Source organism: Oryzias latipes, chromosome 10, assembly GCF_053564925.1.
Source record: "Oryzias latipes strain Hd-rR chromosome 10, Olatipes_Hd-rR_3.1".
In the NCBI taxonomy this organism is placed as follows: Eukaryota; Metazoa; Chordata; class Actinopteri; order Beloniformes; family Adrianichthyidae; genus Oryzias; species Oryzias latipes.
In genome coordinates, this window is record NC_136246.1 from 3,867,501 (window position 1) to 4,120,386 (window position 252,886).

General features: G+C 41.9%; 5 protein-coding genes, 3 long non-coding RNA genes and 1 pseudogene across 19 annotated transcripts in view; 4 read left to right on the forward strand and 5 right to left on the reverse strand.

The window, feature by feature from the left end:
* gria2b (glutamate receptor, ionotropic, AMPA 2b) overlaps positions 1-29,434 on the reverse strand; it is a 64,759-nt gene extending 35,325 nt beyond the window's left edge. For 7 of the 8 annotated variants that reach the window (XM_078953861.1, XM_011473133.3, XM_078953860.1 and 4 more), the window contains exons 1-2: positions 29,036-29,431; positions 28,769-28,909 (exon numbers count right to left, since the gene is read on the reverse strand). In XM_078953861.1, the coding sequence (XP_078809987.1) occupies positions 28,769-28,909; positions 29,036-29,120 (226 nt within the window). In that variant the 5' untranslated portion in view covers positions 29,121-29,431. Of the gene's footprint in view, positions 1-28,768; positions 28,910-29,035 lie in introns of all 8 variants that reach the window. The other variant, XM_004086474.4, reaches the window with a different exon arrangement.
* A 7,955-nt stretch (positions 29,435-37,389) lies between these two features.
* glrbb (glycine receptor, beta b) lies at positions 37,390-98,413 on the reverse strand. The gene is made up of 10 exons (XM_004086476.5): positions 97,923-98,413; positions 95,248-95,386; positions 67,488-67,594; positions 65,419-65,486; positions 62,839-63,065; positions 59,462-59,544; positions 59,135-59,275; positions 53,050-53,202; positions 48,175-48,467; positions 37,390-38,355 (listed from the first exon to the last, which is right to left on the reverse strand). Exons 2-10 carry the CDS (start codon positions 95,367-95,369, stop codon positions 38,062-38,064), a joined length of 1,488 nt encoding a protein of 495 aa, XP_004086524.1. The 5' UTR covers positions 95,370-95,386; positions 97,923-98,413; the 3' UTR covers positions 37,390-38,061.
* LOC144994819 (uncharacterized) lies at positions 68,649-69,286 on the reverse strand (annotated as a pseudogene). Its single transcript, XR_013658463.1, has one exon. The product of XR_013658463.1 is annotated as an uncharacterized LOC144994819 (transcript).
* Positions 98,414-102,639: 4,226 nt separating the features above from the next.
* On the forward strand, positions 102,640-103,271 carry LOC144994822 (uncharacterized). Its single transcript, XR_013658469.1, has 3 exons — positions 102,640-102,765; positions 102,840-102,970; positions 103,146-103,271. It is a non-coding gene; the product is annotated as an uncharacterized LOC144994822 (long non-coding RNA).
* A 2,718-nt stretch (positions 103,272-105,989) lies between these two features.
* LOC144994823 (uncharacterized) lies at positions 105,990-110,009 on the reverse strand. Its single transcript, XR_013658470.1, has 2 exons — positions 109,871-110,009; positions 105,990-108,194 (listed from the first exon to the last, which is right to left on the reverse strand). It is a non-coding gene; the product is annotated as an uncharacterized LOC144994823 (long non-coding RNA).
* pdgfc (platelet derived growth factor c) lies at positions 109,131-171,858 on the forward strand. The gene is made up of 6 exons (XM_011473137.4): positions 109,131-110,610; positions 148,400-148,592; positions 156,339-156,519; positions 166,721-166,928; positions 169,192-169,412; positions 170,819-171,858. The coding sequence occupies exons 1-6, from the start codon at positions 110,499-110,501 to the stop codon at positions 170,930-170,932; spliced, it is 1,029 nt and encodes a 342-aa protein (XP_011471439.1). The 5' UTR covers positions 109,131-110,498; the 3' UTR covers positions 170,933-171,858.
* Positions 171,859-199,339: 27,481 nt separating this feature from the next.
* neil3 (nei-like DNA glycosylase 3) lies at positions 199,340-216,831 on the forward strand. Of its 2 annotated transcripts, XM_011473138.4 has the most exons (10): positions 199,340-199,559; positions 199,666-199,775; positions 207,181-207,315; positions 207,623-207,836; positions 208,378-208,452; positions 208,551-208,717; positions 210,064-210,227; positions 215,362-215,776; positions 216,001-216,175; positions 216,244-216,831. In XM_011473138.4, exons 1-10 carry the CDS (start codon positions 199,455-199,457, stop codon positions 216,415-216,417), a joined length of 1,734 nt encoding a protein of 577 aa, XP_011471440.1. In that variant the 5' UTR covers positions 199,340-199,454; the 3' UTR covers positions 216,418-216,831. The 2 variants fall into 2 exon arrangements, with proteins under 2 accessions (XP_011471440.1, XP_078809988.1); XM_078953862.1 differs by lacking the exons at positions 199,340-199,559; positions 199,666-199,775 and adding an exon at positions 206,983-207,107.
* On the reverse strand, positions 216,827-244,988 carry aga (aspartylglucosaminidase). Its single transcript, XM_004086477.5, has 9 exons — positions 244,760-244,988; positions 242,278-242,431; positions 241,343-241,455; positions 240,082-240,194; positions 236,384-236,492; positions 232,741-232,816; positions 219,634-219,741; positions 218,428-218,561; positions 216,827-217,092 (listed from the first exon to the last, which is right to left on the reverse strand). The coding sequence occupies exons 1-9, from the start codon at positions 244,890-244,892 to the stop codon at positions 216,992-216,994; spliced, it is 1,041 nt and encodes a 346-aa protein (XP_004086525.3). The 5' UTR covers positions 244,893-244,988; the 3' UTR covers positions 216,827-216,991.
* LOC144994821 (uncharacterized) lies at positions 223,632-229,669 on the forward strand. Of its 3 annotated transcripts, none has more exons than XR_013658466.1 (7): positions 223,632-223,720; positions 224,709-224,791; positions 225,088-225,181; positions 225,527-225,638; positions 228,826-228,853; positions 228,970-229,089; positions 229,519-229,669. It is a non-coding gene; the product is annotated as an uncharacterized LOC144994821 (long non-coding RNA). The 3 variants fall into 3 exon arrangements; XR_013658468.1 differs by having other exon boundaries at positions 228,990-229,089; XR_013658467.1 differs by lacking the exon at positions 223,632-223,720 and adding an exon at positions 224,371-224,507.
* Positions 244,989-252,886: the final 7,898 nt, after the last annotated feature.

The window sequence follows — 252,886 nt, forward strand, 5'->3', positions numbered from 1 at the left end:
TGTGTCTTGTCATTCCTGTTTGTACTTAAGTCTTGTCTCTGACTTCCTCTTGTGCTGGTCCATTAATGTCTGTAACGTCATTAATGTCTCTCATGTAATGTCTCTATCGTCTCTTCTTCGTCTGTCTGTGTTCCCTTTTCTCTGGCAACCACTCTCGCCGATCAGGGTGTTGAAGTCCACACCCCTGCAACTTTACCACACAACCATGTGTGGATGCATTAAATGAACGCATGTTTATTTTTCAATGCGACCAGGAGTATCTGTCAATTAAACATTTTGAATGCTGGACATTGGGGGCCCGCAGGCTCCACCTACTTTTACTGACGATCTGATTGATCAGTTTACAACTTGAATAACTTTTGCTAAGGAAAATAATAATAATACGATCAGCAAGAACATGTTAAAAATATTTGGGCTTCTTGGAGCAAGCAGGTACTTCCTATTTGAAATGCAAGGGGAGAGCTGTCACTCAGTCCAGTTCTCATATATAGTCACTTTGACTGTAGAGAGCTGGACTAAGTAAGTGTGATGTCACCCATAGAAAAAGGCTTATTTCCGGCTCCAATAATATGAAGCCAATTCAGTCACCATTTTCATGCAATACAGACCTCGCCATGTTGGTGCCAGACGAGGTTAGTAAGCAGTGATTGGTTCGAGTCAGCCTGAATCAATGTTTCTATGGCAACTACTTTTGCCAATCAGGAGTAAGCTTGTTGGAAGTCCACACCTCTACCACTGAAAGCAGGCTTGGGTTAATCTGTCACAGATTTTGAATGTTCAAGGTGGAAGCCATAGTGCACCGCATGCTGTTCTTGAGGCATCTGTTTGGTTAGTTTTTAACTAAAATAGCTTGTGATAATGAAAAAAATATCATGACAAAAATTTGTATTAGTGAGAAGATGTTAAAAAAAGGTATCTGAGCCAGAATGGTTACTCTGACCAATAGAAAGACTGAGTAACAGCTGTTTATTTCTCTATAGAAGTCTATAAGATTTTGGCATCTTGGAACCAGCAGCTACTTCAGGGAGGTGGGGTTACACTGTTCAGTTCTCTTATATAGTAAATGATACTACCTAATAAAAGTGACTGGTTTGGGGCTTATTAACCACAGTTCCTATTAGATATCATTGTCATATTTTAATTTATACAGTGAATCTTTGGCCCATAGTAAACGTAGAACAGCATTAAAACAAAGCAGACAATTACTCACAGCTTTTTATTCAACACAGACTTTCTTAGAGTTTCAGTTTTTTTAATCAATATCTCCTTATTAGAAATTGACCAATAATAAGTAATTCATAAAATAATACTAATTATGTCTGCAGAAGGAAATAAAATCAAGCTCAAACAAATTCTGAAAACATCCATATTTGGTCTTTTTATTCTGGATTGTTATGTGAAGCTATTCTCCAGTCCTCTGTATTATTTCTGCACAGATGGAGTCACATTCGGTCTTCTCTTTTTTCATGCAGCATAAACTATTCACTGCTAACTAAAAATAGCAGTCGCCTCCTTTGTAGCTCTTTAGAGCATCACTGAATGCCACAAAATTAAGATCTCAAACACTAGTTCCATAAAAGAAGAAAACATTGTGACGCGCCAAGAAATCTATTGGTACGCCACAGTTAGTGAAAAAAAACGTAATGGTAGAACGTTTAAAAAACCTAACTAGAGAACATGTTTTAGTGAAATGCATCACTGTGGCCAAGCGTGTTCCTGTCTTTTCTAGCTTCAGTTTTGTGCAGGCCTGATGTTTTGCTTTTATTTTCAACAGATCTATCAAAAGCAATGTCTGAGTTTTTATTTTTTTTGCTATGCATATAATACATTTTACAAGTTATTGCCATTGTGAGTTCCTATTTTATTGAGCAGAGAGAACCAACAATGTTGCCAAAATAGGTTTTATACAAAAGCGTCTTGATTCTGATGACAAATGAAAAACATCGTATTTGCTCTGAACCCCGTGTTCTGCTCATCACTAGTATTTAATATGCAAGAATGGATGGCGTTTTGATGGAACATCAAATCAGGGGTTTTGATTCAAACATATGGAAAAGTGTAAAAAAAACCTGGTTTACCATCAGAACTTGGCAGAACTTGCTGACATAAGAAATCTGAGTCCAGATATAAAATGTTTTCAGCTTGAGCTACTAATTGTGCCACTGTTGAGCAGTGCTTAAATAACTAAAACTTCCGCATGACAGCTGCTCCGCTGCAAAGAGGATAGTTCACTTAGAGATTGTGTTCTCAAAGTTCAGAGGAACAAAACTCCTTTAGAATCAACTGTTTTACTGTGGTAAACATTTAAACATTTACACAAAACATTTATACCTGCAGTCATCTCTGATGCAATAGCTAGAAGGAACATCAGGCTCAGATATTGTAATATATCCTAAAGAAAACTTTCTTTAAAATAAGTTTCAGCAAAATGATTTAAAAAGGAAAGAAAATCTTCAAATCCAGCTGGTCAGTGAAGCAGCTGGTTTATTCTGGATGTATTGCAATGACAGAAGTCGCGTTTCCATCACATATATGCGCACAACTTGATCAAAATTCTAGAAATTTCGAAAAAACAAATCTTCACTATTATACTGTTTCCAGTAAAATTATGCAAATAAACACTACCCATCTTACACAGTGAGTCAATTAAAAACATGGCAAGGGATGTAAACAAGTCTTTGATTTACAACTGATTTTTTTATGTTTTGCTCTTTAAGCTGCGTCAGGGAATGAAAAGCACATTATAAATGATGGTTGAGTTGAGGTTGAGGTGCTTTCAAATGTCTGCCACGGCACTAGCGCTCATTGTCATCTATCAAAGAAGACGTTGGTGTCTTATGCAGGCTGTGGAACGGCGAGCTCCTTACACGTGGGAGTGGCTACAGATAAAGAGATTTGGGAAATGGTGGTTAGTGATTTTACAGAGGAGCTGTGGATCCAACAATTTCCCATGAAATGCTCAACTTTTAAGGTGATGCTGTGGGCCCTTTTGTGGCACCCCCTGTGAGGTGCCCAAGGCTGCCTTGTTCCTGCCATCGCCATCTATAAAATGGCTACCTGTGGTCATGTGACTCATTAAATTCAAAAAATGTTTCCATTGGAGTTTTGGGAAATATGTCAGTTTGGATACTTCTCAAAAACCACCTCTTCAAAGTGCAAATTTATTTTTTCTATAAATGCGAGTTTAAATTTTTTTATGTATTTAGATGAATTGTTATCGCAAATCCATTTTGCGCAATAGTCAGTGGAAACGCAGCTACTGAAGCCCTTTTCAAATCCTGCAGGTTTTTCGACTGTCACAGTAAGTGGATGATTTGACAAAGTGCAGTAAAGTGGACTGAAATGTTTTTGAACAAGTTATTCACTTTGTGGTTTGTTTGGTTCAGGCTTTGGTACCTGTGGAGATTCTGTCTCTGTCCTGTCTGTCATGTTTCTGCAGCTTTCCTCTGCTTTGCCAGGATTTAAGCCTCCAGCTGAGAGACGGGATATTCCCATGGCTGGCCTGGAGCTTAAGCCAGAGGAGAAAGGCCTTATGATGAAGTATTTTTCCTTCCAAATGTGGTAATTCACACACACAGACAACATGCTGCCCCTCTATCCTCAGCTTCTGAGGGCACAGCAACTTCCCAGAGGATTTACCAGCTTTATAAGCTGCAACAGAATGAAGGATGGGGGCTCTTAATGGGCAAGACTTTGGCACGCTGTTTGTCAATAACAAACTTCCAAAAAGAGCAGTTCATATGTACAGAGGCAGAGTAAAACCATCTGACTGAGTTTCATTTAAACCAGATTTCCCCTTTACAAACCAAAGGTAAAAAGTGACTGGATGAATCTGTTTCCACTGATGGAGGAGTCAAAGGAAAAAAGAGCAAAATGTTGAGACAAATCTGCTTATTGCTGACTGCTGGGCCTGGGAGCTGCAGCAGAGCTGCCTTTCCCCTCTGTCACTCTGTTTGGAGAGATAAAAAGGACAAATGTGGATCTTTCAGTGGAAGTGCATGCACAACAGCTCATTCAGTCATAATTACTCAACCATGTGTGGATGCAGTTTATTCTTCAGTACGTACGCTGTAAAAAGACTACATCTGTAAAAGCACATTTGTCAAAAATGTGGTCAAATTACTGGTGGTGGTTTAGAAAATACCTTTCAAATATAGCTAAATATTCATTTGTACTCAAAAAGTATCTCAATAAAACAAAAGGTTGCATTTAAACAGTTTCTTCTAAAAGGAGTTGAGGAATTCATCAGAAATTTGCCTCTGAGTTGTGGGCGGGACTGTATGCGCAGAGTAAGACTGCGCTCATTTCCCATCATCCCTTATTTGAACACTCTTTCCCACTAGCTCGCAGCCCCTCACAACCCCAACTTAATATCAGTGGTGAAAGAAAAATGGTGAGGAATACTGGAGCTATCCTGCTCAGACGTGCATGGATCTACTTGTCTGCAAGTGGATGCATCAGAATGGAGCAGGTTATTTTCCAACAGCATTTTTCATCTGCTAATTTGAATAAAGAAACACTCCAAAATGCAAATATAAGCTTAATTTCCTATATATACGTCCTCCATCATTAAAGTAAGTACCACAAGAACATGTTAAAAATGCCACAAACACTATTTTCATTGGAGTAGGTCTTTAAAACATCTGTAATCCTACTTCATGGATTTCACCTTTCACGGGTTATTTTTAGAACATAGTTCCCGCGATAAACAAGACAACACTATATAGAGTTAAAATGGCTAAATGACAGAGGTTTTTTGTTTGTTTAGAAACTTAGTTTTAATCCCTCTGATTTCCTGATTTTATGATGTCTTGTTTGGAGTTTCTGATTTGAACTGAGGAGTTGGTTTCATTTCTGTCAAAGAAAGTCATTCCTCTCCACTGTTGCCACGTGCCGTCTGCTGGTTTCTTACTCAAGACCTTTTTGAAATACAGTTTGGAGAGAAAATAAAATGGACATGAATGAAGCATTTAATGAAGCATGTTTGCTCTGTCTTCTTCTGGAATGGAAGCCTTAAAATGAGAAACAAACATCTCTTATGAAGAGGAAAGGCCTATGTGGTGGCTAGGTCTACCCCTGTTTTTCTTCACATTATGCAAAATAATATTCCAGAGTTGGTTTGCTGTGCTTGAGGCTGGTCCATTTAGGTTAGTCAGTGTGTGCAAAAAATAAAAACAACATGGTCATGTTGCACATACAGAAGCTTAGAGTATCAGCGGTGTTTTTCTGCAGAACAGTCAGCCTTCAGCATGTCTCCATGTGGTCAGCATGCAAAGGTGATTCCTGACATTATGTGATCTGTGAAGCAGATGAGCAGCACCACTGAACAGAAAACAACAGGGATCTGTGTGGTTTGCTTTGCTGCTTGGAGCCTTGAATAAAATGGTGTTTTGCACGTTCCGACCATAATCTGTACAGCAGCTGCATCAGCACTGCTCTGTGTGGTCATGGGGGTGGGGGTGTTATCCGTCTCAACACCAGGAGGCTGTAGAGGAGACTTTGACACTGACTATCACCATCCAAGAGGAAGGTGTACCCTGTGAAATATATTTAGCCGTCCCAATTAGCTGACCTCATTTTCACCACTATGGCACCAAAGGCATCTCCACTGCTGTTTGCCCCCCCCCCATCGAAAAGGAACCAGCAGAAACTAAATGTGGATGCAGCAATTGAGCCAACTCTAGCTGGAGCTGATTGTAGCTTTTAGAGGATGAAGGACTCTGCATGTGTGAGCCTGATGATGGATTCGCATCTCAGGTTGTTCCATCACTGCATCATCATGAAGCTCTGCTCAACTTGCAGTCAGAACTTTGCACTGATGAGACTCACTTATGTCACCACAACACAAAAGCAACTTTTATTTTGATGTACCTGTTTCCTCTAATGGCACCAGAGAACATGGCACAAGAACATTCAAATAATGCTGCAAATATTAACAGGGAAATGAATCCCCAGGATCACATAATGTCTTTAAAGACAAATAGCCACGGTTACTTTATCAATCTATTGTGACTCCTGGGTTATGAAAAATGCAAATGGTTTTACTAAAGAATGGGTTTATATATATTTTTCTTGTTAGGTAATTAAGTTTTGTGTTTATATTTTTAATGTCAGATACTTGGCAAAATTATGGTAAAATCTTTGTGGCTTATTATTAGAACAAATTTTATATATATACAGTATATGTAGAGGAGAGTCTGTCCGATAGTCGAACCTCAGATTCAGGAACAACAGTTCGGTTTCCATTCTGGTTGTGGAACAGTGGACCAGCTCTGTACCCTCTTTAGGGTGCTGGAGGGTTAAATCTGAGGCCATTGTCATCGACCGGAGAAAGGTAGTTTGCCATCTCTCGGTGGGTGGAGTGTTCCTGCCCCAGGTGGAGGAGTTTAAATATCTTGGGGTCTTGTTCACGAGTGAGGGTAGACCAGAGCACGAGATTGACATGAGGATCGCAGCGTCTGCAGTTATACTGTATCGGTCTGCTGTGGTGCAGAGACAGCTGAGCCAAAGAGCAAAGCTCTCAATTTGTTGGTTGATATTCATTCCAATACTCTCGTTCGGTCATGAGCTCGGGGTCATGACCGAAAAAACAAGGTCCCGAATACAAGCGGCTGAAATGAGCTTCCTCTGTAGGGTGGCTGAGCGCTCCCTTAGAGATAGGGTGAGAAGCTCAGTCACCCGCGGAGAGCTCAGAGTAGAACTGCTTCTCCACATCGAAAGGAGCCAGTTGAGGTGGCTCGGGCATCTAGTCCGGATGCCTCCTGGACGCCTCCCTGGGGAGGTGTTCCAGGCATGTCCCACTGGGCGGAGCCCCGGGGAAGACCCAGGACACGCTGGAGAGACTACGTCTCTCAGCTGGCCTGGGAACGCCTCGGGGTCCCCCCAGAGGAGCTGGAGGAAGAGGCCGGGGCGAGGGAAGTCTGGGCATCTCTGCTTAGACTGCTGCCCCCGCGACCCGATCCAGGATAAGCGGAGAGAGATGGATATATATATATATATATATATATATATATATATATATATATATATATATATATATATATATATATATATATATATATATATATATATATATATATATATATATATATATATATATATATATATATATATATATATATATATATATATATATATATATATAAATATATATATATATATATATATATATATATATATATATGTATATATATATATATATATATATTGTAAACTTCCATTGCACATTGTCTAGTTGCCATTCAGAGGCAAAATTCCTAAAGTTTACAATTGAATTCATGTGTATAGATTCTACACCAATCTTGTCATGTTTATATTTGATAGTAAAAAGAAAAAAAAAAATGCATACCAAAGCTGTCGTTGTGTCCCTCCCTGCCTCCAGTGTGGTTCCACTGGTGTGTGAATGTGTGTGAATGTCCCGGTGATGGTCAGAGGGACCGTAGGCGTGAACTGGCAGCCACGCCTCTGTCAGTCTGCCCCAGGGCAGCTGTGGCTACAACCATAGCTTACCATCACCAAGTATGAATGAGGAGTGAATGAATAATGGACATAATGTAAGTGCTTTGGGTGTTTGGAAAAGTGCAGATAAATTCAATCCATATTTCTTGACATAAAGTCATAATGATCACTTATTTGCCATTTTAATTCAGGTATATCTTCTGCAGCAGGAAGATCTTATTTGACTCGGTGGAAGTAATTTGCATGCACTGCGGTTAAGTTGAACTTGGTATTTATAGAAAAATATAGCACTGTTAGAATTAAAGTATTGTAAATATTCAAACACTACAGTTTGAAAGCAAATGGATTAATGGCCACAAAAACATAAAGTTAACTATTGAAAATTCACTGGATTTTGGTCTGTAAGAAACTGGACCACTTGACTGTCTTAGTGTTAAAGGTAGCATATGCCTGATCTAAACCTAAAAAAATTTAACTCTTAGAAACTCATGCAATCCAAAGAATTGCCCAATATATTTTTTAATTACAAAATGTTTTTATATATATATATTACAGAACAAAAATACAGATATATACACAAAGACTGGGTTCATCACGGAAATCCATTATTTTCCTTTTTCTGTCCATTTTGTCCCGTTTTATTATTCATGTTCCGGGGTGTAGAAAAAAAAAAACGAACATGTCTGATCACGTTTTCGAGTTTAAAGTCTATCATATTAATTTTTAACTGTTATTGAACTCATTCACAAACAGGTCTTTGGTGGACAGGTACATTTTTAGGGTGTCTTAACATTCATCAGTCAGTCATTTCCCACATCCAGCAACAATTACAGCAGGGGTGCTCACACTTTTTTGCCATGGGAGCTACTTTTGAGTCGACAATGTCTTGAAGACCTACCTACATATATACATATATATATATATATATATATATATATATATATATATATATATATATATATATATATATATATATATATATATATATATATATATATATATATATATATATATATATATATATATATATATATATATATATGTGTATATGTATATATGTATACATATATATATACAAATATCTAACATAGATATTTTCAATTCCCTAAACGTTTTTATTAATTAGTTTGTTTTTAGGAGCCGTTAGGGATGATTTTGATTTGTTTGATTTATTGATTGATTTCAAGCATTGTAGTCAAAGCAATTAAGAATTTACACAGATTTATCAAACTCATTACATAAATGATGAAATGCATAGATTAAAAAACAGGAAATTAACAAAAAAAGACACTTAAATAACATTTGCTTAATTAAATACAGTGATCATTATCTAAAGTCAAGTAGAGCTTGATTTATTGCTTGAAAAGGAGTGGGAAGAAGCGATGATAAAGACAACTTCCAGGTGGAGTCCCACAGACTAAGCTGTACAGTTGTGTTCAGGTGCATGATATATGAATGCAGAGGGGATTCGACTATTAAATGCATATTTAACTTGGTTCAGTCAGGCTAAGGGGCCTCTCATATTTTGACAGTGGTGGGCCGTCAGCGCCTTCAAGCCCTTCTCTGAAGGCCTATAAAAAGTCTGAATCATGTGTTCATTATATTTTGTCCATTAAATCATTCCAAATGGTCTGTCCATTTTCTTTTACTGTGTTTATGATGGTTATGCTGCTTCCAGACAAACGTATTTTCATGTTGGAGCATTTAACCAATTGCATTTCAGCTGTCCTTTATTGCCAGGCAAGATAAGGGCCTTCACTCTCCGTTCAGAGGGTCCTGTGATGCGAAATCAATGTTGGTCATTCAGTTCCTTCAACCAATCAGATTTTGAGTTGGTGTCAGCAGGGCCTTCAAGCAGACTTAGGCAAATTCACAGCATTCAGACCTTCTGATTTGACAGAAGTTTCAGGAAGACACATGCAGCCTTGTCCAGTTTGACACAGAGCCACGGAGCACTTTTAGATGTGTCTGAGTTAAAAACAGACTGACTGCAATGTACTCCATAGAGGATTTAACAGGAAAATCTCTCACAGATCTCATTGACTTCCTTCATCAGAAAAATCTGGGTGAATCTTAAAGCAGCCGTACAGACTTGTGTGTTTGGGGCTGACCGTCCTCGTGTCCTCTGCGTCTGTCAAGTGGACATTTTCGGCTCTAAATCGAATGAAGACCTACGCAGAAACACAAGTGGACAGACAGGGCTCTCAGCACTGGCCTTGATGGAATAGAAATAAAATCTACATGAGAGGGGGATTGAACTATTTTTGAAGAAAGAGAGGAGGACGGATTTTGTCTTCAAATAATCCAATTTTTTGATAAGGGGAAATGATAAATATCATAATAAATATTATTCAAAATCGTTGCGGTTGTTTTCAATGTTTTGTGCTGGCTGAAGTTGCATACTGAGATGTATTTATGCAGTTTATTAAGAGACATTAAAATGGTTAATGAGGGGTTGAGTGATGTAGCACTACTGAAGTGTCCGCCACTGGATTTTAGTATTGGGGCTACCGGAGCATCTTTTTTTCTCTTTAAGTCTTGTCTTTGTACCCTGCCAACACTACAGCTAAAACTAAAAACACATCTGGAATGTATTTCAAAGTCATAAAAGCTTAGCCAACAGCATTTTAGATTTCCCAAAGACTGTTGCCAAGGTAACCTACTTCAGTGATGTTCTTCCTCCACAAGAAAGAAAAATCTATTTTTTCTAAGCATTTAAATAAAAGTGTTGATATTCTGTTTTGGGATTATTCCTTAAAAAACAGTCTGCTAAAAGGTGCCATTTGAAAAAAGCTTTGGGTCTAAACAAACCTGCTTGCAATAGATGGTGGTGCTCGGTCTGTGGTGACACCTGGCTGCAGGCTGCTGCCGGGGTGACAGCTCTCACTCATACTTTTGAGTGGCTGTTAGGACTGGGAAGCGTTTTGTCTGTCTGAGCAGCTCTTCCGGCAGCTGCTCTATAGAGGAACAGAACCACTCAGTTCTCATAACTTCTGACCCCCTTCCTCTCATTTATAGCTCCACTCCTCTCCTTCTCCCTTTCTCCCTCTCAGCCTTTGCTCACTGACCTGTTTCCTGGAGGCATTCTGATGGCGCTGGATGGAAGATGTGGGTTTCACAAGAACAATGTATTATGAATGCCTCCCTCACTAGACACCCGCTGACTTAAGAATTCACATCACAATCTGTGTTGAGGTTTTTTTTTTTAAACCGACTTCTAAGGGTATCCATTTCTGGAAATCTTTACATTTTTTTTTACTTCTACAGTCTTTTTTTCTATTTGTTGTGAATAAACCACAGAAAAAATCTAATCTGCAACTTCACGTGCAAATTTCACTACATGTCCAACTCATGAGAATGGGGATTACCAGATTTAGGCTGTGTTCACACTGCAGGGCTTAACGCTCAATTCTGATTTTTTGAAAAAATCAGATTTTCCGTTCACATTTCCAATTAAATGCAAACTTTTGTGATCTCCTTTGTGACCATGAAATGACCCAGAAGTGACCCACATGCGCAGAAGAGTACTCAACGGTAGTCGTTGTTTGCTGAAGTAGCTAACGTTAACAATGGATGTCAACAACAGTGTTGTCAACAGCGGAGCTCTTTCTGCATTATTACATTTATTTTCACAAAGGAGCCAGCACAATTACAATCTTCTCATTTTAAGAAGAACTTTAAAAAGGAGGATAGCAAGGTTTTTTTCCATGGCGTTTTGTGGAGCAGGGTTAGCCAAGTCGGTACAAAGAAAAGTGTGGGTGTGGAGTGTGAATTCAATTCAAGCATTTCTTTTGAAATGTTACTGTGTGCTTTTAAAGAGCATTTATTAAAAAGAGGCTGTCCTCAGAAACACTCCTGTCATCTTCCATCAGGCGTCGCCTTCATCACACATCTCCCTCATTTTATCTTCTCCATCACTATTAAACAAAAAGCTTATGTCCAGACACTTCCAGCAGGAATGCCAAAGCCGACTGTTCTACATGCGAATGATTATGGAAGCCGCTTTTAAGGAGAATCCGCTTTATCTGTAACAAAAAGAAAATTAATAGAATGAAAAGAAGCCGCATTTGGAATGTGAAGGAGTTGCTGCTATGGCAACCAGTTCCTTGATGCTTACTGAGGGTGAGCAGAACAGACAGAAAAACAGCAGAGAGACAGAAATGTTTTGACTCTGAAAAAAGAGAATGTTGTTGTCTTTTTCTTTGGCATGTTTGTTCTTGACAGTGGTCCATCTTTTTTTTCTATGAAGCGATACATGAAGAGAAACTCAAAATGACATAGAATTTGATAATGAATACCTTTTGTGAATTCCACTGCATCTCTTGTACAGAATCAACAGCAGTGATTCAGCTGTGGTTTTTACATAACAGAAACACAACTCTTCCCATGAAAAGCAGACGATTTTCTGGCCAGAATGTCAGATGCACTTTATTTGGCTTTAATGTTTGCTTCCAGAATCTTTTAAATGAATGCATAAAAAGGAGAAAACAATGCAGAGGAAAGGGTCAGTCTTGTTATCAAAGAGATAAAAATACAAGCTGAAAACCTTTTTTGATATCTCCACTACAAAAACATTACAATATCCTAGGTTTAAACTAAGTTTCTATAGGCAGAGTTTATTTTATTTTCTATCTTTATTGTCCATCCATTTATCTTGTCTACCAGCTTTTTCCTGTTCAGGCTCATGGGGTTGCTGGAGCCTATCCCAGCTGGGTACGGTGGAGAACAGAGCTAAACACATTCACATTTAAAACATTTCAGAACAACCAATATATTAAAAAATCAGGTTTTCGGACTGACAGAGGAAGCTGGAAGAGACCCAGAGATGCACAGGGAGAACATGCAAACTCCACAAAGAAAGGGCCACCCAGGATTTGGACCAGGATCTGTCAGGATCTCTGTGCTTTGAAAAGGTGCCAGCCAATTCTGCTGTAAACTAGGAATAAAGATTACAAAAGAAATTTAACTGCAAAAAGAAGCTAAGGGAAAACTGTGACCTTCAGCTTGTTGGCCTTTCAACAGTCCAAAGCTCTCCTTGTAGGGGGTTCTTGCAGAAGCCTTGCAGAATATCATGCTAAGGATATTCTGGTAAAACCTGTTTCCTGACAGAGAAGTCGGCTGTAACTAATATTTGCTACAAAAGGATCTGTTTGTTTGTTATTAAAATAGAAAAATTCATATTTCTTGTAGTAAAGGTAATTAGTGTATTTAAATCAGAAACAGGTTTCACTGTGCTGACCGTCAGGCTTAGTTCTGTCCCTCTTCTTCTTTTTTTTGCCATCCTCTATTCTTGGTTAATTTTATGTCATCTTTGATTTTTCTTAAGTCATCAGTCTTTGTTGCTGTCTCACTGTCGGGGTTTGAGGGCCGCGGCACCAACGGCGCTTTGCTTCTCGTCTGCAGTTCTTATTCAATTATCAGATTTTGTAAAGTTCCTTAAGCTACTCCTTACATGTATGTGTCAATTTCAGTATATATCAAATAGTATATGTGTATGATACTTTACAACACTGACTATTTATGTCTTTATGAAAAATCTACATCAGTTAATAATAGATGTTTATTTAGTTTAATTTAGGATTAAAATTGTTTAAGGATGTAATTTACCTCACGTCTTTTACTAAGTGACTTTTTTGCTGGAGCTGAACCCCAGGTGAGGGACATAATGGTCATGAAATACCATTAACCATGATTTCTAGATTTGGAATGTAAATGAAAAAAAACATGAATTTTCGTCTTGGAAAGAGCTGGATGGCTCTTCAAGCTGCATCGCCACACTGTGTCCTCTGAAACCTGTGTGTGCACGTGTCTGTTTGTCCTGTCACACAGCGGTCCCACACCGCTGTCTCTCCGCCAGGGGACATGGAGCTGACCCGGTGTTGTGTTGAAGCTGGCTGCAAGCCTATCTCTGCCTGACTCCTCATCTTTCTGTCTTATTTGCTTTTTTTGTTTGCTACATTGTGCTTTTCAAATAATTGACTTTATTCTGGCAGTTTATCCTGACTGTTTGTTGGCACGGTCTCTCTGGTTTGCATGTCAACCATAGATATAAACGAGTTCTTTGGTGCTGCTGTGTGGGTGTAAATGTCATTCAGCTATACCTCCCAGGCCTCACAGTCTTTGTTAGTAAAGCAGACATCATTCACGCCAATGAGAGATTGTTGTTCTTTTCCCCCTGTTGGACTCCTCCCCCTCATTTCCTTTGTGGCTCAGGAGCTTTGTAAGGACCTGCCATAACATCCTAAAAACACATGAATGGGATTGACGCAATAACTATGGCATTGTAAATTGCAGCATATTGACCTTGTGAGTCACTCAAAAGGTGATGAGGCCCCACACATTATGAATAATTATTCATGTTGGAGTCTCAGGTAAAAGGGACTAAAAAGTCTCTGATCTGGTCTAAATCCTTGGAGCCTTAGGTGTTTCTTTGCAGTCATCAGTCCGGCATCATTCCAAGGCTTCATCTGTTTAGTGACGGTGAAACAAAACCTGCAAAATGGCTGCCATGACAGTTTGTCTGGGCTGTGTGTCAAATTTCATCACGAGGCATAAAACTACAATTCAAAATTTGGTAAAAATTGATGCAAAAGGAGGAAACTGAAGTAGAGAGAATGGGGATTACCAGACTTGGGCTGCCGTGAAATGACCCAGAAGTGACCCGCATGCGCAGAAGAGTACTAAACTACTAAACAATGGATGTCATCAACACTGTTGTCAAAGCGGAGCTCATTCTGCATTATTACATTTATTTTCACAAAGGAGCCAGCTCAATTACAATGTTCTCATATTGAGAAGAAAATGAAAAAGGAGGATAGCGAGGTTTTTTTCCATGGCGTTTTGTGGAGCTGTGTTAGCCAAGTTGGTGGTGGGATACTGATGTGAGGAGCCAGGATCGTCTGTACCCACACTCGGCCATTTCGCTGGAAAATTTTTCAAAAATTGCGATAAGAGCCCTTGAGTTTGGCCTAAATAGAGCTGTTGCCCCAAATTATTCGAATCGGTGACCTCGCTTCCCTTCCACTGACTGGTCTCAGCAGCATTGTCCGCCATGGTTGTTGTTTATGTTCTAGTTCCCGCCCACTTCAACGTAGAATTATGACGTTTGTAGAGCATCGATGACGCACGGGTCGGATTCATGTGGCCTGGCCGGTCAAACAGGGGTCACATTTCAAAAGATCGGATACGTATTGGATTCAGGACCACATACCCAATTGGCCTGGGTCACATTTGAAAAGATCTGATCCGTGTCGTTCAGACTGTCATGAAAAGATCAGATACAGGTTGCATAGGGGAAATCGGAATGGGGTCGTTTCAGTGTGAACATAGGCTTGGAGTAGGCTATGAGTTGCATTTTTTTTTTCATAGTTTGGCCAGGGGTGCGACTAATACTCAGAAGTGACTTATATCAAATGTTTTCAAACAGGCTCATATATGAGTTATTTTGCCACTAACAGCTGGTTGCTCTTTAGCTGTTGTTTCTCACCAACAATTGGAATTTTACTATTTGCGGTTTCACGTATTCGCTGATTTTCACATATTTGCAGATCTTTTTTTCAGTCACGTGATTCCTGCTGTTTATTACAAAAGCTCGAGATGCTTGTATGACACTTTTGCATCCAATAGAGGTGCTGCAGGAATTTCCGAGGAGGGGAGTAGAGATGAAGAGCACGCCGGCCCGTCAGCTTCCCCGCCGGGTGCTAAGGAATATTTAAACAGCGAGCAACAGCTGGTTCCACCGGTTTCTGAATCACTACAAATGAAGTTTGTGCCCCTGCATGGAGAAACTGCATCAGAGGTGGACAGAAAATATCCTGATTCGCTAAGGAAGAATAATTATCATCCAGGTGAGTGAATGTTGGATGAAACCGACCTCTTCTGAAGAAGATGAGCTCTTTTACTTAACTGATGAAGGAGGAAGCATGGCCTCCTGGTTTTAAAGCACAGAGAGACAGAGAGGCACTCCTGATGTGTGTTATAAAGTAACTATGGTACAGTCTATTTCTCTGAATTAAAAAAACTCTTTATGTTGAGCAATATTCCAATGTTCTTTAATAAATGTTTTACAAAGCATCAGAAATGTTTCTGAAGGGTTTTTGATGAGAAAGAATCGGTGATGGACATTCTTTGGTCGCGGGGGGGTGGGGGGTGTTGGTTCTCTGTATTTGTGGATTCGGTGTACTCGCAGATGTCTCTGGTTCCTAACCCCAGGGAATGAGGGGGGGTCCTATATTAGTATTTGCTACTGACAACAACACAGAAGAAAAAACAAAGATAAACCGTTCAAAACAATAAATCAAAACATAGAGAACATCATTCTGATCGTTCTCCTGAACTTTATGATATTTTTCTTATTAACATTGAGACGTTGTTTTTCTTGGTTTTATTCCTTCCTTCCTCAGTTCGATGTGGGATAGATAGTAAGTCATCAAGCTGGGTTCCAGAGCGACGGAAAAACAGCTAAAAGCACCTTTATTCAGACGTGGCTCCTGCACTGTAAAACATTGTCTTAAAAAAACATGATCTCATGGACCCAGACATGGAGATGTGGCTACCAGCACTTTTGTAGAAAATAAATAAACCGTGTGTCTTACAGCCATCTGTGTCTTCAATGCACTGTGAATGAGATATACAGTCAATGCTTGGCTTTAGCTCCTCCTCTCACACACGTCACGTTTATGAACATATTTTTGGACATGCATTGAGAAGACAATTTAAAACAAATCAAAAGAGGCAGCCGACACAAATTTGATGCAAGTTCAAACAGGGGTGACGGATGGATATTTGAAGCTTGAATTGTGTTCTGTGTGCATGCAGCATTACAACAGGCTTGGCAGATTTGTTCAGAAACGACTTACACTCCAAAAAATATGGTACCCAAGATTGCAATTTACCCCCTCCCCCCCTTTTTTTAAATGGCCTAACCATTAAAAATACAACACATCTTCAATTTAAAGCTACCTGTTCTGTAGACATAACAAACTGCACACAAACAAATAGTTTGAGCCTTTTGAGGGTCTTTTTGGATTTTATCATCGTAGCTTTAAGCACCATAACAAGATTAGTCCATTTCAAACTTTCATTTCCTTCTACCCTTTCAACGGCTCATTTTTTGTGTTTTTTATTTTGCACATTTCCTTTTTTCATTGTTCTCATTGTTAAACTCAGATCCCTTGCAATATCAGCTGTACCTTTAACTGCTGCATGATCTAAAAACAGAAGTTCTCCTATCACAGTCCCTCCACACTCTCTTCTCTCAGCTGTAAGTCGGAGCATCAAAGGCAAAGCCTGTAGACTCTGGCCTTCCAGGAGGAACAGAAGAGCTGCCTTCACTGCAGACTAACATCATCACGGACCGAAGCAGCAGGGGAGCAGCGCAACAATAACCTCAAACCCAAACCAAAGACGAACTAAAGGGTCCAAATGACGAATGTTTAATGTGTCAAATGATAAAATCAAAAAAAACCTGATGTGTTATAAAACTGGGTCATACGGAGCCACAACTTAAAGCTTTGTGAAGAATGTTAGTTTAATCTCTGAAACAGTGAAGTTTTACCAAAGATGCTGAAATCAGTTGTTGCGTAGCTCATGCTCCTATGCAACAACTGATTTAGTAACTAGTTATTTCTTTCCTCACTGATAAATGCAGAATATTGTAAAATACAGAGGACCTCAGACAAGCTTAGCAGAAATCTAAAAAATAATAAATAAATCCAAAACGCTTTTTGTTAAAAACTGTAAAATTTGGAATAAGATAAAAGTTGCCAACCGGTAATAAAGATGACAAACTATTACAGTTAAGCTGAACACAGTATCTAAGCATAAAACGTACTGAAAAACAAAATCAAAGAAAATGACACCAGAGTACAAAGTCCTCACAGTGGCAAAGTTTGGAGTCAGTACTTCCCCAGACAGTTGACCAGTAAAAAATCTTCAAGCATCAAAGAAAAATCGCATTATATTGGGCATTTGCCCAAAATATCAGTTTCACTGATCCATGTTGAATTTCCACATGGTTTTGGAAAAAGAAGATGATGCCCCTGCAGCTGTACACGGCCCAGATGGCTGCGGTCCAGATGAGACCTTTGTTTAAGCAAGAACACCATCGGTGAACGAGTTCTTAGAAGAGAACAACACTGATGCCTGCAGAGCAGACTGCTCTGAACAGGACTGCTGACAGCACAGAGAAATGCTACAATTGCATCAAAGCTTTTAATTGAATTGAAGAAAGTATACGCTGAAATGCAAGCAGATAAAATACAGCCATCTCTGCAGGATAAAAGTGACTTTGGAGCATTTTTACATACAGGAAACTCAAACTGAAGAAATATTCACAGAACACAAATTCTACAGTTGAACAAGAGAATCCCAAAAGCATCATGCCGGTCCCATTTACAGATCTGTTATCTTTGAGGCTCTTTCAAGGGGTTGCACTATCAGAAAGCAAACCCATTCAAAATGTTTGCCCTTATAACATCCAGCTTTAGCCTGCGCCAATCTGCCCTTTCCAAAGGACAAACCTCGCTTGAAGAAAGCCTCTAACTTTACATTCAGATTTGGCAAAGACACAAACAGCCTTACAACAGCAAAGCACAGGGATGCTTCTGCGCTGCTCTCATGTCATCACATCATTAAGACACAACTCTCACTCAGCGTGTTTCACATTCTGTTTTTGTTGCTTCCATCTGTCTCAGTTTCAGACATTAACTGTAAAACTAACAGAGAGCAAGTTTGAACAGAAAATCCTGAAAACCAGACCAGATCTGGATGGTCCGATCTTAATGTTGAGGATTGTGGGAAGGACACACTCTCCTCTGTGCATACTGATGAGATTCTCCCTTCAGCAGAAGGGTTACGCTCTGAATGAATAAAAATTCAAGCCAAGCTCTGTGAAGGATACTTCAAGATGAGTGCAATCAAATTTTAGAATAAGAAATATGTCACATGCATCAGCTCGTTCAAGAACACAACGCTTCTTTAAAACCAAATTCTTCTTTTGAATAAAATCACATGTAGCCAAAAGGCTTTTGTAAAAAAAACAAAAAAAAAACAAAAGAAGCACAAATGACATTGATTTCACATCATGACAGAAATGGTTATGAGCCGAGGCCTAAACTAAAACTAATGCAGAATTGTTAAATGTGAAAATGGATTTCTGGGTTTTGCACCTCTGGGTTTTGCACCTCATCATATCATCATCATAAACTTTTCAAGTTTATGATGCGAAGCGAAGAAATTAACAAAGTTCCTGCCGTGTAATTTTTCACCTAATCTTTTCATTGGATTTATGGTTTTAAGAGTAAATAATAGAAATATTGTGCAATCCTAATAATTCAATGATTTGCACTTATTAATCAGTGCACACTGTTCTGTCATACGGCTTTCCTGATGACAAGTCTACAGTAGTTGCATCAAATTTAACAAATTTCTCTGGTGATACATTGAAGTTAAATGTATTAAACAGTGTACTTCAGTAACAGTTTAGTATCAATATAAGAAGTATACTGTGCCACGGTGGTTAACACAGATTAAGAGTATGCTGCAGTGTTTTTTACTCTATTAGGTCGGCCTGAACAGTAATTCCCATGTGTATCCTTATCGCAATGTCAGCCTGTGCAATACGCATATCGCAAAAGACAGCGTAAACCGTGATGGTTACCTTAAATATTTGCATGTATGCACAGACAGAAAAACCATTATGTTCTCAAAAAGCCCAAGTGCACACTACCTCTTTAGTTCTTAATTGTTGTCCATTTTTGTTTTGGCCAGTACGATCAGAGAGGTAAATCATTGTTCTATGGTGTGTTTCCCCAACATACAAATTCTTACCTGCCTCCTACTAAGATTACTGGAATTATAATTTAAGTTATGTTGACTTTTATTTAACCTCTTCAGAACTGAGCTCAAATTTGAGCTAAGCTTCTACACAATAGTCACAGACTCCAGTTAAACACAATTAACAACTGCGGTAACATGACCCAGTGACGTGCTGTGAGGCTGATGGCTGGTGAGGCACCGACTCCTCTGGAGTCAGATTTACAATTGCAAGAACTGAATATTTCACCGTTCATCCAACAGCAGCTAACGGCTTATAAATTACACGCAAGAAAATATTTGTTCTGCAGAGAATATTTATTTTATCGACATGGACAGAACACTCTTCTTGTTTACAATTTACTCATATATCCTGCATATAAATATAGACAAAATAAGAATAACTTTGGACTTTTACTTTAGAACGTTTAACGTTGTATATCGCACCGCAGTCATCACCCCCCACCCCCACCCAAACACACACACACACACACTCATGGTGCAAAACAGAAGTATCTACAACTGGATGAAACAATTAAGGGTGAAACAACACAAAACATCCAGATGAAAGGACACATAGGCAAAAAAAAATCTGAGCTCAACCCAATTTCAATCAGAGCAGGCAAAGGGGATTATATCCCACAATCCCCGCGCTGACATGTTTAACAGCAGACCCAACAAGCATGTGACCGCCACTATAGTATATTTCTGGTCTTTAATGCAGAGAATGACCTCTCCACTGATGCTGTTGTAGCTGGTAGAGTAAGAGTCACCCTGAGTAACTTTGTTGCCTCTGGAACCGTCTGGATTAGCTTCCAGCAGCTTGAACTGCGTCGGGTAACCCATCAGTGTAGCTACAAAGCAGCTGTTAGCTCACGTCTGCCCCCTGCTGGGGGTCGCCTCACCAGCGGCTTTTTCTCCGCCCTTAAAGCCAGCGCCCTGCCTGCACGTCACTGTTTAAACTGAAACCAGCAGTCAGACATGAGGCAAAGCGCTCATGAGCCTCACCTGGAGTTTCCGCTCCATATGTGATCGCCCAACACTCAAATGAGGCGATTTTAACCTCAGAAACTGTGGAAAACGTGTCGAGTGCTTTTTTGTTTTTGGAAGTCTTTGCAATTTAACAAATGATTTGTTCAAATGTGATTTAATCAAATGACAACAGCTTGCGCGACATTAACTATTCCTGTTAAATAAATTTGATTTGTAGAAACTCTAAGGGGAGGGTAGAAAAGGAATTAGTGTTATTTGCATTCTTTGTTGAATTTCTTGGTTAATTTCAGTTGAACTGGGTAAAGTAAGCCTGGCTAAGTAGGGAACAATATCCTGCTACATTCACACAAAATAAATATGCGATTGCTGTCTTTGATCAGAGAGTTATTAAAATTCAGATGTAAATCACGTTTTGTTTGAACTCTACTCAGTGATCAGCTGAGATAGCAGCCAGTGACTCAGCCCCTCCACCCACATCAGGCGTATTCAGAATTTGTACAGCCGTACCCCCAGCTTCAGGGCGAATATTTACAATATTCCAATTTACCTTCTTGAAACAAGTGAAGTTTAACCAAAGCTGTTAGTAAAATGGACAAAGTAGTCTATTTAAAGAGTTGGTTGTAAGTTAGCATAGCTCTCGGTCAGTCTTCCCAGTGTCACATAGCAGCGCATCCGTTACCAAACAATACCGACTAAAAAAGAATAATTGAGTCTCACCAGCTTTTCTGGTCTTTCTTTTTATTATGTTCAGAAATTGACTGATTGATTCTTCATGTGTTATTGATCAACAGAAAAAAAATGTATTAATAGCAAGTAGGCCTGCACAATATACCGCAAATTTATCGTTATCGCAATATCCAGCTCTGCAATGGGCATATCGCAAAAGACTGCAAATATCGCAATAAATCGTAAACCCAAAATGTGTTAAAACAATCTTATGGCAGCTTGAAGCATTTAACAAATCAAATAAATCCCTTTATGCTTTGACCAATCAGATGGACGCCTTCCCATTGTTTACCAATAAGATGGAGGCCTATTATGTTAGATGTTTGTCACCTATGTCGATGAGGGTCATTTGGAGTGTAATTTTAAACTGTTTCTAATGAAATGGGAATGATGTTTTTGGCATTTTTATATTTTTTTATATACTGCAAATTATATTGTTATCGCAATATTAATCTCTAATATCGCATATCGCAAGTTTTCCTCATATCGTCCTGCTATTCTTCGCACTAAATTATCACCCTTTTGCAGTGTCACTTTTAGCACAAACTGCATTTTAACAGCTCACGTGAGGGGAGGGGGTCAGAAACTTCTGTATCGGTTCTATGATGGTACTCTGTTTGCTTTACACCCCAATGAGAAGTCTTTAAGACCAAAACGTTATCTCTCTGCAAATGAAAGACAACAGCGCATTTGAACACTGAGAACACATCAGAGGCCTTTTCATCATGCTGCCTCACACATTTCTGAAGGACACAGTGATCAGGACTGACGCGGGGGCTGCACTCAGGGCAAACCAGGCTACACTGAGTGTTCTCAGCATCTTTTTTTCTTTAGTATTTCTCAGCCCCCCGTGAAGGTACAGAGATGCACTTAATTAACTGTGAACAGTAAATTGGCTCTAAAACACACTCTCCACACTGCATAAATGGCAAGTTTGAGCTTTTGATCATTCAGCAAAGTCCCTGAAAGTGTGAGGCTATGAAATGCTTTGTGCATTTAAAAGCATGAAATTACAGTGCAGTGAGATTCAACCGTGACAAACAAGAACTCTGAAGTGTTGAATCGGCCGTCAATGACCTCCACCCCTCTCTATGTGAGAGTAGGAAGGATGCTTTATTCTGAATGAGGCGAATCCCTTTGGAAAAGTACAAATATGGGGTGATGTTCAGCCATTGGAAATTTTTTTTTAATTCCTAATTTCAGGCAAATACAACAGCATATGCAGATTCAATTTTTACTTTTTTGTCAAAAAAATGAAAGGGTAATTGAGTAGAATATAATGATTCTATCAACATCACACAGGAGGGAAGCATATCTGTCAAATATGCACTACTTGTGAGTTTTTTCTTCCAGTTTACTTAACTTTTTTTATTTAGAGTATAAGTTACGTTTGTTTTTTGTTTTTTTGCACAGTTTGGCCAGAGGTGCGACTAATACTCATATATAATACTTTTTTTTTTATTAAACAGCAACAACCGCTAGAGGGCACTGTAGGTGTGTGTATCAGTTTTCTCTACTGACAGCAACGCAGAAGAAGAGGCATCGCTCAGTCTCATGCTGGGCTTGGCGGAGTTCAAAAGCGACCCAGCAGATGAAGAATTCAACAGATTTAGTCCTTTGAAATGACATCACGATTTAAGTTGACTTGTTAGCATGTTCTTTATGCTGTAATTGTTCATATGTTGCCATAATATACTAAATTCTGCCTATGTTTCATGAAGCTAAATAAGTATTAACGTGTTATTGTAGTGAAAATGCATATTTTCAGTCCATTATTGTTATCTAGTCTGTTATCATGATTTGCCTTTCAAGAAGAAATATCCATTCTTGTTCCTTTATTTCGATAAATACATTTCTCCCAAAAAAGCAACTTATACTCCAGTGCACTTTAAATATATGATTCTTTTTTTGTTTACTTTATTGTTACTTTTTTTGGCTCCTGCGACTCATTGTCCGAAAAATAGGGTAGGTAGTTGTGTTTGAAATGCTAAACAAAAAGTCAGAAGATGTTTATGTCACTTTTGCCAATTAAAACCATTGATATTTAATCAATACACAAAGAGAATTATCTGCAGTCTTTGTAGTAGTTTTAACATGGCCTCCAGTGCAGCCGTAGATCCATTCCACCTGCAGAAACCTTCAACTACTGAAGATGACTCTGGATGAAGATGTTTTGCTAATCCTTCTGGTGAGTTTGTGAACTCAAAACATTAACGATCTCGGGAAATGTTAGGAAGCTCTGTTCACTAGACCACATGAATACTTAATAGTTGACTAAATAATTGATTATCTGTTCTTATTTACATGCTTCTTTTGATATTTCTACTGCAACAAAACTAGTGAAAACATTTCAAATAAGACCTGCATAATGGAATGGTTCTTGTGACCACAGGTTGGCGAAGCTCAGTGAAAGCCTTTGGAGCTGCAGGATCCAGGATGTCATTTTTTTTTGAAAATATCAAAATAAAGGAAAGAGGTGGTTTAAAAAAGGTTAGAATGTTTTACAACCTTTAAAGTTTTTGTTTTTTCCCAGAAAAATTAAACTAAAGATTTAAATGAACTTTCTTGTTTTCCTGCTTATTGTTGAAAGGTTAAAAAAGGTTTATTTTCTGTTTGTCTGAGCTGTGTATTGAGCTGATCCCATGTTAGTGGGGGCAGCCTCTCCTGATCAGTAAACAGCATTCATGTGTGAACATGACGACAAAAAGACATCACCAAGGGTCCATTAGAAGCTCATTGTAAAACTGGTCTCACTTGACACACAGAACAGACAGAGATCACACAGTGCTGTTTGTGAAGAGTTCAACCAAACTCTGCATCGGCATGGAAACACGGGCAACACACCCACGAACCCCAGGCTTGTGCAGCTGCTAAAAGGCATGGAATAGAAAAATTACCAAACGGGACTGGCTGACACTCACCGCCTGAACCAGCTGCTCCACCTCATCACCAACAGCTGAGCAACACTCACGCCACCACACACACCCATCTGGACAGGGTTATAGAGCCATTTCCAAACAATTTAGAGACCTTCATTCAGCAGTGAGGAAGATTATCCATGAGTGAAAAGCATTTAAGATGTTTTTCAGTCTGGTTGGTAGTGCATGCCCAGCCCATCATCACAAGGTCACACAATAATAGACTGAGGAGGAAAACAAAGATAACCAAGTCTTCCTCTCAGAGCATGCAGGCCTCACTGAACCTGACAAAGCCCATGACCACTATTCAAAGAAAAATGAAGACGATGGGTTTGTTTGGAAGAGTTTTGAACTGAAAGGTATTCCAGAAAGCAGGTCATGTGAGTTACCACGGTAAGTTTGAGGCTAAGGAAGCGGATAACCTCAGCTTTCGGTTCCAAAAATGAAGGTATGTTTCAGGGTATGTCAAGTTGCCGTAGCAAGCATGAATCAGTTTGAGTCTGATGTGTGAGCACACTAACTAAAACAAATCTGATCCTGGAGTGAGGCATGTTAACCAGCGTTTTGATGATCTGAGTTTTAACGTGCATGCATTACATCTGATTATTGTAATCGTCCGTTTACCTGCAGTTATCAGACTTTTGTTTTCCTAAGCTCATATTTGATCTCAGACTTAGATTATTTCTGCCCAACTGCAAGAACCATTGTGGGTCATTCAACAAGAGCGATTAGCAGAAGAACAGACCATCTTTAAAGGACAGAAATAAATTCTTTCAAATCCTCTCTGCCTGTTTGAATACCTGAACCTGTATAAAGCACACCTGTTTTGAATTTATGAACCCAGTTTGAATGTCTTCCCTGTCCATTTATTATGGAGCTATAACTTCTGTGATTAAAACATGTATGACTTCACGATGGTTTTCTCTGTAAAATGTGGAGCAGTGGCACTCTATTCTCATAATCAGCATGAAGGGGCAGGAAAACTGTCAAGAACAATCCCGAAGCCCACGGTGAGGCCTTGTGCAGTAAGTGAAAGAAATGACTGAATGTCTCAGATGTGCCTGTGCAGTGCCTCGCTGCAGCTGAACACCGAGAGCAGCCCTGTGCTCCTTCCCTCAGTGCCATGATAAAAATAAAGAAGAAATTTTTTGGTTTTTTTCTGAATTTAAACAACCGTCATCATTAAATTCTTGCTTTATCCTTTGTGACCATTTAAGCAATATTGCTCACCATTTTTGACGCACCGCTAACGTTAGTTAGCAAGTAAGCACATCTTATTTGTATGGCACGTTAGGTTGGAATTGTGACGGGCTGTAAGCTAGTGAGAGACAGTGTAAACAAAGTGATGATGGGAAATGTGGGCCGGCTTGCTCCAGACAACTGGTCCCGCCCACAACTCAGAGATGGATTTCTAAAGAATTCCTGTCGCTCTGCAGAAACTATGTCCTAGAAAACAACACAGGTATTTTGATTTTGCCAAAAATGGCATCTTCATATCTAAAAGACCACTGGGAACACTTACAACAGATTAAAAGATTATTGAAGTGGGACTTTAAGACCCATGAAGCAGAAACCCATAACCCTGAATTTCGTTGCCAAAACAGTTTTTTTTCATGCAGAGAAAGACACTGCTACAATAACAAAATCAGAGTTTTAGAGTGTTCAAGAGTCAAGGTTTTAGCCAGGTAAATCATTTGTTTGATACCGCAGACACCACTTGCAGAGTTCAAAATGTGCCCTGTGATCCTCATGTGTGGACATAAATGCTCTTCAGGCAGCTTCAGTAAAGCAGCTTCATCAGCAGACCAAACACTTTTTTTTGATATGTTTCCCAAAGAGGAAGTGATGAGAAAAGCTTTGCTAGATGTATTACTGAGCAGTAGATGACACACAGATGCAAACACACATGGGTGCAAGCACACTCACATACTTACACACACACATGAACACACATGCAGACACAACCATAGCAAATCCCCTGGTCTTTGCAGCAGATGCAGGCCTCTCCAGATGAACTGTTATGGATGGAGGAAGGTGGGCTGCTCCTGCCACTGCATTGACCAGATCTGCTGTGCAGGACCAAAGCAGTAGCAGGTAAGAAGTCTGAGAGGTGATCGTCTCTGTCTTCAGTCGTGTGAGGAAAACAAGTCATCTTTTCTCTTTTATGTGGTTTTATTTTCCAAAACAGATCAAAATTTTATTAAATGCGAGTTTGTTTTTTATCTATCTGACATCCTCCATTTTTGTCTCATTGTTAAAAGAAATGTTTTCTTTAGTTTGCAGAATTTTTGAATATAAAGTTAACAGAGCTTTTATCTGATTGTCATACACAGTTGTATTGTTTAGAGCAGTGTTTTTCAGCCAGTGTGCCGCGGCACAATAGTGTGCCGTGGGAGATGGTCAAGTGCGCCGTGGAGAAATTGCCTCATTAACTGATCTAAAAGCAATTATTACCATCTCCAGGAAATCAGCTCTTTGTTCATCCAAACAGGCCCTGATAAAACACTGAGGAGTTAGGAATTTGAAAGATCTTATAATTACTTTTTCTTTGTGTTTATTTAATTCTATTAAAGACATTTTGATAAGAATCACGGTACCGCGATTTAGCTGCAGCTATAAGTATGTAAGGAAAAGTCCCGCCCCTTTAACTGTCTCCGCCAATCATTCTTGAAGGCTTAATCACATGTCATCAGTCTGACCAATCAGAAGTGCTTAAAGTCTTCACTTCCTTGTTCTTAATTCTGCTGATAAAGTCGCTCAGTCCTAACAAAAATACCGCTGGTGGTTCATCTCTTAGAAAAAAACAGCCGCAACTTCCTGCTTTTTCTGCCACAATTATCACAAAAATCCCCGTGAGATTGCGCGCGCGGGGGGGGGTGGGGGCTGTCGATCAATACAGACCATGAATTTCTGCTTTTTTTTTTTTTTTTTGGATGCTGGTGTGTGCCGCGGGATTTTTGTCAGGGTTAAAGTGTGCCGTGGCTCAAAAAAGGTTGAAAAACACTGGTTTAGAGGATGCAGGGCCGGTGATAATGGGGGGGGGGGGGGCTCTGAAGAGGCAGACACTCCATCACAGACCCACACAGAAACCAACAAACATGGAGGCTCTCTGTCATTCTTTAGACTATTCAAAAAAAAGGACAACATTTGCACACATCTGTGGATTTGAACCAGGAACCACCAGATTGCTCATCTCATGCCATCTCTTCAAAACTTGCAGTTTTCACCGCATCTGCATCTCAGTTCCAACCCTTCTCTTTGTTTTATTTCCTCTGCCTTGATGAGGAGTTTTTATTTATTTATTATTATCAACCACAAACTAGAGGATATATGCTGCAATTACAGGTGGGGGTAAGACCGACTGCCATCTACTGCCCACTTTAAAGACACCCCGCACGCACACATACATACACAACAGGCACCATTTACAGCTTACACAGTTCCTGCTATGTCAGCTGTTTCTCAAACCTTTATGATCATGAGATGATGCTGGAGATTTGCAGAGTTGAATTCTGTTTGTTAAATCAAACGATGGATCCTAACTTGCATGGAGGAATACGTGTTGTTCTGGTTGTCTGAGTCTGAAGCGGCTTAAGTTCTTGTGTGAGGTCGGGATCACTCCGCTTGATTAGCATCCTCACATCCAGTCTGGTGCTTCAGTGAGATTGTGTGGTTAGGTGGAGGAACAGCTCAGAGGGGGCTGCATGCTAAAAGGGACAGAATTTATGACCCTTTTCCTACTGCAATCAGAATAAATGGACCCCCCCCCCCACACACACACACACACACACACACACATCACCACAACTACCTCTTATAATAACGAGCCCTAACTGTTAACAGAGTTGATCCATCAGGCGGAGCAGGAATGCTGCCCCGTTTCTGTGACAAACAGGGGACATGAAGAATGCGAGCAGAGACCAGAGTCTCCCTGTGAGCATCACCGAGGCGGAAGCTTTTATATGGTAATGAAATCGGTTGGAGCAGCTCGCGCACCAATCACGAGCGTTTGATTTATGTTTAAGGGACTGGAGAGCTGCAGTCGCTTGGCAACCGCCTAATGAATGTTCGTAATATAGGACCTTGGAAACCATTCTGAGATAAATTTGGGGGAAGAGGCTGGTTTTGATGTTGAAAAGAGACATTGTGGTTAGCTTCTGACTCAAACTGGCGCTGAAAAGCGAAAACTGCAGGACCCGGTGCTGCAGCTGCACGCGCCGCAGCCGCGCTGCTTCGTGTGCTCTGCAGCTTTTGCCGCAGATTGGCTTTGCACAAGAAGCTGCCAATCCGTTTACGCATCGCTTGTTAATTCCTCCTCATTACCCGCATTGGAGCGAGCGCAGGTCTGCGCGCGCGTCAGAGGCTATAGGAGCGAGCACGGATGAACGCTCCTCTGCATGGGCTGGGAAAGACGCCACATCATGTGCAAACAGAAGGAGAAACGTCATCATTTCAGACAAAAACGATCCATTTTGTTGTTCCTGACTGTCTGAAGACAGGAGACGCAACAAACGTGACGATGTGGAAACGTCATCTCCATGTTGTGTTGGATGAGCGAGCCGCTGCCGTTGGCGTTCCTCAGAAAAGCACTGGGTCGATATTCTGCATTCAGCCTGATCTAAAGGCTGAATCTGGAGGAATGAGGTTTGGATGGATGTGAGCGTTGCTGTGGAAACCAACTTTCCTCTGGATGCTGCTCAGCCTGCACCCATGAAGTGGATGCTGACAGAATCTGGATCAATCGTTTCAAACTGTGCTGCCGTAAAACACATATGGGGGTGTCGTGGATGACAATCGGCTATGGGGCTTCCTAAAATGGAGAATGGTGGTGAAACATTGAGCAAGGGTTTATTACTTACAGCAGTTGGTTACAGCAAAACTGTTGGCCACCTCCAGGTTGTCAATATGGGGTGTGAGTCTGAATTCCAAGGTGCCAAACTGAACCATTCCTATCCGAAACGCGCTGTACTCTTGATCCGCGCCTCGTGGAAAAAGCCCCCCTGATATGGACAGAACAGCCAGTTACTAAGCAGCCATACATCATGTGAACGGCGCGGCGGCTATTCGGGCTCCGAATTACACAACAGCTCTCATTTGGTTTGGGCGGATAGATGAAGGTTACTCACCTATCTGAACACCGGGAGAGCCTCCGAGCGCGCAGCCCCATAAAACCAAGAGAAAAGAGACCAACGGATTCACTATCTTCTCCATGTCAGCAGTTTATGTGTCCACATCCACCGGGGTGGGGGTGGGGGGTGTCAGTCAGTCCTTTTCCCTTCGGAGCCCTTAGATCCCACACATACTGAGGAGCGCCAGAGGCTGGAGGGAAACGATGGATCTTCGGTGCGGCAGATTTTCTGAGGGATGCTGACAGAGGAGAGGCGGCAGCAGTGAAGGAATGGTCGCCTGCTCGGTGGCTCTCTGTCCCCCCTCCCGCCGGCAGCTGTACCTCCTCCAAGCGCGCAGAGACACTGCGCGTCTCCGCTCCGCGCGCCGGAGATCTCCTCGGAATCACACCCACAAGTGAGAAATGCTAATGAGAAGGCGAACAGAGGCGGAAAGAGCCGAAGGACAGCCAAATGGTGGCTGCATGGGTGCAGGTTTAGCAGACTGAAATGGAAGGCTTGTCAAAGGTTTGAGCTTGTTTTCACAGCACAGAGGAAGCAAACGTGAAGACTTATCAGGATATTTGAGCTTAATTGCTTGCATCCGGGCTTTAAATTTTTTTTCCTCAAAGTTGTAACCTTTGTCTCAGGTTTTCATGAACTCAGTGTGGTTGTAGGTCTGCCACTCAGCTCAGGGATCATCTCTGATCTTCTTAATTGACACGGGAGTTCAGCAGTGGATGCATGAGGAGGTAAGAGCCATCGCAACAGCAGCTCATCAACCAGGAAAAACTCAGCTTCTTCAGTGGATGAGTGTAAGGGGAGCTCATTTATTCGGGGTCAAATCCCCTGCCAAGGGCTGGACCAGTCAGAAATAAAAGGGGCTCCCATGTGAAAGTATAAGGAGGAGGCTTTATGGAACCCCATCAAAGCTGGGTGCAGAAACTTTTGGACCCATCACTCCACAGGCCGCTCATGTCTTTAGTGCACCCCAGGAGAGCCATCATGAGCATCATACATGCAGCAGAGAAAGCTTTTAGAGGGCTGTGCATCAAAGCAATGATCTGTGGAGCTTCAGCAGAGCCTGACATGCAGGCCTAAAGCCCCTACTGATGCCAATTTTCATTACTGATGATGTGTGTAAGAGCACAATGAAAAGCAAGTTCAAAACAGTGCTTTGCAGGCTTCAAGGGATAGCATAAAACTATAACTCTCAGATTTGTCATGGTTTCTGCATTCTTCCGATCAACATTTTATAATAAAATCAACAAATGGAAGTGTCAGAATTGTGATGTATGTGGTTGCCTACTTTGCTGTGATCCTCACAGCCTAAAGTGCTCGAATAAGCAGCAGTTACTTAAAAAAAAAGTAAACATAGATATTCATGAGAATAAAGCTTCACTTTGTGCCAAACAACTGCAGCTAAACCATCCCTGCAGTGTGATTCCTTTGTGAATTCTAATTCCTGACATGAAAGTAAGGTGTCATTTGTGAAATACTAAAGAATAACCGAATTTGAAAGACATGTCACATTTCATAACTTGACTGAACATCAAATGAACCTTCTATTTATTAAAATCTACTGTTTCCGGCACCCTCCAAACATGAATTTATGTCCAATAGATACTCCGTAGTTAGAGGAAGAACAACTAGACTCAGGAGCTGCAGGACGCGATAGCAGCTCTCACATGGTCTCATGAGCTGCACAGACAGATGTACATGAATCATTAGTTGTGTGAGAAAGTGGTCTGGGAGCATACTGTCAAGCCTGAGAGTCTGGTAACCGAGCAGTGGTGCGTCTGATTTCAGCACCACGGACAGCACATCTGATGTAACAGACTCCCCAGATCCCAGAGAGCAGCCTGGAAGGTGAAGCAGGAAAACACACAAAAAACGGGGATTCTTTCATCATCCAGGTGATCTCAGCACGAAAGCTTCCTCAAAGTGGGATCAAAGCTGCAGTCTGAGCTTTGACAGGAAAAAATCACGAGTGAACACAAGCAAATCAACAGCTTAACATAACCACTTCCCTTAACATTTCACCTGAATTCAGAGTCACCTCAAACATCTGCTGGAATCTAGCTTTTACTGAGGAAAACTAGAACATGTTTCTGCAGCTGCTGAGCCCAATTCCAGCTCTACTAAGTCATAGATGGAGAGTTTCTCTACACAGAATAATGTAATTTATTAGTGATCATGAGCAACAACAGCAAAGAAGCACAGTGGAGAAAATGTTTATTGTGGTCAACAAAAACAAATTAAAAACTATAAATGAACTGTTACAAGATTTAAAGCCAAATGTGCACTGTACCCAATAAACAGTAAAAAATAAAACAACAATAATAATAATATTGATAAAAAACATTTGCAAATAGCATTATAAAAAATGATATTGCTGAGTTTTTCTTTTGTTCAGAGTTATAACTTGAGAGGCACAATTCTGTCCATCGGTTTGATAATGAAAACCAGTTACAGCTCAACCAATCAGACATGCTTGATACTGTGACATCACAGACCTGGTTACATGTAGAATTACACTCTACTTTCCACCTTCATCTCCATTCACTTTCTCACTGCAGCGCTTCTCCTGATGCAGAAGGGAGAATCAAAAACTGGCAAAATAGAAGCAACTTCGTGTGAGGATGGAGTGGAAGGAAAATTATGACCCACAATGTCTAACCAGCTCCTATTAACTGCTGTGAACAAATCAAAAGACTGTTTTATAAAACAATTGTTTTGCAAGACTCTATCACAAGAGTAGCAATGTATGAATTTTTCTGCTGAGCTATAACAAGCTCAGTCTACGGGCTGATGAGTCAGTTCTTCTCTGTTTTAACAACATAACATTGTCATGTTTTTCCCTTGCGTTTCTGCGCTGGATTGGTGTTTGGAAGAGTTTGATTTGTTTGAGCATTTATGTTATGGTTTTCGTATATACTTAGCTCACTCAAGCTGCTGATTGAAAGAGGTTCTTTATCTCCACTCGAAGCTGAAAGCTAAAAAGTTCCCCTTGTTAACAAAACTGTTTCATTGATGATTGAGTCATTGCGCAGATGAAGAATTTACCTTGTATGTCGCGGTTCCTGTCACGTATGAGATGAAGAAGTAACCTTCCATGTGATGTTTTGAGTTTTGTTCATACCCTGAGCTCCTGCAGGCTCACATGTTCTGTGCTCATCTGTCTGACCTTGTTTGGAGCTTCTGCCATGCATGGGTTCACTCTGCTGTGGTTAGACTCAGAAGCAATTTCCGTTTGTCTTCCAGCACATCCCCCAGTGTACTGAGCACACAGCCTGGGAGGTAATTTCACTCTGACAAGAGTGGTAATGAGTTTTTTAGGGATGAAGTGAGACTAACTCATAATCAAATTATGACCCCGCTGATTGTGTGATTTTACACAACTGAACCACAAGTGAGAGGGAGATTTAACAAATGCTGATGGAAAGCTCATCTTCCAAGCACAACATGGGCCTCCAGCAGAAACAGCGTCGGGTTTAAAAAGGTTTTGTGCTTCCCAGCCAACAACACACGTGTCACTCTCAGAAAAATCTCTGAATTTGGGATGGACAAACACAAACTTCAGGGCTTCAGAAATCATATTCTGGTCTGAGCAGGACTTAAATCACTTATAGAATTGAATGTTTTTGCCAATGGTTCAGATCAGCTGTTCAGGTAAAGAACATTGCTGCTTTCTCAATGTGAAGAGGCAATGGAAACTGTAGAGACTTCCTCTACGGCCTTTCCCTGCACTGAAGAGGATTTTTACGCTAAATCTGACCTGGACAGGTTTGCATTCAAGAAATAATTCCAGTTGTATCTGTTCTTATTTGTATTTTTTCTAGGGAGACTCTGTTTTTTAGATGTTTTTTCCCCTTAACCTTCTGTCCGAGATTCCAACCTGGTCACCAGTACTAAATTCCACACCTGGTTTTTATCAGTCATTTTCTCCAACAGTATCAGGTCTCCTTGATTTTTCTATTACCAATTACCATTCCCAGATTTTGTAAGTACATGTTTGCTCTGTGTCCTTCTCTCTTTATCGGTTGTTTAATGTTTCCATGTCTTTTATATCCTGACTTCTATCAGGATGAGTCTCTGTAAATTCTCAATATTCACCCCGTCTTTAAAGGGGAAATTGAATTTGGTCTGGACGCAGAGGAGCCGGAGGAAGTGGGCAAGAAAGTCTGGGCATCTTTGCTTAGACTGCTGTCCCTGCAACCCGGTCTCAGATAAGCGGAAGAAGATGGATGGATGGATGGATGGATGGATGGACGGATGGACGGACGGACGGATGGATGATGGATGGACGGACGGACGGATGGATGATGGATGGATGGATGGATGGATGGACGGATGGATGATGGATGGATGGATGCATGGATGGATGGATGGATGATGGATGGATGGATGGATGGATGGACGGATGGACGGACGGACGGATGGATGATGGATGGACGGACGGACGGATGGATGATGGATGGATGGATGGATGGATGGACGGATGGATGATGGATGGATGGATGGATGGACGGACGGATGGATGATGGATGGATGGATGGATGGATGGAAGGATGGATGGATGGATGGATGGATGGACGGACGGACGGATGGATGATGGATGGACGGACGGACGGATGGATGATGGATGGATGGATGGATGGATGGACGGATGGATGATGGATGGATGGATGCATGGATGGATGGATGGATGATGGATGGATGGATGGATGGATGGACGGATGGATGGATGGATGGATGATGGATGGATGGATGGATGGAAAAAAAACATTTAAATAACCACCAAACCTATTTAGATAAAAACCTCCAACCGACTCTTCATCAACTAAGTTTAAAATCATCTTGATGAGATTTAGATGAAAACAATTTAAATTAAGTCAGAAATAACAAAATAGCAACATGAAGCTTTGATGTTTTCTAAACAGAACTCATACAAACTCCTCTTTAAACTAAAGGTAAAATGCACTGAACTTTATGCGTAGAAGGTTTACAGACAAGGGGCTTCACTGTCAGAAACTTTAACACTTTAATAAACTAAACAGAAACAACTGAACTTTAATGTCATAAAGTCTGGTCACAAAAGGAACGAATGACAACAAGAGGCAAAAAGCAGACACCAAGCTGAGGAGCTGAAAACCATGGACTTGATGAGGCACAAACAGCTGTGGATGGTTGAAGCTAAAACCTGGAGGGACTGGAGGAAACACAAAAACTGAAAACCACTGACCTTTTATAAGAACAACACATGAATTCCCCTAAATGAAAAACAAAACAAAACAAGCAAAAAAGGCATTAATCATCACAGTAAGGAATGCATGAAACAGAGCTGTTCATAAATGAGTGAGAACGCGATTAAAAAACACAATCAACTAAATGAAATTATCTAAATGATACAAATAATAACCAAGCCCAGTAAGGCCAGTAGATGTAGCGGATGTGGTTTTAAGTTTGTTGTGAAATTCTGTCTGCAAATTAATGCTGTTTAGGTTCTACAGAAGCTCATTAATGAATTAAAAAATATGAGAACAAGTTTCCATCCAGCCTCGCAGCTTTCTCCAGAGAAAGCCTTGGTTTAAAACCACAGAGGCTGCCTCCAGCAGGAAAGACACACAACAGACAGGAAAGTTCACAACAGGAAAGACAAGGACAGGAGACGAGCTCCAACATCACAACTGAGGGAGAAAATGATAATCTAATCTCCAAAGATGTGGAGTTTGAGGGCCGCATGATGCTTATCTCAGATACTATATAACCGGAAAGTTACCGTGCGGAAATTTTCTATGAAGATAATTTTTCATGACCTCAGGGAAGAAGCGCTGTGCACAACGCTATCAAACAGCTGAGCAAACAGTGGAGCACACTATTGCAAACACAGAAAAAGAAGAGGCTTAATGATAAGGCATTGGTAAGAACCTCTGGTTTTTATAAATTATTTTCCACATGAAAAACATTTTCCATCAGAATTTCCACACAGTGGCTAAAGGTGACTGGGAGTTACTTACAATATGCTTTCTAATGGAGAACAGGAAACAAAAGCCAGCAGCTTCTTTGTGGCTCGAGGAAGATGCTGACATGGCAGCAGCCTGAAGGCTGTTTGAACCTTCACTGAAGAGGTGGTTGGAATACACAAACAGCCCCATGGATGCAAGAAAGCTGCCAAGCCAAGCATGCTCTGCTGTTGAAAGGGTATTAGGGAGTCAAACCTGCAGGTGAAACTGCATCAGTTTGTGTCAATGACACAACTCTGAACACAAATTGTGACCCCTGAAGATTTGTTGTAATGTAAAATCTGAAGTGATTTTTTAATTCTCCATCCAATTTCTTCAAGGCCTAAGCATTTTCCTCATCTGGCAGTTCCAGATTTTAATCTCCTTCAGTTATCTGTTACATATTTGTTCTGCTTTGCTTCTGGATTCTATAAGAGAGCAAAAGTTTGTGATTGAACGAAATATAGTCTGAAAGGACAGTTTATTAATTAACTAATTCATTTATTCTATTTCTTTAAAAAAAAAACATAGTTATTACTCTTCAAAGTCATGCTGTTTCTGCAAAAATGGAACTTCATGCAATGGATAAAAAAGACTGACTATCTCACCCCCGCCCAGATTGTCTATTACGGCTGATATTTCAAAACAGACAATTTGTTTTCATATTAAAGTGTTTAACTCAACTTTAAACCCAGTTCATATCTCCTGAAACCTATATAAACAAAACTTAAAGGATTGTTTTAGTTCAAATACAAATTCCTTAAAGTATTTGACTCACCTTTTCTTTTTTCGTAGCATATGCACCTTCTGTATTTGACCTCCACAAGAAACTTGCCCTCATCACACCCAAACACCTAAGACATAGTTGTAAAGACCAGAAACTTGAAATGAGTCAAATGACACAATGCAAAAATGTCAGACTGGAAATGAGCTGGTTTGCCACCTTTCATTGGAAAATGATACTCTTTAAACCATCGAATCCTAAAAGAAATTCTCTATTATTCTACTGCAGTGTCTTTGGTGTGGCTATCTATCAAGTGACCCACACCTTTAGAAGTAATTCTTACTATTACTAACACGTCGTTTTAAAGCTGAGTCTTGTTCTCCAGCTCAAGTTTTCCCTGAGAACGAGCCAACAAGTCTGAAGAGAAAAAGCTCAGAGGATGTAGTGCTTCCAGCTGGCTCACACAGCAGCCGTTGTCTGCTCTGCTCTCTAAAAGCGCAGCAGCGGTGAGAGGAGATCTTGTTCACCATAAATGAGCTTCCAATAAGACCTGTGCCCTCTCCTCCCCCACTGCGCCTCCACTAATCATTGCTCTGCTGTCATGGTGGTTGTCTTGGTGGATTGGGTGAGAGCCTGGTGAGCGGTCATGTTGGATTAGAAAGCACCCTGTTTGATATAGGTTACTGCACTGTTCTGCTAGCAGGGTGCAGGGGCGTGGGGTGGGGGTGGGGGGGCTCCCACAGACACACACATTCACCCACATCCACTGATGACAAACTATTTTCAAAGCGTTTAAATCCCTCAACTCGTTCATTTTCTTGAGGTTGATCACAGCCTTTTTGTAAAACTGATTAAAAATGGAGAGTGTGTTTTCCCTAACTTCAGGGTTTCTGTAACTGCATACACCTTAAAATGTCTGTTGTAGAGGTTTTTACAGGAGTTATATAAACCCGCTTAAACCTTCCTCTGAGCATCTGTCTCCACATTTCCGGCAGTTACTTAGCAGAAGACTTGACATCATATCAGCTCTTCTGCAGGAGTCTTTCATCTGCTTTTCCAGCATAAATGTGGCCATCAGGGGGCACTACAATGCAAAATCTGTCTCATCTGTGCAGGAACATGCACTCAGATGTCCTCAAATTACCCACCAATTAATTTGTTTTCAATGATCTGTAAAATCTATACTTGAATTGATGGCTCATGCTTATTCTGCAGCTCTACAGACGTCTTCTACCTCACTCCCACTCTATGTGATCACTGCAGTGCTAGACAAGGATTCCTGCCTGCGTCTGTAACCATGGCAGCCAACCAGAGGAAGAAATAAGCCTTGTTTTCCTGTGTTAAATCAACCAAGGAGACAAAGACAGATTGGAATAATTAAGGTTTTGGTCTCCTTTACATTAGAAATTATTCGCTAATTGGCTCCAGACTTCATTAATGTGATTTTAGCATAATGACAGGCCACCATCTGTGTTGCATCATTACACCAGAGATAGAATTCACATGTGAGGTCCCCCAGTGATGGACACAGGTCGTTTACTGAACAGGTTACAGCAGTACCTGTTTGTTAAATTAGAAGAAGCAGCTGCTGCTGTGAGTGACATGATGCCTCTAAACAGTGAGTGACACAACAGAGGACACAGTCAAACCTTTGTGTTCTTTTTTATTCACATCAAATGGTGAAAACTCCTTTCATCGTTTATGTCTCTTTGCTTGCAAGTTTCACAAAAACACATCACTGCTCACCGAAGAGCCATTTTACACAGCAACGACAAGGGCATACATTTGTTGAGGGAGTGGCAGTGTCACATGACCATCTGGACAGGAACAGGAGTGTTTCAGGTATCCATACATCTTTTCTACAGAAAATCATAGGAAATGAAAAATTTAGTAAACATCTGGTATAGGCATATATGTCTTTATTTGTATCCTTATATACATGCAATATTTTAACATGCAATGTAATAACAATATCCCACTTTGCATTAATACATATGAAAGGTTGATAACATCTGCACCTTCGGTTCTGTTCTTACACTCTGCTTTGTTTCTGCAATCCTGTCCTTCTCTCAGGATCCACCATTGATAAATCAAGTATTTCAGTATAAGATTCTCCATATGAAGTTTTATAAAGATAAGAAACGCTGAGCTGCTTGGTATAGAAATAGATTTGTTTTTCTGTAAAGATTTATGCAGAATACATTTATAATGCTTTCTACTCAGTAATTCTCTTTGGAGGAGGTTCACATTTCTCTGTTGTGAGCTGGAATGCTTTATATGCAGCTAAAGTGGGTAGGAGGTACAGTAATGCAAGATAATCACAAGTATACAGACCAATAAATCACATTAAAGAAGAGGAAGGAGAAAGGGAAGAGAGCTCTGGAGTACAGGTCAATTCTTTTGGCAGCGGATGGAATGACAGGTTTTGGGGGGGGCGGTTTCTTGTTCTTTGACTGGGATTTTCCCAGACCACTGCCAGTATTAATAGGCTTCCCATAGCAGTCAAAGTTTGACAGTTCAAAGTCCCGAGGCAGCGAGCCCACGATGCTGAAGTCATTGGTCCTCAGGTCCGATTTAGACGTGCACACCTTCTTGCACCGGGTCTCCGCCACCTGAGAGGAAGAAGATAATCACAAGAAAAACACAAAAAAATAATTTCAAACTTTGATTCATTAAAAATTTCTAGGTAAAGGAGTGTCACTCCAAATCTAAATAGAAAGGTAAACAGTTGGACAAACGAAATATATACAGAAAAATTTCACATGAAACTCATAAAAAGTTATTTTTATTATGTATTTCATGATATAATGTATTACTGATAATCAAAAAGTTGAATTAGTACTTCACTAAGCCTCCACATTCTGTTACTGAATTCAGAGTCAAACCCAAAATACCAAATGCTGTCATTCCAACAAAGGTCCCTAGAGGCGGATTTCATAAGACAGCAATTTCCTGACATCATTATTATTATTATTATTATTTAGATTGCCACTCTTGCTTAACTATCTAGTCACAAGGGGGCTGGGTCTCCCTGTGCCCGACCCCAGCCCGAATTAAACTGTGTCAGGAAGCGCATGTGGTGAAAAAATCTCTTTCATCTCTGGTGACCCCTGACAGGATATGCCGAAAGGTGAGCAACATTATTTTGTGTTGAATATGCTTTTTTGATTCTGTTAAAACTTCCATGTTTGCCTCTTCAGAGATCTGCCTGACCATGAAACTGATGGTAGGAAATAAAATGTAACTTTACTCCTGTAACTCCATATTTTAGGAGTGTTGTTGAGGTGGGCGGAGTAAACTCTTGTCATTGTGTGTGCTCTACTTCAGGCTCATTTCAAAGTCGTTAGATTCCTAAGAATAACATGAAATCATCCAGTCTACATAGATACATCTCATGCATTTCCGTTTCAGTAGCCCATATTTCATCAGGGTGATATTGGTCCACATCATCTGAAGCAGACTTTGTTCGGCCAGGTGAAATCTGAACATCGACTGTATGTCATCTGTTTAACTGTCTTCCATGGTATGAGGTAGGCATTACAGTGAAGGACCCATTTCGTACGTTTTTAATTGCTCATTGTGCCCCAGGGGGAATCAAGCCCTGGTGTCCCATGCATTGGTCTGGTGCAGCTGACATATCAACCCCTACAACCCCAAACTGAAGGGGTGGCTACAGACGATCCCTGGAAAAACTTCAGAAATCTCAGTTCAAAAAACATTAAAGATACTGTGCAGGACCCTCAGGCTTCTATATATACACACCCCTTTAACCCACACACTCTTAATGCACACACCTAAACCCAATACATGATTTACAGCACCATTTCTGATTAAAATGATGTTGTTTATTTTAGCAGTAGATTATTGTTCTATACATGAGTTTCAGATTGACTATTACCAAAGCTCTTTAACATTTTACTCTATCAGGATTACGTGTGGCTTAAATCTGCTAATATGCCAGAGAGGGCTATAGAGGGCCACCGTCTCCAATGTGAGACGCAAACAAGCAGGACAAATAAGAAAAATGGACATGTTGTGTCAGCGATGTAAAGAATGAGATGTGTGGAGACTTTGTAAATTATACATATAAATGTGTAAAAGGTGCACTGTTTGGTAAAAGTAATGGCTACTTATCTTCAGTTCATGGCTTTTCGGAGAATGTTAAATATGTATGAGTCGTCTGAACCATGGCAGATATTAACATCTTTGTCCGTTGGGTTCAAAGCCTAACAAAACTAGAAACTTAGCAGTTCTGTTGGTGCAGAGCCATTACCAAGATACTAATAGAATTCCTCTGTCCTCTATGTCAGCTGTATTACTGGCTTCAATGCCTGAGGCTGTTTCAAGCTCCAATAAACAAGCTAATAAACAGGAGAGAGGTAAACAAACGTTTTCATTTTGAAACAACTTTTGTTTTCAACATTAGACGATTAGCAAGTTTACTTTTGATTATTTTAGTTTTGATATTTCATTAAAGAAAACGAAATATATTAAACTAAAAATCAGATATAAATTAAAATGTGTTGGTGCTAAAGTGCGTATATTCACTAATCCATCCATGGAGATCAATCACTAAAATAGTTAGAACATTCAAAGCCACACTGACATTTGTAAAATAAAATAGTAAATGGTAAATTGTAAAATAAAGGTTTATTTTTAAGGATATAGCGCAAGTTTTAGACTTGTGATTAGAACTATAAAACAATTAGACCAGTCTTTTTCAACCAGGGTGCAGCGGCACACTAGTGTGCAATGGGAGATGGTCAGGTGTGCCGTGGGAAATTGCCCTCTTTAACTGATCTAAAAACATTTACCATCTCCAGGATATCAGCTCTGTGTTCATCCAAACAGGCCCTGATAAAACACTGAGTAGTTAAGAATATGAAAGATCATAAAAGATTTTTTTCTTTGAGTTTATTTGATTCTATTAAAGACTTTTTGATAAGAATGACGGTACTGCGATTGAGCCGTAGCGTCAGCTGTTTTAGGAAAAGTCCCGCCCCTTTAACTGTCTCCACCAATCATTCTTGAAGGCTTAATCACACGTCATCAGTCTGACCAATCAGAAGTGGTTAAAGTCTTCACTTCCTTGTTCTTCATTCTGCTGATAAAGTCTCTCAGTTCTAACATAAATACCAGCTAAAGCTCATCTTTAGCGGTGTAGCTTTCCACAGAATCCGGTATTAGACCGTGGAACAAATGAACAAAACAATGAAGCTCAGAGACGCAAGTCTCTCTGCGTTCGGCGGCTGTTTGCACTACATCTCCCATGATGCATTGGGTTAAAGTGACAGCGTCTCGGCGCACAATGAGTCGTCCTTGTTAAACATCGTAAAACCACAACAAACACACATCAAACAGTTCTTAAATTTTTTAACTTAACCTTTCTTACATCTTTTAGAAAAAAACAGCTGCAACTTCCAGCTTTTTCTGCTGGCCACAGCCACAATTATCACAAAAATGCATGTGAGATTGTGGAGGGGCTGTAGATCAATACAGACAATGAGTTTCTCCTTTTTTTTGTTTTTTTCTTTTATGCAGGTGTTCCGTGGGATTTTTGTCAAGTTTAAAGTGTGCTGTGGCTCAAGGTTGAAAAACGTCTCACTGCTCAATCAAAGCCTGCTGTGTATTAAGCTCCTATGGTTTGTTTTTATAACTGGTATTCTCTGTGCAACCTGTCAGTGTTTTAATTATTTGAGCCCTCATTTTTCCATCATGCTTCCACATCATGCAGTAAACCTTCATTTCATGAAAGTGGCTCCATCACTCTCCCTCCCACCGACCATCACTCTGTTCGTACTTTCAGTAACCTAAAGACCCAGCTTTTACCGCACCACATTATGGTCTTTCAAAGCTTTATGTGCTAACCCTTGGCTCGATTCCAGGTTTGGCTCAGTAATCTTAATTTCTTCATTTTATTTATGCTGATGTGGTTTCCATGACAGCAGTCGTCCTGTCCGTGTGTATAAACAGTGAGGTCTAAATTAAGCACACATTAAGCAAAGCTGTGTTTGCCATCATAAACTATGTGATGGCCCATTTTAGAGGAGAACCAAGGAGTCCTTTGCCATTTCAGGAAATCACTGCACAGCCATTAAAAATTAACCTCCTCTCTGAACCGCGTTGAGTTTCCAGCTGATTAAGATCTACTGTGTGCGTGCGGTGAAAGGAGAAATGCATATGCAACACAAGTGCAATCCACCACGGCAGATGGCAACGACAGCCACTGCTGACAGGGCATTTAATGACATACCTACACGCCCACATGCACCCACACACATGCACAGACACACCTATGGACACACACACACACACACACACACACTGGGTTTACATTAATTTTGTGTGAAACCAATCTTTATGTGAATTTGTGCCACTCCTTAGTGACTTTTTTAGGTACAACTGTTCAGCTATTTTTTTTAATACACCAGCTATAGTTAGCCAATCACATGGCAGTAATTTAATCTACTGAGGTCAGAGGAGGGCACCCAAACAAGTCATTAAGGACTGGTGACCTTGTTTTCCAGCTATCCTTGCTCTACCTGCTGTTGATCACTTGAATCAGTTTTATCAATAAGAAGCTGGAAGGACAAGGAGCTGGCCCCCATTGGTTATTGTACCAGACAGGACCCCCCACCCCCCACACACACAGTGGACTTGTAACATCGAACGTCATCCCCTGGATTCAGCTTCCAGAAAATGTAGCCTGAGGTAGGATGGGCATATTGACTGCAGTACCCCGCCCATCTCAGCAACCTTCCAAAAACAGCAACTGGGAGAAAAACTAAAGCTTTGACACCTATATTATCTTAAAGTGTCCTTAGTGTACTATCTTCTGGGAAAAGTGAGCAGGTAAATGCACTGAGTCACATAGAAATTAAGTTTTAAATTGATAAAATGATTATTTATTACTCATACAGCTGATAGTTTGCGTTTGAAAAGCGTCCCGTTGTAAGAAAAATAAATCTGGCAAAATCAGCTAAACTGAACAATCAGGGTAAAATTTAAAACTCCTTAAACTGAGAGAAATGTTAGTTATTTTTGCAGCTCATTTTCCTACCCCGAAGGAAGTTGACTTGACCTCTTGGGGACCGGCTATTGCTCCTTGTGGGTGCCACCAATCTCATGATGTAGACCTACAGCCTGCCTCATCAACAAAAAACAAACTTTTGCACAGATGGATGTGCATTTTGTGCATTTAATGCAAGCTCCGCAGAGAAAATGGGTATGCGTGTTATTCTGGGAGGAAGGGAAGGGGGGAAGAAGGAAAGGAGCGGTACTTCCTCCTCCCTTCCTAGAAGGGGCTGTTCCTCACTTTCATACGCATGAATGTGTGAACCCACTTGTTTCATGGGTTGGGAGGGGCTGGTGCTCAGAGCAGGATTTTAGAGGTACGCTCATAGATGCCTGAATAGATCAAGATACTGCTTTGGGGTTGTTTTTTGTGAGGAATAAATATTATAATACACTTAAAAGCTCAAAAAGTTGATTTTCCATGGTGCAGGACTTTGAATTAATGGTGATGAACCGTACAGTTTAAGAAAGAGGTCCAGCCGATTAAACATCTGGTAGAATTTTACTAACAGTAGATCTAATTGATGTGTTTTTAGAGTAATTTGTCACAAAACAAGGATAAAATGGACAACACTCAACAGCTGTATAGCCTTAAGAAAACAAGAGCAAAGCCAAATATAGATGGGAAAATGTTTCTGTTTGCACTGAAGCATAAATATTGGTCTGTGAAGCAATGGAGAAAAAAATCATGTGGTCTAGTGAGTCCAGAATGACTTTCATTCCAGAACGATATGGGTTTTGATCTGCTAATAAGAGAGATGGATGTAGTGACGCTGCATAATGCTGCTGAAGATCTAGTATCATGATGTGGGGGCGCTTCATTTAAATTTGTTGATGTTCATCAAAATGGTGAACAAAATGAGGTTGGTTGACTGCAATGAAATTCTGAATTACTAAAACCTCCAATCAACATTTATATCTTAAAGGATAAATGGTTAAAATCAGGGCTGCTCATTTCTGGTCCTTGAGATCGACCACCCTGACTGTTTTCCACATCTCCAAGCCCTGGTATTTGCTGATTAGCTCAATCAGATGTCTCCACATTCTGATTTAATGAACACACCTGATCCATGTAAAAAGCAGCTAGCAGTGCAGGGAGAGCTGGTAGATCTCCAGGACCAGGAGTGAGCAGCCCTGGTTAAAAAGAATGGCAAGTTCATACAGACATGATTATTAGCATGGATTCTAAAAAGATAATTAAATGTGTTTAAACAGACAACACAGAAGTGCGACTATCATTGGAAATACAGGATTCTGAAGAATACTGAACACAGCTCCTGGTAAGTGTAAGTGACATAGATAGATGCATGGCTACAACGTAAGAATGATTGCTTTTTCTTTGGTTTTGATTTTTACAAAAAGGAGAAATTCTAAATCTTTTTTGATGACATACTACAAGTGTATTAAAGTGCATTAAGCCACAGAGTTTCAGCACTTTGCCTTTTTTATGAGTTTTTCTTGACCAGCCGTATTTGAAGCAGTGTCTTAAAGAGCTTTAAGGGCTTTGATTTACAGCTCTGTTCTGGTAGCACTCCCTTCTTTGAGCCTCTTCACTTGGTTTAAACATCACGGCTGTTCCAACTTAGCCTCATTTATTAAAGAAAAGACAGGAGTCTGGAAAAACGAATTAACAAAAGACTAAAACATACTTTTGTGCTCAAAATGGCTTTAGAAAGTAATAAATTTACAATATGTGGTCTCTGATTTAATAAACTGAGATGCAAAATCTTGTTCTATATCATGTTCCGTTTAACAACGTGTTGCACAAAGGATTGTTTGTGTTTTAGTAATACTATCAGGATAATATGTGCAAAGACTTGCATCCTCTTGATCTATGCCCCCTTCAGCACACGGTGCCCCCATAATATTGCAGTCTTGGATTATTCAAAACAAACAATGGCTCCAAGATCAGCCTCTCATTTGGATCTTTTCTCTGTCTGGGAACCATTGTCTTGCTTTACCAAAAATGAACTGTTCCACTTTATTTAACTTACACTAATAGGTAGTTTTGATGAATGAAAATATTAACCATGCATGGAGCAGTGCAACATTGGGGCGGCTTGAAAGCTTGGCATAAAAGGAAGAGTAGTTTGTCTGGGGTAAAAAACAGGCAGCACTTAGAAGAGGAAACATTTAGAAAGCAGCTGTTTGATCCCAAATCTTGGATGGAACTCAGGTAGATAAATAACATTCACTGCTGTTTTAAAGCAACAGAAATCTTATTGGCCACAAATAATGTTTGTTCTTTCCAGTATTGCCTTATATAGTTTGCTCCCTCATTTGAGGATCTTGTAACCTGGCATACTCCACAAGCCGTCACAACCTGCTTTTTACACACAACAATTGGAAGGCACTTCTAGTTTATGGTCATCTGAAAAATCCCTTTCATCATGTGTCCAAAGGCCTGCAGGCTGAATGGGGTCTAATCAGTCTACGGGCTTTCTCTGTGAAGTCATTGTGCTCATTAAAGCTCCATTTCCATCTGATTTGAAAGCAAAACCATTGCAATTCTTAGGCAGTCTTCTCAAGCTAAATGTGACTCACCCAAACACACATTACCAAAGTAAACTAAATAAAAAAGCTATACAATTGGCAAAACAGAAAAAAAAACCTCCTGTACTCCTGATGCAGTGTGTGCAAAAAGGGAATCAGTGTTTCTAGGCCGTTTAATTTTTTGACTTATATTTTATATGATATATATATATTATATATGGTTTTTTTCTCATGGTGTCTCAAAGTAAAAAAATAAAAACTAGGTTAAAGTTAAACCTGGGTGTTTAATAGAGTGCTTAAGGAAAAGAGCTTCTGCTTCAGTCAGATACATCAAGCATTTCATCTAATCTAAATCTAAAAAAACTATGAAGCAGTGTTGAGTTGTGCAGTTGTTCAAAAAACCTCGGTTTTTCCATTGACCCTGAGGAAAGCATCACAGACACAGAAATGTGACAGTCACCCCCCCCACACACATCAATGCTGCCCCTGTGGATGGACTGCCTGACTTGTCAAAGTCTGAGTATCCCTGACATTATATGTACTGATCACATCCACTTTTGTGAAGTAGGAGCATAGGAGTATAATATTAAAACAAGTTTTGAGCATTGTAACTGTTGGTGTATGAGGTGGTGGTGGGGGGGGGGGGGGGGGGGGGGGGGTCTGACGCTAACATTTTAAAGATCAGCAAGGCAGCTCAATTAACATGAGACTGGTGTGCAGATGTGGGTTTCTCCGGGGACTCTGGCTTCCTACCACCGTCCAAAAAAACATTCATCATTGGTTAATTGTTTACTATAAATTGTCTCTAGGGGTCGATGTGAGTGTGCATACCCATATATGGGTGTGTGGTTTTGGCCCTTTGACAGACTTTGATGTACTGGGGACCTGTCCAGGTTGTGTCCCCTGCCTTCACCCACTGGTGGCTGCAATAGGTTCCAGCAGCCCCGTGACCCCAAAAGGGACAAAAATAGGTTTAAAAAGCGGATGAAGGGATGGCTGGCTGGCTGGCTGGCTGGCTGGCTGGCTGGCTGGCTGGCTGGCTGGCTGGCTGGATGATGTGGTGTCATTGCTTAAGAATGGACTGGCGAGTTGTCCAGGGTGTATCCTGAATTCATCCTTTAGTAGCTGGGTAGGCTCCAGCAACCCCATGACCCTGATTGGGACTGCTGCTGGTTTAGAAAAGAGATCCATAATATGGTGAGCAGTTAGAGTATGTATATTCCAACACGTAAACTCACATGTTGGGCACAGTGAATTTTTGTGACAGTCATTCAGTTTTCTTGGTTTTAGCCTCCTTGTGTTTGGGCTTTATCCGTAATTCTGATAAAGCTTTGTGTTTGCTGCTGTTTTTTTTTTTTTTTTAAATCTCATGTAAAAGTATGTTGTCGTATTTTGTTAACATTTGTTTTATTTTGAATGTGTATTTGCTTCTGTGTTCAGTGGAGCTAAACTTCTGGGTATTGTTTCTTGGCTGGCTTCTGATGGCTGTAATCACCTCTTGCTTATTTGTATATATTTCTAAGGATATTTTTATCATGGGAAATGTCTACTTTTGATTTCCTGGTTTTGTTTGTTCCCTTTTCCCTACCCACTCAGACTGGATGAGAGGATAAGAGGCTGGAAGTAAAAAGATGGGGGGGGGTTGTTCCCTTTCGGCATATTCCTTCAGGGGTTGCAACAAGGAATTAGGTTTCACTGATTCGCACAGGTGGTTTGGCTGAGATTGTTATATTTTTATACCTGATTAGGGGTGTGTATTGGCAAGAGTCTGGCGATACGATACGTATCCGGATATTGTTCCGGAACACATTTATTTCTTTTTTTAAATTATGACTTAGAAGAAAACGCTACCTGAATTTCAATCCAGCATGACAGGGTGAAAGAAAGTTACTTTAATGTGGCAAAAATGCTTTGTTGACATATCAGCCTGCACTGCATCGCTGCAGCCACGCTTTCTCACACGCGGAAGTAAACTGGTAACGGTCATCGCCACAGTGTTGACCTTTTTCAGAGTGTTGTACACATCACTCTGATCGATCAGGTCACTAAACTAGAATCTGCACTGCTTCCCTCGTTCTTATCTGATTCCGCTAAATAGTACCTCATAAATAATTAAATAAATATCGTCATGACAGCATTTTGAATCTATACAAGTATCGCTAAACGAACCATCACAATATATCGCCCGAAACTATTTTTTCTAACACCCCTATACCTGATCCTCTTCCTGTATTTTATCTAAACTGGGGACCGGCCCCTGGATTTGGGCCCCCGTGTGGGGCCTTACATAGTAAGGCAGTAGTGCAAAGGGTCTTGCCCAAGGACCCCCACTGGATAAAGGATTATCACGCCCCAACAAGCTAACTTCTAATTGGTGAAAGTGGTTCCCATAGAGATGTTGACTCAGCTTGGAGCAACCACTGCTTACTGACAACATCTGGCTCCAACATAGAGGCACTCATATTGCGGAAAAATGGCACCTGAATTGACTTCATTTGGTTTCTATGGGTGACATCTCACTCACTCCAGCTCTTAGTTACATTCAATGGTTCCAAATCACTAAGTCCATCTGCTTACAGTCTGTTAGCTCCATGGTTGAATTTTCCTTGATTAAAACATTTCTGAAACATCTGCATAACTTTTATCAATAAGAAAATATCATTGAAGTCAAGCCATAAGTGACATTTCCTTTTTTTGTACCTCTTCATTAAATAAAATATAAAAAATAAATTGTTTATCCATGAAGACAAACACTTGCTTCCTTTACTGAGTTACATGTTTTGTCAGATTTGAAGGCCCTTGAATCTTTTCGTTTTCATACAGAAGCACACACATTGAGCATTATTAAAAGCAGATTTACTGACATGCAAGGTGCTGGCGTGAAGCGGTGTCCCTCCAGTCCCGTTGACGGTGTTGTTCCTGGCAGCAGGGCTTTTTCCGGCAGCCTTCTGCTTGGAAGCGATCTTGGCCTTCTCTGCCTCAATGCGCTTCGGACTGTTCAGCATCACTTGAACTACAGCATACTCCACCAATGAGGCAAAGCCAAACAGCAAACAAGCAATCAGCCAGATGTCAATGGCTTTGACATAAGACACTTTGGGCAGCTCTGAAGCCAAGGAGGTGCACTCAGAAGACAGAGAGAGCACAGAGAGGATACCTGCATGGGGGAAGCACAAGTACCCTTTGTCAATCACCAAACAGTACATATACATGTACCTGTAAAAATACATTGGTCTGCTGGTGATCCAGTTTGCTTTTTAATACTATTCACCTATTGTCAAAATTAAACGTAAAAATGATAAAGCAGCGGCAAAGACAAAAGATTACAGACCAGAAAATTGACAGAAAAAATTTCAAAAAAAGAAAAAATACTGAAAACTTATTGAGTTACTTTGAGTGAGCTTTTATTAACTTTACAGATAAATGTTTCAAGCCAAATGGTTAATGCTTTATGACATTTTCATGTTCCAAATGGACTGTCTTTACTTCTGTGTAGATTCAAATTCAATGAAGAAGTAGGTATTTGGTCAACTTCTAATGCTGCAACATCTAGTTACATACCTGAATAAAAGAAAATAGAAGGATTTCCTTGTTGAAGTGACTGAATTCATTTTTCACCCAAAAAAATTATTAAAAAAACAATTCAGTGAGAAAGATTACATTTTAGAGTTACGATCTAATCTTTGACTTTTGCTGGGAGCATCAACTTTTGCTGGGCATCAATTTAAACTGCTCTCATTTCAATCCAGATGTAGGTGGGAGATTCCTGTGTCTTTGCCTATTACTTAGTTTTAATACTCAGAAGTATTGAATAGGACTATTAATATTCCTAATTGAACAATGCTTTTTTGCTTCCAGATACAATTAAGTTTACTCATCTGACAAGATTGTGTACAACCTTTAGGACTTCCTATCAAACAGTTTCTTCCATGTCTGAAAGTACGTAAACAGCACAGACACTTTTAAAAAAAGATCTAAAGGAACAATGAAGGGGGACGTCACCAAAACACAATCCATGAGTCGCGCTGATCCCATCGCAGGAAAGAGGGAAAAACTGTGGAAATCTGATGTTTCACAGCAAACTAGTCTTTTCATTTGCTCACATTTGAAAGCACGTTTTGAGAACACACAATCACAACCCTGCAGACTGCAACACAAGCAGACAGGAATGTTATCGGGCCGTTGACTGACCTGCGGAAATCAGACCAGCTTTCCAAATGATGGTGGAATGAATGGAATCGGAATGGAGAGACAGAGGAAGATGGGGGGGTTACTGGAAAATCCATTGACTGTCTATGAGAAATGGACTGAGTGACCCCTCCCCCACCGCGTTTCAAACAAGAAGTACCTGTCAGCTCCAAGAAGCCAAGATCCCATAGACTTCTATAGAGAAATAAAAAGCTCTTACTCGGTTATTCTAGTGGTCAGAAGAAGCATTCTTGCTCTGATACCTTATAGATACTATATTTTTTCTATTATATTTTTTCACTATTGCAAGTTATTCAAGTTATAAACTGACCAATCAGATGCTGCAGTAAGGTAGGTGGTGCCAGCTGGCCCCCTCATTCCAATGTGCAAACTGTTTGACAGATTTTCCTGAGCGCACTTTCAAGTTGTAGGGGTGTGGACTTCCAACAAGCTCACTCCTGATTGGTGAGAGTGCTTTCCATAGAAATGCTGCCTCAGATCAACTTGGACATATCACTGCTTACTGATTGGATCTGGCTTCAACATCCTGGAATCTTTATCATGAAAAAATGGCAACTAAATGTTCTCCCCTTGGTTGGAGCCGGTGGGAAACCATTCTCTAAGGGTGACATCACACTACCTCGGTTCAGTTCTCGTATCCAGTCAATGGGATAATCCTATCTATGTGCTGGTGTGACCCCCATGTAAACAAGCCCTGACATGTTTGCATGCAGGTTGCATTGTGAACGAAGGGAACTGTTTCAGTTGTAAGAAACATTATTTCACATGGCTCTATGAATGCTGACCATGCATTGAGTATTTTAATACTGTAAATTTGAATGACCAGTAAATTTGAACAACTTGATTTAGTTTATTGATTTACTGTTTTGCTCTGGTAAATTACATGAAACTGTCTTTACACACAGAGGTAATCAAACCTTCAAAAGTCTTAAAAGACAAATGATTTGGAAAGCAGATAAGGAATTTAATAAATAAAAAAAATTGTGGATATTTTTTAAAATGAAACAATTATGGGATTCAGAGTGTACTTCTAAAATAAGGTAATAATCCCAAAGATATGTTATTTAGGCACTCACATTTAATTTATTCCACTCAATCTAAAGATTAGCTTCTTGTTGAATTCCTGTTGTGTGCATGTGCGTGTGTGTATTTGGGTGTTTTTTGATTAAAATATGTTAAGCAAACTACACAAAGGACTTTACTGAAACTTCTGCTACAGTTTAAGAAAATGTCAATCTACAGCATTGTTTGAACATGTATGTGGGTGCATTTCCACCAACAATGCAGAGATAACTTCAGGTTCTGCTCCTTGACCTAGAGAAATTCCCAACTGAGGCTAATGCTAGAGAGAGCAACTTTTTTTCACCAGTTTTCATCCAAATATCTGTCAAATCCCAACATGTAACTGCACATTTATGAGACAGAAAAGAGATTAAAAACATGTTCTCAGATAAGAAACTCATCAGGCTAAGGGCCTTGTGTTTTTCTTTAACTTTTTGAGAACATGTTAAATGTATTGATTAAGTTAACGTAAACAAAACATTATTCCATCCTGAGTCGAGCTGCAGCACTTCTTCATGCCTCCTCTGGCACTCAAGTAACACAGTTTTGTCTTCATTAAGGCAGCCTAAGTCTGTTCTCTTCTGCGTTGGCAAAACCTTTAATATTTTCCCCCAAAGTTTCTTTCACTCCATTACACTTCATTGCCCACCTAGAACATTTACTTCTACAACAGCCCATGATCATTTCCAAATCAGGACAAGATGTACAATTTCAGGGGCTGAAACGCCTGTCCTGTCCACAGTTTTTGCTTTTTGTCTCTATCTAGCCTCTTTTGTCCACATTTGAATAATCAGCTCATAACAACTTAACCGATGTGCTTAGAAACTCTTTCCTATACAATAAACAGTTTGTTTCTGGATGAATGTAATGGGACATTTATTGCATATATTGGCTTCCTAATCCAGTTAAAGGCTAGTAAATATAGGCCTTCATGTTAACCCTTGTGCTATCCTAGGCACTTTAACATTGGGAGTTGGGTCATCTACACCAGTGTTTTTCAACCAGTGTTCAATGGGAGATGGTCAGGTGTGCCGTGGGAAATTGCCCTCATTAACTGATCTAAAAACATTTACCATCTCCAGGATATCAGCTCTTTGTTCATCCAAACAGGCCCTGATAAATTACTGAGTAGTTAAGAATATAAATATCGTAAAATACTTTTTTTTGTGTTTATTTGATTCTATTAAAGACATTTTGTTAAGAATGACGGTACTGCGATTTAGCCGCAAATAAAGCCGTTTTCTGTCCCGCCCCTTTAACTGTCTCCGCCCATCATTCTTGGAGTCTTTATCACACGTCATCAGTCTGACCAATCAGAAGTGGTTAAAGTCTTCACTTCCTTGTTCTAAAGCTCATCTTTAGCGGTGTAGCTTTCCACAGAATCCGGTGTCAGACCATGGAACAGTGAACAAATCAATAAAGCTCAGAGACGCTAGTGTTTCTGCGTTCGGCGGATTTTTGCACTTCATCTCCCATGATGCATTGGGTTAAAGTGACAGCGTCTCGGCGCACAATGAGGCTCTCCCCTTAACGTATTGAAACAACAACGAACACACATCAAACAGTTTTTAAATCTTCTCACTTAACTTTTATTACATCTTTAAGAAAAAAACATCTGCAACTTCCAGCTTTTTCTGCCACAATTATCACAAAAATACATGTGAGATTGCAGAGGGGCTGTAGATCAATACACACTATTAGTTTCTCCTATTTTTTTTTTTGGATGCTGGTGTGCTGCGGGATTTTTGTCAAGGTTAAAGTGTGCCGTGGCTCAAAAAAGGTTGAAAAACACTGCTCTAGACCCACTAGACAGTGCTCTGAACCTTTTTTCTTCAATGATTTGTGATCTTCACTGGTGTCCATGGATTACATGAAATATTTCCACCTTTATCCACCTTTGTCATGGTAGGGAGAACACGTCAATGGAAGGGGGGGGGGGGTCATCTAAGATAGCACAGGGTTAAAGTCTTCACACGTAACATGTCACTGATAAAGAATCCCTTGGGTTTTTTTTTAAATAGCAGATGTTGAGTTGTAAAGATGAATTAGATCTTAAGTTGACTTTTTTAAAACAAAAAAGTTCATTTTTCTTCAAAATATACACCATCTAACTGCTATTTTTGACGTTATTTTATTTAAAAAGTAAACAAAATGCTTCTATGTTTGTAATGTTGAGGCCACAATACAAAACTCTGTGCATATTTCATGAAAAAGAAAAAAGAAAGATACTCCAGTGGCCTAATTTTTTATCCTGTCATCTATTTGGATCTCAAAACATCTGGACTTTACATCATGCTGAGAGAAAAATGTTCCTGATGTTACAGCGACCGATGAGAACGGGGTGGAGATGAGAATGAGTTCAAACTCAATGCCTCTTTTAGCATTTCAACTACACAATAATAAGCCTATTTTTTTTGCACAGACAAACAAGGGTTTGGAAAATTAGGAGTTGGTGAAATAATTCCTACCCAGAGGAACCCTGGCAGCACTCGCATCAGGGTTGATCCAGAAAGACAGCCATGAAAGAACCACAATGAGCAGCGTAGGGGCATAAACACCCATCATGTAGAAGCCAACCTGACGGCGCAGGGTGAAAATGACCTCCACACAGGTGTAGTACCCTGAAAAAAGAATGACAACCTTGTTATAAACAACCTCAGTTGCTTGCTTTGCTGATCTACTCCCTTAACCCTGGAAAGAAATGACCCCTGTCAGAGAGAATGAAGAGCACAGAAGGAACAGTACAGCTGGCAGAGGAACTTCAGCAGCATCCCAGCTGACTTGAATTAGTCAAGACAATTTTCATTGACATCCTATGTTTAAAAGCAACAGATGTTGACCAAGGTGCTGAGCAAGGTTATTAGTTAAGTCTTATTGACTGGCAGCTTTTGGTCAGTGTGACAAAGCAGCTTCAGGTTGCAGGAAAATCCGCGAACACCAGCCTAAATTGTTTTTTTCTCATCTCTCAGTTCATCATCAGTCTCTATAGTTTGCCCTGGACACACCCACCTCTCACATGCTTCTACGCCTGCAGACACACACACAAGTAAATCAATTTTATTTCATCACTCTGTACACTCAATTCTGTTTAGGTCTAAGGGTGCACACTAGGTTTTAAATAGAATTATACTCACCGTCAAGCTCTTCCCACCACAAACCTTCATACCCATTGTACACATCAACAGGACGTGACTTCACATGTCAAAACGGTATGTTTGTCTTCTTTTCCTGTCTAAATGATTTAGATGATGTGGGAGGAGCTTAGCCTTTTATTAAAAGGGAACATTGTCCGGTTTGAGAGAGAACAATCTTGGTTGCATTAGTGGTAGCAATCTCTCTCAGAAGTTTGTTTTGTTTGGGACCCATAAAATCCCATAGTTTTTTTTTCTATGTGTTTGGTTGAGCCATAGTATTTTTGAGTGACTTCATTATTAAGCATCAAGAAGAACCCTGTCCCTGTCAGCTGATCTATGAGAGCTTGAAAAGAGTCAGCTGTAAGAATGTCTGAAAGAAAAAAAAATTCATGGGATTAAAATAATTTAAAACTGCTAAAATTGATTGGAAGTCAGTGGAGTCTGATAGCGCCAAGCTTAGCAACAACGTGTCCAAACATCTCCATCTGCTTCCCTGCATTTATCTCCAGAACATCTACCATGATCTGTTTGTCTGATGGATTCATTCCTGATCCATCCTGATCTCTCCTAAAGAGAACCTCAGCATCTTCATCTCTGCTACCTCCAGCTCTGCCTCTCTGCATCAGAGTCTCTAAACTAACATGGCTTGGCTGCTCTCTCCACAGTCCTCTACACCTTTCCTTTCATTCTGGATCACGCTCTTTAGTCACACATCCCACCTGGAACCTTCCTCCATTCAGTCCACACCGCTTGTTAATCCGCTTGTTGTTAAGTTTCTTCAAATATCATTTTTAATGCACAGTTAATGCAGCAGACATGTCCTGCACTAGCAAAGAAAAGGCTCTCAGGCACTCAGACTCATCAGTGGGTTTGCAGGGTGGATCTCTTGGGTAATACCTCAGTGGCCAAGGGTCTCTTGAGCTTTATATGGGATAGAGGGGTTTTAAGCCCTAAAGCAGGCAACAACCAATGCTGCACAGGGGTGATCTTTGTATCTGGCAAGGTAACCATGGCAACCACTTAAAAGACTGACTCATCGTCATCAGTATTCCACTTGAGAAGAGCAATGAGGTCATCCCAGCTCTGCGGCTGATGAGGGATTTTTCAACCGTTTGTGAATGTCATTTTGCACCTACAAAGGTCTGACTGTGCTTACAGCTCAAAACCAGAATTGATTTTGCTTGTTTGATTATTCCTGAGGTTTCAGGGAGAGAAAACCAGATCAGTGTAAAAACTGCATCAGCATGTTGAGTTCAATGCAGCGTCCCCTCCAAAGATACGGGAGTGGTTGTACAGCAGCAGTTAAACTGGCATGGGTTTAAGTTAGGTGGTTAAAGATGAGTTAATCAAGGAATGTTTTGAAAATGTGTGACTGCACCATGTACCAATAAAGTCAAACATTCTGTACTCACAGATAAACCATTCATCCATCAGATTTTTTTAAGCTCTGTGTTTGATTGAAATTGAAAATGCTCCTTCAGGTTTAAGAGCTGATGGAACAGTGAGACAAAACAATAAAAAAGAGGAAGAACCAAAACCAGAAATGTATCGGGTAGAGTAGGAACAAAGCTTTGGGGAGAGAAAAAGTGCCCATTTTGACCTCAACATAGATAAAGTCGGGGTCCATCAGAGTTAATCAGGAAGCTGCAACAGAGCAGCAGTCAGCATCTTTAGCCTGTTTTGTTCTGACCTGAAGTTCTGCTGGTTGATTGTTTCCTGCAGATGTCAGACCTGCTGGGTTTGTAAACTACAAGTAGATCTGACAGGTACTTTGGTCCCACACTGTGAAGTGGTTTATAAACCAGCAGCAATACTTTATGACCAATTCCATATCTAACTAGTACCTGAGGAACAGGAGTGATGTGGTCAGTTCTTCTGGTTCTGGCAGAAGCCTTCTGCTTCCCACCACTCTTTTTTGGAACAAGACACAAACACTGCTACAGCAGTCCAGCTTGCTGGAGATGCAGGGGTGAATCAGTGTCTCTAAATCTGGGCATGAGATCTCTGAAGTGTACTATTTGATTCAGATTGTGAAAAAACTAATTTGACGTAGACATAATAGGAGATCTGAAAATCAGGTTTGAGTCCATTAGAACACCAAGATTGTTAAAATTGTCTTTAGTGTTTTTATTCGACTAGAGATCAGCTGTACAGTTGTCTTTACGTGTCCCTTGTAATCAAATTGTCATGGTTTGAGTTTCTTTTGTATTGGTTTTTGCTTTCTGTCTTGTTCTGTCATGGTTAAGTTCTGTTTCCTGTTTTATTTTGAAAGGTTTCCTGTCTTGTTTTGTGTCGTGAGTTTTACTTCCTTTGGTCCCCATCTGCCCTGATTGTGTTCACCTGTGTCTTGTCTGCCCTGTCTGTATATAAGTTCTGTCTCTGCCTTCCTCGTGTGCTGGTCCATTAACTTCTGGTCGTGTGTTTAATGTCTTCATGTGTCTTTGTCTGTTAATGCCAAGTTTCATGCCACGCCACAGTGAGTTTTGCTTTGTCATCCTGCTCTGCAGCGCTTTTTGTTATTATTAAATCCCTTGCCCTTGAACCCGTTTGCCTCCCGTCTCTGCGCCTGGGTCCTACCGGCTCTCGAGCCACCCCTCACATGACAGAATGGACCAGCCATATTTCTTGGACCCAGCAGAGCGGGACATGCAGCTTTTGGAGGCCTACTGCCTCGAAGCAGAGAGGACCAGGTCCTATTGGGACTTTGACATGCTCCGGTTTTTCACTCCTGCTATGGAAGGGACCCGTCTTGACTGGAGAGGGAGTCGTCTTGCCCTGAGGGGGGGTCGTCGCCGTCGTCCCCGCCGTCCCCCACAGCCACGTTCAGTGGTGGTCCCGGACGCACCACAGCCACGTTCAGTGGTGGTCCCCGACGCACCACAGCCACGTTCAGTGGTGGTCCCGGACGCACCACAGCCACGTTCAGTGGTGGTCCCGGACGCACCACAGCCACGCTCAGTGGTGGTCCCGTACGCACCGCAGCCACGTTCAGTGGTGGTCCTGGACGCACCCCGACCCGTCCCAGCTCCCAGGGGGGTGCCGCCTGCGCCCCGACCCGTCCCGGCTTCCAGGGGGGTGCTGCCTGCGCCCCGACCCGTTCCAGCTTCCAGGGGGGTTCCGCCTGCGCCCCGACCCGTTCCAGCTCCCAGGGGGGTGCCGCCTGAACCCCAACCGGTCCCTGCTTCCACTGGCACGCCCGACCCGCCAGAGCCTGACTGCTGGCCCGACCCGCCAGAGCCTGACTGCTGGCCCGACCCGCCGGAGCCTGACTGCTGGCCCGACCCGCCGGAGCCTGACTGCTGGCCCGACCCGCCGGAGCCTGACTGCTGGCCCGACCCGCCGGAGCCTGACTGCTGGCCCGACCCGCCGGAGCCTGACTGCTGGCCCGACCCGCCGGAGCCTGACTGCTGGCCCGACCCGCCGGAGCCTGACTGCTGGCCCGACCCGCCGGAGCCTGACTGCTGGCCCGACCCGCCGGAGCCTGACTGCTGGCCCGACCCGCCGGAGCCTGACTGCTGGCCCGACCCGCCGGAGCCTGACTGCTGGCCCGACCCGCCAGAGCCTGACTGCTGGCCCGACCCGCCAGAGCCTGACTGCTGGCCCGACCCGCCAGAGCCTGACTGCTGGCCCGACCCGCCAGAGCCTGACTGCTGGCCCGACCCGCCAGAGCCTGACTGCTGGCCCGACCCGCCAGAGCCTGACTGCTGGCCCGACCCGCCAGAGCCTGACTGCTGGCCCGACATGCCTGACTCCATGCCTGACTCCATGCCTGACTCCATGCCTGACTCCATGCCTGACTCCATGCCTGACGACTCCACGCCTGACGACTCCACGCCTGACGACTCCACGCCTGACGACTCCACGCCTGACGACTCCACGCCTGACGACTCCAAGCCTGATCTGCCTCGCCGGACGGCGCGGAACCCCGGCCGTCCTCCGGACCTGCCTCGCCGGACGGCGCGGAACCCCGGCCGTCCTCCGGACCTGCCTCGCCGGACGGCGCGGAACCCCGGCCGTCCTCCGGACCTGCCTCGCCGGACGGCGCGGAACCCCGGCCGTCCTCCGGACCTGCCTCGCCGGACGGCTCGGAACCCCGGCCGTCCGCCTGACTCCTTGGACTCTTATGCCCGTCGAGGTTTGACCTCCGGGGCCCCCCCCTCAGTTGACTTTGGGAACCTCGGAGCGGTTCCTTGAGGGGGGGGTACTGTCATGGTTTGAGTTTCTTTTGTATTGGTTTTTGCTTTCTGTCTTGTTCTGTCATGGTTAAGTTCTGTTTCCTGTTTTATTTTGAAAGGTTTCCTGTCTTGTCTTGTGTCGTGAGTTTTACTTCCTTTGGTCCCCATCTGCCCTGATTGTGTTCACCTGTGTCTTGTCTGCCCTGTCTGTATATAAGTTCTGTCTCTGCCTTCCTCGTGTGCTGGTCCATTAACTTCTGGTCGTGTGTTTAATGTCTTCATGTGTCTTCGTCTGTTCATGCCAAGTTTCATGCCACGCCACAGTGAGTTTTGCTTTGTCATCCTGCTCTGCAGCGCTTTTTGTTATTATTAAATCCCTTGCCCTTGAACCCGTTTGCCTCCCGTCTCTGCGCCTGGGTCCTACCGGCTCTCGAGCCACCCCTCACATGACACAAATGAATGACAATGTCTATCCAGGAGCTGTGAGCAGCGGCAGAATCTGATGAACCGGCTCACACTGCTTTAGAATAAACTTGTAAAAATCTTTTGTGTCTGTTGTTTTAAATGACATTTTAACGTGACCTTCTGATGGTTAAAGTTCTATATTTAATACATGACATGCAGCTTAAACACTACCAGCACATGTTTTTGTTCTGTTTCAAGGAGTCAAAGAAACACAAATCCTCAACTGGACAGCTGATCCTCAGAATTTACAACTACAAGCTTGAATGTTCCATTAAAAACTTAATGACTCTGATGTTTGAAATAAGGATAAAACCTAAACATTATTTTAAAATGTTTTCAAATCATTTTTGATGTACAGCTTACAAACCAACAAACTTTTCATTTGCTTCAAATTACGTTTTTTTTTTCTATTTACAATTCTGTTGGGTTTCTCCTTCATGCAAACAGACAATAAAACTTTCTTATAAGGTTTAATATGTAGTAATTCCATTACACAGGCTTAAGTGAAACGAGTGTGATGTATTTTGAAAGACAGACAAGTGATCATGATCAAATAATAATTTCTGAAATGTCTAATTGCATAAAATAATAATTATTAAGCGACTGACAGATTAGACTGTATTGTCTCATGCCGTGCCATGTACTATTGAAGCACAAACTCTGCTACATAACAAACCAATTTCAGGTAAACATATTTCAAACATTAAGAGCTGGAGAGGACTGCATGGATATTACCATTACTGTAACAATCTAAAACAATGAATCAGTGTCAGACATACCTGTTCCCTCATAGAACTTAGTGCAGTTTCCATAATCGATATCTTCTTGTCTGATGTCAAACTGCGGCAGAGCGATGGCGTCCATTTGCACAGGATCTTCTGTCTGCCACATAAACTGCAGGTCATCCGTCGTGTATCCGACTGAGAAGGAAGGGAAAGACACGCACTTTTATAAACTACAGCTTACATTTTATGGAGAATAGGAGACTGAAAACACAGAAAACCACTCCAAATACTCCAAACGCTTTATCTTTAGAACAGTGACTGGCAGTAGTTGTGAAAACTGATAGCGTTCCCAAAGATGGAACCGTTTCAGAGAGAACTCACAGCTTTCCAGTTGCATTTTGCACCTCTGTGTGTCCATTGGAAACAAGGTCAGATCCAGAGGACAGGAGAGAGTGACAGACAACCTTAAAAGAAAAAACACACTTTTTTTGTAAATCTGTGTACTTCTAGATTGTGTTATTCCTCGTTGTTTACCCGAGTATTGTCCCACAAAAGCTTTGTTTGTAGAACCGTTGGAGTAAACTTCAGAACTCACACATTTCAAAGATTACTGCAGCCTCTTTTCAGAGCGTGAACTGCATTTGCTGTGGATAAACAAAATGGTTTCAGAGAATTTCAGGCTCATGTTGCAGATTATCCACAGAGATGACAGAACCAAACAAAAACACATGCTCCACCAGTCCCTTTGGAAATAAGACCTAGTTACCAAATGCTTCGGTACAGTCTTATGGATTAGGACTTCAAACACCGTGTTAATATCAGTGGAAAATAACAGAATTTCCAATAAGGAGGGAAAAAGCTTCTCCCATCAGACCAAAGCCAGAGACGGTGACTGGAATTCCTCTGGTGGGTTAACAGAAAGTCAGCCGTGATTTGTTAGATCATCCAGTTGTGGCTGATTTCTCAGCTTGATGATCAGTTACCTTAGATAGATATTTTTATATTCAAATATTAAAGTATTTAGCCTATGTTATTAAAGTGATGAAAAACATCTAAACAAAAATTACATTTAGGAATATTTAAAAAAAAGAAATCAATGTGTGAAATGTTACCGTATTTTATTTCTTGTTTGTATTGATGTGCTTTAGAATTGGTACAAAAAATGTTAAGATAAAATAAAGTTTCCTATTTTTTAGAAGTTGTGCTGTTTACCTTAACGGTTTGAAATGTGTGCGTTATTATCAAATGAGACAAATATAAATTTAGTGTTTACTATGTTCAATTGTCCAAATGTTCTTTTTTAATTCCTTTTTTGTTTTAGTCATCATTCTGCATTGATAAGACTCTGGAGTCTCATCTCTGTCAAAAAACACAGACTTTCTCTTGCTGGAGGCGAAAAAACTGTCTTATGTTTCTTTTCAGGGTTACATCGGGGGAACTGTGTGGGTGGAGGGAGGAATCTGGTGAGGGAGGGGTGCCAACTGTTTGTGATTGTCCTGTGTTTTCTGTTTTAACTAATTCTCATATTTTATGACTATTTTATTGGCTTTTATGTAGCGATTGCAGCGATATGTGTTGTCAACTGATTCGAAAGGCGCAATACAAACAAGGAAAGTCTGAGTTTGCTGATTTTCTCCATAACAACAGTTCATCAGGACTCTGCACTGAGTACACCTGTGCTGTTCTCTTGGAATGACAGTGAGAGTATTTTCAGGTGACCTCTGACAGCACTGAGCAGTCAAATTACCTGAGCAGGTAAATCCCCCTCTTAAACATTTGTGGACTGTCCATTTCAGGTATTCTAGCTTTCAGAACCAAAAACAGTTTAAATGCACGTGTTTCTTTTTAAAGTTTGGTTCATTTTGATCCAACAGAGGTTCTTGTTTTGAAGCTCATCTGAGGCTCTTAGCCAATCACAAACCAACTTCTGACTGATGTTGAACTCATCTTTACTTATGTCATGTTTTCTGTGTTTTATTATTTGCTGCCTGACTTGAGTGCAGTGATGTGCAGCCAGTGCCAGAGAAACTCTATCAAGGTGTGGGCGCTCACATTAGGAAGCATGAACATCCCTACAAAAACACACATAAAAATGTGCAGTCACATACAGATTTAGATTTTAGTTTTTGGAAAACCAAATTTTTAAAGAATTAACTAAATGCCGCAGAGGAAGACTAATTGAGAGGCTCTCTATAGTACCTGGATGAGGGAAGAACAAGAGATTCTCTGTTTATTTGTTGGTGAATGGTGCACAGTGTTTTTCATGAGTTAGTTATCCTTAAGTGAGTTTGGTGAGGCCCTTTTTTCTGGGGTTCTCTTTCTGAATCTTTTAAATCATCCAAAGTCCCTGCAGGAGAACATTACTCTTTTGTTTTCAATCAAAGCCTTCATTCAGTCAGTGTCTTCTTCTGATGTTCTGACTCTGGCCCTTCACTCAGACACTGCTCTGTGCTGAGCTACAAGCATCACTTCCAGTCACAACAGTCTTCAGTGAGTTCCTCTGTTTGGCTTCAGAAAAGAAACATGCTGGAAAGAAATGTAAGCAGCGGTGTTTAGAAAAACAGATGATATTTGTTTCTTAACCCTTTAACACTTGAGAAGTTGCCGACAATGCCTAACACACAATTTTGACCCCATTCATGAGATGAATTTTCATCTTTTTATATTTGATGATTTTTCATATCGGCTTTGCACCATTATGCAACGCTTTGCTAACATAAAGTGTTGCATAACAGTGCAAAACGGCGCTAAGCCACTTTTCCCACTTCAGAATCACGTGGAATTACGTTAATAGTGTAAATGATTTTGCAGAGTTACGACAGTCAAAAGAATGTCAGCACTGGAGCTCAAGCTCTGGTGTTAAAGGGTTAATTAACATGAATGCAAGGCTCTGCACCTTCATTCAAATGATAAAGGTTTATTCTAATAATGTCTTCCTTGACTAAATTCTCTTATAAATCTCCAGATTGTTTTGTGGACTTGTGAAGCAGATGTGTGTCTTATAAGGAGTTTTGTTGGGACACAAGCTGCCGTCTTTGGCACATCTGTGTGCAACAAATACAATGGTGAGAGTCTGGTGCGACCCCTCTCCCTGTTCGGTCCTGTTGATAGTTGCTGTCTTTATGATTTTGAGGGACACATTTGGGCTCTCAGGGTCATGAAGTCATAACTTTGTCCTGTCTACATGGTGGAGCCCCGATTGTGAGGAACAACCTCAGCTATTTAATGACTTTTTGAAAGTCATCTTCATGTTTCCCTTAACTTTCTTCAGACATGTTCAGTATTTCTGTTATTTTTATTTAATTTTTCTGCCCAATAGATATATCAAACCAAAGACGATTATTTACCCTTGTTCTATCCTAGGTACTTTAACATTGGGAGTGGGGTCATCTAGACCCACTAGACAGTGCTCTGAACCTTTTTTCTTCAATGATTTGTGATCTTCACTGGTGTCCATGGATTACATGAAATCTTTCCACCTTTATCCACCTTTGTCATGGTAGGGAGAATACATCAATGTAAGGGGGGGGGGGGGGGGGTCATAGGATAGCACAAGGGTTAAAGGAGTCTTTCCTGGAAAACAAAAAAACAAAATAAAACAAAAAAAAACACAGCTCATCTTTAAGCTTGAATGTGAGATGTTTGACTTAAAAACTCCATTTCAGCACTGTCTATTTCCCAACATTTAAGATATTATACCAAAGAAAAATAAGAAAAAAATGTAAACAAAACAGCCACAGTGATGGTGAGACGATTACCTCATACTGATTAGGACATCTCCATTGCGGAAGATGAAGAGGAGGATGTTTTCCTGTGTGACGTCATGAAAGTTAGCGCTCTTCTCGTTAGCAAAGAACAGGTCAGGCTTCCAGAGACATTTGAACATTTTGGGATCGACAGTGAGAGAATCGGATTTGAAGTCGTCTGGCAGCTTGAGCCGCGGATCGTTCCAGCGCTGACGCAGGAAGATGTTGACTCTGTAGTCCTGTGAGGTTCAACAGCACAAACTCAGATGGGCGCCACGCCGCTCACTTTGGAAGAAAAGTCCACCTAAAGCTCAAGTGTGTGAAATGGTTTATGAAAAAAATAACAGCTGAAGCAAATGCAGAGAGCATATATGAAATGAAAAAAATCACCAGTTTGGCATTACTGACTGATTTTTAAGATGAAACAGCTTCTATTTCAAAAAAGGCGCCGATTTTTGTTCATGTTCTGTTTGGGTGCTTTAGCCTGAAGGGCAGCAGACGGGGAGGAGCAGGTCAAATGTTTGCAAAGCAAATCCCTTCACTGAGTTCATTGGTGAACTTGACACATTTTTGCACCTGATTGCAGGTAACCTTAGCGACCTCTTGTCAATCTGCAAAGATCCTTTCTTGGACACATTTCGCTCATTTATCTTCTATCATTATTAAGTTCAATCTTCACATGGAGTTAAACAGAACTCTGCCTTCATTTTTGAAAGGCTAAACTCATTCATCACGTTGTGGTTTTAAGGGATTACAGTTTGCAATGTGACAGAGTTCTTGGTGGCATTTTCCCATCTTTTAAAATAGAAGGCATTGTTAGTCTACAGTGTTGCATGTCAAATGTAAGCTAAAATCTCCAAAGGCGCCATACTTTTTTTCATATTTAACAGCTAAAAAGGAAGAATTTATGGCCTAGGAAAAACCAAACTCTGATCCATCATCATGAAGAGAGCTACACCTTTCCTTCCCTTAAAGGAAACAAAATCCCAGCAGTGTGCTGCAGTTTATTTTACAATTTATAATTCTGACCAAACAATAATCCTTTTATATTCAGGGCATTCCAGTTCAATGCAGACCTTAGAGACTTGTTTTTCTCAGCTTCTGCATATCACCAGAAAAAAAGTAACTATCTAAAGCCTTTAGGTTCTGAACGTTTTCACATGCATCTCACAGCAGGGTTGGAAACTCAGCAGCTGCTCACATTATGCATTAACCTTTCAGGGAGGGAGGGGAACCTGTTTTCCTGTAGTTGATGTCTAATTTAGGAAGGCCAGCTGTCCTTTGTGCCCATCCTCATTTTAGTCCTCGCACAAGCAGCCTCTGCTGGGCTCTGGCTCACAGAGACCCGGGCCATTTCCCACACGTTTGCCTTTTCTGAAAAGCAGACAAGGACATATATCTCCCTCCTGGCTCACCATCAAGCTGCCAGTGCAGCTTTCGATCTCTGAGAGATTTAACACTGCCGCTGTTGTAATCATCAAGGAAAACTCCAGCTGAGGACTGGTGAAATAACACACAACTGCAGGTTAATGCAGCTCACAACATCAATTACTGAGGTATCCAATCATAAAATGAAAATAAGCGTATTAAATACTGCTAAGGAGGTGGTGTTTGGTTGGCTGAGGGAGGTGTAAAGGATGAAGGACGGGTTCCTGGAAGCAGACACCCTAAAGAGTGATAAACTAAGGGAAAAAGTGACCAGCTGTTGTTGCTTTTTCTCCTCCTCCTTGTACATTTTTAACTTCTGTTGCTTTCAGAGCACTCAGAGAGAAAAGACAAGTGTCTTTTGGGATCGCATGGCTATTTTTTCTCTCTTTTTTATCTTTTCCCTTTTTTGTGTGTGGTTTTATTCTTCTCAGCATCTTCCCTTCCGCCTCTTAGGTTTTTTTTGTCCTTGTCAGTCTATTTTTTTTTCTTATGACTCACTCTGTGTCTCCATTATCTATTATTCACTCTTTTCTGTCGTTCTTTCTTTCTTGGTCTTCTGCATGTGGGTGTTTAGCTGATTTTTCTAACTCCAGTCAAACCCCCGGCTGTCCAAGATCATTCCAGTGAAAATGAACAAAATGAAACCGATAAAGACGGAAAGTTGTTTCAGATGAGGGGCCCCTCATTTCCTTCTGTGATTTATCAGGACAGGACAGAGCTGAGTCGCTCTCGTGCTTCCAGAAGCTTTTGCTCCTCTCACTCCAGCATGCTGATGTGCATGTTCACCCGTAAATGCACACAAGTGTTTGTGTGCACCCCTACAATCATGCTGAAATGATGCAGACACTCCCTGCTGCCCGAGCTCGTCTGCTCCTGTTTACAGATTTTTCTTCCAGCAGCTTCCAAACTCTTTGCTTTTCTTTCAGCTGTAAAGCTTTTGTTTTATGAGTGACTAAGAACCAACTAATTATCATTCAAATCACACATCAGCAATTATTCCTCTGATAAATGAAGCATTATAACTACACAATGCTCATAATGATTCATTTGTTCTGGCCTGTAGGAAACCCTCCCGCTTCAATCCTCTGCACAGTTCGGCAGTTTTCAGATGGACAGAATTGATTTCTGGAGGTCCTGTTGGAGCAGGATGGAGCAGATTCTCACCATGGTGGTTTCCTGGATTGAGCCGAAGCTGTTGATGAAAATGTTCACTCTGTCCTCCACAGGAATTCCTGCATTCAGAGGAAGGAAAGAAGTGAGTTTTTGACTGAAAACTGCTCTGAGATTAAAAGTCAAGCTCTGCATTGCCTGTTGTTCCTGCAGGCAGAAACACTGAATTCTATTCCATTCTTGAATTGATTTTCTTATTGATCATGAGATGCTAACAAGCAGCGTAGAGTGAATCATGTTAAGATGTCCTCTATTAATTTAGCTAATGCACCCATTGTGGGGGTAGCATAGAGCTCATTTCTTCTTTGACAAACAACTGGATCCAGAACTATTCAGAAACAGTTTCTGCATCGCTCCTCGTTTTGGAGGCCGTGGAAAATGCCTGAACACGGTGCAGTTGAGCTGCTTTTTTGGAGATTATGACATGGATGTCAATGGAAAGGGAGCTTGCAGCCCACCCTGAAATCAAGAGCAGATGTTTGGCTGCTGGACCAGTTCCAGTCGGTCAGGGAGGGAGTGAGCCTGATCACTGCAGTTCAGACAGGAGTGCAGCTCCCACTGCAGGAACCAGAGGATGAATACGGTCTGCAGACACACCAAAGTCAGGCAGTCTGGCTTCACTTGTTAGACTATATCTGCTCCTGCTGTGTGAGGAGTGAAGAATGAAACAAAGACTTGTGCAGCATATCCAGTCAGGATGAGATACATTTTCTGGTATTTCTGTAAATTCTTAGCATGTAAAATCAGAACGTTTTAGCTCTATAATTATTATTATAGTGGCCAAAAGCCCATCTCCTTCAACAGATTCCAAGTTGTCTTGTTTTTTTTCATGGAGTTAGAAATGCTGGTCTGTTGGATTTCTTTAGAAGTGGATGAGGGAAGCTTTAAACAATTGTGCTCTTGTGCAAATGTTGTGCTTTAGAAGGATTGAACAGTTAAACAGATTTACAATTTTACCCTGCTTCATAAAAACCTACGTTTTTTAAATTATTTTTCTTTATTTGAACTATTATCCAGCTGTACAAAGACTTCTGAGCCAATAACCATTTTCAACCTTATTTAGCAGCTTTGAGCAGTTGGTGATATTTTAGAAGCAATTGAATTACCATATTTTCTGCACTAAGACACAAACGTGTTTGTAAGTTTTAACAAGGTTGGGAATTAGCAGTTATGTTTGTTTTAGCTGTTTCAGTCTATTGCATAGGTGCAGGTTACATGAATTGTGAACAGGCTAACGTGGCTGATGTGTAACGTGTCACAAAAGTGAACACAGTTATTAAAGTCTGACTGCTGGTCTTCTCTCTGACTCTTTTTGCTCAATGCCTTATATAATTTGGTGTGCCTTATAGCAGAAGTTACAAAATAGTCCCTTCATTGATGATAAGTTGAGTTTAAACGTTTCAGACATTTCATCAGAAAGATGTAATTAGACAGATTCAGCCTCTTTAGGGCCCAGCTTCAGTACACAGCCCTCGCATGAGCATTTTTACAGACAACTCAAATGTTCTAGTCATGTGTGATATGTCTGGAAGCCTTCAGTACATTTTCTCAGCATTCCCACTTGCTTACATAATGCCATTCTACCATTATATTTTGTCTCTCTTTTTGGACATTTTTGATTTTCAATGTTCTTACTGAGGACAACAGAATGCAGCTGCACTCAATCTTTGATTTGTGATTACAGGAAACATTACTTATATAGAATTATGGAAAATAATACAGGGTTTGGGGGGATTTCCCTCAGTTTAATCTTTTTATCATTGATTCAATTCTCTTTTTTTGTGAGATTACTGGCCTCATCCAGACCTGCAAGCATATTAGTATGAGGACAAATGTCAATGTTACATAAGATAATAATGTGCTTTTGATAACTAGTGTAATGATGGAGATTAGGTAGAAAATACAACATAAGGAGCAGGCATGAAAAAGAAAACGGGAGTTTTATGTAACATCTGCATGTCAACACTGCACACATGTGTGCCCCAACATCAGGTCTTTATGTATTTTATTTGCATGGCAGCAGCCCAGAACTGTAAATTAAGACAAAGCAGACAAAGCCTCACCCTTGAAGTTGGGCCTTATCCTGGGATCATAAGTGATCAGTAACCTGTTCAAGATGTTACTGGTTGAATTTGCAGGAACTCGAGCCAGATCCTCAGATGACAGCTGCCTACAAACAAAGCAGATAGAGAGGGAACATCAGTGGGTCAAATTCCTTCACAGCAACAGTGCAGATGCAAAAGAGCTGCCACTTCTAGCTGCTCTGTGTACTCACTCATTGAACTGTATGCTGGGAAAGCAACAAGGAGATTATTTGAACTCGTAAAAGCTGGACCACCCACTTCATGCTGGAGTGTTTGGACATGTTCTGGAATGTTTCTCTACAATGGGAGGCAAGGGTGGCATTGAAGGGGTATTTCTGGACAAACTGGCCAAATGAAGGTTTTAAGTCACACTGAATCTCCTTAGCAAAGTACACATGGTGAACTGTAACCCATACCACTATACTCCCGCCGTGAAAACTAATGATTCAAGATCTTAATGATCACTTAATCTTGTATTTGTGCTTATTTTATTGTATTTGTATTAAACAAGCTTCTTGTCAACACTTAAGAAGTCAAAGGGCATTGAAGATGTGGAGGCTAATTTCAAATGATGTTGCACAAACGTGCATATCTTTGGACTACAAACTAGCATGGAATACAAAGAACATAGAAATGTAAAGAGAAAATGAAGAAAAAATCATCGTATCAAATCAAACTTTATTTATAAAGCACTTTTCATATAAAAAATATAACACGTAGTGCTTTACATTAAAACAACAAAATATAAAAACAAGCAAGACGATTAAAATAAACAAGCACAAAAAACAAAATAAATAAATGAATAAAAATAAATAAATAAATAAATAGGGCCCCCCTCCCTGTACCTAGCCCCCCACTCCTTTCACACCTCCCACCCCTTAACTGATGGGGAAAGACAATGAGAAACAGGCTGAGCACGAAAACAAGACGTTGGAAACGCTGATAATTGGAACCTCCCCTTCCGTGAACAGCCGCATGACCAGCCAAATGCAGCATCACAGGCGGGGACCGCTCCACCACAGCTAAGTGTTGATGCAGGTCCCCATCCAGAGCCGCAGTGGCTGAACAGCAGCCGACCCAGAGGGAGAGGTCCCAGCTGAGGAAGCACCGGAAATAAAATGGAAATAAAAATGAGAATGAAAAAGTAAACATATTGATAAAAACAATAAAACATTGAAATAAGGTAAATTAAAATAACACGTTAAAAATCTAGTTCAAGTTCATAAAACAAGATAAAATGGATGAATAAATAAATAAAAATAAATAAATAAATACATATAATAAATAACTGAATAAATAAATGAAAGTAGTAAAAATTAGCTAAAAGCCAGGTTAAACAGATGGGTCTTTAACCTTTTCTTTAAAGCATCAATGCTCTCTGCGGCTCTCAGGTCCTCTAGTAGACCATGTTCCATAAACGGGGACCATAGTGCTGAAATGCAGCCTCTCCATAGGTTTTGGTTTTTACAGTTGGAATGGTTAACAGACCAGTGGTAGAGGATGTCAGGGTCCGCGAGGGTTCATACTTCACTAAAAGATCTGATAGATAAGAAGGCGCAAGACCGTTAAGACATATAAAAACTGTTAAAAGTATCTTAAAATCAATCCTGAAGCATATGGGGAGCCAATGCAGGGATTTTAAAATTGGGGTGATGTGAGCTCGCCTCCTGGTCTTTGTAAGAACTCGTGCAGCAGAATTTTGGAGAAGCTGAAGGTTCCTAATGTTGTTTTTTTTGAAGACCAGCAAGCAGGGTGTTACAATAATCAATTTAACTCATGATAAAAACATGCATTAGCGTCTCCATATTAGCAAAAGAGAGTAGCCAGATTTCTGAGATGATAAAAACCAGTTTTAACCACCTGTTTTATGTGTGGAATAAAAGTTAGCTTAGAGTCGAAGATAACGCCCAGGTTTCTGACTGTTTCTGAATGACTAAATGAAAGTTCCTGTAGCTTCAGAAACTGTTTCTCCCTCTTGGCTTCAGGACCGATAACTACAATTTCCGTTTTCTCCTGGTTGAGCTGCAGAAAATTATTTGCCATCCATAATTTTACATCTAAAATACAGTTAAAAAGTGCTTCTATTGGTCTTGTGTCATCAGGAGACATAGCTATGTACAGCTGGGTATCATCAGCATAGCTATGAAAGCTGATGTTGTGGCTCCTGATGACATTCCCCAGAGGAAGCATGTAAATGTTAAAAAGTAAGGGGCCAAGGATGGAACCTTGAGGCACACCACAATTAATTTCATGGACCCCAGAGAAGTGTGTGTCCATGCTTACCATAAAGTTTCTCTTCATGAGATACGACTCGAACCACTTGAGAACAGTCCCTGAAGGGCCAAGACTTTTAAGTCTGTTTACAAGGATCAGGTGATCAACAGTATCAAATGCTGCACTTAGATCTAGTAGAACTAGTACTGAGATCTGACCTGAATCCAAGGCACACCTGACATCATTAACGATTTTTAACAAGGCTGTCTCTGTGCTGTGGTTCGTCCTAAAACCAGACTGGTTTATCTCAAAAATGTTGTTTTGTAAGAGAAACTCATTTAGCTGAATAAAAACAAATTTTTCTAAAACCTTGATTAAAAATGGCAAGTTGGACACAGGTCTGTAGTTATTAAAAACTGAAGGGTCTAAATTTGTTTTCTTGAGTAACGGTTTCACCACTGCCTTTTTAAAGGCAGCAGGAAAGATTCCCGTCTGTAGAGAGGAGTTCATGATATTTAAAATCTCACTCTCAAAAGACCCGTAAAATGATTTAAAAAGTGATGTAGGGATGGGGTCTAAAAAACAAGTTGTTGGATTAACTTGGGAGAAAACTCGACCAAGTGTTGCAGCTTCAACCAGGTCAAAACTGTCCAGTGCTTCCTCAGATAAGATCAAGCCATCATTACCAATAAAAAGGCTTTTCTGTTCATTTATGATGTCAGATCTGACATAATCAATCTTGCTCCTGAAGTGGTCTGCAAATTCCTCACACAATGAGGCGGAGGCTGGCCTTGTGTTTTTTTTCACATTTGTTGATTAAAGATTCAATTGTGCTGAAAAGGACTCTGGGGTTATTTTTATTTACAGAAATGATGTTCGCAAAGTAGGAATTTCTGGTCTGTTTTACTGTTTGATTATATCGTTTTAGTTGGTTTTGGTATAGTTGATAGTTTTTATCAAGTCTTTCGGCAGATCTACAACGTCTCTTCAATTGTTTAATTTCCTCAGTTCTCCAGGGGGGTCTGGGTTTGATTCTTATCTTCTTAGATTTTAGAGGAGCAACTGAGTCGAGACTGGATTTTAATTTACTGTTAAAACTTTCAACAAGTAGATCACAGGGGGCCGGCAAGACAAGTGGAGAGTAGGAGCGAACAGATGTAATAAACTTTTCGACCACCTCAGGAGTCAAGTAGCGTTTCTTCACCGTTCTCACAGAGGTCTCTTATTTTATAAAACCAGTGATGTTAAGAAGCACACAGTAATGGTCAGATACAGCCAGGTCCACAACAGTGGACACACTGGTAGGTAAACCATGACTGATGACGAGGTCAAGAGTGCGCCCCCTGTTGTGAGTCGGCTGCATGACATGTTGTTTAAAATCAAGAGAAGCAAGCAAGTCCAAGAACTGAGTGGTGCAATAGTCCGACTTCCCGTCTATATTCAGGTTAAAGTCACCAGTTCTTAAAATCATGTTAAAGGAAGTGTGGACAGATGCTAAAAACTCAGAAAACTCCTCAATAAAAACAGAGCTTGGTTTGGGTGGTCTGTATACTGTGATGCAGAAAACCGGAGGGCTGTTAAAAACAAAGGCGTGATGTTCAAAGCTGGGGTACTCATCTAATGACATCTGCTTTACTGCAAAGGAGTTGGACTTTATAGATGCAGTACCCCCACCCTTTTTGCCCTCCCTGGTTGAAAAAACAAAGCTAAAATTGGGTGGAGAAGCCTCTGTGAGAACAGTAGATGCATCCGTGCTCAGCCATGTTTCAGTTAAAAAGAGTCCATCAATATTATAATCATGGATAAAATCATTTATGATAAATGTTTTGTTGGACAAAGATCTAACGTTAAAAAGTGCCATGTTAAAAGAGGGGGGTGGAGTGGTTGTGGAAGCTGCTTCCTCAGGTTTTGGTGCTTCCTTTAGTGGACGAAGCCACTTAATGTTTGCTTTTCTCCCAGCACTTCCCCACATGGAAGACCTGATTGTAATAATGGTCTTAATGGGATAGACTGGAGGGGGTGTAGGTGGTGGCAAGGAAGCACTGTCAATTGAAGCAGTTTTTTGGGGAATGTGGGGAGGTGATACCACATCCAGTCAGTCACTTCCACAGACCGATGTCTGCACGGATGAGGAGGAGGTCTGGACTGGTGGGGGCATGATGGGGGCCGGTGATGACTGGACAGAGTTTCTGATGTTTGCAGCTGAAACATTGCTGCCCAGTGGACTGAGGTGAATCCCATCAGTTTTATAAGATGAGGTTCTGTTCCAGAAAAGATTAAAATTGTCAATAAAAACAAATCTAACAAAGACAAATAAAAACAAAGATGTGAGAAACAGCAAACAGAAACAATAGGGAATTGGAATGGACGGTATGTAATGTATGTTCTCATATAAAAAGAATTAAAACATGATCTTGAGTTCTATTTTCAGTTTTAACAGGCAGATTTCTAAAAAAGGAAAAAACATTTCAGCTGAAAATTACCACCATATCCAGAGTTATTCAGCTAAAAACGGTTTATTTTCTGAGCTCGGCTGACGACACAACAGTGAGACAGGGACAGGAAGTGGGGGGTAATCTGGCAGGAAAGACAGAAAGCCTCTTCATGGGTGGCAAAGATTTCTGCTGCCAAAGCACTCTTTAAAGCACTTTACATATCATTATGTGAGCCTTATCATGCTCTGAAGATGAGTTGAAGTGCTCTGTGAGAATGCTGTGCGCTGTGTATATGTTCTACTGCTCCCTGATCAAAGAGAAACTCTCAGTTCCCACCAACAAAACCTCTTTCCTTTCCCGTCTGGTCTAACAGACATTTCATACAACCTCAAGCACAACATCTTAACTGGAAACAAGTGGTTTCCTTGATACACAGGCATCCACAGCATTAAACACCAAATGTGTCACACAGCTTACTCATGCTTTTTCCAGTGCAGGGGCCACACCAAACTTTTTCCTTTTTTCAAGAAATCTTCTAGCCAAGCCACATTTGACCAACTAATGGAATAAAGACCGCAAAGGCAACTGAGGAATACATTTATATGGATGACACATACCTGGAATTATAGTGTTTTAAAACCGGACATATTCCATTTCACTGGAAAGCCCACAAATCCCTACAGATTCCATCAGAAGTAAGAATCAACATCCATATGTTTTAAAATGAACTTAGACACATGTCTGCTTAGTGTTCAATTTTAAACCCCTGAAAACCCAAAGTGGTTTGACACATCCAGGTGGTTTGGCTTAGCAAACTCAAGATTATGCCACTGCATTATCAGAGTCCAGCTCTGATCAGCTTTTGATCTATTTTCAAAGTGTTACCAGTAATCTTTTAATGATGATGATTGATTGGTGCCCCTTTTGGATTTACATTACTTGAGACCTGAATGTAATGATTGTAAACATCCAGCAACTTGTTGCTTTGTGCTGCTTCACAGTTCTATACCCCCCCCCCCCCCTTCTTCCCTTCTATCTGTAAAAGACTGTAACAGATATGAGTAAGATGAATGAAGTTTAGCCTAAATTACAAAAGGGGTTAATTCAAATATACAAATAGTGTGTCAAAAGATTCATAACCCCTATTGTAACAGTAAAATATGTCCAACCCAAGAGGCTTTCAGCTCTCATCTGTCTGGACAAGTTAAAAAAAATCTTTTAACTATGATTATACCATTTGTAGGCAAAATTTGAACAAACTCTGTAGTTTTCTAGGACATATTTTCTGCAGAGCTGCAGGAGTTCATTAACATTAGCGGTGCATCAAAAATGGTGAGCAACATCGGAGCCAACTAATCGTACAGTTATGATCCAGTTTCCAGTTCAGACGATGGATCATGGATCTATTTGTCTGCAGGTGGATGCATCAGAATGGAGCAGAGCAGGTAGCGTGTGACCCACCCAGCGTATTCTCTATCACAGCAAAATGAGCAATGTCAATTCAACTCTAAAAGAGTTGAATTCAACACTTAAGGTGTCTATATACATTCCCTCTAGATTAAGTTAAAACAACACTTTTGAAAGTATCAGATATGTTACACTAGGATGGAAGTGGAACAGCAGTCTTTTTTCAACCCTTCTAAGATCTTGGATTTTTATAACACTTGGGTTAAATGGCAAAAGTTATCACTGCCGGTTGTAGAGTAAATTTTCATAGAGCTGCTGTTTAAAAGCAGCAGAGCCCTGTTCCAGAAAGCAGGTTCAGTGAGTTACCTCGGTAAATTTGAGGATAAGGAAGCGGATAACCTCAGCTTTCAGTTCCAAAACAGGAGGTATGTTTCAGGGTATGTTAAATTGCCATAGCAAGTTGTGCTCTGAACATAACTTGGTCTGGAGCAGGTTAAGTTGAAGTTTAGTTGATTTCAGAGAGGTGAAGCAGCATGGCGTGTCCATTTGTAGATGATTTAGTGCAGGGGTGTCGAACTCGTTTTCACTGAGGGCCACATCAGCATAGTGGTTGTCCTCAAAGGCCCAAATGTAACTTATACATTTAACTGAATGTGATGAAAAATAACTACTCCTTAATGTTCTTTATTATATTTATATTTATTATAACTTTTTAAAGTGATAATTACAGTTGCATAGAAAACATATGTTTGCTTGTTACTTTATCATAAATCCTTTTAAATTTGATTCTGTCAGGTTAGGTTATGTGGACAGTGTTTGAGTCCTAATGTATAGTTGCCCAATACGATATTTCAAGTCCAATTCCACCTAGAGATGAATAAATACACACCAATTTTAATTTTTTAATTTTAAGAAATTAAAAACTTGTATGCTCTTGCGGGCCACATAAAATGAGTAAGCCCTGGCTGCAGCCTGCAGAATGGGTCAACATAGTGGAATGCTGGAACGCAGAGGAATGTGAACACGCTGTGGAATGTTAACCCCGCCCACATTGAGCCCGTCTGATGTGGAATGTTAACCCCGCCCACGCTGACCCCGTGCATTTGATTCACCTTTGTCACAGCAGTTGTGATTGCAGGAAAGGGGAAGAATCAGTGGAGCACATTTTGTGTCATTGTGAATTGTATGAGGAAGAAAGAGAACAGAGGGGAGGAAAATTTGAATGGTGCAATTTTTTTTTACTCAAAAAAATGATTCAAGTTCCTCTTTCATGTAACACAATAAAATTCTGTTTGTTTTATTTAAAAATATTTATTTTAAAAGATTGTATCTACATTTAATTGACCTAACACAAAATGTATTAATAGTTTCCCCTATAACTCCAGTAATCCAAAATAATTGAGTTCAAGTAAGGGACATGCTGTTGAATGCTGTTTTCCTGTTTGTCTTTATGCTTTTTGCCGTCTCACGGCTACAATTTTTCACCTATTTTAACCATTGAACTATTAAAATGTTCAACTCCTTCATCTAATGTAATGCCTGGTATGACTATTAGTCCTTCAAATCCTTCGACTTTTCAAAAGTGAAAACTTTAGTTCGTTTTTTCCACGTAAAAAACGAAACTGTGGCATGAAATCGTTTCGATTCGGCTTCTCCCAATAAGACGATACACGAAGAGCGTCAGTCATAGAAATAAGGAGTCTATTTATTTATACCGGCGGCCTTATTTTGTCATTGGAGTGTTAGCTTGGTGACTTAGTTAGCGGGTTTATAATGCAGCAGTTCCGAGTTCGAATCTGGCTTTAGACTTCTGTTGCATGATTTTTTTTCCCTTTGCCTTTCTTGATAAAATTGAGTTCGACTAACTCGATTATATTTCGTTACATGGAAGAATTTTCTTTTGAGGTGGGGTTACTCATATTTATTGGATGGAAATCCTGCCCACAATTAAATTGAGTTCATCCAATGAGTTATTTTTTTGAGTCTGTGAGGCCAGACAGAATTTATTAACTCCCTAATACATGCACGTGGAAACTTGTAAAAGGCATAAGAAGACAGGAATCACTGTATAAATTCTTTAATTCAATTAAATATTTTTTTTTTATTTAGTGCAATGAAAAACAATAAAAAGGGGATCGTGAATACAAAGAATGCATTAGGAAAATACTAAACTTTAACAAAACAGACTAAACTAAACTGTTATTCCTGCCCTTAGACGACCCCCCCCCCCTTCACGGTAAGGAAAAACTCCTTAAAAACCGGTAGGTGGCAATATTGCACATGGAAACTTGTAAAACCAATGAAGAAGACAGGCTCAATGTGGGTGGGGTTAACATTCCACAGCGTGTACACATTCCTCAGCGTTCCAGCATTCCACTATGTTGTGCAGTTCTGCAGGCTGCAGCCAGGGGTAGTTGCATAAAATGACATGGCAGGGTTCGATTCCCAGGCAAGCAATGGTAATGGGGCAATTACAACAACAATGCAGTGCAATTAACAGAACCCAGTGAGTGCCCTTGGGCAGGTCCCTTAATGCTACTGCCTACCTCATAACCCATGAGAGATAATGAACCACAAGTCATGCCGGCTTAGACGTCGCCCCGCCAAACAAGGTCTGCGTCAGGTGCTAGGGGACCAGAGCACCATGGAAAGTAGGCTGCTGGAACAAGACGGAAATGGACTGAAGGCCTGCGCGCGATATTCACCGACGTTTAACGCCTCGTGACTAAACAAAGGGCACCAATGTGAGCGTGCACACCGACGCGAAAAACGCCACGCGTAAAAGCGTCATTTTTTTTAAAACGCCTCGGGTTTGTTTTTTTGGTTTGACGCGCCGCGTCAAAAACTATACGACCAATGAGAACGGCGCTTTTGCACACGTGTCTGGAGCTTCTGAAGTTACAGTAAAACACAACTTGGGGGCGCTAAAACACAAAACTGTCTTGCTGAGCACACATACGTAACGGCGAAGAAGATATAGGCCAAGTAGCGTCTAGCATCTAGTAGCGTCTAGTAGCGTCATCATTCAACAGAACAATAATTTCTTCATCGCTGGAACTGGAGCTACTGGTGCTGGAAATATTCATATTTTTTTGTATGATTCTGACAAGTGCGTAAATACTTGCTCTCTTCTTCTGAGTGAAAAGCGACTTTAAGAAGCATAAAGTTGCGCAGCGCCACCTTGTGTACAGGAGTATTTCTGTTTTACATTAAGCGCCATCTAATGTCAGGGAATGAATTTGCATGTTCACTCGGCTCATCGTCAGCGAAAATCCCTTGGGTGTGTACACAAAAAACGTGTTGAAAAACACTGGCGAATAACGTGCGCTGTTATCCGCCCCGGTGTGTACGGGCCTTTAATGTGAGAAAAAGGTTCTGTTAGAATGCTACTACTCAAGCAATCCCACCCAGAGAGGTTACATGCAGAGAATGTGGAATGAATGGATGCTTCGTGTGAATGTGTGTGTGAATGTGTGTGTGACTGGGTGAATGGGTCTGTGACTGTAAAAGCACTTTGTCCTTGTAAGTAGAAAAACGCTATACAAGTATACGCCATTTACCATTTACTTCGAAACCCAAAATTAAGGCTAACTGCCAAACAACTGGTAGCCTAATGCTCGAACATCCACAAACGGCAACTCCTATCACAACTTGAGATTGAAGCGGTACATTGTGAGGTTGTGCGTTGAGGTTGAGCATTGTGAGGTTGTGTAAAGATACTCAGGAATACTTTCCCATGAAGGCATGTAAGGCGGGAATCAAATTTGCAATCTTCCATTCAGAGGTGGACTGCTCTACCTTTCCACCATTGCAGTTTGAACTGTTATCAAAACCAACACCACATAAAAAAACTGTTTGCTAAAAACTGAAACTGTGTTTACACATCATATTAGAAAATAGTTTGCCATACAGTTTGTAATAAAGGAACTCCCATAATAATAAAACAGAAAACCAAAGCAGTTGTTTTCTTTGATTTAGCATGTTTACATATGGGTATAAGATAAAGAAAATAAAAATGGAGCTAAAAATAAATAAATAATATGGCACTCTCAGCTTCATATTCTAAGCAGACCTTGGTATGTGTTTATTTCTGAAAAAAAGAATAAACCTCAACATCATTTAGCAAGGAGATAGCCAAACCCTTGATGCACCTTCAATGGCTAAGCTAAAAAAACGTTAAAATCTGTTGTTCTGTCTCCAGCATGTTATCCAAAATAGAACTAGGCAAACCGCATGTTTCTGCAGAATAAATGATGCTCTTGACTGCATATAAGGCATAAAAGCAAGCTTTAGCACCATGTGACATTAGTGAATTATAGTGTAGCACCTCAAATGCCGAGTTGGACCAGAATAGTTCTAGGTTAAGAGGAGCAGTTGAAAAGACTAAATTAAATAAATAACCACAGACCACAATTGTGATTTTTTTTTTTTACTTTTAACCATTTATAAATTGATAGGAATTAACAAAAACACTTTCAAATAGTTCCAGAACATGAACAATTAAACCTGATAACCCAATAAAATTTGTGTAGAAAGAAAATTGGTTAACCCCGGGGTTGGTCAAATTTTACCTTGCAAGGTTTTCAGAAAAATACTTTTTAGTTCAATTTTAAACCCAATATACCAGGTTGGTTCACAAAAAAATAATGCAATAAAAATATATAAAATTTTCTTAATCAAAACAATATCTAAAAAAAGAAATACAAGTCTGTTCCGTCCTTGGGCAGTTCTTTCCGATCCAGGTGATTGGGCACCTGTGGAATTAAGGTAGTCACTCTCCTACCACGATAGCCTACGTCAGGGGTGGCGAACAAGTTTGACACCAAGAGCCGAATTTTTTCACTGTGAGAGTCAAAGAGCCATACCACACACTGACCTGCCAAGACGCACGCACACACACACACACACACGCAATTAAAGCTGTATTATTGTCCATAACACACTCCTCTCCCTACAACAGAACAGCAGTATTGTAATTGTGATTATTTCAAGAAAAGTGTCCACCCTCAATACACACATCAATGCAGCTTAGCCAGAGTTAACACAGAGTCTACCCTAGAGGTCAGATACCCCCTCCACACACACAGGCACCTCTCTCTCATTTCATACACACACACTCTCTCTCTCTTCATCTCACTCTTTTCTCTGCCTCTCTCTGACACACAACTACTCAGTGACGGGTAGTAAGGTTGATGCTGGTGAGAATGTGACTCCTCTGAAGTCAGATTTATGATGATAAAACTGAATATTTCATCGTTTATCCAACAGCATTTAACTGGTAATTCTTTGTGTCTCAACATTGCTCTTTCAATGATACTTACACCAACAAATACTCAAACATCTGGACAGAGCATCCTTCGGGGTCCTGTTTCAGAAAGGAGGTTCAACCAACTCTGAGGTTGAACTTGAACTCTGAGTTGGTCAATCGGGAGATTAACAACTCTGAGTTTTCTGTTTCAGAGAAGTTGATCGGAGTTAGGTCAATCAACTCTGAGTGGACTGATTCGGAGTTTAGCGTGCGCACCGCGACTATAAGAAGCCATTATCAATGGAGCGCAGATATCACGAGTCACCATGGCAACCGTGAAAAAAAGAGGTCTGCGTATTTTTTGCCAGCTGAACTTGACGTGCTGCTGCAGAGTTACAGTGAATATGAGCAGATATTCCAGAAGAAAAGCAACACCGCTGCATCTGCAAAACAGAGACAGTTAGCGTGGAAAAACATAGCTGCTCAAGTTAATGCCTAAGTTTGCATTTAAATCATTGTTATAAAATATTGGCTGTAATAAGGTGTGAAATAAAAAATGGCGATATTTAGGTGTACTTTTGAAGTGTTATTCCTGGTGTAAATGCATGAAATGCTGCATAGTGTACAGAACCAATCTGGGGGGGGGGAATGCATTTAATGTTGATAATGTTTAGAGGACTTTTTTGTTAACCTTCCCCTCTTGCAAACGTTGGTCAGTTTAATATTAATACATGCAATTGTGTTTCTAAAAGTGAACTTTTGTCTACTGTTGAACCTTTCGCTGCGAGAAGACTTCTCCTTTCTTTTCTCTCGTCTTTCCGACCGACCGTGGTCAGAAGCGCAGCGGAGATTTCCTTCAGGGCCGAAGGGAATTCTCCTTCGGGGTTCACTTCCCGTTGGAAACCCTCAACCTCCAGAGCGGATTAAGAATGACTCCAAAACAGTTATTCTGGGAATGACACCTTCTCTTTATTAAACTAAGTGCTCCGTCCTCTGAACACACAATATGTCCCACCCACACACCTCCGCTCCGTGCTCACCCCCCCCCCCCCCCATCTGCACCTGCACTCGCCCCTCCCCTTGTCTCTCGTGGATCGCACCCCGCTCAGCACACACACACTGCAACACTACCCTTGTATTGATCAAGTGGTATAGGTTTATATGGGATTAAGAAAGTAAGCAGTGCTAGAAAATTGTGTTTCCAAAAAGTAATTGTTACATTAATCTAATCAAATGTCCCTGATTTCATTTTCATGTAGATGCAATTAAAAGAACATGGCAGCAGCTAAAAATGAAGTATAAAAACATAAATCAATCAGGTCAAAATGTGAGCATGTCATGGATGTAGGCTTTGTTGACAATATTTGACATATGAAACATCTACATAGCAAGACCTAATGTTGTTTTCATTGTATATGTAATTGACTGCAACGAAAAACGGTAACGCTCAAACAAAAACGTATGGAGCGAGGACAAAATATTGAGTCTTCTCAAAATCCTCGTACGAGGTAAATATAATTCTCTACGAATTAATGCAGCCTCCTCGTCTATTGGGTCCTCCAAAAAAGAACAAGTCATTCTTGTCACTTAGACCGTCTCTGTCTGTGTGACGGAAATTTGGACAATGAAGGTTAAAGCGACAAATACCGCTTCGTCTTTAAAAAGGGGAGGGGACCGGCAGAAACCTTGAGTTTAGGGAATAAAACCTGCTCCCGACCAGGTTAGGTTCACAGCATAAGTAACCATGGACACTGACTCGGAGTATAAGTTACCTCTCTTTCAGAAACGGGTTTGACTTACTCTGCTTTCTCTGGTTTAACAAACCTCCCATTCTGAAACAGAAAACCCAGGGTTTCCCTGATTTCAGGGTTAACGCACTCAGAGTTTATACTTAACCTCCTTTCTGAAACAGGCCCCTGGTGTCTGAGTCATTCATATTCACAATAAACACATTAAATACATTACATTTCAGTTGTGTGCAACTTAAATTAATTTAGACCTTCATTAGAATATCTTGCTTTTATATGTTTTTTTTATTCAAAATTATATGACTTAAATTTGCATCAAAAGCAAATAATTTCTTAAATATTAATAAATTGCAATGAATCAGTTTATTCTAAGTCAGTTATAATCTAACTGACTGTGTCATTCACGTCCTCTCTTTCCTGCTCACATTAGTACGGTGGAACCCGTACTACGTATTAGGAACCCGGTAACTACGATACACACTCATTCAGCCAAAACGGCATGGAACTCAATTCTGCTAACAGCTACCTGGCTCATGGTTTTACACTGAAAATGCCCCCCTTCCCATGAGTCTTAGGGGCAGAAGGCGGGGCTAAGCCCCGGGCCAGTTGTAGCCTCTCTGATCAGCTCCTTTAGGTGGGTGTCGGTCAGAACGGACCGATGTCTGTTCTCCAAATTATAACAGGGCCTTCTTTCAAAGAGATTTCTGCTCATTTATCTCCGGTTCTCTCGCTGCCTCATCAGTGACCAGCAGGGATCTCAGGGAGTCAGTCTCTGCATTAAAGGATCCATGAGAAAAGGGATCTGCGGTCGTTTCTGTCCAGTTGCGCAAGCAGCGTCACGTTCTGCGCTTCATTCATTCTGATTGCAGCTTCCTGCTGTTTGAGCTCCGCAAAGAAGGAAAGTGGGATGATTGCCGTTTTGAATGTGCACTTTGAAAAGCTTCAACTTGTTAATAAAGGAGACAATTTGTGTCAGATCAGGAAGTTTTTCATTTTCTCCGGGATACGTTTTGTTCTTTTCTGCCATGACCAATGTTACTGCTCCCAAAAGCTCATAATAATAAACATCGTGACGCTATTCTGTTCAGTAAAAAGTAAGAATCTTCCCGTTCTTCCAGAAACATCCTGTGTTTATCTGTATACTCTGAATTTCACCATTTTGACCATGAGGGTAACGGTCTGCACGCACATAAATCTTTATCTATGTGTTCCGGCAGTGGGCGTAACCCGCGCAAATGATTGGCGGTCACGTATGTGTCGGGAGCAGAATCAAACACACACACGCTGCCAGATTACTTTTATTATTAATTATTTATTTTAATACCCTCTGATGGTTTGAGTGTGGTTTAAGAGGGAAAAAATTATGAAATGAGGCACAGGATATGGAAAATATGACGAGACGCAAAGAGCCGCACGCTCATTGTCCAAGAGCCGGTTTGTAATGTTGACTTCTTCCCTCCTTATTGTGTTTTTAGACAATAATACACCCATATAGTTCACTTCATGAACAACCCTAATGGCTTCAATAGCTTGGTGCTGACATGAGTGAATGGGGAGAATTTCACATTTGGGAATATTTAACTTCAATCCTGATGCTTTGGAAAATAACTGAAGCCTACTTAGAGCTTTAACAACCTCTGCAACGTTTTTTAGAAGTAAAGCAGTATCGTCTGCAAACTGACTAATTTTGTATTGCTTATCAAAAATAGAAATACCTTGAATATCATGACTGTGTTTTATGAGAATGGTTAATAACTGAGTAGCTAATATAAACAGTTTGGGTGAGATGGGGCAACCTTGTCGGATACCCCTTTTAATTACAAATCGGGGAGTAATTCCTGGATTTAAGGAAACTGAACTATAAATATCATTATAAAACATTTTAATAATATTACAAAATTTATCACCAAATCCTAAAAATTTCAGGGCTTTAATTAAAAAGGAATGCTTCAATGTGTCAAATGCTTTATAAAAATCTAGAAATAATATCAAACTATCGGGGTCAACAAAGTCACAATAATCCAACAAATCTACTACCAACCTGATGTGATTATGAATATTTCTTCCTTTAATAAATGCTGACTGACACTCATCCACTACATCCTTCAGTCCTCTGTATAGACGCTCTGCAAAAACATGAGCTAAAATTTTATAGTCATTGCATAACAAAGTAATTGGTCTCCAATTATCCAAATATAAAGTGTTTATGTTAGGTTTGGGGATTAAAGTGATGAACCCCTGTCTCATTGTGTTAGAAAGGCTACCTGCTGAGATACATTCCAGAAAAGCTTCATGTAACAAACGTCTTATATCTGACCAAAAGAATTTATAAAATTCTGCTGTTAAACCATCCAAGCCAGGAGATTATGGAAGCGATTATGTAGCATAAATAAAAAGCAAAGTCAAAACCAGAAATGCTTTTTCATTTTCAAAATGAAGCTGCATTTTTTGACTCAAAAATAAAATGAAAAAGCAATCCACCAAAATGCTTTTTCATTTCCTTCCTCAACACAGCTTATTCTGTCACTTAATTAAAATTGAAATGAAAATGGTATTTGACATTTCATTTTCTAACAGTTCTCTGGTAAATGTGTAGCATAATTCATTTAGAAATGTCTAATTTGACCATTAAAATGGATTAATAGAAATGCTTTTTAATTTTCAAAATGAAGCTGCATTTTTTGACTCAAAATTAAAAAGAAAAAGCAATATTTCAAAATGCTTTTTCATTTCCTTCCTCAATACAGCTTATTCTGTCACTTAATTAAAATGATAAAGAAAATGGTATTTGACATTTCATTTTCAAAAAGGTCCCTGGTAAATGTGTAGCATAATTCATTTAGAAATGTCTAATTTGACAATTAAAATGGATCAACAGAAATGCTTTTTAATTTTCAAAATGTAGCTGCATTTTTTGACTCAAAATTAAAAAGAAAAAGCAATATTTCAAAATGCTTTTTCATTTTATACTTGAAACCGCTCATTCTGTGTCATAATTAAAACGAAAATGCAAAGAGGGGATTGCATTTGCATTTTAACATCCACCCCGCGCAAGTTGTCACAATATTCAATTCGAAAAAGCATTAGCAGAGGGGAGGCGGGGCGATGACGTCACTGCTTTCTCCGTGTGTCCGGCCGCTGACTGACGCACACACACGCACCAGGAGCAGACTGTTAGCGGCAGAGACGAGGGTTTTGTGATGGTTGTGAACTTCTGATGAGTTTCCACAGCTTCTCAGGACTACGTAGCAGCATGTCCGCCTTCTGCGGTCCTCCTCCCGACGCACCGCGGACAAGCTTTTTTCTGCGGACCGCCAGCTGCCTTCGCACAGCGGAGCGCGAAGCTCCCGACGATCGCTGAAGGCGGAAATGCTGCTGCGATCTGAGAAACCATCAAATGAATTTGTGTTTCCAGTGGTGTCCAGAACAAAATAAAGACTGATGTAATTCCCAGATATTTACACCTTGATCTGCAGCTTCGCAGTGAATTTGCTGTTTGATGACAGCTGGAGCTCCATCAACAGACAGCAGATCTCTCGATGCTAAACGTTTCTGGTTGGACCAAAAACACTCACTCAGCGCGAAGCTGCAGGAGACTATCTTCATAATGTGCTTTTATTACAGTTATGCTAATATTTTACTGCCTGCTCTGCTCCATCATATGTTTTTAAATCCGTGCGGTCAGGCGACGCTAAAGTTGGCTTACGATTCACAGCTTCTGATTCGCGAGGGCACTAAAGGAACATTCTGCTGCATTTTTCACATTAAGATTACGTAAAACCGGGTCCTGTTCAAAAACCGCTGAACCTGGCCTGCTCAAACCTGGATTCCTGGATCTTAATAAATCAAACAGCAAATTCACCACGAAGCTGCAGATCAAGGTGTAAATATCTGGGAATTACATCAGTCTTTATTTTATTCTGGACACCACTGGAAACACAAATTCATATGATGGTTTCTCAGATCGCAGCAGGCAGCATTTCCGCCTTCAGCGATCGTCGGGAGCTTCGCGCTCCGCTGTGCGAAGGCAGCTGGCGGTCCGAAGAACAAAGCTTGTCCGCGGTGCGTCAGGAGGAGGACCGCAGAAGGCGGACATGCTGCTATGTAGTCATGAGAAGCTGTGGAAACTCATCAGAAGTTCACAACCATCACAAAACCCTCGTCTCTGCCGCTAACAGTCTGCTCCTGGTGCGTGTGTGTGCGTCAGTCAGCGGCCGGACACACGGAGAAAGCAGTGACGTCATCGCCCCGCCTCCCCTCTGCTAATGCCTTTTCGAATTGAATATTGTGACAACTTGCGCGGGGTGGATGTTAAAATGCAAATGCAATCCCCTCTTTGCATTTTCGTTTTAATTATGACACAGAATGAGCGGTTTCAAGTATAAAATGAAAAAGCATTTTGAAATATTGCTTTTTCATTTTAATTTTGAGTCAAAAAATGCAGCTACATTTTGAAAATTAAAAAGCATTTCTGTTGATCCATTTTAATTGTCAAATGAGACATTTCTAAATGAATTATGCTACACATTTACCAGGGACCTTTTTGAAAATGAAATGTCAAATACCATTTTCTTTATCATTTTAATTAAGTGACAGAATAAGCTGTATTGAGGAAGGAAATGAAAAAGCATTTTGAAGTATTTTTTTTCTTTTTAATTTTGAGTCAAAAAATGCAGCTTCATTTTGAAAATTAAAAAGCATTTCTATTAATCCATTTTAATGGTCAAATTAGACATTTCTAAATGAATTATGCTACACATTTACCAGAGAACTGTTAGAAAATGAAATGTCAAATACCATTTTCATTTCAATTTTAATTAAGTGACAGAATAAGCTGTGTTGAGGAAGGAAATGAAAAAGCATTTTGGTGGATTGCTTTTTCATTTTATTTTTGAGTCAAAAAATGCAGCTTCATTTTGAAAATGAAAAAGCATTTCTGGTTTTGACTTTGCTTTTTATTTATGCTACATAATCGCTTCCATAGGAGATTTCCCAGAGGACATCTTTAGTACAGCAGCATCCATTTCCTCAATGTCTAAATCATTATCCATAAAATGCTTAAATTCTAAATCAATGTTTTGGTTCAATCCTTCAATGCTTTCGAATAAAATTTCACAGTCAGCTTCGGAAGGATAGGACTTATATAAATTGGAGTAAAAAGTGTGTATTTCTTTGTTAAGCTCCCCTTGGTCTTCATAAACAAAATTATTTACTGATAATTTGTTAATTTGCTTTTTTAATTGCCTTTGTTTTTCAAGATTAAAAAAATATGTGGTATTTTTTTCTCCCTCTTCAATCCAGCGAGCTCGGGATCTTACAAATGCACCTTTAGCTTTTTCAATATACAAAACGTCTAACTCGCTTTGTAATTTACTTAATTCTAATAATTCCTCAGTCGACAAATCCATCTTTTTACATAGGTCATTAATATTTCTTAAAATATTTTGTTGTTTTAGACGTTTCAATCTAAAGGCACTTTTACTAAAATCAATTGCAAGACTTCTAATTTTAAACTTAAACCATTCCCATTTACTCACAGGTGACATGTCCAAAGCATCAACTTCTGTTATTAATTCTCTAACCTTGTTGCAAAAACAGGAATCTTCCAAAAGCATATTGTTGAATTTCCAAATTTGAATTAAATCAGTTACTGACCGATTACATTGAAGGGATAAGGAAACAACACAGTGGTCTGTTAAGGGTGAAGCAGAAATGGAACATTTATCAATATATTTTACTAATGATGAAGATATTAACCAATAATCTAACCTTGAAGATTGTCCATTTCCTGCAGCATTAAACCATGTATATTGCCTGGTCACTGGGTTCAGAATTCTCCAATAATCAACTAAATTGACAACATTCATAAATTCAACAACCAGATCATCAAACTTGTGACATTGTGCTCTAGGTGGATGTCTGTCTAACCAAAGGTCGGCACCAAGTTAAAGTCACCTCCAACTATGACATTATCAGTTAAATGAGCGTGTTTAAGGTCTAGAATTTGTTTACATAAGTCTGAGAGGAGTGTTTTGTTTTTAGCTCTTTCATTATAACCATATACACAAACCAAAATAAACATTTCACCGTTAAACTCAAATATTAATATCAACCAATGGCCATAGGTATCCCCAAAATGGTTAATAACTTTTCCCGGGAATTTGTTTAAAAGTATCATAACACCAGCTGAATGAGAGGTCCCAAGTTTACATCTTCTTCAACTGAATGGGTTTCCTGCAAAAAAACACATTTAGCTTTCTGCTCCTTACAAAATAAAAAAATAGCTTTTCGCTTTACATTGTTTTTAAGCCCCCTAGTGTTTAAAGAAATGAAAGAAAACATTTAGGAATTACCAATAGCACAGCAACCGCAGAAGATGTGCAGGAATGAACAATATTGTCCTTACCAGACAATTCAATGAGCATTCTTCACCAAGAACATGAACTAACAGAACACTAACTCTCACTGACTGGAACCTATTGAGGGTCCACTCTTCGACTGTCGATCAGCGCGTACCCCTCCTTCAGGAACGCTCTCTGACCCCTCTTCCTCGCCTCTTGGACCAGCTGCTTGGCTCTCGCCTCCCTGTCCTCCTTGGAGAAATCTTCTTTGAAGTGGATGTGCATTTCCTTGCAGACTCTCGCCTCTCTCGACCGTTTCCAAATGTCATCCCGGACCACTCTGGACACAAACTGCAGGATTATCGACCGCGGCGTATTGTTGGAAGTCGCCGCGCTCCCCTTTCTTCCCAACCGATGGACCGTGTCAACTGCCTCTCGCAGGCGGTCCGCGCCGATGGGAACCACCCTGGTCAAGATGCCGATGACGGTTTCTCTGATGTCTTCTCCATCCTTCTCAGCCAAACCATTCAGCCGCAGATTCCACCTCCGTTTGTAGCGGGCATGCTCAGCCACCGCTTCCCTTAGCCGCTTGTTGTCTCCTTGAAGTTCAGCCACTCTTTTCTCCAGGTGTTCTAGAACGCCCTTATTCCTTTTTATAGCTTCTGAGTTGGCATCAATTCTTTCGTCAAACTTTTTCAGTAGGGCTGTCTGCTCATCCATTTTGGTCGTTTGCACGTCGACCTTCTCCGTCAGGGCGGCCACGGCTTCCATAATTCTTTCAAACATACTTTCATCCTGCACGTTCTGCCCGCTCCCTTTCTTTTGCTTTTTAGGATGAGGAGCTTTGACTGGAGTGTGTGCAAGGTTCACTAACTTTTCTTTGGACCTTTCTCCATCCCCTGAAGTGACTTCAACAGCTTCCTCTGTCATCTCGTGAATATCGGACTGGGAATAATAGTCGTGCTCGTCCATTTGCATTTCGGTTAGCTTACTTTCGATTTTCAAAAGGAAGAAAAAATCAAGTTTACGGTAGTCCGCGATTCCTCTCACAAACTTTAAATAGAAAAAACTTGCGGTGTTCTTGGTTATAGAATGCAAAAAAAACTCACAAACAAGGACAGAAAAAAAATCTTACACCGGAGCCCGCAAAGTACGTTCGTTCATTCCGCCATCTTGCCTCCTCCCTCACAGTCTGAGGTCCAGCTCACAGATCTCACATCTGACGTATCCCTCAGCGCATGTTGTTCTGTCCTTCCCAACCTACAGCGCCCTCTACAGGATAAAAAAACTTCTCCCACAAGTTCTAGCAACCTGGGTTACAATAGTCGGAATCCCTGACACCAGTATATTGAAGAAATCAATTCATTGTCGATTTTTAACCCAACACTGAGTTGCTTAAATTCGACTCTCAGGATTGACCCCAACTCGTTCAGAGGAGTCACTCCCACACAGTTGAATTACATTTGAAGAGTGTTGAAAATAACTCTAAATTTTTAACACACAACACAAACACTGAAATTCAAACACTTTTTGAATTTTATTTGCGTACTTAACTAAGCTCTTTTTTTCAAACAGCATTTTTCTGTCTGCTCCTGGTTCACACCTCTATCAGAATGCACAACACCTCTTTCTGACAAGGTCATCAACGGTGTTCATTTATTTTTTAATCTATTTATTTATTTGTTTCGGGGGGCTTGTTTGATGATCAGTGAATTGTGTTTTTACTCGTTTTGTTTAGAGACTTGTTTTTTCTTTCAAGTTGCCATGACTGGCGAATTACTGAAGAAAGTTAATTTCAATGAACCTCAAAACAATTTGAATAAAAAAATACTCAGAAATGCAGTTTTAATCTTAACTTTCTAAATAAAGAACACCGGCTCTGCTTTGAGCTTTTCTGCACGGTTTCTACTGACAGTATCAGTATCAGATGGAGAAAGCCAGCCATGAACGCTCATCCTGTGTGGAGTTTGCAAGTTCTTTATGTGCTGGCACTGCGGCTTCCTCCCACAGTCCAAATCCATGCTTCATAGGATAAATGGATACTCTAAAGCAGGGGTCACCAACGCTGTGCTCGCAGGCCCCCATGCACCCCCGAAAACCCCTTGTGGCGCCCGTGGTTAATGCTCCAAAAATAACACTATTCATATTGCAAATCAATATATATATATATATATATATATATATATATATATATATATATATATATATATATATATATATATATATATATATATATATATATATATATATATATATATATATATATATATATATGCAGATACTTCCACATTTCTGTCTGTCTCGTTACAATGCATGGAAGACACAAGGATGTTTAGAGATCAGATTTACTTATTTTAAAAAGCTCAACAAAAGCACTGGTAATCACGTCTCCATGTCTGGGTTCATTCACATCCTGGTACGCTCTCCCTCCTCCCGCTAGAGTTGCTTTCCACCGCTACTTCCATGTCTCTGTGGCCCACATTAGTTTAAGAGGGGGGAAATAAAAACAAGAATGATCTATTTATTATTGTTTCAATGAAATATCATAAGATTTAGGATGCCCGAGCTTGCTACTTCCCCATACCGCCGCTGGCTGTCCGTCTGCTGGCTTGAGAAGCAAACGAGCTCCGGCCCGCCGCGGGATTCTTGTGCTTCTCATGCCGGCATTCGGGGCAGCTGGCTGCGGTGTGTGATGTTGTAAGTTTGGGTTGAACAGGATTAATAATATTCAGGATGTGCTGAGGTAACTTGTCTTTTATCAACATTGTCGTTAGCAGTCACTTTACATCCAGAGGCTAAATACTATGTATCCCATCAAGCATCCCACAAATCCCTCGACCAATCTGTGTTCCTGTAACTGTGGTGCATTCAAATACAACAGGATGAATGTATATCAGAATACTATTTCGTGGGAACGCATTAATTATCGCCTGGGACCGAAATATTATTTTGTGGGATCGTTTTATTTGTTTATTTTACCCATAAAATAAATATCACATCTCGGGCTCTGTATTATATCGATTTTTTAAAATACGTTACATACAATTGAAAAAATTAAATGGAAATATTTGATCTGGAACTCTCCTTTTTCTAAGTCAAATGTCATTCGTGCGTGGCCATCTTTTCGTTTTTTCGCGGTCATTCAGGTCTTCCTGACAGGCTGACCGAGTGAAGTGATGATGAGGAGTTAGCCTGCTTGCCACAAAAAATATGACAGAAAAGCAAAAAAGGGCATACAATTTTCAAAATGATTGGGAGGTACAGTTCTTTTTTACATCATTTAACGATAAATGTCTGTGCCTTATTTGTGGGACAGTGTTGCTGTACCAAAGCAGCAAAATGCGAAGAGGCACTTCAAAACCTGCCACAAAAACTTTGATGTTAACTACCCGCCCGGCAGCCCATTATGAACAGAAAAAGCCTGTGGGTTAAAGGCAGCTTTAGACATACTGACTTTTTTCACGAGGCCATCAAAAAAATCTCAGAACGCAACCGAAGCTTCGTTTAGAGATGCACATTTCTTGATAAAAAACAAGAAACCTTTTTTGGATGGGGAGGTGTTAAAAGATGCTATGATGCTTGTCGCTAACACATTGTTCAAATATGGTCCCGATGTCATCTCTACACTCTCCGATGTACAGCATGGAGCAAGTACAATTGCTAGACGAGTGTCATCTTTGTCTGAGAACCTAATAGAGAGGCTGGACCAGGAACAAAAGTTGGCATCTGTGACAACAGCTGGGGCGCCAGCTATGACGGGCCGGCATGTGGGCTTCATTGCACAATGCAAAAATGATCCAGACTTTCCAAAATGTCTGCACTACCACTGCATCATTCATCAACAAGGGATTTGTGCCAAAAGGACTCCTGTTGTGAAGATTGTACACAGCGTCCGCTCCAAAGCTAAGCAACACAGAATGTTCAAGATGCTAATGGTTGAGCTTTCTGCAGAATATGGTGACTTACTATTGCACACCGAAATGAGATGGCTCAGCAGCGTACGGATTCCATAGGGTTTTTGTCACTTCTGGGTGAAATCAAGGAGTTCATGAAATCCAAGGGGGGAGATGCATCTCTGCTGGAGGACCCAGAGTGGATACTTGACTTTGCCTTTTTAACAGATTTGACTGGGAATCTGAACCATCTGAACCGGGAACTGCAAGGTAAAGATAAGACTGTTGCTCGCTTTTGATTTAGAGCCACGTTGAGCATTTTCTCCACGCAGCTACAGAAGAAAAAAATGCTACATTTTCTCTCTGTGCAGGCAGCGTGAAATGACAACGTTTCTGCATCTGCAGCTTTGGACAAAGCTGTAAAAAAGTACTCCCAAGTCATAAACAGGCTAGGACAGGAGTTTGAAGACAGGTTTTGTCACTTTGAGCAGCTTGATCCATGCGTGTCATTTGTTACAAATCCTTTTATGCAAGTAGATGTGACATCCACTGCTGAGCAGCTCAGTGCTTTGTTCACTTTGAACGCTGGTGAGGTAGAGATGGAAATCTTAACATTACAGAATGACCCCCACCTCAAAACTCATCAGTCTGCACCAAACTTTTGGAGAAGTATAGTGGTGTGTGCACAGTAGCTGTGAAAATAGCCTGCTTTTTTGGTTCAAACTATCTCTGCGAATCAGCCTTTTCCAACATGAACTTTATCAAGAACAAACACAGAACATGCCTGACTGATGCACATTTGCAGGACTCACTGAGAATTGCAGTATCAAATTATTCAACAGATTATAATGCACTGGTGAGCAGCATGCACTCTAAAAAGAGTATTTGGGCTGTAGTTGAAAGGATGAATTTTTTTTACATTGTTCTAACTTAATTATTTAGTTTGGTGAAAATAAATCTTATTTTTTAGTTCATTCAACTTAAAAATAACACGTAGTTGTCTGACATAGTTATTTTACTTTTAATCAACTTTGGTGTGAAGCTGTCAATGTGTCATGACGTCATAACGCAAGGCAGCGCAAGGATTTATCTGATACCATTTTTTTTTGCCTATCACGGCAGATTGGGGTTTAAATGTGAGTTTTTGTCTGTGTGTTTTGTTGTTTAGCTGTTTAATTTTTATTTCTTTCTGCACCATGAGTTAGAGTTTGCTAGAGGATGATGACCAACCCCCTTGTGCGGTGAAACATTATATATTCCACTTTTCAGGACAAAGTTCACAACATGTGAGCCCCTGCCTTGTAATGCGAGACATTGCTGGGTCATTTATGTCTTTGATATACAAATTTCAAGGCCCATGGGTTGGTACTTTAGAAAATTGTGTCAATTTAAATTGTCTAAACAAAATGTAAAAAAAGTTTTTTAAGTCAGATCAATTGCTCAAATTGGGTTGGATAGCCATTAAAACTTAAGTTGAATAAGCGTAATTCAATTAGGTGTTACCAATAGAAGTGATTCAATTAAGTTGGATCAACTTTTTTCTTTTTAGAGTGTGCAGTTGCCAGACCTCCCACTACACGAGCAGATGAACCACAGATACCATTTTTCTGTTATTGTTACATCAGCAACAATTATCAAAAAATATTTCACAAAATGTTAAATGTTCAGAAAGAACTTGTTCAGTTTGTTGTCAGTGTGTTTCCTTGGCCTAAAAATGTTCACTTAGGATCAGTTGCATTACAAATTCAGCAGGTGTTTATCCTGACTGTCAAATGTTTGAGAAAATAAACATAAATAAATGTTTCATGTCTAAACATGTTTTTCTGATTTTTATTGACATGTAAATCACAGATAATTGTGTAAAATAATTATTGACTATAATAAATAATTAATTATATAGTAATTATTTGTTATTTAGTACATAATAATTTATGTATTATCGATTTGATTATGGATATTATTGACTCACTTCACATCGTGTTATAGGTGATATTAAAGAAGCAGTAGTTAGTATAACATTAGTTATCCATGCAGTTTTGTTATTTAGCAAACAGGTCCTGTGGCGCCCTTCACACTCAGTGGACATGAAATGGCCCTCAGTCTCAAATAGGTTGGTGACCCCTGCTCTAAACTGTCCCCATATGTGTGATTGAGAGTGAGGTGTCTGGATTTCAGTTTAGTCTTGTCAGTTCACCTTCATTATCAACTTTTGGTTTCCCCTTTAGTTGTATTGATTTGTGATCATTTAAGTTCATTTATTAAAGATTATAGACTCCTGTCATCAAACATGGAGCCCTGCATTTTGACTCCTTCACCACCAGTTTTTGACACTTTCAGCAAAGATGCTCAGATCTCCTTTTCCGTGGCCTCCATGTCCAGCTCTTCCACAGGGACGCAAAGTTGTTCCCTGCAGCACAGAGGTAAATTCTCTCCTGTCTACACGTGCCCAAAGTCACACTTTAGCCAAATATCCAACCCACCTCAACTGGCTGCCCTAATAACAGTGACTCTGCCCTGAGCTTTTCTGCAGCCAGTATCAGATGGAGAAGCCAGCCCGTCTTAGATGAAAGCTCATTCCCACAGTTTGCTTCTGCCATAATCTGCTCATTCATCATCACAGCTCACAGACTCAGGTGAGGCCAACCTAGATTGACCGATAAATTGAAAGCTTTTTTTCTGACTCAGCTATTTCTTCACTTCATAGAATATTAATGGCAGAATTTCTCAGTGTGACTTCACAAGTGCAGACTCTGGCACAGCACACAACAATCACAATCCAAAAATATCTTATAAAGCCAGAGCCTCGATGAAGGCTAATTAGTTTGCTAATTTAAAATCTATATGAAAATTGACTGTGGATGAATGAAATGTTACATGAAAACAGCATTCGTTTCTGACTTCCAGTACCAAAGTTAGCTACTGCGCTAGCAACAGCAGGCATGTCACTGAGGAGTCTTTTTAAAACATCCTTGCAAAATTCTTCACTCACATTGCGCTGAAACAAACAAAATCTCCTGCAAATATACCAGTATGTGCTTCATCCTGATGTGAGATTGGGTGAGATTTTCAATTGTCCCAAACCCCAAATGTCTATGATAGGAGTTCCAATAGCTGGCATCCTAAAGTATGATCAAACTCTTTTTGGGTTAATGCTTTGACAAAAAGCCAGGCTTATTTTGTTGCTTGTATCTACCTGCTTGTTAACAGGGCCAGAAGCTCCTGAAGCCCTGGGCTGTAGGGCTGTAGGGGCCCATAAGCAGCTTACTCTGCTGGGTATAAAGAGTCAATGAAGATTAACACATGTGTCTGCAGACAGGAAAAGGATTACACCTAGAAATCCTGGGAGAATAAAATAATATTCCATTGACCAATCACATGTCTCTGTCTATGTTCAACATCAGAAGTTACAACATCATTAGAAAAGTTGCCAAAGATGTAGAAAACATTGGCAAACATGCTTGTGACAAATAAAAAAACAGATTATGAAAAGAAAAACAATTCCCAAGCTTTCAGGACATTTCAGCATTTCAGAGCTGCAAACTCTACGTAGCTGCAAACCCCCCCCCCTCCCCAGCTGCATCAATGGAAGGGGTTCTGAGCCAGACACACCTTAGGGACCACAAGAAGTTTAGACGTATCTGTCTGAAAGCATGGCAGATTTTAAAAAAATCCTTAAAAAAAGAGCTCAGATAAATCATGACTGGATAGTTTTTTAAATGAGAATGATTGAAGTTTCAAAATAGATATACAGTAAAATAGAATTTAGACGCCTGACTACTTTAAGCATGAACTCCGCATCAGTTGAGCGTGACGGCTCTGTGGATGTCCCACCATGACACTCATGCTAAGTTGAGGTTTGGTCATTAAATGACTGCTTTAGTTTTTCAAGTTCAGCTCGTGTTCAGGCAGATAATGTGTGTCTCTGGTCATTTATGTTTGACATAGAGACAGTAAGGAGCCCAGGTATTGTGGTTTCTGATCATTCCACATCATTATCCTTCCTCCACTATTCATAGTTTATTTATTAGTTATTTCTAAAGAATCTGTGTAACTGATGTTTTTATTTTGGCTAGAAAGCACTTTTGCTATGATTTCCAACCTTTCAGTTTTATTGCTGCAGATCTCCTGCAGGGAATGAGGCTCTTTAAATAGGTTGAAAACAGTGTTTACAGATGGATGAGTGGAAACTCTTGTTTCTCCAATGTCACACCTCATTATTTATTCTCATTATTGTAACATTATAACACAGATAAATGTTTCTGAGTTAAAAAAGATCTCTTGTTATTTCTATTTAACTTCTAAATCCTTGTGGCAATAGTGTATTGCCACACACTGCTTCTTTATCACAGTTTTGCTGCATTTCTTGTACACTGGCCTCACTTGTCTTGTCTTTTTGTTGTATCTTTACTGTAGAAAAGCACCAGCAGCACACTGTCTGTCTTTGAGTACTTACGATGGACAGTACACTTGCTTCCCCTTCTTCTTTCCTTTTTTAGCTCCTTTTTCTTTGGCAGATCCTCCATCCAGACAAAGAGAAAGGACTAGAAGAAAGATGGCAAACTTCCTGACAGCCATTCTGGGTCCAAATGAGACTGTGGAGAAAACAAACAATTGAATTGCAGATTTAAATTCAGAATTTAGACCACTGCAGCAATAAAAGACTGGAAATAAAGTCATCTTTTGTTTCCAGGCTTGTGTGGACTCTGTGGCTCACCAAATTTTAAGTTTGCTTCACATCAAAACTTAACCTTTACATAACTCTACTTTTCATAGAGGGATGTTTTTACTGCAATACCTAAATGTAAGACTAAAGTCTTGGGTCCTCACAGAACCTTGCAGAAATGATTACACGTACATATGTCCATTTTGATGATGAACAGTTAAACAGCTGAGCAGCCATGCAGTGTGAGTCATCCATCATCCAGGAAAACTGGGATTTCACTGCAATGGGACACTAAGACCAGCAGCAGAACCAGCAGTTCCTACCATAAATTCTGGTCCTCGAGATCTAACACCTTGACTGTTTTACTGATGTCCAAGCCCTGGTATTTGCTGATTAGCTCAATCAGATGTCTCCACACTCTGACTGAATGAACACACCTGGTCCAGGTAAGCAGCAGCTAGCAGTTCAGGGAGAGCTGGAAAACAGTCAGGGTGGTAGATCTCCAGGACCAGGAATGAGTGGCCCTGGTCTACACAGATTCTGCCACTGTCCTGGTGTTGCTCTCCTCCTCCCCCACAAATGTATCATCCTCTTTTCCACCACTCTAATCCGACCTTTCAGACTTTTGTCAGGTACACATTTTATTTTGGCTAAGGTCAGTTCATGTTCCTTTATCGATTTAGTAAAACTAATTGGCAATGAAAGTCTGGGGGGACTGTGTCCGGACAACAAGCCGCATTGCTCATCCACAGACGCTGGATGACAACAGCTGGAGTTTGGTCAGGGTTTCACTTGGCAACACCTCTTTTATTGTTTTTAAAGCTATTTCTTATGAGTCCAAATGAGATCTGTAACTCCATCCTCAGGCATTTGCAGCAGCTTTTGAAGAAAGGATCAATAACTTGTTTATATCACTGGAGGCACCAAACATGTTTTATTACACAACAACACAGATTCAAGGAAACAGATCAAAATATAATCTGTCACATAAGCATTGCACTGGCATCAAGTCAAACCATCTCTTTGGAATTATGAACGCCATGCCAGCCTCAGAAGCCGTTTATATTACATGAACCTTTGCTTTGTATTTTATACTTAAAGGGAAAAAAACGAGCTGACGGGCCAACAGTGATCATGTGATTTTTCAGGCCATGCCAAACAAAAAGATGAAGGACAAAGGTTTGTGACTCTAGTCAAGACAGCTGCAGCAACAAAGACACCCTGGATAAGGCATGATGAGAGGTGGGGGGGGGGGGGCTCAGCATAACCCTGCAGCTCGGGCTACTCACAATCTCAAGGCATGCATGCAGCATGGGATGATAAAATGTTATCTTCATGACACATTTGCTATAGAAAAGATATGAAATTGAAGGTCCTTAGAGGGGAATGTGCCAAACAGAAGGTCTGGGTTTGACAAGGAGAGAAACTGTGCCAGCTCCAGTCTGGTTGATACCAGCTGATGTGTCCTCCACAAGTCCAGAACACACCCAAGGGGATGTGGCATCAAAAAAAAAGAAAGAAAGAAAACTCTGTAGGGCTGTTGATATCATTGAGGATTTTGAAGGCATAGTTGTTGTACACTTTATTTACCTTAATCAGGTTTGTGAGATCAGGTAGAAAAGCTTTGAGCTCACTAAACAACCGTCCTCTGTTTTAGCATCCACTCTAAACATCCCTTAAAAGTAAATATTCAATCTGTTCTTTAGGAAACTGTAAAATTTGAATATTTCAAAAATATGTAATAATTATTCTGCATGTTTCCATGTGTCTGTCCTGGAAGACCTCCATCCTGGAGCAGAACTGACCTGGATGCTGGCTGACAGAGCCACCGAGGAACACCAATGTCCTTGCTGTGTTTCACTGCTGACAGATTCAGCACTGCAGAGCAGTCATGCAGTGACTCAGGCAGCCTCACATGCCTGGCCCATGACTTCCAGGTCAACATGGAGCTCCAGTCTGAACACACTGTCCACTGGGTCTGCTCTGATGTGGGACAACAGCTCTCAGGAGGAGGGAGGACACCTCCTCATTCAAGTGACAAAAACTTGATATTTTGAGGGTAAAAGCCAACTTTTAAAATGTGACAGAGTAGATTGCTTCAGTGCACTAACTGTTGTCTACGTGCCTTAACCTCTGAAGGGCCTAAGCTGTGCAGAACTAACGCGGACGTGACATGCAGCTCCCTAGTCTGACCAGAGGACCAAACCGCGCAGCTCTCCAACCTGTGGCTGCTCCTGTCTTTCCGAACCACAGCAAAGTGGAGGTGGGGGAAGCTGGCGGCAGCCTGCAGTAGAGGGGAGTCGGGAGAAAGAGCGCCAACAGCGACCACCATGACGGGGGATGCAGGAGGAGGATGCTCATACATGTGAGCGTGAGCGCGCCGCTTCAATTCACGGCAGCGCGCGCGGTTAGTATCAAAACACGCCGAGCATCAGCTAAAAGCAGCCGAAGCTATTTGCACTCACCTTTTGCCTTTTTCACCTGTCAAATCCTCACAAAGCCAGGAGCAGCAGAGCTGACTGAGCAGATCCTCGTTATCACAGGAGTCCAGAGCAGCCGCCGTTCTTCCTCTCCATCATGCTGCTCCGCTCGCTTCAGGAGAACATTTTGTTGAGAGAGCTCACAGGGAAAAGTTTCATTTGGCTCAGTGCCATGCTCTGCCTCCACGCCCGCTCCCTGGTGTGGCTGGATCAGCGTGGCTGGATCCTCGCTGCCCGCTCGCCTCAGCCTGGGATGCCCAAGATGGAGGCTCGCATGCACCTGTCATGTAACATGCGCAGTAGCGGCTGCACGGAGCTGGAGAGCGTCAGTTCCATCAGCACCGCGGACAGCCGCTGCCGCGCGCAGTATGTGACATCAAAGCCAGAGCTGTCGCGCACGTGATGGGGCAAACGCCTCAGCCTTTCTGGCTGTTGGTGTGTGCTTTGGAACAGCTGATGCGCGTGAACAGAAGGATAGAAGGAACATGGAGTGACGGCAAACATGGATGCTGCAAGGATTAGAGCGCGCACACGAGAGCCTCCATTCTGAATAGCACATATGTCTCACTTGCCTTCATTTATTAAACGGAGAAAGTCAATGAATGAACCAAAAATCAAATAAAAAAGGGGAAAATTCAACCTTTCATGGAAAATCAAGCTCAATTAAGAAACTGTCCAAATCTTTTCTGCTAAAGGACAACAGTGGCACAGGTGGTTGAGCGGGTCGTCCAATGATCGAAGGGTTGGCGGTTCGATCCCCGCTCCCACCAGCCAAAATGTCGTTGTGTCCTTGGGCAAGACACTTCACCCTCCTTGCCTCCAGTGTGGCTCCACTGGTGTGTGAATGTGCATGAATGATCCCGGTGATGGTCAGAGGGGCCGTAGGCGCGAAATGGCAGCCACGCCTCTGTCAGTCCGCCCCAGGGCAGCTGTGGCTACAACCGTAGCTTACCATCACCAAGTATGAATGAGGAGTGAATGAATAATGGACACACTGTAAGCGCTTTGAGTGTCTTGAAAAGCGCAGATAAATCCAATCCATTATTATTATTATTAAAGATTTTTACGCTAAGGAACCAAACCACTACAGACCAGTAGCCCTGACCTCCCACCTGATGAAGACCATGGAGAGGCTCATCCTCAGCCACCTTCGCTCAGTGGTCAGCACCGACGCTGTCATCTACCTGCTGCACCGGGCGTTGACTCATCTGGAGGACGCTGGAACCGCTGTGAGGGTCATGTTCTTTGACTTCTCCAGCGCCTTCAACACCATCCGGCCAGCTCTGCTGAGAGAGAAGCTGGAAGGGGCTGGAGTGGACGGACGACTGACTGCATGGACGACCGACTACCTCACCAACAGACCACAGTATGTGAGGCTACACAACTGTGTGTCGGAGGTGGTGGTCTCCAGCACTGGTGCTCCTCAGGGGACGGTGCTCTCACCGTTCCTCTTCACCCTCTATACCTCGGACTTTACATACAACACTGGCAGTTGTCACCTCCAGAAGTTCTCTGACGACTCGGCCATTGTCGGCTGTGTGTCGGGGGGGAACGAGCTGGAGTACAGGTCAGTCATCAAGGACTTTGTGGACTGGTGTGAACATAATCACCTATGCTTGAACACCAGTAAAACAAAGGAGATGGTGATTGATTTCCGGAGGAGAACACCACAATACACACCGGTGAGCATCCAGGGCTCGAACATTGAGGTAGTGGACAGTTTTAAGTACCTGGGTGTTCACCTCAACAAAAACTGGACTGGACTCAAAACACCGATGCCCTGTATAAGAAGGGCCAAAGTCGCCTCCACCTTCTGAGGAGACTGAGGTCCTTTGGAGTGTGCAGGCCTCTCTTAAGGACATTTTATGACTCTGTGGTAGCCTCTGTTATCCACTACGCCGTGGCCTGTTGGGGAGCAGGCAGCACAGACCGGGACAGGAAGAGACTGAACAAGCTGGTCAGGAGGGCCAGCTCTGTCCTGGGCTGCCCACTGGACTTTGTGGAGGAAGTGGGTGAAAGGAGGATGTTGACCAAGTTAACATCCATCATGGACAACACCTCTCACCCACTACATCAGACAGTGGAGGCACTGAACAGCTCCTTCAGTGGCAGACTGTTACACCCCCCATGCAGGAAGGAACGGTTCAGGAGGTCATTCATCCCAACAGCTGTAAGACTGTACAATGCCACAGTTTAAAAATGCATGTACAAACCGGTTTTTCATACATCCATAGCTCATCTGTATATTCTGTGTCTTTACTTTATTTATTTAATTTTATTATTAGGCATAACATGTGTTATGTTGTAATAGTGTACATAATTTATTACTTACTTACTTTTTACTTTTTTCTATTTTTGCACATTTTTTGTATTTGAATACTTGCACATTTGGGAACACCCCTCACTTTTCCACATTGCTGTCACTTTTCTTTTCTCTGCTCTTTGGAACTGCTGTGACAATTGAATTTCCCCAATGTGGGATCAATAAAGAATATCTATCTATCTATCTATCTATCTATCTAAATAGTTTCATCTATTGACTTGTGTTGGTGACTATAAGGAAGTTTGGAGAAACAAGACAAACCTCTAATTCATGTCACAAACAGGTGTAGAACCCACTCTGGTTGGTGACCGAATCCCACATGATTTGGCACAGAGCTGACATTTACACCCAAACAGATCTTCCAGCTGTCATGGGCACAAACCCCATACTCACATCTGCTGTTCATTACACACAAAAATAGATTTTTAGCCAAAGATACTCACTATCTACCAGATACTCACTGCCTTTTTTTTAAGTTACCTTTCTATTGGTTTTGCACTTCAGTGTGATTCATGTTCCCTGTTACACCTGGTTTGAGTTTCTGTTTACTCAACTGCTTCATGTCTTTGATATCCCTCCATCTTCATATCTTGTTGATATTTAGTTTGTCTGTGTTCATGGGAATGAGTAGAATATGAAAGGATTGTTTCAAAGAATAGCAACAGCGTGATCCTGTAACAGAGTGGCAACCTGTCCAGGGTGTGCCCTGCCTTCTTCCAACAGCAGCTGGCAAGAGTAGAACCAAGAAGGGGGCTCTGAAGATGTATGGATGTATGGATGGGGGGTGGGAGGATGGATGGATGGATGTATGGATGGATGGAGGGAGGGAGGGAGGGAGGGAGGGAGGGAGGGATGGATGGATGGATGGATGGAGGGATGGATGGAGGGATGGATGGATGGATGGACAGGACGTCTGGCCCGAGCCCCCTGCCTCGGACCCTGAGCCCGAGCTGCCAGCCGTTTGCTGGTCGGACAATCAATGCTGGACGGCGTGGCCTCCCGGCCACCCTCCGGACCCGCCTCGACCGACAGAGCGGCCTCCCAGTCGTCCCCCGGACCCGCCACGTCTGACTGCGCGGTCGTCCTCCCGACCCGTCTCACCAGACTATGTTGGCCCTTGGATTGCCCTTTCGGGCCACCTCCTCGAGGACTCTAGGAGGAACCTCGGTGCGGTTCCTGGGGGGGGGGGGGGGGGGGGGGGGGGGTTATGTTACCGTTTCTTTGCCCTTGTGGTTTGTTTCCTTTTTGTTCTGGCATGTTTTGAGTATAACTTCCTGTTTTATTTTGTAGGGTTTCCTGTTTCGTTTTTGTCACTGAGGCTGTGTCCGAATTACCGCCCTAACCCCTATATAGTGCACTATATAGTGCGTTCGCCATTTTGTAGTGCTGTCCGAATCTACAGTTCAAAAATCATGTGCACTAGAAATTTCCCAGAATTCTCTACGAAAAACCAGTGTGGATTGATGCTCACTCGATCGGCGAATATTGCCCAGAATGCACTGCGTTCATACCAGAATGCATTGCGTGTGACCCACAATACACTGCGTTTGAATTATTCGAAGATGGCGGACGGTTGCGCGAGAAAGAGGACTTAAAAATGTAAGTATATTTAAAAGTATCAAGTATCTGTTGTAAAATATATTTGTAAATACGTAAGATGATGTGTTTAATATGTTATATTCCTCAATCGACTATCTACATTGTTTTGAAGCTCATCAATTTCGGTAATGCTAAAGCTAACGCTACCGCGAATTAGCGCTGAATGCTAAAAACAAACGCTGTTGATATTACATAAAAAAATGAGTGAGTTCTAACCGTAGTAATAAGTTATTAACACATTTTTTAAATGTGTTTATATATGTAGGGATTGACGAGGATGAGGAAAATTTGATCCATCTGTGGATGGAGAAAGATAGCCTGTTTGTTATCAGGCAAGCTCGTGCCGGATGGGATAAGAGACACTTGATCAGATTTGTATTTATTTATCATTAAACTGTAATCGTTGTCATGTTGGGGTAAAGGTTGTTGTTGAAAGAGGAGAGGAGGAAAGAGCACGAAGGGACAGAGTGACAGGAGAGTCTGTTAAGCTTACCTGAGTTTAAAATATTGTTCACAAAATGTAACATCGTCGTTGTTTTTGCAATTTGTTTAATAAATGCAGGAACAAAAATGAATTATTTACATGTATTATTTAAATCTGAGCCATTTTTAACAATCTCAGAAGAATTTTCATATAAATATCAAATGTACATATTTACATTTTCGTTTTATATGTTAACATTTATTTTTATACATGTTAAGAATAATCCTGGTCTTCTAGAGTCATGTGTGTCACAGTTGGAGCTGAAAGGAATGCAGAGATCTGTCCTCGCAGACGGACGCCACTTTACCCGTCCTACTGGTTCCTGGTCCTACTGGTTCAACATCTGTGGCTCCCAGCAGTCCCCTTCTCTGATGCACAGATTGTGCAGAACTGAACTGCAGGCAATGATTTTCATTGCAAAGGTTGGTTTTACTTCCAGTGCCCCCAGAAATATTGCTCTCCTCCTCATCTGCCAAATGCTCTCTCTCCACCACAGAGCGTGCCTTGGCGTGGTGCTGGTTGTAACGGGCCTGAACCGCATTCCTCATGGGTTCCCTGTAGGGTGTCAGCAGCGTGATGGGATGAGCAATGCAGGGATACCCACCATCACCCAAAAGGATCTTTCAGGTGGGTAATGTTTGATTTACATAAATTGGGCTTTTACGTAGAACCTGTGAACTGTGGACTGATCCTTGATTCCCAACAAAAATATCTCTAAATTTGGCTTAGAGTCACATACGGCCTGCAGTTGAATGGAATAAAAAAGCTTCCTGTTAAAATAACAAGCTGCATTTTCTTTCAGGGCCTTTATTCTTATGTGGCAGCCATCAATGCTCCCCATGACCTTTTGGAAGGTGGAAGACCAAGCGAGCTGCTAAAATCCAGAGGCGACTTATGGTAGTTCATTCCCACTGGGAAGCTGGGTGACCCTGCTCATCAGCTGGAGGATGCGGTCTGCCGTCCTGTGGACAACATCGCTCACAGTGGACCGTGTCATGTCAAAGACTCTGGCTACCACACTGTAAGATGTGCCACACGCCAGCCAGAAAAGAAATACCAGGACCTCAGTCTCCTGTACCCCCCCCCAGAGTGTGAGGAACCCAAAACTGCTCCACCAGATGCTCAATGGTCCTGCGGGTCAACCGATCTGCAGGTCTGCCGGTCTGGTTTTGTGTCGGACTGACCGTCAGCGTGAAGGGCCACGACAGACACCTTTATGTTGGCAAAGCAGTAGAGACGTGGAAGACCCTGTAAAATAGAAAAATAATTATTTCATTGAGAAAATTAAATCTGATTTTTTTTTTGAATGTTTCATTTTATTCTGATGTCTTACATTTTAGTTTATGACGTATTTATAAATGCTGGAAAATCTCGTGTTTTTTTTTTTGCTGGGTTTTTGGATTTTTATATAAATATTTAAAAATTAAAGTATTTTTGTTTAAAACAAGTGATATGGATTGACTCTGAATAAAAAATACTAAACTTTGATCTCACAAGTGTTTCATGTAGTTAGACTATACAGTTCATAGTCCAGTGTTGAAAAAGAATGTTAAACTCTTACCCAGCAGACTGTGTAACCTTGAGCACAATTAGTAACAAATGCTTAAATTGAACTAATAAAAAACTTTAAGTTTAACTCACAAGTTGTTCATGTCTGGTCAGGGGGAATCCAGAGGAAATCTTCTGAGACGTCTGCTTCTCCTTGCCGTCCTGTGATGCTGCATATCTGCTCGTTTTTGGTTTGATCCCATGAAAAACGGTTGAATTATTGCCAGGAACATGGACAGATTCATATATAAAGCTATTTTCAGTAAGGTAGAAGAGAAAACTACAGAAAAAAAATGCCTCCTCGCAAGAGCCCGTAAATCTTTCAGCGGCACAAAAATAAATATTGCCATGGACTAATGACTTGAGGTTTTATTTATCAACAAATACATAAAATCTACACCAATGTGTTTGTAATTTTATTATTTATAAATCAGCCACGTTTTCCATGATCAGAACACAGCAGATTCATAAATAGTCTTCATAAAATGTTCATATTTATTATATTTTTACTTTGACAAATAGGTTTCATTCTCCGCGTTTAATAGAAGTAGTTCCCCTCCAGACCAGGTGGTGGCGGTAATGCGCCACTTTGTTTTCGTGCCAAGCGCCATTTGAAAACACCCGAAAGAGAAAACTAGTGAGCACGGGTGTCCGAATTGCTTTGAAAATTCAGAGAACTATATAGAGAACTATATAGTGCCGCACTATATAGGGTTTTAGTAGTTAGGGGTTAGGGCGGTAATTCGGACACAGCCTGAGTTTTACTTTGGTTCCCCATCCTTCCTGATTGTGTTCACCTGTGTCTCGTTTGTCTGTATGTATTTAAGTCTTGTCATTTCCTTCCTCCTGGGCTGGTCCATAGTATGTTAGTCTGCTCTCCCTGTTTCGAGTGTTTAGTGTTTCGAGTTTTGAGTTTCTAGCCTGCCGTCTGCAGTGGTTTTGGTTTTATGTCTTTAGTTTTGTTTATTAAAGCCCCCGTTCCCCTGCAACCTCCTGCCTCCTCTCCTTCTCTGCGCCTGGGTGCTTCCTCCCTTCTCCCCCGTAACACCATTTTGTGAACAGTGTCAAGTGTTTTGTTGCGTAGTGTGTTGTGTTTGCTGTCTGTTTATTGGTTTTGATAACAGAGTCTCCATCATGACCTCAAAGTGAGCTTTTGACTTGAAGGGTTGTGTATTTTGTACATTTAGCCTATATGTTTCAGAAAATGTGTTCTAGCAATTGGTAAAAATTGTGATATGTGTGTAAGAGTATGATAGTGTTTTTGTGTGTTTGTAAAGGACCATGATAGCACTTGTGTCAGAGTTTGGTAATGTTTGTGTGACATTTGTATTATGTGTCGTAGGGCCTCTCAAAATGTCCATCCCGTCCTGTTCTTGTCATAAGTTCTCTAGGAGCTCTTATAATGATGCCGTCCAATTCTGGTCCTGAGGAGTTCATGCTCTGCTTGTTCTCCAGCTACCCTGTATACTGCCAGGAGCAGTATACAGTATTTGTGCAGAAATTTCAAATGTTTTGATTGGCAAAAAAAATAAAGTCTAAAATCAGTCTTAGCATTCACCCAGTCATACTTGGAACAAAGTTTGGTGGAGTAAACTCCAGTCAATATAGCTGCAGATGTGCATGTTTCGCTTTTGCAGCCTTTAGACTCCCGTGGGTGACGTCAGAGATCATCAGTGTGTTGTACTCTGCTTCTGAGCCTGCACAGGACAGACTTACTGTGTGGAATTAGCATAACAAGTGTGGAAAGAATACATACTTTTTTTTCAAGATAAGACTGAAAACAGCTAAACTGAATTTCTCTGCTACTTTGATCCATAAACCATTCATCATTTTATCTCAAATAACTGAGGAGGCCTTTCCACATATTTTCCTGAAATGTAATCCCGATTGCATGCACAAATAAAGCAACAAAAAGATGAAAATTCACAGGTCATGGATTCCTGCTGTCCCTGAAGCATTCGTGTGACATGCAGGGGGGCGCCCTTCCAGAACTATGTCACACTAGATTGATGGGGTTTACTGTGAAAATCTGATATTTGGCATGGAAGCTCAATTTCCACAACCGTTTTCCCACAGAAGACACCCTGGAGATAACCAGTTCCACTTCCCTCTTTACTTTCTGTTGGCTTTCAGAAAAACTTTATGAAAAAAAATCTTACAATGACAAGTGAAATGACCTGAAGCAGCTTGAAGCACAAATTCTAAGAATTCTCAGAGTGAAATATTACAATGTAATAAAAAACATTTCAAAATGACAAATTTCTTATGCCTTCTTTCTCATTCATCTTCTCTCTTCAGGGGTTCCCAGAATGAATCCCCCTCCTCCATTTAAGCCTCTCCTCTGGATTCCCCTCCCTTACACCAACCACTCTTTTGTCTTTACTACATTGCATCTATGTGCAGATCCTGATGACCCTTAAAGTTAGATTTTTATCTCCTGAAAGCTAAAGCAGCGTAAAGTACGATGTGAACAGGCTGTCAGTGGGGTCTGAAACTGTGACCTCTGGAAGCGCTGCCTTTGCCCTCCAGGTCGGTGCAAACAACAGTCTGAGAGAAAAATACAAGCTCCAAAGGATGTCGCTCCACCAAGAAATGAAAAGAACATTGTTTCTTCACGGTGATCATATTTATGATCATGCCAAACAAAAGAAAGATTCACACATCATTCAAAGCCATCGTGTCCTCTGTCTGACCTCGAAGAAAGAAGCCAGACTGGGGCCAAGGCTCAGGTCAGCCATCTTTAAGTCTGCTGCTCTGCAGGACAGCAAGCTTCCAGATGAAAGGAGTCTATTCATCTAGGACTATTAAAAACCAAATAAACAACTAGACCAAGTCATTTGAAGCTTGATCCTCCAGTTGGCAGATGTTGAACCACGTAATCATAATGCAGGATGAAACCTTCACCAAAGGTGATTAACAAAAAAACAAATCAGAAAATGTTATCTTCTGATTCTGACATCATTCAAATGTAAACGAAGCCATTACAATTAATCATAATAAAAAATAAACAGTATTTGATACATTGAATCCCTTAAAAATGATCATTCATGATCTTTTTTGTGTTTGTTTTTCTCTGCTTGCTTTTTCAGTCAAAGTTGTTCTACTTGACATCAAGAGCAGCTTATATAGGGTCTCTTTGTAAGGTTTTTGCTCTTCAGGATTTTCTGTAAAGAATTGTTGACATAAGAAGTCTGATAAGTTTTGCCTGACAAGCTTCCATAGTTGGCTTGTTTCAGGTCATCTATTTTTTTCCTGCAGATTTAAAAAAAAAACTCGCCTAAACTTCAATCTCAGGTTTCAGGTTTCTAGCATCTTTTCTTCTATTTTATATGTAGAACGATTTGCTTCATGTAAATTTGTGACCCCTGTTAATCTCTCAACACTTTGCACACTGTATTCAGAGAAGGCACTGCATGTTCCTGCGAACCACATGATGATTTTATATGGCTGTTTAGTCAAAGATGCTCTGAAACTTGGTAATTATTACAGGTTTGTAGTTGGATGAGGAATCAAAATTAAGCGGGAACAACTTGGCTCTTGTATTTCTCAGTGAGGTCAGACAGAGGTCCTGAAATGTCTTCAGTATCCTTGCAGTCATGGAGGTTTTCTCACTGAAAATGAACAAAAAAGCTGAAATCTATATTTAAAAAACTGAAGCAGTTCCGTTTATTTGACAATCCTGTACCTTTTTTCACATGAAATAAACTGGTAACAGCTATGTCACGGGAACTCAATATTCTGCAAAACAACTTAGCTTCACACTTTATTTTATGTCCTTGGTGAGGCGAGCAGACCTGCTGCACCCTGGAGGAGGTCGTGAGTGAGCACAGTCTTATCAGCTGGTCTCTGATGAGTGTAGAGGTTGGACATCCTTTCCAGATGAACCAGTAAACTGCTACAGATTATCCACGCTTCAGTTCCACTCTGTGAAGAAAAAGTGTGCTTCAAAATAGAAAGCAAGGGATGAAGAGAAAGCTTTGGCCCTGCATGACTTTGAACAGAGTGAGCAGATCTGAACATGGACAGACGGATGAGTGACTCCATCATCAGACGACAAGTTTGATCCAGAAAACACTTTAAATCCCAAAATAAAATAAGCTTCCATTCAAGTTCAGTCTATAGCAGAGTCGTGACATTTTCCATGACTCCTCGGATCAGCTGAGGCCACCTCTGCAGGGTTCCACAAGGGGGCTCTGGTTTCAAGGCCAAGTACAGCTGGGGCAATTGCTCCTCAGGACTGCACACATGTCACCACTTAATATCAGGTCTGCGACCTCTGTTTGCTCAAAGCTTCAGGATCTGCCTGAAAAGAAAACAGGAACACTGTTGGCAGGACTTTAAAAAAATCTCTTTCATGTTCACAAACATCCATTCCATCATCACACACCCCAACAAAATGCAGAAAAATGGAATCTTGGTGCCTGAAGAATAGGAGATTTTAACTGATCTGGTGTTTTTCATTAACAGCTCTTCATGCAAAACAAACTCAAACATCCAAACTTCAAGCCTTTTGCAGACAGAATGTTTGTGCGTTGACCAGTCTCTGCTTGTCCTCTAAACTGATGGATGACGTTTTTTCCCTTCTTTTCCACAGTGTGCGCCTCTAACAGGCAGCGAGCCTAATGGGATTTAGCTGTGATCCGATGACTGTGAGCTCATGTTGTGTACATTTCCCTCTCCACTCAGTTGGGTGGACACTGAGCCCCTCTCCTGGTCGGCATGTCTCTGCATGAAAGCTGTGACCCACAAGGTTTACCTTGTTCCTAATTTCCTCTGTTTATTTGATGTCTTTGTATCAAAGCCTCCAGGTTTCACAGGACCACCGTGGAAGTAGTGATCAAATGTGGACAAGCAGACAAAATACCCAGCCTCTGCAGACAAACCTCATGGGGTGATTGAGAGTGTGTGTATTAGTGTTCATGTGTTGGTGTGTGTGGACACAGAGAGGGATTCCACATTGTGGAGTGCTGACATCTGCTGCAGGCCCTTGCAGGGCTGGAATGTGATACTCTCTTTTACACAAATGCTTTGGCCCAAGCACACAAAGCTTTCCCAATGCCCCTCTCCACAGGGGCAGCGCAATTATTAAATGACTACATCAAGGCTCCATCGCTTTCTTCAACCATTACCTTTGATTGAAACCACAAAAGCCTCCTTCATCCCTTTGTGCTGCAGAAAAAGCCTCTCCACACGTGCTCTGTGGTGGGGGTTCCTGAGCTCCGCGACGGGCTAAATTGCTGCAGCATTGCATCATGAGTCCGGCCGAATGGGTTCAATATGCAGCTCTCTGACTGCAGCACACTTGGCTGTGTACGGCAGGAGGACACGCTAATAGATCTGCCAAGGATGGGATGGGAGATGCGAGGAAGCATGTGCAACACCCCTGATGAGGCAGCGCACGGTGCAGCAGAGAAAGGAAATTGGGAACAGGAGGGAGGATTGTTCCGAACTGGTGTCTGCTTTGATAAGACAAATTGAGAAGCTCTTAAACATTTCATTCCCCTGAAACACTGCAGAGCACCAGAGCATGTCAGACATCTCTCTCAGCTCTCATTTCTCTTCCTGTAAAATTGAAAATATTTTTAATGGAAAGTTTCACTGGGATTCCTGCAGCTTGAGAAACTATGAATTATGCCATGTTTGAACTTTGAATCTATGGGAATAAACTGAAGACTGAGATAAAAGTGAGACAATTAGATCATTTCCCCACAAGAACACACTGCATTCCTCTCCACTCATCTCTTGTCTAATAAAACTGTCACTGGTTTGTGGACAAAGATGAATGTGTGATTAATAATTAGAAAGAACTTCACAGATTTCTGAACTAAATGTTAAACTTCAGCTGGAAGAGCCCCGAAAGGAACTTTGAGTTAACACAGCTTTTCCTCTGAGGAGGGAGGGCGGCACGCGCTCCATCACATCGGACAGCAAAGCAATGGTTAACATGTTGGGGAGTTTCCTCTACTTTATATGTGGCACCTGTTGCGCGTCTCCAGAGGGTGAGCCGCGTTCGCGCCACGACGTTTCAGCCCGTCTCTGGCTCCGGGTTCAGGCTCCAGTCCAGTCTGTAGTGGGTTTCTGGGCACAGACTGGATCAGGTTGCGGGACTCCATCGCTGTGTCTTAGTGCGTGAGCTCCGGCTCTAAAGCGTAAAGACATGCCAGGATTTATGGGACGGACAGAAGAACGCACTGTGGGCGCGCACGCAAACCAAAGTGCATGTTAGCGCTTGTAATGATCTGGTACCGTGGATAAAATGCGTGCGAAAGGGCGATTTTCCTTGTAATGCCAGGACTGAAAGTTTCAGAGCAAACTTCGTTCAGCCCCGAGTCTGAGCTTTGAACAGACAGAGGCAACAGGTGCGCGTGCACTGGCCAGAGGAGACTAGACAGTTGGAGACCGGGAGAGGATCTGTTCTCATTCATCGAGTTAAAATTTCACTTCTTACTGATGGACTAATGATTAAGATTATGCGAGTAGTGCGCAGCGTCTGTCCGCCCCAAATGTGGCCAAGCGCGCACTGGTGTCCTCCCAACCCCGCGTGCGTGTGCTGAGGCAAAGCCACCCGTCCGCAGCGCTGTGTGATCGCGAACTACAAGTCATCCAAATGAGCCTGTCATTAATACTCCTGCTCGCATCGCTTCTCCAACAGTATGGCGCGGGAGCTGAGTCCAGTCACGTCATCAAGTCTCACCTTCCAGGTGTGAAAGAGCTAAACGGTGAGTCTCTGCTGCGTTTTGTCTGCCAAGCTGCTGATGGGAAGTCAGAGAAGTTTAGTTCATTCTTTAGAAAACTTTAGGAATGGCTGCCACTTCGACCTGCTTTGGTTTAGACAGAAGTGGAAGATTGCCATTGAACTGACGCATGCGTGCGCGCGCGCGTTTTAAGAGGGGAAACCCTGTTGAAATTCCAGGTTCCTCAGGAAAAGTGATCCTTGTGATCATAGAAAGACTCCATTGATGCAGCATGCTCATTTTCTTTCACTCTGAACTGACAGTAATTCAACTTTTGTGTTTGTTTATCTGTTTTATGGTTTCACTTCAAACTCAGAGGACTTAGCCTATCAGAAACTTGATAAGTCAATCCTTACTCTGTTTGCCTCCTTGGAAATATGACAACTTCCCTTTTGTTGCTGCAGAGAGCACAGGACATAACCCCAAATGGAAAGGTTGATCGGGTCTTTTTTATGACACCTTTTCTGTCTTACTGTCAATTATCAGAGATTTCATTAAACTTTTATTTAAGTCAATGCACAGACATTAACTTTTATTGCTGAAGGTTGAAATAGATGAGCTCCGCTGTGTGTGCCACAGTTAAACTGAGTTTGGAAGAAGACACTCTGTCTTCATGGCTGATAAATCTCTCATCATTTATACTCAAAGAAATGAACTGTTATGAGGCAGGTTGCATTGATCACATGTAAGGAGAACCCCTGTTCTGGAGCTCAAACTGCTGGAATGATTGGTTCTGTGTCAAAAGTGACATAGAGTCTTTTTGAGTGATCATTCTGCATGAGGCCGTTTGGTCACAGTGTAAAACCTGTGAACCAGAAGCTTGATTTTCATGGTTTGGATAACTTTATTAAAGTGCAGTAAGTGTCCATCCACAGAAGCGGCGTGCCTCATGCTGCAGATGCAGCTTCCGTCAAACTGTACCGATGTGTTGGGTTTTCAGAAGTAGATGGTTTGATGGGCCTTATGAGGACGCGCAGTGATTCTTTTACAGAAACGGTCAGAGCCAGGAAATTAGAAGCTCCCCTCAGGATCTCCAGGTTTAGTCCTGATGACTGCATAAGGAAAACAGCTGGGAGGAGGGAGGGGTGAAAGGTTAAAGGAGGTGAAAGATGGATGGAGAAATGTTCACTTGTCAAAGAAGAACTGATGAAGGGATTCGCCCGGCTGTCAGGGGCAGGGCAGGCGGTCTGGAGTGTTTGACTGAGGCGTCTAGCGCTTGTCTTGCTAAAGCTTCAAGAGACAATTTGAAATCGATTGAGTGTGGGGAGGGAGCCAGACCTGTCTGGCATGTTTTGTAGTAGTTGTCTGCAGAGTTACGGTTCCCCAGCCGGATGAAACTTGGCAAGTTGCTGCTGATGACTTCATAAATATCAGAGAACCACCTCCCACTGAGAGCAAGAGCTGCACTCAAAACTATGAGATCAAATGATTTTGATCAAACTCAATACACATGTGTGAACTCTGAAATCTCCACTGCGTGTGCTCATAAATATCACATAGCTTTGCTGTGGCTTCCTGTCGCTCAGAGACAGACTTTAGAACAGCTTTGTTTGTGTTCATGTCTTTTGGACGCTTAAGTTGGTCTCCGACATGTTGGTCCCACACGAACCAGCTGGACTTCGAGAAGCTCTGAGTCAGACCTTCTGCTCAGGTCCAGAGTCAGAAGGAACATGTTGAAGCAGCGTTTCAGTGTTCTGCAGTTAGTCTGAAACGGTCTCCCAGATGAACTTCCACTCTGACAATGTTCAAATTCAGTCACTATGCAGCACTCTTCTCTCTCATTCATCTTCGTTTAACAACTTAGGATTTTTTGATATTTTTTATTATTGACCATTTTTGTCCATACAATTTTATTTCCTTTTCTATCTGTAGATTTCTTTGACCTGCCTCATATGGTATTTAAGTAAACCTGCTTCGCCCACCGGCATGCAGCTCTGCTGTGTCTCCTGCACCCTCACAGAAGAAAGGATCGAGATTCAGTGCACGCTGCTGAATCTGCGCTGAAGTCAGAGCAGATGTTCATCATCTGTGTCCAGGTGATGATATTACAGACTTTGTGTCCAGACTTAGACATGAACTGTGTGCACAATGCCACTGCTGGCTGACCCCCAGTGAAACAGGGTGTGCAGAGTTTTACAGGAATGCAACATGGAACCAAAATGCAGGAGATCAGGAATCAGTGGCTAAAAACTACTTTGTCAAAGGATACGGTAAGAAAGAGAAGGGGCCAAACTATAAAAACGGCAAAGAAAGATTTTCTTTATTGGCATTCTGTTATTTACTGATCTTAGAAAGAAAATTGCTGTACTCTGTTTTGGAAAATTGTAACTGCGCATCTCTGTAGCAAAGACTAATAACAGTTGTGTGTCTCTGGACTGCAGCTTAAAACTTGCAAACAGCATGTGTGAGGAACTTTCAGATTGTGACGTTTGCAGAAGGTTTAAATTCCCACTCTGATGAAAATGGTGTTTGTGGTGTTTTTAACATGTTCTTCTGGCTTTTTTCTTATGATGGAGGACATTTATAAATATATTCTTTAGCCTTTTAGAGTAAACAGTATGTATGTATATGATAATATGTTACCTTTGGCATAAAATAACAGTTTTTTAAATTAAATACTCTGTATTTTCCTGAGTTCTTTTCCAATCCGGAAGTAAGACGACTGGATCTCTGAGGCTCCGCCTTTCACTCTGTGTGGGCGTCGCCCATTTCCTGTCAACACAGTCGGCCTCAGCAGCGTGTCTGTTTCTCGCTCACAAAAACAAACAACATCTGAACCTTTGCAAAGATGAATGTGCATATTGTGCATAAAAAGGAAATCGTTTAGCTGATCAAAGCTAGCTCCCCAGAGAAAGTGGGTGTGTCTGTTAGCCTGGGGGCGGAGCTGGCAGCACACACTCTTCCTGGAAGGGGCTGTTCTTACAGGTGGACGTCAGCTCATGAGAACTGGCTTGTTTTCGTGGTTTGGGAGGGGCTGGTTAAATGAGTGAACGTTCAAAATACCCTTTTGGGATATCTTTTCGTCAGGAATGAACCAGTGACGTGCGGTGAGGTTGATGGCTGGTGAGGCACTGACTCCAGGGCTCCAGACTAACTTTTTTCACTAGGAGCACAGTGGCCCCTAACTGAAAATTTTAGGGGCGCAACCAGAAAATTTAGGGGCGCATACCGTAAATCAACATGCTAACCAAATCTACTAATTTCCACTGTATTACTAATAAATACTTTAATAATAGATGCAGAAATTACAATGTGCTGTTTCAAATTCAGTGTCACATTTTATTCTTCACTTTTGAAAATGCAACAAGAAGGTAAACTGACAGCACCATCGCTGTCATGACAGTACAAATAAGTAAAGAAAACGGATGGAAATTTATCTTTGTGACACCAAATAGGTGCAGCCAAGATGCACAATAAGTGTGTTTGAGATCACCCAGGTGAACTCAACGCTGCGCAGATCACCTGGTGTGAGACGTATATTTTTGTTTTTGCTCCAACATCAACTGTCAATCATCACAAAAATATCGCGAGAAAGGGGTGGGAGCAAGGGGCAAACCTACCCGGACACAGCTGGAAACTGAACTGACTGAAAGCTGCCCTACAGACTACAAAACAATGCATTATGGGACATGTGTCCTGATGGTTTTTGTAGTGGAGTGATTAATTAAAATAATTTAAAATACCAATTCATTAAAAAAGGCTACATACATCACAAAACATTAAAATAATCATAAAATATATAATAACACAGATCATACTAAGGGGGAGAAGAATATTAAAACTAAATTGAATGTTAAGGACAACTCCAATTTCCTGTTCTCCTTCAGTCTTGCTGCAGATTCGCTTTCATCTCACAGCCCCCCTGCCTGGTCTCCCCAACGATCCAGGCGAGGTGCCGGTTCATCTCAAACACGTCTATCGTTGCATTTTCCCCACATATTTTCAGTGTGTCTAAAACTAATGTTGTTTTTGCTCGAGCGTGTTTAAAGTTCAAGCCACGTTAGCTGTCAGCATGTAGGTGTGGGACATTTATTCTCCTCAGCTGACCCGACTCCCGCGGGACGGGAGCGGTGTGCTGCCGTAACAACTGCGCAGGACCGTTTTATGCGCCGCCGTAACCGTAATCAGAACCTAAACCTTCCTCCGGTTCTGTGCGGCCCAGAGAAAAGTTCAGCACGGACTGCATGTATGTAGAAAATTACGAGCGAATAAATACGTTCTAAAGGAAAGTAAGGAACTCCTAATGTGGTCCGGGGAGGGAGGGGGCTGTCAGGTGTCCTGCTTTTAAGCCCGGTCATTGTCACGCCCCCAAGAGTCATACCCCACTGTGATTGGTTGGTCAGCTCCGCGCACGACAATGAAAAAGTGTCATTCATACAAACTGGCGGGCTGCAGTAACATTAAACCTTCATATTAAGGCGGGGACCGCAAAATATCATCTTGGGGGCCGCAAATAGCTCGCGGGCCGCGAGTTTGAGACCCCTGCTGTACACTCTGGCACTGGTACACCAGCCGCAGGTCGGAAGAACGAATCAATAGTTCGCTTACCCATAGTTCAGACGCACATATCAGGTTGTGATATTTGTCTCAGTTTCCTTCCCACAGATGTTTACGCGCACTCGATTATCTCTAGGCCCCGCCCCCTCCACGCATTTTAGCCACTCACAGTGGCTTTCCCTATTCTTCTCACACGCAGTGGCCGCCTCACAGACAGGTATCACGCGAGAGTGTACGTGCTCGCGTTTCATGAGTATGTGCGCGAGTGTGTGTGCCTGCCTGCGTGCGTGTGCGCTTGCGTCTCATTGATTATTTCAGTGATCATTGACGTGCCCCTTCCACGTTTAATGTATAAAAAATACGAAGGGTGGGGGAGGCAAATTTACTGGTCGCGCATGTGCGACTGGATGTAAAATTCGGTCGCACACTGTCAAATTTTGGTCGCAAAATGCGACCAGTTGCTCGCAGTCTGGAGCCCTGGACTCCTTTTGAGTCAGACTTACAATTGCATGAACTGAATATTTCAGCATTCATCCAACAGCAGCTAGCGGCTTATAAAATACAAACAAGAGCATATACAGAGAATATATCTTTTCTAGACATGGATAGAACACTCTCCTTGTGTATAAATTATTCATAGGTACTGTAAACAAATTAAAGTATACAGATGTGTTCAGCACACATTTGACCCTCAGGAACTATTGGTGGTATTTTTCCAACTTCAAATTCTGGTGCTTTAATCAGTGTTATCAAATATTGTCTGTGAAAATGATCATCAAAATAAAATAAATCATTTTACTTACATTTTTTCCACTTACTTCAATGTTATTTAAAAACAAACAAACATTGAAAAACGTGTTTGGCCTTACTTTTTGAGTCCATGTGTTGATCCTTCTCCACAAAAATCTCTATGATCTGTTAGAAAAGTCTCCCTTATTTTTCTTTAGTTTATATGAGTTTCTCCCTCTCAATGGAGAAAGACGTATTTAGTCTGCTTCTACGGCAGCAGTGTAGCTACAAAGCAGCTATCAGCTCACGTCTCACGTCTGCTCCCTGCTGGTGAGGCTTGCCTCACCTAAAGCCTTTTCTGCCGGCCTACAGCAGTGTTTTCACCACACGTCTCTGTTAACATGAGGCACAGCGCTCCCGAGCCTCACCCAGAGTTTCCGCTCCGTCTGTGATCGCGCAACATTCAAATTCGGCAATTTTAACCTCAGAAACTGTGGAAAACATATTGAGTTGACTGAAAATGTATATTTAACACAGATCAGTTGAAAATAACATTTACTTAATTTACCTTTTTCTATTTTATCACGATTATGACAGGTGAGGCTGTGCCTCACTTGCCTCACCTGACCACACGTCACTGGAATGAACATTATAATGAACTTAAAAGTTAAAAAAATTGATTTGGCATGGTATAGGCCCTTTAAGATTAAAACTGTATTTGTAAGTATTTCTTTATTTAAACTGAGGGGAATCAGGAGCAGATGAGAAAATGCTGTTTGAAAAAGATTGTCACAGTAATGTAGAAATTACGCTGGGCGGGCCACAAGCTCCCTGCTCTGCTCCATTCTGATGGATCCACTTGTAGACAAATGGATCCATGAATGTCTTTGTTTTCCTGATCTCAGCTGTAACCTGGATCTAAACTGTACAGCTGGAGAGATCTGATATTGCTCGCTGTTTTGTTGTACAGCTAATGTTAGGTTGGGGGTGTGAAGGGCTGTAATTATACCCATCCCAGAAAAAGATGCAAGTTTTTCATGATTGAAAATAGCATCATCTTAATAAAATGACCACTGGGACCGCTTTTACAATACTTTAAAGATGGCTGGAATGGGACTTTAAAGCTTTGTTGTTTAAATCTGTATTTTCTCCAAATTTGCAGCTTAAGAAACATTTTTCTCTCAGTAACAAAGCCCACATCAAAAGCTCTAAAGTATTTCCTCTGAGAGATATTAAGGTAAAATCTTTATTGTCATTGTACCTGGATGAACACGACCAATACAGTAACTTTTTAAGAAAGATTGTCTTAACTTGTGACTTTACCGGCATTCTTCATTCAGTTTATGATATCACTCTGTTGGTCTCATCAGGTGGGATGCTGGTTACACCCCGGTCATATCACCTCTCCTCCACAGAGCCACACTCTGGAAAACAACCATGCGCTCACGCAATTAAACATCCCATGCTGTCTGACATGCATGAGTAATGGTGAAAAACGCTGCACAAAGCCACAAGCCCAATTCTGCTTTCAAAGACAAAACAAAAGCTCCCTCCTAGAGGAACTTTGATTACAAATACTTAATTCTCTGAATTCTTCAGTATCTGATACTTCAGTTACCATAACAATGCACAGTCCAACTGCAAACAGGTCTGCAACAGGTTCTGTGACTGGGTCCACCTAAACTTGAGAGCTGAAGCAGAGACATTGTAGAACCAGTCGGCTCTGTTGGTCCAAAGTCATAAGTAGATTTTCATGCAGATTACTGTGAAATCTACAGGAGCATGGTGGTCTTCTGTTTTAGTTGCTTTGATGTTTCTTCTCCCTGGTGTTTAACACAGAATAAGAGTTTTTGTAATATGTCTGATTGCTAGCTCCAATGAGTTATGTAGGCCAAAGTCGCTTTGCTAGCTTGTTATGTACGCAAAGCTGGACGCCTTATTGGATAGGTCGAGATGCCGGCTCACTGCAGAGTTGGCACATCGGCGCTGTGGACTGAAGTGCTCACTGCACCCTCTTTCCCATCCATGGGAACGGCCCATATACAACAAGTGCAAAAGGTCTGCTGTGATGTCGCCTACCAACCCAACCCAATTATAAACAGGGGCAGAGGAGTCTTAACACTTTGTGTAAATCTTAGTCTGTGTGTAGATTTGAATAAAATCACAACCATTTATCAGGCATGCATTGTAGGGTTGTGCCGATGGACGGTGACTGACATCCCGATGGAGAGACCACCATCGTGATGCCACGCCCCCGCCACGTTGCGCGTCGACACCATAAGCCGCGGTTACATGTACAAAATATCTTGATGGGATCAATGGTCGGATTAGAATCCAACCGTGTACATGGTTCCAGAAAAATGTTTTCAGAATATAAAAACGTTCACTAAGGTCACACTTTCCGTCGGAATAAATCATTCGCACATGCGCAGTAGGGTTTGAAAAACGGAAGGATATAAACTCCGCCGAGCGGCTTTTTTTTTTTTCAAACTTTATTGTATGTAACAATTCAATACAAAACAATGTTAAACAGCGCCGAGCGGCTATATACATTGACATGTCAGCTCGGTAAAATACGAGATGATCTTCTAAACGTGCTTTTAATAATGTTACGGTTATTATGAACCACCTGTTCGCTCATCATTTGAATTTTAATCCGTGTGGTCAGTGCTTTTTCTGAACGAAGCCAGGATTAGCAGTATGCTAACACGGGCTAACAACATTAGCTTTGGGTGGTGCTGCTTGCTGGCTGCACGTAAACATGTAAGAATAACATCAGCCTTTATTTAGTCGGGACACGACTGGAAACACAAATCCGCGTGATTGTTTGAATGTTTTTTAAGGACTGAGCGACATTTCTGCTTGAAGCTCAAACCGCTGTGTGTACTGACGATCCGAGCTGTGCTCAGACACACACTTTTAGACCCAATTCTGAGTTCGGTTGCTTGTACCCCTAGAGCTGCGGGACGGATCGCAGTCTTAAATCTCACACACATACCGCTCATGTACCCCCCCCCCCCCCCCCCTTCCCATCAAACACAAAGCTGCAAGTCGGAGCGGACTACTTCTTTTCTATTTTGTTTGTTACTTTTTTTGTTAAAGTCACTTCCCTCAGTTTATACTGGATCATCGCGGATTGGGAAATAAAATGAAAAAAGCAAAAAAACGAATAGCAGTTATATAAGAACGAAAAATGTAAAAAATACCCCCCCCCCCCCCCCCCCCCCCCCCCCGACGATGTCATCGTCCATCCCGATGGTTGACAGCAAACATCGTCAACGGCCAATTTAAGGGACATCGCCCAACCCTAATGCATTGTTTTTCCTATATAATGATGTATTTATTTATAGAAAAGGTTGAAATGTCGTTCATCTGTTTTATTTTGTTCAAAAACATTAATACCAAGACCTGGGTCTTATTTTTAAGATGATCAGAGTCATTTGTCTTTTTAAAATCTGAACAAAATTAAGCATTTTATGGTCATTTTACTGTATCTGCTAAGCCGCGTCTCATTGTTGAAGGACCTTTTCAATATGGCGTCGCTCTTTACAAATCTTGGACAATGGTAACAGGCTAGCATAGCGTGTCAAGCAACATAACTCATTGGTTACTTCTGTCGGTGTCTTATCCTGTTTTTATTCCTGTTCTGTCCTTCACATTGCGGGCTTCAGTAATAATCCTGGAGTTTGATGTGACGACAGGATGTGGATGAATGGCAGAGCAGGCGGCTTGAGTACAGACAGCAGATACAAACCAGTCAGAGAAATTCACATAAGCAGCCTCACCACACAGACTCTGAGTGTCTCTGCTTATGTGAACAAGTCTTTTCTGAATAGTAATCGTAATGTGAAAAGCACATTACTCATTTTCAATTGTAAAGGAAATACATTTTATTTATGGAATATTTGTCACATCAAACATAAAACTTTAAAAAGTGTATCGTTTCCGGATCATAATAAACGCCGAAGAGGGTATAAAGTGAAATTATTGTTCTCATTAAAGCAAATGGACCTTTATATAGAGTTACAATTTACCTTGCCTTAATATTTATTACGTAATGGACTTTTTAGCCTTGGCTCATTATGCCGTGATGATTTTCTTAATCTTTAGGCATTCAGTTGCTGCTTTAACTTTGTGATCACAGCTTCCAAATCCTTCAGTTCATCTGGGAAACCTTTTCATTTCACCTCCCAGTGTTCAGTGTTTTCTCTTTCCTTTACCCCTTAAAAGGCAGTGTTTTCATCCCCATCCAGCCCATCTATCACAGTCAGAAATCCAGCTGCAGATATTTGTAGGAGGTCAGGATTACCTTTGATATCCCAACACATCAGCCTCTAAGAGCTGCAGGAGGAAGGCATGCGCCCCGCCAGAGCTGCCAGTGATCACAGAGTCCGCTGTTGTCCTGGAGATTAGGAGATTACGGGAAAGACTGGGGTTACAAAGGTCATGGGGAACATGTGCAGAGCACCACATCTGCATATGTGGAGGACAGACGTGTATTATGCATTCATTGGATCATGATGCAAGCAGTCATTTAGAAACACAGGATTAAAGGAGCAAAGTTTGAACAGATATTTACATAAATGGGCAACTGACCACCTCTCTTTCAAAACCAAAACAGGAGATGAAACAGAAAAAGACGTTCAGAGTTCAAATGTAAAAACATAGTTCTTAAGATTTCATGCTGAGTGGAAGTTGTAAAAAAAAAAAAAAAATTAAACTATTGTTGGAAAACTACTCCAACAAATCAGAGAACATGTTTGCCATGCTGATAACTGTTGCCATCATCTGCCCTTGACTGGGTTTTCTTCAGACATGGATTGGAGTCATTGTGTCAAAGTTTCAGCGTTTTTCACAAACCTGCAAATACTCTGCTTTGACAAAATGTTTATCTTCAGGAGGATTGGTAAATTCCTCTAGTTTTTCACATCTAAATGGAGTCAAACCTAAATCCATTTTTTGATACAACCTTAAAGTCGGTTCAGGCCAAAGATGCTAAATCATAAAGGTTGAAGGCTCTCATTCCAGCCGCAGCTGCCATTCTCAATTTCACAATGTTATCTTGGGTGATTTCTTTTTCAGCTCTTTCTTTGGGTTTAAATTTGAAATAACGCTGAGGCTCCTTAACCCGTGGAGCACAAAAACCGGCCTGCCTCGTAATCTCTGCTCCCTCTCACACAGGTCAGATGTTTTCTGAACCTGCTGCTCACAGAGAGCTTGAATAGATGACTGCAAAGCTGAGCAGTTAATCATTGTGGTGGGCAGCTCTGCAGCCGGAATGGCCGGTGAATTAAAACCATAAAAGAAAATGGCCTGAATGTTCAGTGAACTCAGCAGGAAGCAAAAGGTCAGCAGTTCCACCAACATGATGAAGGTTCTTTGTGAGATCCTGCATCAAGTTCACCAATTCTCAGAAAATAGTTGGTGACCAAAATTTAACATGAAAAGATGAGTATTTACTGCAGAGATTGGTGTTCCCTATCTTGATCTAATCTTAGAATAAAAATGGTGGAACCAATCTGTCAGTCTAAAACAAGCTGTGAAGTCAAGACATGTCTAGGTGAAGCTGATCAGAGGCTGAATGCAGGGAAGAGGTGGATAAATGGATGCTCATAGAAATAAACTTTTCAAAAACATTCAAGCATTTTACAAACCAGAAAAGAAATAAACCACCAGAATTAGATTTCCTTTTTTGATTTGAACTGTGGTTGGATCAATGGGACATTTCTGCTTTCTGACAGGTTAGCTGGATGCCATCACATGTCTGCATTCGATGGAATATGGTGTGTAGTGCCAATCAAATGTTGTATTGATTGGCAGGTGGGTGGACTTCATTTTGCCCTATTGACCTGTTCAGATTCTGTAGATTCAGAACAAACTGGTCAATTTACCTTTCCCTCTTCAAGATTCTTTTACACTGTACATGTGTATGGTTCCGTTAGGTCCCGCCCTCAAACTCACTTCCTGGTTTTGCCATTTGAGTATACTGCTGCTCGGTACTGGGTGGAAGTATTTCCTCAACTCTGTAATAAAACAGTTGAATTATCAAGTCAACGCTTATAATTTGAGTCCACTCATCAAACCTGATGTAATGAGGGAGCTTAAATCAATAAGCAAAATAAATTTTGTTTTTCAAAAGATAATGGTTTTGGTTAATTTTATTTTAACTTCTTTTTTCTTTTCGTATTGCAAGTGGTTGGATGTCGTCAGCTATATTAAGTTTTCTTATTAGTGTTCCAACTGTGTTTACATATATAAAGCTGTTGTTCTGCAGCAAACAAAAGAATGTTGGACATCTTTTCTTTATTTCTTGTCTTTAGGAAAAGTTTAGTTGAATCATTGAGCAGGTTTGCCTCCTTGAAGGAGGAACTGGATGAATGTTTTTAGGTGCTTTGGCAGAATGCTTCAGGTAGCCTCAGCATGAGTCCCTGCTGCAGAGCCCGGCAGTGAAGGATTGAATGCAACAACAAATGGAGTGATTAAAAGTGGAGTCCATGCCTCTCAGTCTCCCAGAGCGGACTTTCAGGAAGAGCATCAAGATCGTAACACTCTAAACAAGCTGTAAGGAGTGTAATTGATAACCTTGACTCTGATGAGCTGAGCAAAGTGCTGAACTCCATTGAGAGCAGGCTCTGGCTGTGCCAAATCGAAGACATCTGTCAAAGTAAGTTTGTCAATCAGTGACAGTGAGCTTTAGCCGCTCACATTTCTAAATGCGCTCACTTATTTCTGCTGTTTGCTCTGACAGATTTCTGATGTGAGCTAAAACATCCTTTTCCTGCCTCTGTCGTCAGGAGCTGAGGAACCTGTAGAGATGGTTGGTATGAGGAGTGGCTGAGGTTCAAACTGAGCTGCACAACAGAGAAGAAAACAAGTGACTTTGTGCAGGGCAGGATTGTAGGTTGAAGGCAGAGTAGATTCAGGTCTTTTATGTTGTTTACATCAATTTTGTCCCAGATTAGAACAATGCCTTTCCAATGTTCTTTTGTCTCATTTTGGTGAGCCTCAATTGTAGCTTCAGTTTCCTGTTCTGCTGTTGGTGGGGCACCCAGCGGTGTTCTGCATGCTTTGGTTGTAACTAGTGGCCTCCAGCACTAACAGAGGCAGTCCTTCCCAGCAGACCGTCACTCAATGTTTTGACTCTTTTCTCTAAACTTTAGTGACGGTTGTGTGTGGAAATCAGAAATGCAGACAGAGGTATTCATCACAGTTGATCTGGTCTTTCTAAAATAGAAGCTGTTGTTAGTCAAAAATGTGCAGGGGGTTGTGAAAGAGAACTCTGCCAGGTCTCCTCAGACTTCACAGAGAGCTCAGATGTCCTGTAAACACTACTTTTGTTAAAGTGGACTGAAGCTTTGGCAGGGACTTAACCCTTGGCATGTCTGCAGCATTTGACAGATGTCATCAACTTCTAACAGAGCTATTTTTGTGAGTCCTGTAATGTAATGACTCTTAGAGCTCAGTGGGTTGTGAGGGGTGCGTAGGGGCGGCAGCACCTGCTGAGTAGGGCTGGGAATCACTGGGTACTTACGATACGATACAATTTGCAATACATTGATCACGATAACGATACTATCACGATATGGCGATAATGTGATAAACAATATATATCATCTCTAACAACTCACGATATATCAAACTTTAAGAAAGAAGAACCTGAAAAACAGTTTTTTGGAAAATATTGCCCCATTTATTTTTTAGTTTTTAAACACAACGATAATGAACAACCTGTGTCCTATTTGGTGTAATGAATAACAGACTTTTGTTTAACATTGCTGAAATCAGTGGATACTCTGTCTTTGACAAACAATGACAATTTTCATTTGGAAACATCCGTAAAATTCGGTTTAAACAATAGTGAACATGAAAAGCAGTGCCTTCATTTAGTACAAAATTGCTGTAAACAGGATAAAAAATGAATCGCTAAAGTCAAGTATCTTCCAGGCACATTGGTATTTACTTTTGAAAAACAAAACCATAGCCATTGCTTAATTTAAAAAAAGAGATGTGAATCAGATATTAATTCTGTGAACAAATTATAGTGTCTTTGTTAAAACTAAATGACACCATTTAGTGCAAATGTGGTGGAAACAAAAATAAAATTCTCCCAGAAAAAAAAAAATCAAGTAGCTAGGAACTTTCCTTTAAGTTATTTATGACATAAAATGCTCTCCAAATAAATGAACAGTGATAAAATCCATGAACTTGAAGAGCATCTAAAAGTAAACATTTTTGTGAACAAAACCTTTGGGGAAAAGCTGCATGTGATGTATATTTATATGTTATGTTTTTCTTGAGAACCACAGGCTTTTTATCGTCAAGACGCCGCTCATGTACCGCTGCTTTGAGGAGGAGGGGGGTCTAAGGGCAGGGATGCAGGAATCAATGTTTCAGTATTTCTTAGAGGGAATGTCAAAGCGTGGCTCTAATGCATTCAATAAAAACCCAAATCTCTCGTTCTCCACCTCGGACGGAGCCCCTTGTACATTAAACAGCAATCCAGTTTGTTGTTGCCTCGCAGAAGACGGCGGTAGTTTCTCCTGGAAAAAGGTATCCACGCCGGGCTGTGTCGGCTTCAGGCCAGCAACAGCCACGGCTTTCTCACACAACTCCGGGTGATGCAGCTTCAGTGCTGCCGGTGCGTCTTTTAAGTTGCTGCTCTCGCTATTTTCCTTGTTTTTTCCTTCCGCCATTTTTGTTTGAATGTGTATTCTTCTTCATCCGCCCGCCACAGTCAATCTCTGTACGAGCGTCCCCTACCTACCCTCCGAAGAAACGTCTTACCAAAGGATGATTAATATAACGTTTTACAGGGTCTTCAAATGTAAATAAAAGGTCGATACTTGATGAAGACGCAACGAGTATCAGTCACGGGACTAAATATCACAAAATATCACCATATCGATATTTTGGCACACCCCTCCTGCTGAGAGACTCATCTGTCTGCGTCCACTTCGCTAGGATCTGCCTTGGACTCAGTGTTTCCTCATCATCTCTGTGCTGCGATTTGAACATTTTCTATGTCTGATCAGTATTTAGAGACATAAACATTTATTTTCAAACTCTTCACCAAATAAAGCATTTTGAAGTTTTTTTGTTTGTTAGTTTTTAACATTTTGTTATAACACAAAATGTTGCTTGGAAAGAACAAAAAATGAATTACCTGAATTGTTCCATACTTTCTACACTCCTATAAATTATGCGTTCACGTGAAATGTTTATTGTCTTTAGTGTTTTTTAATGCAAAATTAATACATTATGGCATCAGTATACTATGTAAATCAGTTGATTTAGTTTCTAATCCTCCCTTAAAACATTTGAATAGAGCAAAGACTGCCTTTCCAATTTCTCTCCTCTGATAATTGTTCCCTGATTTTTAAACAATGTTGCAGGCTCTTTCTTTTTTTTTTATTAAACACCCTAAAAACAATCCAGTCCTGGTAAGGGAAGCCATTTGGGGCACAGAACACACAGGACTTGGGGTGTCCTGGATGTTCCTCTGAAACAGGTGGACAGAAAAAAAGGGATTTCTGGAGCCTGTTCAGAAGAGGCAGAACGGGAGGCAACCTTCAGAGAGGACCCCTGTTTCATGAAAACGTCTTAGAGATTTCCCAAAAGCTGGTCAACCATACAAACACAAAAATATAATACATTTTAATTTGAAAAAATCTCAACATGTCAAAAACTAAAACATGATGGACACAAAACAAATCTTCAAGATTGTTTTAACCATTCTTTCCATTGGTTAAACCAAAAAATAGATTTTACAATGCAAAAAAAAATAAATAGTGATTACTAACCTTAACCTGGTGTGCTTGGGGAAAAAAAAATCATAACTGAAACCTGAGAACCTTAACCACACATGCTCTCTGATATACCACAACTCTTCAACCCTTCACGCAGTCAGCACGGATCAGCTGATTCTGACGCAGAGAAAAGCAGCTTTGCACCGACATGCTACAGTACTCACTAGTGTGGCAGTGTGGAATCAGCTGATTTACGTGAATTGCGTCAACCTTTTACGACTGTGCAGTGGTGCTGGTCAATGCCGAGTGCTTTTCTCCACTTCAGACGCCGGTGGAATTACGTTAATTGTGTCAATGGTTAAAGACATTCTGAAGTAAAAGGGATATAAACACTGGGGCTATGTACAAACATTTGAACAAGGTCACAACTCAAGTATCATTAGAAAAACTAATCTAAAGACACTTTTTATATTATGTACTTCAGACCACAAATAATTAGCCTTAATGAAGCAAATTTGCAAATCAACCAAAAATGCTTTTTCTTTTATGCAGGAACACTTGTGTTTGTTTTCCACATTTTGCTAAATACTTAATCTTTTTAAGTATTCAGTGCAAAGTTTTTTGTTTGTTTTTAGTTTCCTTCTGCAAACACACATTCTCCTCAATTTCAAGTCTAATTCATCGTGTGGCTGGAGAAAAGTTATAAAGAAGTCTGAAATATTCCCGATGCATGTAGGGGTCAGCACACCTGTCACACCTGTCTCTTGGTGCCTGCTTCATGTCCCTCAGCACATGGCGAGATGTGATGTACGACACTGAGTGGGAGCACACAGCCAGTAACCCAATCATGCACACTATTTTGAGAATGTGTGGTTTTTCCAAAACACAAATAGGTGTTGGGTGCATGCTGGATGTGATCTGTCTCAGCATTCCCGCTCTGAAACCCCCATGAGAGGATCCATTTCTACACTCCAGCTGGAATGAGCCTGCAAGTTGGCCAAGTGAGGTTCTGACTGAGCAGCTTGTGGGATTTTGCTTTGTGTGTTTTTTGCATTACGAGTTAATCACGTTCTGGGTTTTTGCATTGTCTTTTATTTTCAGAGTTTGATTTTTTTTCGGTCTCCATAGTTAATTGTTGTTAATGGGTTCACAGAATGTTCAGTAAGATATTTCTTGGCTGGGTTTTGGCGACGAAAGTCAAGTTTGTGTAAAGCTGCATCTAATCAAATCAAATCAAATCAAACTTTATTTATAAAGCACTTTTCATATAAAAATATAACACAAAGTGCTTATATTATGCAAAGAGCTCTAAACAAACTGACAGTTTTTGAGTGGGAGTACTGTGGAAGTTTTTTGAAAGCCCTGAGCTTTAGCTGTAAATCTGATCCAGCTGTAAAGATGATGGGGGGTTGATTTTGTTCAGGTGGGGGTGGGAGTCGCACAAAAGTGAAGTAAAGACATTCTGGGAGGGTTGAATGTCATGGCTCGACTTAGTTGGATGAACTCCTAACTTTTTGGTCACAGACTTGCAACTCTGAAATGGGAAGAAGCAGCAAAGTGCACTCAGCTGCAGACAGCTGGGATTCATGCTCACTCAGTGTTGATCAAAGACTAACATGGGTGATATTTTTCAGCAGTTACATGCAGGACATATAACACGAACCATCTTCTAAATAAATTGAAATAATTAACCGTGCTATTGCTGTTCTGTTAGTAAAGTCTATTTAAAGTTGACTTTTTATAGTTCTGGGAAAAGTGTAGTTTTGGGAATATATGCCCTAATACTATTGGGGGGGGGGTTGCAATACTATTATCTGTAAAAAGACAAATACTGTAGTAATGACAACAATGGGTTTTGATTTAAAGGACAAGGGAAAAGAAATCTTGAGGATATTTTATGTATAATGAAATAATAATATCAAATTACGAATAATACATATTATTATATTAATGCCATAGGAGCCGGTTTAGCTCTTGCTGGTTTGCGGCGCCTTCCGTCCGTGAAACCAGGCTTCGACTCCGGGCTGCTCCCTGTTCCCTTCTCTAGTTCTGTGCCGGTCCCAAGCCCGGTTGCTTTGAGGGGGTTGTGTCAGGAAGGGCATCCGGCGTAAAACATTACCAAATTTACCATGCGACTCGTTTGCTGAGCGACCCCTGATGGGAAAAGCCGAAAGAGAAACATTGTATTAATGCCATACAGTTGCATAAAGCACACATTCCTAGGTGTAAAGAAAGACTAAAAAATGAATGAGAAGATGACTGATTTGTCCTGTATAGGGTACTTCTCTGAATCAGGCTAACTTTGGAGAGTCAATTTTTATAAGAATTTATTTCCATCAAATTTAATCTGCTTTTTTGCATCTTATCCTGGGAATAACTATTAACCAATGTTTAAAAAACTCACACATAACAGATGAAACAATAAAAATCTCCATAGTAACCAGACTAGGCTGACAGCAATGTTTCCTCAGTGAAACCTAATCATAGCTATACGTTTAAGTAAGATGTCTGGAAAGTGGTGGCTAAATGGCAGGTCTGGTTTCCTGAGATACCCCTCTGGAGAAAAACCCTGCGGTCACTGAGTCGATAATGAATTCTGTTTGGCATATTTCTCTGTGTGTTACTGAAACCTGCAAACCTCAAAGAGCTGAGGCCGAACTGAAGGTCCCTTCAGAGCAACGTGAGAATGCCACTTACAGCGGAGAGAAATAAACTGCATGAAGTCATTGCTGTCAAAATATTCTCTACAAGCTGTTGTTTCCTGAGGTTTACACAGTATTTCACATCCTTTTGTTTCATAAATAATAATATGTTGCCATTTACTTGAGGTTTGATCATATAGATTTCTGGATTTTCTTTTGGAGAGATTGGGAAAACAGAGAACAGTCAGTTCTCTTTGCCACAGAACAGTTGTCCTTGCACATTTGTAACTTTCATTTACTGAAAGAATGCTGAAGAATGCTCTTTCATCCTCCACCCACTTACAGAAAAACTGTTTTTTGCCAGAATCGAGTTGAAGAAGTGCTGCTGTTGATGTCCTTTAGCTCTGTGCTGCTGCAGTCTTCTGTTTCCATGAGTTGTGTTTGGGTGAAAGGGAACATTAGCACTCCTTGAAAATGTAAGCAATATCTTCTGAAAAAGGAACAGGCAGGCTTTGAGATTTTATGCTTTGGAGAGCAGGGATTTGGTTTTGGGGCATTAATCCATTTTTCACCTTCTTCTTTCCTGGGTTTGGGTTGTGAGGGCTGCAGTCTCAGCAAAAAAGTGCAGACCTCGCACTCCCCAGATACCTCCTATCCCAGGAGCATTCCAAGTCCAGCTGAGAGACACCAGCTGCATTTCCATTACACTTAGGCGCAAAACTTTATCAAAAATGTAGAAAGTTGGAAAAACACATTTCTACTATTACACTGTTTCCATTGAATTCTAATTATGAGAATAAACACAAACCAACTCGTGCAATAAGTTAGTCAAAAACCAGGAGACGGATGTGAACTGTATTTGATTTACAGCAGATACATTCAAATTTCTGCCACAGCCCTAGCGCTCATCATCACCTTTCAAAGGAGACGTCGACATCTTATTCAGGTCAAGGAGCATTGAGCTCCTTCTACGTGGGAGTCGCTATGGATGAAGACATTTCGGGAAATGGTGGTTGGGGATTTTACAGAGGAGCTGTGGATCCAACAATTCCACATGAGAAGTGCAAGTTTTTTTTCACAATTGTGATGTCTCTATCTTTCTGTACATGACAGAATTTTCATACCAGAATGAAAAAGTTGCGTGACAGAACAACTAAAAACGCATCCATTCACTTTGGGCAATCAGGTATTGGGTTTATTTTCAATTGTCATCTCCTTTTTTCACACAGCATTTGCAGGGCCGTGCACTGTGCCAAGTCAACTGTCTGATCAAAACTACTGAATTGCCAAGCCAGACTAAAGACGGAAAAACAATGTTGTCACATGAGCAAGTTAAAACTATTCTCAAACATCAGGGGATTTCAGCCTCTGCTTTAAACCCCACTGCTGATCCTTATCTTATTTGCACATTTCCTTTGTATATAATGACATGTTTTATATTAGTCTGTCTGTCTGTCTGTCTGTCTGTCTGTCTGTCTGTCTGTCTGTCTGTCTGTCTGTCTGTCTGTCTGTCTGTCTGTCTGTCTGTCTGTCTGTCTGTCTGTCTGTCTGTCTGTCTGTCTGTCATAGCCTGCTTGTGCAAAAACCTCATAGATCATAGTAATGTTACACAGATTTTTGTAAGGCATTTGATGACATCAATACTTTACTGTGTTCTGCCTCTAGGTTGACTGAATACACAGACGTCCACACTGACTGTGGATGTCAGTCAACAGGAAGCTGGTGCTCCTTCAGGCTTTTTCACATGAACTCAGATTCGAGGTTAATGCAGTGGGACCTCTCCTTGTAGCCATTTAACTTGAACATTAAACACATGAAGAGAAAAGCTGACGTTATGGTGGATGCGGTTTTTGGAAAGGGTATGGCTTAGATCACCAACTGTCTCCTTTAACCTCAGCAGGCTTTTACCCTCCTCTTCTCATAGTGCCGCATAGGCTGCTGGAATTACAGTTTTTCTCAGTCGCTTTAGTACAATTCTCAGATCAGAATTGAAGTTTGCAAATTCGTGTGTGCATTTCTCAAAACAATTTGTACAAACAGGAAAACACTACGGATTTCTTGCAAAAGCCTGTAACTTGCTCAAAATCTTTAGTTCATCTCTCAAAACTAAGTCTTTATGTCATTGAACATGTCAGTGCCATCAGAATGTCAAGTCCTTGTGTCATTGTCTACGAACAAGACAGTCAAATGACTTAGTCGTGTTGTCAATATAACTGTGTACTTTAGAGGGAGGTTCTGATGTAAACTATGACTAAAGTTTTGATGACAATTATTGTAAAATGTAACTTACACATTTATTGTTCATATTGTAATTTGTTGACAGACCATGTCATACCAATATAGAAAAAACCACTGCAAACAGTAACACAAAGGGAAAAAAAGATAAGACAATATTCTGTCCAACAGTACAGGCAGTGCAGTAGGAATTGGTGTGGTCTTCCTACACCTCTTGTCGTTCCTGTATGTTAGGCCACAAATTCTCATCCACATCACAGCAAATATCCTCTTTTTCAATGCAGCGAAACATGTTTGTCACATTATGACAACTTGGTCAACCATTTTGCAGTTAACCCTTGTGTGGTGTTCATATTGTTGTTACTCAGCCAGTGTTCGTGGGTCTGGTGGACCCGTTGCATGTTGTGGTTTTTAATGCCTCACAATCAAACACTTTGATGTTAAAATACTCGACAGATGTTTACCTCATCCAATTACAATCAGTATATTTGGTTGATATTTGCCCTTAACCTTTGTTAGATCACATTCATAACTCATTATCTAAAACGTGATAAAGAAAATCAATTAAAATCAAGATATGAGTGGAAACAAATTTTCAAGTGAAGCAAGGGGTTTTCAAAACTACTGACTTTTATTTATTTGAACACAGAAACTGAACCCATTCAGGTGCACAACACAAGCTGAACACATAGAGTAAACCTATTGTGTCTAGACAACACATAAGCCCCATTGAACACATGGCCTTCTAGCCACTAGCCTATACAACACATGGTCCTGGCTGCTGACGGCCTGGTCCTGTGGCTGGGTGCTGATGGCTTCGTTTTGGAACTGGCTGATGCTCAATCTAAATGGTAAATTGTAAATGGCATATACTTATATAGCGCCTTTCTTCCTACAAGGACAAAACACTTTACAGTCACAGACCCATTCACCCAGTCACACACACATTAACTCACACATTCAGACACTGGTGGCGGCTCTGCTGCCAAACACAGGCGCCCGCCTAGCACCAGAGGCAAGGTGGGGTTCAGTGTCTTGCCCAAGGACACTTCGACTCATGGGCGTGCAAGGCGGGAATCGAACCTGCAATATTACGATCATGGGTCGACCGCCCTACCGCTGCTCAACGGCCGCCCCAATCTAATCATCTTCTTCAGAGTCACTGTCAGACTCTGAATTTTCAGAAATGTGATCCTCTAATTCTGAAACCTCCTCTTCTGAATCGTCTCCCTCTACATCATCATCAAAAACGTCTCTCTCTTCTAAAATCAATTCCAGGGCCCTCTGCGCAGAAAGCCTTTTGGCCATTTTGATCAGTTGTGATAAGAAACCACACTGGCAAAGCTATATTTATAGTGTCCCGCCTCCAATTTGTAGCTGATAAAGATTGAGATATTAAAGATTCCCGTAAGAAAGTCAAATGGTCAAATGTGCGGGAGAACGACAGCAAACAGAGTTGATGCTTGAATTATTCTAACAATGTTGCAACCTTGTGCGGGAACCGCAGGTGCAGAAACAGAACTCACATTTACAGTGAATCTTTCTCTCTCTGCCACTCTCTCTCTCTCTTTCTCAGTGGTCACACACACACACATACACACCTACACACACCCACACACACATAGCAGGCCCAGACAGGTGGAGGACAGAGTGTAGGTACATAAAACATCAATTTCCACACTTCTATTAGCCCCGGGTCCAGTGGACCCAAACATCTTATATGTAATAGAAATGTGTTGGGGGGGGGGGGGGGGGGGGGTGTACGGTGTGTGGTCATTAAAAATGTATTCTGATATATGTTCTTCACAGAAAATGAGCCAAGGCCAGTGAGTCTGAGTTTGAAAAATTAATTAATTGTATCATTTTTCTTTTGATAAAAAATGAAAACGGGTCCCACAGACCCGAACACCACATAAGGGTTAATGACTTATATGATGAACTAATGACTAGATGTTTTGAGGAGTAAGACTATTGCACAGTGAACTATAGAATACATTTTGATCAACATGACATAAGCAATTGATAATGTAGCAAAGAGCAGAGAATTGTACATAATCATTTGCATGGATGTACCAAAGCAATTGCAACTTGTTCAAAGAAGTGAGAAACTGCTTATATGATGTGCACAAGTGACATCATGATGTGAAGATTGAACAAATAGTTTTGGGAATTTCATCCTGATCTGAGAATTGTACTAAAGCGACTGAGAAAAACTGTAAGGATTTAGAGTTTTGGGTGTCGGCTTAAGGGGTGTCCTGATGCCAAACCTTAATGATGATGACTCATGTTAATGGTTTGTTTCATGTTCCAGGGTAGGAGCCCTGTCTATAGGGGTGTGACAAAGCCGGGGCTCTTTGTCTTTTTCTTGTCTTTAGTGCTGTCTCTGTTTTGGGCATTTCAGAGGCTGGGGGGAAGGAGCCAAATTTTACCTGATGCACAACATATTCATTAATTGCTTACCAAAATATAAAGTCTACCTGAGAGACGTCTCGCATCTCTGCATCTTTCTGTTATTTTGGGTTACATACATTCACTTTTCAAACCTTTTTTTTATCCATCCAACATGGTTTTGTACTGATTATTGACAAACTGAAACTTGACTCATTTTTAAAAACACTTCTGTTCTGCTAAGCTGTTGTGTTGCCTTCTTTTGACACCATCTTGAGGCAGATTGTAACAAACAATACAAAAGACAAACACAAAATACCGAGACATCTGTTGTTAGACAGAAAAAAACCCAGAAACACACGTGTCACACATCTGTTTGTTTGTTTTTTTTTTTTTAATTAGGAGTCTTAGTTTCATTCCAGAAGCATGAAACTAGTCCGGCACTGTGACACTAGATGGGAAACCACTGGCAAGAAAGCTCCATGAGTCAAAATGTTTTATTTGTGTCTGAAGGTGGAAGTTTGTCCACTTTGACTTTCTGAACATCTGTTGACTGAAGGGCTTAGAAAGCAGGTCACTACTGTGACTCCTCAAAGATTAGTTTAATGTTTAGGTCATCTGATGCAAGAGTGCACTGATCAAACAGTTTTCAGGCATACCCTGTGTCACAAGTTCTGATAAGGATTGTTGTGAATTGTACTGCAGCCGTCTGGTTTAAGGGCAGGTAATGCTTTATGTTAATTGAACAAAGAATTCAAGAAACTGAACATTTACAAATGTAGCACTCTGAGGACACCATCACATAAATAATTTCTTAAAAAACCCTTCCTTGATTGTACCTCTATAGAGACTGTGGTGCCATAAACCTGAGCTGATAAGGTATCCAGTGAAGGATCTGATAAAGTGTCTGATCACTAAAAGCATTTTTGAATTTGTAAGAGGCATTAATGAAAAGCTGGACAGCATTCTGTGATCACTGCGCTCTGCTTCAGCCATTTAGGTTTTTACTGTTGGTCCTTTGACCTCGGAAAGTCCGCTTCATGGCTCACCTGCTCTCACCTGAACTCTTGCACTGACCAGTCAAACAGACCAGTCTGTCAGGAAGTAAAGGTCTGCATTTCTTTACCATTGAATTCTGTTGTGGTTTACTTGCCCATGGACCTTCTACGGACCATGGCAGAGAAGCTAAACCAAGTCTAACTGAAATCCGCTCTCTGGGGAGGAGAGGGAAAAAACACAAATCTAAAAATCTACAGTTGAAAACTGACTTGTAATCCCACATAGTAACGAGGAGGTGTTGCTGTTTAATAGAAACTAGGTAGGAGAACAGTAGGACTAAACCATTATCTTCACCTATCAGAACCTCCCAGCTGCAGTTAGAGTAGATGTTTACACTCCATGTGTAGACGACATTTGCAGTCTTTGGTCCAGACTGGAACTGACATGAAGCTGTAGAACAGTGCTACTGCTGACTGAACCTGGATGAGAAGAGACCAGATTCAACGAGAAACCTCTTTTTTATGTTAAGTGACGGGACCTTTATTTAGCTAAAAACCAGACCATTAGAAATCAACAGGTAGAGGATGGCATCTACCTCCTTTTAATTGTTATTTGAATAACTGGATCAAAAAGAGGGACTCAAACTGAAACATTACAAAGAGTTCATTTGTAAATATGGGAAAAGGTTTTCCTGACAGGAATATACATCATCTTATAACGGGCTGAATTATGATTCATAATGCAATGAGTCATAACACGCATTTACAAACTGTTTTCATAAAAATAGAGTTCAAGACAACAAGACTTAGCAGAATAATAATACATTGAAGACTAATTGTAAAATGCAGAACAAACTTGACCTTAGAAATATTCATGGGTCATACCATTTTTAGCCCTAAAAGTATGTAACTTGATAATATAGAAAAGCAGTTTTTGCATTCCTCATAACAGCCTGCTTCCAACAATTTACATTTAAAACATCTTTAAAATATATTTTGAGCTTCTGTCACTTGTCTTAAAAAGCAGCTTTCAGCAGAGAAGTTGGGTTTGGATGCAAAAGGACACTGATGTTGGAGAGTAGAGTCTGTGAAGTTTACTTGTTTAATTATTTAACAAACAATGGATCAAACATTGTACTTTGAGTACTTAATCAATTTAGAAGCAATCCGTGGCAGTAAGCACTCTTCATTGGACTTAGATGAAATGCAATTTGATGCAGCTTCATGTTGAAGACTCACTAGAGCTAACTGTGTTCATTAAATTACTCATGAAATGTAGAAAGCATCAAATGCATCACTGCTCTCGTTCAACAAAAGAAAAACAAGAATATAATCTGTGCACTTAGCTGGCATTGATCAGGAATCCTTAGAGTCAAAACTGCTGCTTACTTTGGATTTATTCACGGTGATCCGAAATGCCAACATTAAGTCACTAAATCCTTGTTCTCATTTGCTGGGCCATCAAATCATAGAGTTAGTTCCACCTTCCATCAGAGACGACTGCCTCAGGAGGTGAGTTCATTGGCATTCATTCAACGTGACATGAACTCTTCAGCTATGGAAGATGTCATCCCCAGCTTCTGCTCGGGTTTCTTCTCCTTGCACACATGCTCAGCAGCATTTAGATCAGGGTTTACAGAAGAGTCCTGTAGTCCATGTTTTGCTCTCAGCTTTTCTTGGATGTGATTATCCGTTTATGCCGTGGATTATCATTATCCTGCTAAAAGACACACAGCACCAAACTCTCTGACTCTAACATAACTCGGCCATTTTCAGATTTCATCAAACGTTTTACAAATTCAAAGGACTTTGTCAGAACCAGCCCAGACCATGATAAAACTGCCTCTGTGTTTCACAGCAGGAACAGTCTTCTTCTCTTAAAGCCTTAGTCACATGCACCCATACCGGTCAACTCCCGCAGGTGTTGCAGGGTTTTGGGTGTACAGAGTCATAGAGAGGAGCGGTCGCCTCATGAAAACGGAATGTACCCTTGTCGTGCGTGTGATAAGTGTATCGTGAAGTATTTGTAAGGATAATGCAAGTTAAACGCACTTATGACACACAGGGGATGCTGTTGCAGCACTCCAGACATTTCTAAGGTGGCTCCCTACTAACTCAGGGCAAATGCTGCACGCTTGGGGTGTGCAGGCGAAATAGGAGTGCTTGTAAGACATCCATGGGACATCCACACAAACGCATTTCCCCATTTCTAACAGCCAGGTTGCACGCAAGGAGCACGTACTTATCCCGTTAACAGCACTAAGAGACATCCTTCGCAGTTTGCAAGATATGAAGGGGGATCGAAAAAAATAGCAAATCTGTACGGCCACCTGCGTGCACCGCACAGATTTGATCACATTTTTACCCACAGAGAGCCTGTATCCACCCGTGAGGGCAGTCAGGAGTAAGATTTGGTTTGCTCCATTTCTGTGAATGTGAACACAAAGCAGATTTTACCAAAAAGCTTCAGTTGGGTCTCATCTGTGTAAAGGTCGTTCTTTCTTTGTTACTAGCCAAAATGCACTGTGGTTTTTTTATTCAGGATTGTCTTCTTGCTCATTTCCATGACATCAAGTTTGCGTCAAACAGCTCCTGATGGTGTGATTCAGACTGATGGACTCTTACCTTGGAGTTGACCTTTAAGATGTTTGGAGGTTTTTCCAGCCTTTTTGGTTTCTATCTGTTCTATCCGCTTCAGGTTTTGCAGACACTTCTGGTTAAGGTGTCTTCAGTTCTGTGGACCTTAAACCTCAGAATATGTGCGGCTGTAGTTATAGGAACACCCAGCCGCTCGGAGATGACCTCACAGCCTTTACCTACAAGATACTGTTCCTGTGGTTTTTTTTCCCCACTCTCCTGAGTGGAAATCATTAATTCAGAACACAGTGCGTCACCAAACATCTCTTTTCACTCTTTGAAAAGGTAGACTGACTGATTACAGGTATGAAGACACTTGATGCTGCATGATCCAAAAGGATATTTTGTCCATGTTTGCTTGAAATATTCAATTTAAAAAAAAGGAAACAGATAAAATCTTAAAGACGAAAGAAGGTGAAATTCTGCAAGCTTCATTAAAACGTAATCATTGACAGAATCAAGTGTTTTCGTGCTACAGAACCTTTTGTCTGTGAGCCTGCCTGGAAATGTTGGAGTAACCTGCAGACTTCAGTTGCTGCCCTTGCCTGCAGTCATTTCCTCATAGACACCATCTTTTAGATGTTCTAATCCTTAAATTGCTGCTCGTGTCAGTCCTGGAGATTCACGTATGGGCTTGGAGTGTTAAAGGCAGCCCGCCGGCAGCTAGCTGCGTTGTCGTGCACGCTCAGACAGTGTTGTGAAGCTGTAGACCCATATCTGCATTGTTAACAAAGCAATCTCCTGACCTGGGGGTGAACAACACTTTTTCCTGCTCTTTTTAGTAGAATCTGTGATCTGGAGTTGTTGAAAGAAAGAGCAGGTTTTTTCATGAAGGAACAGTTGCTCTCTGAAAAGACTCCCTCTGTTGAAGGAATTTTCCTCCATCACTCTGCATTCAGAGCTGCAGCATGCCTGCTTCAGACAGCTGGACCAAAAGGTCAAGAAAGCTCGGGCAGGCAGGGTTATTAGAGATGTGGGGCAGACTCCTTAAAGAAATCGATCTGTTACCGGAGGCAGAGGTTCGCTTTGAAACTGACAAAATGGAAGTGCACCTTCAATTACCCAGAGAATGTCTTTGCCATCAAATGTACTCATTTGTTGGGCTTTTACTCTACAAATGTGACTCTTTAGTTAAAGGATCACTGAGGGGAAAGTCTGTAAACACAAAGTGGCTCTTTGTGACTTTCACTGTTTGAAAGCATTTTTTCCAGAGCAGATGCACCGCTGTAATTCTTTCAAGTATCCATCTAGGATATGAGTGAATCTGTTGGTCAACCCTTAAAATAAAGAAACCAAATTACTAATCAGCCATGCTGCTCCTCACCCGACTTCAGTGCCGAATGTGGATTTATAATTAGTTGTAATCGCTGCGTTCCAATTCGGCACGGCAAAGCTGTGCTCCAATCTGGTCTTCCACATATCCGACGGTAATTTTCTCCAAAAAGGCCAGCTGTCCAGCTCACAGATGTGAGTACAAAGCCGGCCGCTGCTGCCCTGCACAGCTGTGAGGAGAAGGTTTAAAAGACGCACGTCAGCAGTCTGGTTTCCAGCCCGACCAGATTTGTTCTGCTGTTCGTGAGAAACCCCTTACTGCCCCCTCCTCTATTTGACTTGGCCGTCGTTCATCCACTTAGGAGTAATGGGTTTTGATTTTGTGCTCTAATTAACTGATACTGATGCTGCTTTTGACAGACGACACAGAAACTTGGCTTGAAGTCATCTTTTGGGCTTCATTGAGCTAAGAGATTTGGCCCAACAGAAAACTTTATTAGTTTTTTTCATCTGTCATCCATGTTCATTTAACTTGTTTTAGCGTCTTTAGTTAGTTTAGTTGAAGCCAGAGTCTGTAAAATACAATCCACAGTACATTTATATGTTTTAAACATGTCTGTTAGCTTGCTGAAATTTAACTGAGGAAATAAATAAAGTGTAATATATTACATTTTAAATATAACTATTTTAACAAAATTTTTGCTCTTCCATGGAGATAAAATGAAGGCGCTTTGGAGCTGATGTCGTGTAAATCCAGGATTACAGGCTGGGAATTTCAGGTCAACACTAATAGACAGCTGTAGACCAACATTCTGACACCTTCAGGGCTCCAGCACAACTACACACACTAATTAGAGGCAGAGGAGGGGGTGGGAGCTGTAATAAGAGGAGAGTCCGCCGTGCGCTGACAGGTTTCCGTCTCTGGGATAGATGGGTCTAAACTTGAGGGGTTGACAGATTTCACCGTAGCTTTGCTGCATCTCAACTGTTTGCACTCCCCCATGCATTCACCGTCTTCAGCAGCCTGCAGCTGTGCTGTTAGAAAACCGTATCACTTCTTGTAATCATTTCTCAAATAACACTAAAGATTGCATTAATGATACGCTGCACGGCGGTCATGGAAGTAAATCTGCCTCCGGCTCCAGGGCTTCTTCCGTTCAGCTTAATGTTGGCGAGTGTTGGTTACCTTTGTGGAGGAATTGAAGGCTCACTTTTTGTTTGATTGAACTTGTGTAATTGACAAAATACTAATTGTCCACCATCAAATCAGACAATGAGACTATCTGGAATTTTATGATGAAAATTACAGGTTGGGTTTGTGAGGGGCTGTAAGCTAGTGAGAGAGAATGTAAACTGATGAGTGATGGGAAGAGGAGGCAGGCTTGCTTCGTGCCAGCGGTCTTGCCCACAACTCAGAGGTGAGTTTTTTAATAAACTACTGCCGCTCTACAGAAACTATGTCCAAGAAAACCATGCAGGTTTTTTAATTAAAATACCCCTGGGAACACTTTGAAAAGAGATCAAAAGATGATCACAGTGGGACTTTAAAATATATACCAAAAAAAGGTTTCAACTGGAGATCAGCTGTCATCTATATAGAGCATCTTCTTCATGAAAGACCTGGAAAACCTAAGCGGCGCCAAGATAATGCAGACTCACACTATGAAACAAATATGTGAATGAGAAACTAGAAAAATATAAAACAAGTTCACACAATGCTTCACAATCATCTCAACACTCTACAGGAAACACACAGATCAGCAGAAAACAGAAAGTAGGACAACTTAATGGACATGAAGATCCAACACAAAGAAAGCATGAAGGAAACCCGCCTACATAGACCAGGAGCTGAACCTCTATTCATCCAGGTAGAGATGTTTAAAAATGAGTTCTTCTTTCCAAACATGACCTGGCAATGAGGTTATCAGGACACCCCAATGAGGTTATCAGGACACCCCAATGAGGTTATCAGGACACCCCAATGAGGTTATCAGGACACCCCACTGAGGTTATCAGGACACCCCACTGCAAGCAAAGTGTCAATTATCAAACAAGACGGACAGACAGGAAGAGGAAAGACACAAGATGGACCGTAAACAAAAGATGACACCTGGAAAAAAAAGTAATAAAACACATGAATTGGTGGAAAACAGCTTCAAAGAAGTGACAATCATTACATGTTGATTTACTCTGTCATGTTTTTGCAACTTCATCTCTCATCAAAATATCTTCAATTTAAAAATTCAGTCCCTGAAAACTTTTTTGTAAATTCTGCTGTGGAACCATCCAGGATGAACGAGAGTCTTCACAGATCTAAGACATTGTAATGTCCATAATTCTCAGTCAAGCTGATTGAAAACCAAACTAGAAAAGGAAAATGATGAGTTCAGGTAAAACTTCTTCATTATGATCTCTCATGTGATGCTGTGTGAAAAGCACAGCGGATGGAACCAGTGTGCTGTTGGAACCACGTCACCATTCCACGTCCTTTCCTACCCTCTGTAGTGTTGAGTGGGAGAAGCGTCTGTGTTGTAATGAAGCTGAGTCTCAGGAGAATCAGGTTGAGTCATTCGATCTGCAGTCGTCTGCTGTGTTTTGTTTCTGCAGCAGGTGTCAACAGACGTCCTGCTCTGAGCGCCGCTGCCCCTCTGTGCAGGACGCCTGCAGGATTTCATTTCCCTTTCAAAGGTTTCTAAGCAGCTTACCCACACCCACTGTTTGTCAGTGACCACTTTAGGGTTTCTGCAGGGCCTCCCCAAAAGCACAGCAGTGTGAAAATGAAATATTGCAGGAGATCAAAACATTTAAAGGATAGACAGAAAAAAGCTGCTAACTCTTTGTTGCTGCAGCTGAATATCTTTTCCACATTTCTTAATCCTAACTTCTTAATCTCATGAGTGAAGTTCAAAACTTTGAAAAAGGGGTCAGACATCAGTTGATCCCTGTTAACCCCCCCCCCCAGCTGTTACTGTGAGACTTTTGCAGACAGAATGGATCATTTAAGATCTTACCAAGAAACTCGTCTCTCAGAACATGTCCCACTAATGCTTCATTAAAGCTAATACAGTTAAACAAAGCTGCACCTCATTGGATTGAAGATCACACATTAAAATAAACTGAGAAAAAGTTACCCAACCATCTATCCATCCATCCATCTTCCTCCGCTTATCCGGGACCGGGTCATGGGGGCAGCAAAGATGCTCAGACTTCCCTCGCCCCGGCCACTTCCTCCAGCTCCTCCGGGGGGACCCCGAGGCGTTCCCAGGCCAGCCGAGAGATGTAGTCTCTCCAGCGTGTGCTGGGTCTTCCCCGGGGCCTCCCCCCAGTGGGACATGCCCGGAACACCTCTCCAGGGAGGCATCTGGACTAGATGCCTGAGCCACCTCAACTGGTTCCTCTGGATGTGGAGGAGAAGCGGATCTACTCCAAGCTTTCCGCGGGTGGCCGAGCTTCTCACCCTATCTCTAAGGGAACGCCCAGCCACCCTACGGAGGAAGCTCATTTCAGCCGCTTGTATTCGGGACCTCGTTCTTTCGGTCATGACCCATAGCTCATGACCATAGGTGAGTATTGGAACGAAGATCGACCGGTAAATTGAGAGCTTTGATTTCTAGCTCAGCTCTCTCTTCACCACAGCGGACCGATACAGCGACCGTATAACCACAGAAGCTGCTCCAATCTGCCTGTCAATCTCACACTCTGGTCTTCCCTCACTCAAGAACAAACCAACACTTTTAACTTTACTTATTCAGTGTTTTTTAATTATTATTATTTTAATAATTAGGAATTATTTAGGTGTTCAATTGCCGACGTGGTCCATTTCAGAAGTGGGTCTTGATCAAACAAAGTCTGCTGAAGCTCCTTACGTTTCATTTTATGTTGGCATCTTCTGAGTCCAAACTGTGTTTTCTGCAGGAAGTAAACAGGAGCACATGCCTGGCATCCTCAACAAGCTAAAGCAGTCTCTCACCCAACCAAACTCATTTTCTAACAGCACCACAGTTTCCCATGGCCTCTTACTGACTCCTCAGCTGCAAAAACTGGAAACCCTAAAGCAATAAATATTGTAGGTATGGTTGGGAATTTATTGCACCTGTATTAAGCCATGCTAACTCTTAATAAGCTGCAGATGCTGAAGTGATTGCAAAAATACCCAAACATGTGCTCTGAAATAAGAACTCTCTTTGTTAGATTCAGTTTCACTGCCTGACCAGAGCAGCTCAGGGCTCCCATTCATTTTGATCAGAGTAACAGAGACAAATTAAAGGCAATTTGGATTCGGTGTCACCCCCCCCCCCCCCCCCCCCCTGCCGATTAGCTAACAGGAAATAGCTGTCTTGAGCAGTTATCTTTGATCTGTGTAAGAACATGATGTGGAGAAGAACAAACCTGCAGCTCATCATGTGCAGAAATCCATCATTTGAGACCTTAATGGAAACATCGACATTCAGGATTTTTTTTTAGGATTTTGTTCTCAAACTTGAAGCTTTCAGAAATGAAAGGTTTTCAGTTTTTTTGGGTGGAGTAACTGTTTTTTTGGGACACAGGTCCATGTTATCATCTGGTTTGCTTGAGCGTGACCATTAAATGGGCATGTATGTGTGTGTGCACGTGATTGTTGAGAGCCCTGTGACCTGTCAGGTAGTAAACATGTTTTAGAGAGAAGCACAGCTTCAGTTTACAACAATGCAAGCATGTGCACATGTCCAGGTTTGTCTGCATGCGCGGTCCAGGTTTGTTTCGGCAGGGGGAAGGTTAATGTGTTACAGTCACCAATGTGTGAACAGAGCACAATGGCTGCACTGTAGAGGCTCCTGTTTACTCAGACTCACTTCCTCCCTCATTAGCTCCCTCTACCTTCTTCACAGAGGGGAAAAAGTAGGTTAAAGGAAAAGTCCTGCCTGGAGTCATTCACCAGAGGGGACTGTGCCTCTGATCATTAGATGACACTGGTTAACCCTGAGAGTGAGGTCACATTTTAGTCAGCGTTGCTCCTAGAGTCCTTCAAGCGTTTAACAGCAAGCCAGGATAAAAGAGGGAAGCATGAAAAAAAGAAGAGGCTCCTGCCGACACAAAGTGTTTCTTGACCTCTGTTTTAATCAGAGCGAGTCTTCAGCACCTCCTCTCTGACAGACTTTCTGCCTCGATGACAGTAGAAAAAAAGATCTGAGGTGAAGATTCACCTCATCTGTCAATCCAGCGTTCCCGTCTGAAGGTTCATGAAGCTGAATGCAGACACGTCGGCTTAGAATTACACAGCAGGTTGGTCCTTCCACTTTTAGGACTGACGGTCTATGAAGAGACAGTTTTTTGCCACTTAAGGGAGTTGCACAATTACATGCATATCTTTAATGACACACTCCACGTGTCATTTCTTGCATACAGCCATCTATTCTTTTCCAATTATTGGAAGTATGCTTTATGAGTTTGCGTGAGTAAGCTTGCAGCAATGGCGTTGTAATTAAAAACATGTCACTGTGATGAAAGGCCAGGGTTTAATAGCATGCAAGTTATCGACTTGATCCCTCCCGAGTCCAAAAATGGATCTAAAAAAACAAGAATGATGTAACGGCCTGAAAGGGCAGAGATGTTTCTGCAGTTTTAGTGTTTTGTGTTGTTCCAAACACAAGTGGATAGAACTGAAATTCACAAGGCTTTTGTAAAACAACACATGTTTGTTTGTTTGTAGACTCATTGAACTTCTGCCCTCAAACACTTATGATGCATGTTCATCTGATACAACAGTGGCCTGGGTTTGCTGAGACTGTTTATACTTGAGGGCAGACTCCTCACAAAGAGCCTGTTCTTTAAGAAGTCATGCCTGAGCTTTGTTTTTTTTAGCTGGCACACCATCTCTGTGTCTGTTCCCACCTGGCATGCCACAAAGCCTTAATGAAAACATCAAAGGCTGCATGCACTGAGGAGGACCAGAGGCTCATTCAGATAGAAACCTTTTTTTTTTTCAGGGATTCACAGGTTGAAAGGCTTTTATACCAACAGTTATAAGCAGAAACAAGCCCAGATCTGCAGGATTGTACGAGTTGCATTCTGAGTAAATGTGAGGTGAGATTCTCTGTTTTCCTAATGTTCTTCGCATTGCCTCCATGGAACAGAAAAGGATCACTCTTAAAAACTGTTTCTACACACCAACTTTGTAACAAGCCAGAACTCACCTGAAGAGTAAAAGCTCAGGCAGACCTGACAGTTTGCAGTAAATGTTGCTGTGAATAGACCTCATTCTATCCAATGACTGTGATTCCACAGCCCTTCAGCTGTTAGGCATTGGGATGATGCACTGCCTGCATCATCCCAATGATTATAACTTTCTTGAATCAAAGTTATAATCATTTGACCAAGCAGACTCAAAGTTTTGCTTTATGGGCAGCACTCTTCTGCAGACACCATCAATGTGGTTTGTTAACAGAAAAATTCTTGGCTGAATTCTGGACCGGGCCGTGTGTCGAGCCTTCAGTCTTTCTGTTCTTTGGGCTGTAAAGATAAATATACTTTTTTGATCCCAGCTTAGGACTGTTAAGTTAGCAGCTTAACAGCCTGTCTGCTTTCACAGAACAACAGTCAGAGTTGAGGGCAAACAGCACAACAGAGGATCACTTTCCTTATTGTGTATCAGGAACACACCAATGGATGTCCACTGATGCAGTCACTTGATGATGTCATTCATTCATTTGCATAACTGGGTCGTGCACGTAGAACACAGTTACATGTAAAACAGAGAAACCGTTGTTGTGATGTTAAAAACAGAAACGTTGCAGCTTCTACTTTTTCAGGGCTCAGAACTGCCTGAGTTAGAATTGCTCTTTAGTGTTCAGGTCAATCAGGCATTTTGCTGTGAATATGTTGCAAAGCATTTTAACTAAAACTGTTTTTATTTGGGCTTGGGATGTTTTTTTTAGGATGTACATGTTTTTGTCTTTTATGTTTTTTAACTTTAACTTTGTGACTTCTGTTCTGTAAAAGGTGCTAAATGAAACTTACTTATTGAATATTGCAACAGTGTTCATGAAAAAGAGTGAAGATTATCTGCTGCTGCTGCTGCTGTTGCAGCTGCAACAGCAGCAGCAGCTGCAACAGCAGCTGCTGCTGCTGTTGCAGCTGCTGCTGCTGCTGCTGCTGGGAAGTTTGAAGAGGTACCAGTGCAGCATCCCACTTGTGCTGTGGCCTGTGGGAGGGGCTGAGCTCACATCAGCATCATGTGACTCAGCAGGTGCTTCTGAGTGTGCAGCACCAGGTGCGATGGATTTCACATCCATCCCAAAAAACATAGTTAATGATGACACGAAAAGGAATTCCACAGCTGCTTTATCACTCGTTATACCATGGACCAGGTGAACACTGATCTGATTGGCTGCTGGGTGTGCATTAAAAAGTGATAACCGCACGCATAAAAAAGAAGTTCCGGTCACATAGCTTAAATGTTCTGTATCACTGCGCTGGCTTATACAATTTTGTACTAGGATATATTTCTTGATTCTTTCATTCCTTCCTATTGCCTTGTGTTGTGTTTTTAAAACTTGTCTTTATTCTGTGCTGCACACAGATTTGTTGTCACGTGGTTGAAGAGCATAACGGTGTTCTGAGACGGGGGCTTACGCTTCACTATGTGTTGCTGAACAGCTGATAATCTGTTTTTGTTTGTTTGACAACCATTTTTCAATCATCGTTCAAGTTAATAAAAAGAAATGTAAGCCTTCGGTCATTGCGACAAGTTTTCAGCCCTTAAAGTTTCTTTTTCTTCCACTGTTTGGAAGTGGGACCAAAAAAGAAAAAACAATGGAACATAGACCGTTTTGCTAACTCACACCTTGATGCTGTCCTTGGAACCAGTCTGGACTGCTGGCTGTTAGAAAATACTAATCCTCATTCTCTGGGATTGGGTTTTTGCACTGCACTTAATGAATCATCTGCGTTTGGTGCGTCCGACAGCACTTGGTTTTATAACCAAGGGGGTTTTGTCTTTCATAAACTGTTGTGTACACACAGCTCTGGCTTCTGCCTGCCACTTAGACCATATGTCACACTGAAACTATCGATTGGTTGTTTTGTGTACTATAAAAAATAACTTGGAATGGATTTGAGCAAAGACCCCTGGACCTCCCTATAGTGTAAAAGCAAACCTCACAGACTGTGACTCTTTATTATGTCTCAACATACTGTAGCTGATGAATTAGGTGTATTAGACAAAGGAAACAAACTTGAGAACTAGGGTTGGTAAACATTGCTTTCATAAGACTTGTTCCAAAACCTGAGAAAATTGACTCACTCCTCTTACATTTGGAAGACTCATTTGAACCTTGAATTTTAGAAATCACAATGAGGATGTACACAACACCAAAAGAATTAGAGTCAGTTTTCTTTTACTGACATTAAGCAGAAGGAAGGCAGTTTCACTCATTTATTTTGGGTGACCACTCTTGTTGCTCTTGGAGAAGTCTCCGTTTTTTCCTCTTGCACATTCTGCTGGGTACACACACACGGCTCAAGTTTTTCTTTCACTTGCAAGCAGAATTAATCAAATGGCAGAACATAAATCACAATCTCAAAATAAATGCATCACAATCAAGTCCTAAATGTGTCTGAGACACACATTTGTCTGTGTTGTGCTGGTAAAGGCTTATTCATGCGTTTGACATATTCATAGACTTGCAGCAGCACAATTCTTCCCTTGTTTGTTAAACTATTGCTGTTTCTTGTCACTCAGATGTACTGGACTGGTCCATGAAAACCAAATTCTCATCAGACCTTTATAAAGAAATACAGCTTAAACAAACTGAACTTAACTGAAGTCTCCATACGGATGTATTAAAAACAGAATGAAAGCCATACATTCATTTTTCAACCCAGTTTGTTTATTTAGAGCCCAGTTTGAGTTGGAATTTTTGTTGGAATTCTGCTCTACTAACAATCACTGACAGGAGTTCAATGTGGAATTCTAATCCTGAGCAAACTTTGTTTTGCTGAAGAGCAACTGCTTGTTTTATGGATTAGCCCTCCAAAAATGTGGACATCAAATCATTTCTGTTCCACATTTCATTCCGGAGGAGCAGAATGAGCTTGGGAAACTGCATTACCTGCAATGATCCAAGTGGGAATACTGAGAGCTATTTCAGCTGATTATTGAGTTTGATGGGGGGGGCAGACTGTGTTAAAAAGAAAGCCTTAAAGGCTTAAAGAAATGTCAAAATAGTGGATGAATTACTGCATGCCTCTGTAGAGATGCACAAAGCGTAAAATACCCTATAAATAAAAAGATAAAAGAAAAACTGTCAGAACAATGAGCAGGAAGCCAAAATAGCAGAAGAAGACAGAAGAGCTGGACTGAAGCTGGAAATAGTCTTAATGTGCTTCCAAAGACAAAAAGTCCTGAATGGTCTGGATGCTGGACAAAAACCTGAACTCTAGGGCTGCACGTAAACTTGCAATTTAAGATATTAGTGATCAATACTGCGATGACGATATCATTTGCAATACATGAACAAATAGCAAAACATCTAAATACATCATTTCCATTTCACTGCAACAGTTTAATTTAAATGAAAGACAACAAAACTTAAATTACTCTCCAAATAATACATAAAAGGGCTGCATCTGATTGGTCAACAACGTAAACGGGTCGACACGATTGGTCAAACACATAAAGGGATTTATGTGATTAGTTAAATACTTCAAGCTGCCATAAGATTGTTTTAACACATTTAAAGTTACCATTTATCGCAATTTTTGCAGACTTTTACGATATGAGCATTGCACAGCTTGATGTTTGATAAATTGATGAACGATAAATTAGCGATTTATTGTGCAGGTCTACTGAAATCTACTGAAACTGCAGGGATGATGTCATTAGGACTCCATGTATGTGACATTCCAGCCACTGAAAAGCTGCTTCTTTCACACAGGAAGCATCTTCTCCTCACATGTTGGTGAACAAGCTCTTCTCTCAGAAAGTGAATAAAATAATTCAGTTTCTGAACTTCACTGTCATTAGTTTATATGCCATTTGCACATGTATTGCATGCATACATTATCATTTGTCAGTAGCAGTAATATTTTGGAGCTTTGGGCAGTTAACCTGCAGCTGAACAGCTCACCTGTCCATAACGAACCACATGCTCCATGCAGGGCCAGTGGTGATGTATGTGAATGGGATTGGAACATGCTAACTCCCTCCCACATACAATCAGGCTCTTCTCTGAGGTAAATACTGGCTCTCATGGGATGAAGCAGAAAAACTGCCTGGAATGAACAGATGATTTTACAGTTGCAGTCAGAATAGCTGCAGGCTGTTGTTGCACAGTGGGCTAAGGTGGAAGTATCCTGGCAATTCTTCATCTGAGGATGACAAGGTCTCATGAAGCCGCTGGGGGAGCTAAGTAACAAGCGTCTTTCCTGTGATTAAAAGCCCACAGCTGCTGGACCTGCTGTGCATGCTGATGGCTTTGTGGGAGGTCATCCGACTGCTGCATCTCACGTTCTCTTCACCTCTGTTTTTGGTTCTGACTCATTTCAGCAAACCCCTTTAAAGTGACATTGGTGAGCTGTGACATGTTTCAGCTCATTCCCTGAGCTTCCTCTTTGAACAGCAGGTTTTTTAATAACTGTTTTTATGTTTTAGGAGTTCAAGATTCCCTTCAGGAAAAGGTCATAACAGTGTCTGGAGAGGGAACAATCCACAGCCCAGACTTCCCACACACCTATCCCAGGAATATCGAGTTAGTCTGGAGACTGGTGGCCACTAACAACACGAGGATCCAACTCACATTTGATGACAGGTTTGGGCTGGAGGACCCTGAAGATGGAATATGCAAGTAAGACAAAAATAGTTTTAATACAGTTATTTATTTGGGGTTAAATGGGATTTGTTTTCTGGTAAGAATTATGTCAGAAAGGCAAGAACAGCCTGAACTTGTCCATCCTACTGTGTCAGGCTTTATCTAATGAGGGGTTTCCTCCTCCGCATGTCAGATCCATGAGGGTCTGCGGTCCAATCACGTCCTTCCTTAAAGATTTAAAGTGTGGCCATTTGTGAAATTGCCTTTCGGTTGCCATAGCACTTCATGAATATTGAAAGGTCCACAACAGTAATTTGTTTCACCCAAGGCGCCACCGTACCTTTGATCAGAGCTGCAGATTTGCTGCATATTTTAAGCTTCTTGCTGAGAAGTCTGAAAGTGCCACCCCCCATATGGAAACATGCATCCTCTCTTCTGGTTCAGGTGATACAGGTCTACCTCAGGATGCAGCCTGACTGCCTCCGTCTCATTGTCTTATATCTGACCAGTGTTGGAGCCTATGAGGCAGTAGTCAGAGAAGGGAGGTGATGCCTTCACTTATTACTCCTGGAGAGCCCCCTAATGGATTATAAAGAAACTACACTTCCTTTTAGAGCTCTGTCAGTTTTATCATGACAGATGCAGACGAGCATTTATCTTCTGTTTAAAAGAAGATGTCAGTGAGAGTTCAGCCTCCCTAATCAATGAGGAGTTTGTGATTTTGACTCTGGGCTCCACTGTGACACGCCAAACAAAGCTGATTCAATAGTCTTAAGTGCTGTAAGGCGCTGTCATCCATTCCAGCTTCTGCTCCTCACTTCACTTGCTTTGTTCAGTCTCTGCTGGTCATTGAGAGAAAAAGAAAACAGCAGTGGTAACCTGAGCCCCAGCACACCTGCCGGGAGCCTGCTGCCTGTTGATGAATGGGGATGAGGTTGTTGTCAAAATCCTGTGAGGGAAAGTTGCACCATGGGTCTGTGTGCAGACTCACAACCTTTGTCCCTTCTTTGCAAGACCGCACTCGTCAGACACCTCAGAGCGGGAAGCCAGACGATGAAAAGATTCTTTTTTTTTTTTTACAGGGTCAGGCAAGTCAGCACCACTTCTGCTATTTCACTTTGAGGCTTCCCCCCCCCCCCCCCCCCAACACAATTGGCAGGCTGTGCCGGCAGATGAATGCACATTCACAGAGCTCCATCCCAATCAGCCACTTCATATTTCGAGCATGTTTAAAAATAAATTCCTTGAATTCTCTTTAGACTTCAGTTCTGCTTTAGTTTCTGCCAAGACTAAAGAAGTATTGAGTCACCGCGCTGCAGCCTGTGTCGTGTCACCCCCGCGCTGCTGCACATGAGGATGGAGGGGGTGACGCTCCACACCGTCAGGGATAAAGCAGCAGCAGTGGGATGGGTGTTTGGCTCTCATCGTGAGCCTGGAGTGAGAAGTTGTTGCTGAGATGCAAAGGAATCCGTGTATTTCAGATGCTCATCTGCTATTCTGTTTGTCTGTGATACAACGAAAAGAACTCTGAATCCATTTGAGCAGAGGCACATTGGAGAAGGATTTGTCTTTCTGTCGGTTGGCATGGCAGCAGAGTTTCTCCCTGATGAGACTCTTTTCCAGAGAGGCCTTCCAGCTCTGTCTTAGTCAGTCATTGAAAAAAAATGTTATTTTTTTTTTTTTTTTTATTTTTTTTATTTTTTTTTTTAACTTGTCCTGTCCAACAGCTAGGCAAACAGATGAGAGCTGAGGGCCTCTTGTGTTGGACATATTTTATTTTAACAAGAGGGGTTATTCATCTTCAGACAAACCAAAGGTATGTCTGAATAAACCCCTTTTGTAATTGAGGCCAAACTTTATTAATTTCAATCATGTTTGAAAATCTTTGGTGTTGGACCGGACGGAAAAGGAAAGAGGGGAAGAAGAGAGAGGGACGTTAGAGAGAGGGGGGGGTAGGAGGGTGATAATCGGAGGGGAAAGGGGGTAAGACCATGAAGCAGCATAGAGCAGACAGACTTACTGGTTGTTTATCGTTACGGTACGGTTCAAATGTAGTACAAAAAGGGCGGGGCCTGTTCACACACACTCAAATATTATCAACACACCTGCTAGCCGCAAAAATGTCCACATGTCAACATGCACACAAAACAGATAGTGTTCACACGCATACTTATGCCTTAAAACCAACTAGTGTGAAATATTTCAGTCATTCAATCATGCACACTGTTAATGCAAAGGTGAGCTAACACCTGTGCTCAGGTGAGTGTTTATGTTCTTCTAAAATGTATGGTGGAATGTGAAAAGAAGGAGGAGGAGCGCCCAGCCACCCCCACACCCACACCCCCGCCGCAGCAGCAGCGGCAGCCGGAATTCCCCCAACGCCACACGGGAACAGGCAGGGAACAACCGCCCCCCGGGCGACCAAGACCGCCACCCAGGCCAGGGCCAGCAGGACCGCCGCGAGGCCCCCAGAGCCAGAGAGCAGGGAGGCGCAGAGGGAAAGAGAGCGCCGCCCCAGCCCAGCCAGGAAAGCAGCCCCCCGCCGCGCCGGAAGAGCCCAACGCAGGGCCCCACCGGAGAGGGACGCCCACAGCCCCAGACGAGCACCCCACCACCACCCAGGAGTTCCGGGCATCCCCCCGCCCCGACCCCAGGTACGAGCCAGGACCCCCCAAGGGAGACCCGCTCCGCACTCCAGGCAGCCACCCACCCGGCCCATGGTTGGTCCAGGTAGGAGCAAGGCAGGGGCCCGCCGCCCCCGCCCAGGAGGGGGGAACCCCGGGGAAAAAAGGGCGGCCCACAAGGGGTGTTATAAATATGGCCCGACCAGGCTCGGCCATGTTGGAAGTTTGGCGGGGCCCAGCGCCCAGGGGCAAGGACCAGGACCCACCCCCCAGGGACACGAACACCCCCGGCTCTGGTGTAATATGAACCCCCCCACCGCGCGGAGAGAGCACCGCCGGGCCCAGGGAGCCGGCACCCAAGGGACACGGCCGCCATCGCCAAGGGGCCCACACCCCCCACCAGGGAAGGGGTAGGGGACAGATGGACCCAGGTCCCACCTTCCTTGTAAAATGTGTGTGCGTGTATGGGTGCTTGAGAGGGTGTTTGTGTGCATGTGTGTGTGTTTATGTTTGAATGTATATATTGAAGGGGGAGGGGTGTGTGTACTAAGGGGGGTGCAGTTAAAATTGGCGAGTAGGGCACTAAGGGGACATCTCCTGATTACTCACAGTGATGTCCCCCCACCCTCCACACCAAGGGGCCCTAAATGTCTAAGGTGCGGTTAAAATTGGCGGGTAGGGTGCCAGGAGGACATCTGCTGCTTGCTTGCAGTGATGTCCAAGCACCCCCCCCTACCAAGGACCCTACATGTCTAAGGTGCAAATAAAACCGAAAGAGGGGGGGCCCACTCCATACGGCAACCATAGGAGGGGGGCCACTCCCAAGTAGCCCCCCCCCCAAGGCGCATCGCAGGCTAGACCCCCCACCCCCTCACCCTAATATGAGGTTATATAAGGAAGGGGGTAAGTTGGGGACAGCTGGTAAACTGTCCCCCGGTGGTCAAACAGCCGTCCCCCAGCCCACCCCCGGCAAAGGGGCCAGGGCCACCCAGCCCAGGGGCCCACCCCCGGAGGCGCCGACACCCCAGGCCCGGCACCACCCGCCCCACACAGCGAGAGAGGAGCCAGAAAGCGTCGCCCCCCCCCCCCGGAGCAAGCCCAGGCCCCCACCCCCAGACGCCGGCCCTAGAAGAGCTCTGGTCAGGCCTCGACGGGATCGAGGAGGCCAACCGGCCGAGGCAACCACTGATTGCCTCAGCGGAGACCCCGACCCGCTAGCCCCCCCGACCCGTACTAATAATGGGCCCCCCCTCCCCCCCAGAACGCCCCCCCACAGGACAGGGCCGACAAGCCCCCCACCCCACCCCACCCCAGACCCCGCAGCCGAAGCGGGTGACACCCAGAGCGACCGGGGGCCCCGAGAGGGTTGTCCCGTCCCGTCCCAGAGCCAGGGAAGGGCCGATCCCAGCCCCAGGTGCAGATGGGCAGCCCATCCGGCGCCGCTGGGCCCCCCCCACCCGAGCAGGGCCCCCCGCCAACCCCCCCCAGCACAGGCAAAGGGACCACCCCCCCAAGCCAAGCCAGACCACCACCCCACCCCCCCACCACGCACCCCCACACCCAAGCCCAGAGGACCACGCAGCGCCCCAGCCCGCCCCACCCAGGCACCGGACCCGACCCCCCGACCAACGGAGCCCCCCACCGCCCCCGCCAGGCACCGGAAGCCCCGACCCCCACCCCAAACCACGGCAGAAGGGCAAGGAGCAGCGACGACCAAGCCCCCCAACCCCTAAGTCATGGAGTCAACCACAGGAGACCAGAGAGACCGAATTCTTTCAAAGCTACTTGAGCTTTGGGCTGACATTTTTTCCAAGCTGATATGATCAAACAGCAGATTTCTGTGTTGACTTATGTTTATATTTTTCTTGTTTTTCCAATTTATTAAAATAGTTTTTTTGGCAATACAAAGAGTTATGAAAATGATAGATGCTAATCCTTCTTCTATATCGATGGCACTCATGTCACCAAGCACACAAAGTGACGGTGAGGCAGTGATTGAAACCTTAAGCCAGACTGATAGATCGGCACAGACCTGCTGCCAGAGAGCCTGGACAGGAGTGCAGAACCACAGTGCGTGCATGTAGCTGTCGGGTAGATTATTATCACAGTGCTCGCAAATGTCTGAGTTACTGAGACCCATCTTGAACATCCTTTGTCCAGTGTAGTAAATTCTGTGAAGAGTTTTGAGATGGATTAGCTGCAGATTTGGACTTTTTGTCAGTTTAAAGGTGTTTAGACAGAGTTCTGACCAGAAGCTTTCATCTGTGCTGATGCTCAAATCTGCATCCCATTTTTTTGTTGGAAGGGCAATATTGTTATCTAAATTACATAAAAGTTTGTATATTTTGGAGAGAGTTCTATTCATTGAAAAATTAATCAGAGTGGTAACTACATCAGGTAGCTTTAAATCGTCGTCTTTAATTTTATACTTTTTAGTAATACTTGATTTAAGTTGCTGATATTCCAAGAAGTTATTAATTCCATGTTTGTCTTGAAGTTCCTGGGGAGTTATGAATCTTCTATCAATAATTACGTGCTCTAGTTGTTTTATGCCCCCTGCTTGCCAAGCTGGGAAGTGAATCATTTTTTTGTTAATAAGGATGTCCGGGTTGTTCCAGATGGGTGTCATTTTGCACGGTTGAATTGATGATTTTGATATTTTCAGAAATTCCCACCAGGCTGTTAAGGTGGCATTTATATTAATGCTTTTGAAACAATCCTGTTTTTTAACTGTTTGGCTAATAAATGGTAGCTGTGACAGGTTGATCTTACCACATAACGCCTGTTCCAAGTCTAACCATGAGTTGGTTTCTGGATTATTTTTTAACCATTTTAAGATATATTGTAATCTATTTGCGAAAAAGTAATTGTGGAAATTAGGTAGTTCTAATCCTCCACAGCTTTTTGCAGATTTTAAAGTTTTTAGACTAATTCTTGCAGGTTTGTTGTTCCATAGAAAGCTTGATATGGATGAGTCTAATGTTTTGAACCATTTTAATGGCGGTTGTGTGGGAATCATTGAGAAGAGATAATTAACTTTGGGTAAGATTTTCATTTTAACCGTGGCTACTTTGCCCATAAGGGACAGAGGCAGGTTGGTCCAGCGTGTTAGATCGTCCTGTATGCTTTTCAGTAATGGGGTGTGGTTTAGCTGCACCAGTTCTTTAAAAAAAAAAAAAAAAAAAAAAAAAAAATGTGTTAATTCTGTTGTATTTGTCCCTCTATGGTTCTGTTGGTTGGTAATCTGCATGCAGAGAGAAATCATAGGTGAAAACTAAGTAGGAGGAGTTCTGCATTAAAGATGGCGTGTGTGTGTGTGTGCGTGTAGTAGACTTACATGCTCTCATCCCACTTTCTTACACTCTAGGGTATGTGTGCCATGCATTTGTAAATCTGATAACCTGAAGTTCAAGAGTTCAATTGTGATCACGGCAATCTGTAATGATCAGGTCATCTAGATAATTGATTAGTCATCTGTCCGTGCTGAGGAGCTGTCTGAGGAACACTTTTTCACAGAAATCCTGGGCATAATTACCTCCCCCATTACAGTGCAGATATCTAAAGTGTACACAATTTCAAAAGCAAAAAGTCCGAACTTCTTGTGACATCCCCTTTAGTTTATTCAACCAAACAAAACATCCCCTTTTAGAAATGCGCTCCATGTTGTTTCACAGAAACCACTCTGAACTGAATCTGTCAGGCCTCTGCCAAATGCTAACAATGTCCCTACAATGAAAATATCCAAAGGAGCAGCGCTGAATGAGAGGTTATGGTGCCCACCATGCAAACTGCAAAGTGATTCATCCCAGCCTGAAGAGTCGGGGAAACATCACTGCTGTGCAGGGAACACACAGCTGTTAATAAATCACACCCAACATCAGAACTGCATGTCTTTAGAAGAGATGTGGAGGCGTCTTGGTACCTGCATTTACCACTGCATATCTCAAAGTCCCACTCTGAACATTTTCAGTGTTCCCAGTGGTGTTGTAATTATGGTTATGCAGTTTTTGTCTTAAAGGGCATAGTTTCTGCAGAGCAGCAGGAGTTCATCACAAATGTGCCTCTGAGCGGTGGGCAGGACCATTGGCACTGAGCAACCCCGCCCCCTTTTCCTCTTCCTGTTGCTAAGAGCTCAGAGCAGGGAGCTTGTGGCCCTCCCAGTGTATTTTCTACATTACAAATAAACTCTTTCAAATGTTTTGCATCTGCTCCTGATTCACATTTTAATAAAAAAATACTCAGAAATGCAGTTTTAAGCTTCATTTTCTTCATAAATGTCCTCCATCATCAGAGAAAAGCCACAAATACATGTTAAAAACACCAAAAACACAATTTTCATCAGGGTGGGTCTTTAGGGCTAAAGAGAGTGTGATGGACCTCCTCACAGTGTGACACAGAAACAAGCAAAGATGAGCTTTTTGTCGCTGAAACTGAACAACAAATGATTCCTGTCAATAAAGTTAGTTATTGACTGGAAGGATTTCAAGAAGTCTTTTCAAAGTTCTATCCTGGCATGATGTAAACCGGCCCTGACAGAAGCTTCTTTTAAACGAGCAGCCCTTAAACCAGAGGGGTCAAAGTCATTTTTCACTGAGGGCCACATCAGCATAGTGTCTGTCCTCAAAGGACCAGATGTAACTTATACATGTAACTTAATGTAATGAAAAATAAATGTAACTACTCCTTGATGTTAAATAACTCATTTATCTATTTATTATAACTTTTTAAAGTGACAATTCCAGTTGCATAGAAAACATATGTTTGCTTGTTACTTTAGCATAAATCCTTTTAAATTTGATTCTGTCAGCTAGAGATGAATAAATACACAGTAATTTTTATTTTAAGAAATGAAAAACTTTTATGTTCTTGCTGCCCACATAAAATTGCATGGTGGGTCACATTTGACCCCCGGGCCTTGACTTTGACACATGTGCCCTAAACAGACTCAGCAGTGATTCTGAAGTGATAACCAGACCAGCAGCCTGTGATGATTCTGTTCTTTAGAGCTCTGTGATCAATGCGCGCAAACACGTTTTATTGTGTTCATGCACACAGGGAAAGCAACATCCCAAACGCACACCGCTGAGACAACATCATGTTTTGGAGACACACAGACACAAACTGAGCCCTAACAGTTGAACTTTTTTCTCCTGTCCAGGTACGACTTCGTAGAGATCAAGGATCTGGCTGAGAAGGGGCTCCCAGGTCGCTGGTGTGGGTCGGCGCCGGTGCCAACAAGTATCATTTCCAGAGGCAGCCAGATTGTTATTCGATTCCTTTCTGATGAGTACTTTCCATCCGAGCCAGGGTTCTGCATCCACTACTCCCTTCAGTCTATGGTAAGTCCCATCACTGTGCTGCTCTGCGGTTTTTTCACCAGACCCGGACCATGAATGTGGGGTTTTGACAAATCAACTGCAACTAGTTAGAGTTGTCTTGGTGCTTCAGTTTCCAGATCACAGTAGTTTCTCTGAGATACACAAGCTTGTCCTCAACTTTCCCCTTAAGCGCTGTGTGGAGCACAACCGTAACTGTCCATATACATCTTAATTTGCTGTGACCTGCAGCAGAAACAGACTCTGCTGAATGTTTCTGTTTGCTTTGGAGGGTTTAAGGTTGAGGTTTGGAACATTTGTGAAAGTCTTTAGTCAATCTGCTTCGTGCCATAACGGCATTATTTCAGCAACCATCCAAACAATTATCCTATAAGCTTCTCAGAAGGAAAATGCTGAGTGCAAACATTCATTTGAATGACAGACCATGAAAGGTTAATAACCTTTTTTTTACACAACAGCTGCTAGCTTTACACAAAAGCAAAAAAAAAAAAAATTATTTGGTTCAAAAAATAAATAAAACATCTTACATTTTGTTCTTTTTCTTAAATTTCCGTTCACAGAAAGATAACATATCAACATGTGGTCTAGAATAAACCAAGAATAAACCTTCCCTCCGTAAGGATTAGTGCATCACATCATAATCAATATTCTTCACTACAACTTTGCTTAAAGCTAAAGTCTCACAACTTTGCTTAAAGCTTAGCCTATTTATTATAATTTCTTATAAAGTACAGTGGGGTAAAAGGTATTTAGTCAGCCACCAATTGTGCAAGTTCTCGCACTTAAAAAGATGAGAGAGGCCTGTAATTTTCATCATTGGTAAACCTCAACTATGAAAGATATAGTTGAGGTCCTCCACTCGTTATCTGTAATGACACCTATTTGAACTGGTTATCTATGTAAAGACACCTGTCCACAACCTCAAACAGTCACACTCCAAACTCCACTATTGCCTAGACCAAAGATCTGTCTGAGGACACCAGGAACCAAACTGTTGACCTGCACCAGGCTGGAAAACTGAATCTGCAACAGGTAAGCAGCTTGGTGTGAATAAATCAACAGTGGGAGCAATTATTAGAAAATTGAAGACATACAAGACCACTGATAATCTCCCTCCATCTGGGACTCCCCCCAAGATCTCACCCTGTGGGGTCACAATGATCACAAGAAGGGTAAGCAAAAATCCCAGAACCACACAGGGGACCTAGTGAATGACCTGCAGAGAGCTGGGACCAAAGTAACAAAGGTACCATCAGTAACACACTACACCACCAGGGACTCAAACCCTGCAGTGGCAGACGTGTCCCCCTGCTAAAGTCAGTACATGTGCAGGCCCATCTAAAGTTTGCTAGAGAGCATTTAGATGATCCAGAAGAGGATTGGGAGAATGTCCTATGGTCAGATGAAACCACAACAGAACTTTTTGGTTAAACTCTACTGGTCGTGTTTGTAAGAGAAAGAATGCTGAGCTGCATCCAAAGAACACCAGACCTACTGTAATGCATGGAGGTGGAACCATCATGGTTTGGGGCTGTTTTTCAGCAAAGGGACCAGGACGACTGATGCCTGTAAAGGAAAGAATAAATGGGGCCGTGTTCGGTCAGATTTTGAGTGAAAACCTCCTTCTATCAGCATTGAAGATGAAACATGGCTGGGTCTTTCAGCATGACAACCATCCCAAACACACTGACCAGGTAATGAAGGAGTGGCTTCATAAGAAGCATTTCAAGGTCCTGGAGTGGCATAGCCAGTCTCCAGATATCAACCTATCCGTGTTGCTGAGCAACAGCCCTAATATATCACTGCTGTAGAGGAGATCTGCATGGAGTAATGGGCCACAATTTCAGCAACAGTTTGTGAAGATCTTGTGAAGACTTACAGAAAATGTAAATGTTTGTTATATACGCTTTGCCAACAAAGCGTATATAACAAAGTATTGAGTTGATCTTTTGTTATTGACCAAATACTTATTTTTCACCATAATTTCTTTAAAAATCAGACAATGTGATTTTCTGGTTTTTATTTTACTCATTTTGTTTCTCATTGTTGAGGTTTACCTATGATGAAAATTACAGGCCTCTCTCGTCAATTTAAGTTAGAGAACCTCCACCATTGATGGCTGACTAAATACTTTTTGCCCCACTGTACAAAGCAGACACTTTTTTAGAAGTTTTTCTTTCTTACCTTTTATATCAGAATAAAAAGCAACAAACTATTTCAAAACTTTTGTCATATCAAAATCATAAAAGATAAACTTTTTTAAACACCATTTTTAAAAGAGAGCAGACTTGTAAATGTTAGGGACAAAATTTTAGTTACAGATTACAATTACATCCTGTTTTTATAAACACACTCAAGAAATGTTGGATGTCATTCACTGAAATCTAGTTTCCAAAGCTGAAGTTTCTAAATTATTGTCACGCATCTAGAGTGTTCAACAAACACAAGGAAAAAAACAGATATATATTCTTCAAAAAGACAATTCCATAAGGAAAACTTTATTTTTCTAGTAAAAACAGGACACGTTTCCTATAGTATTTATTAACTAGTATAATAATGAACAAATATTAGAAAAAAGTGTCAATTAAAACTATGAAATATCAGTTTAATTCAGTGAAATCCAACAAGTCCCCTTCAAACGGAGGCATGTTTCTTGGTTTTTTTTTGCATTTCTTCATGGCTCTTTTTAATTTTTGTTCTTTATGGTGCGGAAACCATGAGGAGGAAAGGGAAACTCTGGGCTCCACACGTTCAGTTTGTCTTCCCTTTGAACCTCCCTCCAGCAGAGGAGGAGCTGGCAGCAACAGCAGCTTTCTGTTTCCTCTGTGGTTTACCAGCAGCTACTGGAAGTCTGGGCCATGCCGAGGCCAGCCATTCAGCTTCTATTTAAACAAGCAATGATTCCTCCACACCACTTCCACGGGCTCAAAGGGGCAAAAGTAAGAGCTGCTCTGTAATTCACAGGAAGAGATTTTAGGAAAAGTTACAGGGATGACGCAGAGAGGTTGTGAAAACACAGAGGAGAAGGGGCCTGTTGAATGCAGGGTGGAGAGTGTTGAGCGCTGGGCCCTGTGGGGGAACGCAGCAAACAAAACACACATCATTGTTCCTGCTGCGTGCTGAAAACCCAAAGCAGGCCTGACCTGTGTCGCCCTTTTGGCATAAAAAGATCACTTTTCCAGGTCTGTTTATTTTATGGACTGCAGTTGAGATGAACACCCCAGCTTGTCTAGTCGGCAGCACGATTTATACTGAACAAACAAATGCTTCTTAGATGTGAACAGAAACCCCAAAGCAGATGATCTCATGTTTGTTTTTACACTGAACTTTGCTGCAGTTTTGAGGATCAGGTCCTTTCAGCTGTCACACAGGTGAGTGTGAAGCACTGTGCTGCAGTCACACCCACGCTTTGGAACCATGGCGGTTTCAACCTCTAATCCAAGAGTCCAGGAATCAGGCAGAGAGGCTTTGCGTCCCGTTTTAGTCTGTGCAATTACTTGACTCTGGGTTGACATTCTCAGGGCGGACACTGGGGATAGTAATAAATTACATTTTCTGTGGGCCGGCCGTGGTGCAGAGGTTGAGCGGTTGACCTCTGATCAGATAATTGCCCAATCGGTTTCCCCCTCCATGTGCCAAAGTGTCCTTGGGCAAGACGCTGAGCCCCTACATTGCACCTGGTGGTTATAGGTTGATGTCAGTGTTTGGCAGCTGAGCTTGGGTAAATGGGACTGTGACTGTAAAGAGTTTTGGGCCTTAAAACAAGGTCGAAAAGTGTTATATAAGTGTACGCCAATTACAATTTAGTTGCACTTACCTCAGTAGCATCATTCAATTGTTTGAAGAATATTTCTATCACACCAAACCTGATACTTGACTCAGAAGTTGATCTGCGATGAAGGATCAGTACTCTCCATCCTCTCAGTGCTGAAGCAGAGGCGCTGGTTGAAGGCCACATGTTGTCACACAGAGAGCACTTTGACAGTAATTCCACTGGCCTGGCGCAGAGCCCCCCTGATGCCACGACCTTACCGTTCTGTTTTGTCACTGGAGCTGCTTCACTTGTCACATGCACACTGTCAAATCAGATTTTCTCTCTTAATTTGTCAAATGTAAGCCAAGCTGTATGGAAGCAGCTCAGTCTCTGCAAAGCTTTCAGTGGAAGCACTGATGTGTTGACTCTGGGTCTCTTCTGGTTTCCCTCAGCAGGAACAGCTCTTTACTCAACATCTTTGGGTCATGTTTAAATAATTTAGCTTTTGCTTTTTGTCTTTCACATCAGTGGAAGCCTTTTTTTTAATGGAAGAGAAAACTATACAAGGAATATAAAGAAGCAACCTTTGCCCACGATTTTGTGATTAAAGTAGTTTCAAACTAATATGTCAAGATGTTTCATGATTTGGATTATAAGTTTTTTCATTTTAACTCGGTAGTATTTTATGAAGTAACAATACTTTGACTCCTCCCCCTCTTCTGCGCATAATGAACCCTCTTCTTCACAAAGTCCTTTTCTATACGGGGGTGGTTAACAGCCCTATGTGAGGGTTGTTGTTTCAGAATGCTCAGCCCAGCACAGTAATCTGAACCTGTCATTTTAGCAACCAGGAAGAAGATCATGTGAGAGCTGCAAAGGAGAAAACAAAGTTCAGGCGAGCTGCTGCTCTACAGCTCTTTCTGCAGAAACATGGCCAGACTTACACACAACGACAGAAGACACTGTGTGTTGGTGATTACATTAGATCCATACTGAGGCGTGCTCTGACCCAGGCCGGCCTCGGCAGGCTAACTCTGAATGTGTCTAAGCATGGAACCATCACAAGAGCCAAAGGATCTGGGTCTAAGAGTCAAAAGAAACAATAGTTCCTGTTGTGAATATTTCCCAAGAATCATTGAGTAAGACTGCCAAATTCTGTAGTTATAACCTGAGAGTGAATGTAAAACCCAACCTCTCTCTGATGTGGTTCCCCCCTGTAAGTCATTAAACCTCGTCTGCCTGAAACTTCAGCTGCAGCTTTAGCATCGAGCTGTTAGCAGCTGCTGCTTGGGAGCTTTTCCTTGGTTTAAAGGAGTCACAATGTTGCCCTCTGCCCATCAGTCACATGGGATCAGAGTGAGCAGTGAGCTGACATGTTGAACAAACAGTTCAGAAGATTGGGCTCTTCTATTGTGGGAAGACCCCCCCCCATCAACCTTCTTTGACTGCACACTGCAGCCTGGGGAGCTTGGAGCCTGGAACAAATAATTGTGTCACTGGGCAGAGCCTTGGGAACAGGCTCATATGCAAAGTGGCTGAGAAGGTGACAGAGGAGAAATGACAGTGGATCATAACATTCTACTGTTGGTAAAGCTGTCTGCTTTAGAGAAAACAGTCAGCAGATGATGCTATGATGAACAGTTGCTCTTATTGAATTGGAACATATCAACCCTTGTGCTATCCTAGGCACTTTAACGTTGGGAGTTGGGTCATGTAGACCCACTAGACAGTGCTCTAAACCTTTTTTCTTCAATGATTTGTGATCTTCACTGGTGTCCATGGATTTCATGAAATCCTCTTCACCTTTATCCACCTTTGTCATGGTAGGGAGAACACGTCAATGTAAGGGTGGGGTCATCTGGACCCCATAGGATAGCACAAGGGTTAAAAGTTTAAGACATTCAATGTAATAAACAATGAACACATATGGTCATCAAGTGGCTCATCTTGCTAAAGGTTACGGTTGTTTTGTCTCTTCTACTGCCAGATGTTTGATGCTCTCCTGCAGGAAGTCACCTCTCACACACAGTTTTAAAACAATACTCTTCAGCATCCATCAAGAAGGTTCATGGAATTTCACTCATCCAGTCTGAAGGTGTTTTATGGATTTGGAGAAGGCGTTTGACCGCGTCCCCAGTAATTCTCCTGTGGAAGGGGCTCTGGGAGTATGGGGTCTGGGAGCCTTACTGAGGGCTGTCCGGTCTCTGTATGACCAGAGCTGACATCATCTGCTCTTTGCAGATGATGTTGTCCTGTTGGCTTCATCAAGCCAGGACCTCCAGCATGCATTGGGGCAGTTTGCGGCCGAGTGTGAAGCGGCTGGAATGAGGGTCAGCACCGCTAAATCTGAGGCCATGGTTCTCGACCGGAGAAAGGTAGTTTGCCATTTTTCTGTGGGTGGAGTGTTCCTGCAGCGTCCGTAGTTATGCGGTCTCTGTGTCGGTCCGTTTAGGTAAAGAGAGAGCTGAGCTAGAAATGGAAGCTCTCAATTATTTGGTCAATCTGCATTCCAGTACTCACCTATGGTCATGAGCTCTGGGTCATGACTGAAAGAACAAAGTCCTGAATACAAACGGCTGAAATGAGCTTCCTCCGTAGGGTGTCTGGGCGCTCCCTTAGAGATGGGGGGAGAAGCTCGGTCACCTGCGAAAGCTCGGAGTAGAACCGCTTGTCCTCCACATCCAGTTGAGGTGGCTCAGGTGTCTAGTCCGGATACCTTCTGGACGCCCCGTGGAAGACCCAGGACACGCTGGAGAGACTATTTCACTCCAGTGTGTCCTGGGAACGTCTTAGGGTTCTCCCAGAGGAACTGGAGGAAGTGGCCGGGAAGTTTTCCTTAGTCTTAGTCTTTTGCTTAGACTGCTGCCCCCGAGACTCAGTCCCGGATAAGCGGAAGAGGATGGATGGATGGATGTACTCTTTCAGCACACTCATTGTAATGTAACAATAAAAAAAACTATAGTGCTCATCCCAAAGCAGATTATTCTTTCTTCATAAGTGTGACTACACAGTGGAACAGCTGCTTATATTCTGTTTTTTTCTGACAGGAATGTCCCAGATTTTCAAGTGAAGTCATTTTGCAATGTGTACAGGTGTTAAACAGCAAAGGTTCCTTAGTCTAATAAATAAATAGTAAATGGCATATACAGTGTTCCTCCGCTTAGTCCCGTTTCACGTACAGTGGTGGACAAAATTGTTGGTAGCCCTCAGTTAAAGAAAGAAAGTGTCACGATGGGGGGTGGCTCGAGAGCCGGTAGGACCCAGATGCAGAGGCGGAGGCACGGAGTTCAGGGACTGGAGGGTTTAATTAAACGAAAGGCGCTGCAGAGCAGGAAATACAAAACAAAAACTTACATTGGCGTGGCGAGGAACATGGAACAAGAGCGTGGCGAGGAACAGGATGACAAGAACACCAAGACAGAGCTAATGGACCAGCACAGGAGGAAGGCAGAGACAAGACTTATATACAGACAGGGCAGACAAGACACAGGTGAACACAATCAGGGCAGATGGGGACCAAAGGAAGTAAAACTCAAGAAACAAGACAAGACAGAAAACCTTTCAAAATAAAACAGGAAACAGAACCAAACAAGACAGAACAGGAACCAAGACGAAAAACAAGACACAACAAACTCAAACCATGACAGAAAGTCCACAATGCTCACTGAAACGACTTGAAATGTTCAAAAGTAGCGATAAATTAAAATGTATTAAAAATCAAATAATCAAAATCAGCCATTACTTTTGAGTTGCTGATTAACAGAATTATTTAAAAAAACAAACTAATGAAATAGAGCTGGACAAAAATGATATAACTTCATATTTTGTTGCACAACCTTTTGAGGCAATCACTGCAATGAAACTGTGTCTTTGTTTGTCAATGAGCCTTCTGCACCTGTCCACAGGTATTTTGGCCCACTCCTCATGTGTAACGGTTTCAGTTCCTTTGTGTTTTGTTCCTGGGTTTCCTGTTTTATTTTGTAGTATTTCCTGTTTTGTTGTTGTTTTGAGTTTTACCTTGCCCCATCAGTCCTGAGTGTTTCCACCTGTGTCTTGTTGCCTTGTATGTATTTAAGTCCTGTCTTTCCCTTCCTCCTGGGCTGGTCCATATTGTATTCTTCCCCGGTTTTCGAGCTTAGTGCATTTTTAGTGTTTCGAGTTTCTAGCCTGCCGTATGCAGTGGTTTTGGTTTTGTCTTTAGTTTTGTTATTAAAACCCCTTTCTCCTGCAACCTCCTGCCTCCTCTCCTCTCTGCGCCTGGGTACTCCCTCTTCTTTCCCCCCGTGACATCATGAGCAAACTGCTCCAGTTGTCTCAGGTTTGACGGGTGTCTTCTCCAAATGGTATGTTTCAGCTCCTTCCACTGATGTTCAATGGGATTCAGATCTGGGCTCATAGAAGGCCACTTCAGAATAGTCCAACGCTTTTCTCTGAGCCATTCTTTGGGATTTTTGGCTGTGTGTTTTGGATCATTGTCCTGTTGGAAGACCCATGACCTCCCACTGAGACCAAGCTTTCTGACACTAGGCAGCACATTTCTACCCAGAATGCCTTGATAATCGGGAGATTTCATTTGACCTTGCACAACTTCAAGACACCCTGTGGCAGATGCATCAAAGCAGCCCCAAAACAGAACTGAGCCTCCATGTTTCACAGTAGGGACAGTGTTCTTTTGGTTGGATGCTTCATTTTTGAGTCTACCAACATACAGTAGAGCTGATGTGCCTTACCAAAAAGCTCCAGTTTTTGTCTCATCTGTCCAAAGAACATTTTCCCAGAAGCTTTGTGGCTTGTCAAAATGCATTTTTGCAAATTCCAGTCTGGCTTTTTTATGATTTCCTTTCAACAGTGGTGTCCTCCTTGGTCGTCTCCCATGAAGTCCACTCTGGCTCAAACAACCACGAATGGTGCGATCTTACACTGATGTACCTTGATCTAGGAGTTCACCTTTAATGTCTTTGGAGGTTATTCTGGGCTCTTTGGATACAGTTCCAACTATCCGTCTCCTCAGTTTGTCATCAATTTTCCTCTTCCGGCCACGTCCAGGAAGGTTGGCTACTGTCCCGTGGGTCTTAAACTTCTGAATAATATGTGCCACTGTCGGCACAGGAACTTCAAGCTGCTTAGAGATGGTTTTATAGCCTTTACCTTTACTATGTTTGTCTATAATTTTGTTTCTTATGTCCTGGGAAAATTCTCTCCTTGGCTTTCGTTTGTCCATGTTCACACATGTGGTACACACCTTTTCACCAAACAGCAACGTGACTATTTGTCTCCCTTTAAATAGGCAGACTGGCTGATTATGGGTTTGAAAACAGCTGTGATGTCAATTAAAGGACATACCTGAGTTCATCATGACCCTTTGGGCAATTAGTTCTCAGTCTTTCATGGAGGTACCATCATTTTTGTCCAGCCCTATTTCATTAGTTTGTTTTTTTAAAAATTCTGCTAATCAACAACTCAAAAGTAATGGCTAATCTTTATTATGTAATTTTCAATAAATTTAAATTTATTGTTACTTTTGAACGTTTCAAGTGAGCATTGTGGACTTTCTTTCTTTAACTGAGGGCTACCAACAATTTTGTCCACCACTGTATTCGCAGATTTTCTTCAGTTATGTGACTCTTCCAGTTCATCACTAAAACTCAGAAAACACAAGACTTTTGTATGAGACTTTTGCTTCCGTGGAAAGTACTGCAGGAATTTCTGAGGAAGGGGGGCAGAAATGAAGAGCACGCCTGCCGTCAGCCTCCATAGGCTGGTTCCACCAGTTCCTGAACCGCAAAACAGAAATTTGTGCCCCTGCTGACTCAGAAGTGGCAGGAAAATATCCTGATATGCTGAAGAAGATAATGGCAAAGACTATTTATCATCCGGATGAATGAATGATGAATGAAACTGGTGTTTTCCCTTGCCAGAATTTGTCTCCCCTCTGGACACTCAAATTGCACTGCAGGACGTCTCGCACTTAACTGATGAAGGAGGAGTAATGAGCTCCTGTTTTTAAGGCACAGAGAGACAGTGAGAAATTAAATGTTTTAGAAAGTATCAGAAAGGTTTCAGAAGGATTTTTGATAAATAAGGATCAGTGATGGACTTTCTTCGCCCGTGGGGGTGGGTAGGTGGTTCTTCGTGGAAATATCCCCCGCAAATAAGGGGGGTATACTGTACAGGGGATGCTTTCCATAAATAGTTTTATGCAACTCTGACAGACTGAACACATTCTCTACAGGAGACACAGCACGTAGCAGATTGAATGACAAGGTCTACAGCCAATTTAGATGCAGAACACAGCATGCTGTTTAAAAATTACGAAGGTGACTCATCATAATATCTGGTCCGTTCAGTCCAGCTCAGCTGGCTGTTTAACAAGTCAGAACGTTCAGAAAAATGAGATCTTCACCATCATTTTCACCATCCTGTTTGTGTGTGTGCTTTTGTTTTTCTTAGAGTACATCAGAACCTGAGCTCCTTGCGGCTCCTCCCTCCTCCATGCAGAATATGGAGGAGCTCTCAGAGGCTGTGGCTGGGCTGAGCACCGTGGAGGAGGTCATGAGGTACCTGGAGCCAGAGCAATGGCAGCTGGACATGGAGGAGCTGTACAAACCTTCGTGGCATGTGCTGGGGAAGTCATTCATCCACAACAAGAAGCCCCGAGGTTAGAACCACTTCACTCATCTGTTAAGATTTATTAACAAATAAAAACACACAAAGTGTTATACCTGAACATATTGGTTACATCAAGTTACAGGCCTTTTTCTAATTTACCTTTGCAAGCAGGTTTGTGTGAGCAGTAAATCCAAGCATCTGAGGGAGCTTTGACACTCCTCAACTCCACATTGTTTTCAGCCTTGGTTTGTTTCGTGTGGTGAGAGCAGTAAGAATGTGTACCAGGACTGGAAGCCAAAACTGGATTAAAACTTCCAAACCGAAGGAGGCTCCGTCCTATTTAAACTGTTTCAGTCTTCTAGTGTAAACTGATCCAAATTAGAAAAGGAAACTCTCTGATGCATGTAGGTCACTACAGATGTCTTTGGCCTTGAGAAAGTCCCTGCTTAGCTCATCATCAGTGTATCAACATGTTCTTTCTGTTTGTTTGACTTGCCTGAAACACTTCTCACTTGTGTGATCTCTACAAATGGTTGTACTAGTTCTTCTAATATACAAGTGAGGAAAAAACTCATTTGTATTTGGACAATTATTTGATTTAATTCATATGAGAGTGAATTTCGTCCAGAAAAACTAAGAAAGAACTGGTTTTGGGCAAACAGCTCCTTTGAAACATAAAGGGTTACAAAGCTAAGTTTTCGGTACTAAACTATATTTGTATGATGTTTGTCTATTCCACTATAGTTCTCAACATGTCAGAATAGTTCCTTCAATACTCGTAGCTCTATCATCAGCTTCAATACTGTGAATAAAAGGACTCAGAAACGACGTTCACACCGCCCTTGGCGATGCACGTTCAAGCCACCACTTTCAATCAAGTCTATTTAACACACATAAATGTACTTTTCAGCTTCCACATTTAAAACTCACTTACACAAGTTTCTCCGACTATTTGAAGGCTCTTCGTACAATATCCGTGGCCATTGAAAGTTGTAAGTAAAACCAGGTTAAACTTTGACCAACATTTGGTAGTGTTGGCGTTCCTTTAATTCATGGAAGTTCAAACCATTTGAAAATTGTTTGTGAAGGAGAGAGAAATTAATATTTGGCGTTTGTGTTCGACTGGAATTCTATGACACCAAGTCTTTCTTTTATCAGAATAGAGCAGTCAAAGACAAAGGCTGTAGCAAGATTCACCAGATTTCCACCGCTTAAACAGACTTTACCAATTGTAGGTGGCGGACATGCGTTAGTAAATGGTAATTGGCAAATACCTATATACAGTACATCATCAAAAGTATTGGCTCACACATCCAAATGATCAGAATCAGGTGTCCTAATCTCTTGTTCTGGCCATAGGTGTGTAAAATCATCATTCAGATATGCAGACTGTTTTCACAAACATTTGGGAAAGAATGGGCCGTTCTCAGAGCTCAGTGAATTCCAGCGTGGAGCTGTCACAGGACGCCACCTGTGCCACAAATCCAGTGGTGAAATGTTCTTTCTCCTAAATATTCCATAATCAACTGGCAGCTCAGAACAAAGTGAAAGAGTTTGGGAACAAAAGCAACTCAGCCACCAAGTAGTAGACCACATAAACTAATGAAGACGGGTCAGCGGATGCTGAAGCACACAGTGCAAAGAGGCAGAGTCGATTGGACACTAAAAAAACAACCAAACGTTGGCGTACGACCCAAAACAGCTGGAGATATGGTTTCAAGGATCTTGTTGAGGTTTATTACTTCATTTCCATTTATGACAGGTCGAAATCAGCCATTTGGATTTTATTAGAGCTCAGATTAACCCATATTTAGGGGCGTGTTGTTTTTTTGTTTTGTTTTTTTTTGGTTGATGGACCTTTGGATGAACTCAACAGAGGTCAGTTGTTGTTTTTTCTTTCAGGTGGGCAGAGCACAGTCTGGTCAGAGTCTTTTCCATTCAAGACTTTTTTGCGCTACCTGGCAGGGACACTTACCTCTGAGGTTGTGGTATAGATCTGCACCACCCCTCAGTTTTTAACTGCACACCCTATGGTGGGAGGGCATCACTGCTTACAACCAGAAGTGTTTAATCTTCTAGTATCAATCACTTTGTGTAGATGTTAGCGGTTCTCCCCATCAGAACCTAATTCCCCTTGTAATCCTGACATAACTCCTCACAAATCCCTAGGATTAAGAAAAGAACCTTTATAAAAATGAAGATAGTGAATATTTAAAAATCCCATCTCTTTTTGGCAATTTTGACCAGAAACAAGGTGAACAGTAAAAGCATTGACCTAAGATGTTTTTAACACCTTCTCCTATGTCTTTCAGGAGGAGCTGATCTGAATTTGCTGAGGGAAGAAGTTCGACTGTACAGCTGCACTCCGCGCAACTTCTCTGTGGTTTTGCGTGAAGAGCTGAAAAGAACAGACGCCATTTTCTGGCCCAGCTGCCTCCTGGTGAAGCGCTGTGGTGGAAACTGCGCCTGCTGCTCTCAGCGCTGCTTCAGCTGCCAGTGCAGTCCTGCCAGGGTCGCAAAGAAGTTCCACGAGGTAACCACCGCTTTGGCTGGGAGGGGATGCCACACTCGGGATCTTTGATGCTAATCCGAAAATAGCAAGAATAAGAAACTTCTCAACCAGACCAACACAACTGCAGACAACTTGACCTATTGATGCTGATTAAAAATGACAACATGCAAGATGAGAATGCAGCGCAAGACAAGATTTTAAAAGAAAATTGTCCCCATTTGAGGCTCAAGAGACCTTAAATGCAGTGACAGGGGTACATTCAGACTGCATTGTGGTTTGTTGTCTTGAATTGTCTGTTTGTTTGGCTGCTGTAATCGTTCCCCGAGCTCTGATGTGGAACAAAGAAGAGACTCTGTTAAGACAGAAAAAACGTCCCTGTTCACTTGCAGGTGAATTGTGTTGCGGTTCACTTCAATGTGAATTCAGACCAACTTTCCACGGCCCACAGAGGAAAAATGTAAGAAAAGAAACCCAACTTCAGAGTTGCACAAACTACAGAAAATGTTGGAAAATCTTTAGTCAGTACATCTCTTGTTTGTGAAAAATGTAAATTCTTATAAATGTAAGAGGACTAGCTAGTCTATTTTTTTCGGTAGCAGCTGAGCAGCTGTTGGAGCGGCATGATTTGTGCTTCTCTCCAGAGAATGTCACGTGTGAAAGCACTCAGAACAGGTGGAAGTCCAACATTCATCAGGATTACCTACTCATTCAGTCTGCAAGACAAAGCCTGTGTCAAAGCAGCTGAAGTGAAGGTGAACTCATAACACTCAGGGCATAAACTTCCACTCAACCCTGAAGAAGTTACTCTTGATAACAGAACACTCCCACAGCTTCTTTAAAAGCTACGTTCTCCCTAACACCCCACTTTCATTTCAGAACCCTTTTTGTGCACACAGAAAACAAAACTCTGTGGCCGTGCTGCATTCACTGTGTAAAAGTTAGGCCCTCTCTCTGTGAAGCACAAACATCAGCTTTCAGTTATACTTGTCTTGAAACTGCCATTCATCTGTCCGCATGACCAGCAAAAATGTAATAAATGTTTAGCTTGAAAACTGGATAAATGTGGGAGCTCCGGTTTCATTTGCTTTGGCTGAAGGTTGGTCTGTTCAAAAGGATCCGCACTGAAGCATGCAGCCAAAGAAAGCTTTTTATCAGAGATTGGTTATAGCTATAAAAAGAAGTTCTGTTCAGACTCCTCTGCAGCTGAATCTCACGCTTCGTGCTTAGCTGAGGTGTCCAGTTGCACCCTTTTATAAAACTCTTTGAGGGCCTCCTGACGCTTAGCGTGTTTGACTTTGTCCCACAGAGCTCTGCTCAGATATAGAAGCAATAGATTAAAGTCATTATTCATTGATTAAAAACGGGACTTCTTCTTGCTGCGGCTCAAAGCAGAACTTTCTGAGGTCTAGCAGTGCTCCTCTCAACAGGTTCTGGTGCTGAAGCATCGAGGGGGTGGGAGAGGCCTGCAGAAGTCCCTGACTGACGTCCCCTTGGAGCACCATGAGGAGTGTTCCTGTGCGTGCAGAGAAGACTCGGACTGACCTCGGACATGTGGAACAGCTGCCAAAAACAGGATCAGAGTACTTCAGGCATGAACCCCTGCTGCTGTTCTGTACCTCATCCGCTCCCACTGGGACCTAACAAGATTCTCCCTTTATCCTGTTGTCCTTTCACTAATTGGATAAAGCAGAACAGACTGGAATTTAATAAATATTCTGAATGGTGTGGCCTCTATGGAATACCAATGGTGTGCTTGAAATGGCAAAAAACTTACCAGAGGAGAAGCAGACTGAAACCTGTGATCTCCAAAGACTTGCTCCTCTTTAGCATCTCCGGGATTAGAACTCTGAAGCTCGTTTTCTTTTGCAGCGCTCTGATTCTTTTATTGTATTTTTTTTTCAGTAGGATGAGTCTTTGTGGGCTGATAGTGTCATGAAACAAGGGAGCCTCTTTCTTCTCTAAAAGGAGTCCTCAGCTTCTCTATTAAAGCAAGGAAATGTGCTTTTGTCAATGGTTCTGCTTTGCTCTTCTCTTGCTCTGCCACAGATTTAATCAGTGGTTAACCGCAGCTACGTGAGACTGAATTACAATGTAAATATTTTTTACATTTGCTGTTTTTTATGCAAAAATCCCCACTTAGGACAGGCTGGACGGTATGAATCTGTTGGAGATCCTTCAGATAAATTTCTGCAAGACTCTTGTAAACATTTTCTATTATGCTTTCTTCAGAAATGCAGTTTTTGCATCTTCATTGTTTGTATCAGGTATTTATTTGTTATTGACAGGGAATTTAGGTCAAAATGTTTCGCTCATCACAATTGCCACTGTCGTAGTATTAGTCTGCTTCTTTCGTTTTTAGCATATGTTGGGTTTCATTGTGGATGTTTTTAATTTTTCTTTACACCGAAGTTATTTATCCGTTTGTGTTTTTTTAATCTTGAAATAAATTCTTTTGTTTCTAACCAAATGCTCCATTCTCAGTAGAGCAAACAAAGCAGGGAAAGTTAAAATAGTGGAATATGACAGCAGATTAATCCAGACAAACTTTCAAAGCTGTAAACCTGTAAACAGCCATCCGATGCAGAGTCCTGAGCTGCTGCAATGAACACATGATGACTCAGAGGTGTGAGCAGCTTTGCTCCGGTGCTCATCATCATCATCATCATCATCATCACATCATCACAGCACTGTGGTCCAGATTTTTTAAAGAGTTTGTTTGTAATCAGAAGCGGTACAGATGGGAGTGTCTCAATCTGTCCACCAAGTCCTAAATTAGTTCATACCAAAGAACCGAACCAGCACATTCAACAATGACAGCAGAATACCTGATACCCCTTCATCCTCATCATCATCATCACCACTTTTTTAAAGCAGGTTTAGGTTTAGCAGCCAGGTTTAGAGGATCTCGTTGACAATGATGACCTGGCCAAAACAAAAACAAAGCACGAGTATCCTTTGTGCTATCCTAGGCACTTTAACATTGGGAGTTGGGTCATCTAGACCCACTAGACAGTGCTCTGAACCTTTTTTCTTCAATGATTTGTGATCTTCACTGGTATCCTTGGATTACATGAAATCTTTTCACCTTTATCCACCTTTGTCATGGTAGGGAGAACACCTCAATGGAAGGGGGGGGGGGGGTGTCATACAAGGGTTAAAGCTGAGTTTTCTTTATTCCATGTTTTACCTGATGTCTTCAGATAGGAGTCTGTTAGCCTTTTTCAAATAACGTCACAACCTGCTTGTTGGACAAACAGTAGTTCAAGTTGCATATTTGACCTCAGCTGAAAGGTTCTCCAAGTTAAAGATTCACATATCTTAAGATTCACCTTAATGACAGACACACCTTAACACAGACGGCCTGTACAAGAAGGGCCAGAGTCGACACCACAGTGGCGACAGTGGCTCAGGTGGTTGAGCGGGTCGTCCAATGATCGAAGGGTTGGCAGTTCGATCCCACCTCCCACCAGCCAAAATGTCGTTGTGTCCTTTGGCAAGACACTTCACCCTCCTTGCCTCCAGCGTGGCTCCACTGGTGTGTGAATGTCCCGATGATGGTCAGAGAGGCCGTAGGTGCGAACTGGCAGCCACGCCTCTGTCAGTCTGCCCCAGGGCAGCTGTGGCTACAACCGTAGCTTACCATCACCAAGTATGAATGAGGAGTGAATGAATAATGGACATAATGTAAGCGCTTTGAGCGTCTGGAAAAGCACAGATAAATCCAATCCATTATTATTATTATTATTATAAAGGAGACTGAGGTCCTTCAGAGTTTGCAGGACTCTGCTAAAGACTTTTTATGACGGGCCTCTTCTATGGAGTGTGTTGCTGGGGGGTGGATTCCCTGATAGGAACAGGAGGAGGATCGACAAACTGGTGCAGACATCAGGCTCTATGGGATGTCCCCTAGAGTCTGTGACTGTGATGGGTGAAAGGAGGATGTTACAGACACTGGACTCCATAGTGGACAATCCTCTTCATCATCTTCCTCTGCATGAGACCATGGGTGCACTGAGGAGCTCCTTCAGTCAGAGACTGAAACACCTTTTTAGAGGAAGGAATGTTTCACAGATCTTCCCTCCCATCAGCTATTAGACTCTACAGCACCTCATAAAAAGTGGACTTCCTTTGTTTTATTGTTTTATATTAGTGCTATTTATTATCTTTTCTAATATGTTGTTTTTTTATTATTATTATTATCTTGTTTGTTGAGGTATGATAACAAATCAATTTATGGGATTTGTGAGATCATATAAAGTTCTATCCATCCGTCCATCAATCCATCTAAATTATTTATTAAAACCAATATTAGATACTGTTAAACACAATATAAGGTTTAGTTCATAAACAACACATCTATACAACACTGTGGCTCAGTATTCAGAAGTAATAAGTGAAAGAATATTTCAAAGAACTATTTCATTCAATTAGAGACGTTTTAGAATATACAGTATGCAAAAGTGCAATAGACGACTGTTATTGTGAGTAATGTGTTGTGGTTGTATTTACACATAGACACACACACATGTTTTTTTTACATTTACCTTTTCAAAATGTAGCAAATCTATAGTTGCACACCTTTACTATGTTTTTATATGGAAATCTGACAAATGCCTTGCCCCTCCCCCTAACCATTCCATTTGACCATGACAGTAACAGTTAACCATTGTACATGAAACAAAAAGAACTCTCACTTCATTCCCCATAGAAAAAAAATTACAACACAATAGAAAAATAATGTGTATAAAAAATATGACTATGTAACAAACACACATAGGCCTATCCACACACACACACGCACACACACCAGCCACCGTCCAGTTCCTTCCCTTCTTCTCCATTTAGCATGAGCTTCAAAATGCACAAATGAAATTATCTGAAATAGATGAGCAGAGGTTTAGATAACTGCACGTTTGGAGATTGTAGTAGTTTGTATAATCCCAATTGTTGCCTAAACACTGCAACACAACAGCACATTAGCCCTCTCTGTCTGCTGAGCCGTCTGATGAATGATGTCAATTAACATTTTCCATTTAACTTCTTCGTTTTAAAGGGTTCTACAGGTGCAGGTGGAGAACTCTACAGCTTCGAAGCACTTTAGACAAGCATTGGGTTTGTTGTTCAAACCAAACATAAGAGATGTTAATGAAGCAATAGTAGTGCTTCACTAATTCTTCAAAATGGGAGTCATTTGGAAAGGTGTTTGTGTTATTGCTTTCCAGACGGGAAATTAGATTTGACCATTATTTCAACATTTACTGACTTCAGTTCATCGTTCTTACAGGAAAAAACCCTCAGAACATTAAGTTTATGGGTCTAACATCTGCATTTCTTATTCATTTGAATCATTTTGCAGCAAAGAACAGATTCACTCCAAACTGTTAACAAACTTAACCCAAATGATTAAATGTTCAATTTTTGGCCAAATAAAAAAGTTAGAACCAGAACTATGCATCTTTGACAGACAGAAACCTAAATAATCCTTTTCCCACTTTTGCCTTCAGGAAAGGGAGTTTGTGTGTTTTGTGATAAGCCCTGACTGTAAACCAGCACTAAGCTCTGCCTAAAAACTCATCAAGTCTTTCTGCAGCTCGCTCCTTATCAGACAACGACCTCTGTTCTTCATTTTCCTTTTGGCCATCAGGTTACCTGGGAGGAGGTTCTTGTTTGTCCATCTCACGCTGCGGTCCTGGAAAATAATTCTTATCTAATGTGCATCCTGGCAGCATTCTGCCCTGATCCCGGGTGAAGCTGCAAAAGCCCACTGGCTGCTGGTGTGCGTTAATAATATTAAAAAGTCTGCTTTCAGTCGTGGGTCCAGTGTTACTGTCACACCATCTGTGACACCACACACGCAGTCGGTCTGGCCTGGACTGTGCTTGTGGAACCACAGACTGTGCAGCACTTGACACCTCCAGGCCTTATCCACATGCTGCTCCTCTAGCCGCCCAGCCCTCATGCTGCATCCTGCTGCCATCCACTGTTCAGAAATGACAAACAACAAGCAGAGGATAATGAAAATAAATGATCCAGATGAAAAACAGACACAGAAGAGCGGCAGAAGCTTCAGAGGCTTGCTCAGAGGCTGCGACACTTTCTCTCCACCGCCTCCACAAAACACATAAAGACTGACCTTTAATCGTTTAAATGCCCTCCCCTCATTTTTTCCTCTTTCTAACATCTCCAGTACCAATATGAAAGCATCACAGCTCTGTTCCTGAGTTCAGAGCCTCACTGGTGTGGAAGTTGTCCCTGACATTTTGTATCAGCAGAAAGGAGGAGGCAAACACTGCATGTGCTGGTTTTCACCTTCTATCTGAATAGTGCACACTTCAGCCTGCTCTCAAAATGAAGAGGTTTCCATGACAGTGCAGTGAGCTGGGACGGCCTGAGTCTTCCAGTACATCTGAAATGGCTCCATGGATGGAAACTGGATCTGTGCTTGAGATTTTGAAACAAACCAATCAATTTATGGGACCAAAAGCTTCTCCATCACATGGAGGTAATCTCGCTAAGAGACTTGAAATATCAATTTAGATGTGGGCTGTGTTTCCTAATGTTTTCTGAGAGAAGCATGCTAAGACTGAAAATGCTGGAACCAAGCACAGAGCCCTGTGGTACACCCTGATTGACTGCCGTGTGAAAAGAGACTCATTTTTAACACACAGAAAATCAGACAGTGGGCCAGAAGAAATATAAACAACAGCAAAGATGGCTGTTTTTTCTGTTTTGCTCCTTGAAGAAAAGAGAAAAACTGAAAGTCAAACTTGGAGATGAATCAGCACTGAGTCCTTGACGAGTAATAGTGATGAACTTTTACAACTCCTCCTCGTCAGTCTGTCCTTTGAGAAATGTGAAGATCTACATAATTGGGTGTCTCTGGTTCAGTAATGATAACATGACCTTCCTGCTGCAGCAAACATTCTCAGATAAATAAAGCATTTGAAGTTAATAAATCATTTACAAAGAAAGATTATGTTTGTCTTTCAGTTGTTCCTTTGAGGAGGTGCCCAAGAAAATCCCTGCTTTATCCTCATTCACACCAAGCACCCTCGTGTCCTCCTCCTCTACATCCATGAACTTCCTGTTTGGTCTTCCTCTAGACATCTTTCCTGCTAGCTCCTATGTTCACCGTTTCTCTTCTGATAGTGTTTAAACCTTTTCCATCTGCTTCCCTGCTTTTATCTCCAGAACGTCTACCATGATAAGTTCCTCTGATGGATTCATTCCAGATTCATCCTGGTCTCTCCCAAAGAGAACCTCCACATCTTCATCTCTGCAACCTCCAGCTCTGCTTCTCTGCATCTCTGCATAAGAGTCTCCAAAATAACAACATTGATGCTCCTCTACCTCTTGAGATGTTTCTGCACATCTGGGGCCTGTTTCAGAAAGGAGGTTAAGTGTAAACTCTGAGTGCGTTAACCCTGAAATCAGGGAAACCCTGGGTTTTCCGTTTCAGAATGGGAGGTTTGTTAAACCAGAGAAAGCCGAGTAAGTCAAACCCGTTTCTGAAAGAGAGGTAACTTCTACTCGGAGTCAGTATCCATGGTTACTTATGCTGTGAACCTAACCTGGTCGGGAGCAGGTTTTATTCCCTAAACTCAAGGTTTCTGCCGGTCCCCTCCCCTTTTTAAAGACAAAGCGGTATTTTTCGCTTTAACCTTCATTGTCCAAATTTCCGTCACACAGAGACAAGTGACAAGAATGACTTGTCCTTTTTTGGAGGACCCAATAGACGAGGAGGCTGCATTAATTCATAGAGAATTACATTTACGTCGTACGAGGATTTTGAGACCTAGACTCGATTTTTTGTCATTTCCCCATACGTTTTAGTTTGAGCGTTACCGTTTTTCGTTGCAGTCAATTACATATACAATGAAAACAACATTAGATATGTATTGCTATGTAGATGTTTCTTATGTCAAATATTGTCAACAAAGCCTACATCCATCACATGCTCAAATTTGACCTGATTGAATTATGTTTTTATACTTCATTTTTAGCTGCTGCCATGTTCTTTTAATTCCTGCAGGATTGCATCTACATGAAAATGAAATCAGGGACATTGAATTAGATTAATGTAACAATTACTTTATGGAAACACAATTTGCTAGCACTGCTTACTTTCTTAATCCCATATAAACCTATACCACTTGATCAATACAAGGGTAGTGTTGCAGTGTGTGTGTGCTGAGCGGGGTGCGATCCACGAGAGAGAAGGGGAGGGGCGATTGCAGGTGCAGATGGGGGGGGTGGGTGAGCACGGAGCGGAGGTGTGTGCGTGGAATATATTGTGTGTTCGGAGGACGGAGCACTTAGTTAAATAAAGGGAAGGTGTCATTCCCAGAATAACTGTTTTGGAGTCATTCTTAATCCGCTCTGGAGGTTGAGGGTTTCCAACGGGAAGTGAACCCCGAAGGAGAATTCCCTTCGGCCCTGAAGGAAATCTCCCCTGCGCTTCTGACCACGGTCGGTCGGAAAGACGAGAGAAAAGAAAGGAGAAGTCTTCGCGCAGCGAAAGGTTCAACAGTAGACAAAAGTTCACTTTTAAAAACACAATTGCATGTATTAATATTAAACTGACCAACGTTTGCAAGAGGGGAAGGTTAACAAAAAGTCCTCTAAACATTACCGACGTCAAATGCATTTTCCCCCAGATTGGTTCTGTACACTATGCAGCATTTCATGCATTTACACCAGGAATAACACTTCAAAAGTACACCTAAATATCACCATTTTTTATTTCACACCTTACGCTATTTAGAAAGTTATTACAGCCAATATTTTATAACAGTGATTTAAATGCAAACTTGCGCATTAACTTGAGCAGCTATGTTTTCCCACGCTAACTGTCTCTGTTTTGCAGATGCAGCGGTGTTGCTTTTCTTCCGTAATATGTGCTCATATTCACTGTAACTCTGCAGCAGCACGTCAAGTTCAGCTGGCGAAAATTACGCAGACCTCTTTTTTTCGCGGTTGCCATGGTGACTCGTGATATCTGCGCTCCATTGATAATGGCTTCTTATAGACGCGGTGCGCACGCTTAACTCTGAATCAGTCCACTCAGAGTTGATTGACCTAACTCCGATCAGCTTCTCTGAAACAGAAAACTCAGAGTTGTTAATCTCCCGATTGACCAACTCAGAGTTCAAGTTCAACCTCAGAGTTGGTTGAACCTCCTTTCTGAAACAGGCCCCTGGACTGGAAAGCTGTCCAGGGTGTTTTCTTTCTCCACCCTAAAGCAGCTTGATAGGCTCCAGCAACGCTACCGGACAAAGTGGGTGCAGGAGATGGATGGATGGACATTTAATAACAACAAATGGACAGGGGTAAATGTTGGTATTAATAATGGGCAGAAATCTGTCTTCATGTATAATTACATTTATTGGTATGAGTCCATTCTATCTTTGCGTTGAGCCAGTGAAATAATGTAGAATTTGTCTTCATGTCTTTGGATCTTTTCCTTTTAGACCTAAAAAAATCTCAAACATTTCTTTTTTTTAATGAAATGCTCATTTGTATTTGGATGACTTCCTGTTATCGCCTACTGTGCAGGGGAGTTGAAAGAGTTCAGCAGCTCTCAGTGCAGTTGCCTGGTAACCATTTAGTCTCAGACGAGAGCTGCAAGCTCAAAAATACAAACTCAAGATTTCTGAGGGGGACTTTCTCTTTGCCAAACTGGCAATTAGCAATCAGATATCTGTGTTGATGTGGAATTTATTTAATTTCATTCACCTACTAAAGCCTGTCATATGGAATGTCTGCATCATTCATACTACCCAGGTCAAAACATGGTTCTGCTAACTGATGTTCTGCATGATTGTAGCTTTCATCTGTCATGGAATTGCATCATGAATGTATTCCTATATAGAATGTTGCATAAATAAAGCCCCTGCCTTTGAATCGTGATGGCACCCGCTATTTTATTTAGGGATGAAAAAAAATGACTGTTCAAAAAAAGTGTTGCTACAATGTGGATCCACTTCATTACATTAACTGGCAATAATTCATGTAAGTGAAAAACTAACAGAAGGTTCCCTATCTGTCTCAGCCATTGCCGCTCAGGTCTGTGTCTACCTTCACATTTGGAAATGTATTGTTTAAAACTCTCTGAAATGAAAACAAATGTCAGATTTTGTGTTAGCACAGTGCTGTGATACAGTACAGTACTTAAAAAGCAACCCAAAGGTGCAACCAGCTGAACTCCATGGATGGATGTAGTGAAGGAATGATGGTGTGAGTGAGGAGGAATCAGAAAAGAAGGATGATTTGCTGTAGTGACCATCTAAAGGAAACAGCTGATGGAGAAAAAAGATACAATTTTAGCATACAAGATCGATTACGTGACAGTTTTAGTTTACAATTTGAAGATAAAAAGGGTACACCATCCAAAAGACAAAGAAGAGGAAAACGTTGGGGTAGGTGTGTTTAGCAGTTTCACCTCACAGGACCTTTCTGTGTGCAAGGTTATAATAGTTTCGGAATATTTTATTAGTTTTAGTTTTTATTTCGTTTTGAATTTTTGTTTTTAAATTTATTTAGTTTTAATTAGTTTTTAGAGGCAGCTTTACTAGTTTTTATTAGTTTTTATTTTTTGAAATTGCTTCGTTTTGGTTTAGTTTTTATTAGTTTTTAGTGTTAGTTTTAGTTTTTTCTTTTTTTTTTGTAAATTAGGATATTTGTCAGGTGCATGAATCAAAATCACCAGAATAAGTATTGTATGATAAAAAATCAATCAAAGATACATTTTGAAACACTTATTATTCAGAGGACACAAGTACAACCATCCTTAAATTAAAATACAACAGCCGATAACAGCATTATGTTACCTGCTCTCGCTTCTTTTTCGGGGGAGGGCGGGCGACAGGCTAGCTTGTCTAGGTACTGTTGATTTGCGTTTTTGTGTGCGCTTTTTAAATGTATTTTTAGATTCGTAGGGTTTTTTCCCTTTGAGGAGCGTTCCACAAACTTTGTCTCCTGCTTCAACTACAAGGCACTTACTTTTGTTTTCTACCCTGTTATATTCAAAAAAGTCCCAAATAGGACTCTCCCGCTTTCTCCCAACTTTTAATGCAGCCATCACGCTCATGTAAATGTCTATGACCACGCTAGCCGGCAGTGTCTGACAGACATCATGTGACGTCACAGACAACGTGATGCCGTAGAGGTCAAATACACAGTAAAACTAGCAGCGTGAAGTAAATATATTTTATTTCAACCCAAAAGACTTATGTATTAACAAAGACGAAAACGAAGTATTTTTTGGGGTTAATATTATTTAGTTTCAGTTCGTTTTATACACACAACAAACAGTTTTAGTTAGTTTTCGTTTTTTTTAAAACTCTCGTTTTTATTTTTTTTTCTTTTAACGAAAATGTTTTTTCAGTTCTAGTTTTAGTTTTTTCGTTCGTTTTCGTTAACTATAACAACCTTGTCTGTGTGAAGCTTGCATGTTCTTCTTGTGCATGTGCAAACCCACATGGGCACTCCGGGTTCCTCTCACAGTCCAGACAAACATGCTTCATGCATTCATTGGTGATCGTATATTGGCTGGGCCTAAAATGGACTGGTAAACTGGGTGGAGCCTGAAGCTGGGACAGGCTTCAGCATCCCATTTGGCCTTGCACAAGACAAAAGAGGTATAGAGAACAGATTGATCTAGAAGAAGAAGAAGATGAAATGTACTTACACAGCACTTTTCACAAGTGAAAACCACAATGTGCTTTACAAGGCATGATTAAAAGGTTAGACAAATGCAATTGAATAAAATAAAATAATAAAACATGATTGGTTAAATACAAGAACGGTAAAAACATGAATCGATGGATTGATGGCAAAAGTATGACAGTGGTCATTTATTTATTTGACAATTTGAAATAATTTAGTCAAAGTACACTGTAGAGTTTCAAAGGTTGTCAATCACTTTTATGGCTTTTCTCAGTTTCATCAGGATGCTTACTTCATTGGTGATACATACACCTTTAAACAGAGTCAACAAACCAAACAGTCTTGCCACCAAGCCACCAATGATCTGTTTTAGTTTACCATTTTTTTTTAATTTGTCAGATGCAGACTTTCTAAATCCCTTTTGTGCTGCTGGTTCACTGCCGTTCCAGCATTTAAGCCTCTTGAGGTGTTGAAGGCGCCCTTTGAAAACTGGGTCTGTGATTTATTCATGCCTCTTTTTTGTCTTCCTGGTTGGATTCTGAGAAGCCGTTGAGGCAGAAGAATTCACAGAGAGATATGCAGTGGTACATCCAGTTTTTGGTTGGTGAGAGTGAGAGATTATTCTTTCGCACCTCTGTCATAAATTCACACGTAAATCCACTGCACCCTCCGGCAACATTTCAGTCTCATTTATGTGCTGCCGGGGGATGATGTACGCATAAAGGGACTCTGCTTATAAAAGCTGCTTCCCTTGTGTACTTAACCAGGATGCTTATTACCATGGCAACACAATCTGCAACAAAGCTGAGGCAGGCTGTTGCAGCTATCCCTCCAGACATTTGCAGTAAAGCCTAATCAATGACAGAAACATGCTTCTATTCATCTTTTCAGACATGATGCAGGAATCTCATTCATATATCAGGTTGTACAGTTTTACACTGGGAGATTTGTTTTTTCTAAAAATGTGTAATAATTACATAATCTAATATACTGCAAAGTATTTCAAGGGCCAAATAAAAAAACTGAAATTATATTTCTTATCACCAAACAGTTTATTTTTTCATTTTTTGTGTCAATTGAGCACAGATCGGGGTAACCAGAGATCAGAGCTCTGGCAGGCAGAGCTGTGGCCAACAGAGCGAAAGAGTTTGTTTTAATAAGTCCATTTGGAAAATACTCAAGGGAAATATCAGAGACTCTGCTGCAGATGTTTGACTGTGTTTGCATGCTTGGAATTGGGGGGTTTGGACCTTTGATGTGAATGAAAATGTACCGCAGAGGACTGCAGCATGAGTGAGTCAAAGCTCCACTCACAGAGCAAATCAGGAGTCGCTCCGACCTCCGGATTTTCCCAGGTTTCCATGCAGAGTCTGCCTTCTGCACTCAGAGATGTGGGAACCCCACATCCCATCGCTTTGATTCATTTCTGTCTTGGCAGAGTGTGGGACCATTTGGTGTCACTACTGGGGGCTCTCAAGCTGTGCCAACAGTTACAGACCATCGACACATGCCGGCTTCCTCCCACAGAGCTCATTTTTACATCAACTCTGCCCTACTGTTAGTCTGTCATGCCTGTGCTCTTAACCACAAACAGCAATCTGCTTTGGGTTTTTTTTTATTATGATGAAAAGCATCATTTAACCTAAGTCAGGTGAGTTCATTAATCTTCCAGGGAGCTTAAATAATCCTGTCCCAGTTATCCTGTCTGCCTGCACCAGATCATTATTTGGGCTTTGATGTAGAGCAGCACAGCATGGTTCTGTCCAGGCTGTGGTCCATTGGATCAGCTCTCTGCTCTCGCTAGAATCAGTTTCTAATGGTATATTGGGGGTTGGCTTGTGTTTGGTTGACTTGTAGAAAGCTTTCAACTTTGTTCCATAGCATGTCTTGTTTGGTGGTGGGGAGGTGCTCTGAGAGTAGGGAATAAAATGTCCCTCTGTTGGGGGCCATTAGTTCCCTATACAAACAGAGCAGGGCCTTTATTTAGCATAACTGCAGGGCTGAGTTCATAAAAGATCATGTCTACATACAGAAGTAGATTTCAGTACAGTGGTGTCTCTGTTTGACGTGCTGGACTCACTGCACTCCCACCATTCCTTTTCTTTCATTATTTGTCCTCAAAGACCCACTCCAATGAAAATGTTTCTAACAGGTTCTTGTGGGACATTCATACAGAAATTTAAGCTTAAAATTGCAAAATTTCAGAGTATCTTTTTATTCCATTTGTTCATGGAAACCAAAATGATTCCTACAGTTTCTGAACACTATTGGGATTGATAGTTCAAAATACAACCTAATGCAATGGTAGATGTGAAACATGCAGCAAATGAGTTAACTTATATTTGAAAATAGAAAATAGACCAATGCAGGGAAGATCGTTTAGGAGGAAGATTGCAAGTGAGGATGAAGATGTACAAGCTGATATTTTTCGAGGAGAAGAAAGCCCCGCCTAGACTTTTATTTACAGTTAAGATTTATTCTCAAATGCATTTATCTATATTAGCGTTGTAGCGATTATTTTTTAACAACAATCATAATTTGTAATCGCCGATCCGATTCATTGTCGATATTAGTTCTTTTTAAACGATCTGATAAATGACCTAAAGTGGATCCAGATCATTCTCATCCAAACTTCCAGCAGTGAGACTCAGACAGAAATTCCTGCTACTGAACAGTTTTCCAGATTCTTGGATTTCTTCCAGATCATCAAGTGGAAATGAAATCTGTGTCCAAACAAACAAGTAAACTAGAATGAATGTCAAATCCATTCACATGTTAGTTTCCTAAAGTTCACCACTGTTGTTTTTCCACATCCAAAGAATCCAAAGGGAACATTCTTAGAACATTCTAGCACACTGGATGGTCACATGACTTTATTCAAAGTCTGTCCACACATTGGACTGGAATGATGGATGATCAGTTTTTGATGACATCACATGTGTGTTATATGCTGTCATGTACTTGGTCGTTTTTACATTATAGGAAAATAAACTTACCACGTCTCAATCTAAATGCTATTTTCCAATATTGATTATAATCGATTTATTTCATTTTGAAATGATTGTATAATATTATAGTTTGATTTGATTCAATTAACATCTCGAATTAGACGGATCAGTTTGGTTGGATAAATCAATTAATCGATTAATCATTGCACCCCTAATCTGCATTTACTGCAATTAAAAAACCCATGTTGATGAAACTTGATATAGTACCGGCACAAACAAAAATCTGTTTTAACCCCTGTGTCATGGCTCGCTTAGTGAAGCAGACCCAGATGCAGGAACCCGGAAGGAATACACAGGTAAGTAGGAAGGTAAGTAAAGATTTATTTCTCTTGTCAGTGGATTTGTAGTTTTGTCGAAGCAGGTGACTGGGTCGTAGCTCGTGGCGGGACTTGACCGTGGCTCGTGGCGTGACAGGATCGTGGCTCTTGGCGTGGCTGGAGGTAGCAATGGCTCGAAGCTTGATTGAAGTTTGATTCTGGTTTGAGACTTAGCAGAGTAGTCCTCAGAATTCCGTGAGGAGCTTCTGTTCCATAGGACTGGATGCTCAGGCGACCACTCGTGGTTAGATTGTCCTGGAGACGAGGCATAGGATGAGTTTAGACAAGGCATAAATACATAAACTAAGAAACTTAGATTGACCAGACTAAGCACCATCAGAGGAAACGAACTGGCGATGAATACTGGTTCTGGATCTCCTTTTGAAGGACTGGAGGTTGATGAGGTGAGTGGTCACAGCTGGAAGAGTCAGGAACAGAGCAAAGAGGGGAGGGGGAGGAGAGCTGCCAGAGGCACCATGACACCCTGTAATTACTGTTTTACTCTGCTGCTAAGAGTCCTGCAACACTGAGGAGATGAACGGGTCAGTGGTGAGACTGTCTCAAAAACGTTCATCAGTGTTAATCTTCACTGTGTTGTCTTGTCTTCTCCAGCTGACACACAACTTACTGGAGAGACAGTTGTCTCATTACTGAAGCAGAGGCTGTGTGAGGTGCCCGTCCCCCCACCACAGTGTATGTGAGGCTGGTTCCTTTGAAGGAGCACAGCTGTCAGTCTGTGGAAAACCACTGAATAAAAGAGAGGAAGATGCAAATGATGCCAACAAAAGAGGAGGAGATAAAGAAGACTTTATCTAAAAATATTACAGCATCTACTGGTTGATGGTGTTCTGTTAAGTTCTTGTTTCAGTTAAAGGAGACGCCAAACAGTGATTGAAACATCGACTTGGAATGAGTTTTTTGGATCAGGCTGCGTGTCTGTCCCTCTGCAGAGTATTATGGGATTCCCCCTACCTGCTCTGATCTGTTTGTGGATCTGACCGTGTATCTGTCTGCTTCTCATCAAACCAGATGGATTCCTTCATTGTTCAGGAGAGAAGAAGAGTCTAGTGATTTGGCCAGTTTTCTTCAAGTATTTTCCCAATGGAGACTTTGATACCATCAGATAAAATGATCAATAGCACCTCCAAATGATCTACTCTCCTATCATGGCTGCAGCCTTTTCTCTTGGGTTCCAGCCAAAATAAGTCTGACATTATACATCTTTATTTAAAGGGACATATAAATTCAGCTGACCTAACTACCGGAGATGAGAAACTTGCTGGTAGGGGATGGCATCCAGCCCTCCACCTGCCTGGGGTTTTGGTGTTGGAGGCTGCAGTCTCAGCAAAGATATTCAGAAACACTTTGAGATACAGATATGCATGAGGTCAGAGGCCAGCCAGAGATTTCTGCCCACCAGCATGTCCTGGATCTTCTCTAACTTGAACCTTCCAGCATGGCGCAAAAGTATAGAGTTCTTGCCAAATGTAGAAACGACCCAAACTTGCTTCTCTCCATGTGGAGGAGTAACATCTGAGTTTCTCCTGGATGACTATCTCCAGCCTGTCTCTGAGGCAGATTCCATCCACTTGGAGAAGGAAGCACATTTCTGCTGCTTGTATCTGTGATGTTAACCTCTTTCTGACAACCTACAGCTCCTGGTCAGGGCTAAGGATGGGACAGTTGATTGAGAGCTGATCTGAAAATCAATCCCCCCCTGGAGGGGGCATCCCAGCCTTTTCAGGCTGACAACTGTATTCTGAAACTCTAGAGAACGGGAGGTCAGGCTTTGAGGAAACAGCAGAAAAACGAGTCTTGGTCTGTGAGAGCTGAGCCTTTCCTCAAATTGAATTCATTAAAATCTAAATGTGGTGAACAAATGAGAGGAAAACATTAAGAAAAAAAAAAGAAATTGACAAAAGATCACTTTAAAGTTTTAAATTGTTTTTCCTTCCCTTTTTTAATTTGTTGTTTCTGTGTAGAGTGGTCTCTTCATTCATCTGTGCCTCTGAGATTGCGTCTCTTAGATTCAATACCTGACAGATGCAAAAGTCTTTGATGTCTTTTTAGAAAGAAGAGTGGGCGGCTATTTCTTTCTGCAGTTCCATTTAAATGTTATTCTGTAGTTTTTCATTGTTTGATCCTATCACAGACAGACTTCAAAGACTTTTCACCGGCAAACTTTAGCAATTGTTGTAGCTGCAACAAGCTTGAAGAGCAGCGAGTTTTAGAAAGTCTCAGGGGAAACCCAATAGCAAAAAATTCATTTTCAATTTGTGTCATCGTGAGATCAAAGAGGATTTCTGTTGCATGGTGTTCTGGGTTCTTAAAATCAGAACAACATAAAGCCAAGGACAAATCTTTTTAGTAACCAGATCAACATTCAAATAGGGTAGCCCCAGTCTGCTAAATTATGGTCACAGCTGAATGATGCAATTGTTGCTATTAACGCTGCATAAATTGCACAAATCCCCAACACAGCTTTCCATTTCATGAGGAGTTTGCAACTCCAAATGCATTGTCTTCCTACGTTCCTGCTTCCTCCTTTCTGAGTTTTCAGAGTCTCTGGAGAAACATCCAGTGGGTGGAAGAGAACACTGCATCATTATATACGAATAAAAAATGTTCAAGGCAACCCCTAAAGATTATTGCTCGCACTTCTAAAATGTAGGACCTAAATGTAATCTGTTAAAGTTGGCACAACTCCGTTGCAACCGCTATAAAGTCTTCCCTTTGCTTTCACTTTTTAAGGCGACTTTCAAGTGGTCTAGAAATAATTTCAAACCTTGATAAATTTGTAATTACATGTTCAAAACCGGTGCACGGTGGCGCAGTGGTTAGCGCTCTTGCCTCACAGCAAGAAGGCCCCTGGTTCAAGTCCCAGCTGGGGGACATGAAAAATACATCAATGGGGGACCTTTCTGTGTGGAGTTTGCATGTTCTCCCCGTGCATGCGCGGGTTTTCTTCGGGATCTCCGGCTTCCTCCCACTGTCCAAAAACATGCTTCATAGGTTAATTGGCAACTCTAAATTGTCCATAGGTGTGAGTGTGAGAGTGCATGGGTGTGTGATTGTGGATGTTCTACCCTGCGACAGACTGGCGACCTGTCCAGGGCATCCCCCGCCTACGCCCAAGTAGCCAGGATAGGCTCTGGCAGCCCCGTGACCCCGAAAGGGACAAAGCGGTACAGAAAATGAATGAATGAATGTTCAAAACCTATTCAAAGACAAGCTAAAACTGTTTATTTTAAATTTTGCCTTTAAAGTCAAGGAATGAAAGATTGAACTATTCCCCTGCATAAAAAAGAAATGTAGAAACCTTTTCAGATGCCATCAGGACAAGAAAAAAGAAATGTGTCTACTTGAATCTTTGTTCTGCTTGTTGCTCTGCAAATGTTTCTGACTCTCTATGCAAGGAGCTGCAGAAAACAAAACACTAATAGAAAATCTCTAGAGAGACCATTGAAGCCATCTTTGGATCTTATTTGTGCTCCTGTTCCCAAAAGTCTCTTATTTTTTTTTTTAAATATGCAAGAAAGAGTCATTTTTTGTAAAAAAAAAAAAAAAAAAAAAAAAAAAAAGAAAAACAAAAAGGTTTAATTTGTTTTTCAAATTTTAAGACGATTTCTGCATTTAGACTGCAGTTTTTTAAAAACCATGAAAAGACATGAAAAGTCTTACTAAAATCTTGAAGCATCTCTGGGTACTTGTCATCTTCATGAGGATGTTTAGTCGAGGTTTAACAGAAGATGAATGATTAGAGTGCATGCGGAAGGAAGATGCCCAACGTCATCAGCCGAGGCTGCGGTCCTAAATTTGTACATGCTCCTTAGCAGAAAGTAAACTGACCTCACTTGTTGCATTTCCTTTTCAAGTGACCACATCAGACGAATGGAGCTTGGAGAAATGCTGCAGCGCCGCAGCAGCATGAATGGGACATTTAGTGGCCCGCTGACTGGGGCCTGTGTTGTGCCTCACATGTGGTCCGTGACCCCCCATTCAAACGGCCTAAAAAAGAAAACAGGATGTGTAAACTGCTCCCTCAGCCGATTTGTGAGTGCGACTCAAAGACAGGCGACGGGGCAACGTCCGGGTGGGCAGGAAAGAAAATAATCCACTGAGGGAGAAGTCCTCAGTGTTCACCTCCTGATCCAACGCTCCACTCCATGCAGCTGCAACACAAACATTTAACCGAAGGCGCTGGCAGGGACAGGATTTTTGCAGTTTAACTCCAAACTACAAAGGTGTCTGGTGGGGGGCCAGACACCTCATCAGGACTGTCAATTAGAAACACAAACAAAAGTATACTGCGAACTTCAGGGAACTTAACACAAAATTTGAGATGTTTTTGTATTTTTTTATTCTCTCCTAATGTTGACAACACATTTTTTTAAATTCAGTGTCTGGGGGAAACTAAACTCTGAATCAGAAATGCAAAATGACACGGTTGCTTTGTTTGAGTGGCAGAAAAAAACCTGCACACAATGTGAGAATACATTTTTTTAAATTAACATCTGCGGCACTGGGGGACGAGGAGGAGGGGGTCTAAAAACATAAAGCCACAAGCCAGACTCCAGCTTTTAACCCATCGGTCATGTTCTTCTTCCGCTCCTTACTTTATTGTTCTTGTTCAAAATTGGCCTGGTCGTTTTGACTGCCCTTAAATGAGCACAAAAAACATTTTTCATCACCAAATTTTTACTCAACACTCTCAAAAAATAACATTTTTTCAACATCTAACATTCAACAGTTTTAGACTGTGAACCAAGTCTTAGAGTAGTGTTTAATGTGAACTTAAAGAAATAGACCTAAAAAAAACAAAAACTGCGACAAAAACACAAATTGGCCCTGAAACTGTATTACAACATGAAAATTTAAGTAAAAAATAATTGGAATACCACAGACCAAACTCAACATTAAGTTGTGTAAGTGTGTGTGAATTCATGCACGAGTGGCCTCTGACCTTTCAAGCATAGGCATCACATTTGCAGCGTCTCAGGTTTGTTTTGAGCTTAACACGGTTCCTTTCTGTCCATGTCTTTGTTGGGGGAGACCAGAGTCTTCTTCATCATGTCCAAAAAGCCAGACCAGTCTTCTATGGAATAACTACAAGCTTTCATCAAATAATCTGCTTCTCTTTTAAAACTGTTTGAATTAAGGAATAATCAGAAATGCAAGTTTAAGCTGACGATGGAGGACATACAGTCTATCAAAGCTAAAGCATGGTTTCCACTGGAGGAGATCTTTAAAGTAAAGTTTGAACATAAAAACTTTGCAAACAAAATGTATAAACACGAAGTTCAACTCTGTGTTCCTACCTATCAAATTCCTCTTTTTCTTTTATCCTAAACCATTTAAAGCCTGCTGGCTCACAGCAGAGCTGCAGTCCTTTTTGGAGTCGTGTGGAACCTAATGTGAGTTTAAAGATGAGGATTCTCCCAGCTGGCAGCAGAAATGACTGATCATGTTACCGTTTATCAGTAATGGTCGAGACCTGTGTGGCCTTTGCTCGGTTTACTGCTTTTGGACTGTGGGAAGCAGCAGGGGTGCCAGAGAAAAACCATGCATGCAAACTCCACACAGAAAAGTTTGACAATAAATGAGGGATTTGCTACTTATTTACAAAAGTATCACAATAAAACATTTAGTGGTTTGTTCTTCCATTGTAAACATTGCCTTTCCTCATTTCTCTTTAGCTCATAGATCTTGAGTGGCCGTGGAGCTGAAGTAGATTGATCGATATCTGAATGAAAGTTTGCTTCCCACCTTGCTTGCCCAGGTGTCAAATTCTCCTTGGGCAACACTTTGAACCAAGGAGACTTTGGTTCACGGCAGGCAGCAGTTTTGGACAGCCATAAGTGTGTGATTGTGTTGTGTGAATGAGACTGTGACTGTTTGGGCCATAAATCAAGGTAGATAGGTTTCAGAGTAGTAACCCCAGCTCACCAGAGTCTTTCCTTTTGTTCCTTCAGACGGTTAATCACCAGCCTTCACCAGAGCACACTGAACCCACTCAGATGTGGGGGCTCACACAGCAGAGCCTGCTTCTAGATCGACAGCAAATGACACAATAAAACATATATGCAGCTGTGAGAGATCAATCCAAAGCAATGACAAAAAGGATCACACGCCACAAAAGAGCGTGGCATGAGATTGCAGCAGTACATGACCAAAGCGTTTACACGGGAACATTTGTGCAAGTCCAGAGCTCAAGGTGGGAGGCACCCTTAACCGTGGTAAAAACAAATCATCCTGTGCAAATTTCAGATAAAAACCAACAAACTCCTTCAGGAGTGGAGTTTAAAACCTGCAATAAAATGTTTACAAAGCTGGAAATTGACAACATGGTTAGTTTTTGACCTTTCAGTTGTAGCAGAATTTTATGTGCAAATCAAAGAATATTTTTCCTAGAAATACTTAAGACTGCAATTGATGCTGTTTTAAGCCTGTAACACCAACATTTTCAGATATTATTTATTAAAAATGTAAAAGCAATTCTTTAATGTTTGTTGACTTTTGTCTAAAATGTTGAGAATTATCGGAGATCCAGTGTTTTGGATTGCAATTCCTCAAATAGGACAATAACGTGTGCTTTTATGGATTATTTATATTTTAGGCTGTTAGTGAAAAAGAAAATATTATTTAATGTCAACTGTCAATATGTAACGAATTAATTGCAACGGGGGACATCTGATTAATGTGAAAATATTGAAATTATATTAAAAACATTAAGATTCAGAAAGCTTCCATAGTAACAGGTTTAAATGATCATTTTGACTGCATCCGGAAAAAATGATCAAACAGAAAAGAAAAATAATGCCTGGGATGGGAAAATGTCAAACATATCCCTAATTACTTGGAATAAGTGTAAAAATAAAACATTTTGATGAAAAAGCGACAACATTTTTGAAGTCCATTTGGAGTCTCTCTCTCGAGGAAAGACTGAAAGAATTTCTTTGAGAAGGAGGTATATTTGTCAAGCAAAGAAAATATCACCTAAAGAATTACGAACAAATTCAGCACCTGTTTGATTTATTTGTTTAATGGTTCAACACTTCCACACTAAACTCTTTATACATGTCATTCTGTCACAGCTGGACACACTTTAGACCAAACAAGCAGTTTCTGCTGCCATCACATGTTTAACTGGGCAAACTAGGAAAACAAACTTTTTCTGTCTCAATGCTTGAATACTTAACCAAAATATACCAGTCCTAAAGATAGTTGTTGACTGACTGTAATGATAGCATGTTTCTGTGTATTGAAGGTGTAATTAGTCAAATTACCATGTAGCTGTCGCTGGTACAAAGTTAAAGCAAAGCCCGAGACCTCAGGCAAACCTCCAGGTTTGGAAAACATGAAGAAAACCATTCATCTCCATAAATCAATAATGAGGAGTGGCAGAGCACGTGTGGGCCCATTAAAAGCTTTGTGCCATGCTAATCTCCACTTCTATATCTGCAGCCTCTTAGAAAAAGTTGGCTTTACAAATGTCATTAGGGAGTTCTGTTTTTAGCAGAATTAAAAAAACAGTTTTATAAAAATTTTCGTCTTTCACCAGAATTGATTTTTTTCTCAAATCATAAGAGAACCATTTGGGAACTTTTTTTTTTTTTTAGAAATGTCTGTGTTTCCATTTTTGACTCACTTGTGAGACGATTTTTATTTTTTTCCTTTTGTAAATCTTCATGCTTTAATTTTTTCATTATCACTTCAATATCCATGATTTCCATGATGAAGACTCAGAACAAGGTCATCCTTTAAAATGATAATTATTCTGGTGGTTTGGTACTGTTGCAAAACACTGGATAAAGTCACACCCCATAATATATCCTCTAAACGAAATATTACGAAATATTAAATCAAAATGTTTAGAGAATGTTGTTTAAAATCAGATAGTGCTTCAGAAATATTGCTCGACATTAGGACTTATGGATCCAAACAAATGAAACAGGCCTGTATGACTTACTTTTAATTTTTTTAAGTGTTGCAGATTTTACCGTTGTTAATATTTGTGTTGAGGAGGTGGAGGTCCCTCGTCCTGCCTGAACCAATGCTGAACTCATAAATGAGGCGTTTTAAGTGCCCACAAAACTCAGTTCGTGGGAGAACTCTGATGTTTGCAAATCATTTTTGGAGATGGGATTTTTGCAAACGTGGCAGTGCAGACATTTGTAGTATTATCTTTGCAAATGTTGGAACTCATATGACTGCAAAATAAGCAACACATTGCTGCTGTTGTGTGCTCTGAAAGGAGGAAGCGGCTGGCAGAGGCCCTGGCTTTGTTTACAGAAAAGCTGGAAATGAACTGGATAGAGGATAATACATGTGAACTTTTTGGGATAAAACATTAACATAAATAACCAACGTCTCATTATTAGACAGCAGCTGGTATCATATAACAAACTCGGATTATTTTGTTTACATGTTACATCATCCAAATACTTGTGAAATCCTGCATTGATTGAGAAGTTGCTGTGTGGGCTCAAGGTAAAGAACGTTTCTGTTAAGCACATACTGCTTGTTGCAGTGCAGTTTAATGAGTCCACAGGTGTGAACCGAAAACTGATTTTAATGAAAGGGCAGGTTACTGAGAGGGTTTGTGCTCACTGAGACCTGCACACAGTCTGATGCTGCAAAGACATTTTGTTAGGACTGTCATTATTGAATCATTTCAACAATGTGTGGTACACAGTGGTGATGGTTTAGCCTTCTTTGAATCCCACTAATACAGTTAAGGTCACCTTTAATGGCCACAAACACTGGTGAAGTACTGAAAAAGATTTGTGTCCAACTCCTTTCAGAGGAGAGTCATAAATCAAAAATCAAGCACTGCCACCTAGAGGACACATGAATCTACAGCATGCAGCCATTTTGATGTGAAGAATGAAAATGCCAGACCCAATGGCAGACCCAAAGCGGGCCTTTTGTCTGCCTCTGACAGTACTGGATCAGATCTGGATCTGTTCTTGTCCTTCAGAGAGGTTTTGTGTTGAGGATGTTTGTGTTGACTGCAGTTTTAAAGACTCTTGTTAGATGTTTTCAGTCAAACCTGGGAAACTTCAGTTACAGCCAGGCCCACTCAGGTTCCCAGAAGGCCTTCTCACCTGGAGGAGAACGGTAAATCCTGTTACAACGTCTCAGTTATGATATTTTGTACAGAATAATAGAACAATCAATCACTTTGATGTGGTGGATTCGTTGCTCAGTGATGTTGTGCTTCTATTGCCTTGGAGTCAGAAACTTTGAACAAGATGGACCTTCCTCCCAAAGAGACGGCAAGTGCATGTGGTCAGGGTGGACTGGTGAAAGAGAACTTTTACTTCCTCTCTGTTCAGCCCTGATGGAACAGAATAAAGATCTTCTGCACAAGATGAAGAAACGATGTAGGTTGCCAACAATTTCAAATCACAGTTGCAGCAGCATGCAGGGAGTTTTTGGAAGGTTGTAAATACTCCTAGACATGAATCAATAAGACAGTTATATAACAGAACATCACTCTTCATCATGTTCAGAACAGCTTTGTTAGCAAATCCTCTCATGCTTGTGGAGACACACACTGAAATGTGACCTTGTGCTGAAGTCCCAGTTGCATAGCAACACGTCTCCATCTGTACTTGAGCTTTACTTCATCTGAAGAAAAAAGTTACTTTTTTGCTGCTCTTGCATTCTCATGCAACTTTTTCAGAAAAAAACGTTCAATTTCATGACAAATTTTCAGTTAGTTCCTTTGCGTTCCTTTGACTGCAAGTTTGTTTTAAAGCTAAAACATTTGCTTCAAGATAAATCCCTAGAAGAAGAAACAAAACAAAACCTGTTTGCTTAGCAAAACCCTGAAAAATGTGGAAAGAGCTAGAAGAATTTTTGTTCTTTAAAATAAATTACCTTGCCAAGAGTCTTGGGTTTGCTTCCTGCTCTGTTGCAGGAACTGTTGCTGATCTCACCCAGTTCAAGCTTACAATTTAATAAAGATGTGTCATGTTTAAATAAAAGTTAACTAAACAAGCCAAATGGAACAAATTTAATACTAATGAATGTCTGTGAGAAGGAAGTCACGTCGATGTAAACTCCATAGACACCAGTTGTAATCCCAAAAATTCAGTTGACAATTAGGAAACCATTATAATAATTAGGAGGAGACTATCACAGCAGAACGAGCAGATCTCTGCAGCTCTGGAGACAGCAGGCCCCAGCCATCAGGAGTTAATGGTTTAATTAAATGTGAGCATTTGAGATGCAGTGGAAGCATGTCATGCAGCTCTTAGAATGTCACATGGCCCAGCTCACACCCACACTGTCTCATGACAAACACAGCAAAATGTGAGTCCTGTGACAAAAGCGAGCTTGTTCACTTAAGCCTTGTTAGAGTTCGTCAGGCTGCTTCATTTGGCTTGAAATGGAGCCACAGAATTAAGCTCTTTTAATGTAAAAAAGAAGTGAAACGGGAATTTAAAGGTGTGCAATCTCTAACCAAAGGTAACAAAATCTGTGTGATTGACGCATGCCTTTGTTGAGTTCTGCTCGGTTTCAGTCACCATTAACCGTGTTAGTATCAAAGAGAAATCAGTTTGAATGCACTGGTGATGTCTGGCTGGAAAATAAAGATGACAGATATACATTCTGTATTGTTCCATGAAACATTTTATTCTTAGTGATGTCGGGGCTAAAAGCAGTTTACCATCAAGTACCTTAAGGGAAGAGAACAAAGAAATAATGAGTGTTAAGCACATTTCCTGTCTGTCTGTATTCGGCTGTTACTCTGAGTTATTGAGAATGAGATCAGTTCACATTGAATGCAGGAGGCATTTGTATCCTCGGGCCCACGCTGCAGCTCCCACAACAAAACAAGGACTGGCTGCATTTCTGCAAGTGTACACAAAACCTGAACTTCAGACACCTGCGCTTCTTTTTTTCTCTATGAAGCTTATGACATAAATCATATTAACTTATTTTTCCTTTCTGAATGATAGTTTGTACATTTTAGCACTTCTTTTAATATTAACAGGGAATGACAGTTAAAATGCCCGACTGAGATGTGGGGAATGCATTTCATTTTTTTAGGTTTGTATTTAACATTTTTATCTCATCTTGTTATCATGTGACTAATCTGATTTTTAGATTCAGAGTGGATCTGAAATGTTGTGATCAGGGACACAGTGTTGCTGCTTTTCACTCTTTCATGCGTCACTGAGCGGAGGAAGCAGAACTGTGTGGGTGATGCTGCTGCTCTCAGGTTCTGTCGTTGGACCGACAGCATGGTCTGTTTGGGCTGAACCACGATAATCCTGCTTCGTGTTGTCCACTCTCTGTGGAGCCAAAGTGACTGAGCAGTCCCAGATTTTAATACGCTTTATTGCTGAGTGCTGCCTTTCTTTGGAAGGGGGGCGGGGCTGAGCTCTTGGCTGGAGGACAAGGAGGCCTCTATTTTTATCTGCACCAACAGAAGAGTGTGGATCGTAAAACTGCAGAGGCTAAGCCATCAGTGCTGGCAGAACCTATGCTCTATACATAACCATCCATCCATACATACATACATTAATACATACATTCATCCATCCATCCATCCATCCATCCAAACACACATACATTAATACATCCATCCATCCATCCATCCATCCATCCATCCATCCATCCATCCATGCATCCATCCATCCATCCAAACACACATACATTAATACATCCATCCATCCATCCATCCATTCATACTTACATCCATCCATAAATACATACATTCATCCATCCATTTATACATACATCCATCCTGTTAAACGTGGCTTTTCTAAAGGGGAGCAAAAGCACACACTGGGACACAGTCTGCAGTCAGAACATACAATCAATTGTTTATTGGTGCAGGTGCAGTTTAAATAGGCAGTGACATGGCATGACCACAGGGAACACACCTGAGAAGAATTCTCAATAATCGGGAGCACACCCATTGGACAATCAACCTGTTAACACATCCATTCATGCATACATCCATTCATACTTACATCCATCCATCCATCCATCCATAAATACATACATACTCTCATCCATCCATCCATCCATCCATCCATCCATCCAAACATACATACATCCATTCATACTTACATCCATCCATCCATACATACATACATCCATTCATACTTACATCCATCCATCCATCCATCCATCCATACATACTTACATCCATCCATCCATCCATCCATCCATCCATCCATCCATCCATACATACATACATCCATTCATACTTACATCCATCCATCCATACATACATACATCCATTCATACTTACATCCATCCATCCATACATACTTACATCCATCCATCCATCCATCCATCCATACATACATACATCCATACATACTTACATACATTCATCCATCCATCTATACATACATCCATACAAACATACTTGGATCCATCCATCCATCCATCCATCCATCCATCCATCCATCCATCCATCCATCCATCCATCCATCCATCCATCCATCCATCCATACATGCATACATACATACATGCATACATGCATACATGCATGCATGCATGCATGCATACATACATCCATACTGTGTTATGAGTGTTGCCAAAGTAACATGTCTTTCTGCTGTCTCTTGGAGTATGTTTGAGGTTTGTTTGCGTCACTGTTTTGTAAAATTGATGATACAGCGCCCTCAAGTGACGGATGAGGCTCATTGCCTATGTTGTGCTATGCAAGTAGCCATCATTAGTAAGTCAACGTGTGTAAAAATGTATCTATAAAAAGGGGATTAAATATGAATCAAGCTTAATATCTAAAGCATTGCATTGCATTTGCTATTGAGTCACATTTGTCACAACACAATTGAACAGGTTACTTTTTTCTTGGACAATGTCACAAAAACCTTTGAAAACCCTTGTCCCCCCATAATTAGACAGAAAAGATTAAATTTGTACATTTCTCCTTTTTTCAATGTTGTTTTGCCCTTATTTCATGGGTAATTGTCACTCAATAAAGTTGGAGTGAGGGAGCTGTTCACATACACAGTGTTGAAAATTGTAACAAATGAGCAAATTCCGATTGACATTTTTCAAAACAGCAGATTTAAAAAAAAAAAACATCCAGCACTTTTCACTGAATTCTAGATGGAAAAAAATACAACAGCTCTGCTGACAGTTAGTTTTGTTCATACATTTTTGTTTTTTTGATTTTAGACCACAAGTTGTGTAGTGGTCATGCCATGTTTATAACGCTCTTCTGGGACCCCCACTTCTCTTGAGCGTCCTACTTCTGGACGGGGTGGGCGGCCCTTGCCTTGATTTCTCCTGGACCTCCTGCGGGGTCAATGAGTGGCTGGCTGCCTGGAGCACGGGGCAGAGTTCCCTTGGGTTTGGGGTAGGGAGATGCTCAGAGCTCCTGTGTGGTGGTGGGCTGGGGATGCTCCCTGGGGGCGGGTCCCTGCGCTGGGCCCCCGGGTGTGGTGGTGGTGGGGGGGGGGGGTAGTCTTCTGGCTGGGCTGGAGCTTGGACTCTTTGTGCTCCTGTGCCTCTCTTCTCGCTGGCCCCCTGTGGCGATCCTGCTGGTCCAGGTCGAGGCAGTTGACAGATTTCCTCTATCTGCTACCGTGGGGGTGTTGGTTCTGACTACAACTGCTGCTTCGGCGGGGGTCTTGGTGTGAGGAAGACCGAGCACTTTTCCTCTTCTTTTGACTTTTTATCATCATCCACCCTAGCAAAGCATAAAGACTCACTCGAGCACAGGTGTTAGCTCACCTTTGCACAAATAGATGCGTGACTGAATGAAATGCTTTACATGTGGTGGTTTGTATGCATAAGTATGTGTGAGCTGTAGTGGTATTGTGTACTTGTTAACTTGCTTGTATTTGAAGATTTTTGGAGCCAACAGGTACGTTTGTAACATTTGAGTGTGTGGACAGGCCACGCCCCTTTTAGACCAACATTTACACATGACAGCAATGATTATAAACTTCAAGCAACTTGTTGCTGGTGACTCTTTGGCAATCGTTCCCCTATTTCCTTAATCCCCCTTTTCTCCCTCTCTTTTGTGCCCTCCCCCCAACATTCCTCTCTCTTCTTCTGTTCCGTCTGGTCCAACAAAAAACTGATACAAATGTAATCAATTTAAATAAAGTTTAGTCTAAATTACAAAAGAGGTTTATTCAAATATACACCTAATGTGTCAAATTCGTAACCTCCCTTTGTAAAAGTAAATATGTTCAACACACGAGGCCTTTGGATCTCACTGTTTGCTCAACTGTTGGACAGGACAAGTAAGAAAAAAGTATACTGACTATATGCATTCATGGAGATTTAAGTGTGTGTTTTAGACACACGGACACACATTGATTCTCACATTAATTGTTCTTTTGGTCATCTTGAAGAGACAAACATGATTCTGTTTTCTGCTCTAAAACACAGAACTTTTCATTATCATAGTGTAAACAATTTCAAATTGTTTACCTCTAAATTGTCAGAAAATCCTGCACATCATACATAGATTGCATGTAGCCTTTTGTAATGATAATAAAGTTTCTGCCAAATTTGTCTGACCAGATGTCAAACAGATTTTCTGCTGCTGAATGTATTACGATGGTCCTTCCTTGCTATTCTTGCACTGATGGCGATGCTTCAATCTCATTCCATAATAATTGTACAACGGACAATGACAATAAACCAAATCTAATCTAAACTCTTTAAGTAACTTTAAAATGAATTCAAAACAAACAAATAATTAAAATCTAATCTTTAATATTGAATTCCAAAAAGCATTTTCACTTGAATTATGGTACCATAACCCATGCCAATATTTGTTTTGCTTTCATTCAAAATTTTGTTTTTAAAAGTTCAAGATTGAATTCAATTTTTTTATTTTGAATTCTAAATTGTAAAATGCATGTTTAAATAACTGCTAATTGAACTGAGAGGTACATATCTTTCAACTGCATTTTAAGTTTTCTGCGCCTTTAAAATAAATCGACAGCAACGCGCATGCGCAGCTTTGAATGTAGTGGCGGGCTCAGAAAACGTCAACGGACGTCCCAGCTGGTTCTGAGTCCGGGTTAGACGGAGCCAGGATTCCAGCAGCAGCAGCATGGTCGAGGGGCCGGGATGTACGCTTAACGGAGAGAAAATCCGCTCCAAGGTCAAAGCGGGACAGAGGGTGAACGACGTCCGGGGTAGCGCGGCCAAACCAGGCGTGAGTCACTCAGTCCGTGCGGTAGAGTCGGTCCGTCCCGTCCCGGCAGCAGCGGCGGTCCCCTGCGGCTGTAACAGCTCCGTCTGTTTGTCGTCTCCTTCCTCAGATGAGCAGCCCCGGGTCGAACCCCTTCCACAGACTCCGCGGCGCCCACTTCTCCGCCGTGGAGACCGTCGGTAAAGAGCTCTTCATGTACTTCGGTCCGAGAGCTGTGAGGTAACTCTGACACAGTACTAGTAGTAATCTAGTACTCTACTACTGACATGATGGCCTCCTGCTTTGTGCCTGCCACCGAGGAAAACTGTTTTTAACGAGTTTTGTGGCATAATTATTCTGATGATGGACACATGTAAAGAAAAATTAGCTCAAAACCGAATTTCTTCATTCAAATCATTATGAATCAGGAGCAGACGAAAAAAAGCCATTGGAAAAAGCTATAGAAAGTTACTATTGACATGTAATTTTGGACATGCGTGTGGTCAGCCTTGAACTACCGACCCAGAGGAAGGTCAAGGTTAGGATGGAACCACCAAATGGTTTCTGAGCTCAGCTGTTTCTGCAGCTCGCCCCTCCTCAGGAGATGGGTCAAATGTGGAGAACACGTTTCACAGTTATGGAGCGTGACGGACGATTAAATACATGCGGCCAACAACAAAACACAACCTGGATGCACTTAAAACGCACGCAGACGACACACATCCCGGCTGCACGTACCACGTGTGGCCAACATGACTGTCCATCATTTCCTGTGCTGGTTGCACGTACACAACATCTGCCACAGTTGTAGAAGCTATATGGTAAGCCACAAGCTTCCTGCTCTGCTCCATTCTGATCATCTACTGTCAGACAAATGGATCCGTGAACGTCTTTGTTTTGCTGGTCTGAGCTGGAATCTGGATCTAAACTGTACGGATGGATAGATCTGATTCTGATCGCCACATCCGTCTGTCTTGATGCATCACATGACTTTAAGCAGCTGCAGCTCAAAGCTAAAAAGCTAATGAAAAAACAACCAATAAAGTTACTGAGCGGCTGGAGATGTTTCTGATCTGAGGAAACTTGTTAAAAAAGGAGATTCAAGGTAAATTAGGCAGGCAGCAAAGATACTTTAGCACAGAAAATGTTCCTGTGATAAAGATAAATACACAATGAATCAGGAATGATGTAAAAACAAAACATGATAAATGTTTTTGCCCTGAAAGATGATCTGAGATCCTTTGCTGTGTGGTAAAAAGGTCAAGTACATTGTGATGGTCCAGTAAAAGAAAAGTTGTGCATTTCTAACAAAGAAACAAAAAGGAAATCTAAACTTTGTGTCAGTGTAGACACTTAAGTATCAGTGTAGACACACATCAGTATGGGCCACATCTGCAGGGGAAATGTGGCTCCTCGTATCGGCCCATGCCTAGCTTTGAGGTGTGAGGGGCTGTAAGCTAGCAGGGAGAGAGCACAAACAGATTGATGTCGGGAAGCAGAGGTGGGCTTACTTCGCTCCAGCAGTCCCGCCTCCAACTCAGAGGTGAATTTCTAATGAACTACTGCCGCTCAAAGAAAACAATCCAGGTTTTTGATTTAGACAAAAACGCCACCGTCATTTTGGTCTCTCCCCCTGCTTTTACTGTCTTCAACAAAAATGAGAAATGGTGGGATATATTTAACAAAAACGATTTTATTTGAACGTCTCCTTTGGAAATTGGCTCTAACACAAAGTTCAACTAAATCCAGTCTGTAAGACTGTTTGCGGAACAAAGCAAACAGATTTTGCTGTTTGTGGTTTAAAGTTACATCCCCAGAGACCAAAATCTCATTTTTGACTCACCAGCCAAGTTGACTGGTAGAAAGAAAATCTACCAACCAAATGATTCCATTATTATACAAAGAAAAACTAAAGGTGTTATTTTAAAAAATGAGATATATATACGTTAAATGCAACATCATTAAAACAGCTTTTCTAAGGAACTCCTGAATTGATTTCTAATCATTCTCTGTTCTCTGCTTTTGCCATTTTCAAACCGTCAATGAAATGTTTGATCTTTAATCACAAATGTGTTTTTACTGTTTTCCTGCTAAAAAAAAAACACGCCATGAGAAGAGGTTTCAGTCCGTCACCTGTAGTCTGAACCAACTGGACAGATTCAAACGAGGACGGATTTACTGACAGAGAAAAGCTCCTTTTTCCTGATTCTGCCTCCAGTTGATTCATTTTTACCCCAACATTTAGCATTTAACATTTAAAAATATACATTTGCATCTGTCCCGTTGACGGCCAGAGGCACCATAAGCGTGAACTGGCAGCCACGCCTCTGTCAGTCTGCCCCAGGACAGCTGTGGTACATCAGTAGTTACCATCACCAAATATGAAGGAATAATCGACACATTGGAAGAACTTTGAGCGTCTGGAAAATCGCAGTTAAATATAATCCATTATTATTTGGAGCTGTCATCATTGCATGTGGGAGGTCTCCTAATGTCAAACCAGACTATTGAACTGTTTTTGTTTGAAATCTCCTCATTGATTTGGTATCAGCTGCTATCAGAACTTCTTAGATCTCTAAATAGTGGATATTTAGTAGTTATTCTTTACAATTCTACCTCATTTATTCTAATAAAGTGTTGCGTTTCTTAAAAGTTGCACTTTCTAGGATTAATCGTCAGGATATTTATTTAAAAATTAATTGATTATTACATTTTTAAATGAGCTGTGCTAAATTTGGTTTAATTAATCTTTTCAACAAAAAAAAAAGAAAACATTCCTTTTAAAATAAGATGAAAAGTCCTAATCTAAACACGAACAAATGCAGTTTATCACATCAGTGTTGCAGCACAAGCTCAGAATGTCCACCAGATGGCGCCACAACCTGGCACCAACTTCCTTTTGTGATATTTTATTTCAGACACATGGTTTAGAAGGAAAGATGGCACAAGACAAATATACAAAATATTCACACACACACACACACACACACATAACTACACATTTAGATAAATAAATGTACACATAGAATTAAACACACATGGAAACATCCGGCACACATTTGTCATGTGTAAACACTCATTTGGTTCCATTTAAATCCTTTTACCCCACACACCTAAGTGCACCCCCATATAATTCAAATTTATTTTCATACATTTACAAATAAATCAAGTTTTTTATGTTTTGCTAATGTACATATCTATCAAAAATCGTATTTCTGTATTTTGTTCTTTAACTCATTTATGTTTGGACATTGTTTTAGGTGTAAACTGGTTCTGTTCCACAGCCTTGCACCACATATAGATACACAAATTTTTTTTTTGTTTGCGAATGCTTTGTGTATAATTACCTTACTATTTTTCCCTGGAATTATATTTTTCTGTCTCAAATCTAAACGTTTGTATAACTTTTATGTTTGTCTTTATGCCATTTATGTAGCATAAAAACTAGGACTGGTATCACCAATAATTTTTAGAATTGTTTGATTTGAGTCACGATTCTTTTGATCCATTCGTTTCACCTTAATTATGAATTTACACGGTTTATACATTGAGACATATTTGTATAAAAATACAATAATAATCTATATATGTTTTGAATATATTGATAATAATCATGTACAGGTCACACACTGTCAAATCTATTAGTGAAATAATAAACCAGTGAGATCGTTAACATTCAGTGTTACATAATTTCTCAAAAATAGAAGCTCCAACAACAATGTACAGATCATGAACATTGTAAAGGCTCTAAACTGGATCATATTAAAAACATATATGTTCTTTCTCTTCTGGAGGGAGTTCCAGTTTGGCCGCTAGGTGAAGCTCATGTTTTAGAAACACTTTATATCAGAAGATTTTAGCAGAAAATTGTGCTTTAGACCAGAACTGGTTACTTACAACAATGGTTTCCTTTAAAGAGGATGGAGGATTCCTGCCTGTGAGTAAATAAAGCTGTTCATTTAGTCAGCAATGCATGTTTAAGTCAACTGAGCGTTAGCATTAGCCGTTCTACGGGAAATCCCATTATATGTTAGCATCAAGCTAGCAGACTTTGGCTTTACTGCTGTTCTTGTTAAAATTACACTGTAGATGTATCAGAGTATATTAGTAATGTTACATGAATCTTCAGATTGTATTTAGTAAACTGTTTTACAGTTGTACACCAAATCTCACAAAATCTCGCGAGAGTAGCGTTAGGTCGCCGGTAAAGGAAAGGCATAAATGATTGATCTCTACTTTTATGGATCGATTATTGATTTATTCAGCTTGGATCAATTCAGATCAATTAATCAATTTTATCAAACCAGCCCTAATAAAAATCAGGAAATCCAGAAAAAAACGATCTTGGTAAATGGCGTATACTTATACAGCGCTTTTCTACCTTTCTCAAAGACCCAAAGCGCTTTACAGTCACAGTCCCATTCACACAGTCACACACAGTCACACACTGATTTTGCTGCCACAAACTCAAATCACAACTGTATAAACTATAAAAGTCAGGAAAACGTGGTGATTATGAGATGGGCAGAAAGAAAAGATGAGCAAGAGACAGGAAAACATGTAGAATCCTGATTATCTCAATAAAAAAAAGAAATGTTCAGATGCTGAAGCTGGGAAGCTTCCTTCATGTCACCATGGTTTTTTAAAACTCTGACAAGTGTTCATGTTTACCAACTCTCCAAATCTAAATCAGAGTTGCTTAGAAATGTGCATCACTGAATGTGAGTGTGTTCAGACCTGTCAGCTGATGTGTGATATTTAAACCTGATTAAAGAGGAAACATCAAGTCTCTACTGTAGAGTCAAGACAGATCTTTTAGTGGTAACAGAAGTTTCCCTCCTTGCACGTTGCTGCTGCTTCACAGAGTCTCTGAGCTGTTCGCTGGCGTCTGCACCGTCAACGCTGTTGATCTTAAGGTCATGGTGGCTGTTTGATCAAAGCTGGACCAAACCTGCGTTATGTTCTGCAGAAATGTTCATAGCCTTCATATGCAGATACTATTGGGATTAGGGCTGCACGGTACAAAAAAACTAGCAATTAGCCATATTAGTGATCAATATTGCGATGACGATATAACTTGTGATACATGAACAAACAGCAAAAGAACCAAATACATCATTTCCATTTCACTGCAGCAGTTTCATTTAAAAAAAGAGTCAACATAACATAAATTATATTATGACCTTACTCTACATAGGAGGCGAGCATCTAAAATAGTGATTGGTCAAAGATGTAAAGGAGTCCACCCGATTGGTCAATGATGTAAAGGAGTCCACCCGATTGGTCAATGATGTAAAGGAGTCCACCCGATTGGTCAAAGATGTAAAGGAGTCCACCCGATTGGTCAAAGATGTAAAGGAGTCCACCCGATTGGTCAATGATGTAAAGGAGTCCACCCGATTGGTCAAAGATGTAAAGGAGTCCACCCGATTGGTCAATGATGTAAAGGAGTCCACCCGATTGGTCAAAGATGTAAAGGAGTCCACCCGATTGGTCAAAGATGTAAAGGAGTCCACCCGATTGGTCAATGATGTAAAGGAGTCCACCCGATTGGTCAAAGATGTAAAGGAGTCCACCCGATTGGTCAAAGATGTAAAGGAGTCCACCCGATTGGTCAATGATGTAAAGGAGTCCACCCGATTGGTCAAAGATGTAAAGGAGTCCACCCGATTGGTCAAAGATGTAAAGGAGTCCACCCGATTGGTCAAAGATGTAAAGGAGTCCACCCGATTGGTCAAAGATGTAAAGGAGTCCACCCGATTGGTCAATGATGTAAAGGAGTCCACCCGATTGGTCAATGATGTAAAGGAGTCCATCCGATTGGTCAAAGATGTAAAGGAGTCCACCCGATTGGTCAAAGATGTAAAGGAGTCCACCCGATTGGTCAAAGATGTAAAGGAGTCCACCCGATTGGTCAAAGATGTAAAGGAGTCCACCCGATTGGTCAAAGATGTAAAGGAGTCCACCCGATTGGTCAAAGATGTAAAGGAGTCCACCCGATTGGTCAAAGATGTAAAGGAGTCCACCCGATTGGTCAATGATGTAAAGGAGTCCACCCGATTGGTCAAAGATGTAAAGGAGTCCACCCGATTGGTCAAAGATGTAAAGGAGTCCACCCGATTGGTCAATGATGTAAAGGAGTCCACCCGATTGGTCAAAGATGTAAAGGAGTCCACCTGATTGGTCAAACACATAAAGAGATTTATTTGATTTGCTAAATACTTCAAGCTGCCATAAAATTGTTAGGCTGCCATATAATGCAATTTTCGTAAACTTTTGCGATATGCGTATTGCACAGCTTAATATCGCGATAACGACACATTACTGATTTGTTGTGCAGGCACTATTGGGATGCTAAAATGACAGATGCATCTTTTCAGTCATTATTTTCAGCAGAAGCGTCTCTGGGGGCCTCTCCTGCAGAGCCCCAGAGGTGCACACGCCTTACTTTCAAAGGCTTCAGCTGGTCCAGTGGAAACTTTTTTAACCTACCAATCCGCACAGACATTTCTCGCACTTTCTGCTTTTCTCCCAGATATTCCTAATGCGTCGCGGTCTTTCACAGTCAGATAATACAGCAGTGTGCTGTGAATGCTGCAGAGGCTCGGGCTGTCTGGAAGCGCTCTCACAATGTGAGGAATGTTGATTAAAAATGCCTGCTGTGGCAGTAAAACTGAAAGATGTTTTCTGAAAAGGTCAGTAGATGTTACATTTAGTTCTTCTGTCTTCCTGCAGACTGGAGAAACCTGACTGAATGAAGCTTTCTTTTTTTTTCCCAGTACATCCTTGACAACTCTGAAAGGACAGATGTATTGAAGAATATATATGTCTAATTATGTTTCTCAATGTCAGTCTTGGTGAAACATCATCACCGAACGTCTGTCGAAGCAGAGCAGCATTCAAAAACAAGCAGCTTACTTACAAAAAGGAATCCAGAAAATGACCTGATTTGGGAAAATACACCTGAAATTTATAGAATTTCAACTAAAACACATAAAAATATAATCTGCCAGTGAAGCAGTTTTGTTCCTTTTAGAAAATGGGATACAATCTTATTTTTCTTGTTAAAAATGCAGTAGTTCCTGTTTGAAACCTTTGAACCTGAGAAGAAAACTGCTCCTGGTGAGGTTTACAGTCATCTGTTGGCGTCCTTGTCAGACTCCTCCTCACATTTTTTTTGGCTGTTTTTCAGAATAAAAGCCCATGTTTTCAGCTGCATCAACTCCTCTGACATGAAGACCTTCTGCTCCTTCAGGACTGGCTCTGAGTTTAGTTATTGAATATTGGGAGCATGTGGAGCTTTGTTCCTCTGACCTTAGGCTCAGGCCCGTGGAGGGCATGTTTAGCATGGGAGGGGTCCGAGTCCCTCTTCTTAAACAAACTGTATTGCTCTTTATTCTGTTACATCTCATTGATCCCGGCAGCTTTAGCGGTTATGGTGGGGTATTTTTGTTCTGTTGGACATTTTTTTTTGGTGCAAATGTAGCCTTTTGGTTAGTTAAATGTGAATTTTTCCTTCTTTTCCTCTGGCCTTCAGCAGTTCTTCCATGCAGTTCTGTGGTTGATGAGAAGGTTGTCACAGTGTTGTCACGTCGCTGTTCTTTGTCAAGACTGTTGGAATGAATCTGTCTGTTTTCTCTCTCAGAGTCCACTTCGGCATGAACGGCTCGCTCCGTGTAAACCCTGCAGAGACCAAGGCTAAAGCGGGCTCTGCTCCAGTCCTGGAAATCCACCTCAGCAGCGACGTTGTGTGCTTCTATGACAGCGCTGTAGAAATGAGGTAACAGCCAAGATGGATGGAGGTGACGGAGCTTTACCTTGGAGTAAATGTGTGCCCTACATCAGCCTGAAGCCGCATGAAAAATAATGCTGGTTTCTTTTAAACCCTTGTCCTGATCGTGACTTCTAAGGTCAAAACAGGCATTTTTTATTTCTGCACTCTGTAAGTTGTAGCTGTATCCCATCAGAAGGCAGAAACAAAAACCTGTGTGACCTTTAGACGGCTCCAGCTGACCTCCTGCAAAATTGGTGAGCATTTGTTTTCTGAAATGTTTGCGGCGCTAAAGAGACGGCGCGTGTGCTTGCAGGCTGACGGAGGACTGTGAGCAGAAGGTCAGGGCTATGGAGAGTCTGGACGTCTGCTCCACCAAGTTCAGCTTCCCCCGCTCCGAGGAGGCGGTGCGGAGCCAGGCGGGAAGGATGCTCTGCGACGTTCTCCTCGACCAAGCCGTCATGCCGGGAGTCGGCAACATCATTAAAAACGAAGCCCTGTTTGACTCGGGCCTCCACCCAGCCGTGAAGGTACGGGAGACATGATGGATCGTGTTGAGCAGAGAAATCAAAAACGAGGGAGAGAATGTGAGACGCAGAAAAGCCAGAAGCCCCGGTATCTGTAATGAGGGAAGAGGCGAACATGCAGCAGACGCAGTCTGAAAGTGGAAAAATGGAAATGTTGTGAATGCATGTGGCTGTGCAGCCTGTGAGGAGCGCCTCTGCCTGATTCCTCTAATAGATTTGTGATGAATTTGTTAGTGTGTGTTGATAAACGCATGCAGCTTTGTTCTTGTGAGAAAGGAAGACTCAGTCCACAGCAGTCCCTCTGTGCTGATGGGACACTCTGTCCCTGCTTTTGTCTGCTCCCTCTGAGGAGTTCAGCCTTCATCTGTCTTTCTTTGTCCCTCTGCTTCTCCCCCCACTAAAGACCCTTTGTGTTGTGAAAGAAGCACAATCTGCATTTTCATTTTCTGCTTTTATGTCTCGAGTGTTTGTGGATTTCTGAGTTTTAGCCTGAGCTGCTGCTTCCTGTCTGTCTGAACTGGAACTGACCGCAGCTCATTTGTAGGTGGAGCAGCTGACAGAGCAGCACATCCACCTCTTGGTCAAGATGACGCGGGATTTCACTCTTTTGTTCTATAAGGTCAGTTTTTCTACCCCTGCTCACTATTTCATGTTCATAAATACCCCAAAGAGAACATTTGGGGTTAATGATCTTTGTTTTTTCCTGATCTCCCTCAGTGCCGTAAATCCGGCGCTCCTCTCTTCAAACATTACCGAGTCTACAAGCGTCCCCAGTGTGGTCAGTGCGCCGGTGTCATCACAGTCTGTCGTCTTGGAGACAACGGCAGGATGACTTACTTCTGTGAGCGCTGTCAGAAGGCAGATCCCAGCGGGGGGGACATCAGGTACGAGCCCTGACATTCTTTTGGGGGGGGGGTTCTTGCATAAGCCTGAAGGAGGCAGGACTGAAGCGCTTCACAATGTTCAAATCCAGAAAAGTTAGGAGTAAACAAAGTGCAGTGAAATGTTTTTCTGTCATGAAACCCAAACTGCAGCTGATCTCCACAGAGAGCTGTTGTAAAAGCAGTCTTTGCAGAAAGTTCTATAAATATTTGGAGGATGTGCTGGCATTGGCAGAGGCCAGCTTTGCAGGCAGATGGGCCTGGCTGGGAGTGGGAGGCGTTGGGGGTGAGAATGAATGTGCATCTAAGGCGGTGTTTGCCAGGCAGGGCACAGGCTCAGCACCTCCTGCGCCGTGTTTGAGCACAGCTTTGTGAGGGCTTCCAGTCTGCAGCCTGACGGCGCCGAGCGCAGCTGAGAGGGCGAGCTGTGAAAGTTTCCTCAGAGCTGCCGCCTCCAAAATTATTGGCTCTTCAGATTTTCTTCTTTGTTAAACACAGTCGAGCTTCAACTTTGAGCTCCTCCGAAGGGAAAGGAGACATCATGTATTCTTCATCCCCTGCTTGTCTTCAGTACAGTTACTGAATTAGCTTAAAAATCTGTGATTTTCTGATTCTACCACATTTAGCAGCACGTTAACTGATTTAGAGCCAATATTCTGCTCCCTTTTGTTGCTACTGGGTAATATGGATAAAAAACTTAAATAGGAAGTAAATCAAATTATTTAAAGTCAAGTTTTACGTTTTTTTAAATGTAATTATTAATGACAATCAATCTAGACAAATGTTTTCTGTATTCAATAAATAGAATTCATTAGTAACCAGGAGCTGCATTTCCAGAAGAAAATGAATGCTATACTGCTGAATGAAAATGAAACTTAAAGGGTAATATTTGACGAATAAATAAATGATCAAAAGTTGACCATAAATAAAGTGAAAACAGCAGAATTTTTAGGAAAAATGCCAGAAACGGGTATCGAACCAGTGAGCGTCTGCACCAAGAATTCCCCATGTTTTTCAATGGAGGCAGAAATCCTGGAATATCTTGAAAAGTTCAAGGATTTGAAGGAGCAAAAGTCATAGCTGGAAAAAAGCTGAAAGAGCTGAACATTTGAATAGATGAATGAATGAAGTAGCTGAAAAATTGTAGGAGTTAAATGCCAAAAAATGGAGGAAGATACTAGAATAAAGAAAGAGAAACAGGAAAACAGCAGGTTGAATATTTTAGAGCACTCAACCCATATGTTTTTTCTACTTATCGTGAAAATGTAATAAAAAAATCATGAAAAGCAAGAAGATGAAAACAGCTCAGGACCAGAGGTAAATTCCATCTGCTGCCCCTGCCCCTGCAGGACGCTTCCACACAGGAACAGTCTGATGGGCTGGGCCTGTGTGAAGAGGAGCAGCGAGGATGTGGCCCGGCCGGAGGAGGAGGACTGGGCCTGTCAGCTGTGCACGCTCATCAACCCGCCGGCAGTGAGTGCCTGTGACGCCTGCCTCACCCCCAGGCCAGAGGGTGAGTCTCACACGGCGTTCCTGTCGGACGCTTTAAGAGGCGGCGTTCCCGCGGCAGCAGAGCTTGAAGGGTTAATCGCATTGCAGACACACTTTCAGATCAAAGCTGATGTGTCAGCATCCCTCCGAGGCATCTCCACCACTAAAGAATAGTTTATTTTCCTAGTTTTCTTCCGTTCTCACAGCTAGCACAACATTCCTTCTCCGGCGTCTGGAAACCCTCAGCTCTTCAAACGGAAGCAGGTTTCCGAAAAGCTCCGCACTCTTTTCTATAGATGTGATTTCTAGTTCCGGAAATCTCTTTGCTTCCTTTAGGATTCTTTCAAATGTTGGAAATGCAGAGCAGATTTATTGCTGCACATAAAGCTGAGTGAGTGCTCTCCTGCCTCTCACTAATACCCTCATTTGCATGTTTGCACGCTGCTGTATTTCTGCTCTGCTGTGTGAGGCAGCGGGGGGCCAAGGGCCTTTCTCAGGGGCAAGATTATCACGCCGTCTCAAGAACGCCACTTCCACTTCTGCTGCTCCCTTTCAAGTGCGTCTTCTTTCTGACTTGTGTCTTCTCTGGAAAGGTTTTAATGGCCACTCATGAAAGCCTGGAAGATGAAGACACTGAAGTTTGGTTTGCAATCTCTCCGTGGGACTTTTAGGGAGGAGCTAAGCCAATCAGGAATGGACCAAACAAAACGGGATTCTTTTGATCCCAAACATAACGTCATCTGCTTCGTTCAGACATATTTGGCCTGGAAAGGTAGAAAGGGTTTTGATCACAGTTTCAGACTCTGATCAGCCGCCCTGCTGCAACCATCACTGCACAACAGACAACATGACAAACGCTGCAATACACAACAGTTGGAATTACTTTTATCAAATATTTTCTGCCTTTTTCTTGTGTTGCTGTTCACCTTTTTTCTCTCCAAGAATTCATAATTTTACTAAAGAAAGTTCTAACTATCTTTAGTTTGAACATGAATTGTTTTTGAAGTGAAAGCTTGAAAAATAAAAAAGGTTGTTGAAACGATTGTTTCACTGTGTGTAGTAAACATATAAACTCTAAAACATTTCTTTATAGTTTCATCAAATTCAAATAATACAAATTCCTGTTTAGTTTAAATGTGAAGTAACTCACTAAAAATCAGTCAATAGTTTTAGTTCTTTAAACATTCCCTCCATCAGCTCTGCTTTATTTTCAAAGTGCTCCCAGTCGTCTTTTAATTATGATTCTGCTGTTTTTAGCCAAAATCCAAAAACCTGTCGTTTTCTAGGACATAGTTTCTGCAGAGCGGCAGGGGTTTATCAGGAATTGACCTCAGCATTCTGGGTGGGACTTTTGGTGTGGAGTGAGCTCCCCTCCATTCCCATCATCCCTTTGTTTCCACTCTCTCCCACTAGCTTACAGCCCCTCACAACCCCAACCTACCATCAGTGGTGTGACACAAATGGCAGCTCTGATGCTGTCCAGCCATAGTTTGGATCCAGATTCCACTCTCCACACTTCTGCTCGTCTGCAGGTGGATGCATCAGAATGGAGCAGAGCAGGGAGCATCCAGCATATTTACTACACCACAAACCTATTGTTCTAACAGCATTATTTTATCTCCTCTTGATTCCCAACAATTTCAAGAAATACTCAGAAATACAATTTTAAGCTTGACTTTCTTCATACATGTCCTCAATCAAGAGAAAAATTCCACAACTACATGTTTAAAAACAGCAAGGAAACCATTTTCTTTGGTGTGGGTCAGCATCACTAGCAGTAACTAAGTAACCAGGAGACAGTTACTTGTAACCTTTAAGTGTTTTAGGGCTCTCCAACCACCATTGAATATTAATGACAAATGATTAGATGAAATTTCATGTCACTTTTCTGTCTAAACTCTGCTTCCACTGTGATCTGATGGTGATATTCCAGCCAGCTGAAAGCGCTCCTCCTCCTCCTGCTCCTCCTCCTCCTCCTGCTGCTGCTCCTCCTGCTCCTCCTCCTGCTCCTTCTCTCCCTACTGCTCCTCCTGCTCCTCCTGCTGCTGCTCCTCCTCCTCCTGCTGCTCCTCCTCCTCCTCCTCCTCCTGCTCCTTCTCTCCCTACTGCTCCTCCTGCTCCTCCTGCTGCTGCTCCTCCTCCTCCTGCTGCTGCTCCTCCTGCTGCTGCTCCTCCTCCTGCTGCTCCTCCTCCTCCTCTCCCTACTGCTCCTCCTGCTCATCCTGCTGCTGCTGCTCCTCCTGCTCCTCCTCTCCCTCCTGCTCCTCCTGCTCCTCCTGCTGCTGCTGCTCCTCCTGCTCCTCCTCCTCCTCCTGCTCCTCCTCCTCCTCCTCCTGCTGCTCCTCCTCCTCCTCCTGCTGCTCCTCCTGCTCCTCCTCCTCCTGCTCCTCCTCCTCCTCCTCCTGCTGCTGCTCCTCCTCCTCCTCCTGCTGCTCCTCCTGCTCCTCCTGCTCCTCCTCCTGACTCCTTCCATGCAGACACAGATCCATGCTGATAGGAGTAACTGTGACCTTTTTATCCACCAAACATAAATCCGATTCTCTTGGCTCTTCTGCTGCGCTGCACTCTTTACAAATGAAATCAAGCTGTTCTAATTATTCTTCATTGGATAAAGAGCGCCGCTCATGTACAGCTTCTGCTGCCCAAAAAGGCCACTGGGGTTTTTTTCTAACAGAACTGCCTCAAACATTTACAGAGTTCAGGAATTTCTCATTTTAGTCCAAACAACATGTAAATGTTCTGCTGTTTCCTTTTACGGTTTTATTCCCATCAGCTGCTGATGCTCCGTTTCCACCACAGGCTAATGCTAGCATAGCTGTCTGTGTGTTTGCCTTTGCCACAGTTTCATGTCAGAAACATTTCTGAACACAGTCGTTGGACTCAAACAGGCAGGAGCCCACATCTGTACCCAGCTCATTCAGATTTCTGAATTATTGGATTTAGATTTAAGATTTAAAACTTTAGAGACGTGTAGGAAAACAGAAAAATGTTCTTTTCTTGGACTCAGAACTTGGGGTGTAACGATCAATTCATATTCCAACAATCCAACCAGATAAATCTGTCTGATTCAAGTTGTTGATCAAATCGACCTATACAATTATAAAAAACTTTCTAAATGAAATAAATTGATAATCAGTATAGGAATATACCATGTGTACAGATACATGGTAGGTTTATTTTACTCTAATGTAAAAATGACCAAGTATATCAGTGGACAACACACATGTGATGTCATGAACACGGATCATCCATCATTCCAGTCCAATGTGTGGACAGACTGTGAATAAAGTCATGTGACCATCCAGTGTCTAGAATGTTCTAAGAATGTTCCCTTTGGATTCTTTGGATGTGGAAAAACAACAGTGGTGAACTTTAGGAAACTAACATGTGAATGGATTTGACATTCATTCTAGTTTACTTCACTGTTCAGTAGCAGGAATTTCTGTCTGAGTCTGACTGCTGGAAGTTTGGATCACGATGATCTGGATCCATTCTATAAATATCGAATTAAATCTTTGTAAATATGAATCAGTACACCCCGACATCGAACATATTTCACAGTTTACCTGAGTTAATGACAAAGTCAAGTTAATGCTAAACCCAAAGAAACACAAATGAACCTGGAATGTTAAGACCAGCTGTTAAAAACAAACACAACGTGACTTCAGTCTCTGCGAGGACATGATGGGTCAGGAACCACAGGGCAGTTTTGTCTTGGCCATCATGCAGCTGGAACCCAGCTGTGGGGGGTGGGGGGGGCTTCAGTGTCCCTGCTAAATGAAAAGGATCAGATCTGTCAGTCATGCTGACTTTGAGATGAAGAATACAGAAATGCTGGAAATAACCAAAGAGGACCTGCCTGTGGGTGTGAGTGCTAAATATTCAGTTGTTTAATACAAATGGACAAATATTCACCAGTCATTATTTATGTTATTTTCTTAAGCACTATAATTCTATAATTAATTGATAATTCTTAAAGTCTGTCCAAGCTTGTGGCCACCCAGCATATTTTCTACATCACACATTTCAAATGCATTTATTGTCTGCTCCTGAATCGATTCACATCAATCTGACTAAAGAAATAATCTTTATAGAAGTCTGCCATCGTCAGAAAAATGCCAGAATGACATGCTAAAAACCAAAAACCTCATTTTTATTGTAGTGGCTCTTTAGACTGAACCGTCATGATGCTTCACATTCTGGACTGTTCTGCAGTACATGCTGTTGTTTCTGGATGTAAATACAGTGATCCCTCGCTATAACGCGGTTTACTTTTCACAGTTTCGCTACTTCACAGATTTGCATCGTGCATTGTGTTCTGCATTCTGATTGGCTAAAAAGTCACTCCGCTTCTTTTCTACCTGTGCGTCAATAACGTTGCAGTTTAATATGTACACGTACATAAAACAGTTTGCCAAATTTAAATTACATACTTGCAAATTCTCTTGCAATTTTGAGTTTCTCTAAAACCCACAGAAAAAGAGCGACAACAACTGCCAATCACTATGTTCTTCTCCTGAACAAACACAGCTGCACCACGGGCTTCAAAAGAAGAAAACACTGCAGAGCGGAGTCAGGATGCAGCGGCTCAGTCTGTAGAGCTTTGAGATACACCTGAGTCACTATTTGTCCAACTGTACTTTGTATTTTTTTTATAATCATTTTAAATTTTCTCCCGTTTAATCCAATACTTGGGTCTCGGTGGGCGGGGCTAATCTCCGCAATTTGAAGCCTTCTGTTCACATCGATGATTAAAATTATTATTTGACAGTACAGTACAGAAGTTATTTGTTGAAAAAAATGTTTCTAAAGTATCTTTATTAGTTAAACAAATGCTTGAGCCTGTAAAATGGTTTGTTCTTTCTTTACAATGTATAATAGAGTATTTAATTGTATATTAATTGTAAGAAAAAAATAAATGTTTCTACTTCACCGATTTTGCCTATCGCGGGTTCTTTTTGGGACGTAACCCCCCAAAAAAACAAGGGTTTACTGTACTGGTGAAAGTATCAGAAAGGGACCACAGGAGTCATCAGATATCAGTAACAGGTCATCTAAGATGCATTCCAGACTTGTGGAACTTGTGCATCACTGCAGATGTTCAGAGGTGTGTGTGTGTGGGAGCTGATTGGTTTCTCACTCTCACTTCCCTGCAGCCCACAAAGAGGACATCAGCACTGAAGCGTCGCCCTTCACTGCAGATCTAATCAGATACCCCTGCACCGCCTTCACCAAACCACCGGGGGAGCTCAAAGTCAACTGGAGGTCTGCGTTCGGAACGACCACGCTCGTTTTCTCTGACATGAGCCAGAAACCCGAGCCCGTAAACCCTGTGGCCCCTTCAGCCGGCAGTCCTTTGAATTCCTTGGCGGCGGAGCGAGGTTTATCTGAAAACAGTGTCTGCCAGAGGACAACAAGCCCCAATTATGCCTCTGGTGGCTGGCAGAGGCAAAGTGGCGAGCTCTCCGGCGGGGAATCGCACGCCTCCAACAGTCACACATCCAAGAAAATGAGAATTGATCACAGTCCCTTTGGTGGTAACAACGCTCCGGTCGGGGCCCCCCACTCAGGGTGAGCACATCTCGCTTTGCTATTCATGAAGTTTATAACAAGACAAGTTTTTACAACTTTAGGGACGGGAATGAAAAATCTTCTTTATGACGGCGCGGTTTAGAAATATATAAATGTTCCTGGTAGAACATTAACTGTATAGACGCACAGAGGCTGCTGACATCATTCCAGCCTTTATTCTCCAAATATTTCAAACTAATGAGACTCTCCTCTGTCTGTATCAGCAAAACGGAGGGGAGGAGTCCTCCATCCGCCACCTCCTCCTGTCCCGGAGCTCCTTGTTGTGCGTCCCACTGTCGTCCGGCTGTCCTCAGAGTGGTCCACAAAGAGGGGGCGAACAAAGGACGGCGGTTCTACGCCTGCTCGCTACCCAGAGAGAGCAAGTGTGACTTTTTCCAGGTGATGGTCTGGAGTGGTTTGTTCGGGCTCAGGAGGCTTCAGCTCATTGAAAGCGTCTTGTCTTTCAGTGGGCAGACCTGCACTTCCCTTCCTGTCACCACGGGAAACGCTGTCTAATGAGGACGGTTCTGAAGCTGGGACCCAACAACGGCCGCACCTTCTACACCTGCAGCTTTCAAAAGGGGAAGCAGTGCGACTTTTTCCAGTGGGCTGAGACGGGACCGGCGCCCGCCGGCTGCTGATGTGCTGCCGCCAAACAAACGCCCCTTTAAACTGCGGTGAAGCTTTGATCCTGCATCCTCCAGCCTGTTGTCGGTCCTGCAGTGTCGTCGTGTTGGAGTAGGTGTTGTGTGCTCCGTGTTTTAGACCTAAACCCTGCAGGTTTTCAGGGTTTTCTTTTAAAAAACACAGGCTTTCCAGAGAAAAGTGAACCTGAACACAATATTGATTAAAAGTGGAAGAAAATCCTGTGGTTCCTGCTCTGATGTTAAACCATGAAGACTTTGAAATAAAATGTTTGTGACCGCTCTGTCTTCTGTTTACCAGAAGCCTGCATTTAAACGTAAATCCACATCCAGTAAACCTGCAGAGATTCACCTGTTGAGCTCGTGAAACGATTGTATAAAAACTTCAGATCAAATAAAGATGAACTTTGATATTTTTGTGGTGTTTTTATTCTGTCATCCTGACAAAGGCAAAGAACAGGCAACAATTCCAGAAGAAACTTTAATTCTCTTTTTAAAAGTTCACAGCTTAACTGCAGATGCATGATGGGATATGCAGTTCCTCAGAAGCTCTGCTTGCAACGGGGCTCGTTCAAAAGCAGTCGACAGATTTCAGGACTGGGGTGTTGGACTCCAGGTTGGATACCATGAAGTGGAACTGGTTCAGTGTGGGGGCTTTGTTACACGCTGCACCTGAGGAGACGACAATCATGTTTTCAGAAAATGACGCCTCACGTGTCATCAGCAGCTTGACGCTCCTCGCCGCACTGCACATGCCATCAAACTCTTTCAATTTGGTTAAACGGGTAGAACCTGTAGGCGATCATGGTCAGACGTGTCTGGGGCAGCAGAGACTGAGTGTGCGCCGCTTTAGCTGCCTTCCCATTTGAAACTGTTGCCATGTGAACAACAATTCAAAGGGGTGGGGTCAGATTTCGTTGATGCTCTTCAGGAAAGAGTGGACGAGAAAAGCTCAAAATGAGAGGGTTGAAGCTCTGACAGCCGGGCGCGAGTTCAGCCTAAACCAGACCTTCAGACGCAGCCGACTGCTGCCGCGGCAGAGAAACGCTTCCATCTGAAACCAGCACTTAGCTCAGCACTTACTCTTGTCTGGGAGCATTTTGTCTTTACCTTTTGGAGGTTTCCTTCATCCACTGTAACCCTTGTTCTATCTTAGATGACCCCCCCCCCCTTCCATTGACGTGTTCTCCCTACCATGACAAAGGTGGATAAAGGTGAAAAGATTTCATGTAATCCATGGACACCAGTGAAGATCACAAATCATTGAAGAAAAAAGGTTCAGCGCACTGTCTAGTGGGTCTAGATGACCCACCTCCCAATGGTAAAGTGCCTAAGATAGCACAAGGGTTACAGTGATGTAAAGAGTTGAGTTGACCTGTTAGCTTGCTCCGTTATATTTGTCTGAATATTTGTTCATGTGTTGGGCTAATTTCCTAGATTCCTCCTATGTTTTATAAAGTAAAATACGGTAGTGAAGGATCCATATATTCAGTCTATCTATTCGGTTCTTATTATTTGACTTTAAAGATGAATTGTCTGCTCTTGTTAGTGTTAAATAAATGTCTCCCTAAGGTGCGACTTATAAATGACTTTTTCCTTTTTATTAAGCATTTTTTGGCATCTGAAAAATGTAATGGTTGCTTTCAGAATCATTCATTTCTTCTCAGTCTCCAGACTTGACTTGGTTTATGGCACTGCACAGTTTTACATTATTAAACATTACATTTAAACTTAAAAATGAACCCTAACCATTAATTTCTGGTTTGAATAATTCCCTGTTCAAAAACATTTAGGATGGAATCATTTTCAGAGAACATGAATGATGTTTTTCACACGCCTGCTCTGCCCGTCCCAACCCAGGTTTTGACAGAGACCTCATTTCTTCTGAAGGGCTTTAATTCCAGACTAGGGTCAGGTGCAGGTGAGTGGGGGTCTGCGTTTGTCCCCCCCCCCCGCGCGGATGGGTGTCGTTTCCTTGAGCGCGTCTGTTTGACCTTGAATTCTCACCATAATGGCCTGTAGTGTTGGCACAGATTACGGCTCCAAAAAAGTCGGGATAATGCCTCTTGATTCTGGAAATGGCTGTCTTGCAGGCCTCTGAGGGATCGGTCCCAGTTCTCATCAGCTCCACGGCCAAGTAACTGTTGGCAGGAGGACACAAAGAAGATGTGAGGCAGGCTAACGATCGCTGAGGAGGCCACTGGCCGTGATCAGGAACACCACGGGAAAGCAGAAGACTAGCAGAGATGTGTCACCACATAAACATTATGCTCCCATTCACTCCACTAGCCTGTTAAATAAGAACATCTTTAAAAATGTTTTCTCCACGCACACATCAGTGGTTTTGGAGAATGACAGACAGCTTCTGATCACAATGAAGAGATCCAGACAGATCAGACCCAAACCAGCATCAGAACATACGGGGATGCTTGTTATCGATTTCCTATATTTTCAAATGTATGTTTGTCGATTTCAACCAATCTTTAGATCTTTACTGAAGACAAATCCTAAAGTCCCTGCTGTTCTACAGGCAGTAATCCATTTACACTCACATTGCTGTTACTTGACCATCATTTCTAACATGAAAGCATGTCAGAAAGGACTCGTCAGAGCTTCTCTGTTTGATTCAGTTCTATACACTTCATTAGACCCTGAGAGACTATTTAGAACTTCTTTAAATCTAAGCGATGAGGAGGGGTGTGTGCTCACCAAACCAGCCTGGATCAGGAACAAACAAACATTGTCTGGGAAGAAACAGCTGCTGGGGCGAACGCTCCCTTTATTGGTGGGGTGTACAGATGACAGTTTGGGGGCAGCACAGTCATGCCTCTCTTCAGCGTTAGAGTGGTTATGCTCTTGGAAACGTAACAAATGTTGAAATTCTCTTTACAGTTTCTGCTGTCAAGGAAAGCAAAATCACAAAACGTAGACGTTCTATTTTTCAGCAGCAGTCAGGGAAGGAGGATTTGACGAGGGGGTGTGGCTTTTGGATCCACGCGCTCATGCGGGGTAAGCTGAATGCATATGTGAGTGGCAGAAAACATCTTTGATGCAGAAACTCCTCAGCCAAAAGAGTTTCAAGTAGTTGGTGGAATTTTCTATGAAGGTTTAAGGTTCTGGATATATTTAACTTTTGCTCTGAACCTGCTGTGATCTGTCACCAGATAATCCTCAGAAAGACGTTCACACCCATGAAGAGGACGGTCACTTCACCTGGGCAGAAAGCGCATCATGAGGTCTCCATCCCCGGTTGCAGCAGCGGCGCCGGCTGAGCTGTCTGCGTAGGCGCCTGCTCCAACGATGGGGGAGTCCCCAACTCGCCTGCATGGCATCACAGTTCAGTTACTTCAACAGATGAAGAATGCCCTCACAAGCCAAGACGTTATTCTAGAACACAGGTAACAGAACATACGTTTACACGGAAAAATGTTACAAAGATATCCACAAAAAATGTACTTGGATTTTATGATTCATGTTTTTTAAGAGTTGAACAAGAGTGACCAATGAATGAAACACAAGACCTTTTACAACAGAAGAGTTTAAACATGTCAGGTGTGTAGCACAATGCAACTGTAGGTTTTATGAATCTGAAAACGGAGCAGAACATCCTGAAAGGAATCTGAAAACCTGGAGAAGTCTCTGTGCGCTAGGGACAGAACTGTGATCTTCAGGCTTTCTGTCAGCACTGCATGATTGTGACAATGCAAAATGATCCAGGAATTCTCCCAGAAACCTGTGGTTGAACACAATCCTCCTCGTTAACAGAGGAAACTACAGCTGCGTCATCAGAGAGGAAGTCGAGGTTGAACATCCGTCCTGCTGTGTGGAAAGAGAAAACCTCTTGAAAGCAGGACAGTGTGTGGGCTGAGTCCAGATGGGATGTTCTTGTTGGGAATCACAGACGCCATGTCCTCCAAGCAAAGAAAAGTGAAGGCCTTGTTGTGAGCATTCAGTTCAAAGCATCTCTGATGGAATGGGGGCTTGAGTGCCTATGGTGGGGCAGCTGCTGAACTATGAGCCTGGAAGGTCTATAAAGATCTTAGAGCAGCGTGTGCTTCTTCTGGATGAACTCTACGTGTTTCAGCAGATGGATGCAGGACCACAGACTGGAGCTTCACCTACAGGAGTCTGACCTGCTGCAGGCCACATCTTTCCCTGCAAACAACATTTGAAGACCTTCACTAACTCCTCAGCAGCTCCTGATAAGAATAGGACCGAAGTCAACACAACAATTCTAGAAACTCAGACCCAAGATGCTCTGATGTCTTCTTACTGTTAAAAAAGGGAGAGATGATGGCTCTGGGACGGGACGGGACAACCCTCTCGGGGCCCCCGGTCGCTCTGGGTGTCACCCGCTTCGGCTGCGGGGTCTGGGGTGGGGTGGGGTGGGGGCTTGTCGGCCCTGTCCTGTGGGGGGGCGTTCTGGGGGGGAGGGGGGGCCCATTATTAGTACGGGTCGGGGTCTCCGCTGAGGCAATCAGTGGTTGCCTCGGCCAGTTGGCCTCCTCGGTCCCGTCGAGGCCTGACCAGAGCTCTTCTAGGGCCGGCGTCTGGGGGTGGGGGCCTGGGCTTGCTCCGGGGGGGGGCGACGCTTTCTGGCTCCTCTCTCTCTGTGTGGGGTGGGTGGTGCCGGGCCTGGGGTGTCGGCGCCTCCGGGGGTGGGCCCCTGGGCTGGGTGGCCCTGGCCCCTTTGCTGGGGGTGGGCTGGGGGACGGCTGTTTGACCACCGGGGGACAGTCTACCAGCTGTCCCCAACTTACCCCCTTCCTTATATAACCTCATATTAGGGTGAGGGGGTGGGGGGTCTAGCCTGCGATGCGCCTTGGGGGGGGGCTACTTGGGAGTGGCCCCCCTCCTATGGTTGCCGTATGGAGTGGGCCCCCCCTCTTTCGGTTTTACTTGCACCTTAGACATGTAGGGTCCTTGGTAGGTGGGGTGCTTGGACATCACTGCAAGCAAGCAGCAGATGTCCTCCTGGCACCCTACCCGCCAATTTTAACCGCACCTTAGACATTTAGGGCCCCTTGGTGTGGAGGGTGAGGGGACATCACTGTGAGTAATCAGGAGATGTCCCCTTAGTGCCCTACTCGCCAATTTTAACTGCACCCCCCTTAGTACACACACCCCTCCCCCTTCAATATATACATTCAAACATAAACACACACACATGCACACAAACACCCTCTCAAACACCCATACACGCACACACATTTTACAAGGAAGGTGGGACCTGGGTCCATCTGTCCCCTACCCCTTCCCTGGTGGGGGGTGCGGGCCCCTTGGCGATGGCGGCCGTGTCCCTTGGGTGCCGGCTCCCTGGGCCCGGCGGTGCTCTCTCCGCACGGTGGGGGGGTTCATATTACACCTGAGCCGGGGGTGTTCGTGTCCCTGGGGGGTGGGTCCTGGTCCTTGCCCCTGGGCGCTGGGCCCCGCCAAACTTCCAACATGGCCGAGCCTGGTCGGGCCATATTTATAACATCCCTTGTGGGCCGCCCTTTTTTCCCCGGGGTTCCCCCCTCCTGGGCGGGGGCGGCGGGCCCCTGCCTTGCTCCTACCTGGACCAACCGTGGGCCGGGTGGGTGGCTGCCTGGAGTGCGGAGCGGGTCTCCCTTGGGGGGTCCTGGCTCGTACCTGGGGTCGGGGCGGGGGGATGCCCGGAACTCCTGGGTGGTGGTGGGGTGCTCGTCTGGGGCTGTGGGCGTCCCTCTCCGGTGGGGCCCTGCGTTGGGCTCTTCCGGCGCGGCGGGGGGCTGCTTTCCTGGCTGGGCTGGGGCGGCGCTCTCTTTCCCTCTGCGCCTCCCTGCTCTCTGGCTCTGGGGGCCTCGCGGCGGTCCGGCTGGCCCTGGCCTGGGTGGCGGTCTTGGTCGCCCGGGGGGCGGTTGTTCCCTGCCTGTTCCCGTGTGGCGTTGGGGGAATTCCGGCTGCCGCTGCTGCTGCGGCGGGGGTATGGGTGTGGGGGTGGCTGGGCGCTCCTCCTCCTTCTTTTCACATTCCACCATCCATTTTAGAAGAACATAAACACTCACCTGAGCACAGGTGTTAGCTCACCTTTGCACTAATAGTTTGCATGATTGAATGAATGAAAGATTTCACACTAGTTGGTTTAAAGGCATAGGTATGCGTTCGTGAACACTATCTGTTTTGTGTGCATGTTGACATGTGGACATTTTTGCGGCTAGCAGGTGTGTTGATAATATTTGAGTGTGTTTGAACAGGCCCCGCCCTTTTTGTAATGCATTTGAACCGTACCGTAACGATAAACAACCAGTAAACCTGTCTGCTCTATGCTGCTTCATGGTCTTACCCCCCTTCCCCTCCTATTATCACCCTCCTACCCCCCCCTCTCTCTAACGTCCCTCTCTCTTCTTCCCCTCTTTCCTTTTCCGTCCGGTCCAACACCAAAGATTTTCAAACATGATTGAAATTAATAAATTTTGGCCTCAATTACAAAAGGGGTTTATTCAGACATACCTTTGGTTTGTCTGAAGATGAATAACCCCTCTTGTTAAAATAAAATATGTCCAACACAAGAGGCCCTCAGCTCTCATCTGTTTGCCTAGCTGTTGGACAGGACAAGTTAAAAAAAAAAAAAAAAAAAAAAAAAAAAAAGGGAGAGATGGTCTATCATAGTAACCATGGTAACCCCAATACTGTACAGCTATTCTGTATGGAGTTAATTCAGTCTCAATAATCAGAAATGCACACAACCGGTTTTACAAATGCACACGCTCCGATTCACAAATGTCATTTTATGCAAACGTGAAAAATAAATTCGGAAATACACACCCTGTGTTTCACAAACACACAGATTGTGTTTCACACATGCACACTAAATGTTTTACAAATGCACAATAAGTGTTTCTCACAAATGTGCACACTGTTTTTCACAAAAACATTTTAGAAATTCACAATAAATGTATCAGAAATGCACAGTAAGTGCTTCACAAACATGATTTTTAGGTACACATGTGATGTGAACTCACAGACCATTCGAATTGTAGAATGTGCATTCAAAATCCCGTTCTCGTTTGTGAATCTCCCCGTGTGTGTGAGAGATTTTTCTACGGTGAATATTGAGACTCATCTGACGGAGCGGGTCGACTAATCTCACCATTGGCTAGTGAATCTGTCAATCAAACTCATTGGCAAAGCAGGCGGGTTCGCTTTTAGCCAATCGAATGGCCCCTTACACTCTTCACTTTCAAAGTGACGAGGGAGGGAGCTGTTCAGCACAGCAGTTGAAAGGACGCGGGCGGCAAACATGGCGGAGAGGTCTTCCGAACGGGAACAGTCTCAGCCCGTAAGTAATGCATTTATTTGATCATTCCCTCGTTGTACGTCCTGTAATGTTATTGAATACTAAGTTGAAGCGTTCTCCTTTGCCAAGTGACATGTGTGAATGCTTTATGAACACTGCAGCCGAGTCGTTTGCAGAGTACCCCCACCGCAAATTAGCTTAGCTTTGTTTTGCTTAGCCTGTGCAAGTTGTGGCTGCCTGTGAGTGAAGTTCAAGCCGGTGTCGGTTCAAGCTAGCGTCTATAGCCAATGATCTGTAGGTTCTTAACATGATTCATAAGGAACTAAGGGGAAAAGCATGCCGGATTTACAGCAGCAAAGAAAGTTTAATAAATATTGATTTGGAGACGGCGATTTGTTTAAACACTGATGCTATGCTATGCTAACTAGCTAGTTGTTCCGTGTGCTGCCTTTATGTAAACGCGATCCGGGTTAAAGTTAGACACAGCATTTTCACAACCCAGACTTTAAGACGGGATGACATGTGCAACAAAGTTAATTCATATGACATTCATGAAAACGGCATTTTTTAAATATAACATACATGAATCCACTGTTGAATGAAAGAAGCCCCATTATGTTTCTAACGTTAGAACCCGTATTGTGCTGAAAAGCCCTGTGAGATTGTGTCAGAGTGACAGCCACTAAAATCCCCGTATCTTTACTTCCAATGACGTAATGACAAGAATCCCAAACATTATGTTTTTAGGCTGTTTTGTAGTCGATAAGTAGTCACAGAAAGGGTGGATGGGAGAAATCAGCTGTCAACAGTGATTAGAGTAGAAGTTACTGTAAGTATTACACACAGGCTTCCTGTGATCAGTGTCTTGTCTCTGATTTTTTTTAAAGGTGTTCTTTACTACAAGCTCAAGTAATCATAGCAAGAGTGTTTTAAAAAAATTCCCCTTTCATATATTTGAAAATTATGTAATTTAAGATCAGACAGCTAAATTATCTAATCCATGTTTGTTGTGTTTTTATTTATTCTCTAGGAATTACTGAAGCGTGACAGCGTGACAATCTTTTGTTCCTCGTGCCATCAGGCAATACAACTCTCTGGCAGGGCATCTTACAAGTAAGTCTTACAAGTTTCTTTTAATTTTACCCACTGATTTTCCAATTATTTACCTTTTTTTATCAATCTTTTTATTTTGTGATATTTCTATTTGTAATGCATGTGTGTTTATGTGTTTTTTTAAGATGGCCATTTTAAAAAAAAATCCTCAGGGATTATTAAATACCCTTCTATTCTATTCTATTTCATATTTTATCATCCTATTGTATTACTGTTTTACCTATCAATTGGGAATTTAGCATTTTTGCCGCCGTAAACATCTGTCAGTTGAAAGTATTTGTACTTGTATTCCATAGATCTTGTACCTGAGAAGATAGCAGACAACAACTGTGCAGACACCCACTTGGCCTTCTTCAGTGACGCTGTGAACGTGTAAGGCTTTCCTCTGAGGTATTCATGTCATTCATAAAGAAATATTTTATTCACATATCAGGCAGTATAAGTACTTGGTTATTTGTACAAAAATAAAATTACTTTTTTTAGACTCCTCTCCATAAACAAAGGCAACTCTAAAACTTTCCCCTCATGAATAACATTTTACCCCCCCTTAACAGTCTCTCTCACCTCATTTTTTTCCCCAGTGATACATGTAACCCACTCCTGCAATTTTTTTAACCTAGAAATTCTACTTATTGGCATCATACATAAGAACATTACATTTTAAACTGATGTGTACCGTATTGGCGATGCATTTGTAATTATGTGTTTGAGACATGATTTTCATGTTATTGTCAGGGTGAGAGGAGATCACGGAGGAGAAAATGTGGGCATAGCCGAGTTAATGCTCACAGTACGTACAACTGACACAAACGGCTTCATTGTGGGAAAAGTGTACACACAATCAACGGTGAGTTGAACCTAGTTTTAGAAGCTTTAATATATACACAGGGCTCCAGACTGCGTCCATTTGGTCGCATTTTGCGACCAAAATTTGAGAGTGTGCGACTGAATTTTACACCCAGTCGCACATGTGCTACCAGTAAATTTGCCTCCTCCACCCTCCGTATTTTTTATACATTAAACATGAAAGGAGCACGTCAATGATCGATGAAATGAGCAATGAAATCATCAATGAGACGCGAGCGCACACGCACGCAGGCAGACACACACACTCTCGCGAATACTCATGAGACTGGAGCACACGCGAGCACACACTCGCGTTTCATTGAGTGATGCCTGAGGCGGCCAATGCGTGTGAGAAGAATAGGGAAAATCACTGCAAGTGGCTAAAATATGTGGAGGGGCGGGGCCTAGAGATAATCGAGCGCGCGTAAACATCCGTGGGAAGGAAACGGAGACAAATATCATCACAACCTGATATGTGCGTCTGAGCTATGAGCAAGCGAACTATTGATTCGTTCTTCCGACCTGCAGCTAGTGTACCAGTGACAGAGTGTACAGCAGGGGTCTCAAACTCGCATGAAATCGAAGCTGCAGCGAGACTGAAAGAGACCAGGAATTAGGAGTTGTCCTTAACATTCAATTTCGTTTTAATATGCCTCTCCCCCTAAGTATGAGCTGTGATATTACATCTTTTATAATTATTTTAATGTTTTGTAATGGATGTAGCCTTTTTTTAATCAGTTGGTATTTTAAATTATTTTAATTGATCAGTGAACTACAAAAAACCCATCAGGACGCATGTCCCATAATGCATTGTTTTTTAGTCTGTAGGGCAGCTTTTAGTCAGTTCAATACTAAATTTCCAGCTGCGTTCGCTCTGATTGGTGTCTTGCTCTCACCCCTTTCTCGTGATATTTTTGTTTTGATTGACAGGTGATGTTGGAGCAAAAACAAAAATATACGTCACACACCGGGGGCCTGTTTCAGAAAGGAGGTTCGACCAACTCTGAGGTTGAACTTGAACTCTGAGTTGGTCAGTCGGGAGATTAACAACTCTGAGTTTTCTGTTTCAGAGAAGCTGATCCGAGTTAGATCAATCAACTCTGAGTGGACTGATTCGGAGGTGAGCGTGAGCACCGCGACTATAAGAAGCCATTATCAATGGAGCGCAGATATTACGAGTCACCATGGCAACCGTGAAAAAAAGAGGTCTGCGTATTTTTCGCCAGCTGAACTTGACGTGCTGCTGCAGAGTTACAGTGAATATGAGCAGATATTCCAGAAGAAAAGCAACACCGCTGCATCTGCAAAACAGAGACAGTTAGCGTGGGAAAACATAGCTGCTCAAGTTAATGCGCAAGTTTGCATTTAAATCATTGTTATAAAATATTGGCTGTAATAACTTTCTAAATAGCGTAAGGAGTGAAATAAAAAATGGGGATATTTAGGAGTACTTTTGAAGTGTTATTCCTGGTGTAAATGCATGAAATGCTGCAGAACCAATCTGGGGGGGGGGGGGGGGGGGGGTGCATTTAACGTCGGTAATGTTTAGAGGACTTTTTGTTAACCTTCCCCTCTTGCAAACGTTGGTCAGTTTAATATTAATACATGCAACTGTGTTTTTAAAAGTGAACTTTTGTCTACTGTTGAACCTTTCGCTGCGCGAAGACTTCTCCTTTCTTTTCTCTCGTCTTTCCGACCGAGTTTAGAAGCGCAGGGGAGATTTCCTTCAGGGCCGAAGGGAATTCTCCTTCGGGGTTCACTTCCCGTTGGAAACCCTCAACCTCCAGAGCGGATTAAGAATGACTCCAAAACAGTTATTCTGGGAATGACACCTTCTCTTTATTTAACTAAGTGCTCCGTCCTCCGAACACACAATAATTACCACGCACACACCTCTGCTCCGTCCCCCCCCATCTGCACCTGCAATCGCCCCTCCCTTTGTCTCTCGTGGATCGCACCCCGCTCAGCACACACACGCTGCAACACTACCCTTGTATTGATCAAGGGGTATAGGTGTATGTGGGATTAAGAAAGTAAGCAGTGCTAGAACATTTTGTTTCCAAAAAGTAATTGTTACATTAATCTAATTCAATGTCCCTGATTTCATTTTCACGTAGATGCAATCCTGCAGGAATTAAAAGAACATGGCAGCAGCTAAAAGTGAAAAAGAAATCGAGTCTAGGTCTCAAAATCCTCGTACGACGTAAATTTAATTCTCTACGAATTAATGCAGCCTCCTCGTCTATTGGGTCCTCCAAAAAAGGACAAGCCATTCTTGTCACTTAGACCGTCTCTGTGTGACGGAAATGTGGGCAATGAAGGTTAAAGCGAAACATACCGCTTCGTCTTTAAAAAGGGGAGGAGACCGGCAGAAACTTCGAGTTCGGAGAATAAAACCTGCTCCCGACCAGGTTAGGTTCACAGCATAAGTAACCATGGACACTGACTCAGAGTATAAGTTACTTCTCTTTCAGAAACGGGTTTGACTTACTCTGCTTTCTCTGGTTTAACAAACCTCCCATTCTGAAACGGAAAACCCAGGGTTTTCCTGATTTCAGGGTTAACGCACTCAGAGTTTACACTTAACCTCCTTTCTGAAACAGGCCCCGGGTGATCTGTGCAGTGTTGCGTCCATCTGGGTGATCTCAAACACGCTTATTGTGCATCTTGGCTGAACCTATTTGGTGTCACCAACATGAATTTCCATCCTCTAATATTTACATACATTTAAGTATTGTTTGAAACTGTGAAATTACGAAAGGTTACTACGGTAATCACTTGTTACTAAAAACTTTTTTTTATTCTAAATGTATGGTATTTTTTTTACTATTTTTACTTAGTTGTACTGTCGTGACAGCGATGGTGCTGTCAGTTTACCTTCATGTTGCATCTTCAAAAGTGCAGAATAAAATATGACACTGAATTAGAAACAGCACATTGTAATTTCTGCATCTATTATTAAAGTATTTATTTGTAATACAGTGGAAATTAGTAGATTTGGTTAGAATGTTGATTTACGGTATGCGACCCTAAATTTTCTGGTTGTGCCCCTAAAATTTTCAGTTAGGGGCCACTATGCTCCTAGTGAAAAAAGTTAGTCTGGAGCCCTGATACATAAAAGTGAATGATGTATTAAAAATAAATCTGACAATAATATAATATTTATTTTTGCTTTTTTCCAAATACAGGATTGAGCTCCTCTGGTGTGATGTCTTCGTGAGTGTTACTGGTTTATATTACAACATCCTGCTCTCTCCTGAGGACCAAGACTTTCTCAATATCAGTCACATCACGTATTCTGCTGCCATTACATTTTTCTACCACGCATTCAGGCCAGTTTGGATGTCTTTAGTGACGCGTGGGACAGCCATCCAATCAGGACGGAGCAAAACATGACACCAAATCAGCTGTGGCAGTTGGGCTTGACCCAGAACCCTGTTTCTGATCCCCGGGTAAATGCTTTATTTAATCTCACTGTACTGGACAACTGATTTGTGTGCAGTTTGACTAAAGTGGAAAGTATCAAGAAGAGTATCATGAAATCATAATGACTACAGTGAATTTTCATCGAAAATGAATGAAAAGGATTATTGTTGTGTGGTGCAAACAATTTCCCTAAGTTGTTTGTTTGTAGGAAGAATAGCACATCTGCAAGTTCAAAATGCATCACAATGCATGGCATTATGAGCCATCATATGTACTAATGTCACTACTTTGTTAAGGTTCACTTATTTGCAAATTATAAACAGTTATGGAGATATGAGGTCTGCCTGCCAGCAACAATATAAGTTATTATTAGTCGGTCACTGTTCCTACATAATCTAAAACACAAAAAAACAGTGCTGTTCATAAACAGTATCTTTTTTTTTTTTTTTTGTCAGGGTATGCTGGTTCCAGAGATTGAATGGGAGGAGAGTGGATCCATGACTGAACCTCATCCTGGGATCAATGTCCTGGTATGGGACAGTCCTCTTTTGGGTCCACAAATGTTGGAACTGCAAGACGACATCAATCCATTGTGGAATTCAGACCGTTTGGGAGTTGACCTACATCTTTACTGTCCCGTTTGTTTAGAACTTAATTTAGGCGACATAATTACATACAGAAGAAGAGAGACTGAGGGGAGCAAGACAGAGTTCAAATCAATACTGTTGTATTGTTCAAGGGACTTCATTGTATGTAAGGAAGTTATGAAAATTAGTTCCAGTTTAAATAAAATTCAAATCAGTAGAGATCCCACATTTGCTTAAATTTTGATGTTTTAATCTGTCCATGTTTTCACTGAATTTTACTCTGCAATAAAGGGTGAATGTTTGCACTTTGTTGTTCTATGACCATCTTTTGTTGTTTAGTATTTAACCAGCTATAAAACCCAGAGAGATGAGGATCTTTTTTGCAAGGGTGACCTGGCCAAGAGGTGTATATGTATATGGTTACAATATAAAATCAATGACATTTGAGTTATTAAAAAAATAAAATTAAGGTCAAGCAAAGTGACTTCGGGCTGAGCAGGGGATGTGTATTGGGTATCTGTGATTGACAGTGAGATGAACTTGAGGTAATGTAGTCCCACTGCGTGGTACGGAGCAAAGTGATGCCAGTTTCTCCACAAAACCTGTGGAAGTTGAAGATTTTTCTCCTCCACCTTCATATGATCAAAACCGTGTCTGAGTGTTGAAATGACGCTAGCATGAAAGCTAAGAGAATAACGTACAAACAATCCCGAGTGAAACATTCATTTTAAATCTCATGACCAGTACAGAGTTCGATGGATTCAATGTCAATTGCATTCAACCACTGTTGCCTTGCTTCCAGGTCCACTGAAAAGTTGCACAAGCCAGTAATTTTTGACAACCGAAGGCAATAAACCGACAAGCCATGCTAGAGCTAACACGCTAACGACCGACTGGTACAGAATCAAACATGGGCGGGGCTTTTGCCACCCGCAGAAAACGTAGAGAAAGTGTAAGGGGCCATTCGATTGGCTAAAAGCGAACCCGCCTGCTTTCCCGATGAGTTTGATTGACAGATTCACTAGCCAATGGTGACATTAGTCGACCCGCTCCGTCAGATGAGTCTCAATATTCACCGTAGAAAAATCTCTCACACACACGGGGAGATTCACAAACGAGAACGGGATTTTGAATGCACAGTCTGCAGTTCGAATGATCTGTGAGTTCACATCACATGTGTACCTAAAAATCATGTTTGTGAAGCACCTACTGTGTATTTCTGATACATTTATTGTGAATTTCTAAAATGTTTTTTGTGAAACACAGTGTGCACATTTGTGAGAAACACTTATTGTGCATTTGTAAAACATTTAGTGTGCATTTGTGAAACACAATCTGTGTGTTTGTGAAACACAGGGTGTGTATTTCCGAATTTATTTTTCACGTTTGCATAAAATGACATTTGTGAATCGGAGCGTGTGCATTTGTAAAACTGGTTGTGTGCATTTCTGATTATTGAGACTGAATTAACTCCATAATTCTGGGACCTTAAGTAGCTTCACATTTGAAATGAGCTCATTTAGTGTTAATTATACCAGATGAAACATGTTGTCGTTGCTCAGTTGTGAACAGACTAGAAGCCCGTGTGATTTAAAAGTCAGATTTCTTTGGATTAAAACTTGTTTTTTTTCATATTTGTGTTGAACAGAAAATCTTTTTCCGGATCTACACTTCAATTGGGCCTGGTAACCAATAGATATGCAGCTTCCCAGTTTAAACCAAAAAATAGATCATTTCTTAAGCCTTGTTTTGCATCCAGGTTGGCCCCGTAATCCCTGAAGGAGGCTGAGAAAAGTTCTTCTTTCTGAGAGTCTCTCAGAGTTTGTGGCCTTCATTTGCAGTCGAACCCGAATGCCTAACCATTTTCAGACAGATTTCTGTATTTGCTGTTTGCTTGTTGAGCCTCTGAACACTGACCCATGACTGATTCAGGCAGAAAACCTGGAAAAAGACCAACTGAAGACAATCAGGTCCATGAAGGGAAACCTTTAGAAAAGGTTGGCCTGCTGACAGTGACTGGAGACCTTTCTCTATGCGAAGAAGTGCAGTTGGTGATGGCAGGAACACCTCAGAGATTAAGGGCCCTTTTCTCTGTACCTGATGGAGTGGCAGCGGCTCTCCTCCTGCTCTTACATCCTTATGAATGACATTTGCATGGATCCTGTGCTATAAACTGAGATGTTGAGTCACAGTGGACCACAGGACCAGTTGCTTGGGGAAGAAAGGATCTTTCTCTGACCCCCCCGGGACAATGCAGGTCCTCATGGAGGAGGAGCGATGCTCATACAGACAAAAACAGCTTTGATGGTGTCTTCAGTTTATGAGCAGATAATTCCTCTGAAGAGTAGAACGTCCCACTTGGTGAGATTCCATCTTTCAGGCGTTTGGAGGACAAAGTTTGTAAATGAAACATCTTTCCAACTTCTCTTTTATGAAGACAATCATATTGTGTTGACCCTCTCTGACCTCCAAACACACTGATAGTTTGCTGTGTTTAAAGTCATGGACACGCTCTGCTCTCTGGCTTATCTTCATCGTCCTTTGTGCCACTCTTCACTCTTTCCTCAGATACACAGAATCTGCTGCAAGGACGTTCACTGATATGAAACAGTGAACATGCGATGACGTCCTTGAGCAAAGCATTTACCTTTGATCTCATTATTACAGCGAGCACATCCCTGCACTTTTAGGCCACGTTTGGAGGAACTTCCAGCACGCACAACTCGGATTCCTTATCAGTGTGTAAATGCAACACATGCAAAGCCTCCCTGATGTTTTCTCATTAAACATGCAAGCTCATAGAGTCCAGACTGTTTCATGATTCAGTCTGGTTCTTTTGTGCACAAAAAGCAAAAGCAAATAGAGATAACCTAGACATAAACAGATGCTAAATGTTAGTTACCAACTAACTCGTATCATGTTTGCTCTAAAGAGGACAGGAAAAAAGAGGAGTACAACAGTGTCATAATCACACCTGAGCGGGACGAGTTCTTATCATCTTAACAAACCACACTGGAGGAAAGGAAGGTGTCTCCTCAGAGTCCAGGAGTTTTATTTCCTAAAGAAGAACCAGCACCATCATCTACACACCCTGGAACCTTGTGAGTGAGTCCATTGGTCGATGTTCCAGCAGCAACGTGGCCATCCTGGTCCAGAGCAACTATTCCTGTAGCAAAGAAACCAAACACAGAGTTATGGCTGGGCTCTGGCTGTGCTGAAACTCAGTTCTGTGGTCATTTGGCTGATCAGCGTCACATGAAGGGAACACGTTATCATCACATCCAGAGGAAGCTAACAGCTCATGTAGAATCTAAGGCCTTTTCACACCAGACAACCTGCACCAATCCAGGTCTCCCTGTCCTGCAACCATCCTCACGGTCGCTGTTTCACTCCCCATACAGTCAGTGTTAGCATCCCCCAATACATGAAAGGGCTTTTATTGATCCTATGTCTTACAGCAGGGGTGTCCAAACTTTTTGCATGGAGGGCCAGATTTGGTGAGGTGAAACTGTGTGAGAGCCAACCAATCGATTTGCATTCTATGAACCCCAATAATAACATTGAATCCAAATAATTTATTTATTTATTTATTTTTAACCTGTCCAACATCTGGGCAAACAGATGAGAGCTGAGGGCCTCTTGTGTTGGACATATTTTACTTTAACAAGAGGGGTTATTCATCTTCTGACAAACCAGAGGTATGTCTGAATAAACCCCTTTGGTAATCGAGGCCAAACTTTATTCATTTTGATTATATTTGAAAATATTTTGTGTTAGACCGTACAGAATAGAAGAGAGAGGGATGTTAGAGAGGGGGGATAGGAGGGTGATTATAGAAAGGGGGGGGGGGGGTAAAACCATGAAGCAGCATAAAGCAACAAGTTGCTGGATGGTTATAATCATTACAGTCACACACACTCAAACGTTATAAACACAGCTGTTGGCTCCAAAAATGTCAACATGTCAACATGTACACAATACAGATAGTGTTCACACGCATACTTGTGCCTTCAAACCAACTAGTGTGAAATATTTCATTCAATCAAGCAAAATATTAGTGCAAAGGTGAGCTAACACCTGTGCTCAGGTGAGTGTTTATGTTCTTCTAAAGTGGATTATGGAACGCACGCAGCTTGTAATGGAATGGAAATGAATACAATGGAAATTAATAATTAGAATGCAGTAAATTTGTCGTAAACTTCTGTTGCAGAATGGGGATGTGTATGTGCTGAAACGGCGTGTGTGTGTGTGTGTAAGCAGCGGAAGGAGTGGAAAAGCGCGTGCAGCACAAGAAGGTTAGGGCTGCGCGTTCATGTTTGACGTTACAGGGAAGAATAGTAATAAAAGAAGTTTTCCCCCAGAAAAACAGTGAATGTTTCTTTGTTGGCCCGCTCTGGAGGCTCTGAGGGTCTGAACGGGGAAGTGAAGTGAAGGAAGATCGGGCTTCCTTCGGGGATCTCCCCTGCGTCTTTCCGACCAGGGTAAGGAATAGAAAAGTCAGCGCAGGAAAGGTTCAACAAACTCACCGGCTGTCCCAAATCATCTGCCTCAAAGCCAAAGTGTGCCAAAATAGCCAACACAGTATTTGGTTTAGACACTAAATTCGTGGCCATTTTTCTCGAGCACCCCCAACGGTTATGTTGCCTCTACCAAATGAAGCTACCGGTAGACATACTTGCAATTAAAATATACCTAACTCCAACTGTTTTAATTACACTATTGTCCTTTATTTGTCTTTTGTTTGTTTCATTTGATTTAACATTTTCTGTAAACATTACAAGTACTGAAACATGGCAAGCAGCTAATTAAAATCAGACACACACACAAAAAGTCCCCCATAATATGTATAATGGACTGTCCCTCCCTTGCGCAGGAGGATGCGGGCTTTTTCCTCCAGAAGACCTTGGAGTTTGAACACAGGACTCGCAGAAAAAGTAAATTATTAGCAAAGATAAATGTGTTATAGTTCAAATCACGCACCATATGCAGAACTTTAAAAAAAAGAAAGAAAGAAAAAAGTAACGTGTGCTGAGTCATCACCGCGGTGATCGTCACACCCCTACTAACACCTGTGCTCAGGTGAGTGTTTATGTTCTTCTAAAATGGATGATGGAATGTACATGTTTTTATAAATGGAAAATGAATTGATCAAGTTCACGAGGAAAATTATCTTGGAATAATTTTACACTCCCAATTAAATTTTAAAAGCCATATTAAAAAAGGTAGAAAGTGGTCAGGTCTAACATGACCTGTTTTAAATGAATAAGACAATGCCTGACTCCAGCATGTGCTTGGATATTTTTAATCTTTGATCTTCTCCCACTTGTGTTATGGAATTACAGTTTGGTCATAATCGAATCAGACTCAAACCTGTGGAGAGGCTTTTTTCAATTCTAATGAAATACGACATCTTAACTTTTACTAATTTTATTTTTTTTTAAATGCTCTTCAAATGCCTCAATGAACTGGCAGCTAAGCTTCTAAGGACGTTCATCTGTGAATTAGAGGCTTGCAGCAGATCAACCAGTGGGAATTGTCAAGATCCCTTTTTGCTAACCTAGTTTTGCTCAGACGGCCATGTTGGTGGAAGGTGCAAGACTTTGGAACGCCCTCCCCACTGATCTGAAGTCTGTGACCAGTTTCTAAAAAACAAAGTCTTGGTTATGTCGGCAGCAATGCTGCCCGCATGTTTGAACAGGTTGATTTGGTGTGTTTTCTTATCCTTTTGATGTGTCCCTGTGTCTTGCTAACTGGTTAATGGAATCTTAACAGTGACTGTTTTTTGTTTTATTTCTGGTCCTTTATTCTCATTTTACATTTGTTTGTAATTGTAAAACAAAAAAAAAAGCCCAGCTAAGGAAAAATGCTCCAACCAGCTACGGTAAAAGCATTGTGACATGGACATGGCAGTGCTGTTTGTAGTAGGTCTATGCTTTGATATCTGCCCTTATTCAATAAATAAATTCAATTCAACTCATTAAATGCAAACTATAATCTTCTACATTTTAACCATGTGAACAGGAAAATAACACAAATAATAATTTTATTCAGAAATACAAACCATTGTGGTTTTGATCAAATGAATTCTCATTTGGCCCTAAAGTCTCTAAAGGTCAGGTTTACTAACAAAAAAACCATACACACAGTTTATAAAAAGTGCTGGGGGCCGCATTGAATTGATTTTATGAGTGTTCTGCGAGCCAGTGGAACTTTGAACGACGGCATCATTTGACCCACCGGCCGAGCTTTGGACATGCTAGTCTTGTAGCTTCTTAAGGACTTATTATTTCAGAAAACAGGTGTTGGGCTATTAAATGCAATAATCTTAGAGAAGGGGTTAGTAAGGGGTTAGTGAAGTCCTTTTATTTGTTTCAGGAAGCCAAGTTGCTTAGCAACTAGCATTAGCAGTTAGCTCTCACCTTCTCATTTAAAACCATGACTTTCCTCCAGGCACTGTCTGGTAAAAGTCAATGTTGTTGTTAGGAGTTTGTTTTACATTGTTGTTTTGCATTAAGTGATTTTAAGCAACAGACAAGTGACGCGGTGCGTCGTGTAACTGATGTCCTGCAGCTTTGGAGTGTTGCTCCCCAGCAGTTCGCTTGATTAAACTCAAGCATGAAGTGGAGTCATCACAGCAGCTAAATACACCAAGCTAAATCACTCATCATCTCTCAGCAGATATACTAAACTCAGAACTTCAAAGCTGACTGGCTACCTTGAATAGCCGACTCACCTATGGTATCATGGGATAGAGCATTGACGAGCCGTGCCCTCTTGCCCAGTGTCCTTGCACCCTCTGGCCTGTAGGGTCCACAGGACTTTAAAGGATCTGGGCTGACATTCTGTTGACAAGAAAGAAGAGATGCCACTGTTTTCATTTGGGTTACTTTAACAATGGCAGCTTAACCATTCAGACCCACTCAGAACGCAGTCGAGAGCTAGGTGTGTGCAGCTTTATTGTAGAGACGAGGTCTGGTAACCCTTGTTCTATCTTAGATGACCCCCCCCTTCCATTGTCGTGTTCTCCCTACCATGACAAAGGTGGATAAAGGTGGAAAGATTTCATGTAATCCATGGACACCAGGGAAGATCACAAATCATTGAAGAAAAAAGGTTCAGAGCACTGTCTAGTGGGTCTAGATGACCCAACTCCCAATGTTAAAGTGCCTAGGATAGCACAAGGGTTAAACAGAAATGAATGAAGCACGCGGCTCCGCCTTCCAGAGTCGTAAACACATTTCGTCTCCTTGTGTGAAATGTGAAAAAACATGAACTAAGAGTTGAAAAAAAGAAAGTAGAGCCCATCATTCTCCTCAGTTTAATGCAGGCAGCAGTCATGTCAAGTCATGGCAGAATCAAGCTCGTGTCCAACGGTTACATAGCCGTTAACGTATGTATACATACATACGTATGAGAGAGACTGATGTTACAGTTAATGTTTTAGTTTGCTGTGGATTTAGACTGCTGTAAAAAAGAATTCTGGTTACAGGTTAATGATAGATGCGCACAAACACTGCTGTAGGTTAACACGCCTGTTCTGCTGCGTGTTCTTCTGCGTGTACTGCTGCGTGTTCTGCTGCGTGTTCTGCGGCGTGTTCTGCGGCGCGTTCTGCTGCGCGTTCTGCTGCGTGTTCTGCTGCGTGTTCTGCTGCGTTATCTTCGGCGTGTTCCTCGGCGTGTTCTTCGGCGTGTTCCTCTGCATGTTCTGCGGCGTGTTCTTCCGCGTGTTCTGCGGCGTGTTCTGCGGTGTTATCTTCGGCGTGTTCCTCTGCGTGTTCTTCGGCGTGTTCTGCGGCGTGTGCTGCGGCGTGTTCTTCTGCGTGTTCTGCGGCGTTATCTTCGGCGTGTTCCTCTGCGTGTTCCTCTGCGTGTTCTGCGGCGTGTTCCTCTGCGTGTTCCGCTGTGTGTTCCGCTGCGTGTTCCTCTGCGAGTTCTGCAGCGTGTTCTGCGGCGTTATCTTCGGCGTGTTCCTCTGCGTGTTCTGCGGCGTGTTCTGCGGCGTTATCTTCGGCGTGTTCCTCTGCGTGTTCCGCTGCGTGTTCCTCTGCGTGTTCTGCGGCGTTATCTTCGGCGTGTTCCTCTGCGTGTTCTGCGGCGTGTTCCGCTGCGTGTTCTTCTGCGTGTTCTGCTTCGTGTTCTGCTGCGTGTTCTTCTGCGTGTTCTGCGGCGTGTTCTTCTGCGTGTTCTGCGGCGTGTTCCTCTGCGTGTTCCTCTGCGTGTTCCTCTGCGTTATCTTCGGCGTGTTCCTCTGCGTGTTCCTCTGCGTGTTCTTCGGCGTGTTCTGCGACGTGTGCTGCGGCGTGTTCCTCTGCGTGTTCCTCTGCGTGTTCTGCGGCGTGTACTGCGGCGTGTTCTGCGGCGTGTTCTGCGGCGTGTTCTGCGGCGTTATCTTCGGTGTGTCCCTCTGCGTGTTCCGCTGCGTGTTCCTCTGCGTGTTCTGCAGCGTGTTCTGCGGCGTTATCTTCGGCGTGTTCTGCGGCGTTATCTTCGGTGTGTCCCTCTGCGTGTTCCGCTGCGTGTTCCTCTGCGTGTTCTGCAGCGTGTTCTGCGGCGTTATCTTCGGCGTGTTCCTCTGCATGTTCCGCTGCGTGTTCCTCGGCGTGTTCTGCGGCGAGTTCCGCTGCGTGTTCTGCGGCGTGTTCTGCGGCGTGTTCTGCTGCGTGTACTGCGGCGTGTTCTTCTGCGTGTACTGCTGCGTGTTCTGCGGCGTGTTCTGCTGCGTGTACTGAGGCGTGTTCTTCTGCGTGTACTGCTGCGTGTTCTGCGGCGTGTTCTTCTACGTGTACTGCTGCGTGTTCTGCGGCGTGTTCTTCTACGTGTACTGCTGCGTGTTCTGCTGCGTGTACTGCGGCGTGTTCTGCGGCGTGTTCTGCGGCGTGTACTGCGGTGTGTACTGCGGCGTGTTCTGCGGCGTGTTCTGCGGCGTGTTCTGCGGCGTGTTCTGCTGCGTGTACTGCGGCGTGTACTGCGGCGTGTACTGCGGCGTGTTCTGCTGCGTGTTCTGCGGCGTGTTCTGCAGCGTGTACTGCGGCGTGTACTGCTGCGTGTTCTGCGGCGTGTTCTGCTGCGTGTTCTGTGGCGTGTTCTGCTGCGTGTTCTGTGGCGTGTACTGCGGCGTGTACTGCGGCGTGTTCTGCGGCGTGTTCTTCTACGTGTACTGCTGCCTTTTCTGCGGCGTGTTCTGCTGCGTGTTCTGCGGCGTGTTCTGGTGCGTGTTCTGCTGCGTGTACTGCGGCGTGTTCTGCGGCGTGTTCTGCGGCGTGTTCTGCGGCGTGTTCTTCTACGTGTTCTGCTGCGTGTACTGCGGCGTGTTCTGCGGCGTGTTCTGCGGCGTGTTCTGCGGCGTGTACTGCGGCGTGTACTGCGGCGTGTACTGCGGCGTGTTCTGTGGCGTGTTCTGCTGCGTGTTCTGCTGCGTGTACTGCGGCGTGTACTGCGGCGTGTTCTGTGGCGTGTACTGTGGCGTGTACTGCGGCGTGTTCTGCGGCGTGTTCTTCTACGTGTACTGCTGCCTGTTCTGCGGCGTGTTCTGCTGCGTGTTCTGCGGCGTGTTCTGCTGCGTGTTCTGCTGCGTGTACTGCGGCGTGTTCTGCGGCGTGTTCTTCTACGTGTACTGCTGCGTGTTCTGCTGCGTGTACTGCGGCGTGTTCTGCGGCGTGTTCTGCGGCGTGTTCTGCGGCGTGTACTGCGGCGTGTTCTGCGGCGTGTTCTGCGGCGTGTTCTGCTGCGTGTATTGCGGCGTGTACTGCGGCGTGTACTGCGGCGTGTACTGCGGCGTGTACTGCGGCGTGTTCTGCTGCGTGTACTGCTGCGTGTTCTGCTGCGTGTTCTGTGGCGTGTACTGTGGCGTGTACTGCGGCGTGTTCTGCTGCGTGTACTGCTGCGTGTTCTGCTGCGTGTTCTGTGGCGTGTACTGCGGCGTGTACTGCGGCGTGTACTGCGGCGTGTTCTGCGGCGTGTTCTGCTGCGTGTTCTGCTGCGTGTTCTGTGGCGTGTACTGTGGCGTGTACTGCGGCGTGTTCTGCGGCGTGTTCTTCTACGTGTACTGCTGCGTGTTCTGCTGCGTGTACTGCGGCGTGTTCTGCGGCGTGTTCTGCGGCGTGTACTGCTGCGTGTTCTGCTGAATCTACTACTGCATGTACTACTGATGTTTCTGTTCTATGTGCAGCAACTGTTGCTCCTGGTGTTGTGCCAGATGAATCTTTTACTGCTAGTTTTTAGTCCAAACATTTCATTTGAAACCTTTTGGCCCTTGTGGTCAGGCGGCTTGTATTCAATTGTGTAGCAAACCACCTGATGAGCACCTGGAGAAGTTTGAACACATTTCTACTTTCATATAACTGGATCATGCTGAAGTGCTACAAACAGCAAACCATTTCCCATTTGGCCAGGCGGGAGGAAACGCAGCTCAACACACGCATGCGCTCTTACCTTTCGATAATTTGGTTGACAGTTTCCCCTCAGCCACTGGGAGAAAATGCTCACAGACGTGTTGGTGCTCAGGTCTTCTGCAACAAAGCCCATGTTTTCAGCAAACACGGAGGCTACCAAGAGAGCAGAAACATACTCTTACTTCCACAACAGAGTTTTTATTTATTTACTTATATTTACTTACAGGACATTTTCTCACTGGAGAAACCATTTCTGATTTCCGTTTAGTACAGTTTCACATGCAATAAAATCTGCAAAAAATGGCTGACAGTTTTTGGTGGGGGCGCATTGTGCTTGAATTTGATTGTTTTGTATATAAGGTGGTATTTTTTCTGTTCTGGTTCCAGGTAACAGGTCAGAAGATGGAGATCAGGCTTCCAAAGCAAAACAAAGGAAAAAGGCCTTTTATTTGATCATTTTATTGTTGTTTATTTAAAAATATTGTTTTGTAAATATTGTAGCAGCTGTTCTGAATTTTTCTTTTGGTTTGATTCTTATTCCAAGAAGAAAACCGTTCTTGTTGGTTCTGTCTTTGGGCTTTGCTGGTTTGCTTAATCCTCTCATTTTAGAACACTGGTTTGGTTGGGATTCATCTGCTGGAGTAAATTCATTTGGACTATGGCTTTTAAAAAAAGTTCTGGATTTTTATTTGTTTTGAGTTGAAAAGAAATGAAGGCAAAGTTGAGTAACTGGAGCCCCCCCTTGTGTCTGGACAGCATGTTCAGCTTTACCTTCCCAGAGGACGGATGCTCACAATGGGGATTGGGTGGTTCCAAATCCCCCAAAAAACTTTTTTTCAAAGCATAAACTTTAAAATAGTCTGTCTAAAAACCATGATCATGTGTATTGGCCTACCTGACAAGCTTAGCTTATTATCTACAGCCTCTGTTTGATGAGGGTTCCTGCTTGTTTTATGATAACAGAAAGTGGGTCAGTTTAAGTCTAATCTGGGTCAAACTGAACAATCATCTCTTTTTAGGAGGTCATATTTTTTAACAGTTGATCATAAATGTACTATCATGCTTAAAAGCACGTCTGTCAGTCGTTTGAGTGTTTCAGATGTGGATTTTGTTTGTCACACGCGCAGCCTCTTCCTCTGGTGCATGGCGATTTGGTGCGGTGTGGGCGGGGTCGGACGGGCGGTTCTTGGTTGGTGGGGGACGCACCGTGTTTTGTGAGGGTTGCAAAGCCCCCATATGACATCCTCACACCTTCCTGCTCGGTCCACTCTCACACAACAGCATGGTGGTTGCCGTCATACCTGACTCCCCCACCAGCAGGGTGTGCTCCGTGTGCTCCATCACAGCTCGTGCCACTCCGATGGCATTTTTGATTCTCTTCAGGTCTGCCACGGCCCCCACCTCCATCGTGTTCCTGCTCAAAGACACAAGCCGTCCTGCTGTGTTTACAGGGCATGCTGGGAAACACCGTTTTTGTTTACCATGAACCAAATGCTTTTGCATAGCTATCACGAGAAGCCCAAAGACTTTGCAGAGTTGATCGTCCCTGCATATGTGTCCTGAAGCTGGCGCCACACTGCTGACAGATCATGGATCTCTGCTTTCAATGCGTTCATGGCTACATGGGCAGAGAAAGTCAATTTCCCTGCAACTGAAAGAAGCAACATTCAATAAAGAAGCAGCAAACAGCTTCTCTTTTGTGGGGGGCTGACATTTACTTCACATTATAACTTCTGAGAGTGTAAATGTTAGTATTTAAGAACCTAATAATTGGCATGCTTTCAGATCCTAATGAGACTCTTGATTAGTACTTCAGTGAAGAAAGGCTTGAAGGAAAGGTCAGCCGGTTATGTGTGTAAATGTTAAAGATTGTTGGACGGCAGCAGCACAAAGTGTTGCAGGAATAAAAAGGTGTAACTCTGCTGACAGCTGCAGCCGCTTTAATTAGCATTTCAAGATCTGAGCAGCCTTCAAATAAATAAAAATAGTTTCTAATTTGACAAATCTTCATAACCTTTTTCTCACTTCAATTTTAGATAATATTTCACGCTTACATCAAATAGCACGAAGGCATAACATCTGAAGAGAGACGAAAACTCACACAAAGATACTTCAAGGTCTTGAAAATGACAGCCAGATTTCACACACACACACACACACACATCAAGAACCCTAAATACACACTGCAACTCCTTTTTACTGCAGAACAAATACAAGTGTGTCTTCTTTGGTTTACCCGTTCATAATCATGGCGTCCAGCGTGGTCTCCCCGTTCTCGTCGGGACTCCCCCCGAAGCCCACGCTGCCGTCGCACTGCTCCGCCTCACAGCGGGCGCAGCCCTGCTCCACGGCGTCCAACACGGATCCGCCGGACTGCAGGCAGCTCCACGCTGCAGACAAAACCACACACGCGCTCAGCGTACAGCCACCCCGCAACCTGGAGTCCACGCCCCGGGACCGCTACACATCGAGTGGGAACCAAAGAGTCATATGAGTGAGACAAGCCAGTCCTGCAAGAGTGGTACCAGGTGTTAAAGCCCAGATGTTTTCTACCGTCTTCTTAGCAAAGCAGACCTGATCCAGGTAATCCACTTCAAAAAACCAGCAGGGTATCCAACATCCCTGTCTTATCGGACACTGCAGGCCAGACCTGATAAAAGTTCTTACAGAGTCAAAAGCCGCTATTGTTTTTTTGTCTTTGGTCCAATGGAGACCGTTGGCATTCACACTGAAGTGAACCACACCAGAGTTCCTCTGCAAGAGAACACAGACCCTGGTTTTCAGGAGGATCAGGGTTCTCCTGTAAGGTCTCACACAGAGTTCAGGTCATCTCTCACAGCTCAAAAAGCAGGACCATCAGAGGAAACCGGTTCTAGTCCAGATCAAACCTGCCAGTGTAAACGTGCCCTGAGAATTCAGAGCAGCACCCAAACAGCGATTCTGAAATGCGTCAAGGTTAAAATTCAAAGGAAAGTGACAAACTCTGGTGAGTGATTGGACCTTATTATGTACCAAGACTTCAAGCAGGATTCAAATTACCACCTGACTGCAGTTTTCTCACAGTTCTGGATCATCCTGGTGTCTGCAGTCCTCTTATCAAACTCAGCATTCCGGTGGTTTCCACACAAAAATCAGCAGAACAGAGGCAGAGATTAGCCTGCTGCTGTCAGCCGCTTCTTCAACCCACCAGCAGAAAACAAGACCCGCATGAGCGGATCAATGACCCGGGTTCACAAACCGCACCGTCACATATCTCCTTTCAGATGGGAGCAGATCTTTTACCGTCCACTGCAGGACAAACGTGATAAATGGGGACGCCATTGCACCAAAGGTGAGCTTCCACGGTGAACTTTCTTCACCTCCAGGCCTGAGCTGCTGCTTCTCATCTTTGCGATTTCCTCCCTGCTGTTTGGCTGAAAACCAACTTAGAGGATTAGTCGTGTGTGGCAGGCACACAAACATTCACTCGTCTTATTTGAATGACCTCAAAGGAAATCAAACAGTGGGGGACAGAGCGCTTTCCTCGTCTGACGCTCTGATGGTCTTCAGACAGATACATTCAGCTGAACCAACACACCAGGAAGAAGAGCTTTTACTGTGTGTGTGCGTGTGTGTGACTTCACTACACGCACATGCACGCGCACATGCACTCTCTTCTGTCTCATGTCAAGAGCTTCATGTTCAGATTGAATCTGTTCCTCAATGTTCATCACGATATAAACTTTGACATTGAGCAAAAAATAAATAAATAAATAAATAGATGAGATAAAACTATTGACTGTATCTGAAACTTGAGCGACTGATTGTGACGTCACCAATAGAAAACGGTTTCCTTCCAACAAAACACATTCAATTCAGTCACCATTTTGAAATGGCACCTACACCGCCATCTTGGAACATAAATGGCATCAGTAAGCAGGGATTGGTCAATCTGAGTCATCGTTTCTATGGCAACCACTCTCACCAATCAGGAGAGAGCTTGCTGGAAGGCCACACCCCTATCACTCTAAAGTGGACTCAGGAGCATCTGTCAATCAAAGGCTTTGACCTCATATTTTTATGGAGACGCCTGGAATAGCTATCAATAAAGAAAAAACTACATCAAAAAAGAATTAGGATGATCAAAAACATGTCAAAAAGAACGATCAGCCCAACAGAATGACAGAGTAACAGCTGTTTATTTCTCTGTAGAAGTCTAGGGGATTTGGGTTTCCTGGAAACAGCAGCTACTTCCTGTTTGGAATGTGAGGGGGAGGGGTCCCTCAGTCCAGTTCTCATGTACAGTCAATGGATAGAATGACAGAAAACGTTTTGTGGTTACTTTAGTCTGTCAAAGCCACACAGACGCAGAAGCTTCAGGCTCAGGTGGTTGTTTTTAAGCACTGCAGTTATGAAAAACTGAGGCCTCTGCATCCTAACGCAGATCAGCTGACCAGTCACTGTCACACCCCACACCAGGAGAAGCAGCTGATCTGCATGAAGTCTGGGAGGTCAAACTCCCCCCTGATGAACAACCCACCAGAGCAAAATATCACGTGCCAGAGGTCAGCGGGCAGACTGTGCCTGAATGATGATGATCACGTGATGCTGTCCCAACAGAATGAAGTATGTAGGGGCAGGAGGACAGACCAAAAAACACTAAAAAAAAAAAAAAAAAAAAAAAAACTTTTGTTGTCCCGACGTTTCCGTGTTACACACACAGACACACACTTACTTACCTGCAGCCGCCGCGCTTTTGAACGGCCATGTGTTCACGACCAGGGGCAGCGATGCGCGTGCGTGAGGGAGTGACGCAGTCAGGGTGAGGACCAGGAAGCGCGCGAACATCTTCTCCTGCTGAAACACCAACATCCAGCCTATTTTATCTTCATGGTTCTGTCGGACAGACACAGACAGGCAGGGCAGGGGGAAGCCACGGTGAACTTCCTTGTTGTGTCACGTGATGAGGAAGGGCGGGGCCTTTAAAGGCGAAGTAGGCGGAACTAAGATCACAAACTGCGCCGCTAGCAACAATAAAGTGTGTGTAGGTTATCCAGTGGGAGATTTTATTTTTTAATATAGAAATCTTATCCTTGTGCTGCTCTGCAGAAACTTTTTTCTAAAAAATAACAGATTTTTTTATTATCTTGGCTATAAATCATCATTTAAAGGCCACTGGGAAGACTTTGAAAATATATCAGTGTCGCTCAAAGTTTTAGTATTTGAACTTTTTTCTCTCATTGATGTTCCTGACTTTGTGGACAATTTGGACTCTAATATCTGATAAATGTGTGATCAATCTTGTCATTATTTTGGTGCAAATACTTCATTCATACATGCAAACGGAAAAATACTATTCCCTTTTATTCATTATTTTTCTGATTATATTAGATTTCTTAAACGAACATCTAATATGAATGGGGGAAAAGCCATAATGTATCCGAATATTACAGAATTCTTGTCCTGCAGCAGTCCCGGACAGCAATACTGTTTTTGCAAGTCCCTCGTCTTACTGCGCCTATGAGGGAAAATTTCGTTCCTGCCTCATTAAAAATAAATAAAAAACAGAACATTTGCTAGCTTGTAGTACCTGGTGAAATTGAATTTTAGGCATAGTGGACAACTGTCCTCCAAAAAAGGATGACATCATAGCGGGAGGAACCGCCAAAAAATGAATGGGGTCAAAATCTCTTATAGGGTTAAAAAATATATTTTTAAAATCCACTAATGAAAACAAAACACACGTGTCGTGGATATCCAAAGATAAAAATTACTCATGATAGAAAGGATGATGACCGAATGCCCTTGTTATTAAGTCTAAATAAAGATCTCCAGCTGTGATTGGGTACACAGTCATGGTTAGAAAACACAACAATCTGTTGGATTAAAGTGAATACAAGTCAGAATGTGTTGCTGAAAAAATTCTTCTTCAAATCTCCAGACATGAGATGATCAGATTCATGTAAACAGGGACAATGAAAGAGCTCCTGCAAAACAGATCTTCAGACAGAGCAGTTGAACTCTGGCAGTAAAACGACCAGATCGCACTTTGTCTGGGACCGCCAGCAGGAAAACTGAGAAAGGAGCAAAGGACATTGGAGCACAGTCAAAGACGATTAACGTCATTGTGGTTTACAATCCTGGTCCATTTTAAAAACAACAGATTGCAATGTGAAAGTGACATCCAGGTTGTGTTTTGTGCACTGGCACTACCAACCAATGTCACAGCCATTGAAGTGTCAAATGTAAAATCAGCTGAGCTGATCCTTTCGTGTCGGCATCCACACGGTTGCTGCTGCCATGACTGGATATATTTCTGGTCCAAATGCTGAGTGGTTCCACCTGAATGTGAGTTAAATACACTCTTGTCTTTACTTTAGAACATATGAACTAATGCTGTTAAAGTCAGTAACTATATCAGAGCAAATGCTATGAATTCGTCGGGTCAGTTTTGTGAGGAGGTTTTGTGGAGGCAGCCTTCTGAACACAAATGCACGATTGCTGCCTTAAAATAGATTGTTTGAGTTAAGGGAGCAGCTACAGAGATTTATTTCCACAAAGGGCAGCTCATTTTAGTGAAACTAAATGGGTCATAAAACTCACTTTACCTGTGTGACATGGTCAATTTGTTCAGTGAACTCAATCTGTCAATTCAGAGAAAAATAACAGCTGTCAACATTCTCACAGCTTCTGCACAATCACTTGTCTCAGCTTTTTAAAGAATTCGAGCAATTCTGTCTAAACACATAAGACATCAAAACTTTCAAAGAATGGACCTGCAACCTTTTTGTGATCAAGCCAGAGAAATGCCAGACGATGATGAGGCACCTAAAAATATGGCTTCAAGCAACAACTCTGAAATAAGATTGAGCCAGAGTCTCCTTTTTATTTTGATTTGCTTATTCATTTTTACATCGAATATACAAATCCAAGTTTATTGTATCCCTTGTGCTATCTTAAGCACATTACCATTGGGAGTTGGGTCATCTAGACCCACTAGACAGTGCGCTGAACCTCTTTTCTTCAATGATTTGTGATCTTCACTGGTGTCCATGGATTACATGAAATCTTTCCACCTTTATCCACCTTTGTCATGGTAGGGAGAACACGTCAATGTAAGGGTGGGGTCATCTAAGATAGCACAAGGGTTAAGATCTTCCAATATCTGCCTCAGCTCTCAGTCTCACCACAGTCTTCTACACCTTTCCTTTTTTTATTGATGACATCACCTTTGATTCTGTGGCTCAGATTCTGAAAAAAAAAAACTGCAGAAAAAAATGAGTAATTCCAGCTGAAACCATAAAGTATGATAGTTACACAGAAGTTTCCAATACTTTAAATATACAACATCTATGCTTCATTTGAAGCAGAACTACAGCTGAAATATCCAGTCTGCTGCCTTGAGAGTTCCTCCAATGTGACGACTGCAGCGACTTGCATTTGTTTTGAAATTGAAGAAAAACTCTACCTGGTCAGAATTCCAGCAGCTGAGCAAACAGATCAAAGCTGAAGGCCTCTTGTGTTGGAAAGATGTCACTGCTAAAATAGGGACTCATGCATCTTCACACACAAAAGGTGTATATTTTTATAAACCCCTTTTGTATTTGAGAGTAAACTTTAAATGTTAATTGTTAGAAAGGACAAGAGAGAAAGAGAGAGTGGGATAATAGAGATGGTGGATAAAGAAAGGGGAGAAAAAAGGGGTTGGTTGGAGGATAATTAAGAAGTAGGAGGGGCTAGGATTAAAAAAGAGATGAAACAGTAGCTGGAAGTTTATCCTCATTACTGTCAGGTGTAGATGTAAGTCAAAAGGGCGGGGCCTGTCCACAGACACTCAATTATCACAAGCATACTGTTAGCTCCAAAAAAACCTTCACACACAAACATGTCAACGCACACAATACATCTACAGCTCACACGCACATACTTTTGCATACAAACAAGCTCATGTCAAGCATCTCATTTCAGTATTTGTGTAAAGGTGAGCTCAACCTGTGTTCAGGTGAGCAATTGTGTTGTACCACGGTGTATAATGGATGGATTAAGAGGGGAAATGCCCAGTCACCCCAACACAAAAACCCAGCCGAAGCAGCAATGGCGGCCAGGGACCCCCAGACACCAGCACGGGATAGCAGTAAGAGGAAATTCACCCACTCATCGGAGAGCCTCCCCCAGCTCAGGGCTTTCCAGTCTTTAATTTCTTGTAAGAAAAATAAAAGACAGTAATGGAGTGAGTGTTTCAATTGGAAAGTACACCTGACAATTATGAGCTTAATGATGAGAGGAAACTCCATGTTCTCTGAGAATAAAGCTCAAAGGGGAGGGGCTGCACAGTGGTGTAGTGGTTAGCACCTTCGCCTCACATTGAGAAGGCCTGAAGAAGAAAAAACACAGGGAAGCAGTTGAAGCAGATCTGGAAAAACTCTAACACATAGTTGGTAAAATATGATAAATATTACTCCGGTACAGAAATCTCTGCCAATCCAATTAGCCTGGACAGTAATATCTTTTATACCATGGTCTGGGTGAATATTTAATTCTGATTGGCTGGAGTGTGTACAATAAAAAAATGAAAATAGACCTAAAAAAGAAGTTACGGTCACATAGCCTGAATGTTTTTTTTATTATTAGTTGGTAACCGAAACAACAAAAATTTGGAACATAGGTGAACATTTGTCATTCCACATTTTATCACAAAAGACAAGTCAGTAGAAAAAAAGATCTTTAAAAGGCCCTATGATGGAAATGACAGTGTCTCTATTCAATATTGCCATGATCGGCAGTGTTGCCTCTAAACAGCCACTCTAATGAATTTGTCAAGACCAACTCTTTAGTGTTGCGAGGACACTGCTAACACCAGTTTTCTGATTAACAAAAATCCGACAAAATACCAGTTTTTCTGGCGGTTGTATAATTATATTATGTTGCATTTATCTGCCAGACCTTCAAGGGTTGATGAGGCAGAAGTTGGGATCTGGTTTCAGCTTCTGCTTCAACAGGTAAGAGTGAAGTTAAGGGAAAAATCTTCCTCATTTTTTAAATGATATTGATCCTTTTGATGGGTCCTGCAAAAAATTGAGAGTACAAAGAAAGTTTAAACCAGCTGCAGATATTTTACAGAGGGTAAAGATTTAATGTGTAAACTGTGTAAAGATTTGTGGAAGTTGTCATTGATCTGTTAAAACTTGGAAAAGACAAAACTTTCCTGGAACAAAGCTAAATTAGGCAGGGCCCTGCTAAAAAAATTAAAAGAGAAAAATGCTAAATGAAGAAATATTTAACAGAGAAATACAACTATGATTAATCTTTCTGCACTGAAAGTTAATCTGAATTGAATTGTTTCAGTACTTCAATGGCGCTCTTTACCAAAAAGAAAAGTAATTTTTCCTTTAACCTCTTAAGACCACGCATGTGGACATCACACTTGGGTTATATTTGGGCGGCTGTAGTGCAATGGTAGAGGTAGGCCGACCTCAAATTGGAAGATTGCTGGTTCAGTCCCTGCCTTGTAAGTTTTTCTGAAATAAATCTGGCCATGCACTGCAACATGTAGACCAAGAATTCAGAGGTTTCTGTACCTGCAGATTTGCTGCATATCTAATGAATGTAATCTGCACATTTTAGATAACTGATCTGCATTTGCTTTGTTGATTTCTAAAATAGTTATGTCTATTTTTACACAATAAGTAATTCATCTTTGTCATGTGCTTTATTGATATGTCAGGATTCTTTATTCTGTCTGATAGAAGTTATGAACCGGATAATGATAAATCATGTAATAAAATGGTTACTGTATAACAGGGTGGGATTATATGAATTTGCTTCCTTCCACTCCCTTTCAAGCAATCTTTAATTTAATGTCTAATTATCCTAAGTGTGATACAACTTTATATGAATGTATAACTGCTGATTGTATTGTTTTGTGCATTATTCTTGCTTGAAATAAACCATTTCAAATCAAATCAAATACTGTTTTCAGGACTCAGAGCTCTGAATCCCAGTAGGATCAGAGGACTAATGCACTACATCTCCCAGAAATCTCAGTGTGCAGTTTCTGGATGCCACTCTCCTGACTCTTGTTTGCAATCAATCACATGACACTTCAGCGCTGCACTGAGCCTCACTCAGTGCAAAGTATTGTTTGTGTCAGTCTGCCTGCATTACTGAGCGTTATATCTGGACCTGATATTTTGATGTCCTGACCCTGTTTTGTCTCTGACTCTGTTTGCCTGCCGCCTGCCCCGAATCTCGTCTGGATCCTGACTACTTGTTATTGACCTCTGCCTGCCTGACCTTTTGGACTTGAATCCGTGCTAATGAATCTGCTGCAATTGGAACCAGCCGTGTGCCCATTTTGTGATGAGTGTAAATGTGTGGTCTTTCCCTGCTATCTGATTTTTGTGAAAGTTTGATTGGAAATGGTTTATTTCAAGCTATCAAAGGAAGAATAATGCACAAAAAAATAAAAACAACAGAAGTTTACATCCATACAAAGACGTATAAAACATAGGATAACTATTCATTATATCACAGATTGCTTAAAAGGGAGCGGAAGGAAGCAAACTGTTCTTCCTTACTATTTTCATTACATGAATTATTATTATCTGGTTCATAACTTCTTATCAGATATTTATACCTACAAGACAATCAATCCCACCTCCCAGGTGTGCCATATCAAGATGCTGATTAGACAGCATGATTATTGCACAGGTGTGCCTTAGACTGGCCACAAGAAAAGGCCTCTCTGAAATCTTCAGTTGTATCTCACAGCACAATGCCACAGATGTCGCAAGTTTTGAGGGAGCGTGCAATTGGCATGCTGATAGCAGGAATGTCCACCAGAGCTGTTGCTAGGGAATTGAATGTCCATTTCTCCACCATAAGCCGTCTCCAAAGGCGCTTCCGAGAATTTGGCAGCACATCCAACCGGCCTCACAACCGCAGACCACGTGTAACCACACCAGCCCCAGACCTCCACATCCAGCATGTCCCCCTCCAAGATCGTCTGAGACCCGCCACTCGGACAGCTGCTGAAACAATTGGTTTGCATAACCACAGAATTTGTACACAAACTGTCAGAAACCGTCTCAGGGAAGCTCATCTGCATGCTCGTCGTCCTCATCAAGGTCTTGACCTAACTCCAGTTCGTCGTCCTAACCGACTTGAGTGGGCAAATGCTTACATGCGATGGCGTCTGGCACGTTGGAGAGGTGTTCTCTTTACGGATGAATCCCGGTTTACACTGTTCAGGGCAGATGGCAGACAGCGTGTGTGACGTCGTGTGGGTGAGCGGTTTTCTGATGTCAATGTTGTGGATCGAATAGCCCATGGTGGTGGTGGGGTTATGGTGTGGGCAGGCATACATGGGCGAAGAACACAGGTGCATTTCATTGATGGCATTTTGAATGCACAGAGATACCGTGACAAGATCCTGAGGCCCATTGTTGTGCCGTACATCCAACAACATCACCTCATGTTGCAGCATGATAATGCACGGCCCCATGTTGCAAGGATCTGTACACAATTCTTGGAAGCTGAAAACATCCCAGTTCTTGCATGGCCAGCATACTCACCGGACATGTCACCCATTGAGCATGTTTGGGATGCTCTAGATCGGCGTATACGACAGCGTGTTCCAGTTCCTGCCAATATCCAGCAACTTCGCACAGCCATTGAAGAAGAGTGGGCCAACATCCTACAGGCCACAATAGACAACCTGATCAACTCTATCCGAAGGAGATGTGTCGCACTTCATGAGGCAAATGGTGGTCACACCAGATACTGACTGGTTGTCTGAGTCCCTTGACCCCCTCAATAAAACAAAACTGAAGATTTCAGAGTGGCTTTTTTTCTTGTGGCCAGTCTAAGGCACACCTGTGCAATAACCATACTGTCTAATCAGCATCTTGATATGGCACACCTGCGAGGTGGGATGGATTGTTTTGGCAAAGGAGAAGTGCTCACTATCACAGATTTAGACAAATTTGTGAACAATATTTCAGAGAACTGGTTATTTGGTGTATGTGGAAAATGTTTCACATCTTTGAGTTCATACCATAAAATATAGGAGCAATAACAAAAGTGTTGCGTTTATATTTTTGGTCAGTGTATCAATAAATCACATGACAAGATGAAGTACATGATAATTATGTAAGATAGACAAAGCTCTACTTCAGAAATCATCATAGCAAATGGAGATCAAGGATCAAAATATGTGCTGATTATTTTTCATTAGAAAAACCATGAATTTAATTAGACATAATACTATACCAGAATTCATCATAGCATATGCAGATAATGTAAACACCTGTATACACCTCATCAAGCATGTGAACAAAGAATAGGTCATGGCAAGGAAACTAACATTATGGTCAGACCTTGAGCCGAGGTTGCCAGTGATGTGCCCTCCTTCACTTTAGTTTAACAAACAAAACAAAAAAACAGTTTCTCTAATATTTTATTCATTGCTTTTGCTTTCACAGTGTGAGGGTCTAGCATGTTTTGACACTTACCTGATGAAGAAAAAATGGATGTGAGGAAAAGATCGTGTTATGACTTTCACCTGATCCAGATTAAAGCAGAGCGCCTAGAAAAACCTTCAGTTAATAATAACCTCAACAATTACACATGGCCTCTTCTGCATTTGTTCCTCTCATATATTTCTGAAGGGCCTCACAGGGCAGAAACAATGACAGCTCAATGACATCTAAAAGGTTTAGTGAAGAAAATGTCTTTTTTAACGGTCTTAAGGGTTTTTAATTAGTATTCAAACAAAGACATTTCAAAAACACATTTAACCTCTTCGTTTAATGTATACATGAAAAAACAAACTGCAAAGGTTGATAATGTTCCTCCTTTCTTTGGGA

Excerpts from the sequence above, each read along its gene's own strand:
- glrbb (XM_004086476.5), bottom strand. The coding sequence starts at position 95,369 with ATGGCTGTCAGGAAGTTTGCCATCTTTCTTCTAGTCCTTTCTCTTTGT. Across the intron at positions 67,595-95,247 it reads AAGCAAGTGTACTGTCCATC|GCAGCTGTCATCTGAGGATC; the intron begins GTAAGTACTCAA and ends CTTTGTTTGTAG. Across the intron at positions 59,276-59,461 it reads CAAAATGCAACTGGAAAGCT|TCGGATACACGACGGATGAC; the intron begins GTGAGTTCTCTC and ends CTTCCTTCTCAG.
- pdgfc (XM_011473137.4), top strand. The coding sequence starts at position 110,499 with ATGAGCCTGTCATTAATACTCCTGCTCGCATCGCTTCTCCAACAGTAT. Across the intron at positions 156,520-166,720 it reads ACTACTCCCTTCAGTCTATG|AGTACATCAGAACCTGAGCT; the intron begins GTAAGTCCCATC and ends TGTTTTTCTTAG. Across the intron at positions 166,929-169,191 it reads CCACAACAAGAAGCCCCGAG|GAGGAGCTGATCTGAATTTG; the intron begins GTTAGAACCACT and ends TATGTCTTTCAG.
- neil3 (XM_011473138.4), top strand. The coding sequence starts at position 199,455 with ATGGTCGAGGGGCCGGGATGTACGCTTAACGGAGAGAAAATCCGCTCC. Across the intron at positions 207,316-207,622 it reads GACAGCGCTGTAGAAATGAG|GCTGACGGAGGACTGTGAGC; the intron begins GTAACAGCCAAG and ends GTGTGCTTGCAG. Across the intron at positions 207,837-208,377 it reads GCCTCCACCCAGCCGTGAAG|GTGGAGCAGCTGACAGAGCA; the intron begins GTACGGGAGACA and ends GCTCATTTGTAG.
- aga (XM_004086477.5), bottom strand. The coding sequence starts at position 244,892 with ATGTTGGTGTTTCAGCAGGAGAAGATGTTCGCGCGCTTCCTGGTCCTC. Across the intron at positions 242,432-244,759 it reads CAAAAGCGCGGCGGCTGCAG|CGTGGAGCTGCCTGCAGTCC; the intron begins GTAAGTAAGTGT and ends TTTTGTCTGCAG. Across the intron at positions 232,817-236,383 it reads TCTATCCCATGATACCATAG|GAATAGTTGCTCTGGACCAG; the intron begins GTGAGTCGGCTA and ends TCTTTGCTACAG.